The 219,238-nt window shown below is 44.7% G+C and overlaps 6 protein-coding genes across 14 annotated transcripts; 1 reads left to right on the forward strand and 5 right to left on the reverse strand.

Moving 5' to 3' along the window:
• Positions 1–10,359: 10,359 nt before the first annotated feature.
• EOGT (EGF domain specific O-linked N-acetylglucosamine transferase) lies at positions 10,360–27,540 on the reverse strand. 3 transcript variants are annotated; one of them, XM_079317440.1, is made up of 17 exons: positions 27,336–27,540; positions 26,496–26,542; positions 25,443–25,672; positions 24,980–25,080; positions 24,320–24,428; positions 24,139–24,233; positions 22,941–23,045; positions 21,800–21,906; positions 20,601–20,704; positions 18,043–18,135; positions 17,320–17,391; positions 16,749–16,835; positions 15,620–15,688; positions 14,734–14,795; positions 13,740–13,859; positions 12,702–12,804; positions 10,360–12,338 (listed from the first exon to the last, which is right to left on the reverse strand). In XM_079317440.1, the coding sequence occupies exons 1-17, from the start codon at positions 27,350–27,352 to the stop codon at positions 12,192–12,194; spliced, it is 1,668 nt and encodes a 555-aa protein (XP_079173566.1). In that variant the 5' UTR covers positions 27,353–27,540; the 3' UTR covers positions 10,360–12,191. The 3 variants fall into 3 exon arrangements, with proteins under 3 accessions (XP_079173566.1, XP_079173568.1, XP_079173567.1); XM_079317442.1 differs by having other exon boundaries at positions 25,443–25,667; positions 27,370–27,538; XM_079317441.1 differs by having other exon boundaries at positions 27,370–27,538.
• A 2,306-nt stretch (positions 27,541–29,846) lies between these two features.
• On the reverse strand, positions 29,847–45,432 carry TMF1 (TATA element modulatory factor 1). The gene is made up of 17 exons (XM_079317428.1): positions 45,131–45,432; positions 41,988–43,228; positions 41,058–41,161; positions 40,088–40,214; positions 39,081–39,186; positions 38,289–38,431; positions 37,474–37,640; positions 37,171–37,327; positions 36,644–36,736; positions 35,883–36,039; positions 34,960–35,152; positions 34,645–34,714; positions 34,469–34,561; positions 33,388–33,498; positions 32,772–32,918; positions 32,340–32,465; positions 29,847–31,519 (listed from the first exon to the last, which is right to left on the reverse strand). The coding sequence occupies exons 1-17, from the start codon at positions 45,270–45,272 to the stop codon at positions 31,376–31,378; spliced, it is 3,321 nt and encodes a 1,106-aa protein (XP_079173554.1). The 5' UTR covers positions 45,273–45,432; the 3' UTR covers positions 29,847–31,375.
• An 869-nt stretch (positions 45,433–46,301) lies between these two features.
• Positions 46,302–58,915, reverse strand: UBA3 (ubiquitin like modifier activating enzyme 3). 3 transcript variants are annotated; one of them, XM_079317182.1, is made up of 18 exons: positions 58,812–58,915; positions 58,653–58,694; positions 55,911–56,031; positions 54,904–54,984; positions 53,306–53,388; positions 52,697–52,777; positions 52,047–52,090; positions 51,697–51,761; positions 50,720–50,875; positions 50,499–50,601; positions 49,946–50,059; positions 49,094–49,147; positions 48,634–48,670; positions 48,473–48,554; positions 47,874–47,974; positions 47,684–47,747; positions 47,523–47,577; positions 46,302–47,071 (listed from the first exon to the last, which is right to left on the reverse strand). In XM_079317182.1, exons 1-18 carry the CDS (start codon positions 58,829–58,831, stop codon positions 46,983–46,985), a joined length of 1,392 nt encoding a protein of 463 aa, XP_079173308.1. In that variant the 5' UTR covers positions 58,832–58,915; the 3' UTR covers positions 46,302–46,982. The 3 variants fall into 3 exon arrangements, with proteins under 3 accessions (XP_079173308.1, XP_079173310.1, XP_079173309.1); XM_079317184.1 differs by having other exon boundaries at positions 58,801–58,871; XM_079317183.1 differs by lacking the exon at positions 58,653–58,694 and having other exon boundaries at positions 58,812–58,861.
• Positions 58,916–60,545: 1,630 nt separating this feature from the next.
• ARL6IP5 (ARF like GTPase 6 interacting protein 5) lies at positions 60,546–70,367 on the forward strand. Its single transcript, XM_079317458.1, has 3 exons — positions 60,546–60,924; positions 68,098–68,315; positions 68,633–70,367. The coding sequence occupies exons 1-3, from the start codon at positions 60,749–60,751 to the stop codon at positions 68,803–68,805; spliced, it is 567 nt and encodes a 188-aa protein (XP_079173584.1). The 5' UTR covers positions 60,546–60,748; the 3' UTR covers positions 68,806–70,367.
• On the reverse strand, positions 70,184–78,290 carry LMOD3 (leiomodin 3). Its single transcript, XM_079317439.1, has 3 exons — positions 77,862–78,290; positions 74,631–76,025; positions 70,184–72,710 (listed from the first exon to the last, which is right to left on the reverse strand). Exons 1-3 carry the CDS (start codon positions 78,156–78,158, stop codon positions 72,684–72,686), a joined length of 1,719 nt encoding a protein of 572 aa, XP_079173565.1. The 5' UTR covers positions 78,159–78,290; the 3' UTR covers positions 70,184–72,683.
• Positions 78,291–86,804: 8,514 nt separating this feature from the next.
• On the reverse strand, positions 86,805–213,690 carry FRMD4B (FERM domain containing 4B). Of its 5 annotated transcripts, none has more exons than XM_079317431.1 (23): positions 213,496–213,690; positions 142,883–142,948; positions 142,086–142,180; positions 141,313–141,405; positions 138,076–138,160; positions 126,800–126,856; positions 125,852–125,874; positions 112,485–112,568; positions 111,248–111,313; positions 110,135–110,192; positions 109,151–109,237; positions 100,123–100,199; positions 99,586–99,724; positions 98,942–99,083; positions 98,678–98,811; positions 98,480–98,599; positions 97,084–97,312; positions 94,412–94,468; positions 92,807–92,954; positions 91,568–91,693; positions 90,094–90,896; positions 89,453–89,585; positions 86,805–88,522 (listed from the first exon to the last, which is right to left on the reverse strand). In XM_079317431.1, exons 1-23 carry the CDS (start codon positions 213,511–213,513, stop codon positions 88,402–88,404), a joined length of 2,961 nt encoding a protein of 986 aa, XP_079173557.1. In that variant the 5' UTR covers positions 213,514–213,690; the 3' UTR covers positions 86,805–88,401. The 5 variants fall into 5 exon arrangements, with proteins under 5 accessions (XP_079173557.1, XP_079173558.1, XP_079173555.1 ...); XM_079317432.1 differs by lacking the exon at positions 213,496–213,690 and adding an exon at positions 206,642–206,872; XM_079317429.1 differs by lacking the exon at positions 213,496–213,690 and adding an exon at positions 162,463–163,095.
• Positions 213,691–219,238: the final 5,548 nt, after the last annotated feature.

Genomic DNA, 219,238 nt, shown 5'->3' on the forward strand with positions numbered 1-219,238 from the left:
CAAAGAAAATTATTCCAAGAAATCAACAGTAACCATTCCTTTTTAATCCCTGCATTATATCTGCTATGGAGGTCACAAAGTCAGTAAAATGAGAAGAGCTCTTACTATGCCAGTTATAAATTAATAAAGGTTTTTAATCTTGGTAGCTTTTCATTCCTAGACAAGGAGCATATGTCAGAAGACATATCACAAACAACAAAACCAGGATGAACCAGACCAAAAAAAAATTGAGCAAGCATGTCCATTTAAAAAACAATTACATAGAGCTGCCTTGGAATGGCCATATACATCCCCAGACCAGCCACTTTCATCTCCTCTGCTGCATTTAGGTTATGAAAGGATTTAGTTTCCCAAGAAAAGAATTTGAGACACAAGGAAGGCAGGGCAATTTTAAATTAAACAGCATGACTATGGTAACATCTGCAATAGATTGAATGCCCTAAACACAGTGCAGGAGAGATCTGTCGCCTTATCTACGGTTTGGTAAATAATTTCTCCTACTTCAAGGGTCATTACATCTTCAGCTCTTTCTGTCATTTGTGATTCCACTGAGGGGCTGGAGAATAAAGTCTCTACAGGTGCTTGAGGTGCAAGTGAGCAGCTATAAATAACATCCCAGAGTTCTGCTGTGCAGGGTATAAAAACCTCATTCCCAGCCTGACGTGCCTTCATTAGGCACTGACTCCCAGCCCCACAGGTCTCAGCATCTCCTGACATTGAATTTGGCAGCTGGTCACTGAGCAGCAATATGAGCCCTTAGGGAAAAGGTTTTTCTGTTCCCCCACATCCCCAAAGCCTCATAGTGCTCTCCTGAGAGAAATGGGGTTTGGGGGGTGGGGGGAAATCCTGACAAGTGGCGTGATCCCAAATGGGTGATTCAGCACAAAAACCTCCCTCTCCAGTCCTAAAGCCTGAGCTCCTCGTGTGGGGGATGACAGAGTGTGGGGTGGGAGCAGATCCTCTCTGGGCTGCACTCCCACATCTCTCCCCAGCCACCCCAGCTTGGGCTCCAGCCAAGCAGAGCTTGAGACTCCCCTGGAGCTCCAGAGCAGGCTGGGGTGAGCTGAAATAAACCCCTCAGCCTGGCTGGAGACTGCTCCTATTGCTGGGGAGGAGATTTACGGCTGGGGCAGGTGCAGCAGCATCACCCTGCTAATCCCCAAAGCTTGGTGCTGTAGCAGCAAACAGAAGAATCAACATAAAGGCTGTGGAGGGGTTCTCATTGTAGGGCTGCTGGTTCTTGAAGAGTCACCCTAATTAAAGGGAAGGGGGGGAAAACCCCAACCAGATTTGATGTGTGAGGTATTAAAACTAAAAGAGCTGAAGAGAAGGTGAAGGGGCAGGCAGAGCTAGACACATAAGCAGTGCACAGAGACCTCATGGGACAAGGTTAGGACAGAAGTGACAGCTGGTCTGAAGAAATAGCATTTTAAGATCCAAAGCTCTGTCAGGAAAATCCAACCGTGTGGCCGAGAGAGGAGTTCAATAAAAAATGGGCAGGCAGAGAAAGGACACAAGGTACATAAATACATGCTTATTCAATAAAGCAAGAAATGGAATGGCAAAATTGAGCAAACAAGGCTGCCTGGTGGTGGGAGACAGCCTGATTTATTTGCCTTGCTGAGACACAGCAGCGTGGAAAACACAGCAGGGAAACTGTGTTGTCTCGGTAGGAATTATTCAGCACAGGAGGGTTAGGTCATGGCTAGAGCATCACAAAGAGCCTCTGCAAGCCAAGTTTCCACAGGAAGAAAAATCACACAGATGATGCATAATTGATGCAGATGTACCAGGAGTGCTGAACGCTCTGGGGACTCAGAGGAAAATTATTTAAAAGAAAAAAAAAGTCAACAAATAGTTAATAATAAAGCAGGAGTGACTTCTAATTACCTGTACAAAACTGCCTACAGCCCATGCCACAGTGACAAGTTGTTTCTTAGCAACTCAGAGGTGGCTTTTGGAAGGGCTCCTTCCAAGGAGGGAAGCTCCCACCTTCTGGGGACCAAAGTTCAGCAGTGAACTCTGACTGCACCATCAGGTTTTAGGGGCTGTGGTACATTGGAGTGATCTATTTTGCCTTCTGTACCAAGAGAGAAGGCATCAAAAAATAAATAAATCTGGGAATGTGGACAGGAATCAAGCAGCCCTGTAAAGGAGGATATTGAAGTAATGGATTTAGCATGAGGGACACCAGGAGTTTCTTACAGATGAGGGGTGCAGCATCTGCTGAGTCAGCACACAGAGAAAAGTGCAGATTCTCAGGGCCAGATGGTTTCACCCAAAAGCTCTGCAAGAGGAGAGCAACAGAGCTGCCAGCATGGAGATCCCTTCCCATTAACCCCCTTCTTTGAGAAATGCTCAAGACAAATGAATTTCCCAGCCACAGTTTTTTTTTTTCCTTGCCAAAAAAGCTGATTATTTTGGGAAGTCAGCAGAAGTTACACACACCTTGCTGAACAACACATTTCTACAGAGCAAAACTGTTCCTTTCTGCAAGCAAATCTGAAAATAATATGGGAAACTCAGAAATCACATTATCTTTAAAATCATCTCAGGCACAGGCACCAGCAAGGGTCTGTTGATAAGTCAAAATATCCAGGAGAGAGAAAATATTGCCATGACTCAAGAACTGGATAGGAGACAGGCGTAGGTGGTTAATTTTTAAGTGGATCTAAGACCTGCATCATCATTGATGTTTAATAAATTAATGAGATGGAAAAGTACACAAAGAATAAATGTCAAATAGCAGAGAGAAGCTAGGGAAATTGCAGGGGTTCAGGAAATCTGCATGAGCAGACATACAGAAAAAATAAACCCACCCAGAACAGCCCTACTCCTCCATAGACACAAGGATTTTAATTCATTGGAAACTGTTTCCAGTGATAATTAATAGTGAAAAGGAGCAGAATTAAATGGAGCTGCTTACAGCAGATCTAAACTTTTCTCTGTGGAGTGCTGGCTGGGACAGTGGTGAGCAGAAGGGTTCCCATCTCCAGTGCCATCAGACCCTTCCCCTCATGTTATCTTAGTGCCACTGAAGTCTCAGGTGGGATGAGTTGTGGGTTTCAGCATGGGCAGTGCAAGCCAACACCCTCCATCTCAGGCTGAGGGAAAAGTCCAAAGGATGGACAAAAAATAACATCAAAAAGAAGCAGCTAGGGTCTGGTTAACTCCAGGAGAAACAGAATATACTGGAGGTTAATTGACACTTGCCCCCAAGGGAGAGAAATTTGGGGTTTCTTCTCATAAGAAAAAAGAAAATTAAAAGAAATAATTTAAAATGTGATGGACAGGTAATTGGGGGGACAAAAAAAAGCTGCATGGAATGTGCTGTACTTATTTCACAACATGTCAGTGTCCAGCAAGACCCTGCCCATGGTGGGATTTGCACAAGGATCCACACAGGGTCTACAGTCACCTTCCCTTTCATCCTCCTTCATCTAAATGTTCCAAGCACAAAATTTGATAAGGAAGTGACTGTACTGGTGCATTCAGGAGAAACCCTTCTCACACAGCAGTGCATTGCAGTGCAAATACTCTCCTGAAAGACACTTTAATAAAGCACTCTATTAAAAATAATCTGCCAGCAGAAGAGTATTGACTGTGTAAATATGATATTGGAGAGCTGGGAGAAAGCAAATATGGCTACAAGCAAACTCTGTTTTGTCAGGAGGGGGCAAACCCCCAAAGCTACAGAAACAAGCAAAATTGTTTATTATTTGCAAGACAAGGTAAAAGTGTTTAGCCAAGCACTGAGTCAGTGGGATCTGGGGTGTCCTTAGCCAAGTTCCTCCTGCTGAGAACAAGCTCCTGCCTTGCAGGGGTTGTGCTTCCTCCTGCTGTCCCCAAAGTGACAGCAGCATCCTCAGCTGATGTCATTGCACAAAGCTAATATTAAATGCTTTCAAATCTGATCAATACAATAGAACTTACATTTAATGGCCAGAAGGCTCTCAGCTGTTTTTTTAGTCCTAGATTCTCTCCTGGGTTCCTGACTCAAAAAGAAAACATTGTGGCTATTAAGTTAGTAAAGCTTGATTTATCACACAGCATTTGAAAATGTTCTCTCTGAAGCACACACTAACAGGTCAAATATTCCCAACCTTTTATTTGGCTGGAATGTTAAAAGCATTGAATAGATAATATCCAGGGCATTTTTGCAAGCAAGGCCTGTAAGTAGGAGGTTTGGAACATCTGTGTTCCTCTCAATTTACTTAACCTTTACTTCTTTTTCTTAGGGGAGTGCTATAATACTCTGAACTGAGCTATCTACCCAGCTTTCTTTTGTTAGGGAAAGGCAGTGCTGGAAGCATGACCCTCCGTTCCTGGATGCAGGCATTACCCCTGGAATCTGGGGGAATGACACCTTTGGCAGCATTTCAAACACCTCATCCAGGGAGCAAACAGATTGCTGCAGGAATTCCAATCAGAGCATCGCTCACACTTCACAATGCACACACTGTTCTTCAGCTGCAAATGTTCCTGTTGACAGCTATCCAACTTTGTAATTAGCCACAAGGCAGGGGATTCTCTGCACCTCCATCAAAGGGGTCCCCTGCCTCTCACCAGCGCTGACTCAGACATTTCTGCAGGGTGGGATGTGCTGCCAGTTTGGATTTTCACAGTGCCAGGAGGGGATTCCGAGTCCCGGCAGGTTCCACCGCACCAAGAGCTGCAGTGTCCCGTTGTCCCACCCTCCCTAAAGTGACAATGAGCCTTTCTCTGTCAGGGAACTCTGAGCCCCCAAAGCAGCACATGGGGCATCACTCCAGCACATCCTCTGGCTGCTCAGCCCCTTCCACCGCCCAGCCCTCTGCTCCTCCCCAAGCAGAGGAGCCGGGATGGGTGCAGGGGATGACAGCTGGAGGACCAGCATCCCACCCTGCCCCTTCCCTTTCCCTGCTGGAAAGCTGCTGACACAGATACACAAATAACCAGGAGCATGAAGGTACCAGGGAGGAGGGTGTTTGTAAAGCAGAACGCAGGCTGCTTAAATAATGAATTAAGAGGCATCAAAAATGCGAATGTAAAAGGACAGAGAGGGAAGGGCTGATATTTTAGACTATGCTACACCACAATGAATAAATTATAACAAAGGCTGAATAGTTTACTAAGTATAAAGATATCTAGCAACAGAAAAGTTCCTGCTCTTTTAATCCCCTACTGAGTCCCAAATGAAGACAGAGCTGAGAGGGCTCAGCTGGTCTGTGAGGTTTTCTTTCCATGTACATTTTCATCTGGACGGAGGCATTTTTATTTAACAGCATCCACCCTGTCTTTAAGCCTTTCACACCAGACAGGCTTGCTTATTTTTCTGATGCCGCTGAAGTTCTCCCAGTCATAACAAACACTGAGCACCCAGCCAGTGTGACAGAGATGAAGTGATGGGTAGGAGGCACATTTCATTGTGCTATCAAGGCCTGGGCACGGTAATTGGTGAGGAAACAATTGGGAGCTGTCAGCTGGAAACACACCCTGGTGATGCCTCTGCAGAGCCCTGGGTGGGTAATGAGTGATGGTCACTGTGGTCACCACTGCCCTCTTACTGGTGCCAGGCTCATCCCAGAGCCCTGACCAGCACAGCCATCCCTCCCTGTCCCTCACAGCCCCCTCCTGCCTGTCCCAAGGGCACCCAACATGTGAACATGATGAGGATTTTAATTACCTGCAGCATGCACAAGGAATCAAACCCCAAACAGGCAGAGCTGCCCACCCTTCACTGCAGGTTCAGGGTCTGCCCCTGTTCCTCAGCTGACACAGATCCATGGAGACTGGCTGAGAGATGATGAATTGTACCAGTCATTTACTGACCTTCATTGTCCTTCCTCTTCTCACAGGATCTGCCCACCAGACAGCTCTGAACTGGTGCTAGCATGGAATTCCCTAGGTTAGAAAAGACCTTTCACACCATGGAGTCCAACCATTAACCCAGCAGTGCATCAGTAAAAGCAAAATGAGAGTTTGGGGGTTTCCTCACAGATGGGGATGTCAGCAAGCCTTGATTCAATCACCAACGCTGATGAGGGACACTCTGCATCTCATCAGCCTTATTGCAATGCTTCCATCATGTTACAATCCTCACCTGCTTTCCACCCTTCTTCCATGGCAACTCAAACAATTCCTACCCTGAATTAACATGTACAGCTTATTTTTATTTTGCTCAGCTGCTGGAAGCTGTGGATCAGATGTCAGGCAGACAAATCATCTCCTCTGGCTTTAGCCCATGCAAAGGGATAATGCTGGACACCACAGCCCTCCTTGGGCAGCCAGCTCAAAGCTTCCCAGAGCTGAAAAGTCAACCAATCCCATCTTTGGGGACCAGCTGGGGGATACATTTGGAAAGGGGGCAATCTGCAAAGCTCAAATATTTTTCTTTAAAAACAACTGTCTTTATGGTGGTTGCTTAAAAAAAAAAAAAAAAACAAAAAACAAAAAACAAACCGAATAACAAATCCATCATTTTTCAATATTTTTTTACTATTTTTCAAGTATCAATGGCCCATATTTCCATGACAGCAGGTGCATGTGCACACAACCACCTTTCCTAGTGAACTGCACTGGAGAAGTGATTAGGTAGTGGAAGGTGCAGGATATATTGCATGGCTGGGTGATGTGCTGCAGAACTGAAAATCAAGACTTTGCAGCAAAACAGGAATTACATTAACTATGAAAAGGTGAAAGTCCAGCACAAAGTGGTTTTAGGACAAAACATGAAGCAGGATTTTATTATGAAAGATTGCCTGAAAATTATTTTCCAACACCAACTAAGTTGCTTAAATACACCAATATTATAGATCTGAATCATCCTAGGCTAAAAGCTAAAAATTCCACATATTAATTTTTTGCTTCTACAAACAGGAAGGAAAAAAAAAAAACCAAACGCATGACTGCAGGAGCAGTCGCAGTGAGCAGATTCTGCATCTGGAATGAGATTCCCTTGGAGCGTTGGGAAGGGCTCTAGTGACACCTGCTGCTCTCTGCTGCAATAGTGGGAGAGCTCTGCCTTGCCTGAACGGGGTGTCCCTCAAGGAAAGGGACATTTCCAGCCTGCACAGCCCCCAGCAGCAGCAGATCCTTCTGAAAGCACCGGGAGCCTGAACCGCAGCCCCAGCACTGCCGGGGGAGCGTGGGCAGAGAGCAGATTTGGGGTTCTGAAATGGGGATGATCGGCCTGAAAATCAGAAATAGATTTTACATCGAGTCCAGCTTTACCCCAGCACCGCCAAGACACAACCAAACCGTGTCCCCAGGTGCCACATCCCCGTGTCTGTTAAACAGGGATGGGGACTCCATCACCTCTCTGCACAGCCCCTTCCAACATTTAACAACCCTTCTGGCGAAAAAATTGCCCTAATATCCACTCCAATCCCCCACTGGCACAATTTAAAGCTGTTCCCTCTTCGTGGTTCCCTGGGAGCTGAGCCTGACCCACCCCTGGCTCCTGTCAGGGAGCTGTGCAGAGCCAGAAGGGCCCCCCGAGCCTCCTCTGCTCCAGTAATTCATCATAATTCGTCATAATCCATCATCATCAGTATTTCTCCATAATTCATCAATTATCAGTGATGACTGATATGGTAAAATTTCATTGTTTTCTGTTTGTTTTCTTTACTGAGACTATTCATATTCGACGGTGAGTTTATTATCAGCTCAATCTAGAAAATAACTGACGCATTCTCAACCTTCTCTTTTAAAATCCTGGTTGAACGTCATCTTTTGTTCAGCTTTCAACAAACCCAGCCCTCAAACACCTGGCAACCAAAATTAGCATTCCTGACACTCTTTTGTTCCCAGGTGATGGGGGAGCAGAGCTCCAGACAATTGATTTCTCACCCACTACTCGAAAGCTTTATGCCCTTTGTGTACTACATTAATAAATACTTTTCTAAAGGCCAAAAGAAGGTCTGATTTAAATAAAAAAAAAGTCAAAAGAACAATGTCACTGTTGACGTTATACATATTCAAAACAAATTTATTCTCAGTAATAGTGCAATTTACCTTTTCTTTCTACTTCTCCTCATTTTTGATTTGCCATAGAATGATTGGAAAAGGAAATCAAGAAAACGTAAAGGAAATCAAGAGATAGTTTATTATTCGAGTTTTATTCCCCAATCCAAAAGATAATGGTAACAACAAATACTTAATGTTATTCTATTTATATATATATATATATATATATTTTTTTTTTTTTGGCTCTGTCCCAACCAGGTTTCCACACATTTCACTTGATTCATAACCACATTCCCAGAGGTCTCCTGAGCTCCAAGCTTGAGAATGACTCTGCCTGTTTTACTCACCTGAAACCTTACACTTGTTCCTCTCTCCTCAGCTCTCTTGTTCCCTGAGTGCACCTGTCCCCCCCAAACACAAAATGCTGTTTCCAGTGCACTGTTGGCACAGTTCAAACTGCAGGGTTTGGGTTTTGGACTGGGCTGGGATGAACTGAGCACCTTGGGCAGTCCAAAGGCTCCAAGGCATCAAGATGGGCAATGGTCACCAGTTTTTCAAACAATTATAAGTTTGGTTCATTTACTTATCAGGGGTTAATCCTTCAATTACACCCTCAGATAATGAAGTAATTTACCCCAGTTTACTCCTCCCAAATCCAGTTTTGTTTATACTTTTTGGAGCCTGAGGCTGTAGGGTGTCTTTTAGTTCCAGGCCTAGAGGGATTGTTTTGTCTGATCAAAATGTGAAGAGAGTTTAACACTCTATATGGAGTTTAGAATTATAGCAGCATAGGATTTGAAAAATATAAAAGCTAAAATCCTAAGGCATCAGTAGCACCTTCACACCCAGGCCTGAGGTGAGGACCTGAACTGCAAGAATGAGGAGAGTTCATGGATGAGCAACAAAACCCAACCTCCTGTAGCCATTGCTGGGCAAAGCCAGAGGGGATTCAACAGCAGCTCATTTACTTCAGGCAAAAACCCAATCCATGAGAAATGTGTGTTCAGAGGAGTTGAAGAGCTCAACTTAAGGCAAACACTGCAAATTGAAACAATTATTCAGTGTGGGAATCAAACATTTTACCCTTCTGAGCATGTAAAAAGCTCTTAAGTAGAAGGTTTTTTTCTTCAGTTTTTCTTCTTAAAAATTCAGGATTAAAAGATATGCTAAACCCTGAGTTATCTCATTAATGATACTGTTAAGATTAACAGCAAAAATTAAACAATTCCATTATTACTTAGTGAATTTAAAAAATGTATTGCCTTAATATTTATAATCAGACTCTTAAGATTAATAATGCTGATTTGCCACCTCCCTATCACAAACCATTCCTCACATTTACCCACATTCCACAGAACTTTCCAAAGAAAAAATTACACTTGAAATTACATCTTGATGAGTTCTGAAGTAAAAAGGAAAGAAACCACGTGCATCCATAAATTATTTTTTATTCCAAATCCAGCTCTTGGTTTACATTGTACAGGAAACACAGGCAATCCCAAAAGCATTCAGGACTTGCAACATTACATTAAGTCCCAAAACTGAATTCATCACACTGATGCCAAGGTGCCCCTTAGACTCTAAACTTGGGTAAACTGGAGAGACCAAAAAAAAAAAAAAATTTAAAAAATGAGAAGTAGCAAGGAGCAAGAGTCCCATGATATGTTAGGAAAACTTAACCCAGAGCTATATCCTGCCTTAAGTGGCCCAAAAGTCTCATGGCTTCCCTCAAATTCCAACTTCCAGACAGACACAAGATGGTCCAGATGCTCTTCACGTCACAATCCAGAACTCTGCTGTGTCCAAACTCCCTCAGGATTTAATGGCAAAACCCAAAAATCCAACCAAACCTCCTTCTGCTGCCAAAAAAACCTTGTACTATTTATAAAGTTAATCAACACAAACAATCTTCTCATCCTAGCAATATTAAGCCATAAAGGCTGAATAACTTGTTGGCCATCAACTGTTGACACTGCACTCAAATTTGCAGAAACTGGTGAATGCTGGCAGGATATTTTGCCCTTGGATTAAGTCCCTTCCTGCACACATATGTTCTACCATTTGTTTTAGTGATCAGTTGAAAGAGCAGCTCCTCATTAGCTGCAGACTCAAGCACTCACTCACTGCTTCAGCAGCATCACCTGCACCCCAGGAAGTTAAATATATACAGAGAATTTCACACACCAATCTTCAAATGCCCAGCACTAAAGCCAGCAGTATCACCTCTGAATGACTCTGAAGTAAACAAATCTAAATATCACTTTGGACCTCAGAACATCAACCTGTCATGGCAGGAGAAAGAAACATGTGACTCCAAGCAATTAATAGTATTTAAAACGTTTGCCTCTAAAATCTGGAAAGCTATCAAAACATTTGAAACTTTTTTTTTTTAATTAAAAAGCTTTTTATTAAAAAAAAAATATGTGCACAGTTCATAATTAAATGTCTTCTTTCCTTTGACTTGGTTTCTTTCAAACAGAGATATTTTACTGGCTTAAGTTTTGCACTTTTTTTTTTTACTTTAAAAAACCCACAAGGTAAAAACCCCAACAGACACATACAAATACAGGAAATGTCATTGCTCAAAGGTTTGGGGGTTTTTTTCCCCCCTCATATTAAGAAGTGCAATTTTGCTTCTATGGTCCTTTAAAGTGAAACAGTTTTCTCCCTCAGTAAAACAACACTCTCCAGGAAGAATTGCACCACATACACAAAATATCTGAAGGTCTCAGCTCTACCCAGCTCCCCCTGTGCACTGATTAAGGTCATGAGAGATCTATATGAAAATTGTGCTTACAGTAACTCATCCCTGGCAGTACAGACAGGTCTGTAAATGCAGCCACACTCTGTGAAATTGCTGGGGAAGGGAAGTCAATATCATCTACAATTAGAGCAGTGAAATGTTTGTATTTACCAGAACTCTCCTGCTTTTCCATACAAATGTGTGCCTGCCCCAAACCACCAGGACTGTATGAACTGCACTTCCAGCATGGGGACACATTCCCCCAAAAATCCATAATTTAACATGGAACTCTAAGGTTTTATCTCACTGCACTTGATTCTTCTACACATCCTGCTGGCCCCACTAAAGATAAAAGAACTGCTACCTTTATTTTCCTCACTAGAACATCTCAGCTCCAGGGGGAATTTCAAAAATAACTCAGCTTTGGTTTAATATTCCCTTCACTGCTACTGACTTTGGAAATATTTCATTTAAAAAGTTTTCTGGATTAACTCTTCAAAATGTTGAAGAAACAAGAATATTAAAAATTAGGCTTTTAGTGACTCCAAGAACAAGGTTCCTCATCAATTCCTTTCCTTTCAGCTGCATCTGAAAGACACTCTACATATTTTATCATTTGTCCTTAAAAAAAAACAGAAGGTCATTCCCTTTAGAATCCTCCAAAAAAATCAAGTTTTATTCAAATTTGCCCAAGTTTTCCAATGCAGAGTGATGGTTTTTGTGAAAAGGTAGAAAATGCCCAGATTACCTGAAATTTGAAATACTCAGGAAAATATTTACCTGCTCTGAGAGAGAAAACTGACTGAAGCTACTGTGCAGACCTCTTGTATTGGAGCATTTATAACTACAGGGACAAGAGTCAAAGTTTATATTTAAATGCAAAATCATAAGACTGTGCTCTCTAATGTGAAAATGTTTCTAAATTTAAAGTAGAAGCTTGCAGTGTCTGTTGACCCTGGATCTACCCCAGAAAACCTTACATGAAATGGGTGGACATATCTTTGTATAAAGAGCATTTCAGAATCTGGAATGCAGAAATACAGTGAAAAAAAAAAACCCCAGAAACAGTCTGAAAAAATAGTTTTTACATATCAAAAACCCCTCCCAGATTAGAAAGGAATTATAAAGACAAGGTACAGTGCTAAGAAGTGGTCTGACAAATTTACAATGGGTTATTTCCCTCATAGGGGGAAATTTATTTTTTTATGGGCAAAGGGGAATGGCTTCAAACTGAGAGGGAGTGGGTTTAGATTGGATACAAGGGATAAAGTCTTAAATGTGAGGGTGGTGAGCCCTGGCACAGGGTGCCCAGAGAAGCTGTGGCTGCTCCTGGATCCCTGGAAATGTCCAAAGCCAGGTTGGGCAGGGCTTGGAGCAGCCTGGGACAGTGGAAAGTGTCCCTGCCCTTGGCAGGGGGTGAAATGAGATGGTCTTTAAAACCCCTTCCAACCCAGGTAATTCTGTGATTAATTAAAAACAGTATTTCAGTCAGAAGTCTAATTCAGAATTCATCATGTTTTACCCTAAATGGCCACTTGGAATGCTGTGAAACATGATTTGCAGCCAGAAGCACCAAATACATAAATTCTTCCACATCAAAGGAGTAGTTTGTAAATTTTGGATGTTCTCCCAGTGTTGGGTGGTGTCCCTAGAAAAACAAGATAAGGACTTTTAGACAGAAAAAAAAAAAAAAAAAGATCAATATATCTTCCATTCCAAAAAGCAAGGAAAAAAATGGAGATTCTGCCATTTAAATTTATTATTTCTGATCTGAGGCAAAAGAATCAGCAAAGGAACTGCATAACAGCCATGCTATGAATGGTTCATGGCCAATTAATTTCATTGCTCTTCTTCCCTCAGCCATTAATATCAAATGATTTCTTAATCTTAACAGGGAAGTTAATTTGGCCTAAAGAATTAATATCATCTTTCAAATACCAGGACATGGGTAGGTAAAGCAGGATTTCTGTCCTTCAGTTAGAGCACCTCACCCTTCCAGTGTGGCCATTACCTTATCTTGAGGGAATACTTTATTCCTTTTCCTCCAAGTGATGTAATGAATGCCTCTCAGCCTTGCCAAATCCAGGTAACAACGTTCATCCTCACAGTTGTAGCTAGGGACAGGCAGAAAAAAACATATTTACCAACAGAGATTATGCTGAAATTACCAGGGTGGAAAAATGGAATGTCTGTTGTCCAGTTCTAAGGTACCAAAACCAGAAATTCTGCTCCACTGAAACAGCAAGGGCTGCCTTCTGCTCTCAGGATGTGGAGGAGCATCTGCATGTCAGACATGTCCCTGTCCAGCTGCAGCAGCTCTTGGACATGTGAAAAACAACCCACCCCTGAGTTTCTGAACTTATTTGGAGACTGGACAAAACATTCTTGAGCCAGGACTATGCTGCAAAACACCAGCTCTGCAGCATTCCCACAGCAGAATTTCCCAGGATGGAGAATTCAGAGCTCTTCTAACAAGCACTCTGGATTTCTGCTTTGTTCTGTAGGTTGGAGGGTCTGCTAACACCCTACTTAGTGACAAAATAAGTTTAAAAGGAAGCTACAGGAGAATTTTAGACAAAACACAGCACAGAACTGACCTTGGCCAGCAAGTTGGTCCTGAGCAGAACAAGGAGCATAGAAAAACCTCCAGGGGGTTGCTAGCACATAATCAATTAATATCAATAATAGCCCTGGACATGCACATAATCAATTCACCTGGATCACTAAAACATCATTGGATCTCAGACTCACCAGGCAGAACCTGAACAATGAGGTTTTCTCATGGTTTGCCTTTTCCCCATTATATTTATACCATGGAAGATTAAGAAATCACAGGCTTAGCCTGTATGATATAATTACACTGTATTTTATAATGAAAGCTTTCTCTGTTTTGATCCCCAGGAGAAGAGGCTGCCAAATATGAACTCTAAACAAGGCTGCAAGACAAACATTCATGGTCAAATACCAGGAAGGGAGAGGCTTCTTTAACACACAGCAACAAATAGAGGGGGAAGGAGAGACAGACAGACAGACAGACAGACAGACTTACAGCTCAAACACAACAGCCCAGTCTGGCAGAAAGAGCAGGTGGGTCAGTCCAGCTCCATGGATCCCAATGAATATATCAGAGTTGTGGGTAATCCTCAATTGCTCTGAAAATTCAAGTTCCCTGCAGACAACACAACAAAATTGGTTTAAGGGAATACTGAAAGAGAGAAGTGATTTTTCAAAAAACAATACTGAGAATCACAAATGCTGCAGCCAGCAGTAACTCAGCATGGAAGCAAAAGAAATGCAGGCAGGTTTCAAAACTTCACAAGAATTTGTTTCAAAAACATTTTTTGCCAACCTAAAGTTTTTGTAAGCTTAAGGGTTTTTCTTTAATGCATCACCTAAAAAAAGCCTCCAAAAACTAAGAACAAAATACCCCAAACAAAACCTAAAATTCAGCAGAAAGTTCAGTTCAGGTTCTGAACTGCATTCAATGTAATGTAAAATACACCAATAAATTTTATCCCACTGTCTGTGTTTGGCCAGAACACGGATGTCTCAGTGCTGCTCCAGTTTCTCACTCTTCCTGCATGATTCATGACAGCTCCAGGTGGAGATGCTCCAATTTGGGATAGGCATGCATGGTTTGGGAACTTTTCCTTCAATCCATTTCTTCCTGGCACAGTGCCTACTACACCTGGCACCACAAACTGACCTCAAGTGGTGCCTCCAGGGCCACCAGGGCAGCAAATAATCAGAGTTATCATTGATTACTGATAAAATAAGACATTGGCACGATACAAGGGAAACTCCTGTTAACAGAGTCATTGCAGAGCAATTTGCACAAAGGTGATGGGAGCACAGCTGGCTTTGGGAGAGGCAGCAAAAGGGATTTTAAACCTTTAACCTGAGCCTGCTAACCCTAAGCAGGGCATTATGGAATGGGTGTGCTTGACTACCTCACCCAGTCCTTGGGTTTTGCCCAGGTTGTACCTGGGGCAGACACAGCTGCCAGCAGCCACAGCTCACTCCAGCTTCCTCCATCTACTCACTTGTACTTGTAGTCCACCACTCTGACCTCCAGTGTTGACACTGTTTTCAAAGCATTCACAAGCTGGGGAGAACAATAAAAAGACAAGGATTTGGTGTCCTTCTTCAGTTAATTCCTCCCTTACACTCCTGACCTGGCAAAGATAAAACCAACTTCTCTCTTTGCCATGGTACCAGAATACAAACTATGTGCAGCAGGGGAGCATCAGCTGAGACAGCCCAGCAGATAAAGCACAGATCCTTTGCTCTGTCTGCTCTGCCTCTGAGCTACTGCATCACACGAGCCTCAGTTTCTCCCTGCATAAGTTGGGGATGATAATCCCAATTCATTTTTGTCAGACACTAACAGCAGAGAATGAAATCAGGTATGAAAACATTAAATATTAGCATTTTACCATGAATGAAAATTTTACACTAGTCCATGAAGTGGCACGATTCAAAACCCTAAATCAATATGAAAATTCATTATATTCTGAGTGCACAAACTCTGATACAAGGGCTGTGCACTCCAGTCTGCAGGCATCACAAAGGGTTTTGTTAGACCTCAACACTGGAGATGCTATAAATAAAAGGAATAATCTGAAAGTGAAATAATTTCATTTTATCAGAAGATCTGCAGTGTCTGTTTGCTCAGAGGAAATACTTTTAGTATTACATTTGTAGTCTTCCACTGGATATTTAGAAAGGGCAGCAAGGTTCAGTGTCTGGGGTATAAAATGGAGACTGCTTAAAAGACATTTTAGAACAAATTAATATAAACATTGGACATATTTGTCCAAGATTTGCCAGAAAATAAATGTCTTGGCTGTACCTGAAAAAAACCAAATCAATCCAATGAGCAAAACTTAGCTTCTAATAAATCTTTTTCAAAGATTAAAAGGACCACACCTCATTCTGGTTTAATATTTTCCGGTAGTCTGTGCTGCGTGCGAGGATGGTGACTCGGATTTTCCCATCCTAAAAAGAAAAAAGCAGCAGTGTATTAGCTGAGAGGCAGCCCTCACAAAAAAAAAAACAAACCCAAACTCTTCTCTATTTACTTCTGGCAATTATTTGAGCAACTAAATATGTTCCTTCCACATGTAATAAGTAGATGATGTAACCACCTAAAAATTCACATCATATTTTCTGACGGATTCAAAGCACCAAAAACTTTGTGAAAGTCTGATTATTAACCAAGAACTGAATATTTTCTGGAAGATTTATTTTGTTCAGTACAAAAGAGCCTTTGTATTACACATTATATTGCAGTTTTTGAAAGCAGGAAAGCAGCTTTCTGGATGGCTTGTGCACAAGTTCCTTGGGAAAAAAAAATATTTTACTTCTATAACAGTTCCTCCTTTTACCTCCTTTAATTAATTGGGCTCACAGGGGTGAGCGTTCCAAGTGAAATAAAGAGATTTAACTGCATGGTTCCCATTAGTGTCAGCAGGAGAAGCATAACTAAATGCCTGTGCAGAGCTCTGAATGTGCTCTCAGCAATAACATGTGGGCTACTCTCCAGCAGAACTGGAGACCTCAACTGGCCCAGAACTGCCCTGGCCACCAAGGCAATGGGCAAAAACCATCAGAGTGAGCAGCAGAAACCCAGACCAGACAGAGGGTGTTGGGCAAGCATGGAAGGACCAGATCCCACAGATTGCAGCTCTGATCTGAGCTCAGCAGTATCCAAAGGGATTGATAAAGTGCAAGCTCTGCTCTGCTCTGCTCTGCAGGATCCCCACTGCTGCTCCCTGGAACGTGTCTGACTCAACTGGGAATGACACAAAGGCACAGAGAATGGATACAGGGAAGAGAGAGACCCTAAGGGGGGAAGGAGAATGCTCTAAGGTTTGTCCTACAGCATAAAGCATGCACAAATGTTCTCTGAAGGCCTTTACAGGGAAAACCCAAACCCTAAACATCACAGGAAAGCACAAAAAATCCACAGATACACCCCCATTCCCCACTGGTTCAGTTTGCTCCTGCTGTTCTCTGGCAAGAAGCATATTACAGTTGTATTATGCAGTTTTCACACCTTGGGTCCTTCCTGGGTAATATTTAATCTGTGTAGCACATGCTGAGAAAAGGCTCTGAACAGCCCTGTACCATGACAGCCAGAGATCTGAAATTAAAAAAAGCAATTGTTAATATACAGTTATTTTGCTCAGAAAACTGAGCTTTGTGGTCGGGTTTTTACCATTCTGTGGAACAAAAGCCCAGTATCATGCACTGTGTTATTCACTGCAGTACAAGTGGCACTTTCACTTAAAAAGAAATATAACTCTCTGGTGCTAGAGCCTGAGTGTGTGAGCTAATACCCTCAGGGAAGTCTGACTGTGCTCAAGCTCTTGTGCTCTGCAAAAATACCAGTTAGTTCACAGTGCCCACCCATTAAAGAGGAATAATTTGCACCTCCTGAGCTGTGACACAGGAGACTGCACACAACCAGCTGGAATAACTTTAAAATCCCAATCTTTAGGGAAGATCATTCCACTAGAAGTTGGAACCTTCACTGCAGTGTATTTCAGGATGCTGGAGGAATTCCCCAGCTCAGATTCCACCCTGCCACACCCTCCTGGTGAGAATGGATGGACAAAGGGACTCACCAGGGGTGTGTTATAGAACAATCCATATCTCATCCGGGGCAGCAAAGAGAACACAGCTTCCTTAAAGCACACCTGGCAAGGGACCACAAGGAGTTACAGCCAGCCCACTGCTGCCTTCCCCCAGCCCATTCACTGCCAGCCCTGCTCCTAACGAGCCAGCAGCTCCTGCCCCTGCCAAGGACAGCCTGGCTTCCTCTGCTGAATAGAACAAAGATCCCACAACAGCTCTCCCCAGTGACCTGCAAGAGTGGTGGAAACACCCCAAATCAGAACAAACACGGACTAAAGAGAGGGAAACCACTTAATGAGTTTACTACTAGACTGAAGAGGCTAAAATGAGCTCTGAATGAATGGATGCATTTTTTGTGTGTGTATTTTTTTTTGATGATAAGCAACAGGAAATGCCAGTAGTTACCTCAGGAGGTATCAGAAGACTTTAGAAAGACTATTTGGTAACACTTAACTTCAGTTAGGAGTCCTGCAGAAGCAAAACCTATTCAGAAATACCTCACAGGACATAAAAGTTAGGTCCATCCATATAAAGGACAGAATCAAGTTACAGTTCTTGTTTCTGAGGTAGAATATTCATGCTGCACAAATTAAATGTGTATGGAAAACATTAATGCTTTCCTCTGGAACAGCCATGACCCCAAGCAGCTTGAGAAGTTGTCCTATTTTATTCCAAGTGACCATGAATTAAAACAAAAATATAGAATCCCATACCCTTTTAGAGTCAAAGGTTTTCAAGTGAATTATTTCATAGTCAGTAAATGCCTTCCATGTCTCACTGAACAGGTCACCATAGCCATATGAGCTCTAGGAGGAAAGCAAGAAAAACAAGGGTACAACAATTACATAAATGCATATTAGAACCTCTCTTCATGATTTTCAGGTTCTGTATATAAGTTTTAATACAGCTCATATGTGCAACACCACCACAGGACCCAAGGTGGCCTAGCACAGAACACAGCACCAAACTCTGTGTTTGCACTGGCAGGTAACTCAAATTACCTCTCAGGTCATTAATTTTTAATAAAACCTGCTATAAATTAGCCAGCTAGACAATTTCTTCAATAGCAGATTATAATTTCTGAGTTAAGAGTGAGAATTCCTTACTACCTTTCCCAGGGTCAACAGAACACAAGTTAAATTAGAAGTAACACAAACACAGGGATGGTAGAAGGCCTAAACAACAACATCTGAGATTAAAAAAACAAAATCACCTGGGAATTCAAGTGCAGCACTGAAGTTTGAGATAAAAAGTCACAACAAGGTGGTTTTCCATTTGCCTGTTTTGGGACTGTCACTTGTATAGGGCACATGTATCACAAACTGAAGGAAACAACCTGATTTGGTGGAAGGAACAGCTAAGAGGTTTCTATACAGAGCAGTAAAAAACTTCCCCCTTTAAAAGTTCTGTGGGGAACTTTTAAAAAGCCATCTACTCCCTGCAGCATGATGCCAGCAGCAGGGGCTCCTGCCTTCAATCTGTCACCTTTCCTACACACCCCAGGGCTGATCACCACCTCTTGCTCTTTGAATGCAATTAAATGTGCCCTCAGCAGCCCCGGTGCAGATTCTCACTAAAGCTATTTTCAACTCTGGGGCTGGCTCAGGCTGCTTGGGAAGTTGTGTGGGAACACACTAAATAGGAAATTTGAAAATAGGACTACAAATGATAGAGATAGAACGGATATCTGGTGAAATGTAAAAGAATCTAAAGGGCACAGATTTCCTTCGGTTCAAGAGGTTTCCTCTTGCTCTGCCATTAGGTTTTAATGAATTTTACATTCCAGACTCCCTTCTGGCCATGTATTACAAGAACTGCTCTCCCAGATTAGAAGTGGAGGACTGATGAAAGCACCACTTTCTAACCCTCTCTGGTCTCCTTAAAAGTGCTTTATAAACATTTCTTCCCTGCACACCAACACCCAGTGGAATTCCTGCTCATTTTCTGCTTTGTTTAACCTACATCTAAGGGCATTACTCTTTAATAAGAACAGTAGCTAGGAAGTATGGCCAAATCTAATTACATCAAGGGGGAAAAAAAAGAGAATTAATAATAAGCTCAAGTCCACCTTTTGATGAGTACAGACAGTTCATCAGCAGTTGTCTGGTGCCATCACCTGGTTTTACACAGCAATGAACTCCAGCTGCCTGAGCAGGTAATGTTCATTTAAAATGATAACAGTGTGGCACTACAAACTTTGAATGGTGCATTTGAAAGAGTTATTTGATTCTATAAGACAAAGAGTTGCTTTTCAGAGTGATTTACAATGCTGAAAGACACCTGATCTTTACAGAAAGCCATCAGAGCTGGATTAACAGGTCCCTGTGCAACACCTAGAGGGCTCACTTAGCTGACAGATGGCACTGATTTTAGCTTTAAAATACAATAGAGTTAGAAAAAACAGTTTCTTCTAGCCAAACAGGTTTCTCATTAAACAGCAAGCAGGGAATATTTACCATTCTCTAGTGAAGTTTAGTTGTCCTAGCACGAAATGCTGAGAGAGAAAATTCAGCACTTTATGATCACAAAGGAGGTGTGGGACAATGTCATATTCAAAAACTGTTATTTCTGGACCAGATTATGGATGTTATCTGCCATATCACATATTGCCCAGTTGTTTTTTATTTAGTTTAATACCCTCCTACACAACTTAAACACTGTCCAATAAAACTAATATTATTCAAACACAGTCATGGTTTCAACTCAGCAGTACAGAAGAAACAGCCCCACTTAAAAACTTGTTTAATGTTATCATGGCAATATGAGATGTGATTGAGGGAAGTAACACTTAAAGGAATTAAATATTAAACTCTGTTTTAATATATAAGGATTTAATTTAGCTTTTTTCTTTACTACAGGCTGCACATCACTAATTTACAAACATGCAAGACTGAATTTCTTTTTAAATATAGCAGAAACAGTTGAGCAAATCTACTTCAATATTCCAAGACAAAGAGACTACAAAAAGCAGTTAAAACTTCAAATGCTACAGATTATAAATATTGATCAGGCTATTTTTGAGGTCACACCCAAAAAAAAAGGTATAACTATGTACTAGCATAGCTAAGCATTCCAACAGCACATGGTTTATCATAGAAAATCTGTTCTCTGACTATTACTCATGCCCCTGTAATAAAAGGATTCAGAAATGTATCAGTTCCACATGGCTATGCCCATGAGAGAGCTAAGGATTGGCTACCAAAACCTTCAGAGCCTCTATAAAGCAGAATTAAAACCCATCACAAATATGTTGAAAGAACAGCAGACTTACAGTGTCCCACATGACTATGTTGACATCAGTACTGAAGGAATTATTGATATGCTGGGTAATGTAAAGATTGACAAAATCACAGAAGTGATGGTACATATTAACACCTGAAAAAGAAAGAATTGTTAGCAAAATACAGCATTACTTGCTCCACTTTTATTGGTTTATGGATTTTTCCTGATTAGCAGACTGCATTTTATATTAACTTCCTCTGCTTCTGCCACCTTGAATCCTCCTAATGCACCCTAAAAAAAGGAACCCCTAAAAGGAAGAAATCAAGGAAAGAAATCTGAGGTAAAATGTGCTTTTTTCAAGTACAAAAGAGTTAGGAGAGTGGCCAAAATAAAGATTAAGATGAGCTTCATGTGCTGTTTCTCTTTACAGTCTGCAGCTGATTTCTGAAGGATATGAAAGCATCTCCTGCTTTAAGACAGCCCAGTCAGACACAAGGAAACATGAGAACTGGTCTTGAGCACAGGTCTGGGTTCTGCTTTAGTGGGGCTGAGGGAAGCTTAAGACAGAACTTGTACTTTCCCTGGTGCACAAAAACTTCCCCTGAAACAGAGGAGGGAGCACAAAGGAGGTCACACAGTCCAGTTCCATTCAAACTTGGCTCAAAATGTCAGGGGTGGCAGGGGAAGAGGAGGAATTGGAGCCACAGCTGGGACAGAACCCAGCACACCCAGCCCAAACACAGCTCACCCCCTGCAGCTGCTCAACACCCTCCTCCACCAACAAAAATGCTGGTGAAGCTCAGAAAATGTCAGATTGCTGAAGGTGCCTCTTCCCTGTCATCAGTGCCCCCAGTCCTGCTGCTGAGCACCTACTGCAGGACACAGACACCCACACCTTGTGCTTGATGGGATGGAACCTGTCATGCACAAACACAGACAGAACAGCCTTTGGCACAAAGTCAAACTCTGCCAAACCACAGTGCAGAGAACAGCCATGCAGGGAAAAAAACAGGAAATTATTCTGATTTTTTTTTTTTAATCATCTGTGGGAAATTACAAGATTTTCAAATTTTGGTTTCCAAGTTCATCACTGGAACTACACCAAAAAGAGGAACTAAAAAGGAACTAACAAACGCACCATTATTACAAGTGAACTTAACTATCACAAAGGCATCATGTAGATGGGCAAGTTGAATATGAGCTTTTTTTTACTGCAGTACAAAAAAAAAATCTAAAAATACCAATTACCTGCATCTAATTTCATGAAGTATGTTGGCTTTTCAATAACAATGTCACACTGTCCATCTTCTAGAGGCCTGAAGTCTAATGCAGTGAATGTCTGGAGTTCTGCAAACCTAGAAAGATCCAATCACATAGAATGTCCTTTGACATCAACACATTTAAACAAATGTACTTCTTATGTCTCAGGTTTAGTAACTGTCCTTCCAGTCCATTTCAGTTAACAGGACTGCTGCAAACTGATAGAGTCTGACAATTAAAATGATTTGAAATTATAATGGAAGGTTCTTCAGGGCTTCTAGAGGTTAAACACTGTCTTTGATCTCAGGAGTGAACAGCACCTTTGATCTCCAAATCAAGGCAGCAGGGATGTAACAGAGCCTCAGAGCCTGGATCTGTGGCTCCACCCAGCTTGATCTGCCTTGCCAGAGAGATTTAAGCAGAGATTTCCATGCTTTGGTTGGAATACTGAATGCAGAGGCAGTATTTATTGCTCCTGCATCTAAACAAGATGAGCAGTGGTGAGTAGCAGGTAGAAGAGAAGTCTTCCTCCCCTGCAGTAGCTCTTGACTTAAATTAAACATCAATGAAAAATGGGGAAAGAAAAAGAAAATACAAGCAAAGGATGAGAATAAATTATTATATGGATGTTAATGGCTCCAGTTCCTTCATCAATTAACTGGCAAGGCAGCTTTGAAGTGCTAACATGCCAACTGTGATGCTCTGCACTTCCTACTCAGCCTGTGGAGTCAGCCCACCCCACATTCCCAGCACAGCTCCATGTGAGCACACATCCAGACCATCCTCACCAAGGACTCTGAACCCACACAAGGCCAGCCTCACCACAGAACCATCACCCCTCCTACACAGACCAGGCACAGCACCAGCACCTTGCCCAGAAAACAGCTGCAGGTTACAACTTCCAACTGCAAGATGATTTCACATCTTTTGCTGCTGCAGATGAGGCAGGACACAATTACACACAGAGATGTAATTACCAGAGGTTTCTAACATGAAGTCTCAAATTGTCCTTAAAAGGAGCAGGTCTTTCCTCAATATGAAATCCCTCACACACAGCTGGAAATGCCAATGACAAAAATCTGAACTAATTAGCAAGTGAACTTGGGAGCAGCCTTGACAAGAGTCTTACCAAGATTGCAGAGGGCTCTTGCGCTGACCTTCAGCCAAAAATGCCTGAACGTCGAGGGCACAATGACCACCAATTTCTCCCTTCTGGAAAAAGTCTTCTTTGAATCTAATGCAAATTAGAAAAGGTCTATCAGCAACAGGGTTACCAGTGCCCTGCAAGCTCAATTACATACTCAAGCCAGTGATAGTTCAGCAGGGCACTTCATCCATATTTAAAACCTGAGTATTTTCCTCAGTGTAAATCAAGAATTTTTACAAAAATTGTGTAAATCACAACTCCCAATTAAAGACAGTGGTGTCCTGGAAGGTCTAGATATCATATTAGAAAGCAGCACTAATCCACCCAGAATGTTATTTAGAAATCTTTACACATAGTCACATGAGTATTTTAATTAAATTTTGCTTCATGACAGTGATGCCTCACTGTATGACAGGACCATCATTAGTTGTAGTTTTTGGGGATTTTTATTAAAAGAAAACCAGTAAATTTAAATTTACCTCACTTCACTTACCTTACTACACAAACCACTTCACTACCTAAGGATTTTATACAAGTTATGAAGAGTGAGGTGTAAGAATAAATTTCCTGAAAACAAGTTGCTAGCTAAAAGCACTGTCTAAATTAGCTTCCAGGACAGGCTGTGATGATGACAAAACTCATTCTGGAGGGTAATATCAGTCTCAGACATGAACCAGATCAAGACACTGATTTCAAAGACAAGGCAGAGGGTCATGCCAGCACCACAGGCATGGTTTTTTCATCCAGTTTCAAATATGTAGCTTTTTAATTCAGGATGTGGAAGAATCAGGTTCAGATCTCTCCTCAGTCACTCAGTATCTAAAAATGCAGCTCCTGGACCTATAAAGGCACTTGGAAAGGTCTTGGTTCCTCAGACAAAAACACCTGGATTTTGTATCATCTGACCAAGGAAGGGCATGACTGAAGACACAGAAATGTCTTCCTCTCTTCCATCAGGGAGGATCTCAATCACCCATCATGATTCCATAAAACTGAGAACTTGGCTTTTACACCACTAGCAGTCAGCAATGAAGAGGTGTAAACCTTTACAGGGCTTCAGCAACAAGTCTCTGACCAGCAGTAAAACCCACGGCAACAAGCAAACCAGCTTTGTCAAAGAAACTCTCAAATCCTTTTCCATGCCATCCCATTTTTGCTATAACACAGGCAAATCACAGACCTGTCATGGTTTCTCTTCACAGCTCGTAAATCAATGTACAAGTTTGTTGCCCTGCAGTGCTGAAGGTACTGGGAGCAGCTCAGAGATGAATCCCCCTGTTAAGAACAAGTAGGATTCTGTCAATAACAAAAAATATTTTTTAAAACAAGTGCAAAGTATCACATCTACCAGAAATACCTACTGTTGCTGCAGGCTTGCAGTGGGTTTTCACTTCACTGAGCCTCTCTTGAACATATCCAAAGTCTGCTTGTTTCCAGAATATCTGCTGGGCTGTCTCGATGTCACTTGCCCTGATGTGTGAAGGACAGAAGAAACAAATCAAGGTCTGTTGCTCAATTCTAGTAATAACTTCAACAGATAATATTTTTCCACTGAAAATGGAACAGAAGGACCAGCCAGTTATTTTATTGGCATTTAAGATGCCAAAACAGGAAGCACTTATCAGCTGTGTGTGAGTGAAAACATCAATGACAATTTAAAGTTATTCTCCCTTAAAAGGGTAGAAATTTTTTTTCACATTTTTTTCCTCTGTTTTTAAAGCTAAGAAAGGAAATACGGTTATTTTAGGAATCTGAATTCAAGGCTATATCAGAATAATGAAAACATTCTGTCAGGAAGTATTTCTTTCAGTATTTTCTTCCTTAAAAAGTTAAGTTTTTAAAATCATGCTGAAAGCCTTGTTATGCATAAATACATACATTATATATATACACAGGTATCTACAAAAATCACTCTTTAAATTCTAACTATCACAATAATGTTTCCTTCACAGCTATATCAAAGAGAGCACTATACTATTTTTTTACTATAATGTACAGTAGACATTTAAAATGAAACTTACCACCCAGTTTCAACATAATCACACACTGGGTAACTGAACCTGTTCTCTGATCTGCAAGATTTCTCATAACCCCAGCAGGATTTTAGTTTCTTCAAGTGTTTCTGCAACACAGAATGACTGAATCAGGTTTTGCAACAGGAAAATGGGAAATGATTTAAGTAAGTTGTTGGCTTTTAAATGACATCTTGCTCATAAATCTTGCATAAAAGTCTTTTGGTTTGGTCTGTTTTCAAACAGAGTTTGAGAAACAGCAGCCAGATTCTTCATGCACAGTAGAGGCTCCAAAGTGGACACACATGCACAACAATATTACTCTTGAGTTTTAAATATTCTAAAACAAATAAGACAAAAATTCCCTGGCTAATTAGCAAGGAGATCAATTAATCACCATCTACAACTGCTCCAACTCCCAAGAACAAACCAGCCCAATAGGATATTGGAACAAAGAGAAAAAGCAACTTACTTTATATGGGCAAAGAGCATCCTGCTTACAGATGTCAGCAACATGCTGGTTATTGTGCAGAAAGTAGGGGATATGCTCATCTGGCAAGTTGATGGCTTTGTAGCTGTAGAATGGCTCTTCTGGAATGTTTGGGAATTCAGCAGGATTTTCAGCTTGGGAATTAGCCAGAATTTCTTGCAGTAGCAATCCAAACACAAGCAACATAAACATGGCAACCTGTGAGTTCTGTACTTTATAAATAAAATAGGAAAAAAAAAATTAAATTAACCTATCTGCAGCGTTTCAAGCACACAAGACAAAATTCAATTAGAGTCAGACATATAGTCAAAGAATTTGTACTTGCATTTCTGGGGTGGTTTCTTTTTCCTGTGAAGACCAAACTTTCACTGAGAGGCCAGACTGCACAACCTCAGGATTATCTTTGAATCATTAGTCATTGACTGTTATTACGCACTACAAACTCCCAGTCAAGCTAAAATGGGTGTGTTTACTTTAGCTAAATGCCAAGGGATCCTGAGAGTTCCATGTGGAAACTAAGTATAGAGCATGTAATATCCAATGAGAAGGGAGAAAAAAGTAGAAAAAATGGGGGGAGGGGTGAGAAAAGAAGGATTTTTATTTTTAAAATAAGTATGAAAATAATACATTCTACGCTCTGAACTAATCATTAGCTGAGGGAAAAATAGGCAGACACAAATAGAGGGTGACAGATAAGTCTGTTACAGGATGCCTGTTTTTAGTACTTAACATCATGTTAAAGAAACTTGACTACTGAGTATATTCTATATATAATTTTATATATAATAGAAGTATATTTACATATACACATGTACACACACACATCTGTATACCCTAAAGCTGAGTGCATACCTTCCTGCTAATGCAACCTTTTCATCTAACACCACTGCTTTGAACCATTAAACTTCCTGAGGAAAAAAAATGCATGGCCTGTATCTAAACTCCACCTTTTTTGGCGTTATAATTTGCTAAAATTTGCATGCTTGCTTTCAACCGAAGCCTTTAGCAAAATTCCTGCGATACAAGTAGTTTTACCTGTTTGGTTTGAGAGGAACCACTTCAAATTTCCCAGGTACAGAAACCTAGAGTGGGGGAGGAAGGTGGAGTTATAAACGTGCTGCAGAAGGAGATTTCCTCAGGACACCGTGCTGCCCCTCGGGACACGTTCCCAGCAGAGAGAGCAGCTTCCACAGCCCGTGCGGATCGTCACTCGGGTCCCTCCCCCGGGACATGGGGAATTTCACAGGGATCACACCTCTGCCACCACAAGCCCTGCGGTGTCCCCAGGACACGCGGCCCCTTCCGCACGGCTGAGCGCTGCCTGCGGGGCTGTCACTGTCACTTCGGCAAGGTGCCGGCATCCTGTGCCAGGCGTGCTGGCGGCCAGACCGGACCCAGACCGGACCCAGACCGGACCCAGACCCGGACCCAGACCGGACCCAAACCGGACCCAGACCGGACCCAGACCGGGCCCAGACCCGGACCCAGACCCGGACCCAGACCGGACCCAAACCGGACCCAGACCCGACCCAAACCGGACCCAGACCCGACCCAGACCCGGACCCAGACCCGACCCAGACCCGGACCCAGACCGGACCCAGACCGGACCCAGACCCGACCCAGACCCGGACCCAGACCGGACCCAGACCGGACCCAGACCCGACCCAGACCGGACCCAGACCGGGCCCAGACCCAACCCAGACCCGGACCCAGACCGGACCCAGACCGGACCCAGACCGGGCCCAGACCCGGACCCAAACCGGACCCAGACCCGACCCAGACCCGGACCTAGCCTCTGGCCCTGCCGGTCCTGGTGCCTAACCCACGCTTGCCATGCTCCTGCTGGAGCCGGCACCGCACCGCATCGCATCTCACCGCGCATCACCGCGCATCTCACCGCGTATCTCACCGCGTATCTCACCGCGCCTCAGCCCCGCCGGCCCCGAGGAGCCCCGCGGCCCAGGGGACCGGCCGCTGCTCCTGCTCGGCGCTCGCCGCCGGCCGCAATCCTCATGTCCGGGGCAGCGCTCGGCCCGGCCCCGCCGGGCTCCGGGGGAAGCGCCGTGCGGGTGCGAGGGAGGGACGGGCGGCACCGCCGGGACCGCCCCGCCCGGGGCGGCGGACAGGGCAAGGAGGCAGGGAAGGGGCAGGGAAGGAAGCAGGGAAGGAGGCAGGGAAGGGGCAGGGAAGGAGGAGCCTGCCCGCAGCGCCCCGGCGGCGCGGCTCAGGTGGGGCCCGCAGCGAAGGGCACCTGCCCGCGGGGGAGCAGCGCCGGAGCAGCCGCGTCTTCCTTCTGCTGCCGGAAATTAAACGCTGCCGCCCCGGGAGCGGCGAGCGCAGGATGCGGAGGAAAAGGGCCTTTTCCTGCCGCGGCCCGGCAGGAAGCGCAGGTTCCGGCACCCCATTGTTCCAGGCGTCCCCCCAGCCCAGCGGGGCCGGGACCGCCGCGCTCACGGACAGCCCCAGGCGCAGCGACAGAGGTTCATCCCGCAGCCGCCTTCGCTTTGACCCCATTCCCGCAGGGACGAGCGCCGGGGGAGGCACAGGCACCGACACTACAGAGCTTTGAACCCTCCGGCACAGCCCAGACCTCTTCTCCCCGCGTTCCCAGGTGGGAAACCAGGAACAAACGCTCAGCCAGGAAAGCTGCGAGGGAACGCGGGCGCTGGCAGAGGAGCTGACCCCGCAGGGACACCGCTTACAGGAATAAAGGAAATTGCTGTAAATGTCACATTATCCACAACCCCATCGCTGCGGTGCATTTAGAAATAAACCAGCCCCTCGTACCTAAATACCCACGGTACTGCACGACTTCAGCTGGCATCTGTAACTGTTCCAACTACATTTGGTGTCTTCTACCTTAAGTAATATTTTCCTTTCACAGCGCTAGGTTCACACCCACTCACCCTTATCCAGAATTATTTTTAAATCTTTTCTCAAAGAGAACCAGAGCACACTGTTAGCGGAAAATTTTATTTTATGCTGACCAGTGCTTTTTACAGTTTATACATATTTTACAGCTAGAAACCAAGGGGTTTAATTTCAGTGATAACCATTTCACCTCATATTAAAGATCATTATAGCCCTTAGTAAAATGTAAGCACATAAAATACAACAAACGTGTAGCAGGGAAAAAAATAGAACTAACCCTTCTCTCGTGTGATTTTGACATGAGATTTTGAACATGGGCTCTTGAGTTCCTAAGGGAAGTGAGTACCAGAGTAATCTATTCCTCATCCAAACCCACCTACATCCACAAAGGTCTTTCCATGAGCAATTCAGCTCCCTCTGAACACTAGAGTGAGTAACCCTTAAATAACCTTTCTTCATACTTGCATATGCAGTGAAAATGAAAGCTAAATGAGTTGCTTTCAGAAGGAATGTTCTAAAATAATAAATTTAGACAAAAGTGACTACTAGAATTCTAACCTAATTCCTTTCATTTTGCAGGTTATTCTTCTAGGCAATCTCAGTAAGAGTGATGAGTTGTATTCAAGCAGACATTAAGGCTTCTTCAAAACAAGCATACAATTATATCAGAAATGAGCAAACTGGGATATTTTAAAGTCTATGTTACCTTCCAACAGCCACTTTGTTTTCTAAGGCTTTGATGATTAAGACACAGAAGGCCATCTGATTCTCAGGTGATAGTAAAAGCTGCACTACAAGGGAATATAGAATCCAAAAGTAGTCAATACAAATATTTACATCTACTTTAGTAAAATTTAAAAATCTAATACTTTAGTGTTTTTACGTCTAGAACAGTTAATGCTGATTACATGTTAAAATTTCCCTTTTACCTAAGCTCTTCTTGAAAACCAAGATAGCCCAAGACATACCAGAGCTGCCTGTCAGCCCTCCAGGAGCATCTGCTCACATTACACAGGAAATGTTACCTTCAAAAGCACTGGCTGCAAGAGATCCCAATAAAAGTTCAAAGGATAATTTATTTTTCTTTGCTGCTGCATTTGTCTGCCAAGATTGTAAAGAAAAAAGGTGAAAACCAGGAAGTTATTGATTCACTGTAGTAGATAAAAGCTGAATTTTTTTTCTTAAGAAAAGGCTGAACGAACCCTTGTACATCATAATTCCAAATCAGTAAAACTCCAGCAAGTGTTTTTATATGGACTGATTTTGCCTAGGTTTGATTGATTTTGTTTAGGATTGATTTGCTTAGGTGTGGGGTTTCTTAGAAACTTAGAGCAACCAACCATGCTTTAATATGAAGGTAAATGCTAAATTCTGAGGTTTTTAATATGAAGGTAAAATGTTAAATTCTAAGGTTTTTAGAAGAAAAAACATACCACCATGGTTTCCAAAACTGAAATAAAGAGGGTGATTCCCTCCCACTTCCCAATTCAAAAAAAAAAAAAAAAAAAAAAAGGATGAGAAAAAAGTATTTTTATTAAAGCAGTTAGAATTTTCTATGACAGATAGGGAGTTACAACAAATTAAAGTGTTCTGGCTCTATGGCTTTAATGAAATCCTCACAGAGCAACTGCCTGAATCTCCAATCAGACTTGGATTTTCCATTAACACTCCCTTGCCTGTGTAACTTCAGGGACTAACCATTCTCCCAGTGAGGAATAAATCCTTAAGACCCATAGTAAAATCATATTACCAAGAGGCATTTCCCCAGAAGCAACTCCTCATCCTTCACATCCTTTGTCTGTCAGGCCACTTGAATACTCAAGCAGGAAAAGAGCTCCCAAATTACAACGTGCACTGGTCTGGGAAAAAAACCCCTCTCCCAACAGAGGCACTGGTGTGATAAGCAAAGAATTCCAACTGCCCAGTATTTCACACGAGTAGGTTCTGAGATGCAGCAAAATATTTGCTCTCTGGAATGCAGAGAGGAAGAGGAAAGCAGCTTCTCAGCATTCCCAAGGGTCCCATTGAAACATTTCCTCTGACATTACCAAAAATGCAGCTCAGCTCCAAGTCATGTGAGTGCTGCTTGACCAATACCTTGCTTAAGGAATGCCATGAGAAATACTCTGCAGCCACTGGAGACTTACTGGAAAACTATTATTAAGCCACAGTTCAATTCTACAAGAAGTCTAACCCTTGCCACTTTTATAAAAGGAACCATGAGATCTACAGCAATTTATTTTTAAAAAATCAGTTTCCTGCATTCTTATGAACTGTCCTAGCTACTGTCAAAAATCAGCTACTAAATCTAGAACAGATATTTAATATATTTCTGGTGTTAGAAGTTGAACACATTTATCATTACAAGCAGAGCTGTTGTCTCCAGACTGCTCATGAGAACATAAGCAATAGACAAAATGAAGCTGTCATTTGAAGTCTCATCTGAGTCTCACACTCTGCTTTAGAGGATTTAGTGTAGTCAGAGTAATCAGATTTGTCTAAGAATAATCACCCTGACACATTCAGATGTTGTAAGCACAAATCTAAGGTTTTCCTGTCATAAAAATATCCACCAGTTATGCTTCAGGACAGAAAGTTCTTGCTACTTAGTTATTAAAAATTACCTGATGAGATTTTAGAAAAACTCATATGAACACTTGAGAAAGACTTCTAATGTGATTTTCATAGGTTTACAAAGATTATGAATCAAGGACTGCTTTAGTACTACTCATGCCTTCCAGGGCTGTCTCACAAGCAACCAACAACCATTTTTTCTGCTGTTTATGTAAAATGACCCACCATTTAGCAAAAACTTAAATAAAGGATGACCGAAGAAAAAAAAAATTAAATATTGCACAAATAATTTAACTGCAGACAGAACAGGACACTTAAAGCATTGATTCTTCTGTCAACATATGAACTCTCTTATATAGTCACATTTTCTATAATACAGGGTTTTTTTACAGGACATTTAAATTCAGCATTTACATAAACAGTTATCTTTACAGTCTGTCACCATATAGTGTTAAGAGTTCCATGAGGAATTAATTTTGTCTTTGTTTTAGAAGTTCATCTATCTGAGTCTTGTACATGTTTTTCACATCTTCCAGATCCAGTCGGAGCTCCTCAGCCTCCTCTGCCTTCTCCCCATACATCTGCAGAATGGTGTTGTACCTCTGATCCAGATCCTGCAAGGACACACTTTGTTATCTCATTGGTTTTCCAGCTTTAAGCAAGCTGCTGCTGGGAGAGAGTTTTACACTACCAGGGGAAAGAAATTACCTCAGCATTATCTCATCAAAGTGTAACTGCAGTGAAGCACACATTAAACATTTCAAAAGTACTTTGAGATTTGAATACAGCTAGATTTATATTCTAGATGTTAAAGAAAGACATTCCAAAGATCCTAAGAAGAGTTAGTGCTGGCTTCAGAGGATATACTGAAGCACCCTGAAATTCACTTGCTACAAGCATTAAAATCAGTTAGAAAATTGCACTATTTCTCTACAGGAATGACCAGTTTGGGGAATGTTTCATGAGAAAATTGAACATTCTGTATTCAAAAATTATTCCAAAACTTTTTCAACTATTTGAGTTTCAGTTCCATAGGATTAAATCATTTTTCTTATTTCCTGTATCTCTACTGGATAAATATTCAGCTTCTGCATCAACCTTTCATAAGCCCATGGTATTTATCAAAATCCTCCCTCTACCAAAAAATCCAGTTCCACACAAGTGCCTGAATGATAGAAACAAAAATGGTCTCTCCCTGACTTAGCACAGCACACATTTCCAACAACTGTGTTTTGAAGTGACTCCCTAACCATGGTGTGGGCATTTTTAGATTCTACTATATTAATGAAAAAACTCAAATCAAACAAAAAACAGGCTCTTCAGTCACTTATACTTAGAGACAGATTTGAATATATTCCTAAATTGATAGGACTATTCCTAAGGAAATGCAATTATCTACGTTTTCTGATGAATTTACACCAGGAATGCACTTACCTTTAACTGTGTGCGTAATTTGGGTATTTCCTTCACTTTTTCTTCAAGTTCATCATTTTGATTTGTTAATTTAACCAGCTCTTCTGCCATTATTGATCGAGTTTTCTCCAGGTTTCCTATTTCCAGCTAAGGTAAACACACATAACAAGGAAGAGAAGGAAAGAATTTATTGTATTTATAAAACACCATATCAAAATATATAGTATTTAAGGCTTATTCCTAAGCCAGACTGTGAAACAGCACATCTTAGATCCACTCTCATTTTCTCCTCAAATCTCAGTGTCTTGGGGTTTTTTACTTTTCAGACAGATAAGGGATAGGTCCTTGCTAAAACAAAAAAAGAACCAACAAATCCTTATTGTGCTCACCCCTACACAGCTATACTGGTTCACAGAATTGTCACAAGACTGAACAAGCTTTCTGAAAAGATACCTGTAGATGTGAAATCTCCCCTTCTCTTAGTTTTAGCTGTGACTGTAGGTTTTCAATTACACTTGAGCCTGATCCCATCCTTATTGCATCATAGAGATTGCTCCCACTGGTAGCTATTGGTCCAAACGAGTGATCATGAGGATCATCCTACAAACAGAAGGTTAGAGAAGAAGAAAATCAGACAAGAACATGCCCATTTTGGAATCTTCCCTCTCCTAAATATGACATCATTTAATATTTAAAATTACAGTGTGCTAGGCAAGCATTAAAGCTTGTTTTCAAAACAAAAGCTTGATGTGAATAGGTACAATTTGGGATAGCTCTCTACTGGCAAGTTTCTCCTGACAGTTTTACAGGTGCCATTTAACACTGGCAGCATGAACTGGAGTGCCTTAAGCCAGGAGTGCAAATAAAAATAAACCAGTTGTATGTTTTACACAGACATCTTGTAAGCAGATGTCTTTACATGTTTCTTCACAGGATGTTACCTTGTCTAAGACCAATATACTCTTGAAAAGCCATTTTCTATCTTACTAGAAGTTCTTGAGAAGGAAAGTAAGTGGTCTGTCAAGAAGAAAAAAGCCATTATAGGTGATTTATAGGTGATTTATCCTACCTGTGAGAGAAAAGAGGTCTGAAGACCTGCCATGTCCACCCCACTCATGGAACTGGAGCGGGACATTGAAGGTGTACTTGATACAGTTTCAACTGTAAATGATTTTCGGTCCTTAAAAATAAACAGAGACATCCACTATCACCAGTCAGAAAAAGAAAAAATGTTCACAACATGCTAAAAGAGATTCTATAAATAGCCTCCCTTTTCCACCAAACAACTATAGAACACTATGTTATAGATTTTCTACTTGCCCCATACCTAAAATATATGAAAGTTCAAAACCAAAGAATTTCTGTGCTGTAACAGAGCCTATCTTCAAGATCTCAGACCTTCCAGGAAATTAAGACAGAAGCTGCAAATTACACCAAAAAAAGGTTCTCTTTCAAGTAGCCAAGAGAGACTCAGAGGCAGTTTTGTATGTCCAAATGTATCACAGAAAGAATACCTCACACCTAGAAGAACATCTCTTCTTAGAATTAATGTTAAGTCTTTTTTCTTCTTTTTAAATAAAGTGCATGAATTAAATTCCAGGATTTTTCACATGCTAATAATTAACTGATACCTCTTCAAAACAGACTGGCCCCTTCTTATAGGCAGCATCTACAAGCATGCTCTGAAGGGGAAAGCACTTAGATTTTAGGATTGGAGACAGTAAGGAACAAACAACAGAAATAGCATTACTTGAATACTAACTGTTAATTAGTGGTAATGAGTTTAATGACTACTGAGGATTGTTCAGTGACTTGTGACTTCAGCTAGAAAGCATGTGGAACATTACACACAGTCATGTGAAACAAAACAGGAATTTAGTGGCAGCAATGCTGGTAGCCTAAGCAAAGAAAACAAGTAGCTTCAGAAGAAAAAGGATCCAAGAGTGCTCAAAGAACACAGACTAAGACAACAATCCATATTTTACCTCTTCTCAGGTTAAATAGACTATTCCTCAAAACTTATTTCAATGAGTCTAACACAACACCTATTTCACTGGAAAGATGCTACCAGGTACTAAAAGTTTCAAGTATAGATATCTACTAAAATAAAGACAATATCAGTAAGACTTAGAAATGTTAGATTTTGGCACCTTCTCCTTTGCTGCTTCTTGCACAAGAATAGCCTTCTTCCTCTCCTGTTCAACCTTCATCTTCTCCATTTCTAACTGAGTAGCCAGCAGTGCCTGCAAAGATAAATACAAGCTATTAAATTTCTGCTAGTTCAGATTTCAACCATAACAGAGATTAAAGCTGAACTAGGCAATACCTTTTCTTTCTTTGCATCTTCCAAGGTTTTTGCATACTCATCTTTGAGCCCTTCTAGTTCAACCTCATACCTACAGAGAGGAAGGAAAGGTAAAGTCACTGAACAAGTATTCTCCCCTCTATTCTCTGTACATTCAGATACTTTTAAAACAAACTCAGCTGCAAGGCTACAAAGTGTTATGAATGTAACCCTTTTCTACCTTCAGTGTGAACAAAGTATCCTTAACAACATCTTTGTAACATTCTGCCAACATGTTGCAGACACATATCAACACTCCATTTCACTAGTTATAAAGATGGTGTTAACCAAACTCACCTGCTGTTTTCATTTTCCATTTTCTTCAATTTGTTTCTCTCCACTTCCAGCTGAGCCTGAAGACGAGTATTTTCTTGCCTTAAAAGACTATTCTGAGATTCAGAAGAAGACATCTGAATTTTATTAGCAAGAAGTTCTTCTGTAGCAGCTCGTTCTCTCTCAGCAGCTGCTGCTAGAAGAGTTTGAGACTCACCTAATAGTAAGAAAAGCATGGAATTTAACCTTTTTTGATCAAACATCTAGAATATGAGTAAATAATATATTTACTTACACATCAAAATTGAATTAGAGTGTTTTTTTATATGCAAATAATCTTTGTTTTGTTTTGTAAAAGAAATCAAATATTTGCCACATACAGACAGAGGATCAAAGCAATGCAGAATTAAAAGATTTCAAACTCTTTTAGAATGCAATATACAACCACAACTGCCTCCAGAAAGGAAATAATTTCTTTGGATCCACTTTTGGGCTTTTAATGCTTTTTTTCATTTAAAACTATAGGTTATTACTGTATCAAACAAGTGTATCAACTGTATCAAACATATGTATCACCACCTATGCAGTTAGGTAAGTGATTCCAAACTACAATTTGGCATCTCAGCACCAGGTTCCATACTGGAATACTTTCAGCTTCTCAATGCCTTCAGATGCTGTAAGGACACGTCCACCTTACCCCCTCCACCTTAAAATCTTGTGTTAAGAATGTGTTTTACAGAGAACCAGTGGATTGATTACCTGTCCAAGAATCTTGGCATAACCCCCCATCCCTCCACACCATTTCCTTACAGGAAAACATTTGGTGTTCATTTCTCCTGATCCACCATCTACGCTTTGGGCAAGTGTTAATCCCTTTGGATTTACCTTCACACATCTCACATCTTCCCCCAGAGCCTCACAGCTCAGTGAAAGCCAAACCATCTTACCCAGCCTGTCAGAAAGGTTCTTTTCCAGTTTTTCCCATGCAGAGGTCTGTGCTCCCAGCGTGGCCTGCAGGTTCTCTATCTGCCGCAGGAGGGGCCGTGTAGCAGAGGTAACACTTTGGCTCAGTTCTTGGTTCCTGCCCTCTGCTTCTTGCAGTCTCTGAAATCATAAATTAAATATAATTCAATTCATATGAGGGATTGAAAGATTCATACAGAATTCATCTAAATAAATAGCAGCTGCTTTACTTTCTAAAATTACTGCTTTGCAATCTAACATTCATGTGGTTCAAACTCATGGTAAAGTGTGAAATTCCAAGGGAGATAATAGAACAAGGGCCCAGAAATTCCAAAGCTCTGGACATAATTTGAAGCATTTTGGCAACAATCTATATTCTGGCCCTTAAGAATAATAAAAAAATTCTTGAGAAGCAGATAAAGAGTCATTCAAAAGTGTATTTGCCAGCAATTTCAGACAACTATCATAAAATTAATGTCTGTATTTTGTCTCATATTTAAAAAGGACAGCATTCTATTTAAGAGGCATCATTAAAAATTGTAACATTTTTTCCACTATGTGATTTAAAAAAACATTTCCATTAATATTTTTATTGCTCTTCTCTAAAGGGCAGCCACTGCAGGTAACCAGGAAAATAAAGCCTCTCTTTCAGACTGTTCATGTCATGGTAGCATTTTATTTTTGGTTTTTGGAGACTTCCTTGCAGATGCAAGTTGGCATCATCTGTTTGTTAGAGTTATAGTACCTGCTGTAGTTCACCAATTTCCTGCCGTAAATAATCTTCTTTTCTTGCTGCCTGCTGCTCTGCACGTTGCAATGCCAGCCTCAGGTCTGCCACCTAAATAAACAAGAAATTGTTACTAAACTCTTGCCAAAAGTTTTATCATCACCTATGCCTTGCCACAGTCCCACATTATTTTCAGTGTTAGGACATTTGTTTACAAGTAAAGGCTTCATTTTCGCATGCACACAAATAGTTACACTAATTTATTTATCACTAAAAACTCTAAGAGTACTACAAACTTAACACTGAGCCTAAGTAATTACATTTAGATAAGTAAAATGATAAGTACTTTTAAATAAAATCAGTATTTTAAAGGTTAGCACAACCACCCCTTAATACGGAACTAGCTCCCTGGGGAAGAAATCCTCTGGCTATTTGCTAAGTACACAGAAACGAGCTCTAGCCAGTTCATTACATCAGGTGTACACAGCCCCTCAGCACAGTCACTTGTTGAATTAAAGAGTTTATTGACTGCATTTCAGACCCACCTGAATTGCCAAAGCCTCCTGCTGCTGCCGAGCCTCCTCCTGGGCCTTTTCCAGTGCCAAGCCAAGCTCCTCCTTTGCCTTCATTTCCCGACTTAGGGCTGCTTCCTGAGCCTCACTGTCCTTTGTAGCATTAGCTTTATGAAGATCTGCAAGTTCCCTGGGAAGAAAAAACAAACAAACAAATAAGCCCCAGTACATTTAAATGCCAACAGCATCTTGGCAAATAACTTTGTTACATTCAAATATTTCACAAGTATTGCACAAGAAAGAGCCACAATCTGAAGGTGTAATCACTTTGCTTACTTGTATGCACTGTCGAGTGCTGCCTGCACACTCCTGTTCTTTTCTTCAAGTTCCTCCACTTCTGCCTGAAGTTTAGCAAGATCCTTTTCTTGTCTCTCCACAACACTGTTCAGTTGTTTAATGCTGTCTCGATGCTGCTTCTCAAGGTCTTCTTTGCCATCAAGTACCTGTCAGTACAAAGAAGAAACATGAAGCAAACCCCAGGAAGTGGGGCTGACAACACAGCCTGAGGACAGTGACAACAGTGGCAACCAACCTGGGAAAAAGTGACTAAACCCATCTAACATTTGGCAAAAAGAGAAAGTTTTTGCTTCCCTGCCTTCCCCAGAGGAGGGAGCTGCTCTTCATGACAACTCCACATTCTGGGTCTGACAGCCCAAATTTTGGTGAGACAGGTTTTCCAGCTCTCATGGTAACAGCAGTGCAAAGGCAAACAAGCAGCTGAGAAGATCCCTCACTGCAGTTTTACAAGGAGTACACACATAAATCAAACTCAGTGCTCCTATAATGTGAAATGGTGAGACCTTGGCACAGGATACCCAGAGAAGCTGTGGCTACTCCATCCCTGGAAGTGTCCAAGGCCAGGTTGGACAGGGCTTGGAGCAAGCTGAGATAGTGGAAAGTGTCCCTGCCCATGGCAGGGAGGGGCTGGATGAGCTTTAGGGTCCCTTCCAATCCAAACCATTCTGGGATTCTATGACATACAGAAGTCTCCAGAAAATAAAAAAAAATGTCAATTTATCAAGAGGCCCCCCAAAAGGCAAATTTGCAGCTAATATATAAAGCTTAAAAAAATAAATCAACAAATACCTCACCTGTTTTAAATGCTGCAACTCCTCTTCCAATTCCTTAATCTTTTTGCTCTGTTTTGTGTTAGTATTTTCTCTCTCTTTCTCTTTGGCTCTTAATTTCTTAATAATGTTGGAATTGTGCAGCTGCTGTTTGGAAAGCTTTTCACCTGTGAAGAAATTGAATATTAAGCTAGTGCATAGTGGTGATATTCTATGGATTCTCTCTATTCACACCAGCTTTGCTCTTTAATCACATGAAAATAATACTCCAGCAAATATGGAAATACTTATTCTTACAACTTTTCATGCAAGTTCTTAAGTTTACATCTATCTAATCCTGAGATATCCTTGCTACACTGAGCTACAGTGAGATAGGATAGGATGTAAAAGGTTTTGAAAATAAAGCAAGTGAGCTCACCACGTTAGGAAAAAAACCAAAATTACCTTCTCATTTAGTATCTATATTTTACTTCCAAAATTAAAAAGCATTAAAGGAGACACTGTAGAAATGCCATGAATAATGCCCTTGTTAGATTTCTTCCAAATGGAACATGCAATGTTGTTCTGCACACACTGGTTTTATCTCCCAGAACCTTTTAATGCATCTTGCAGGAAGTACCTCTCCAGGCATCTGAACCTGCCTGACCCTTCCTGTTACTCTTTGCTAATCACTAAATGCTTCAAACATTCAGAAATGTCCAACATGCTCCCAATTTTGCACTTTTTCCCCACACAAAGAAGGTTTGTATGCAAGGCCAGTACATTTCCAATTATTCTACATGTTTTCACTACCAAAAAAAAAAAGGTAATTCTCACCTTCCTCCATCAATCCTTTGATTTGCTCTTCCTTTTCTTTCAGTAATTCAGCAGTTTCATTGGTATTAAGTCTAGTAGCCAATTCCTCTTTAACAGTCTTTACTTCCTAAATAATAGGATAAAATACTTAGGATTTTTATTAAAATACATGTAGGGAAAAAAACAAAGTGAGTTACACTGATTACCTTCTTCTTCTGCCCTTCCTCTCAAAATGCTTTGCTTGGAAAACAATTTAGGTTGGAAGGGAGCTCTGGAGATTATCTGATCAAAACAGATTGCTCAGAGCCTTATTTCACCAAGTTTTAAAAACCTCCTAGCATTGAGACTCTGTAAATCCTCTGCACAATTTGTTCCAACTTCCCCATCCATTTAATTTTCTCAAAGCTTTTGCAATAGAGAAAAACCAACCTGTCCCATTCACATGTAGATACTGAATATTTTTTCTAGTCCAACTCACTGCTATGCCAACACAGTGACAAACAGCTGCAAGGTATTTGTTTTCCAGTTAGATCTGAGTTTTCTTTTTGCATTAAGCTAGAGAAATGAAATGCTGTGACATCAGGTCAAGAACATTTAAACCCCATAAACTTCACTGCTGCAGATTTCTTTGCTTGTTCCAAATCAATCTGTCATCAGCCTTTAATTTCCCTACCAGTTAATCCTCTAAAGAAGCCATTCTCATTCTCCACCCCTTCCTCCCATCCTCAGGCCATTCTGCCTCATCAATACAAATATATATTTGGTACAAGGAAAATGAGAGCACACATTAAATATTTTTTTTTTTTTCCCAAACCAGACCAACTTAAATGAGTTCCCCAAGTTCACAGCATGGATGCAAGAGCACAGATGTAAACACCAAGTAGCCTGTATGGCTGGAGTCAGCTCATGTGAGTTATTAACAGCCTCATGCTTTTCCCTGGATTAATGTTTACTATTTTTTTCCTCAAGAAATTCAATTGTGTCATAAAATAATAAATATTAATTTCAGGGAAAAAAAAGCAAATTACCTTTTTAGCTGCATCTCTCTCTTTGCAGGCTAGTTGGAGCTTCTTCTCAGCATCTGCAATTCTCTGAGCAAACTCCTCCTTAAGAGATGAAAGGCTGTTGCTCTCTTCCTTCATCCTAAACATTTCACTGCATTTAAAATGAATATTTAAGAATAGCTGCATGCTTATGTGACACTCCAAACTGTTTGCAACAGGTTGTCTCAAATGCTTTTAAAAAGTATTTTAGTTGTATTACACATAAGCAAAAGTCAAAAAACATCACATCTGTATTAGAAGTCCTATCAAAGATCATTATTAATTCAGTAGTTTACCCCTGAAAACAACTAAATGTTTGATTTATCTTAAATGTTTTGCCCCTCAATAAAGTCCTTCTAACCATAACCTGTATAACAGAAAACATAAATAAATAGTTTTTAAAATTAGGATCAATTTAGTCATTAAACAACAGCATCATATATCTCTAAATTTTATAATTCAATATTTGATCAATGAGCTGGTAAATGCAACTTTCAATTTTTCTCCCCTTTTAACCATATTAAATAATTTCAGGTTTTTCCCTACAACCAAACCTTCTTCCATACTTTCACAGCCTACATTTTATACAACAAATTACTTAGTAAATCAGGTTCAAGCCTCTGTATCAGGAAAGTTTCTCTTAATAGCTGAATCCAGTCTTATAAGAAAGATCTGTATTAATAACCAAGACTGATCCTCCACATTTGTCATTCCTACTGCTTGCTTACTGAAAAATCCTTCCCCAGCCTCTTCCTAAAAGACATTGTGACCCCATTGAATAATGTCTTTATAGAAATCCCATCACAGCACATGCAATCATTATTTCCACCTTTCCCAAACAGTGCACATCCCTGTAACCTTTGCTCCAGTCATAAAGCTCCCTGTTTTATCTATTATCTAAGATTTTATTACAGCAAAGTCACAGTTAGAGCACTGAGTATATTTTCATACTTACTCTTTGAGGTTATCATAAGCTTCTTCCAAGCGAGCCCTTTCTTTACTAGTACTTAATAACTGTATTTCCCTCTTCTCCAGCTTCTCAGTTAATGAATCAATCATCTGGAGATTTTATAAATAAAAATCAGATGAATGGGACAATTAAAACAAAAGAGAGGCAGGCTTTCCCTTTCCCCCACAGATTATTAAACTGGTCAGTGTTTCCAGGAATTTGAGGAAGAAGTCAGGGAGGATTCCCATGTTTCTGCACAGAACATAAAGAAACCAGTTTTCTACAGGTGTAGAAATCCTACTAAATCAGCACATGTGGCTCAAGAAAGTTCCTCAACAAGATCATCAACAGTGATATTTAATTATACACTAAGTTTTTAACTAGAGATGATAGTCTACAAAGCCATGGTTTACATTAAGCATTAAGACTCCCAGTGTATTTTACAGAATAATCTCTGTGGGAAGGTCTCTTCTGTGAAACATTACCAAAAAGCAGAATTGCCTTAGATGAGGGAAGAAAAGTTTCACTCAGGGTCAAAAGCTCTTAGTTCACATCCTCAAAATAACTTCTTCATAAAAAGATTTTGGAAAGCTGAATATAGATACATAACAAAAATACAAGAAAATATACAAATGTAAACACCAAAGAATTAAAATAACACATTTGGCTATTAGGCTTCCTGTTTGCCACCCCTACTCACAATTCACAACAATGACAACCAGGGGGATCAGGTGAAACTCACAACTACCTGATCAGAAATTTTACCAGTACTGTTCCACTGCAGGGTATCAGGGACAGTTTTCTACAGGGTCAGATAGTTCAGCATCGAATAATTCATTCAAACAAGCTGATATAAGAGATACAGGACAATGTAAGAAAATGTCAGGAGTATCATTTGCAATTAAAATGTGTGTTTACAATACATGCTTTACTTACCTTTTTAAGCTCTTGCTTCTCAGTGTCCTCTTCTACCAGTTGTTCCCCAGCATCCTGCTGGGGCTCGGCCTCCTCCTTCACAACCTGCTCCTCAACAGTTTGCACAGCAGCAACCAAAACAACATCTGGCTGCTCAGAATTAACAGGGGTTGCACTTCTCCCACTCTCCTCCATCTCAGCTTCCTCAGCATGTAACACAGGAGCATCATTCAAGTTTTCAGATTTATTTTTCAGGCCATCAACCGTTTCTGTCTTTGGCACGGAAGGACTGACAGCGACAGAAGCTGAAGCAGAAGCCCTGCCTGATAACTCATCATCTGAATTTATTTCACTGACACTCCTGCTATCCAAGGACTGCACACTGAATGAATCAATTCTTTCAAAAGCATCTGAGGAGCTGCAGCTCTCAGTCATTTTCTGGAAGTCATCTAAGCGATTATAATCCGCACAGGCAGACGTGGATAAGAGCTGGAACGACGTCTGCATCAGGTGAAGGCTGGATTTGGAATCTGCAGCTTCTTGCCTGGAACTTACTGAGCTCTCACTTATCACACTTTCGTGGTCCAGAACTTCAATATCACTCGTTGTGGAAGTGCCTGAGGAGAAGGTGCTGATGGGAGGTGATGGGGTATTGCTTTGTCTGTCCTCAGTCTTTCTCTCCTTCCCTTCCAAAGCCAGGTCTTTGGTGCCTGCCCCAAGGGGCTGAGAAGTGCCCTCAGGTGCACCTGCTGCTCCATCCCCTCCTCCACTGGATTTTTCAGTAGGAGAATCTTCAGGTTCTTCAAAATTTAGAGCAGACACCTTTTGGTCAGTAACTTCGTTTGTGCTTGCTTCATGCTGGGCATCAGATTTAAGCACAGCATCCTCTTCTGATTTCTCCTTGGGAATATCAAGGCTTTTCAAGTCCAGTGCAGTTACAGAGGAATCCTTCACTTCTTCCTCTGTTGTCACTGGCCCTTCCAGCTGACTGGAGTGTTGAGACTCCTTTAAAGTGCTTTTCACCTCCTCTTTGGGTCGCTGTGATTTGGCTGGAGGTTTGGACACCACTGGGTTTTTCTGTATGCTCTGAACATCTGTGGGGGAGAGAAAGGCACTGAAGAAGTTTTCAGATTCATCCACTACTGTCCTCCTCACTGGCTTTGTGATGGCTGTGGGTGATACTGGCTGATTCTGGGGTTCTGTATTTGAGCTCAAGCCCCAGGAAGAAGTGTCCCATCCTCCACTTATGAGAGAATTTGTTCCTAAAAAAAAAAAACAAAAAGAGGGAGATAGGCAAAAAACCCCAAAACAATTTGAAGGCTACAAGCAAATGCAAATGTGGCCTCCTGCTTCCCTACAGTGAAATGAGTTCAGGCAAAACAACCTGAAAAGCTGTAGTTAAAAGAATTATACTGATTAAAACAGGAGGAAAAAATTACAAGGTCTTACAAATTATCTGCAAGCAGTACATAAACACTTGACACAACATTACAGAAAACAGAGAGGAAAAGCTTAAAGTATTTTCAGGGTTCTTGCCCTTCAGTTTCTGACTGACTTCATTTTTCCTCATACACCAAGCATCAGCATAGAGCTGACAACAAAAATCAGCAGTAGCTCAGCTAAGAATCTTCTCCTGTAGAGAAATACTGAATTGTTCAGTTATGAAGCTGCCCTAAAATATCAACAATTCCAATTATTGCATTTCTTGCAGGTTTTCCAGGACTTGTCAACAGTAGGAACAAGAATTTCAGCATCAAATTTCAGCAGCATCTGAAGAAAGAGAAATCAAAAATATCTAGTTCTGTACCTACAAATATAATCTGGGTAACATAACTATTTCAGGCTACTTAAACACAAACTCTCTATACAGCAGCACTTATTAACAACACTGAGTTATAATATTTAAAGCTGGCTTCCACTTTCAGAAGAGTTGATAGCTGTTGGCCTCAAATCTCAAATTCAGATAATTACTGTTTCCATTGCCCAAAATACTATGAATGTGTGATTTATTACTGACTTATTGCTACCTTGTCCATGATTCAACAGCTTCACAAAAATCTCTGAGCTAATTGTGACATTCAGAACATATTTTGACATCTCTTAAAGTCTGTTTTCCCTGAAAACCAGATGCAGGCTGACCTTTGCTGCTCTTCTTATGAATTTCAGAACTGCCATAAGTACTAACTAAGATATAAATCAAATTTTAAAAGCAACTGGACAAGTCTAAAGCTTTGAGAAATTTAGCATGACAGAGTTTTCCTTAAACAATTCTTGCATTTTAAGATGACACCAGACTACTTACATGACTGCCAAGCCCCCAAAGGGACAAAGACATCCCAAAGTGACCTTTGCTGAGCAACCAGCCTGGAAAACATTTTCAGTTGTTCCAGCTTTCAGTTTTCAGAAAGCTCACTCTGCAGTGGCTTCACCTGAAAATAATCTCCTCCTCCAAATACACATAGTTCTAGATATAGTTGTAGCAATGACACTGATTCCAGATTATTTGGTTTCCCATCCTTTTTTTATTATTATCTTTAAGATATTATTTAGGGGGAGTTTCTAATAAGAGGACTCCTTTTTGCTCTTTCTTTTTCAAACAGCACCTTAGGGCTGACCATTCTTTCAGGTTCTCCATTAGCACACGCACAGGGGAGACATTTCCTCATAGCCATGACAACTTTTCCACCAGCACGTTCCTTTCAACAGATGTTGGAGGATTATGAACTGGGAGCAATAAAAAGTGGAAACTTCATTTGGTTTACATGGACCAGAATTTCAGCTTCTATTCTGCCCTTGCTGTTGCAAAGAGCGAATCCTCTCTGAAGGATGCACACCTCTGAAAAGAGCATGATTCCCACTTTTTTATTACTGAGCAGTTTTTACTCAGGAAAAAAAAAAAAAATGCCTCGAGAAGCAGGGATATGCAGCTCAGTGCTACCCACATTAAAAGCAGGACATTGGTGACACCGAGCTGAGCCTGCCCCGGCTTCGTGCCGGCATCACCGCGCACGGGGGGAGCAGAATGTGGATTAGATAAACTGGGGGCTCTGAATTGTATAATTCGGGGTTTAGGGCGGGGGTTAAACCTCCCCAAGGTAAGCGGGACTCAGCGGAGGAGGCGGGCGAGGCGAAGGGCCGCGAGGCTCGGCACGGTCCGCCCTTACCGTCACCGTAGTCGGGGATGACGGCGTCGGGCCAGGGGCTCTCCTCGGCCTGGATGTCCAGCACCCGGTCGATGGATTTCTGCGCCTGCGACAGCGCCTGCTTGGCGAAGCTGGACAGCTGCGAGGCGTTGAACCAGCTCATCCTCGGCGGCTCGGCGGTTCCCCCGCTGCCGGCGGGGCCGGGCCGGGCCGGCGCTGAGGGAGAGCAGCGGAGCGGAGCGAGCGGGCCCCGCGCAGGCGCCGCCGGATCCACGTCGCACCCGGGCCCGGCGCAGCCGCGGCCGGCCCGACACGTCCGGGAGGCGGGACCGGCACCGGGCCTGCCCTCACCGCGCCCCCGAGCGGGGACCGGCACCGCGCCGCCCTCACCGCGCCCCCGAGCGGGGACCGGCACCGGGCCTGCCCTCACCGCGCCCCCGAGCGGGGACCGGCACCGCGCCGCCCTCACCGCGCCCCCCGAGCGGGGACCGGCACCGCGCCGCCCTCACCGCGCCCCCGAGCGGGGACCGGCACCGGGCCTGCCCTCACCGCGCCCCCGAGCGGGGACCGGCACCGCGCCGCCCTCACGGCTCTCCCCGAGCGGGGACCGGCACCGCGCCGCCCTCACGGCTCTCCCCGAGCGGGGACCGGCACCGGGCCTGCCCTCACCGCGCCCCCGAGCGGGGACCGGCACCGCGCCGCCCTCACGGCTCTCCCCGAGCGGGGAACGCTTCGGCTCGAGGGGAGAAGGGAGTTTAGAGAGCGTCCGGTGCCAGGCCCGGCCATGGGAACAGGCACCTCCCGTTCCAAGCCCCGTCCGACCTGGCCTGGAACACTCCCGGCTGGGGCAGCCACAGCTTCTCTGGGCAACCTCTGCCAGCCCCTCACTACCCTCACAGGAAAGAATTTCTTCGAGTATCTAGCCTGAATTTTCCCTTTCCCAGTTTGTACCCACTACTCTTTGTCCTATCCCCTCTCGTTCAATTAGTACCCACTACTCCTTGTCCTTTCAAACTATGCAATTCATAGTTAAAAATTGTAAGCTTCAAACACAGCCAACACACCAGACTAGAATTCAGGTTGTGGCACCCGGCATTGTTTAAGTCTGACTAAAGCAGCCAAATGATGCCCCAGGTTTTGTAATGCAGGTTTTAAGTATTCTTCATGTCCACAGAAAAGCCACAAACTCAGGTGTCTTTCTGATTTTTTTATTAATAAATACTTTAACAGCACCAATGATATTTGAACATAATCTTGCAAAGCTGTGCATGGCAGCTGCTTGGGGACAGTGAAGAGACATATCTGTATTTTTCATGTACAGCTGATCATATTCTGTCGTGTTTCTTGTAAACAAAGCCATCTCTTCCATATTTAACACCTTCCATAAAATTGATCAAATCAGTACCAAATAAGAGAGAAATGCTCATTTTAATCTACTGCCTCCTTTGGTTTAAGGTGACTCAGTCTCAGGAGTGCTACAACTTAAAACCAGATCGTTGTGATTCCTTTAAAAACATCTTTTCTTTGCATATATGTGTGCACACACGTTGAAAACAAGACTTTTGGCCACCTTAAAGCTCCATATATTTGAAAGTACATTAGCATGAACACTTTTGACAACAAACCAGAGAAAAGTGTATTTCTATACATCAGAAGTCTGTACATGAATAAGCATTTATACAAATATAATCCACCAAATATTGGCTTCTACATACAATTCTGAAATATGGTGATTCATTTAGATTTCCTAACCTCCAACCATGGTGGCACTAACAGGAATATTTCAGGCTGCCTGAACACCCACAGAGTATGTTTGTTTTATAAGGTGGGCACAGATTTCAATTGCTGTATTTGCACTTTACTTATGAATAAATTAAGTGGTAAAGTGAAGCTTGAACAACATAGTCTGTGGTGTAGTAACATCAGCAACTGCAAGTTCCTGGCCATCCACAAGCCCCAGTTCTGAAACAGAAAGAAAAGCTTAATTAATTTAAATAAACCCATATACTTTTCCTTTTCCAGAAGCCCCCAAAAATTAGAAATGCTATTCCCACAAACTGTAAATATGATTAAATAAATCTGCAAACAGCTAACTGGCTAAATTAATATTAATCTAATTTAACCAGGAAACAGATCTTGTTGAGAAATATAAATAAAACTCTACTGAAGTATGTTTAATTTACAGCAGTTATTTTGTGCTTTGTTGCAATATTCTGTGCACCTGCCTGCACTTCACCTTTAAACAACTTACATACCTGAGAAATGTGAAACTAAAATTGAAATGTGTATTGAATGTAAAAGTACAATGAAGCATATTCTACAGAATAATGCAAGATAAAGGTAAATATCCACATAGAGGAGTGAAACTGACTTCCTCTAACTTGAAAATCTACATCTGACAGTTCCATGATACCTTTTAGTGTCTTGGAAAGATTTGGCCTTGTTCGTTCTTCAATTGAAGCTACTGTCTGCAAATTTAAAAAAAAAAAAAGTCAATTTGGTTTGGTTTTTTTCAAATTCAGTAAATTTAAGTAAATTCAGACTAATGAAGTCAATTAGGTATGTTCAGATTACCTGTAAATAAAGTGTTTTATTTCCTCCATACATAGTTGCTGTGATTGCAGGAGATTTCATCTGCCTACATAAAAAACATTAAAAAAAAAAACACAAACAAGGCAATCAGGTTAAAAATACATTTAGAAATTGCCTTTTTAAAGCACTAAATGTACAAATTATCAAATTATTTAGAATGGTTGCAACTTACAATGAAGCATTATTTGTCAAGTAATCCAGGATCTCCTGCAATTTAGCTGATGGGGAAATCTCTATGTTTTGGGGAAGCTGGCTGCAGGCTGGACAGTTCTCCTACCACAAAACACAAGAATACACATTATGTTAAAGATGATTTTAGAAATGTTGCTAAGAAGGTCTCAAAAGTGTTTGTGTTGTGTTTTTTTTAGGTTTTAGCTCTAGAAATATTAATAGTTGCAAATTTTAATAACAAAATTAGTTTCTTTAGGAAGTCTGTCACTGACTCCCAACAGCACTTAAGTATTTATGAATGATAAATTTCATCTGACATAAAATCCAATACTCTAAACTTTCAGATCAGTTTTTGCCAAAGATGTTCTCTTTGTGAGAAGATCTGCCCATGAGTTGTCTTAGGTTTGAGGATCTTATTTTGCAGTTCTACTCTGCAGAAGCAGCAGACCATTAACATTGTAGTTTCCACTTTTAAAACTTCAGAAATATTATTATTCAATGCTAGGGGTCAATAGTTTCAATATTGAGGTTCAGAAACACACACAAAGTGCATAAATACAAATCAAGGAAACAATCCTTCAAGCCTTTAATGGCACTAACCTTTCTTTCAGCTTCAAAACTGTATGTATATAATCCATCCACATCATTGAACACCAAGTAGTTGTTAAGAGGAACATATGCACTGTAATGACAAATATGTCAGCGTTGATACATGGCCTTCTGCTGGAAATCATGTTTGTTATTAATAAGAAATTAAATACCTTGTGGCTATTTTAAAAACTTCCGTGGCGCAAACAGCTGGAATGAGAAAAAAATAAAATTGTTACCTAGCTCTACCAGACAGGCAAACATCACACAGTTGTACCAAAGTGACAAAACCAATGAAGTATAATGGTCTACAAAGAGAAAAATAAACATCTGAAGGTAGCTGGTAGTTCTGTACATGAACACCATAGATTTGGCACTGAGACTATGCCAAGCCTATGTACTGTGATTTTCAATTTTTCTCCCCAGTCTTAAATGCTTTTGCTCTCTCCCAGAGTCACAGCATTTATCCAGTCACATACAGTTTCTCTAAGGAAAACAGAAATGAGACTGTAAGTATAAATCACACACATATAAAAATTACTATTATTCTCTCCACGTTCTCAATTCCAAATTGTTGCCCCACAAAACTCTCAAGTCAGTAAAGCAGAAGTGAAATGAGTTCTTTCACCATACCTGCAATTACTGCATTTGTAGAAGCTACTGCTGGAATAATTCGTTTAACCACCCCTGTAAAAACAAAACATACAGCTCTGGGTTTTCCAAGAAACTCTATTGAGAGACTACTTCTAGACAGAATAATTTAAAAGGGTGGGTCCAAAAGTACTCTAAAGGACACTTTAAAGTGTCCAGAAATTTCTGTAACAAAGATATAATGGCATGCTGCTGCATTACTTGAGCACTTTATTTCAGGAATGGATAAAGCACATTGAAAAAAAGCAAGTATCAAAGAGAACTACTGAACAAACTGAAAGCAAGTATTCTGTATTTAGCACTGGAAATTAGATCTCTGTTCTATTTCTGTTTAACTGAAGAAATGCATAAAGGAAAGACAGTTGAAGTTAGTGTTTAAAATGTGATTAAATGAGTGTCAGCATACAGCACTTGCATGTGAACAGAGGCAGGGATAGCAGAGAGGAGCAGATGCTATAGACTTAACCAGCCTGAACTGGCACAAAATGTTGCTATTGCTAAAAAATACAATAAAGTCCTTTTGTTTCTACTCTTTGGCCCAGCAAGAGTGGTCACTGTGTAATGTAAACTGTGGAGCTGCTCCAAGTTAAAAATAAAATAGCAAAAAGAATGTTCAGTTTTATCTCAGATAAGATCCTCTGATTCATCACGAATGCCCGAACATCTGATTTGTCATAAAAATATTTATGCTGGCACAGGAAACCAGCTGCTTGTTTCTGATTTAAGGCTGAGAACTATCTCAGCACAGCTACCAGCTTAGTCATAACAAACACAAAGAATGCCAATCCAGCCTAGGTGGAAATGCCACAACTTGGTGAAATGCCATCCTCTTACCTTGGGTGAGTCTGTAGGTAACACCTTTAATATTAAATTGTGATGCTCTTTCTAAAGACTTCTGGAAAATCCACTGTATATGTTCAGGGTCATCTCCATCCAGTGCAATACCTTCTACAGTAAAGAATTTACAGATAAATTGCAATTATAAAAGTTCTTCAGAAATACAGCATTCTTTTTGTCTAAAAAACCCACCAGTTTTAATTTAAAAACTTGAAACTTGAAAATTTTAAATAACCAAAGTATTATTTTTACAAACATCTTTGGTTTTAACATATCCTATGCACAAACTATCATCACTGCACAATTTATAGAGCTGTTACAGGTTATATTTTAATTCAGGAAAGACACTGTGCCGTGTGAGAAACATGAGAAAATATGGACTTAGAGAGTGAGTTCAAGAAGAGAAAATTCACCTCCAGCTCAGAGGAAGCTTAGACTCAATATGCCAATGGACCACATGAGTTTAAGAGGCTGGATTTATTAAAAGCATACACTCAAGTTAATTAAAAGGAAAAATGTTCACTTAGCACCAGTACAACACATTAATTACCTCCAAAAGGCTGTTCCTTTGGCCACTGCAATATCCTGACATACTCAATGCAATGCTCTGGCAGTCTGGGCATGGATGCAATGGTGCACATGGGAAAATTGACCTGGTTGGGCAGGGGAGGAAAACCAGAAGAAACCATGATACATTAGGTATAGTACTAAGAAAAGAAACCAGCAAAGCAGAGGAATATGAAAAAATGGCAATTTCACTGGCTGAATTACCTGTGGTGGGTAAAGAGCAAGTGTGCACTCAATACATGCTGTCATACCAGGAATAATCACACGAACATTTCCTTTGAAACCTTCTGTCCCTCCATCTATTAGAGGTATGATGGAACTTGGATCCAGGACACCATCTTCATAATGCAAAAATGACATCTAACAAATAAAGGGGGAGGGGGATATTGGGTTGTGTTTGGTTTGCATTTTTAAACCAGTTGCAGGCAGAAAAAAAATCCTAACATTTTATTCTTAAAGGTACATCCAACTATTGAGTGCTTAGTATACAGTTTATTTTAAGGGTATATAAAACACTTGTTTGTCAGTGCACAAAACTTTATCAACCACCTTCACCTTCTATCTCCTCCCCTTATTCCCCTGATAAATGCTATTATTTGGTACACACATTCTTATAGTTCATCAGAACAAAGGATTGGTTGGTTGGTTGGTTGGTTGAAGGTTTGATTCTTGATTGGTTGTTTTGCTTTTGTCTTTTTCTTTTTTTTTTTTAATACAGGTAGATAGTCCAGATCATTGTTTTCTAAACAAATTCACAATGATAAAGCTACCAGCTTTCTGGTCACTGAATTCTGTAACAGTGCAGCTCCAAATAACAGCATTTACAATACTGTTTGAGTAATGAAGTAAAAATTCACAATGAGAGCACCCAGAGCAGCTCTGGAGCTTTCTTTTGTGATTTTCAGAAGCTGACTGCAAAACACCACAAGCAATGTAACCTAACTTTGAAATTATCCCTGCAGGGCACTGCACAAATGTTGGCTAACACCCCTCAAGAGAAGGGCAGGTAAGAGAGCCTGCATTTCATCCTGCTCACAGAAAGAAAGCAGAAATAGCTACAGAAAGCTGTGAGTTTCAACAGCCCTCATTCATTTCCATGACACATTCTACACAAGTATGTTTAATTTTAGTCAGCTAAACTCAAGTAATAATCAAGGCATTAAGAAAATTGAAAACTTTACCAGCATGCCATTTATCCATCTTCTTGCTATTATAGAGTCCAGCCCACAAACAATAATATGGAACTCTAGGGAGAAAAAAACATTATTGAAAATCTAAATTCATGCAGACTTCCTAAGACAAGCAAAGCATTCTGTCCATAACAGGGACAGTGACTGAAGCTTAGCTATTTCCCCTAGATTACCTGTATCACAGATGTATTTAAATTTTATCTACATGTTACTTCCAGTATACTGTGGAAGACTAAAATAATTAGCAAGCAAACTACCAGGAAAATCAGTGAGCAGCAACATCTGCAAGGGTCCCATAAAAGCACCAGTGAGTGTTTGTCAGGCAAACAAATTCCACTTACGTCGATAGAAACTTTCATCCATGTCCTGAATCTTTTTAAAATATCTGAATGCAAGACCAGTAAAGGAATATATTTATAGTTAAGTTTACTGTTTTCTATTTGCTAACCTAAAGCCAAAATATTATCTAATTTATTACTGTAATTCTATATAAAACCTTCTAAAAAACTATGTGATCTGAGATGAAATTCCCACAGCTGAAGGTGTAACATCTCACAAAACTACTAAAGGGCACAATGGAATAGTCCTAAATGGCAAAGTTCAGCAGGTGAAATATTTAGTTAGCTCAAAATATGTGCTCTCACAAAGTTCTTAATCATTAAGTGCTGCTCTATGTTTATAAAGTAATGCCTCCTACCAGTGCTTACTCAAAGCTCTCTGGTGAATAATTCCAGCATCTCAGTAAAAATTACAATACTGCAGCTGAATAAAAAGACTCAGTGGAAAAATACAAAATAATTTCTGAGGCTTTCCAATGCAGATTCCCTGTATGCTAATGGCATAGAGAAAGAATTCTGAAACTCACCAGCTGAATGAAAGTGTTCTTTATTGTATGAGAAACAGGATGGCAGCAAAATACTTTAGATACTCTTACCACCTCCAGAGTTTTCTAGGAGGTTGAAGCCTTCAGGGCCTCTCTGTGAAAGGATACGGGACAACAGCACAGTTGGGAATGCGACTGTTCAGGAATTCTGCTGCAACTTCTGCTTTTGGTCGCCCCACATCCTTAGGTCTGGGAAAAAACCAAGCAATTCCAAATGCTTTATTTTAACAGATTTCATCTTTCCAATCTCTATTGCAATATCAAATTAAGTGGCTAATTGTTACTTTAGGATCATTTATTTAATTGGATAATATTAAGGCATCCAACTCAAACCATTCCACCATCCCTGTAAAGCATCAGATGTGAGAGCCTCAGAATTAACTAGTTATCAGCACCAGAAAAGATCCAATGATTTTTCACTGTATTTGGATGAAAAAGCACCAGAAAATTTGAGATCTCAGTCTGTGTGCATTTATTCCTTGGTGTCACCTTTTCCAGCAATCATTAGCTGTACTGGAATGGCAAGGAACATAAAGTGATTTTCTTCATGTCACAGATCCCAAAACAAGAAGAAACATTCTAAGTACTGATATGAAGCTCCAGTAATCTTTAATGACCTCTTGTCCAAACAAAATAATGAATAAATTAATATATTTATTTAGATACATTTAAAAAAACCCCAGAAGTTAAACTGTGGAAATATAAAATACCACTCACCGAAACAAAAACTGTCGATTAAGGTTCGACACATCTATAGTATCCATGTCAATAACATGGATCTGTCTGAAGCCTGACAGTGCCTGGGAAAAGAGAAAGTCAGCTTCATTTAACAGGAAATTAAATGCACACAAAGCTCCAGAATTCACTCCTCATGCCAAAACAGCAACCTTTAGAGGAACAAGTGTATTTGCTCCTCATTGCCTGTGCAGACAGGTAGATGGTTATTCTTTGTTCAAAGGGATTTTGTGGGGCTGCTAATGCTGGTATTTAGACAGATGGAATTAATAACATTCCAAGAGTCAAAGACAATGGTTTCCTGAAGGCAATATTGCTTTGGCCTACCTAATGCTAACACAGGGAAGCCAACAGTAAGCTGATCTATATGGGGAAGCTGCACTATTCCTCCATGGCTAGAGTAAATCAAAAGGGTCCATTGGGGATAAAGAGCACAGAATTTAAACAAATACCATGAGCACTTCCTTGCTTGGCAGGACTAGAGAAAACAAAATTCCTTTAAAAGGCTTTTTTCAAATTCCTGTTAAGGTTTGAGACATTGACATTTTCACAGTTGGCATAAAAGAGTCTGGCATATTGACCAAGACATCACAGTTCAAAACAAGGCAGCATTCCTCATGGCATTCAATGCTGAAGGGGATGGCAAACACAAAAATCACCTCCCTAAGAACACACTGAACCTCTGACAGAAGCTCTGCCTTGTCTCTATTTGCATGCAGGCCATCAATACATCTGGCAAATAACTTTATAGTAAAATTGCCTTAAAACTGTATTGTGGGTCTGATCTGTTAAAGTAGTAACATCAGTCACACACAAAGAAACAATGTGAACTGCAGTTAAAGGAAACAAATACTGTAAAACACAGGGTATAGAGAAAATAAAGGAGTTGTGATGTTCTGAATTGACTAAAAAATTTGAATCATATACAGAATGTTTGTTCCTTTAAGACTCCATCTATTTATATATAAAGATTTTGAAACTTTCCTTTACCCTTTCTGAACAGAGCTATTCCATGCATAACAAGGGGTGCACAGAAATCCTTGTTCTTAAATAGAAACATGGGGAAGTAGAGTAATAGTCCAAACTACCAAACTCAAATGGGTTCATAACAGTGATACACTGAGATAAATATGAGTGCTTGTGAGGATAAAAACCACAATAAAAGGGTAATTAAATTCTTGCATTCCAAACCATGCTTCCTTGTAACATTAGGGGCATGATTGTTCATGAAGTTCATTTCATTTCCCCAGATCTGGCAATTAGGGAGAATCACTAAAGCTGCACATGAACTTTTGGCTACTCTTCATACAAAGCAGCCTGTTGCACCTTGAGACAAGCTCTGAGATATCTGAATAAATAACATACAACATATGAAAATACCACCTTTCAAGTACATACTTCATCTTTATTGTCTGTATCAACATGTATTTTACACATGTTGATTAGAACTTTTAAAATTCTAGTAGCTGCATAAAACCAAAATTGCAAAATTGGTCAATTGAAAAAGATAATTTTGTCAAGGAAAAGAAGAAAAAGAAACAGAGAAGATTCTAAAAATAGGGTTAAAACAGAGTAATTACCAGGTTTTTTAGGAGTTCACATCCTAATCCTCCTGCTCCAATAACTAGTACTTTACATGTGCTTAATAAAAAATCAAGGGCCTGCAGAAAACATAAACCAAAAATTAGTACAATTTGTCCTTTGTTTCATAACCCTTACAAACATGTTACCATAAATTTTCAGTGCCTAGTGAGTTACAGATAAAGCAACTTTGCACTTGCAGGAGTAATTACATATCAGACTTTAATCAGTTGTTGACTTCATGCACTTCCCATATCCTCACTTAGAGAGAATCAAGACCTTTGCTGATATTAGTATATTACTTTGATAATCCTTTTGACCATGAAAATAGCAAGGTCCACTCTTTATTATTTGGTTTAAGGTGATAATGATTTCCTTCTTCAAATATTTCATTGATATATAATACTAAATAAATCTAAACAGATAGACAATGTTGCTGGACAGAAAGAACTGAAAATGTTAAGTACATAATTGCTTTCTGTGACTTGTCTCCAACTAGTATATAATGCAACAGTACATTAAAAAGATAACAGAAAAATAATTTCAACCATAAGCTCTGAAACAAAATGTACAACAAAAGAAGAAAAACAGACAAAATACTTAAAACAGTCTACCCTACTACACATGCTATTCAGTTCTCAAAGTACTCATATTAACACTAATTTCTTCCTTAAGTACAATAAATTCCTCGCTGTATCAAATTACTTAAAAATGGAGATATAAATGCTATTTTTCATGTGAAACTCAAAAGCAGCATAATTCATACATTGCTATGTATTTACATATGAAGACAGCAAGCTTGAAGTTGACAGTGTACAACTTAAAAATACAAACTTTTGAAAAGAACACAACATGTTCTCCTAGGACCACAATGATCAATTGATTAAAACACAAGCTTTTCATGCAGCTTTAGTACTCACACATTGCTGGTGGTCAATTAATGAACCTGTTTACATTAATTGCAACACACTCTACAAAAAATGGATTGAAATGAAGTCTTTCTCACTTGAGTGCCTGGCTCGAAATCGGGATGTGTGAATGGTCCAGATCGCTCGAGGAATTTCTTTACATGGTTCCAGCGACCTTCCCAGTCTCCAGAGTCCCCACACCCACCATCAACAGCCATTCTGCACAGAACACAGTAAATTCAGCTGCAAAATCAGACAGGAAAAGCCACACCTCCAACTTTCTACACAAGAAACACCTTAATTATTGACCATTCGTGCAAATGCATCTGTATATTCTTCAGCATTTGCAGGAGTGGGTTTTATTTGTGGATCTAGAAAGCAATAATATAAATATACACAAAGGGGAAAAACAACCCAGGTATTTTAATAATCCCATTGATATAACTGTTAATAGTAAAAGTTGACCTGCAGTGAAAAAAGGGTTTAATCTTATTACTATCATTTCCCTCAAATTTGAAGAGGACACAGAAAAAGAGCTTGTTTCTCTAGATTTTGAGGGTGATGTTTTTTTCATCAGTCAAGTTTTGTATCTTTTTTTTTGACAGACTCATCAGTCTGTAACTGCAATTGTGAGGCTCTGAATGAATTACAGCAACATGCCCCAACATCACCCTCTGAATCTTCAGGGTAGTTTATTTAGACAAATATTTTTAAAAGACAGGAATCTTGAATGTTCTTTACCCTCAAGAGGTACCATGAAATTAGAACTGCCCCATTTTTCAGGCATCCCTGAGCCTGTCTGCAGTAAGTCTCACTTGAAAAAAAGAAATGTTTCCAGTTATTCCTTTAAATTTTCAAGGCAGAATTTTGCATCAAATACTCCACTACCCTTTTCCTCTTTTGCAGGTCACTTTTACTAGTACTTAAGCATAGATTTAAATTTTTAAGAAACTTATTGAAATAGTTCAAAATCAGCTCTCAAGTAATTTTCTACTATAAGATCAATACCTATTTCCCTATTAAATAAAGAGGAGCTCTACTCAATAAATATGATTATGTTATATATTAATATAAAATTAAGCTCATTGTAAAACAGCTCTGCTAATCCTGAGTAACAAAGTGTTTGCTGTTTCCTTCTATGAAGAACTATGAAAAGCTCTTGTCTAATTACTCTTGGGTAATGTTTAGAATTTATTATAAATTCCTCATAACTCATCTCAAAATCAAAGGTGAAAGTGGTGAAAACATCTACAGTGAGTTCCTTTATCTTCACAGAATTTAAAACTTGGACAACATGTTATGCCAACAGTAATGAACTTACAGGCAACTGATTTTGCAAAAGATTTTCAGTAACAGGGAAAAACTTCTCTGCAGGAATAAATAAATTATGAATCACCTGTGATGTCCCTGCCCATGGCAGAGGGTTGGAATGAGATGATCTTTAAGGTCCCTTCCAACCCAAACCATTCTAGGATTCTGTGACAATGTGACTGCAGACTGAACTCTCCTCAATAACTGTTGCTACATGAGGAGTTAAATAAAACCTGCAAACATTATTTCAATTCATAAGGGTCTTTTGACCTCAGATGCACTTTCACATTTCCTTCAGTTCTCACAGTAATGTGAAAATGCACATATTTCACATGATGGGAAGTGATGGAAATAAACACAACACCCCCTGCAGAAACCTTCACCTGCTGTACACCAGATTTCAGGAGGTGCATTAAGCACTGACTTAAGCAAATAAAATACATCAACAGACATCACAGAAACTGCTTATATGGATATTATAGTTCTCAGCATTTCTGGAAATGAGTGTAGAAAGTGTGTTTGGTGACATTAAGAACAATATTTTTATTCTTTTATATAGTCCCTGTAAACAGCTACTAAACAACAGCACTCATTTTCTGTGTAGATGTGTATTTTCCTTCCTAAGTGATAAAAATCATAAAATCTACTTTCACTTCTGCAATTATACTACAGTTCATTTTTAGAGGGTTGGACATTGTGGAGATCTGAAAAACATCAGTAACTCAACCTGAGATTTTACATTTTATTTCAGAGACAGATTTTTTTTTCTTTTTTGTGCTTTCTTTCATGCTGTAACAGCATGACCAGGTATTCTTCTTTATTTGAGTTATTTCCTTTTTAAATTTTGTTGGAAATATCAGAGCACCACAGTCCTTGCATTGCTTTAAGCTCAGGCTTTTCCCTGCCACCTTCCCACCTCCAAAGCTCCATGTTTTTGGGGAGCTGGCATGCACCCCTCCCATCCCGCATGCCCGGGGAATGCTGTGTCCCTCATCCCGGCACACATGCACCTGCCTGTGACCCTGGGGGACACGAGCACACGGAACGGATGGTTAAGGGATGGAAGCAGATGATGTTAAGGATTAATCAATATTCATTGTCGCGGCCTTTAAGGCAGGTGTGTGGATTTTTTAAGGAGTTTTCATGTGCAGAAACAACTGTTCTGCAGTCTGAATTTTTAATTTTAAGCCAAAACTTAAGTCACCTGCTTCTAGCCTAGAGGCGCTCCCAGGTCCCTGCCGGCAAGGCAGCTTTCCCCGCTCTGGTACCAAGCTCTTCAGCACACCATGCCAAGCTGCGCGCCCGCAATCCCACCCCTGCTCCTCTCCCGGGACTTTCCTCTCCTCCAGTCCTGGCTGCTCAAGGGCCCTGCCCCACCTACGCCACCTTTGCTGGGGTTCCCTCCTGCCTCCCGCGGGCCCCGCAGCTCCTCCCAGCCCTCAGCTGCTGCGGGGCTGCGGCTCGCCCTCACCTACCCCCGCCCCAGCAAGCGCTGCCCCTGCCCCGCTCGCCCGCAGCCCCGCACTAACCCATCCGCCAGCAGCTCCTCTAGCCTCCTTCTTTTCTTCTCCCTAAAAGAGAGAGAATAAAAGAAGGGTCAGTATCGCGCTACAGAGACCGGGGAGGAGGGAGAGGGGACCCCGGGCCCGGGGCAGGGCCGGCCGAGCACACACATACAGGGCACTTACGGTTCCTCACCATCCGCCATAGTTCCCTCTGCTTCCCACAGTGCCCCGCGCGGGGCGGGGCGGGGCGGCCCGGGCTGAGGGCGGCTGGGCCGGCGGCGCGGTGGCCATGGTGGCGTTGATGGCTGTGGTGGCCTTGGCGGCCGCGGTGGCCATGGTGGCGTTGATGGCTGTGGTGGCCTTGGCGGCCCCGGTGGCCATGGTGGCGTTGATGGCTGTGGTGGCCTTGGCGGCCGCGGTGCCCATGGTGGTAATAGTGGTAATGGTGGCCATAGTGGCGATAACCGGCACGGACACACAGCAGGGACCCTCCCGGACACCCCCGATCGCTGACGCAGAGCCTCCTTCCCGTGCTGCCCGCACCCGAGGGATTTCCCTGCACTCGCCTCTCTCATGGGCACAGAGGCACAGAATGGTTTGGTTTCAAAAGGACCTCAAAGCCACCCAGTTTCACCCCCGCCATGGCAGGGACACCTTTCATTGCCCCAGGTTGCTCCAACCTGGCCTTGAACATTTCCAGAGATGGAACAGCCATCTGGGCAGTTTCTCTGCAAAATTTGTGCCAGGGCCTCACCACCCTCACAGGGAAGCATTTCTTCCTAATATTTAATCTAAACCTACTGTCCAACAGTTTGAAGCCATTCTCCTTTGTCGTATCACTCCAGGCCCTTGTAAATGGTCTCTCTTCATCTTTTTGCAGCCTCTCTTCAGGTACTGGAAGGCCACAATTAGGTCACCCTAGAGCCTCCTGCACTACAGCCGAGCCATCCCAATCCTCACAGCAGAGCTGCTCCATCCCTTGAATCATCCTGGTGATGATTCAACTTTCTGGGAGCCATGGAGGACATCCGAGGGACACGGTGTGTGGAGATGTGGTGCCTTAAAGCCTTCAGGAAGGCTGGAAGCCAAATGTGATGGGGACCAGGCTCGGGTTTTTGTTTTATGTGGTGGTGGTCCTGGACGGGGACCACTCATCAACCAGAACAAGTGCAGGCCAGCAAGCAGATGAGCAGGACTGACTTGGGCTGCACTTAATCTTGAGTTCCCAAACTTTAGGGATATGAATCCTTCATGGATGGAGCTGTGAGGAGCAAGTGCCAGCCTGCTTACATTTTGAGAAGGATTTTGATGCTTGGCATGGTAGCACCACAGCTGCTGGCACCAAACTTTTCCTCCAAAGGCACAGTCACCCTGTTGCCCATTTTAGGAGCTCTCTAAATAGAGAGTGGTTTAGAAAGGGGACATTATTTCGTCTGCACAGGCAGAAGTTTCCGCAAATCAAGCATACCAAGGGGTAAAAAGTTCCGTCTATTATATAGCATAATTTACATGAACCCGCCTATATACAACATATTCTCCGCCCTCCTAATGCATATTTATTTAGGTGATGTAATCTTACGCAATGCCTGAAACCCAAAGGTTTTTTTTAATGAGGTAAATTCCATTGTAGAAATTGTCAGACTAGATCAGTTACTTTGCAAAAGGTGAGAAAATTCAGCCTGAAGACAGAAAATTCAGCTTGAAGACATCAACCCCACTAACAGAGCCCCCCTGTCACCCGCAGGACCACCTTGGCTGGGGCTGACACTTCTCGTGGTGTTCCCCCCACTCCTCCTTTTCCTCACAGATGATGCCCAGTGGCTTCGCCACGTGAGTGCTCAACGTGCATCACCACTTGCTGAAGGAACAATGAATTCGCAGCGATTATTGACAGCAGCCCCTGTCAGCTGCCAGCCCTGGGCGGTGACACACGCCTGTCGCTTGCGCTGCTGCTCGTTCTCCGGCGGGTTCAGCAGCGCGGAGCGGCGGGGCCGGGCCGGTGTCGGTGTGCCGGTGCCGCTGTGCCGGTACCGCGGTCTCTGCCGGTGCCGGTGCCGGTGCCGGAGCCGCCCCGGGGCGGTGCCCGGCGCTCCCGAGCCTGCGCGGCGGCGGCGGCGGCCATGGAGGTGCAGGTGGCCCCGCTGCGGGCCTGGGACGATTTCTTCCCCGGCTCGGACCGCTTCGCCCTGCCCGACCTCAAGGACATCTCGAAATGGAACAACCGGGTGGTCAGCAACCTGCTCTACTACCAGACCAACTACCTGATGGTGGCCGCCGCGCTCGTCTCCATCGTGGGGTCAGTGGCGGCCTGGCGGTGCGGCCGGGCAGGGCAGGGCAGGGCAGGCGGGGTGCGGCGGCCCCGCTCCCGGTCCCGATCCCGGTCCCGGTCCCGGTCCCGGTCCCCGGGCGGGGGCTCTGCGCCACGGGAAAGGGCCCGGGCGGGATGTGAGAGCACAGGGGCGGGGGAGCTGCCTTTTCCCTTCCTCCTTTCTCCTTCTGCCCTTTCCCCTCTTTTCCCCTTACCCTCTTCCACTCCCCTTTCCCCATCCCGCCCCTCCTTACACCTCTAGTGTCGTTTAAAAATGTAGAGGCCTGCTGCACAAGGGAAGGCTGGGTGGCGGTCGGGTTTGTGATGTAGCGTTGGGGTGTGACGGCTCCGAGGACTCGCTGTTTGTTATCTCCCCTTCCACGGGCTGCTCCTCCAGCGCTGTGCCCGAGGCGGAGGCGGCGATGCAGCGAGTGCGGGATGTCGCTGAACGCGGAGCGATCTGTGCTCACTCCCGAGCCTGCCCTGCTCCGGCTGAGACACGCTCAGCTACGAATGGAAAAAAATGCTCTCTGTTAGTGTTCTAAAGTAATGTTCAAGACAAGCCGTTCTTATTTCTGAGCTAGCTAGTGAAAAACTTCACTATAAAATAAATAAGGTACCCTTTCGTTTTTGTGGGCAGAATTCAGGCATTCGAGGTGGGCCCATCTGCTGGTCACAATGTTGTGTCACACCCAGCGTTCTTGAAGGGAATGAGGAAATAACCTTATAATCACCTTCTGATCAAAGGCTATGTGACTCTATTTCAGGTACTGCCCTAGGATCTTTGGTCAGAAAGCTCTTAAGCAAGACATGCAGAAGAAATGATGATTAAGCAATTAATTTGGAAACTGAAATATTCCACTCTTCTCAAAGAGCAATGCACAAATGCTTAAATTGGAGAATTGCCCAGCCACCAAGCCAGAGTGGCTTTGGCTGAAGTACATCTTATCTCTTATGTTGCAGAGGCTTAATCAATTTTTTTTGGTGGGGGGTAAGCATTCTGCATCCTATTAGGGCTTCTGAAGCTGTTGACCCAGCATCGAAGTTGATAAAAATTCTCTGGCTCACAGGGGACTTTGACCTGTGGTCTGTGGAAGGATAGGCTCAGAATCCTACATTTTTGATCTTGATGCATATGTTGGTTTCAGGTTCAGTATAGTGGCATAGGCCTTGTTCTTGTGCATTTTGATGGGGATATGTTGCAGTGATCTTTAGAAATGAGACTGGCAAAATGAGACTTCCATGGTTTTGCTGTTCTTCTGCCACTTTGTTCTAGACTTAGGTGTCATTACCCTTGTTTAGCAGCACGATGCTGTAGCCAGCTCTCGATGAACAGGTAAATCACAGTGTCCCCTGGGAAGCTCTTCTGCCCAAGAAGTTGAAAAAAGAATGTAAATAATTTTGGTATCTCCAGTCGTAAAACAGGGAGGGCAGCAGTTTTTACTCATCCTCCTAAATTCTTCCTTTTGAACTCTGCTTTTCTTCAGATCAAGGGAAATTTGTCTCCCACTTATTTCCTACTAATGTGCTGAGGTAGGAGGTGGAAGAGGAGGAAGAGAGCCACAGAAGATGGAAACCAATATCAGAACTGCAATTATAATATCTTAATATTGAGTGACAATCCTCAGTGTTGAAAACTTATGGATGAAGAAGACATGAAGTGGGATCTTTATCTCCTTAGAGTCTTTGGTATATGATGGACCTGATTCTTTTAATACATAAGTAAAATCAGATGGGAGAAGACTTCTAAAGGAAATGAGATAATACCTCAATAGAGAAGAAGTATCCATTTCTTTTAATAGAAATATTTTTCATTTGCCCAGACTAGCTTTGAGGGAAAGGTAAAGAAAGTTCTTTTGACAAATTTAAATTGATGACTAAGTTGTCTTCCACTTCATTCTATAATGGGCAGGAATGCCTGATAAATGATGAATCATGACTTTTTAGGAACTCCAGGGCTGTGTCCAGGCCTAAGGGCAGGATTATTTGGAACCACTAATGGAGTGGTCTTCCTGTGATCAAGACTAAATTTATCCCATGACCAACTCTACCTGCTCATAAAGCATCTAATTATATAGGCAGACTTGAAATGCAAAGATAACATTTTCAGCTGTTGCAGTACTGTGGTTGTGCTGGGCTGACACAGAAATTGTAGCCCAGAGCTTTCTTGATACTGGAAATAGAGTGCTTTGTGCCACAGCTTTAGTTTACTGCTCCTCCTACAGCAAAGCTCCCTCCCTGCATATTCCCTTAAGAGGGACTCTGGACTTGTCTGCTTTTTCTTTTTTCCCCCCCCTACAACTCTGTTGCAGTAGATTGCTGATAAAAACCAGGATCTTGACAAAATTCTGCCCTTTCTCCCAGTTATAAAAGAACTGGACTCCCTGTTCTTACTCTGAGCCAGGGCCCTGTCATTCTGAGTCCTGTATGAATTTTTATTAAAATCAGGGCCTTCAGAGCCTCCCACATCTTGCAACTTCCCTCAAACAGTCAATGTGGTTAATAAGTGAAATTTTTCTGTTCTTCCACCTACTCTTAACAAGGCCTCTCTATCATGTAGTTCAAACTTAACTACTTTAAATTAATGTAATTTCATCTAGGCTTTTGTTGCCTAGATGTACTTGCTAAAAATCAGCTTCTAAATGTGACAGTTTTAAAAAAGCGTACTGAATTTCAGAATACTGCATCAGAGTGCTCCTTCTGTCTTGGAATAATGTTCTCCTTGCAGCCTCAGGTTTGGTGTCTCTTTCCTTTCCCACTTTTTCAAAGCATCTACTGTCCATCTGTACAACTCCAGCAGTTCACAACTGTGTCATATTTTTTTTTCTTTGTTTCTTCCCCAGACCTTAGCTGATACACTTGCAGTGATTCCCTTTGCTGAAGCAAAGGCTTCAGGGCAGCAAAATGTTTAGTTTCTCTCATGCTTGATGAGAGATTAGGAATGAGCAAGCAAAACACATAATTTTAAAACATGTTGCATAATAATATTGGTGCATAACTTCATAAAGGTCTGGCAGTTCTGCAGGCAGGAATCTGTCTCCCAAAACCATGCAAGTGAACAACAGTAGGTACAGAAGCATTGCTAAATCCATGGATGCTGAGGACTGTCCCTTGAGCCAATGTGCTATTTATAGTTTTATGTGCTACCTGTAGTTACAGCTGTATAACCTCAGTGAAGCTCCAAGTATAGGGAGGGAGGGAGGATGCAGAACTTAATCTTTCAAGTTACTTAAATTAATACAAATGAGCACATTTTAGTGCTCTAACCTGCCCAGTGCTTGGGTTGTGGTGGAGCAAAAGGAATTTTCATGCTTATTTCAGCCTAACTGAGCTGCTCTAAATAAGAAAATGTTCTCAATGACTGCCAGTTTCTTGCTCAGTGCCTTTGTTTGGACTTGCCTGGTCACATACAAAAGAAACAGATGTGACAGCAGCTGCTGAATAATCACCCCAAGACAGTCATCTAAAATGGAGATGATAGGAGTGTGGAGCTATCTTGCTTTTGCTTTTTATGTGGCCTATCCTATTTCTGGTTTGTGCTGCTGGAGGCTACTTGCCTTACACAAAGGATGTGCCTTGCCAAGCTCTTTTTTTCCTTATGCTACAGCTGTATGTCCTCCCCCTCTCCTGCTGTAAGGCTGTGCACAAGTGCACAGGTATGAAACAACCTGACAAGAAGAGGTGATGTGATAACTCACTGAAAGCAGAGGTTTTTGTGTTTTCCTGCTCCTGTGTGAGAATTCTGACCTGTTTTGTGATGCATGTAGGGCAGAGCCTAGAAATACGAATCTAGTTTAAAAAAAGGATTTCATCTTCATCTGTTTTTGCTGGCCAGGGGTAGCTGCCAGTACTTCCAGTGCTTCTTCCCACACAACTGCACCCCCAGCATCTCTTCTCTCCTGAGGTGCTTCTATCAATACAAAGTGTCCTGTGGTCCTACTTCACACAGAACAATGCCCTTTCCCCTGCAGCCATCCAGGATGTTTCTTTTGTGTATTTATTTTGCCTGTCTCTACTTTGTATCTAGGTAGATGCTGAAGGAAGCCTGGTATCTGCAGGGCAGCAGGAAACTGAATCTGGGTGATGGTTTTTCCTTGTCACATTGTCCCAGCTGTACTGGAGGTCACAGCATCCCACCAGGGTTATACCTTGTCACCATAGAAAACAAAGGAGATCACCCAGCTGGGGTGCTCTGTTGGCACCCCCAAATGCTGTTAGTCCTGCCACACTCACTGCTTTCAGGATCAGAGAAGTTAGTGGGTTTTATGTCCAACCCTAAAAGAGTTTTTCTTCCCTTAAGTCCTCTGAGCAATATAAACTCAAGTCACTGTACCCTTGCCATGCTGATAGTTCTCTGCATTACATTTTTAGGTATTTGATGTCTCATAAATTCCTGCTAAAGGAATTATATTTAGAAAGTATCTTGTAACATAGTTAATGGCTGGTCACTCACCTTTTCTCTGCATCTCTGAAAGACTTCCAGCCTTCTTGCCTGAGCACAAATTTGTCCTCTTGTGTTCTGACCTCTGTTTAAATAAGGCAAATATCAGTAGTTCAACAGTAAGGTGACTTCTAGAGCTGTTACATGCTCTCTTTTTCCCTAGTCTTTGTTCTAAAATTACATATCCCTGTTTTTTCCTTTTTAGTTTTTAGCTATTGTGTTATTGAGAGCAGCATGCCAACAGATCTGAGCAAAACTGGATAATGGAGTTCTGCCTTCCTGAAAACTGCCATTGTTATAAAAGAATTTTCTGTATATGAATTTCTAGGATAATCTTAGATAGTGCTGTAAATTGTGCTGTAGGTCAGGCAGTAAAGGGTGGCTTTGGCATATGACACCCTCTCCAGCACAGTAATCACCAGTAGTGAAGTCCTTGGACACATGGCTGATAATGTGAATACTGGTTTTCAGTGGCAACTGTGATCCCCATCTGTGTTCATGTGGCTCTGAATGCCTTCACTTGATACTTCTGTTCACTGCTCCCTTGTACGTGTTGGAATGCAGCCCACTTCAGAAAACATGTGATGCAAATCACTTTGCTCAGAAAAGAGGGATCTTCTGAATGCATTCTCCCCTCACCCCTCTTCATATCCCTTACAGCCAGTCAGTTATAAAGAACTTGTGTAATACCAGAAAGAAATGTAGAGCAGAGAAGTCTTTGGTTTCTTCCTTATAAATATGGAGGGATGGTTCTTCACCACAAGTTTCTGAAGTTGTAATAAGAGTAATGGGAGGTGTAGTGGTGATAAGGCTTTGAGAGTATTTTCCAAGCACATGGAAATTGTAGAGTAGAGCTCTGCCTAGATCTTTGTTGCTTCCAGGATTATCTTGTCCATGGATTTTTAGCAACGAAAAAAAAGACTGTTGTGAGTTGTGTAGGTTTGGCCATTTCTGCTCCAAGACAGCTGAGGTGTGGAGGTGAATCCTACTTTAAGAATCCCATATGTCCAGTAGCACATATATAACCCAGGCACCAGTGTGGTCCAGTCGTGAGTCACCCTGCTCCTGCTGCAAAGGAGCACAGATGAAACTGATTTCTTTCCAGAGCAATGCTGTTCACTTTTTCCAGTCTGGAAACTTTAGATTGACAATTCAGAGCTAAATATAATCTGGCTGGCTACAGGGAGTGACTCAAGTGCAACAGGCAACTCTGGCCTGTCACCACTTAACAAAAAGCCCGACTGGCTTTTCAGCATGAGTAGCAGAAGCAGGTGGGGAACTACTCTAAATTTTAATCTTTTTCTGTCCAGTTGTCCTGTCTCCTGTTGGCACAACTGACTTGAAGAATCAAGAGCCAGTCCTTGCTCTGAAATAACTCTTGGGGGTTCTTCCTGCTGCAGGAAAAGGCTCCCTCACTGCAGGTAGAGTGTTGGCAGTACCAATCCTGCAGCAGATTTCTTCCTCCTGGGCCGGATATGAAGCACAGACCACAAACCATAACATCCTCCTTGGCAGTGGGGAGGACTGGTGAGTCACTGGGCATGGTAGCTTTGGAGCAGCAGGATGAGCTGCAAAGTCTGCAAGAGTAAACCTTGAGCATGTCTGGCTTTATCAGGGCGCTGTCATGCTGCTGCCATAGTTGTAATAGCCCAGAGGCCTCAGCTGCTGTGTAATCAGATCAGTGCATGTGAAAGCCAGAACATCAGAATGCACATGAATTCACATAACTTAATACCATTTAAGTGAAATACCATAGAGGCTGGATTCTGGGTGAGTACAGAAACAAGCTCAGCAAAGTCATTGCTGAACACTTGATTCTGAACAAGCTCTAAATGCTTGGAAAGTGGTTTGAGCAGGTGACATTCTTGCCTTTGTCCAAAAAAGGAACTTGCTGTTTATAGTCCAAAGCTGATCCACTCCATGGCTTGGTTTGCTTGGAAACTGATAACAATAACAGAACACAAACCTCAGCAGTGACTCTCTTGCCAGGCCTGGCTCTTCTTCCTGTAAAGCCTTAATCACAAACTCCAGTTCCTTCTGACTCTCAGGTGTGCTTGCTTGTACTGGGCTTCCATCTGTTGTGCTAACAGTGGCAAGCTCCTTTTGCAATTCTTTGGTTTGAATGTAATGCAATTCTTTTGCCTTACAATTCTTCATGCAATTCTTTTGCTTGAATGTAAGCCAATGAGGAGGTTTATTCAGAAACAAGAAGTAGTGAAGTAACTTCCTTTACTCAGTGTTCTACCTTTCCCATTTTGCAAACCTAGACAAGACAGCATGAAGAGCTTGTTCATCTGAAGCCTAGCCTGAGCCTGGTCTTGGTCATGTGAAGGGAAAAGATCAGTCAATGTTGTCTCCATCTGGATATGCTGACTCTGGGTGTGATATCAAATGAATTGATTGCAGAGGTAGGAGGGGTCCTGGTGGGCAGTACTTCTGTGATGATGTACTGCAGAAACTCATCATACTGAACTAAGCTCAGGGAGAGAACATAAAGACAAAGATTATCTGAATTCAACACTAAGGGTTTCTTCTTCAGTTGTACTTTTTACTTTTTTTAGCTCCAGCTAAAGACCTTGGTGAAGGTCTTGGCAGCAGCAACTGCCTTTTCAAAGCCTTACCTCCTAGCAACATTACCACTGAGCTGGCTGGTCCTATATGGACACAAGTGATGAAGGCTCTGAAACTGAACTCTTTGTTGTTGTTCCTCTTCTCTGCAGGTTCCTGAGTCCCCTGAACATGCTCATTGGTGGCACAGTGGTGGTGCTGGTTTTCCTGGGCTTTGTGTGGATGTCACACAACAAGGATATACTCCGCAAGATGAAGAAGCAGTACCCAACCACCTTTGTTGTGGCCATCATGCTGTCTAGCTACTTCTTGATCTCCTACCTGGGGGATGTCATGGTGTTCATGTTTGGGATCACACTTCCTCTCCTCTGTAAGTATTTGTTCTCTTCTCTGGGAGGGTAGAGCTGTGTGACTTGAGCTTTCTCAAACAAGTCTGCAGAGTCTAAGTCGGTTGTTAACTTTGTCATCTGTGTTTAAATGGTCCTAAACTGAACTGGGGGAGGGGACAAAAAGGAGCACAAGGCATCTTTAATGTTATTATTAAATGGGTACCTGTGGTCACTCAAGCAGTCATTGATACGTCATCATCTTCCAGTGATGTCACAGTGCTGGGATGTGGCTTAAGTGCTGCAAGAACTGTGCATTCTTTGGGAATTAACAATTAATGAGTGTGTTTCTGTCATGCAGTGATGTTTGTCCATGCTTCCCTGAGGCTCAGGAACATACAGAACAAGCTGCAGAACAAGATGGAGGGGATAGGCTTGAAGAAGACCCCGATGGGCTTCATACTGGATGCTCTAGAACAGCAAGAGGATAGTATCAACAAACTGGCTGATTACATATCTAAAGTGAAGGAGTAAGCAGCTGCAATGTGGCATTTCTGCCTGTTGCAGGAGTGTAGTTGCTATTTACTATTGTTCAAGCTTGCTTTCAGTTTATGTACAAAACAGGAAATGCATGTGGTACAGGTTAATAGTTGCAGGATACAGGTATTCCAAGGTCTTCAGGGCTCCTCTAAGAACATAAGAACAGCAATTTTTTTCTATTGTATAGCAAAATGTTCTGGTGTTTACACAAATACATACTAACTTAACCATGTTTGCTTGTCTCTTCTTCTGGGGGTAGAGGAGGAAGAGTGGAAATGTGTGGAATGCAGTCTCTCAAACTGTCTTGTAGCAAATTGGTCTATTAAAACAACATCCCTTTCATCTCAGTTCTAAAATATTGCAGTTTAGGCAGGTTATGCTGGGTAGCACTTTTCAGCCTGGTGATGCTCAGATGAGCTGGGATGTATCACAAGCAGGTATCTCTTGCATCCTCCAAATCCCTCCCTTGAGTGCTCTGTATTACAGAGACCACGTTACCAGCTTACCTGGCATGTGGTAAAACTGTGCAGTGCTTGTGCCCAGTCTGGGCTCCAATCCTCACCTCACAGCCCTCCTTTAGCAGCCCTGAAACAGTCTGAATAGCTGTAAGCATGAAGAGTATACATGGCACTGCCTGCCAATCCCAGTAACATTTACCTTCAGGCTCTCCAAAATCCTCATCCATAGAACTGCTCCCCTCTGTAGGAGAGCCAAACTTCCTTGTGTACCAGCTAAACTCTGGACAAGCATGGGAGAAAAAGAGAGAGTTTGGATGAGTTTGATTTCTACCCCATTGATGTTTTTAAATACTGCTGCTTTAGGACTTACCTGCTTTAGTCTGCACAGGCTGTTTGTAGATGGAGGTGTAAGTGTGTTCTTGAATGTGGGTCATCTTTTTCTTTCTTCTCACCCAGAATGCAAAGATGCAGGTCAAACATGCATCTATTGACTCTGTACTTCCAACACTCCTCAAAGAAATAAACTGGATTTCAGGTTTACAAGTAAAAGCAATAAATGTCAAGATACAATTTTTGAAAACCCATTCCAAATTCATGAAGATAATTGCCTGTTAAAACTCCTGATGTTGAAAGCAGTGTGGGGGATTCTTTTATATATACACAACTTAATTGCCAGCTCTGATGGAATCATCTTGATAACAGGAGCTTACCAACAACAGGGGGGGTCCAGGTGAGACTCCATTTCAAATATTCTTGCATTTCTCTTTTCTAACCAAGTAATTAATTTAACAAAAAAGCAAGGATCCTTGAAGTTGAAGCTTTTATGTAACTTGCCATGCTGTTTCCATAGTGAACTGTGTAGAACTCTGAACATGTCATTCCATTTAAGTGTTAAGGTGATCAGTATTTATCAAAAGTGTCTGTATATTCCAGCTGAAGAGTCAATGGCCTGTTCCTCACTTGTAGCGCATGGTCTTTGTTTTTCAAAAACTGTTTCCACACCTAAAGAACATAGTAGCCTATGACTTCATCATTACAGTAGCATTTTAAAAACTGCACAGTTATGAAGAAAATAAATTCTAATGGTTGGAAACTTGAGCTCGTGCCTGTGTCTGTGGCTGGGGTGGTGGGAGATCTGCTGTCACCCTGTGGCTCGTGCCACAAGCTCATGCTGGGGTTGAAGCTGCTGGCTCTGACTGCTCTGTGTCAGCTTTGTTGAGGCCCAAGGGACCTCTGAGCTGAAATGTTCCAGCCTTGCTCTTGCATCCTTAACACAGCTGCTCTACACAGGTGGAATACTTAGGGTATTTCTTCATGCAGTTTTGGTCTCTTACATAACTCTGCTTAACTGGGATTTCACATTTCTGTTAATTACCTGAGAGGGATTTCTGCTTCTAGGATTACTGGGAGCTGTGCTTTGAGCAGTACTAATACCACTTCTGCTGCAGTCAAAGCAATGGTGTGATCTCTGTGTCTGCCTCCCTCCTCCTGTGATCACTGAGAGGCTGCCTGGTGGGAGAACATGGATCAGAGCAGAATTCACAGGCCATGCTCTATCCACCCTGGAAATTCATGTTTGGCAGCTTCTGGGTGTAGCAGTAATTGGTGTCTGGAAGCTTGGATTGGAGATGGTAAAGCACTATATTATATACTCCTTTGTGCTTCTCTGTCCCAACTGCAGTCTGAGCTGCAGCAGCCTGGCCTTGAAGCCAATCTGGTGAGCAGTGTGCTCCAAGAGCTTTCCTGGGGAGTTACTTGGTGCATTTGTCACTTGTGCTGTGTTCTGTGCAAGGGCTTGGTTGGAAGTGCCAAGCTTCTTCCTTTCCTACTCTTGCCCTTTACAAAAAGAAAGGGCTGCAATGAAAATTATTTTCATTTTTTTATGTCACTTCCCTGTGTGTGATACCTTAAAGCTACTTGCTCTCTTAGGCAGCACAGAAAACAGCTTTCCCAAGTTTGGGGCATTACATTTACAAACAGAAGTAGAGCTGAGAAGGAGCTTTACAAGTTTGAAAGGTGGAGATTGGAAAGAGACCAGGTGATAGGTACCAAAAGGACAAGCACAAGTGAAAATTTGAAAAAGTGAGAGTAGAGACAAGCTTGGATTCAAGACGTCTTGGACATTGCTGATACTTCAGGATTATTAAATAAACATGGGAAGGGGGAGCAGGGTGGAACTGGGATTTAGCTGCTAGGGGAAGGTTGCTAAGAGTTACCACTGAGAGATTAACTCACCTGAAGGAAATCCTGCCAGGAGCTACAAAGCTGTGCCTTTGGGTCAAACAGGAAGGTGCATTTTAGCACAGGGAAAGCCTTTGTTCTTTCCCTGTGCCTTATGGCTTTAAAAAACAAACCAAAAAAAAAGCCCCTAAAACAATTGGTCTCTTGTGGATATATTTCACAAGAGTGTGACTTACCTGTAGCTGCTTTACAGGAAAGACATCAGAAAATTTTAATGTGGTTATAAAGAGGGAGGAGGAAAAAAAAACCTGACAAAATTACTAAGGAAAAACTACATTGTGTATATACAGGTTTTACCCCTTCAAATCCAGCCCTGCCAGGATGTGACATGCTATTCACACATCATACTAGGGGGAATGAGGAGTGTCTTAAACCCCTGGAAAAGAGGTGAAGCTCCTCTTCCTGCCACAAAAACAGCATGGAGAGAGACCTAAAATGGCATTTCAGTGCTCTCCAAGGTGGCTGCAATTAAGGATTGCAGTAAGACAGAGGTGAATCACAGGGATTGAACATCACAGTTCTCAAAGCAGAGCATGGCATCATCTCTTAAATGCTGATCAGGTACATTACAGGACATTGTTCTGCAATAGAGGGAGCTTGGAAGGTGTTTGTTGTGCCAGAGCAGTCATTGTCTGTGAGGGCTTTGTTAGCAATGCAAGTGCTGCACACATCTTACAGATAGAGCTTTATTTCAGTTCTTTTTCCTTAGCCTAAAAAATGAAGCTGTATACATGGAAACCAAATACATTTCTCATGGACAAGAGAGTAATAAAGTAGCATGTGTGTGAAAAGAAAGATAAGATAAAGCACAGCATGTTCCTGCAGAATCTGGCAGCAGAAGGACAACGTGGAAGCAAAATAGTTTGCTGACAAACTAGAAAGACAAGGTTATTGATGCCTCTGAGAAAATACTCCCACAACAAACTGAAGCCTCAAATCCACTTGGCAGACAGATGGCAGTGGGATTGTTTGATACCTGATGGAAATGCTTAGCACTGACTTTTCCCATGCCAGCTGTTTCCACCACACTTGTATAAGTGTGCATTGCAAGCTTTGTTCCCAAAGAGTTGAATACACCACCTGGGTTCTGCAGAAAACATCTGCTGAAACAGTTGTAAGCAAAACTTGAATAGTCCTTATTCCAAGTTGTTTTCTTCAGGTCAGTCTGGTCTCTCACTCCAGCTGTTTTGGCAATGGCACCTGGACAAGGACATGAAGTATTAGGAGGAGGAAATTTCTCAGTCTTATTTACTAGGCCAGTTTAGTCTAATACAAACCCTCAGGAACTAAAAATATAACAGCTGGGAACTCCAAGGAGCTCTGGTTGGGAGCTCTCTTTTGTTTGGAATGTCCCACTTGATATTTGCAATGCTTAAGGTCCAGGAAATCAATTTGAAGGCATTGAGTTCCACCACAGAGAGAGCAAACACCTGGCTCAGCTCAAGCAGTAAAACTCCATTTTAGAAATGAAGCTGATGGAATTGAGGCCAAAAGATCGTGGAGAATGGGGATAATAACACTGTAATGCCCAAAATCCAAGCCAAGTGGTCTGATGACCAAAAAAGAACCAACCCAGAAAATCCCCAAACAATCCACCAGAACAAACCACTCCAAGCCCCCAGGAATGTGTCCATCGTTTCATCTTTCCATGGCCTGTGATAGCAATTGTTATCAATACACCATTAATTGATCCCTCTACCTTTAACCCCACAGTTCTCATGGATAAAATCCTCCTGATCATTTTGGGGGGAATGGCTGGGGTTCAGTATTGTCTGGGATGTGGAACCAAAAATGCAACCCCTAGACTGGCCTAGAAAGGCCAAAAATGCCCTGAGGAGAGGCCTTGGCTGCAGCCAAGTTACACTGGCCAGCAGAAACTCAGAACACCAAAACTTGCCTAGGGGACAGAATGTTCAGGGTAATCCTGAACCAGGATCCAAGGTCACTGCAGGACCTGCCCCTGACAAAATATCAAGACAGACTACTCTGTCTGGAATTACTGAGGAAATATCTATTTCTTTGTAGGTATGAATGAAAGCAAAATTAAGCCTGCTATATTAAAATGTCAATATTGAAAGAAAAAATAATTACAAAGTACTACTCGACTATTTTTAATTACAAGGGAATTTCTGTCCTCTTCCTCGAGCCTTGGCAACACAAAGAGGCTTCAAGCTACAAATACATCAGCCAGATTTTAGGATTTCTTGAATCAATGCAAGGGAATATAACAGGTCAGAAGAGCAAGAGGTTAAATCTGGTGGCCAGCATTTTGAGAAGCAGCCCATGGCTTTGATACCCAAGTGAGAGCATATCCAAGAGGCAGTGTTCAGCTCTGAACAGGCATTCTCAAAGTCAGAATGATGTTGGACTCACTTGAGTTGACCACTGAGCCAATTTTCAGTTGCAAAGTTTTAGTTGAAAACAAATACAGTACCACTACTTTCTTCCCACAACCTTGTTCCATCTTCACTGCTGGTGGATCTAATTTCTTTTTTCCTGTTAGCACTAGAATTTTGCAATTGATCTACATAAGGACAAACAAAAGAATGAGCAGCAAAGGATCACTAAAATAACACACTCCTTGTTCCTGGGTGAGGCAGGCAGGAGCTGGGCTGCAGACTGAGTCCAGGCTGGATTTCAGTGTGTGCCAAGTGACAGTGCTCTCTTGTGTAAAGTGAAAGCTAAGGAAAGACACAGCTATTGAAGAGAAAAATATGGGGCTTATGGGGGCTCATGTGAAAAATAATGCCTGTTGTTCCTCCCGAAACAACTGTCTTAAAACAGCACATGCCTGTCATAACTAATACAGTATTTTGAGTTGATTAAGGTTGAGTTTCTGTGGGTTTGCTCACCTCCTGAGTGAATTTCCTTTCTTTTACCTCGTGGCTGCAGACAGAGATGCTGCAGCCTTGGTGCTTGCAGTGAGTTCCCTGCCCAAGCCATAGCTCAGTGCTGCTGGAAAACACCACCTGCATGCCAGGAGGGGCAGCCTGACACAAAAGGGTGACAATGCCACGTGCAGGTGCATTTGCCAGCCCTGCCAATGCCAACATTTCCAACCAGAGCTCAGAGCCCAGCAGTGACTGCTGCTCCCCACCCAGAGCCACGCTCTGCACTCACCGGCCTGAGATAGGCGACGTTGCTCTGGCGGATGTCATTGAGGAGCTGATCCCTCGGGGTTATTTCCACCAGGGGAGGGGGTCTTCTCCTGGGAATTGGTTTGAGTGTTTTGATGACATCCTTGAGGTTGGTTTTCTCAGCAGGCTCAACGTACTCTGGCACGGGGGGTTTGCGCTGAGTTTTCTTCAGCTTGACCACTTTGAAGCTGATGGGTTTCTCTCTGCACGGCTGCTCGGGTGCTGGTGGCCTCATGTTCTCTTGCCTTTTGCTCAGTGACACAGCTGCAGGAACGGGGGGTTTGGGGGCTTGTGGGGGCTCCTGCATCCTCAGCTGGGGCAGAGGTACCCCCAGCATTTCCCACATCCCAGGGTGCAACCCAAGTCCATTTTCCAGCATCGCTATCAACTCTTTCTGCTCTTTCATTTGCTGCTGCCTTTGCCCTTCTTGCCTCTTTTGCCTCTGCTTGTCCAAGTTCCTGCTGAGCAGGTTGGTCACCACCATCCTGGGCCCCGGCAGCTCAAAGTGGTAGCCCATTTTCAGGAGGGTGGTGTTGGCTTTGAGCAGCCTGGCAATCTCCATCTCTGCCTGGTGGCCCAGCAGCCCCCGCTGGTTGTGGAAGCGGAGCTCGGTCAGCGTCTCGTTGTACTGCAGGCAGCGCATGATGGCAACGATGCCCTTGCCAGAGATGAAGTTGGAGTCGATGTTCAGGGTGGTGATGCTCCTGTTCTCCCTCAGCATGTTGGCCAGTGCAAATGCCACGTTGTCATCTGCCCCCACATTGGCCAAGCTGAACGTTTTTATGTTCTTATTCTTTTTCATGGCGTTGACAAAATCTATCAGCATTTCCTTGGGGACGTTTTCTATGTTGTTCAGGTTGAGCTCCTTCATGTCTGGGTTGTTTTTTCGGACTTTCTCCAAGCTGTCTTCTAAATTGGTTTGATTTCCTGAAGGCCTGGCACTTATCTTCATGAAGCTGGTATCCAGTGCTAACTTCTGGGGGATGTTCAATTTCGATATTTTCTTTTCATTTTCCTTGGGCTTTTCTTTGATTTCTCCTGGTTCTGTACCTGGCTTCTGACTTATCTGTTTGCTGTGACTGTTCTCATTGGTGTAATTCTCCTTTGTTTCCAGTTCAGTCTCATTTTCTTCTTCTTCTCCTTCCTCCTCCTCCTCTTCACTATCTTCCTCTTCCTCCTCTGCTTCTTCTTTCTCATCCTCCTCTACCACTCTCTCCTTATCAATTCCATCTTTCTTTGTCTCCCCAGGCTGTGTTCTTGACTCAGACACGTGCTCATTTTGGTAATGTCTCTCTTTTCCCTCTGGTCCTGGCATTCTCCTGCCAGCCATCTCACCACTGCTGCCAGCCTCACCTTCCGTCTCCTCTGCAGCACTTCTCTGAGGAAGACAAAACCTCACAGCTGAAATAGTTGCAAAACATCTTGTTACAACAACTTTCTGCTCAAATAAACATGTAGCAGCTGGATTTAGATCCCTCTATGCCCATACAATAGACAATAATCCTTAAAAGTGTCATTACTGTAAATTCAGGCTGTACCAGTTTGCTTGGGAACACAGGAATAGTTTGTTCCTAAAGAGGCTGCAAACCAGTTTCTCATCTTTGCCTACTAAATTAAATCCTGACAATTAAATCCTTAACATATTTAATGATATGTTAAGATGGTCTTTGAACCCTTCTGGGGTTAAGAATTTCTGATCCAAAGTCTCTTTCTGGATTCAGAGCAATCTTTCTAATTTCTTTGACAAGAAAGTTTCTTTGTATGCCCCAAAGCACTGGACATCAGTGTGAGTCCCTGATGGTTTGCTCAGCCCAAGGAGGAGTGAAGAGAGCACATTGTGACCACTGTGGAATCAAGTCCTTTGATTGTGCAGCACAAGGGACAGCCAGGCCACCTGCTCTGGCAGTCCCAGAGCACCACACCTAAGGCAGCACCTCACTGGAGATAAAGTATTAGCTCAGTTTGGAGTTCAGAGATAAGAAACCAGCCCCTGCACAAAGCAGTTGCAGGGCAGTGAGGCTCCTACCATCCAAATAAATCCATCCATATAAACTAGTTGCAAATATCTACCAATTTCAGAGACACTACTCACTGAGATTTTTCTGTAGCAAGCATCTTTTTGCAAGTGGTTCCTCCATCACAGAGAAATGCTAATAAAGCACTAATAAAACAAAGCTATTTCCTTTAGATTTGAGCTGTTCAGGCAGGACAGTGTCATGGCTTGTGCTGCACCCAAAGTCAGACAAAATGGTCCCAGTCACTTCTGCCCTTGGGGTTGTGGTGGTGAATGGCTTTGGTGTGGGGTTTGCTTGACCAGCTGTGAATGCAGAAGTCAGCTCCACACCCAGATTTCAGATTTAACCTCAGGAGTCTTTAAAAAATTGTTTCTTTGAGTGTTAGAGTGTTGTAGGAGAAGAAAAATCCTACAGATTCCCCCTGGGCTCCAAAGCCCAGGAAAACTGCCCTGGGAAGTCTGGGATGTGCCACACTGGTGTGTATTAGCAAACTACTGATATTTAAAACAAAACTAAAATAAATCAGCTACCTCAAATTCTAGTGAACTTCACATGCAAGTATCCATGCATTTCATCTGGCCAAGTTTCAATCCTATTAACCTATTTTTAAGTGTAGCCCTCATCCTGAAAGGTATCTAAGTATGACCTTAACTTTATTTCAAAGTCATAGGGATAGTCAAATAAATTTAAGCACTGTATTGAGTGGGGTTGAACTAGTTCACAGAATTTGCATGCTTGGTTGTTAGTGAATATTTCACCCTGTTAAAATACAGTGGTTTGGGATTTTTCCCCAGTAATTCTGTCAGTTAATAGTTTAATTTGTATGATTAATATAATCTTCCATGGAAAAGCAACATGGTGTTCTTCCATATGCAAACTCAAACAAATTAGAGTTACATCATCCAAAACTGATCTTATGACAGTTTCTCAGTGATCTGCTTTACTCAAATTAGAATTAGATTTTTTTTTTCTATTCAAAATCTTAAGTAAATATTTGGGAAAAACAATTAAAAAATTACTAACCCTGACATCAGTCCAAGCCGGATTCTATTGCTGATGAGGCTTTTAGGATTAATCTACTTTTGTTTGTACTTTACCTTACATAAGGGGCAGAAGCAGAGGCAGGTAAAGGTATTAAAGCTATAAAACAGATCCCCCTGCTGATGCTTAATAAATATTTGTGATTTTTTGCTTGTTACCTCAGAGGGCAAGAGGGTGACAGGAACTCTCTCATCCTCGAGCATGCGTCTGGATGCCTTCTGCCAGTACAGGTAGTCAACCAGGGACCTGTGGTCAAAGCTCCCCGTGGGGGGTTTCTCTGTCTGATCCCTCTGTATCATCCCAGTGGGGATTTCAGGGTCTGGGGCCATGACTTCCATCTCACTCTGCAGCTCCTTCAGCTCCTCGGGGGACAGGTTAGCCAGGATTTCATCCTCATCAATGTCCTCAGGGCACACGTCTTCATCGGAGTTTTGGCCAAGCTCAGACATGTTCATTCTTCCCTCCTTCCTCTGGTACTTTTTTTAAACCTAAAGAGAAAGATAAAATTCAGAGGATTTTCTTCTTTTTCCTCTCACTAGCAGTGGCTGATCCAGTCAAATCGACAAGTTCATGTTTTGGTCATGAGCTCCCAGGCTCAGTGTGGGACACAGCCCGTGCAGCTAAGTCTATATTAAGCTGCACTTGGCTGGATAAAGAGAATTTATGGCCATGCTCCATTTTCAGCAACCTGTCAGCTGTGCAAACCCTTCTGACATTTCAGTGCAGCTGGTGTGTCCCCCTCTGAGGGAGGCAGAAGACAGACATGTTCCAGAGGATTCCCAGGACACTGCCCTGCCCAGGGCTTCATCCTGTGCTGGAAGCAGGATAAGGGACATTAGTGGTACCTGTGAGATGTGCAGGGGAAATCCAGCCTCTGGGAAGACCCAGAAAGGTCTCTGTAGCCATAACATCTCCAATTTATCTCAAAAGGGCCAAAGATCACAGGCCCTGTGCTGCCTTTGGCCAGGTCTAAGCCCTGAGTGACCATCACAGGGGGTTTTGGTGTGAGTGCAGCCCCCTCAGCTGGTGACCTCTCCCAAGCCTCACATCCTGGTCAGAGGAAAGTCCTCCAAGATGGAAAAAGGCAGCTAGAGCTGGTACAATATCTACCTTGTGCCTGGGGACAGAGGTCCATGCAGGGACAGGCACCAGCCCTCTGAAGCAGCCTGAGTGCTCCTGGGGAAGCATTTCCCACCCAGAGGCAATGCCAGTGCCTTCTTGACTGGCCTGTCCCTGTCATGAACATCATTGGCACCATCAACTCTTCTTGGCTGACAATCTCAGGCTCATCCTTCTACTTTTTACCATTTTTTTTCCCCCAATATTAATAAGCAACTACAAATATTTACTTTGTTATATTTGTAGACCTGATGTAACTCCTCAAACTCCTTTTTTTGTTAGGTGTCCATTTCATCTAAGTTTTTCCTTCTTTCCACAGAGTATTTTATAGGCTGCTAAATTCACACAGCAAACCACACCTCCAACATCACATGTGCATGGTTTCTTTGTAAGAGCAGAGTCACAAGGATGGATAATTTTGCAACTCACAGTTTGGGCTGTTCATTAGATCAGGAAGATTTCCTCGCATGATTTCAAATTTTCTTTCCAAGGGTCTCAAATCAAATCCTCACCTTGCAAATGCAGCTTCCATAGGAGAAAACCATGGGGGAGAGGCTGTGAGACCATCCCTGCCAATTTTAAGCCATATTCCTCATCACAGTCTCAACCACGCTCTGCTGGAGCCTGCCAGCAGCAAAGCAGGCTCTGCATGGTGATGGTGCCTCTTTGCTGTGTTTTGTAACATGAAACATGGGGTTCTAAACCCTGTTAACCTCTATTAAAAATCCATTATCCAAAGGTCCTCATTTGTTTCCTGCTGTCACACAGCAGGGAAGAGGGCAAAAATTTAAGAACGGAATAAGTGGTAAAAGATAATAAAAATCCAAGCCAAGAATGCAATGGCCTCATTTGCCCTGTTGGTATTTCAGGGGTGTCCTCATCCTTGTTTTATATTATGCAGTAGCAAGCACAACAGCAGACCCACACATCAATCTATCTGCTCCAGCAGCTCTCACCCCCAGCGACTGCTGCCCATAAGAGAGCCCATAAATGCTTTCCTGATGTCATCAAATAAATCAGTGCTCTTCAGTAGCCAGTATGCTGCTCTCCCAGACGATGCAGTTTGGGCCACAGAAGCTGTGGATTCAGTGCTTACTTCTGACTTGCTAATTTCTTGACTGTAAATAAAGCCCCATGGCACCTTCTTGGGTTTCCATGATCCTCAGCCAGGCCATCTTGGGCCATGGTCTTGTCAGATCATCTAAGTTAAGCAGGGTCAAACTCATGAAGTCCTCTTGAGAAGGAAAACAGGGGTACTGAGAACACTATCAGGTATTTAAAAACCACTTTTTCTCTTAAGCAGAAATATATCACTTGTCAAGACCACGATTAGGAAACTCTACACTGGGAATGATGCATTCCCCACCAGATGCAGAGCAAGGGGCTGCCTGGTGACACCTCTCCTGGTGACACAGGTGCTAATCCCACAGATTTCCAAGGTGGGGATCATATTTTGCCTACTTTAGGTCTCTCCTCCATAAATTATGTTTCCAGGATGTACTTCCTTTCCTAACACACTGCTCAGTGTTTTGGTGTTGTGGTAACAGCACATTAGAGCAACAAACAACACCCTTGAGGTGAGGACACGCTCACAGTGGGTCTAAAACACTTTTCCAAATCTAAACTCCCATCTTCTTCCCAAGAGCATTTGTTGGTGTTCCCCTCAGAGCCTTCCAAAATAATCATGCATTTCTCAACCTTCATTAAGACAGGAAAGGCTCTTCCACTAGTGACTCTTGCTATTTCCACACCAATTTGACACTTGCTCAGGAATCCCTGGACTAACAAGCTGCTGCACGAGGTGCCCTGTTACCAGAGGGCAGAGCTGTGCTGTGCCAGGGCCCCAGCAGAAGACAAGAGGTTCCTGCAGCAATCACAGAGCAATTCCTGCAGGTAGCAGCAGCTCAAAATTCACGCTAAGTAGGAGCCCAAGAGGCATTAAACAAAATCATTTTGAGAGCACATGGACAGAAGAAGAGGCAGGGACTCACATATGGATAAACTCTGGAATGAAACCCACCAGCCTCTCCTGCAGGATTGTTTCACTTTATTCATTTTTGTCTCTTTTACACATTCTGTTCAAAAATTCCAACCTATCTCTCTTGAAAGACCAAAGGCTGACAAGTTCTTAACTTGAATATCAGGAAGGCCTGGCCACTATGCCAGCCTTTAACAGGAGGCATCCCATGAACCCATATTTTGAGTGCCTAAAACTGTTCTATTTTTAAGGTAATTGATGGGACACATGCTGGCCAAATATTGGAGAGCAATTTCTATAACATTGGCTTTTGGTTTTTTTGCTCATAAACCCTCCCCACATTCATTCTCTTCTATTCATGGCATTTCCAAGTGCAGCTGGAACAAGTCAGGGAATGTCCCATGTAACATAACCTTGCATTACTTTTAAGAAACTCGTAGGCTGATGGGAGAGTCTAAAATTGACAATCAGTAGCATACACCAAGCATGTCCAGAAGTGCAGTGTAACCCAATACAGGGATTATAAAGGGTCAGATGATGAGATCTGAACAATAACAACCACTAAGGAGCAGGAGCAGTCATAGAGAGACACCCTGTGGGAAAAACACCAAGAGGAAAAAAAAAAAATCACCCACCACACCTCCACTCTTCCAGATATAAATATACCAGATTAAGTTTGTTGCTTAAATAGAGTAAGGACATCTGACTTTGGAAGCATTTGCCCAAGTGGCTTGACAGGGAGCTGCAAAGTCAAACCCTGGGAGAAGCAGCAGGCACAGCAGTGGCTGGATCAGGGCAGGATGGAGCAGCAGGAGGGGGATATGAGCCCTCCACTGCTGCCCCAGCTCAACCAACCACCACATCTCACTGTGCTGAGATCTCTCATCATCTGCCATGATCTCTGCCATCATCACTGTGTTGATGCTTTGTAATTTCCTCTGCCCCTAGAGATGTAAGCAGAGCTGCATCTCCTGTTTCAGCAGAACCTGGATGCTTCTAATTTGGTCCCCCAAAAAAGAACTTGTGATTTTTCTTTTGTTTCCATTTTTAGAGGTCTGAATACCTATGCAGTAGGAAACAACCTCTGTCATCATCCACCCTCTTGATTACAGGGAAAAGAAAACTTTAACAAGTGTAGAGAGAAAAGGGAAGCATGGAAAAGACTTTGGTCATGACAGAAATCAAGGACAGAACATTTCAGCCTGGGACAGGGCACTGACCACCCACAGTCCAAAGCAATCGTGTAGAGAAATGCATTGGCAAGTCAGATGTGTATGCCTTGGTTTGTATCAAAAATGGTTAAATAATTAGCAGATGGATTTCTAAATTATTTCAACTGGTTTGAACCATTTAAAAATATCAAAACCCCCATGATTTTGGGGTAGGAGAACCTTGACACTGAGATTTTGCTGGTGGGGATCTGGAGATGACAAAAGGTCTGGGCTGACCCAGGACAAACCTTTGCCTGATTCAGAGCCAAAACCTGTTCCAAATCTGACCCCACTGACTTTCTGTGCTTGCTTGTCACTGAACAATACTACACCTCCCTTGCTACCTCCCAGCTCTTTTTTTTTTTACTGACCACATTCTGAAGTGGCTGGAGCAGCAGCCCCAGCCCCCAGGGCTCTGCACCATGCTCAGTTCTGTGGCTACAGGAGGCAGTTTCTGCTCCCAGGTATCATTTATACCATAAACATGGGCAGAATGTTGAAACACTCAGTGTTTCTGCTAACTTGGTATTTTCCTTTCCCAGCTTGTTATTTATGTGACCTTGGTGAAGCACTTCTAAATACCTGAATGTTTTCATCCCTGGCTGGTGGTTTGTTACCTCTTCCTCCCAAAGCAAAGTGCTAACAGCTGCCAAAAGGAGTAGAAAATCAGCCTGTGGTGAAGAAAAACAGGTCTGTGAGAGACCATGAGTAATTCTGTTATTTTATGGGGAGCAGGCAATTTATGATGTTTGTTTTCTGACCATGACTTCAGGGACTGAGCTACGACTCTACCTGGGGCTTTTCATCAATGGGCAAACCCAAAAAGTGCCCTGAGCTGCCTCAGTGTGGCTGCACCTGCTTTGGGACAGGACTGGCCATCAAAAGGGGACACTAACCCCTGCACAGGGACTGCCTGGGGACAGAGACCCCGGGGCAGCAGAGGGTCCTCTCTGATGGGCACAGTTCACCCAGACAAGGCAAACATGGTGCAGAATCTCACACCACCCATGGGCCTTTACCCAAATGTTTACTGCTATTAACAGAGGGCTTGTTATTGCAAATCTGTGTGCAGAACAGGCTCAGAGATTCAATACTTGCATCAGAAATGCAAGCTCAGATCTTGAGACAAGACATTAATCTCCTTGAAAACTGTGGTAGAGCTCATCTGTGACAGCATATGCAATTCAGCAATTATTTACTGCTAAGTCTACCTTTATTCTCACAATTTATCTGTGCTCTGGGTTTGCAGGGCAGAACCCCAGGAGTGACAAAAACCTCACACTAAAACCAGTGGCTAGAATTAAGTGTTAAAATGTACCCTCTCTTTTTAGGCCAAATCTACAGTTTCACTCCCAGTGTTGCCTGGCAGCACCATTAAATCAGAACTGCAATAACAGGATGTCAAGGATTCTTCAAGAAGCAACACCAAAATCTTTGCAAGGAGCAATCACCTCCACATTTATATGAAACACTGAATTCAGCACAAGCAGATCAGATGAGAAACAGAGCTGTCCTATGGAATAATGCCACCTTTCACACTTAAATAGGGTGTATCTTTCTTTTACAGCATCCAAACCTACCCCAGCCCCACAGCTCATATCCTCCTGCCACCAAAATGTGCCCACAGGCAGGGATGATGCAGAGGCCACATGGCCACCTCCTTCTGTACACATGAAACATGTCCTGCCCTAACCCCAGGCTGGCAACAGGTGGAAGGATTTCTTCTAGAGTTACTCCAGCTGAGCCCTGGCTGGCTGCAAACTCTTCTCCATCTGCAGCTCTTTGATGGCACTCTAATGATTAAATATAAATTGAGACTCATTCCTGCTGTGCTGGAATGGGGCAGGAGATGTCCTGGGAGGCAGAGCACATCCCTCTGCAGTCAAGGACTTGCTGAAGGATTTATGGTGATTCCATTCATCATAAGTGACAGACAGGGATAACAAAGTTGGATGGATGGCAAGGAGATGCTTCTTGTTAAAAGAAGCTTCTCTGTCATTAAGGTCCTGACCTTTGTGCCATGTGTCCTCCTGGGCTACCAGCACTGTGCACAACTTGCACTGCCCCTTCTTCCAAGGAGGAAATGTCATCTCAGGCTCCATTTGCTCCATCACAGCACAGGGTAAAAAATTTTGATGAAAAATCCTGCCCTGGGAGAGATTTCACTGAGAGAGATTTCACTGCTTGTGTGAGGCCCTGGTGTACCTGAGACTGTCAGTTTTACACATCAGAAATTTATTCAATACAAGAGAAAAGTACTAAGAAGAAGGAAGAAGAGTGTGGAATGCAGAAATCTTCCTAGGAGTAGTGTGAACATACCCAGACAGTGCCAGGCAAGTGCAGGGAGCTTCTCCCCAGGCTCAGGAGCAGCTCTCCTGCAATGATCCCAAAGCCCAGAAGATGGAGCAAACCTTCAGCTTTTATAGGATTTCCTACACACATTTGGGATGGGCTGGGTCACAGTGGAGGCTTCTCACCCACCCAGGAGCTGCAAACATTGCTGTTGTGTTTTTCACACTTCAGCTGAGCAAGTCCAAGATCATAAATGAGAAATCAGCAGAAACCTGAAACAGTCACATATTGAGTCACCTCAGCCAGAAAGATTCATGTAAGTATAGTCAGGTGAATTTTAAAGGTTAGTGATCTTAAACGATTTTCCTGTGTAGATTTTCCTCCTGGTCCCTGCACTGAAGGAATGTCCAACACCAGCCTCCCACAGGGCTCATGGCAACTCCCATCAGTGTTTGTCCTCCCCTATCTCAGAGTATTTTGGTTTAAAACAGCAGAGAAAAAGCAGACAGCAATTAAAAATATCAGGCATGGCTTATTTTAGCTCAGTGCCCAAATTCCTTTTTAAGGATTCCTGGCAAGGAGTGGGTCTTCTTTTAAACTGAAAGCACTCAGAAACACTCCACTACATACACATTTAAGTGAGGTTGTATTTCCCCTCCACACTCCCATCAGCAGCATCCACCTTCTGAAGAGAGAGAGGATTGTAAAATCAAACCCTGGTGTTTCACCTTGTTCACCTCTTGGCTTTGTTCTGATATTACCAAATCAGAATTTCTAGGTATTTCTTCATACTGCAAGGTCAGGAAGGATTGCAGAGGAGCACAGGAGGCAGGAAGGCTCCTCTCTTCCACTCTGCTGCCAGGCACTAGATGTCCTCAGCTCCCTGGTGAGGCAGGCTGTGGTTAAACAGCAACACACAGATGAGATAGCAATTCAAACAAAGCACAGCCAATTTGTATTTCAGCTGTGAACAAATAAGATAATGATTACAAGTATGTCTTTATTACCTCCTCAGCTGCATTATACAGACTGTGAACAGTTGAACATCTGCAACAAAACATCACTCCAGAAATGCAATAAGGCAAGCTGGAAATCTGCAATGGGGAAAGTTAAAGGTCCTGGGGAACAACTGGGTGCAGCAGCAGCAGCTCCCTAGAGTTACAGGAGATGCCATAGGGGTATCATGGTCTCCCTTTCCTCCCTGTGCCATCCAAGACTGACCCTAAGCAACATCTGAGAAAAGTTGGTTATCCTTAATTCTCCTCTTCTGGGCCTCCTTCTTCACTCTGTACTTCCTCTCTTCATGGAAGTTTTTAAAAACAAAACTCTTGCAGAGCCAGGCATGTGGAGAATGACAAGAGGGGCTCAAGCGCTACAGCTCCACCACCCCACTTAGATTCCCAGTTCCTCTGCTCAGCTCTTGCTAACTGGAAACTGCAACCAGGCTCTGAACTCAGGCCTTAGAGATTTTACACACAATACCCCCAAACACAGCAGACCATCCTCAACCCAAACCCATATTCTCATCCCAAATCACCCCAGTTGTGTCCCAGCAAGCTGGGAGGCCAGGCTGAGTGCCAGCATTGTGCCAACATGGATGTGCTGGGCTGAGCTAAATCCTGATTGATGACAGAAAAGCCAATACAAAACTTCATGGCTACAGCATTAAAATAAAGGAATACAAACCAAGCTTTAAATGGGGCACAAGCCTGGTAACACATCTCATTTCCTTTTTGTAGGAAAAGCTTCTGGACATGGGGCCACTCAGCTTCCTACTCAAAGCACTGGTGGTTTGTAGCAGCAGGGAGCAGTCAATTTATGAAGAACTTGCCACAAGAAAATCCTCAAATGCTGCTGGGAAAAATGTAAAAGTACAATGTCATGTGGGTAATTTTATGGGCACACCTGCAGGTTTTTTTAATACCTATTTTAACCTGCAACCTGGAAATAAGAATAAAATTCAGTGGTGGTTGTGAAGTTTATGGACACCACAAAAAGTAGGGAATGACAAATAACTCTGAAGAGAGGAGTGAGACTGAACAATCTCAACTACTGGGTGACCAGGGTGCAGAGCAGCTGTCACTCTTACAGACAGGTGAGTGTCTTAGGCAGCACAAACTCCAAACAGGACCCCAAAAGGCATGTTCCAAATGGGAGAGGCTGTGGCAATTCCTGGGTGCAAGGAGAGATGAACAAGAAGCATTTTCAACAACACAAGTTGAAATATACTGTCTCAGTATCACTGGAGGGATGCTGAGTGAGCCCAGCTTGGCTCCCCCAGTACAGCTGGTGGAGAAGCAGAAATTCTGACCTGATATTCTGATGTTTTCACTCAGATCTCTGACCTGCCTGGGGCCAACCTTCCTTCACATGAGGCCACTGACCCTCTGCACTCCACCCAACACCACAGGCCAAAAGAAATCAGACCACAGTGATTTACTTCAAAGCCCTGAAATAACACACACTGCACTTTCCCAAGCACTCAAGGAGAAACGCTGAAGTGGTTTTGGTAGCACACTTTTTAGTTTATTGACCTATACAAAATAATAGGTCTAAAAAATTCAGGAGTAGTAAAAGAATAAGCAAAAAGAGCTTTTGCATTTCTAGAAGGCTATACAAATATGCAAAACCAAGGAAATAAGTTATTTTTTATTTTGCTTTTGTTCGTTTAATTCCAAATCGCGACTCTAATAATACAAACAACTAAGTACCAGCTTAACAAGTGTGTCCTTCTGTATATATTACATGCTCTGGAATACTGGTAAAAAACGTCAAAAAAGTTTATCAGAAACCTTTCTATTCACAATATGAACAGGGAGTAACTAACCTTTTGTATAAAAGAACAAAAGAGCACCATTTCTGGAATCCTGAAGCACAGTACAGCTGAGAAACGAGAGAGATTTTACCGTTTGCAGACGAGTCATCAGGAATCAGGCAGGATAACCCCGTGCCAGTTTGTTCCTACAGATGGATGACCTGAGGTAGGTTTATCCCTCTTAAACCAGGACTGCAGTCACATGTTTTTTCCCTACACAAATGGTTCTGTGAAAGCGCTGTTCTGTCACTCAGTGACTTTGCAACGCACCTGGGAGTTCAGGTGACTCGCTGTACAATCCTAATGCCCCTCATTTTAAGGCACCCACTTGGCTGTTTGTGTTTGTATCCACTTTAAAATACTGGCCATTGCTACCAAATTGTTCCCTGGGAAACAATTCCTGGGATCCTCGACCCACTGTGGCACAGCAACGTGTCACTGTCGCCCCATGAGCAGGGGTCACCATGCAGCCACGGTGAAAATTTGCCTACTCCTCCACTCTGTGAAGTTGTACCATGGAAAGGTCATTAAATGGGTTGTTATTAATTATTTTGTATCATGGAAAAGAGAGTTCAAAGTTTACTGCTTCTGTTTCCAAATCCACAACTACCTATAGTTTTACACAACGTATGTGTCAGCAAATTTTTTTCTATCCAGAACTTGCTGTGGTGCTAACAAACACTCCTAACAACACTCCAAAAACTGGACAGACTCATTCAAACCTCCATAACAAAGAAACTCCAGCCTTCCTTCAAGTAATGTTCCAATAGTGATTCAGTCACCCTTTGCCTCACTCACACACACAGTATCTATCCTTCATAAGCCTATGAAACCTCTTCCAGGTCCTCATAAGCCATGGCAGAATAAATTTTCATTTTTTCTTCTTCTTTCAGACATCAGACTTGTGCTCCTAGAATTCTTAGTTTTCCATAAGAGTCTCCTTTTCACATTTATTTTTCCTCTGAGGTTTGCCTTCAACACCTTCCAATCTTCCCAAAAAGTGCTTGCTAAATATAAATACTTCAACCAAGTGCTGCAACCGGTCATAGATGAACTGTGGCTTGCCCTGGATCCTGTGGGCTGTATGGATTCACAAAGAAACTCCATTTGTGGTAAGACTCTGTCAGTTTGCTGCAGTCCCTCTAGATGCTGAATCCAGCCTTTCCCAGCAGAACATGCTGCTTCCTCTTTTTGTTCCTTTCGCCAGTTCCACCCGAGCTCCGCCTCGGAGCTGCCGTGTTTGTGCAAGGCACGCAGGGGTAGGAAAGAGGGGCTGCAGGGGGCTACACCAGTGTCCCAGGCTTGGAGTCCTCGTGCCAGTACAGCCTCTGCTCACTGCTGGGCAGCTCTTCCTCCAAGCCATCCTCCTCCTCACCGCCCAGCTGGCTCGGCTCCACATACGTCCTGCAACACACACACGGAACCAGGATCAGCTCAGACCCCCCAGCTCATGCACCTCCCTTGGGCTCAAAGTTATGCTGGTTGTTTTGAGTTTGCCTCCAAAGACAAACCCATTTTTTGTGCTGTAATCAGTAAAATTGTGTGCAATTGTGTGCTGCTCAAAAATGTCATAATATGGGATCTTATCTTGGTGGGACCTTAAAGCTCATCTTGTTCCAGGCAGGGACACCTTGCACTACACCAGGCTGCTCCAAGCCCCATCCAACCTGGCCCTGAGCTCTGTCAACACTGTTGGGTGTACTGATTGCTTGTTTGCCATTAAAACAGTCAATAAAGCAGATGAACAATCAGACAAGTGATTCAGAATATGGAAAATTAATAGTTAATGAACCTCATTTAGATAAAGCTGCTAATACAAGCAGAATTTTCAAAGCTCCATTATAAGAAATTAAAAAATTAGTAGAAACAGTATTTTTAAATACTGTTGCCATAGATTTTTAAAATCACTTCAGTAAAACAGCCCATAGCATGTAGTTTAGAAAAAAAAAAAAAGATCTAGCGGCAGCTTTTATGTATTCCCTTACACTTTCATTTATTTTAAAACAAACAGAATTAAAAATTCAGTATTTTCACACAAGTCGGTCTGGCAGCAAGCACAAACTGCAACCCACAAAGCAGGAGGCACACGTGGGGTACTTATTACACTGAGCATAAGTGTATTTAAATGTGATGGCATTTGTGGGGGCAGAGTCATTCCCCAGGGCAGCAGCTTTCTGTCCTCACAGCAAAATGCTCTACAATGAGGGGACACATCAAAAATGCCACACAGAAGCAGCAAGAGCTGCAGGATTTCCTGCAAGGACCAAGCAGACCCTGGGCTCTTGGGAGAGCCCCCACTAGCAGGGGCAAAAAATTTTTATATCTTCTACTCACCTGCTCTGCAAAGGAAGGTTGCCATAAACATTCCCATAACAGCTGGCATAGGAGGAGTGAGACAAGGTATCATAGTCTGGAAGACCCAGTGCAACAGGGGTTCTCCAGTTCCCAGCAGTGTTTGTGGAAGATGCTGGAATTCAAAAAAAAGATTGCAACAAATTAGACCTTCAGCTAAATCAGCTGAGGCAAACAAGACAATTCTCATCAGTGATCTCTATGGGGTTTTGCAGGACTCAGGGAGACAATGCAAACACAAAATATGATTTATAAGTCCTGTAGGGAGGAAGGCACTGTACAGGTGGTATTCTAGAGCTTTTAAAGTGTTTTCTGATACGTTCAGTGATGCTCACTGGACCATATTTTGGAAACCATCACAGCCACCGCATTTACACGGCATGAAGTTTTGTACACTGCTCCTGGCTGCTAAATACACCTGCCTGAAACTCAGATGGCCTTTGTCCTTCTCTGGGTCAAGAGCAAAAGGTCGTTTTACCCTTAGGAGCAGATAACAAACAGGACTTTCCTTCCAAGAACGGAACAAGATCCTACTTGGATCCTGAAGGGCGGAACAAGATCCACCTTTGAAAGCACAGCAGGGACCTACAAGAACACCGAGCAGAGCTGAAAGGAGACGTTACCCGAGGAGAAGGAGGACACGCGGCTGCTCGGCGAGCACGGCGTCTGCAGCCCAGCAAAGCCCAAACTCCTCTGGGAGCCTCGCTCGGACTCAAAGCCTGCCTGCAGGCTGTGACCCTGCTCCTTCTGGCTGGAGGCGCGCTGGTACCAGCCGCGGAGATGCTCTGCTACTAAGGCCTTGTGAATGTTTTTGGTTATGTGCTCCGTTTTAGCCACCTGCTTCCTGGGGAGCCTCAGGGTTGCGTAGGGGTTGTGCGGGGCTCTGTCCAGCTCGTCCTCGCGGTAGGAGCGCAGCTCGCGGCCGCGCTCGTACGCGTAGTGCGAGGAGCGGTAGGAGGGGTTGACGCTGTACTGCCCCTCCGTGTCGCTCTCGTAAACGTAGCCCCCGTTGTAGTAAACGTCGGGCTCTGCGTACGGGGAGTATGCAGGAATGTAGTAATTGGAGGAAGGCTGCTCCTGGCCTTTGTGGAAGACAGTGCTGCGGATGTCCTTATGGGCCAGGTTTGGCATGCTTCCTGAACTTGCAGCAGAAATGTTGTGTTTCTTCGACCGCCTTCGACCCCTGGTCCTGTTGTCGAGCGTCTGAGTGGTGTAATATGGATTGGGAGTGGGTGTCACGCAGTAATACTCTGTGCTTGACTGGCTGGTGTAGGATGATCCATCGTCCAGGATCTCTGTGCTGCTGCTCCGCTGGGATTTGGAGAGGGAGAAGGCTGTCTTGTCAGCAGGAGCCTCGGACAGCAGGTGGGTCTGGGATTCCAGACTTCCGCTGCGCTGCCGGCAGTGGTGGGGGGAAACATCTGGCCTAGAAAAACACAGATGTTGGATGGTTAAAACAGTCTCACAGAGCTGGGGAGAGCACACACAGACAGGTCAGCTGCCTCCCCAGTCCAAGCACAACACAAATCCTGCCTTATCTTTCCACACAGAGTATTTGTGATGCACAGAACTCAGCCTGGCTGAATTTTGTATTGGCTGCAATAGCAGATCTGCCTTATAATAATCTGTCAGGGTGAGTAAGGTTAATCTGTGACAGGGACACACAGAGCTAAGGTCAAAAACACACATTTGGTAATGATTTACAGGAGGGCTCTGTCAGCATTTAGAAAGGTAAAGCTTACACAAGTAACGAGCTGGGAGCACAACATGGAAAGATGAGTTTCCTTTGGATCTGTCTCTCCAGGCTGCACTACTCCAACCAACCACCCAACCAACCAACCAACCAACCCATCCACCCTTCAGCTCTTGATTAAAGATTCTTAGCATCTCTCCTGCTCCAGCATGGACTATCAGCTGTCTCACAGCACAGCTGAGCTCACATTACAGCTGCCTTCCCATAGTAACAGCTCTAACCAACATTTTGAGAGCCTGCTGCAAGAACACTGCGCAGCAAACGACTCTTTCCCCTCTTAACACCATTTGCTTTCACTCTCATGTTTCCCCAGCTGGGCAGGGCAGTAGACAGGGCTCCCTTACTGCAGGTGGCTGCTGCTGTAGGCGTTGCGTGTGAGCACGGGGGTGGTGGGCATGCTCCTGCCGCCGGGGGGCTGCGCCGGCCGCTCCAGCGTGCGGAACGGGCTGCTGTGCGCCGAGAGCACCTCCCTGCAGCAAAGGAAACCAGCCCGTGAGCTTCAACACACACAAGGCACAGCACACCCAGCATGGGTGCCTGAAGTCTTGGAGAAACAGAAGAAAGAGCAGAGCAAACGTAAGTGGATGTGTGAAAAGCAGAGCTGTTAAGTAGGAAGGGAAATTCAACGCGTTCCTGTGTTCGAATGAGATCTTCACAGGGTGAGCTGCTGTTCCAGGACAGAACCGTCGAGGAGAGACAGAGCAGGTAACACAGAAGCAAAATAATTAGGTTTTTAAACGAAGCACATCACAGCTGAATGGGTACATATGGCTATAATTTGACTTCTAAACTTCATGTGAAGGAGTGGTCTGCTTATCTTGAGTGATGAGAAAAAAGCAAAGACATGGCATTGCTCTAAAACATTCTTAAGTGTGCCTTTAACAGCCTGCTCACAAAGACAGGCCAAGAAATCTCAGGATCAGTGGGAGTCCCTACACTGGGAACAGCTGCTAGCACCAGATCTGACATGATCATGCATGACACAATCACACAGTCACCTGCAAACCTACTGCTATTGATGTGCCCCATGGAGCTGTTCTAGCTCCTGAAGTGCCCAAATCCCACAGATACACTAATGATGGAGGCAGGCTGAATCCCAGTAACTGCTTGTAAATAGAGAATTCTCCATCAGGCCTTACATGAATTATGTCTGCTTTGACATAATGTACCTGCTGGAATACTGATACCATCAGAAGGAATGGGCAGGGTTTGCTGCTACCTGAATCCACTAAGCACAGTCATCAGGAAAATGACAAGTTATTAAATTAACACCGAAAAAAACCCAGAAACTGACACAAAGAATGACAGCAGTGGTAGGCACAAGCAACTCAAATACTGCCTTTGCTATTGAATTTCTCACACATCTCAAATCTCTTCACAAAAACTATGCTACCCTTTGGTTTGAGATACGGTGTCAACTATGTATCCACACTTTTGTTCCTAATCAGGAAATTCAGCTCCATCACCAAGTCCTGTAAGGCCAGGAGAGCACAGGGGCAGTGGCTCTGCTGGAATGCTCAGCAGGGGCAGGATGCAGCTCATGGCAGCAGGTGCAGAGTGCAGCAGCAGTGAGATGTGCCTACCTGGAGTGTCTGCTTTCCAAGAGCTGCTCATTTATGGATGACTTCCTGAGATGAATTCTCTCCACCCCAAGGGACTTTGGTGGTGGAAGTCTTGGAGAAAGCTGTGCAGAGCTGGGTCTCTGTGCTGCTGCAGGAAGTGATTCACTGACTGTTGGAAAGGAATATGCATTTTGTTAGAGCAGAATCAGTGATATTTTTGCCCTGGGTGCAAATCTGTGGCCCCTGAGGAGAAGCACTTTGCAGTACAGAGACAATGACAGGAGCTGTGGTTCTAGAAAAGATTTCCTGCCTGCACTGAGCTCTCTCCACAGACAGGACATCGTGGAGCTCCTCAGATCCCAGCAGCACCAACTCCTATGGAAACTACACCCAGCTTGGGGCTGTGCCAGATCCCAGAATGGAACTTCCTGGGAAAACATCTGCTTGCAGAGCAATCCTTTCCAGAGCCAAGCAGGCAAGCTCAGCCCCTGCAGAGGCCAGTTCCTGTCCCTCACCTTCCAGCTCTTGAAAATGACATTTTAAGAATTAGTTTTGAAGCACAACCTAAAAGGGACTGACTTCAAAAGCAACTGAATGAGCACAGACAACTGACAGACACATTTGGCTGAAGGCAATTGGGAAGATGCTGGTTTGATCCTTGTTCTTCTCACTTTGCTTAGGGCACAACCAGGTCCCGACAGAGCCAACAGGAAACTCCAACTAATACATAAAAATGCAGGATGAGCATCACAGAGAACATGTTCATAAGCCTGGCTCCACTTCTACTTGTACAAGCAGGAATCAGGTGTAAATCCATTTTATAGCACCACCTGGTTTGTACAATCTAAAACTGGGAAAAAGTGAGATCAGAGTCAGGCCTGAACTGCAAAGTGAGTAATAATTTAGATAATGTTTGTCCCCAAATGACGATTACCCAGTTTAAGGGAGAGGCAGGCCAAGTCCTTTCCACCTTGTGGAACAGGGTGTGAGTGTGTCTGTGGGTGTGTGTGTGAAATGAGTAAGCTGAGCAAACACCAACCCATGCAAGATGCAAGCTCACTAGGGAACAGATAAACGTAAATAGAGCATTGGTATCTGTGACTATTCCACTTTTCTCTAAGTTTTATGGTAGCTGTGAGATCAGAAAGGCTGGCCTAATTCTCTCAATTTCTAAGTCCTTCAGTTCTAGGCCAGGCTCTACAGACAACATATTTGACACCCACAGTGTCCTCAGCCTGCACATTGGTCATGTTAAAACCAACTTCCTTCTCTAAAGATGACTCAGGTCAGCTCACAACACAGAAACTTTCAATAACTAACCCATTAAGAGGAAAAACATTCCTGAGTAGCTATTTTTCCCTCTGCTAAAAAGTAACTTATCATCAAAATTCACCAAAGTTATGGATTCATATGATGACTTGTATTGGAAGGGACCTGAAAGCTCATCTAATTCCAACTCCCTGACATGGGCAGGGACACCTTCCTCTAAGAAGGTTTGGCTCAAAGCCCTGTCCAGCCTGGCCTTGAACACTTCCAGGGATGGAACATACTAAAGGACATTAAGGACATCAAAGAAATATCTCTGAATGGACAAATTTCTTGGGGAAAAAAGGATAAGCATCATACCATCATCATAGGTGGTTGTGTCTGACAGGGAGCTGCTCTCAGATGGAATTATATCATCTGTGAATAAAAACAAACACTTTAAGCACAAAAGAGCCAACATCAACTTACAAATACCTTAACACAGTTTATTTTCTAGAGCTTCAGAGCCAGCTGATACTTATAGCAAGCAATCTGTATTCTTTAGCCCTCACAGCCTGAAGACAGTCCTGGTACATCATCACTCTGTGTGCTCACTGCAGCTCAGCAAGCAACCCAGGTAATTATCAAAGAGATTTTTTTTTTTTTTTTTTTTTTAATAATCTGTAGCAGGAATCAAGCCAAGATTTACAAAGGTGTTTTCCACCCCACTTCCAACAGATCTCACAGGGTGTTTTGGAGCTTCAGTAGGAGTCAGGAGCCTACACAGACATGTAGATCTTGGCTGTTAGCAGCTAATCTCCTCCAGGTACACCTGAAACCCCACCAGGTAGGTACAAAAAGCCTTTTAAAATTTGGCATTTGCTTTTGAATGTTGCATCAGCATACAGATCCTGTTTCAATTAAATTAAGATCAATCCAGAATAATTCCACTGATTTCCATCAAGGTATTGCAAATTCCAACAACACAGAAAACAGAAACTGTTGCATGGGCATGCTAATTTTTTTGTTTCTTTTTACATTTTGTTATTTATTCCCAGCACTTCACTATACCTGTCTCACCTTGATGCTACACACTGTTCCTCACTGAGAAACAGCCTGTCCTCACTCAGGTTTGCAGCAGACCAGCAGCAGCAAAGAAATGAGGCTGAACTAGAGATAATTAACCCCCAGCCAGCTCAATCCCTAGGCTGTTTCTGGCAAGATATGGCACTGCTGGGGTGAAAAATCTCCATGAATCTTCAAGCAAAAGAGAAATGAAGCAACAAAAAATGACAGTGGCAGCCACTTTGTGTAAGACACCTGTTTGTACCCTCAGCCACCATGAGCACCTGCAATGTGTGCTGCTCCTGCTGTCACAATTTGCTGCCAGGAAAGGTCTGGTTACAAGAATGTAGTAAATAGAGCAGCTGTTCAAGAACAGCAAAAATCAGGACTGGTCCCTGCCCTAGGGGGACTTGTCAGACCACCGAGGATGGGCTGCAGCTCTGCTTGCAACCTGACACTGGGAAAAAGCTCCAGGGGAGCTGATTTATGTGGATTTGACCACAGGGTGGTAAAAATGTGGAACTGGGCCCAGTGTGGGGAGGAACAAAGCCTGCTGAGGGAAAGAAAAAAGCCAGCCTAAAGCTAGTGCTGGATTCAGGGGGGATGTGCAATGATGACATATTCAGATATGGTGACATGCCTGAATTTAAATCCCAGGGTCTGTGCAACTCCCTGCAAGGGAGGAAGAAACTCTGGGCTAGAGAGGGAGAAAAGGGAAGTGGAACACAGAAAGCAGTTCAATATGTCCTTCACCTCCTATCCCTAGGGGCTGAGATGGAAATAGCTATGGCTTGATTCAGTAAATCAATGGGAATATTTAACATATTACTTCTAACAAGTCATTCCCCAAATTCACAGACAAGTGACTCATCACTGCTCAGCCTTCTGAAACCCGGAGTCGAGAGCACTGCTGGTGACAGTGACAAGGTTACACACAAAATCAATTACTGATGAACAAACACATGCTGCAGGGTGACAGCCTGGGACTGGGAGGGAATGCAGCTGCTTATTGCTGGCTTGGACAACAGGGCAAGACACTGCCAGCAACACACAACAGCACCCATGGATGGATGGATGGATGGATGGATGGTCTCTCTGCTCACCAGCACTCCTGGTCATTACCACACACCAGGTGCCCCAGGTAATACAGGACTTTCCACAACCTGTATCCACGCTGGTGAGCAAGAGATTGGAAAAACAGACGTTTCCCTCCCCTCTGTCAATCAGGAACAAGCTGGGCCACATTAAATACTGATCATCAGCCTTTCAGAATAATCACTTTGTGATGATGGATAGCCCAGTGATGCCTTGATGTGTCAGGGGTAAGGATCCAAAACTGCTTCAATGGCTTGGATACTAACAGGTTTCCACACATTATCCTTGAAGCAGCAGCAATCTCACCTCATTTAGGAGAATCACACTCTCAGAATGGAGGGGACAAGAGTATCTGCTTTCACTGTGCTCATTAGTGGCAAATGGATTTAGTAAAAAATATGTTTGCATTCATAAACTCCTAAACTTTACTTATACGACTTCCTGGAAATTTTGAATCAAGGAGCAATGTCTTTTATCCTTATTTCCTCAATCCTGCCTGCTCCATTTCTGCTGGAACTGAAGCACCACAGGAGGGATGGGGGAGAGATGCTGCATGTGGCATCTCAGATGTACAACTGCACTCAACACCCAGGAATTCAGGCATCAGAAAAGCTTCATCCAAGGTGCTGCAGCCAGCCTTTCTGTGCACAGCACCTTCAGCCCATATCTGGTGCTGGAACATGTCTGTGCTTGCTCCTAAAACTGTGGCCAACTCTGCCCCCATCCTACAGCCATGCACTGAGTATCAGATGCAGCAGCTTCATCTCTTTTTTCTTATTTAACTGCCTTGGAGAAGATAAACCATATAGAGAAGATGTAAACAAAGTTTATAAGTAAGCCAAATTGTTCTTTTTCCCCTCCTGTTTGCATCAGAACATGGGGAATTCTCTCACCTGGTAGAGCCAGAGTTGATTTCTGGGTTGGTTTTTTGCCACACTTGATTCTATATTCATTTATGGAGTTTTCTATCTCTTGCAGCTTTTTTACAGCATCAGCATACTCCTGCTTTCTTTTCTTCTTCACGTTTTTGCAGAGGTCTGGCTCACTGGCAAGTTTCTTGGCAGCTTCCACCAGCTTTTGGTGTATGATAAAATTGCTCTCCAAGTCCTGCAAAGTAGGATCCTGCAAATTCATGAGATGAGTTATTTGCTTGTACTCCGGAGAGAAATTATCAATGAAAGTCATCAGAAAGATGACCTATTTTTGTGGTGATGAAGTGAAATCTTGAGCACAAAAACCAAAAATGCAGAAAAGTTTATACACAAGACAATCACAGCATATGAAAGTCTCAGATCTTATTTCTGACTAGGGCACAATTTTGAGATCTCTTGGGCAATGTCCAAAGTTCTGAAGCCCAGGTGACATAACACAGACTCTTAAATTCAGGTTTAGGCTGCTAAACCTCCTGCTATGAGTCCAACCCTGAAAACATCTGTTCAAAATCTCTCCCTACTTCAGAGAAAATAAAAATGGAAATTGGTATCACCATACCTACGTAAGAGGGAGTTTCAGGCTTTAATTAATTGTTTGTAAACTACTTTGAGAAGCTCAGATGAAAGGCACTGCAGAAGTGCTAAGCAACACGTTATTAAATCTGGTCAGCAGGATTTTGGTTTAATAGCATTTAAGCAGTCCACAAAATCACTTTGCTGCAGACAAGGAGCACAGCAGCCCTGTGAGGCAGGGCAGTGAGTTTCTGGTGAAAGACAGATGCCAAGTGCCCAACACCTACTTACTTGGATGATACAGCTTGCTAACAAATCTCAGAAGGAATGAGGGGGAATGGAGTGTGTCCAGAAACTGCAAACACCTGAATTACCATATCACCCAAGTCAGCCTCTGCCAGCAAAGTTCATTTTAGCTTCTTGAGCAATGCAGGGAGGTTTTACTCAGGTGGAACCTTCATTAAGCCACAGGTAAAACTCCTCCTCCTGTCACCTGTCACACAACTATGCTCACAGACAGGTGATTTTGCAAGGGGGACAGTGCACACTCCTTCTGGGTTCAAACACCATCCAAACACAAGTCAATGCTCCAGAAAAACTCAGAGCCATGGGCTGCCAAATGATATTATGCACCTGATACTCTCTAATTAGCAGCAAAATATCCATTAAAATTCATACAGCCATGGCCAAATCAGGGGTTTGGATGGGGTGAACTTGCAGAACCCACCAAATTTCCCACTCCATGCAAGCACCTGTCCCAGCTGCCTCCTCTTAAAACACCCAGGAAGAGCTGAATTATCCACAAGTGGCTCTGGCCACCCCAGCCCTGCTGTGCCCAGCTCACCTCCTCACTGGGCAGCAGGTTGTCATCCAGCTTGAATGCTGTGCCAACACGTCTTCTCACCTGGGGAGGCTCCTCTCCAGCACCCAGAGGATACTCCTTGGGCATCTTGCCTGTCAGCTCCTGGGAACAGAGAGGCTCCAGGTAAGGCTCAGTGGGATAAAGGGGCTCCCACTGCCCAGTGCAAGGTGCAGCTCTCACCGCTTCCCGCAGGCAGATCTTCTTCAGCTCCTCAACTTTCTGAAGCAGTTTTTCCTGAAGGAGTTTCTCTTTCTTCTTTAGCTCCATAATTTTCTCCTTCTTTTGTTCTTCACTGACCTCTGAATCCTGAGAGCCTGGGAAACACACTCTGTATCAGAGGATTTCCAGGTAAAGGCCATTTTTATTGCCTGGTAGTCTCATTTCCCTTTTAATAAACACAAGCCCCATTATACTTGGCTACTTCATATCTACAAACAGTATTACCTGATGAGATCAAGCTGCCATTGCTGGCCATAATAAGCTGATTCTTGGCCTCCAAAGTCACCAGCTTTGACACTTTTGGTGTTCCCATCTCTGTCAGATCCATGGCGATATCATCCAAACTTCTGGCTGATGGAATTTTTGCCTGAAGGAGTTAAAAAAAAAAAAAGTCCAACCTCATTGAGTTACCTCTAATTAACTTCAGAACACATCACAGAAGATGACATTTCACACCACATCTCCCACAAAATTAAGGCTAGAGCAACAGCATCACACAGGTTGCCTGTGGTATACAAGAGCTGTTTGGCATTCCTTTCTCCTCTTCCCCAAAACCTGAACCATCTCCCAGCTCAAAATCTCTGCAGCTTTCAAAACAAACACAGGAAAGGAGACAAAAGGAAAGACAGATTAGACACCCAGACATGGGAATTCCCTCTTCCATAATTACATTTCCATAGGCCCTAACTGCAGGCAGGCTAAAATGGATCAAATAACAATACCACCACCAATAGACTGCTCAAAAAGCTGACAAAAACAATTTGTAGTTTTTCTCTGGAGAGTAGTCCATCCGTGGAAAAACACATGCTGAAGGATATGCAGGAAAGGTGTTGAAACCCCTGCTTGCAGTAAAATGCCTCATAACTTACTTTGCTTTGCTTCCTGTCCAAGTAGAACTGGTGCTGACTGATTGCCATCACCCAGATGGACTTGATCAGGGAAGTGTTTGCATACCAGGTCTGCACCACCAGCCCACTCTGACCAAAGGTCCTTCTTGACACTGAAATTCTGAGGAGATGAAAAGAAATGCAATTTCAAGACAGGTCTTTGAGGTTTAAAGTCCACAATGCCTCTCTCTCAACCAGGCAAGGTTCAGCCTTTATTTTAGGCATGCAAAAACTCAGATTTCCTTCATCCCATCACCCAGTGCTGCTGCAGATTTGGCCATGACAAACAGTCCTCCCCTTGCTCCAAGAATTCCCTGAATGGACACACAGGGAATCTGAGAGGACCCCCAGAGCTGAGACAGCCCCAGTGTGCCCTGCCAAACGCTGGATCAGGATCATCCCAAAGCCCAGACTAAACTCAGTGTCAGCTCTGAGGCACCTCCCACCCCAGCCACTAACAGCAGGGTGAGTTCCCACTCTGGGTAAGGATTAACCCCCATGACAGAACTGCAGCCTCACCTGCGGGGGTCGTGCACTTCCACAGCAAACTTCTTCTCACGGAAATAGAGATTTTCCAGCTGTTTCCATTGGAATAGCTGGGAGAGCAGGGAGAGAGAAGCAGCACACGGTCACTAAAGCACCAGTCCTCTCACCCCAAGGTGATATAATTTCAGCAAATTACAATTCCTGTGTATCCTCAGCTATGGCATGGACTGAGCAATAACTACATTCATAGCATCAATTAAAAGGAGCACATAAATATAGGATGGCCCCTCAGTAATTTCACACTCTCACAGACAATGTGTTACAAATTGAGGATTTTGCCAGTGACAACATCTGCCTCCAACAACAGCACATTTAATTTCACTGCTAGAAGTTCCCAGAGATCTTGGCAGGGCAGCTAAAGTCATTTTCTCTCTGATTAAATGCAAAAATCTCTTTACAAAGTAATTGTATAGACAGCTATGGTCTACTTCCCTGAGTCAGAACATCCCCAGGGAATAGCAGCAGCTTGGAAAAGCCAAGACCTTCCTCTTGTGAAGACACTGTGTGAGACACCCAGTGTGACATTTTGGAGCAGAGGTACAGCATGTACAGAACAGCAGCAGCTACAGGAGGAAGCCACCCCCAGCACATTCTCCTGCTGGAAACCCACATATTTCCTGTAAAGTGCCAGCTGGGAGAAGAGATCAAAGTCAGTCAGGGCTTGGCAGCTGCACCCGTGGGATCAGGATTTCATGTGAATTCACCCTCCTTCTGCAGCAGCATCAGCCAGCCCCTGGGGATGAGCCATCAGGGGCTGCATCCTCCCAGCCCAGCCTCGCAGGTTTCAGCAGCATCACCTCCTGCCCCCCTCTCCAGCAGTGCCAGGGTGCCTGGGTGCACAAGGGGACTCTTTTGGTATCCCCAGAGATGCCCCCCTGACCATGATGGGCCCCACAGGAGCAGCAGCACGCTGGAGTTTGCATCAGCTGCTCTCCAGAGCTGCAGCTCACATGGAGGTACCAGAGGTGCCTCCATCAGCTGGGCAGGGACAGGGCTCAGTGGGAGATCAGCCTGTGACACCAGGGATGATCCAGCTGAGGCACCCAGGCCATCACAGCAACTCCTCCTTTCCCCACTGGAGCTTTCCCAAAGCTGCCAAGGGTGCAGCCACCACACCAGAAACCCCCGGGACACACAACATTCCAGCTGGCCTCTGCCAAAACCTGACATGCCATGCGACCTGCCACTACAGAAACACTTCAAGTTTTGTAAAAAATGACGTTATTATACAGTGATGCATCTGAAACATTTATAACACAATGAAACATAAGCCAGCGCATTCGTGTTTCAGGGAAAAGGTGGCTCTTTCAGCAGCTTTCCCTCTGTTTAATTAAAACTTTCCTAAGACTACCACTGACTATTAGAACCTGATGTAGAAAAAGTGAAGCCAACTGGAAATGCAATTTACTTGAGTTAATAAGTTATTTTCTCGACGATTGTAGCAGTTTCCCTCCGTGCTTAAGTAAGTTCATGTTTGTCTCCCAGCCCTCCTGCCCAGTCAGAAGCGCCTCTTTACAACTCTGCACCGAACTTTGACAAAAAAACACACTCAGAAAGACGCAAAAGGCGACAACCTAAGCAGTGTGTCAGGACATTGAGCAACAGGCGCCTGTGCTCAGCACGATCCCAGCGGGATCCCGGCACAGGCGCGGCGAATCCCGCACTCACCTGGCCGCAGCCCCGATCCCGATGGCGATCCCGATCCCGATGGCGATCCCGGCTCCCCGGATCACTGTCGGGGGTGGCATGGGCAGGGCAGAGCCGTGCCGTCCGTCTGTCCCTCCGTCCTGCTGCTCTGCTTTGGCAGCTTCGCCTCCCACTGCTGACACACGCCTGACATCACCACCCACCCGCTCCAAGCGGCGCCTCCCACGCCCCAGATAAAGGGAAAACCCGAGAGCGGAGCCAACGAGGAGGGTTCTGCCGAGGGGCTGCACCCCTCGGAGCACCCCAGTGCCCGTGGGGGGACAGGACGGGGCCAGCGGCGTGGGGGCTGCCCGGGGTCCCCGCGGTGCCGTGTCCCGGCCCCGCCAGCCTTGACTCACACCCAGAGGCAACAGGTTCAACCAGAAGCATCATCCCGGCGTTCCCGGCCCGCTCCCACGCTCGTAAAAACCATGGGCGTGCTTCAAACATGACCTCTGGAAACAACACTGCCCTGCTGCCTCTTATCGCGGCGGGGGATGAGTCCCCGTCCCCTTTATCACTTCCTCTGGGTTCTTCCCCTCCGGACGCGCTCGACATTCCGGAGATCTGCGGGAGAAGGGCACACCTGTCCCAGGGTGAGGGGCACACCTGTCCCAGGGTGAGGGGGGTCGCTTTTGGCAGGAGGATAAAACGCAGCAGCCCCAGCACCCGGAGCAGCCTCCTGCCCAGGCACAGGGGTCTGTGCAAATCCCACACCAGGATCACTCGCAGCGCCGAGAAAGGATAACTTGAAAAAGGCGTTTGCATTTTTAAGAAAACCTGCACGGAATTGCCTCAGGATGTGGGCAGAGCTTTGCCCCATTTCCTCCCCACCCTGTGAGATCCATCCCAGCCCAAAAGGAGCTGACGGGCGCCCCAAGCATTCACAGTGGGGAACATTCAGCACAAAGACATCTCTGCCTCCTTCCCCAAGTCCGGGATAGCTCCAGCTCCCCCCTCTGCTGCTCCACAGCAGGAGAGATGGGAATTGCTGTTGTACCCAAGACACCCTTTGCTCTTGAGGACTGAAAAGTGCCCTGACCTCAAATATCTCACTTAAGAACAATATAAGCTCCTTAGCTACCGCCTCATTTGACAAACCCTCCTAACTCAGATCTCTGTAAAAAAAGGTTGGTGATTAAATGATCTGCTTCAGAATAAATTGTGAGCTAATAATATTTACACAGATGCACATAAAAATAATCCTGAATGAAAGTATTACAAGCTTCTGCCGAACACACTTGGATTCATAAAGACAAGAGGGGAAAAAATACAATACAAATAAGGACAAGGCAATAAAGTAATAACTTTAACTGAAATTTTTCTACCTCGTGGTCAAAAGGCAACACTCAGGAAACCGTGACTGCTCTAGAGACATCCTGCTCTCTTCAAATACTCCCTACCCTGTACAGACATGTTCTGAAATAATTCCTAATTTCAATCTTACCTAAACTACATGCATATTTAAAGACAAAAGAGTGGCAAAAAAAAAAAAAATCTGGAAATCTAGAACTGGTTTTTGAGGGCTAGAAGAACAATTAGGAATAATTAAAATGTTTTTGTGGAAGTTTTGCAATGCATGTTCCCTTTAACCAGATGATTAAGTCCACCTGAGCTAATTAATGTTTTCTTAATAGCCTGCCCATCCATGGTAGGTTGTCAGGTCCTTAAATGCTCCTGAAAACTACTGAGCATCCCAGGGGCTGCCTGTCTGACTCTGAGTACAACTTGGCCTGGTCAAGGTTGTTTTTCTGATTTTTTATTTTTGTAGAAGGCGGAGGTGCAGCTCTGATCCCATCTCATTATCCAGGCACCCCTGTGCACCAGCCAGACTCCTACCACCCAGCTGCTGCTTTTCCAGCCCACGAGTTTAGGCTTCCCTGCATTTCTACTGTGATTCAATTCCAGATACCAGGAGCACTGAACAAAAAGGAACTGCCCTCCTTTCTGCACAAAAAGAATGGTAATAGTCTAAGGCAACCCAAAGAGATATGACTTGCCTAAGTGTTGAAACACCTTAAAAGAAGCAGCTGGTTTGGTTTTTTTTTTTTACCTGGCTGATCTTGCATCCAGTTTTGAATAAAATGCAAGTTTGTCCCAGCAGGAGCAAACTGGCTCAGAAAACCAGCCCTGTCAGGATCACAGAGACCCTGCCCAAAGAGACCTGCAGGACAGCTGCTCAGGCTCCTGCCTCAATATTGCTGTAAGCCTGATGGGTTATGTTTAAAAAAATAATATTTTAATTTTTTTTTTTACAAAGTTTCTTTTTGCAAGGAGGTGAAAATGTGGAGAGCAGCTGAGTGCAGGGGCTGTGTGGCCACATGCTGCTGCACCAGCCCACGTGCCAAAATTGCACCCAGGATGTTTCCAAGGTTAGGGACAAATTCTGACCAAGAGCTGAATTACCCAAATCTCTGGCTTTCCACCCAAGGGGTGTTTGGGTAAGGTCAGCATGGAAGTGCAAGCCATGCCACAGTGCTTGCAGCAGCCTTTCCCTGGGGAAGCACTTCCAAGGCACCTCGTGGTACGTGCAGTGCCTGCAAGGAGGCTCAGCAACCAGCACCTCAGGAACTGGCTGGGAACAGCAATCTGCAGACAAATCTGGCAATTCAGAGCAAGGAAACATAAAAGATTTCTGCCCACAGGAATGCACCCCACCCGAGGAGGGAAATTACCACGCTGGCAGCAGCACTGGGAGCAGTTTCAGCCCCTCTGCTGCATTCAGCTGTCTGGCATCCTGCCTTCAGCTGGAATCCTGTGTTTCACTGCTGTGCCTGCCCATGGAGGGAGGCACCTGAGGAGATGGCAGGAGAGCCAAACTGCCCCACCTGCAGCACCTTCTGAGGGAAGGAGGCAGACAGCTCCCACCTGTGCCAGCGTAACTTGGCAGAGCTCACCTGCAGGCATCCTTTATCCATAAATTATTAAGACAGTCCTAAAAACCTCTTCGATCATATATTTTTCTAACACCTTATGATCCTTTTTTGCCTGATCCTCACTAGCACTGGCATCATAAGATTGAGAAATGTCTCAACATCAAACTGCCCCAAAAGTTTGTGTTTTGCAGTAGGTGATGTTCAAGCAACTTTTTGCACATCTGGAAAGAACTGAATTTCAGAGCAGTCTCATAAAAGCTCTGTGTTTATTTTAAGTAATTATGTGAGCTTAGTATCTTCTATCCAAATAAATGGCTTGGTGAGAAATAAACACCATAAAAGAAATCTCTGCCTAATTAGAGCTGCCTGCTGAGAAGGCTGTTCCAATGCTGCTGTGTTCTGAACTATTCAGCAAAGCAGGACAGCAAATTTACATGAAGTAAATGTTCTGCAAGGGAACACTTTCAGCATCAACTCTTAGTATATTTTGAATTAAGTAAGAACTATCATAATACCTCCTCCTCATAGCTCAGGAGTAATGCATCTCAACAAAGAGAAAGGCAAAAGTGTCAGGAGGCTTGCAAGGATGAACAAAGAGCTCCTGGACAAACTGACACAAAAAGACCCTTACAGAGGGTGGGAGAAATTGTCTGAGCAGACAGGGGTCTGGTTTGGAAAGCTAAAGCCCTGAAAGCATTAAATCCATCCAGGTATATTGTGAAGGTGATGAAGCACAGGTTGCCCAGAGAAGCTGGGGCTGCCCCTGGATCTCTGGAAGTGTCCAAGGCCAGGTTGGATGGAGCTTGGAACAACCTGGGATAGTGAAATGTATCCCTGCCCATGGCAGAGAGGTTGAAATGAGATGATGTGCCAGCCCACACCATCCTGTGATAAACATTACCCATTTCAAAACAAGTATATGCTAACAAAAACACTTCTGAGAACACAATGCAGTCAAGACATCAAGCAGTAGAACCAATATTCTTGGACATTTGAAACAATACCACAGCAAGATTAGTTCTTCTCTTCAGATTAACACAGTTAATTTATCACAAGGGAGTCGCCCACAGAAACACAATGAAGTGGGAGAACAAGTCCAAGAGCCAGCAAGCTGCAGCCCTCAGAGGATCCCCACATATTGGCTGAACACAGAATAAACTCAACTCATGCCTTAATACACCCTTCATTAACAAGACATACACTGTTTTTCTCGCCAGTGAGAAGAATGGGGTAGAGATAAAGGGAGATCTATTCTGGCTTGAAATGACAAACAAACTCCTGGGACATTTTTTATACTTTTCCTAATTGATTCAGAAGATACCAGAGACAAGATCTTGGCATGCCACCCCACAGCAAGCAGGAGGCACTTCTCCAAGCAGGAGGTGACTCTCAACATTAACTGCAACTGAAAGAGAATACGTTTGCAAAGCAGCAGGACTGCAGAGCTCATCCCAGGTCTGAGCTCAAATCTGAGCAAGGGTTGCCAAATCCAGTCTGTTTTAATGCCCTGTGAGACTTCAGGATGACAATCAAGTGAGCTCAGTATAACCTCCAGCCAGTGTGGAGCCACTGCTTTTATCTACAAAGACAATTTTCATAAATGACACACAAAATAATTCTGCCTTTTCAGTCTGTAGGTGCTGGAGCACAGTGCTTTCCCCAGTGCCTCAGCTGGCAGTCCTGGGTGATGGGCAACACTTGGGCTTTGCTGGAAGCTGCTCCCAAAGCAATACAAGCTCCTAGGAGTGACTTGGAGCAACAAAACTCCCTTGTCCAAACCATCTCAGGTCAATCAGCAAAATATTAATAGCTGGAGCCAAACCTCCCCAGCCAGCTGCACACAGCCAGGGCAGGTTCTCCAGGTCCAGCCCCAGAGCAGCCTCCCCAACACCACCTGATGGTGACAGAGCCCTGGCAGTGCTGGTGACTGGGATCTGGAGATTGCCTCACCCACACCTCTCCTGCAAGCTGCTTCCTGTGAGGAGCTCTCAGCCCTGCACTTCATGCACTGGTGTTGATCCAATAACAAAATCTTGGGATATCCACTGTGCTCCAAGGCTTGGATTTAGGTGTCTCTGCCTAACTTGGATAAAGGCAAAAGATTTCACTTTTTGAAGAGGGTAGTTGCATTTCTTTGGCTTTAACTGACCCTCCATTAATGGGTGCAGCTAATAGATATTTTATTTCTATCAATAATATCAAAATTTTATTCTAAATATGGACTTGGCTCTTGCAAGATGCCTACAATTCTATGGTGAAGCAAACATCTGACAGCACTGCAGAAAAGCCATGGGGAGCAGAATAAATCCCCAGGTGTGAATTCACTGGGACACAGGCACCAATTCCTGTTCAAAGCCTCCTATCCAAAATGCTGCAGGTCTCCCACCACAACCAGTATCAGAGATTTGAACACCCAGAGATATCCTTGTAGCTTTAAAATTTGGGAAGGCTAACTCAGTCTCCATTAGACTTGGACTCAGCCTTTCCCTCTTATTATTCTCTATTTATTAATCAGCTGCATGTATATTTAAACATCACCAACTGGAGAAGTGGAGCACAATGAGGATGCTCTTTCCCAGATGGCTGGGGATAAACACAACAGCAGTTTTGATCCACAGTATAAACAGCTGGATAACACCAGCACATGGCAGTTGTGAGTTTGGCTCCATTCCCAAAGAGCAAAGCAAGAAAATTCTGCTAAATCCAGCAAAACTAGCACCACTGCTCCAAAAGACAGGCATAGTTTACATGCCTATTCCCCTCCTGTTTCAGAGAGACTCCTGGGAGATTCAGGCAAGCTGTACATAACCTTCTTTCTCTGAAATAAATTCTGATACATTCATAAATATGAACAAACAACAATACTGATTGAAAGGAACTTCTGCCTGCTGCATCACAGGCATCAGGGCTGCAGTTACACTGAAAGAAGCAGCAGCATCTCCAAACCAAAGTCTGGGTGTGGGTGCCCCTCCAGACCTGATGTCTGCTTTTCCTCCCAAAACATCTGATTCCAACCACTTACCCCAAAGTGTGTGTTGTATTTCAAACCCTGGAACATTTTCCATATAAATAAACTGTTTGTATATTTAGCCACTTGTTAAAGGCAGTCATGGCTCAGGACAAGCTGTGGCTGACATTGTTTGTGTCCCTTTGCACTGACACCAGAAAAATCCTTAAGGATACTACAGCCATATCCATCCCCACAGTTTCAATCTTCCACCTCCATTTAGGCTCCTCTCTCTCACCTTCCCTTTTAATCTTTATTCTCTGTTGTACAATTACAATTTCAGTGAAGCCAACAACTATTCTCATTTCCACTGTAATATTTCCACTGCTGAGATGACCTCTGGTTTTTGCTTTATTTTTCTTAAACACAACCCCTGCTGCATTCAAAGACAACGCCTTGTAACTAACTGTTGCAGGGTGTGACTTGGTATCTGGGCCCCGCTGACCTTAAAAAATGTTCTTAATCTGCCTGGTTGATGTTGTAAACTGAAATCCCACAAGCATAAAAAATGCTTGGCGAAGCAATGCTTCCAGCCAGGCAGGCTCCATTTTCTTGGAGAGCTTTGCTGGTCACAGCTGGACATCTTGGCTGCAGAATGATCCTTTCCTGGCTGGAAAATCTTATAGATGATGCCTAAAATCAGGGAAGTGCTCAAGGGCAAGGAGACCTCCTTGATGCTCTCCTTTGACATTCAATGGCTTCATCAAGTTCACTTGATTTACAAAGGTTCCTCCTGTGTTACTGTCTTTTAGTGCAGCCATGGGAAGAGACACCTGGAATAAAACTCTGTGTTTTACTGAACCAAGAGAAGGAAGGACATGAGAGCTCACCCTTGGACACTCCTGTACATAAATACACCAAAAGAAACCAAGTCAGAGCCTGGTCTGGAAAAAGAGAAGACCAAGTTGGAAGCTTGAAGGGGGGGATTACTCTTTAAGAAGGAAGTTTAAGCTGTGCTTTTTGGCACCAACACACTAAACAATATCATTTTGCAAATGTAAAAATTCCCTGGCGGGGAGCACCACAGTTGCTTCAACAATTCTTTATTTTCACTTGGTTCTCCTCATACTCTGCCTGTATCAGTGAAGCCTTTTATGCTTCATGCACAAAAAAAACATCTACAAAAGTGCAAACAGTACCTGAGTACAAGGCCTTGCAGAAACACAACTGCTTCATATTTCTGTAGTTATCCCTGGGGGCTGCCAAAATTCCCATCCTGAGACCACCAAACTCAAGACACACAAGCCAAAGCTCCCAAAGGGAGTTTCCACTATCTAGGAGAGATTTACTGCCTCAATGCCAGCAGAAATCTTTTGCCTCCAGCCTTTGGTCTTGTGCCCACCAGTCTAATAAGCAACAGCTTAGAGTATATTCTGACATGCAACACCACACCATGCTTCCCTCACAAAAAAATCAGATTAAAAAAACTTACTTTTCTGGGCTTAACTTTGTCTTGTAAGTCGTACTGGCCAATTCCTTTGTAACTTATTCCAAGCCACCATGGGATTCCTTGTTTATCCTGAAAAATGGATGTCTGCATCAACCAAGAGCCACTTAAGAATTAGGCAATTCCAAGATTACAGCCCTTTTCACTCTGTGACAAGTACAAGTAGGTACAGAACAAAGATTTTCTGGCAAACAGATTGAGGTGAAGTGGATTGCTGGGGTGAATGTGGAGAATTTCTCCCTCTGCCTTCTGAGGCAGAGGCACAAAACCAGGTGGTGGCTGTGCAAGGTGGACAGAGAAGAGACAGTGCTGCTGAAACAATGGGGTGTCACTGGCTGGAGGAGTGGCTGTGAAGGGAGAGGACAGAAAAAAATCTGTGGCCAGTAACTGCATCCACTAAATTCAGGCATGGACAGCCACAGGAGGACACACCAGCACAAAACATCAGCTTTTCAGGTACCACAGCCATGGCCATGACTCAAAAGTAAGGAGACATCTCTGCTGAGCTCTTCGGCACAAAACACTCTGGCCCCAGCTCTGCTCTACAGATGGGAATAAATGGTGCATTTCCATCACTCTCCAAAAGTATTTCTCAGTATTTCCCCACTCCAAGCATGCACCACTAATCACCTGCCACTTAGGAGGAGTTCTTTTCCCCATTTTATTTTTCTAATCTTGATTAATGTCTCTGGGGAAACCATTAACTGCTTCAAGTCTAGAAGTGATATCCAGTTTAATTAAGATGATAGAAATTTAGCTCCTGATAGGATTACATACAGTTTTACAAAGATTCCTTTCTGCTCTCTGGAAACAATTTCTAAAGTACATTGAATAGGGAAAAATTACAGAGGTTGAAAAATGTGGGATTTCATACTGATAGAAGGGCACTGAATCATCCAACTGCTCCTTTAGGAATGCAATCCCACGTAATAAGCTCAGCAATCACATTATCTATAGGCAGTTACTGACCTTTACTCCATAGTAATGAACTCCATATGTTGGCAAAGCTTCTACCACTTTCATGTACCTGCAGACAGATTTATAGCATATCAGATTATTTTCTCTGGAGGGAGTAATATCTATTAACATATTTTTTTCACACATACATCCAAGGACACATCATTTATCATTTGCATATTTTGAAGGCCTTCACAATTGAAGGCCCATGTTTTCAGAAAAAACTTAGCATCTTGGCTTGGGGAAAGATGGGGTATTTTGGCCCAGCTAAAGCAAATGGAAAATCTCTCATGCAACAGAACATTCAATCTCTTATCAAAAGATCATAGAACTGAAAGCAAAAATTCTGAACTGAACATGTGAGCCTTTTGGGAAATGCTGGCAGTAAAGACCTGCCTATAATTATTCCATTATGGAGCTCTGGTTACAAAGGGTAGACTCCAAATGAATGTGTTTGTGCCATTGTACAACTGTTTCATGAGGCAATTCAGAAAACCACTGAACAGACCATTTTTCCCTTGTTCCTACTGAAAAAAGACCACAGATTATTGAAAGAGATTTACAGGCACTGAGGTATGTGAGAAAAACTGCAAGGAGCCTGCACTGAGCACCATGGCCATCATCTCCAACATCTCATAACACATCCTACTGCCTCTGCTTCTAGGAAGAACAGTAAATATTAATGGCAAATGAAAAATACAATTCCACAGGCTCAGGGGGCAGCTTGGAAGACCTTGATGTTTTGAAAGCCAAATTCTGAACATTCCAGAATTTCTTACAGGACTTAGGGTAATATGCACTCTTTAAGAGTTTGGAGTGAAAATTAATTGATGGCAAGCAAGGTATGGGGAATAGTTTTCCAATAAAATAAGATCCAAACAATTTATTTTTCATTTGTGGTACCCAAATGACCACACAAATGCTGAACTGCAAGCCTCTGCAATGGGATATATCAAATAATTCCACTTTGCAGTGTATGTCAATAAAAAGAGAATCTGACAGATACAAATAACATCATTTATAGGCAGCAATGGCCCAAATAGTCTGCCTTGCCACTTCTCAACAAAAAAGAACAGGAGAAAAGTAAAATCATCATCTTCACAAATTAACAAGTGTCATACTCACTGAACAATGGCTTGTCCTCTGGTCAGACCTTTAATTTGTGTATAATGCTCAATTACTCTGTCCTCACTGCAAACCAAGCACAAAACCCAATTTAGAGGCTCAGTGACTCTGTTCATGTGTGACAGCATCTGCCACCTGCTCTGCATGCACACAAGGGTCCCTCTGCCTGCTCCTTGCTCCAGTTTACATTCTGGTTCTTGCTGATTTCTTTCCCACCCTTCATTAGGCAGTGAGGAGCTGCCTGGCTGATCCCCACCATCACATCCTGCCCTCCAGACTAATTAATGAACCCTTTTGGATCAGCCTGTTCTGCTGCAGAAGAATGGTGCTAATTGTGTAAATTCATCTCAACGTTCTAAAGGACCCAAACTTCAAAGGCTGGTTAATGCTCCATATGTAAGACAGAAGAAGTTTAACCAGAGCTGTTTTCATTCCCATGTATTTTTTCCCCCCCTGACATTTCACAGGTGAAAAAAACCACACATTTGTCAGCAATGACTTTTTTGCATTTTTCCTGTTACATATTTCAACATTTGCTTTGGAGGAATGTGAAATAAAATATGCATTTCTGTGTCAGACACTTGAAAGAAAAGAAAACCCCAGCAGTATTCATTCAGAGACAAACAAATAATAAGCAAGCATGGTATACTTGAAAATCCATCACGTACACATCAAGCCTAAAAAAACAAAACAAATGAGGGAGTTGAATTTGCACAAAGGGCATAAATTCCAAGGAAACAATATCACTGATTCATCCTAAATGCTGTGTTCCTTTACAGCAAATTCAAGCCCCAGAACTGGAACCATCTTTCTCTCTCCAGCCTTTCTAGATTATTTTCTTCCCCTGTCCTGTCCAGAGGAGCTGGGTGGGCAGCTGGCAGCCAGCAAAGGTCAGCACAGCACAAAGGCTCCACTGTGGGACAGATGAAGACTCAGGTGCTTTCTGCAAACCCAGGCTTGGCTGGAGCTCAGACTTCAGCTCCTTCTATTGCAGGGTCCCCACATACTCTGATCCAGCAGTTTCTGACACAGCAACTTCATTTGAGCAAACTTTCAAGGAGGAATTTGCATCAGATCTTGCATAATTTATCATCTTCTAAAAACTGGAAATACTTGAACATGAGCAAGTAACTCTATGTCCTGGGCTGAAAACTTTTAGAAGTCTGCAGACTGCTTAAAAGTGATCTTGTTGTTATCATTCATAGCCACGATTTACATTTTAAATTAAACAGCTCACCAGTAAGCAAGTGATGGATGCTCCTGCAGTGTCTTGGTAGGAAAGACAGGCAGTGTCTTCAAGTCTTTTCTAGCGTTCTCATCACTGGAAAAGCAAAAATGGCCCAGAGTCAGTGCTGGTGAATCAGAGATGGACCCATGAGCCTGGGCAGAAGGAAAGGCTATATTTCTGCCCATGAAGGTGGCGTGTTGCCCCACGCCAGGCTGTCATAGCAACACCACTCCAGAGGCCCTCTCACATGACAGGGATGGATATGGTGTCATGCAGGCTCATTATACACACACGTGATGCTCAGGCCACCTCCCTATCAATATTTATTCTGCACACCCTCAGTCTATTTGCTGAGTGCAGAATGAGCCCTGGAACAGCTGCAGGAGAGCCTCTCCCCAGAAGTAAGGCTTGTAGTGCTAAGTTTTGCTCTGTCATTAACAATACATTTAATGAAACCGCGTGGTATTTGTTAATCTCAGAGTTTAACAGTGATCTGATTCAAAACAAAGGGTTTCAGTTCATATGCTTTAAAATATTTTCAGTGAAAATAGTTCTCCTGGACTGCCAATTGTATAGAAAGTTCAAATATTTTGGACTCTATGCCCAACCTGAAATGAAATACAGAGGGTTTAAGTACGTGAATGCAATTTGCCATGACAAAACCCGGGTAAAATATTTTTAAAGCTATTTACAGGCATCAGTAGAGTGGTTCATATTTTCTCCTCTCACGGTCCATTAATTAATCAGCTGAACCCTGCACGCCCCATTTCAGCAGGATTTCTGCGTGCCTTGGCAGCAGCGCCAGCAAGCACCAACACGACTTCTCTATGCAAAGAATGCACCACTCACGTCCATCAGCATCTGCCTCAACTTTGTCCAGGCTTTCCTTGAAGGTGTTTTTCTGCTCCCAAACTCTCCTCTCATCAGATTGAGCTATCAGAGTTTTCATTAGTTTTCATCAGAGCTACGTCCCCCTTTGCCTCCCCCCAAACTCCACATCCCTAGAGCGCATCCATGGGCACTGTGGATGGAGCTCTGCTCATGGAGGACACAGCAAATCCCCCCAGGATTCCATCTCCCAGATGCCAGGGGATGAAAGGGTTTTTTTTTGTTCCTCGGGAGGACTGGCTAATCGCTCTGCAAGGCTCTTCCCCAGCCCTGACAATGAGCCTCAGCCCGGAGCAAGGGGGGACCACCTCTGGGGACAGCAAACAGTTCAATCAACAGCCTGTTTATTCTTCAACGCCTTTGATGAAGCTGCCAAGAAGGGGTCAATTAGCACCGAGGAGTGCTGGTTGCTGCACTCTTCTGCCAGGAATATCTATTTTTCTTTGCAAGCTGGCCAGCACCCAAGTGCCACAAACGGGGACAGCTGGGTAGAAAATCAGGATCTCTCCTTCCAGCGCTCAAATACAGCCAATGCTCACAAAAGCTGAGTTTTATTCACTCCTTTACAAGCCCATTTGGATGGGATCAAAAGGCTGCAGGACATCTCGGATTGCAGAGAGAAGGTAGATTACCAGGGACTTGTAGGGTCACATGGAAATGCAGACACAGAGCACACCCTGCTGAGGCCTCAGAAAACAAAGAAGGAAGAAAACCAAAAGCCAACAAACCAAAAAAAAAAAAAAAAGAAAAAAAAACCAACAAAAAAAAAAAAAAAAAAACAAACCCAAAACATCCAAACCAAACCAAAACAAAAAATAACAACAACAAAAAAAAAAACCCACTCCAAAACAACAAAACAAGCCCTGAGCAACCTGGCCTGAACTCCCTCTTGAAGCTGAGGGTTTGGCCAGATGACCTCCTAAGGTGCAACTTCAATCATAGACTCACAGGATAATTGATTATTAAACCATAATTTTTCCTCCTATTTTTAAACCTGACTCATCACTGCAATGGCTGCTCTAGTGGGCAGAGCTGGCAGGGAACTACAGTGAAATAGGAGAGATTTGGGAAGGAAGTACTGAAAAATAGCTCATTTTTACCAAACAAAAGGGCTGTTTCTGTAAATGTGGATTCTCATCTCCGCAGTATTCATGATCAGAGTTTTAATGGGTGGTCATTAAACCTCTATTTAGAATCATGGTGGTAAGGGCTCAGCTCTGGCAGAGGCAGCTGGGCACAGGGGACAGCTGTCACCACCACACATGGGTGGAGAGGTCCCAAACCCTCCTTCACCAGCCCTTACAGGGCCAGGAGCCTCCCCATCACCGAGAGGCTGCAGAAATGCCACAAATCCCAGCAGCTGCATCTCCCATGCTCTGAAATGCCACCTTCTGCAACATTGGCGACCTCCAGCAGTGCTACTTCACCTTCCTGTTTGGGTTTTGGGCGCCTCATCTCTCTGATTTTTGGGCTCCTCACCTCTTTAGATCTGGCTGAGCAGCAACTTCATCCTCACCAAAGCCAAAAGAAGGGTGCTAGTTAAGCCTGAGTGATGAGTAGCAGCTCATCAATATGAAAATGTCTACCACTGAATTTAAATTTTGAGGGCCAGCCAGCAAACCCATCTCTGAGCAGGGCCTGTGGGCTCAGAGCTGGGACAGGCAGTGATCAAAGGGCTGTCACCATGTCTGTCCATGGCAGGGGCACGTCCCTGCAGCACTGACCCAGAGCCACAGCCCTGCTGCAGACTGTCAGCAGGCAGGGCCATGGAGCTGTGACAATTCACTGCAGAGCTGGGCCTCCTTCTGCCAACCTACAGACCCATCCAATTTCCTGCAAGAGCAGAGAATACACTGATTTTATGAAGCAGAATTGGCCCCTGGGACTTGTCTTCCTGTCGGGACCCAACTTCACACCCTGAGGTTCAGATACCATCCCATCCACACGCACTGGGACAAGTCCAACAAAATGAACTTACAAGGCTTGAAAACTCCGAGAAGCACATGAGGATATTTTTCCCTTCCTTCATAATTGTAAGATCAAGCATGAAACAATCGTAGAAAAATGTAAAAGACCTGTGAGAGACAGGGCACAGCTCCTTGTGCAGCGCAGGCTGGCAGCAGCACCTGGACCTGCTGACTGCAGGATTAGCATTCGGGATGATTCACGGCTTCAGGGATAATAAAAACCTCAAATGGTCCTCCCCCTCCTTCCAGAGCCCATTATCACTTCATCTGCACCAAGCAAGTCTCCCCTTGACCTTCGGGATCACTTTCCCAAGCCCTCTGAGACGCAGCCGCTCCCCAGAGGTGACAACTCCCGATAGCAGCAGCGAGCTTTGAATTATGACCTGTTCCTGTTTGGTTTCACAAGGACCACGAGACGATAGAGCAATCCCAGGGCAGACAGCCCCGGCTCCAGATGTCCCAGCACTCCCATTATCTGCCAGCCAAACTCCCAGTGCTGGATCTGGCATGTCCATGGTGGGTTCCCACCAGGAGCAGGACGCGGCTGTCGGGACAGGGAGGCTCAGCTTGCCTTTAATCTGACCCCTGATACTGAGGGGGTTTCTGGACTGGTGGTTTTTTGGCATAATTTCAATACATAAACTGCCCTGAGTCAATGGGACAGAACATTTTTTGGCAAAAGGTTTGTTTATTCCCCAGGAGGAGAATATAGGAAACTCTCATCTCAAGTATTTTTCCACTATGGAGAAGAATTAAACAAAAGCAGCAGACAGACCCTTTCCTTCCTATTCCACCCTCTAAACAGGAGTTTTCTCTCTGGCAGATACAAAGCAGAACTTGAATCAATCTGGGCAATGCAAATGGAAATAATGAAAATCTGCATCAAAGCCTCCTCATGCTGAACCTCAACTTGCACTCCTGGTACTGCCCATAATTAATTCTCTGTCCCAACATGATCAAACATTGGGCAAGATGCTGTCCCCAGCACACCCTGCTCATCTCTATGGAGAGGGAAGGCATCTTGACTCTAAAATAATAAGTAAAAATATTTAATCATGTACCATACTGTCAATAGGACTTCCCAGTTGAACCCATCTCCAGCAGAAAAACAGGACCAACCTCATGAGCTTCCTACAACCCACTGATGTTACAGTGAAATTTTAGGCATCTTGCTAAAACCCCTACCAGGAACCAAGCCAGACCATCATGGAATGGTCTGCTTAGAGCAGATTACTGAAAACTAAAAAATAATTATATATTTATGCCCCCAGAAAGTACATCTTGACAGCTTGTAATGGAATGATACAACACTCCCTGCCAGGCAAAGATTTACAGAATTGTGCTAATTAGGACCATTTGTCAATAGTTTTCCCTGCACCCACTGTCAAAAACCAGTTTATGCCCCTTGCTAATGCAGGTAAGAACTTAGATGGAGTAAGATGTGGTTAATGAGATTAACAAAACATGAAGAGCAAGTGACACACCCAGCAGCAAAACCACATATTGGACTACAGCATAGAAGCTTATCAGCTCACAGATTCTTTGTAAATATTAACAACTCAATGAGGACAGGACTTCAGACAACTCTTAAAGAAGGGCAGGTGTGTCTGCCTCTGCTGAATTGTGTTTATAACAAGTTATAAGGTACAAATTTATCAGTAGGGAAAGTGCTTTGTATGGTAACTTTCCTCTATTCTTGGAGCCTCTTGACCTCATATTTCCTATTGTGTTGCTACAGGATCATTGGAATAAATAACTCCTGGATTCTCCTCAATGTCATTATCTTATGTTCAGTTAATTCTTGAAATGAATTTTAGGCATAGCACAGGTAGAATGGCCTTGCCTTCAGAAAATGTCAATCAGCCTCTCAAAATTAACCTGAAAGTTATTTCAAGGACACCTAAGTATTATCAAATATGAGAACTAATATGAGATTCAAGGAAATGTGAAGCTGCACAACAAAAGGAAGATACACTATTACTTTACATCATGATTATTCATAACATTTCCATTAGGATTTGTCACTTCATTCAAAATATTTAGAGCTAGCAAAATAAATACTCCGAAATAGCACACAATTAGAGCAGATGCTTGAGAGCTTGACAATCAAGGGTTTCAGAGAGTCAGATTTTTCGGCTGATGTCAGTAACAGCCCTATTCCTACAGAATGACCACCTTTGCACACATTGTACAAGAACATCCTGTGCTGCTGCCCACCCCAGCCTGGTCCTGAAGTGACTTCCTCAAGTGACCAGACCCAGGGAAACATCACCAAGGTGATTCCTTACACTCATAGATGAGAGTCAGCAGCATGGACCATCCCATTGCAGCTGGGCTGCTTCAGCAACAGGTGAAGCCTCTGCAGGCTTTGGGTTTGTCATAAAATAAAGAGCAGGGCAACCTCAGGCTCCCCTGGAAGCTGCTCTGCCCCTCGAGGTACCACGAGAAACAGGAGTGAGGAGCAAGCACTGAGGCAGTGGAGGGGGAAAAAATGAGCAGGGTTGAAAGTGCAGAAGAAAAAAGGGGGTGAAGGAAGAGAGAGCAGGGGAGGTACAGGGAGAGACGATGGGTTGAGCAGCTTGAGTACACCAGAGCAGCAGGATCTTGGCAGCAGGAGTTTGAAATGTGCTCTCCGACAAATCCTCTTTTGTGACAAATGCCAGACGTTTCCCATCACTTCCCAACCTTTCAGTTTATGGTCTGCTGGCACACTCAAGAAAGTTATTTTTCTATTGAAGGGAGCCCAGGATGTGGAAAGGCCATGAACAAGGGGCTCCCGTTGGTACAGACCACCAGAGCCTGACTGTCCCTGCAGCCAGGAGAGCTTTGCTGGGCAGGGCTGCACTTGAACACAGACAGCAGCTGCCTGCTCAGAGAGGTATTTGAAGGAGCATTTAAGAGCCTTCCAACCCCATCTGTGAGAAGGACCCTGATAAGGAGTGCAGATGGTTTTTACAACCCCAGCTTGTTGGATACTTAGGCTGTGGCTATGCTGCAGGTTCCCACCTTGTGCAGCTTTAGTTCCACAGCTCAGGGGGGACTTGCACCAAACACGAAGTATGGCTAGGGCTGGACAACCATTCCCCCTTCTTAAACCAGAGCCTTGGACTCCCAGGCCTGACCTCCAGATCTTTTCCCTAAGCCAAATTTCTCTGCTTTCCCAGCTGGTGGGCAGAGCAGCAGCACTTGCTGACCTGCTGGGGTTTGGTGAACACACACATTGGTTTTTGGAAAATGGGCCAAGAGCACCAAGGAAAATACAACATTTCTCCCATCAGCTGTGCACACACCTGTCCAAACGAGGAGATGGTGAACAGACAAACAGGAACATGAGCTGCTCCCAGAGACACCCTGGCAATGCCACAACTTCCACTTTGCAGACAAGGAACAGGGGGCCAAGGAAGCAGCTCCTCATGACTAGAGAAAACCTGTGACCTGGAGCTGCCATAAATCCTCAGGTCTTCTTTTACAGCTCTTGATGTGAAACATGAATTTTTTGAAGACAAACCCTTTTGCTCTCTGGACCTACCACCTTCAAAGGGTGGTGGATCCCATCCCACAGATGGGATGTATCCACATTTAAACAGCTGCTTGGTCATACCCACAGCACATGTTGCAGTGCTCCCCTAACAGACCAGACAAAAGCAGAATGGCTCTGCTTTACCTGGGGATTTACTGCCAAGCAAAAGTTGGATATTCACAGTTGATACAACGCTTGAAGGATCCCAAGCCCTTCCCCACAACAGCAGACTGTTATTTCTAACATTCACACTTTCTTCCTGTTCACACAAAGGTCAGCTTAGCCATATTAGTTGTGGGTTTTTAGCATGTCTGAGTACAGTAGCAAAGTTTAAAGCTTGTTATCACAGCCTGGCTGATACAGAGATACATGGAACCACAAGAAAAATAAAGTGTCCAAATAATGATAAAGACCTGACAAATCTACAAAAGCAAAAAAGCTGAGGTTGAAAAGCTGTTGTTCCATTTCCTCAAAGCACAGCTCTCATGACAGATCTCAGCCACCATGGGAAGGAAAAGCAAAAGATTTACTCCTGCTTTTCTAGAGTGAGGATGTTGTTAGGAATCAGACCAGAGCCCACACTGCTGCTCACAGCTGAGGGTGCAAGACTGGGAAAAAAATCCCTGTGGACCTGACAAAGTTTTTCAGATATTTAACAAAAGAGAGGTAAATACATAACAAAAAAAAAAAAAAAAACAAAAAACAAAAACAAAAAACAAAAATCAACAACAACAACAAAAAAAAACAAAAAACAACAAAAAAAACAACAAAAAAAAAACCCCACAAAAAAACAACAAAAAAAAACAACCAAAAAAAACACACACAAAAAAAACAACAACCAAAAAAAAGCCCCCAAAAAAAAACAAAAGCAAAACCAAACCAAATCATGAAATATGATTTTTACAACAGGAAAAGGTGTTTTGTGCTCCATGTGTTTTAATACTGAACCTATACTTAAGAGAATTTCTAGGAACAAGGGGAAAGCCTCTTTTACCTATGGCTGTGGATGCTGAATTTCCTGGCACCTTGCATGCCTTGTCTCTCATCTGTTTTGGATGCAGAGCACACACAAAAGGCCTCTCTAGGTGGCTGGGTTGTACCCATTCTAGCTCTCCTCTCTGAGTTAAAAATAATTCAAAAGAGAAAAGCAAAACCAAAGAAAAGAAAGTACTGTGGAGGGACTATTAAAAAGGACAAAACACAGTAACCTTTTTTCTGCCTCTCTGGAAACTGTACAAACATCATGCATATGAAATTTAAAAATTACTGTTCCTTACCAAACTGCCATAATTATGTGTGAATATTAAGAATTACACTGCTATGTACAAGTAGTAAATCCCATGAGATCAGGTTATTAAATTACTGCAAACATCCTTTTTTTCCCCCCCTCTTCATCTAATCCTTTTTGCTCATTTCCACCCACAGTGCTTCCACCTAATTAATCTGCTACATAAAAAAACATTCTATACAAATTCCTTGAGAGTCCTTACAGAACTGCTTTAAAATGGGAAATTGTAAAAAAAACATTACAATTACATCACTGCAGACTGTATATGCTTTAGTCTGCCATGAACTGGATGAATCTACAAGTAGCACCAGTGGAAAAAAAACCCTGTTGCTATGAAAAGTCTATCCAAGAAATGGCATCTTAAGTACTTTTTCTTTGTATTTGCACCTGGTTTACATGAAAAATAAAACACTAGGAGAAAGTAAAGTTTTGATCTCCTAATTGCTGCCTCAGTGCTCAGGGAGATGGAGCTCAGCAGTTCCCTGCCTGGCTCTCCTCTGCCTGCTGCCTTCCCTCAGCTCCTGTTCATGGCAGGGATTCACCAAGGACAACAAAATTTTCACCCTGCTAGAGAAAAATTACTGCAGTCTTGAACCAGCTTTCTTTGAAGAGGGTATTAAATTCAATTAGGCTCTTGGGAAAGTGGGTATCTGATACCTGTCAATAGGACAATCATCATCCTTGTATGAAAGAGATGTTAAACATGACTTTCCCTAAACTTGCTTATTTACTGCCTTGGCTCCTCAGATATTCCCAAATAAAGCAAAATAAATAATCAACCTCCTCAACTAACAGGCTCTGAGTAAGCAGATCTTTGCTCATCTTGTCCTAAATGAGCTGTTTGTTGAAAAAGAGGGAGCTGAGGAAAGCACACAGCTGAGAGAGTTAATGGTTCAGAGCCAGTGCCCCACCAGGTATTTAAAGAAAAAGCGCTGGGAGTCACAGCTGAAAGGCAAAGCACACAATGAGTCACTTGGCAAACACGGGCCAGGGGCACAAGGGGCACAAGGCTGAGCAGTGCTGAGCACTGATTTACAGCCAGGCAGACACAGCCCATGGGAGTGGGGGCAGCCTGGAAAACGCTGAGGATATCAGTGCATGGGCATTTAAAAATGCACTTGTATGGAAAAGAACATCAGGAACTAAACTACAGTGCTGCTACAGGCACCAGATCGTGTTCTGACAGTGAATCCTCTGGTGACCCACCAGCTCTTCTGTATCACACAGACACAGGAGAGAGGAAACACTTGGGGCTGAAACAGGATCCAGACTGGGCTCTGTCTTTGGCTCCCCTTGTAAATCACCCCCAAACTTGTCCTCCTGCTCCAACCCCAGTCTTGGGCATGGCCACACCTGGAATTTTGGTCACATGAATCTGGCAAAATTCCCAGAAACAGGCTGGACAAGCCACCTCCAGCAGACCTCAGGTGTGTCCTGTTCCTGAGGGTACCTTAATCTTGGGGTTAGTGGTAGAATGAGCAGGTGCTGTGCTATCAGACAATTATTAACTTATTTCCAAGAGTTATTTTCTAGCACTGCCCACGTTATCTTTCCCACATTCTTTTCTACCAAGAAATCCTTCAGTTTGCCTGGCAAAATATTCAGCTTCCCAATGAAACACTACCAAAAATCTCACTCCGAGCGTTCTTAATTAAGAGTAAATTGTTAATACTCCTTTCTGCACCTAGATCAAGAACTTCACTTTTTTCCTAAGTAAAATCCAGGAGTTTCTGAGCCAGTTACTCCATAGCCTCAGCTGCAGGGCTCTCTCTCACCCAAACCTTTCCCTTTTACAAACTGCCTTTATCACCCCCATAATGATAAACCCCGGTGCCTCGCACATGTCAGCTATCAGGAATTCATTATTTTGTCTGTGTTATGTTATACCAGTCGGGAGTTATCTTTGCAGCCCACAGGCCAGAATCAAAAACGAATGTGTCAGCTATTTAAAGAAAATAGAAGCCCTCCTCCAGCAATTTAATTAACTTCCAGGGAGCACGGCTGGGTTTCAGTCCTGGAAATGGTACTGGGGAAAATATGGCCCAAGATTATCAGTCAAAAAATAAACTTTTTTTGTCCCCAAGTTACTTTCCTTATATAGTCCCTGCAGCTAATCTGATTTTGATAAACATTTTCCCAATGCCAGGACAGCATTTAGGACTTCTCAGTTATAAACTGTCTCTCTCATCAAGCTACAAAGGAAGATAAAAGTATATAATATTTTACAGCATTTTTGAGGGCAGATGCTTAATTTATAAACTAAATACAGCTAAATCATTTATTTCCCAAGGAGGCCAGACTTTATATGTTGCATATTTACAAGATGAATAATTAACAGACTGCCAAAACATTGTTTCTTTAAAAATTCAAATAAAATTCCTAAAATAAACAGAGCATGTATGTTTTTCCCCCAAAAGTGAGCCATGCCAGAAGCTGCAATTTGAATCACATTCTCTTCCTAAAATTTTTGTATAGAGTTTAAAAACCAAGATTTCATAAAACCAGGCCTGCAGATTTTTCTGTTTCATTTGCAAATAGGAGAGTGGAGAAATGCAATTAACTCACACAGAGTTTCAAAACTCCAATCAATGACTAATGCTTGCTTGGGGCTCCTATTGCAGGAGCTGGGTAAAAAGTGCTGGGAATTTGAGGAGCAGTCAGCTGGAAGCCATGGATGAGTTGTGAAAAGCAAACACAAGCCAGTGTTGCATCCTTCCCCTGAGCAAAGCGTGCCCAGCACTGCACAGGTGCAGGAATCTGCAGCATCCCAGCCCTTCTGGGGACAGCAGAGCTGCAGGACTGTCCTGCCCTGCTCAGGGCAGCCCTGACACTATCCCAGGCAGGGGGCAGCTCACTGAGCATCCCTGTGACATCCTCTTCATCACACACAGCAGGGAATTATCTTGGCTGGGATCACCAGTTGGGTAAACAGGAAAAGGAAATGGGTACATGGTGAGCTACACTGGCCATGGTCTGCTGCCACCTCTTCCTCCTGTGTCCCAAAGCCAGTCTAGGCTGCCTTTAAGAATCCAGAGTTGTCCAAATCAGGACAAGCTGCAGGTCTAATTTTGAAGCATGCATTTAAGTTTTTATAAAGATGTCCTCAAAACCAGGGTCCTCTCAAAGTGGGACTTGGGTGTTTCATCTTACATAAAGTCTCTTCTCGAATAATAAGGCACAAACTAAATGATCTTTAAGGTCCCTTCCAACCCAAACCATTTATGATTCTGTGAAAGCCCTGTCCTAAAGAGCCCAGCTCAGGACCTTGAGGTCTTTCTGCAAAGCACCTGCAAGGACCAAACCCCAAAGTTCCTGATGTTCCCATGTTGCCAGTGCTACCAGACTGCAAAGCCCCTCCAGAGTGACCTTTGTGTTGTAGAAATCAAAAGTTTTTTACTTTCTCCAACCGTCCACGTGTCAGGTTCACTCCCTGAAAAGAAACAGATTTCCAAGGAATGTGCTAACCCACTCAGCATGAGGCAGGGGAGGGTGTTTCTCAGGAGGCTGCTGCTCCCTGCCATCAGGGTGTTATCTGAGAATTTGAGCAGTGGATTGGGAAAGAGGTTCCTGTAGAAGCACAGGAGTGTTGGGGCCCTGGCACGGAGCTGACATCAGTGGGAACACCAATGGTGACCCCACCAGGATGTGTCCCCACGGAAAAGCCAAGGGATGTGTGAAAAATCAGGCAGGAAGAGATCCCCAGCACTGCCTGCACTGGCCCAACCCTCACTTCCACAGAGCTAATCTCCAGGACTTCAGGCAATTCCTGTATTTACTCATGTCCATTCTGCACTAATCCAGTATCAAAAAAATCAACCTGCACGTTCTCACGGAAGCAGAGGTGGTGCAAGAGCCACATTCCAGAAGGTGATTCAAAGCAGAATGTCCAAATGACAGCGAGCAGAGAACACACTAAACTCAAGGAACTGCAAAGGGAGGCAAACCACACTGCACAGGAGCAGCTGTGCAGCAGAGGCCAGTCCTGCAGTATCATCGTTAAGATATGCTGGTAATTAAGCCACTGCTTATCAGCACTGGCCCAAAGGACCACTTGTGATATGTGACATGGAATTCCTTCACTCCTGGTGTGCTCACTGGGCCTGGGACAGCTGGCTGTGCTCAGTTGCTACAGGGGAACAACATATGCTCAGTTTAACAGAGGAAACAATTGCTGTAGCTATTTCCATGCAACTCTTCAGGGAAGAGCTACATTTGAAATCACTCTTGTAGCAGAGTGCTCTTCCCTACAATTTTCTTTAAATACTTCTGAAGGTAACCACGGGCAATCCACTCCTTTCAACGTGTCCAGGGAACCACGGAAAACAACCACAAGCACAGTTCTTGGGCCCATGAAGTCCTACTTACAAACCTATTTATGGCAAATGATAAGGACGCAGGGTTAAGTTTATGAGGATTACTAAGGTAATTTCTAACACTAACCCCTATTTTTGAGAACCAATTGTGCCACTAGTTGCTACAGCTTAACAAGTTACTTATTGTGGAGTCAGCAGTGATTTTCTGAGCTAAGCTTAGGGTGTCCTGTAGTGATCAAGCAAGATAAGGGGTCTTTCTAGAGAAAAATGCAGCATACTACAGGTATAAGCAATACAGTGGGGTCACAAAGCAGGTCTACAGCATGAACAGGAACAGAAAGGGTCTGCACAGCCAGCCCACCCAGCTGATCAAGGACATCTCTTTCTCCCTGCAGGTCTGACAGCATGCCAACAAACAGGAGGAGGAGGTTTGATGGAGTTCACAGAGCATGTCCTTTGGCAGAGAATGGACAGGCTTTTGAAGGGAAGGGGTCTAGGGACTGGCACTGGCATTTACTTGACAACTGCCCCCTCAAGAGAAAGCAGAGTCACTCTGGCAGCCAAGCATGGCTTAACTGCATTTGGGCAGACAGGTCTGTACCGAACACTCTCCAAAACTGGTGTAGCTAAAGTGTAAAACACACCTCTCCTCCCACATGGAAACTCAGCAAGTAGTAAAATATTAACGTGACCAAAGCCAATCTTCTGAATCTCTATTTGCTTAGTGAGCTGTTTCTAATAGAAGGTCTTTCCCCGTGGCTCCAGCAGGTCCAGGTGTGACCCCACCTGCTCCCCACAGCCCCTTCCCATCACCAGAGCTGGGTAAGAAGCACCTCCAAGGGGAAGCCAGACCTGATGATGCAGCTTTAAACAGCTCAAGCAGAGCAAGGGGGTCACACATCAGCCACAACACAACTGTTGGGTCAAGTGTGGGGAGGGAGAGGCCCCAGGGCAGCTGCAGGAGAACACAGCTCATTGATCCCAGGGCAGCTGGCCCTGTGTCCTGCACGTGCTGGGTTGTGGGCAAGGTCACCCACATGGACCCAAACACGGGGCTGCAGAAACACAGGACACTTTTTGCTTGGCCAAAGTTTGGCAAAGCACAGCTTTTCCAGCAGGGAGGTGTGGGAGCTTGCCCCTTCTCCCACTGCAGCACCCACGTTTGGGAGGGGAGCAAAGCGTGGTGGCCTGAAACATTGTTTTGACTCAGAGCTTGCTCACAAAAGGCATTACTCACTCTGCAGACTCAGATTTTATCCAGCCCAGCAGCACATTTCACTTTCTTCGAGCACTGCTCGCAGCTGGACTTTGCCCCCATTTGTGATTGTTTGGAATACAATGCCAACACAGAAAAACACATCCATCAAGCACACCAGTATTAGAAAGGAAAATGTTATTACCTGGAATAGTCCCCTTTAGCTTCCTACAATTGAAAAACAGTGACAGAATTAAAACATGATCTCTTTAAAACCCTCGATTTTCCCAGCATTGTTCACTTCCCCACTCCCACAGCTCTGCAGGCAGATCCTGACCCCCACCACGCTCCCTGCAAAACACACAGCCCTGCCTGCATGTGAGAGCTGGGCTTGGCCCCTCCAGCTCCCAGCTGGGATAATCCACCTACAGCACAAATAAAACTGCTTCCAAAACGGGGATGCATTTCACATTGCAAATCAAATGTCGTTTTTAGTGCACAAGAAGTGAAATACAATTCTCCCTCCTCTCTCATCCAGGCTGGCTGTACAGTCAGGTCAGCAGTTGGGAGGAATTGTGCTCACTCGAGATGAAAACAACTGCTCAGGCAGATCAAACTGCTGCTGCAGCTCTGCTGTGGCACTTTGTCAATGACAGTGCAATGAGGGAAAACCCCCAATTTCTTAAAGGTGGAATTTTGTTTCACCGAAAGCTGCAAATAACTGGAGTTTTAAGTCTAAGTAGTACAAAACTAGATTAATGACAGGGAAAACTGACACTGTATATTTCAACATGACAGAGGTATCAAAACCATATGCTAGGAAAAGAAGATTCACAGGCATAATATAGCTGATTTAGCTACAATATTTACACTTCTCTTCCCAGATCTCTGGAATGTATTTAAATTAAGGTAAGCGATAAATTGAATGGAAACGTGCCCAGATAAATTACTTCCCTTGATTAGCTTTCATTCTTCCAATTTAAAACTCCTGATATAAATATTTCTCTTAGAGAAAAATAACCCCTATGAGTTCCAGCCTCCCAGACCATAAACAACCCTGCGGGGGCTTGTCCATATGAAATGGGGAGGAAAAAAAATAAACATCGGGAAGTGAAAAGCGCTGAGCCAAACCGAGCCGGGGGGAGCCACTCACCTGGAGCACCAGGGCAGCCAACTTGAAGACGGTCTCGCTGTCCACCTCGATCTGTCCCTGTGCCGGAGAGAGCGGAGCGTCAGCCGGGATGGAGGGAGGCGGCACCGGGAGAGGCGGCGCCGGCTCCGGCTGCGGGACCGGCGCTCCCCGCCCCGTGTCCCCGCTGACAGAGCCACACACACACAGCCACAGAGCCACACACACAGCCACAGAGCCACAAACACAGCCACAGAGCCCGTCCTCCCCGCCCCGAGCCCTGCCCTCCGCCCGCTCGCTTCACAGATCTTGCGGTCGATGCATTTCTCGGGATGCTGTTACTGCGGTCCCGCACGCTGCCAGCCCTGGCCATGCAGCAAGGAAGGGATTTTAGCGGCTCGAAGCACATCCCCTCCTCAGGTAGAGGTTCACAGGTCACAGATTCAGAGTTTTGGGTTGGAATTACAGACTGGTTGGGTTTGGGACCTTCACAATCATCTCGTTCCAAGCCCCCTGCCCTGGGTTTATTCCAAACCCTGTCCAGCCTGGCATTCAACACTTGCAGGGATGGGGCATGGCAGATACACGGTTGGATGGCACTCAGGAGCACATATCAGCTGGACAAGTATCAGTGTTTGACAAGACCTGACACCATCTGCAAGAAAAGGTATTTCCCAGCTCATTTCTCTGCTCTCCAGAGCATCCACTGTCTGTCCCAAGGCATCCACTTGGATAGCCCTGTCCCAGCCCAGAGAAAACCAAGGAACTGCATCCCTCTCTTGAGAAAGAGTTTTATTGCTTACAGTTTTAGGACCATTCCTTGTTTGTTGCAATTGTGGTACACAGCGCCCTGATCCTAAACCACTTATCCTGATTAATCACAAGGACAGAATAACTGAGTCCTGTCCTGCTCCACCTGCATCCTACAGCCTTCATTTCTTCCAACTCCACTGGAGCTCAAGAGCAATGTTCAGAAAAACAGCATGAGCCCCATGCTGGAAATCTCCTGTGCCTTGAGCCCACTCCAAAACCAGCCCTATCCTAACAGCAGTATGTACTCAAACTCCACAGCTGCCAAAGCATCAAAACTACATGAGGATCCTTCTTTTTTTCTCCTGCTTACAAGCTCAAGTACAAACTTTCCAGGTTAGTTTCTTACCAGGAAAGCCCCTGGCCTTGGTTCTGCTCTGGGACCAGTGTGATACTGGAGAGCAAAGGAGATGCACTGACAGTTGCACCCTTGACTCCTCCTGCATCCTGGGTAAAGCACAAAACTGAGCATATGAAGCAGCCCAGGAACACAAATTTTTCTTATTGACCTTCTGCTAACAGAGAGATTGGACATGATGCCTGCCTCATGTCACTGAGATCCCAACACATCCTTAGTCCCCAGGTCTGTTGGCTGAAGAGGAGATAAAGCAGACCAAAAGCTGAAATAATGCCAAAACCAGGGCAGCAGGAAGATCTACAGAATTACATACACATACAGGGAAATGACATCTCAAAATGTATTAGGGCACATCTGGAGCTGAGCTAATTTACCACAGCTGCAGGTCTGGCCCACAGAGACTAAATTCAAAAGTGAGCAAACAAATAATTCAATTTTCATGGAAAGGAAGTTTTTTTGCCAGCTTTGTCAAGAAAACATTCCAGCAGCAGCACTCCCCCGGGCTTCTCTGACAGGCAGACCAAGAGGAATTTCCCCTTCCCAACAGGTGTGGCACCAGCTATGCAGGAGTAGCCCCCAAAGCCTTCCCAGACATATTTTATTAGAAGAAGAGGAGGGGCGCATCACAAGAGGAAAAAAAAAAAAGCTTGAAGTGCATCCTTCCTTCAGATCTCTTTCATGTTGGTGCTTAAGAAAAGAGGCAAGATTTCAGCCCAGAAAGTCTTCATGTAGGTGCAATTTTAAGGCACTTTGCTACTTCCAGGTCTGTATCAGGTTAGTCTTTGTCATGCACATCTGAGCTGGCTTTTTGAAAGCTTAAATTGCATCTGCCCAAGCAACCTTTGATGCCAGCTGTGGTGGTGAGAGGATTACAGGAGATCAGGTCACCCCAGCACCACAGTGACCTGCACCAGCAGGCAAAGAACTCAGATATGAGAAAATGCCATCACTGGGAACCTCAGCTCAGCAGGACAGGTGAGATCTGGCTCAGCAAAGCTGCCCCTGGATCACAAAATCAGGGAAAACAGGGACAGAAGGGACCTTAAAAGCTCATCAAGACCACTGCCCTGCCCCAAGGCAGAGTCAGCTACGTGTGGCTCATTGCCTTTTAAGCCTACAAGAAACTCAAGGAGATTTAACTCTCCAAAGCCCTCTTGATTTATTGCTGGCTCTCAGATAAGCTCAGCAGCACTCCATGAGCTGCTGCAGCAGAGTCTCTGCTCACCCACAGCAAGAGATGCTGCTGGGGGATTTGGGACTTAATAATAACCAAGCACCTCCTCACTTTTCATCTTCAAAGCACCTCACAGCCATTAGCTAATTAGCAATAGTATTTACAAGGCTGCTCCTCCGTGTTTATTTGCTTTTTCCTAGATACTGGCCTTAAACTCTGGTCACTACTGGCTGCTATGGCATGGCCACAAGTGCTAACAGTGATCCCACAAACCATTTCATTCAGGGCTTTAGGAGACCAAAGAGAGCATGAAGGGGGACTGGCTTCTCCAGGTGAGGAAGTTTCAGTCTTTGCTCTCAGGATGAAGGATTTCTGTGCCAGTGCCCTCATTTGTTTAGAAGCTGTAAAGGAGTGAAGAGCTAAGAGGGTCCTCCCTAACCTGACATCTTGAAGATGTTGCAGGTGTCTTAACCAAGCAAAGCAGACAAACAGGAGTGGGGTTACCATGTCTCTCCAGCTGCTGCAAACCTCAGAACAGGGTGATCAGCCCTAGTTATCATCCATGTCACCACACAGTAACAGGGGCAGGAGACTGGGGCCACTCAAAGCAAGGCTCAGGAGAAAAAAAAAAAACAAAAAAACCCAACCAAGCCAAAGAACAACTGACCTTCTAAAGGGACTAAAAATCACAGAAAAAAAGGTGCAGGGAAGTGAAGGGACTGCCCTGAACTCCTGCAGTAGCTAAGTAGCAGAGCACAGATTTGAAGCAAAGATGCCAAAGTCCAGCTCAGCCCGTATTTGACAGACTAATGCTCTCCAAGTGACAGTGTCTTGGACAATTCCCTCTGAGCCTGGAAGTATTTTTCACCATAATATAACATTATTTGCCATCTGGCTCCCCAGTTGGCCATTGCTATAATGTAATCCAGCTCTGCCCAGGGCTGTCATGGAGTTTGGACAGCCCTTGGCTTGACACAAATCCAGACAGTGATGTGTCATTGTGGAGTGCAGGACTGTGACTCTTCCCACTCACACAGGCAATATTTTGATTTTATAATCATCCTTCATCCTGGAGGTTGGCAGATGGGGGTTTCTGTTTTAACATTGCTTTATCAGCAAGGTCAGATTTCAAAAATAGATGAGGAAAATGACTGTAAGAAGATTAATTTGCAATGCTTGCCATCACCAGGGTAATTCAAGCAGAGACCTCAGTGAGCAAGTGGGGGGCCCTGAGAGCCAGGGCAGCCAGTGCTCCCATGGCCATGTGGTGAAGGTTTTCCTAGATTCATCCCAAGTGGGAACAAGGTCACCAGCATGAGGTTAAGTAGATGTATGTCATTCAGATAATGGAATCGGAGTCTTCTACATTTGAGATGTAAATGAGTTTAAAGAGACTGGTGACTGCAGCCCCAGGGATGGCATGGAACTGATATTTTTCAATTAGAGTTTGCACAGGGGTGGATCATTTTAACCAGTGATAGATCCAGCCAAAAGACCACTGGCTTATCTAAACACTGCACTTGGCCCAGCAGATTCAGATGGTGGCTTTTGTCATCCTGATAAACATCAGAGTAATAAAAGGCTGCAGCAGGTGTCCAAACTGGCTGGCAATTACTGTAGGTCACTGTCTCAGCATCTGGTAAAGATCAACTCCACCTTCAGTGCCCATGGGCAGAATTTAGCCCCCAGCTCAGCTAGGAGCTCAAGTCTTGCTGCACAGACACAGACTTAGAATGTGATAAAAATCACAAGCTCGGTCATGAATAGGGCAGTGAACCCTCATTAGACACAGCAACAACACTAGAATTTACTGCCATAGAGATACAAGTCTGAAATCCTGATGAAAACTCAGATCAAGAGTGATGATAGTCAGATGAGCATTAACTGTGTTAAGCAAATCTTTAGGCCGTAAACTCAGATTAAAGCAGATTTAAAAAAATAAGCACACACAGGAACTGTCATAGTTAACTCTTTAGAGCCAGAGCAAGAAGTGAAAGGGGACATGGTTTGTCCAAATCACATGTAACCTCCAGAGGTTAAAGGCTGACAACAAAATCATTTCACCTGAAGATCTGAGATACCAATACACTTGTTCCCTCAAACTAATTCCTTAAAAATTTGTATTAGCCAAAGACACCCCCAAAAATGCATACACTATGATTGAATAGCCTCGAGACAGCCACAAGATTGAATATAATTACCAGTGATTACCGAAAGGTGATTTAAAAAAAGCTGAAAGAAGGGTGCAATTAGTCAGAGGGAAAGAAAGGACCCAAACATCTACAGGACATTGAAACTGAGGCAGGCAATTAGCTGGGTGTGGACCCAGCACAAGTGAACAAAGCAGTGCCTGTGCCCCTGTGTCCTTATCCAGCACCTTATTCCCACCAGGGATGCAGAATCCCTGCTGTGTGTGCTGGCAGCCAGAGAGCTGGGATGGCAGGCCCAGCAGTGCAAAAAGCTTAGCAGTTTTTCACTGTTTAAGGCTTTTTTTTGACAGGCTGGGGAGGGCAGAGGGTGTTGGCCACAACCTGTTCCACCACACAAGCTGGGCAGGAGGAACTGGGTCAGGCAGATCCTGTCACTCGCCCTGTTGGAGTGGCTGTGCTGGGTAATTAATTACTGCACAAACACTGGCAGCACATGGATAACCTGCAGCTTTAAACTGCCTGTCCTAATTACCAGCATTCACACCTACACCTCAGTGCTGGTGTCACCTGCTGTTCACACGCCCTGCAGTGCACTGGAGCCACCATCCCACTCCCTCCTGCATCAGATGCACCAAGCTCAGCTGAGCATCTTAACTGGGGCTCTGTCCCAAGGACAGAAACTCTGAGCTGAGAAAAAGCACAGTAAAGCAAAGCTGCCTCCAACAGCTCAGGGGGGTAAAGCAAAGCACAAAAGCAGCAGAATATGAGCTGCTGTAGGAGCAAAAGGAAGCCTGCTCCTCCTGACCTTCCTCAGAGGAGCATTTCAGATTTCCACTGCATTTCCCCCACGGGGCCCTGCAGCCTGGGTGGCTCAGAAAGCCTCACAGCTGCTTCACAGCATTTACATGGTCTATGATATCTTCCATTTCATGCATGGAACCCCACAGCCCCTAACACCAAGCACAAGGGAGCACAGCCTGAGACCAAACACAGCTCAGTGCATGTGCAGAGGCCAACACAGCTCTTCCCTGGCCAGGCTTGATGCTTCCCACCTCAGGCCAACCCAGCTCAAAAATAAAAGTGCCTAGTGGTAAGGAACAGCTTCAGGTTTCCCTGTTACATCCTTTATTTTGCTGTCTCTGCCAGCCACTCTCATCCATTTCCCTTTGCCTTTTGTGCCTCAGCCAACACTTAGATGAAACTCCAGGGACAGAAGCAGCTACTCCAAGACTCCCCTGTAACAGGAACACATTTACTGCTGCTTTTTTCTCATTAATACAAGAGTAAAAGCAGAGAATGGGGAAAAGGCATAGACTTCCCTGGTTTTCAAGCCAAGGTAAATAACAAGTGTCATTAACCTTAAAATATAATCACAGCCTTTCCCTTTCCTACCCCAGCATCACGGTGAGATACCAACACACACAACAGACCTGGCTGAGCTGTCACAGCACCTTTGCTCTGTGGCCAGGACATCAAAGCTGCAGGACTCTTCATGGCAATTAACCCAGTCATTAGACCCAGAGGAGGGATGTGAGGTACAGAACTCTGGCTGCAAATCAGCTCAATCTCCATAGGCAATGGGCCAGCCCAGCTGGGACACAACCTGCACCTCCCCAAGAGCCTCACAGTGCCTGGGGCACCCTCACCCTTTACAGCAGCACCTGGAGGCACCTCAGCACTCTCAGAGGAGGCCCTGGACTGTCCCCACACCATGGCCAAGCCCCTCCCCAAAGCCACCAGCACAGCCCCATGTGAGGGCTCTGGGGGTAATGAGATGCCCCATGGAGATGTGCCAAAGTACACCAGTGTGGGGTTCTGCCTCCCCTCCTGTCAGGTTTTGTTCACAGGCTCCATCCTCCTCATCTGCTGTGAGGGCTGATGTGGAGGTGGCTGCCATGGCACAATCCACAGCAGAGGACAGCTCTGGAGGGGCAAAAGGTCCTGCTGAACCTCAGCCTGGGCTTTGCATGTGCAGTCTTTGGGAGCAGAAGAGCCAATTCAGCAATGGACAGAGGGTATTTAACAGCCTTGGCTAGGATCAGACTACATGGGAACATTCCCCTCTCCCTGGAGGTGGGGGAGAATTAGGAAATACCCATTATAAAGCTTTCAAGAGCTCTCTGATATATGACCACTTTGCTCCCCATGAGCTGGGAGCCAGCCAGGCTTTATGCTCACACCAGGGGTCTGTTTCAACAGCTCTTCTTGGTAAGCACTGGTCTTCAGGCAGCCAAGTGCTCACAAGCATTGCTGTTCATGGAGCTATCACAGTTACAGACTCCTCTGAAAACTTACATTTCCTTTAACTTCTCCCTTTATTTTTTTCTTTTTTTTAAAGCAATTCTTACCAGTCCTTGAAACAAATGGGAATTTATATCCCCCAACACCCAGAGATGCAGAGGGAAAGGGGAACACAGCCAACTTGACCAAGATCTTCATTTACAGAACATATTTTAAGACCTGGCAAAGACTCAACTGTATGGCTGCAGAGCTATATGGAGGTTAGCCCTAATGCATAATAAACTTGACAGTGCTTTGCTAGCCAAGTAGGGTGTTATTTTTCCAAACGTGGCTGTTTCAAAAGAAGAAAAGACTCATTTATCTTTCCAAATTTATCATCAGCAAGTGCGTGACCAGTTCTGACCCACCTCCCTGAAAGTATCCCAGCTATGGTCACGGGCTGTGCAACAACACACTGAACATGTTACACAGCAAACTGTGCAAACACATCCATTCTGAGATACCCACTCCACCTGGAACCAAGCAGCAGGCTTCCACTCTTCTAAACTCCAGCTGTACAGTAGGTTTCAGACTGCTATAAATCTTAACCCAGCTTTTTGGAGTAAGGATGGGAGAGAACTGAGGTTGCCACCACTGAAGGTTTTCAGGCAGCGATGCTCAAAGACTTGGAAAAGAGAGGCATGGAAGAAAATGAGAGCCCAGATGTACACAAAGCACTTCCAGCCTTTGCATTCTCCCAAAATACATGTGGATAAATGAGTTTTTAACCAAGTTCACTGGAATGCACTTCCACAGACCTGGATATATAATTATCACCAGCTCCCACCTCCTGCTCGGTGGTCCAAGCTGTTCCTGGCAAGGGATGTGGCCTCTCCAAGCTCCAAGAGTGTGGATGCTGGAGAGCAGGAGCCAGGCAGCTGCTGGGACCACACAGGACTGAGAGGGGCTGGGGACTGCAGCACCAGAGCAGGAGGAAAATGGGCAGCTTGACATGAAAGGAGGGCAGGGTGAGAGCTCTGGCAGCATTGGCTGTCCCAGCTGGATGCCAAGGTTTGTGCACTGAGGGAGCACCAGACACTCTGCAAGGGCAACAGCAAATGCTGTGTTCTGTTCACATGCAAAGGAGGCTGCACAAAAGTAAAAATGAGGTCTCAGCCCTCAGCCTTGGCTCCACAGGCAGGAGTCTGCACAGAGAACGGGTCACAGAGGATGCACGAACCTGGCACGTGCCAGCAAAGGTCCCAGAGGCACAAAGGAGCTTTGACTGCACAGAGCTGGGGGAGTGGGTGGGGAGTAGAAAGAAATAAATTTTTGGCAGCTGAGATTTTTATTGTCTATCTTGTCCCTTCCTTGCCAAAATGTCTACAGGATTGCAAAATCCACAAGCTCCAGATTCCTCCAAGTCCTGGCAGGGTAAAAGCAGTACCTGATTTGCAGAAAGGAGCAGAGAGATTTGCAAGAAGGAATGTGGGGTTGAAAAGTGAGGAAGGGAATTGTGGCTGTGCACTGCAAACACCAAGCAAGCCTTCACCCTTTTCAGAGCTGTCATGCAGTTTTTGATTTCATTATTTATTAGTCATAATCATATTTTGTAATATATTATGTAACCAAGAATATAACAATATGCTATAGTATTTACCCTAAATTTTGATGGCCAGCACACATTGCCCATCAGCTCCAGCCTGACCCCAGAGGTGCTGGACTTTATTAGGAGGATTCCATTCTCTCTGATTAGATGCAGCCACTTCCAGGATTTCACACACAGACATCTCAAATAATACTGTAAATACATTTCTGATGCAGCCTCTGAACCTTGTAAGCCAAGGATCAACCCCCTCCACAGGAAGGGCTGGCACACAGCTGTGCCATGGTTCTGAATGGGCTCACCCAAGCCTTTGTCTGGCTCTCCTGGTGTGTCCCAAGTGCCAGCAGGAGAAGTGGCATGTCCAAGGCATGCAGGGCAGCATCAGCCTGTCCCCCTCTACTCAGGAAAACATCACTGTCCTTTGAAGACAGAGGCCATGGGAGCACAGGTACCAACACTGCTGTGCTGTCAACACATGCCAGCACTCAGGAATGTCACAAGAGCACTCAAGCATCAGACATTTGCACCACCCTGGATTTGGGTTTCCCCTATGGGGGAAAGCTGCAGTGAAAACTTTGGAAACACCTTTGTGAAAGCAAAAAAAAACACAACTGACTTTTAAGCAATCTTATTCACACAGGTCTTAGCACACACCAGGTATTGCAGCATCAATCCCAAGCCACATTCCTGGCCCACACAGAGCACAGGCTTCATGCAGAGATGCAGGTTAGGATATTGCCCTGGCAGGGCATCCTCTGGCACTGCTGTGCACTGTGCACTGAGCTCATGGGCTGGGTGTGAGTTCCTGCTTTTTGACACACTGGGATTTCCCCACTCCAAGAATGCAGCAAGGAAAGAAAAGGAAAGAAAGAGGAAAAAAAAGAGCAAAACCAGAAAGCCAAGCAGAGGCAGGTCTAACCTCATGGAGCTGGATTAATGACTGAGAAATGCCAGGGAACATTCCTGGCTGTCATCAATGAGCATCAGCCACTTGTCTCGTGGAGCTGGGGATGTGCTCCTATTCAGACTCTTCTCATCCCAGGGCTCCTTCCCTGCCCCAAAAAGGAGCCAGCAGCACCAAAGAAGAGGGAAGTCTGTGGGAGCACATCCAAGGGGCCTTTGTGCATCCTCCTGTCCACATCCCAGGAGCTCAGCATGAGGGTTGGCCCCACGTGCCCTTCATGCCTACTTGAAATCTACAGACTGACCTGAAGTTTGTCACGTAGAAAGCATATTCTTACAAGAGTTAATTGGAAGGTTAAAAGCTAATTGAGAGTTGATGAACTGGCTCCTGCTGAAGGAGCCACAGGCTTAAGCTGAGCTGTGAAACTGCCAGCACAGAGGGCTGCAGGCAGAGCCAAGCATCCCCAGCTTTCCCTGTGAGCTGAATCACCTGGTGCTGCCCAGAGATTCTTCTCTCAGGGAAGTGATGCTCCTCATCCTCATCCCTCTGCTGCCCACAGAAACTGGACTCAACAGAAACCCTCTGCTTCTGGCAGTTTTGCTTGCAGGAACAGGGATGCCACACTTTGGGTTGCTACAATTAGAGCACATACCTTGCAAGCCATAGGGAAAAAAAGAGCCAGCTTGCCTTCAAATATTCTTTTTCTTCTCCTTTGATTTCTAATATGCTTTATTCATACACATAAGCACAAACTAGCACCCAAATGTTTTAATATTGACTAGGGCTTGTTTCAATAGCAGTGGCATTTTCCACATTCCCTCCCAAAAAGAGACCCACTTTTCCAATTCCAAAATTATTTGCACTACCTGTCTTGTTAAACTGCTCCAGTTAAGGAGCAATTTAAGGATGGCTTCAAGCTGCCAAGACCCTTCATTTTAAGTGGCAGATATTTCAAATGGAGATTTGCTTTTTAATAGCTATAACCAGTGAGGCCCCAAGTTCTTCGAGCATCTTTCAAACTTCAGCATGTTGTAAAAATGAACCAATTTCCTTCAGTCTTCCAGAAAGCAACTCCTGTAAAAAGCAGAGTCACAGCTCTGCCATTAACCACTTTCAGGTTTCTATATTCTTTCATAAAATAATGAACACTGGAAACTGAATAAGAATCCTCCAAAATCTGAAGTATATTAAAGGTAAAATCTTTGGCTGGCTACACTGATCTTCACCACTAGTTAGTGGTACAGGATTGTTTCCCAAGGAAAGGTTGTAAGAACCAAGTGATCCTCTCAGACTGATTGAGCCACGAGTGAGGACAAAAAGCACCAGAGTTTGACAGTAACTGGAAAATCTCAGAAGCAGCAGAGTAAAGTTGAGTGAACTGCAGCTGTGTATAGGGGCATGGCAAGGTTGGCTGTCACACTCTTGTTGCAGACCAAGATGTACCTGCAGCAAATCAACCTTATTCTTTAAGATGTTGATTATCACATCCTGATGTGACTTTTAATGACATGTATTTTACCAGTCTGAATATTTTAGGGTAACAGTGGAAGTTTTTTTCAACCAGAAAGTAAAACCAGAAAATATTCCAGCAACTGCTTGTGATTGCTACTTTATAGGATTTGCTATTACCATTTGCTGTTACTTTACTACCTTACTGATTTAAATAAAGGAATTAGGGATCAAATCCACAACAGAGGACCCTCCTCACAGGCCTTTTTTTAAGAAAAGTTTGATTCAAGGTCAATACAGAGATGCTTGTCTTGAGTGTTTGCTATGCAGAGTGTAGGGAAATGTGCCACTGAGCAGAGCCTACCTGGGAAGTTACAACCCAGATTTCAAGTAACTTAAAAGCTTTTATGACTCACTGTAGAGCACTGAGCACACAGCAGGGTTGTGAAAGCAGGAATGGGAAACCATCATCAGCTTTATCCATTAGCATGAAGCATCAGCATTCAAGCATGCTGAGGTCTTAATACTTCAATTAGTTCTAGAAATCAGACATGGCTCCTACCAAATTCTCAGGACTGGGTTTGTGGCAGAGGAGCAATAAAGGATGCACAAGAAGCTCCAAGTCTTACCTGGTGCACACAGGACTTGGCATTTAGAAAAAACAGCTCTACTGTGGTTTTGTCCTTGAGAAAGGAAATGCTTTCAATGTAGAACCTGAAAATTAAAAAAAGAACCAAAACCATGAGTTACTCTCTTGAATAGGTTTCATCTTCCTCCCAAGTAATTTTATTTCCTCAGTGTTTTGTTCTCTAGCAATAAAATAGCACAGAGGAACTATGAGCTACTGCACTTAATTTCCTGCCTTTTAGGAGGGAACAAGCAGAAATCAGAGCCTCAAAGCACACAGGGAACAGGGACTGCTGGTTCAATACATCCTGGATATCTGATGAATTCTCACATGAGATGAAAACTCTGTTGAGAGGTACAGGAGCAAAGCTCATCCCTCCTCGGCAGGAGAAGTCACAGCAGTGGAAAAAACTCCAAAAATGTTGCAGGTGGGGAAGCCAGTCCAACACTCTGCTGGAGGACAGGGGTTGCTGGCAGCCTGCAGCACCACCCTCCTTCCAGGAGGAGAGCAGAAATGTTAATGAAATCCATTAACTTGGCTCCAGACCCAGATGCTCCCACTAAATGCTAGGCAGAAGACACAACTTTCCCAAGCTGGAGCACCACTGCCTCAGCAGTGCAGGTCAGCCCAGGGCTCCCCAGGGTCTTGTCCTTGACAGCAGGAGGGCTGGATGACCCACACAGGGCAATCAGAACCAGACCAACCCTCAGGCTCCATCCCCTGACTTTTGCACTGATGCTCACCCTGGCATGGATGATTTGCAGGAGATTTGAGCAAGTCCCCAGCAGCACAGAGCACGTGGTAGGGAGCAGTGGAGGGACCTGCCACACGTGTCAGGAATGTTTGCATTTGTTTATGCTGTCACCTCAGAAAAGTGATACATTAAATAGTAATTGCTTTAATATTTCACATTCCTACAGCATGTTCCATCCAATTAATTTTAAAGCACTCTCCAGAACGCCTCTGCAGATAATTTACCCATTTCACAGGCATGCAGCCTGTCCAAGGGGCAGCCCAGCAGCCTGCCCCAGACATTTGAAAAGCTGATATACATTTCCATGACTCACCTTTCCCCATGAACTCTACGAGCCACAGGTATTTTCACCCTCTCTTGATCTCACCTGATTTTTTTTTTTCAGCTTTGCTAAAGTTTTTTTAAATACCCTTGAGTGCTTCTCTTCAGAAATGCAGAGCAGAGGGCAGGATCCACAGTCTCCATTCCTTCCCAGCCTACTGCCAGACCAGCCCTTCCCACAGTGGACCTTCCTCAACCTGCTAAAACCTTCACAGCACCAAAACATGATTTTCCTCAGCTAATGACCTCATTTGCACTTCCAGTTTCTTTCAGCCAGGGGCAGGTGTGGCTGACTTGCCCTCAGAAGCAGGACAGTTGTGGTTCTGAGGAGAGGCAGCTCCCATCACTCCTGGTACAAAGCAGGAAACTGTAGGATCTATGGATTTAGGGTGAGGGCACAGGGGGGCACTGCCCCTTATCCCAGCTGTGTCCCTGTGCTCTGTTTCCTCTGTGGTACAAGCTGTACCTTCTTATCACCCCAGTACAGATGGGGAACACTGGACCACAGAGATAAGGATGTTCAGGGTACTGCAGGAACACCATAAAATTCACATTCTGCTTCTACTTCCGATGCTGTCAGCACTCTTGAAACTAAAAGGACATTTCTGAAAATCCTCAATCTGCATCATAGAGCCCCTTCAGCTGAGTGTACCATCCAAAAACCTCTGTGACTGGATGGAGTTCATGCCAGCTGGCAATAATTAAAATCTCAAAGGATTATCATGTTTCCTTATTGAACAGCAAAAACTCAGGGATGAGAAGCAATGAAGAAAAATCAGGAATTGGAGGTTCCTCCATTTCCAGTAATGCAACTGGAAACTGCAGGTTTTGAAGTGGCTTTTCTGCTGGAATATCTATTTTCTGTGGATCAGGCAATTTCTGTAGTGCTCATTATTTCTGTATCTTCCTCCTCCTGCTCTGCACCTCACATCTCATGACCCCAGAGTAGTCAGGCTTAAAATTCCCTTCTAAAAGTTGATCTTTCCAAGTCCATTCGTCACACACAAACTCTTGCCCAAGTCTCTGCACACCCTGTCCTGTTGAGGACCATTTAGCAACAGAGAATGCCAAAATGAACACAAAATGAGCAAACAGCATAAATTCCAACCAAAGAATGCCCTGAGTTATAGGACTGCCTTTACAGCTTTCTTAGGCAGCCACAGACTTTGGTCTCCCAGATCCTGATCAAACACAGTGAAGAGCCCATCATCCCCTTCCAAATGGAGCTTTTTCTTTCTGCTGAGTGTGGAAGAGGAGCTGTGGACACCATCACAGCCCAGCACATATTCAGGCAGAACAAAGTGCCACTTGTTTGTCCCATTGCCCTGATGAGCAGTGGGGGACACGGGGAGGAGCTGCTGCCAATGACCCAGCTCAACAAGAGGCTCTGCCTTGGAAGTGCTTCACATAATTAAGCACACAAGGCATAAATTTACCCAGATCTGAAAAGCAAATGAGGTCAGTCTGCTCTCACGTTCCCTCACAGACTGCAAGGAAAACAAAAACTCCAACAATATTAAGAATATGATGCTTGATCTTTTCTGCCAGCACAGCTCTGTTTTGTAGGACTTGAGCTTTTTTTTCAGGACCTTAACCAGCAGAGCATTGCCAGCAACAGCCCCAAAGTAATGCAATTACATTGGCCAAAATCATCATTTTTGCCAGGGATTTTATTCTTTCCTGGGGACTGATTATGCTGTGAGAAAAACAGCCATCAGCAATCCCTTTAAAGCACAGACACCCCATAAGCAAACAGAAGGAAAAAAGTAAGTAAAATTGTTTGAATAAGCTGCACTGCAATTTAGCACACTCAAAGACAAGTCAGACAAAGGAGATATTTAAAATATGAGGTTAAAAAAAACCAAAACAAAACACCAAAAAAACCACCAAAAAAACCTCCAAAACAAATAAAAAATCCAAACACACTCTAGGAATAATGTCCTAGTAACAGTTTAAAAAGTGGCAAGTTCCAACCTACTTTATTTCATACTTAAATAAAAAAGAGAGCAGCACTCAGCCAGGGCCTAATCTCCTTCTAAAAATAACACGTTGCTTTGGCATTTATTTTCTTTATCAAATCTGCAATCAGCTTCTTTAAACAAAACCCCCTGGTGATAAATAAACCCAAGTGGTAATGTTTGCTTGGTGGAAACAATTACTCACCTAACAGCAAAGTACAAAGTTGCTGGCCCTGGTTTCTTGGGCAAGTCATGGTCCAGGACACGGTGATCCAGCTGCAGCCAGACACTCTGACCTCTATGGAAACAGGTTGGGGAGAAGGTTAAAAACTGGGATGGAAAACACAGAAATTGGTTCTTTTCAGTGCCCCTGTTTACTCCAAGTGTTACTTTAAGAAGTTCAAGACTCAGCTCTCCAAGGCAGGCAAACATCCCATCAAACAATATTTTCTTTTTATTTTTTCCTAACCCTTAACCCTGCAAGGCTGAGCCATGGGTGCCCTCCAGAGGCCACAGTCCCTGCAAGCTCCCAGCCCTGTGCACACACCAAGGCAGGCCCTGGAATGCACTGGAGTTTCTGGGGAGCTCTTCTGGGGGAAATAAAAATAAGCTAAGTACAAACAGTATCTTCAGGGGGTTTACAGAAGAGCTGGGGGGAAGTATTTTCCAGCAAGTGAAAGGACAAGGATGTGGCAAAAATATTCTAATGATAGCCCACCATGTGAGACAAATATTAAATGTGAAATCACCAGGAAAGTATTTCACAAGGATTCTCTGGTTTGTGCCCAGAACATATTTTTCAAATATTTTCTATTTCATGCCTTCCCCTTTCCCTAGCCAAGCAGCACAAGCACAGGGTAGGAAACTTCTTTGAAACAAAAAGTTATTTTTCCATCAAGCCAAGCTGCCATGGTGTCAGAGATAAGGTTTCACATTGTAGTAATGACACAGCTGTATAAAATAAATAAACATACTCACGTGTCATCGATAAATGTTATCCCAAAATACTCCTTTTCCTTCAGGTTGAAGTGTGAGGCCACCAGATCCAGTAACTCCCGAGACAAAAGTTTGGGCTATTGAAACAATCAAAATAGTTTTATTAATTTCAGACCAGGCTTTTAATATAAAATAAAATTTTCCTGTGCAAATACTGGTATTTGAGTACATATGGCCATGCTAAAATCCTGCTGTACAACTGAATACAGAAATGACATATCAGACTCAGGGTGTCTCAATGGAGCTGTGTGGGATGTGTGGAGCATGGAGAGGCAATTCTGTGCTTAATCCATGACATTAAGCTGAACAGCACAGGCTTGAGTGCTGCTTTCCTCTTTCTGGGGGAGAAGGCCACATCCCAGGTTTTCCTGCACTTAGAGCAGGAAGGATTTTCTAATTAGGAACACATTGTGTAGTGGAGGATCTCGTGCTTTGAGTTCTGTTATGGGAATAAAACATCCTCAAAACCACAGAGTTTTCTTCCCACCTAAATGACAAAAAGCACCACCACAAAGGGTGTGTTTGATATGCTTTATGAATTCTGGTGAAAGCAAAAACTGAATGCAGAACTGGTGGCAGATACTTTGCCTACAATGTACAGGGAACTCCTTCAGCTAATCCAGGTGTCAGGAGCAGCACATATTGCCTTATTCCACTCCTGTGAGCTTTTCTAGGAAGAAGTATAACTTTTCTTCAACCCTCACTTCACCCCCCCCAAAAAAAAACAAGCAGAGAAAGGTGGCACTGGCTGCCAGTCCCCAGAAGAGTGAGGTGTGTACCTGAACCAGCAGCTCCAAGTTCCTGTCATCGAGGAGATGCACCTGGCAGTGCCGGCCCTCGGTCATCTGCAAAGACACAGCACAGCCCTGTCAGGAAGAGGGGATCCTGCCTTTCCTGCCTTGAGCCAGAGCACGTGAGGCTTGGGGACAAGGGCAGTGTGAAGCAAGTGTCTGATTTTGATGGATAAGGGAATTCACTCCATATGGAGCTGAGTCCTTCTCCAAGGACTGTGTTTGGGGAGCTGCCTCAGCACTCTCAGTTCCTGTCAACTTCAAGCTGGAATTAAGGGTGCTTAGCAGCACTCAGGATCAGATAAAAAACCCATAAATGCTGTGAGAATTCAATGTGAGGATGAACCAGCCTGGCTAGTGCCACAGCCACATGCTTTTGCTCTGGTGAGGAGTAGCTGACCAGAGACCCAGGAAACCCAAATCCATCCAACCCTTTCTGCAGATGGGTCAGCCCAGACCTGGTCCATTGACCTGTGTCTAGAAGAGATGGAGTCTCTACCACCACAGCAACATTTTCACTTAACTACTGAAAGTCATCACCTCCATGGGATTCTTACATAGGAGATGCACATATCAAGAAGGTGCTTGAACTGCATGATAAGAATGGGATGAGCTTTCCAGCCCCTGATGCTATATCTGAACCACCTCTTTCATGTCACATTTATCTCCTGCAAACTATGTCTCTTCCTCTCTTTAGGAGGCAAGCAATTCAGAAATAGCTGCCCATTATGCCCTTTTAATATCTGCCCTTTGAAATCTAATACATTTCAATGAAAGCTTTTACATTATTTAATATCTGTTCTAATTCTGGGCCTTTCAGCAGCTCCAGTGAGGATCAGCTTTGCAGCACTCCCCGGGTGAGAGCTGGTGAAGGAAACCTGGCTTTCATATTGGTTCTCCCAGGCTCAAAGTAACTCATTTTCCTGACAGCACAAGCTTCCAGCCGACTATAAATTGTGAGCTGTGAGCAGGCCGGGGGTGGTTTGCTTAGACAGGGGCTCCCAGGGGGATTGAGCAGTAACATGCAATGGTTTCTCCTTTCACATCCCGCAGGGATAGGGACAAGGACAGGGCTGAGCCGTAGTGCCATCAGCACCTCTCATCACCTCCTGTGCATGCACACAGAGGCTTTAAAACAAACACAATTTATACGTGATTATAACCGCAGAGACCTCCCACCTCTGCACAGCGAGGGCTGCCCCGGCACAGCCGCTCTGCCCCGAGCACTCAAATTAACAAAGCTCCATTGTTCCGACTATCAGAGCTCATTGGGACCAAAATCCGAGAGGGAGTGCCCTCCTGAGGAGCTCTGCCAGCAGGTCAGAGATGAGCACAGGAGCACAACTCGCTGGAGTGTCGGGCAAACTGCGCTGCAGCGTCCGTGCGGCGCTGCTGAGCATCCCCGCACACCGCAACAGCGACACCGCTGCCAGGACCGCTTACAGAGCGAGTCTGGAGGGGAGAAATCCCTTCCTTCCCCTTTGTCTTGCTGCTACGAGCATGAGTTTGTGCCTGGTGAAGAGAGCACATGGTGCCCGCAGCAGTTCCGAGCCCAGGGCTGCTCCTCCCTGGAGACAGCAGCGATCTCACGCCGCATCCCTTGGTGCTGCACCCTGCAGAGCATCATCCCTGTGCCTGCCCTGCCTCAAGGTACCACCTCCAGCCATCCATCCCTCGCGTTCTGGAAGCAAAGCTGACCCACCCCAGCTCCAGCTTGCAGCCTGAGATTTATCTGTAGACACTGCTGAAGGCTCGTGGAGAAACCTAATCTGTTTTTTTTCCCAGGCTGTTGACTTCTCAGTTCCAGCCTGGATCTTTCCCAGAGACAAAACAAGGAAAGGTAGAAAGAGAACACAGATGAGAACACCTGGTGTTGACCACTGAGCCATGTGAGTCTCTGATGATATTTTGCAGAAAGCATGTTTTCAAAGAGGTGTTGCCTTCTTTGACCAACAAGTCTTTTCTACTTTGTTTTTCGTGATCTCCTTTATATATATATATGCCATGGATTTTCAATAAATTGCTTTTTCTTGCTGCTTGGAAGAGGCATTCAGGTTGCTGTATTCTTTCACCACCTCCCAGCCTCACAGCAACATTTATCTGCTGCCCAAACACAGCACCCAGAGCCCTTAAATCCATTATGATCCACTCCCAGGTCCATTTGTTCCCCAGAGCTGAAGGGAACATGGCATGCTCATAACTAAGTGCCTGTTACCACCAATTAATCATTTCATCAGTGCACCCTTCAAGGTGCAGCACATTTCTGGCTCTAGCACACTGTTACCAATCTGCCCCTGTTGTGAGGTGTCCAATCCAATGCTGTTTTTAAATCATTCCCCATCTGTTGCTCTGAGATAGCACGAGGGTTGCCATTATTTAATTGTGAGCTGCTTTAGCTTTCACCCAGTGAAATCACATTAATCACTTCTGACTGTTTTAATTGCCTTGGTTGTGTGTTATTAAGCAAAAAAGGTTTGTTATAGCAAACACATCCACAAAGCCTCTTGCTGAGGAGAAAGAAAGGTATCTGGAAGGATTAAAATAAAAAAAAAAGAAATACCAAGCATAATCCATGCTTCAATTCAGCTATCCAAGGTAACTGCAAAGCACCTCAAAAGTAAATAAACCTCACGACAGCCCTGAAGATAGGCAAGATGCAACTCTCCCTTGTTTTATTGATGAGACAACATAAGGAAGCAACTTAGAAGTCTCATTTACAAATATAGATGCAGACAACATTTAAAGCCTGAGACACCAGGAATCTTTCCTCAGAAACCACACATCCATTTTCCAGAGCACTGGAAAGTTCAGTCAAGGAGCTGCAGAAAATGCCAAGGTGCCCAGTGACACAGCACTGTTAAATGCCTGTTCTGTGACAAACCTGGCAGCTCCCACCTGCATCCCCAGAGCTCTGTGGTCACCCCAGTAACATTCATCCCATGGACAGCAATGTCCAGAGCCATGAAATGCCTGTTGCTGTAGCTCTGAGGAGAGCTGCTTGCACCCCTCTGCCCCCCCAGCCCATTCCTGAACCCTGAGGGTTCCATTCCTGCTAAGGCACCTTCTCCATGCAGGATGAGACACAGGGATACTCACTGTGTGTTACCACCTGCCCAAGGAACACACATCTGCTGGTGTGACCATCAGCTTTGCATCTGTAGGCTCCAATCCCTGAACAAAGCAATGTTAACCCCAACAGTCCAAGCCCTTCTCCTCCTCCTGCACACCCAAAACTGCAGCCACCAGCATCCCCAGTTCCTGCAGCTGTGCAGGAGCTCACTCCAATATCCCCACCCTATTCCTGATGGGGCAGAGAGCACTTCACTTGGCTCACCCCATTCTTACAATCAAAAGAAAATAACTCCAAATTACTATCACAGGGAAGCACAAGCCCATCCTACATCAGGAATGCCTCCCACCAGAGAGGTCATCTCCAGGAGACAACTCTCTCCTCACATCCAGCTGTACAAGGCAATACTCACATTTCAGAAGCCTTTTCTGTACAGGACGTAGCACCAAAAGCTTTGGAAGCTAATCCAGCTGCAAGATCACCTCACAAGCTTTGGAGTGCCAATCTCCTTCCACCAGCCCTGTACAGTCCCAGGTGTGACATGACTGTGGCACAGCAATGCTCCAGCATGGCCACAGGTACCAATAATCTGATCCCATCTCCTTGCCTGGAGAAAAGCTTCATAAAGAGGTTTCCATCACTTTCATCAATGGATTTTGGCCAGGGAAAGGTGCCTCCAGCTCAGCAACTGGAGACTCTGAACTGCTAGAGCCAGAGCAGCAAAAGACTCCTTCTTAACTCCCCCTTTAAATGACACTGATGTGATTTATTTGATTTATTCCCCACAGCACATCAGTTTGCAGGTCTGTTTCCTCAGGCTGTGGGAAGGGGCTTGTGCTGTGTCCCAGCTCCCAGGACACCAGGCTCCAAGACCCAAAGCCCTGGAGCCCTCACTGATACATTTGCTTTCATCTTTAATTCAGGACACCCTGCTAATCTGAACAATATAATTAATTCTCCCTCTGTTGGACCAATCCATCACGAGATGAGCACAGTTGTCTGGCTCAGTCAAGAGCTGGTGTGAACAGTCTTAAGATATTTATACACACACACATCTGTTTTCAGCTCATTCTCATTGATTTGGCATTGTCTGCATAAATGAGCAATTTTTGTACATCCCCCCAGATTGGTCATCTTAAGCAGTTATTTTTAAAAGTCTGCTAATATTTAAGCTATTATCCAGCAAAAGAAGTAGCAGCATAAAATTCATGAAGCATCTCTGTATCTCATCTCATTCCCAACAGGAAATTAGGAGACAGACATTACACAGCCTTATTTTTGGCAAAACCATACTGAGAGACTGGGAAACAATAAAAATCCAGCATCCCAAAGTCACTTGTATTCCCTGTACACAAGTAAGCAGCAAAACCTCAAAAATGGAGAGAATTGCAATGAGACACTTTCCACTGCAGAAATACAGTTATATCAAAATACTGCAGCTCTCCTTATTTACAGACTGCCAGCAAAAAACTGATTCACCCACATCTTCAGTAAAAAAGGCAGATAATGAAGGGAGACAAACAATTCTCAGAATAGCCATGTGTGGAAATTAAAGCATATGGTGAGATTGTGACTCTACATAGAAAATTAGCATTATCATAAAGATTTCATTAGCTGGGAGGAAACAGCATTTTGCTCTCCTTTTTTTGTCACAAAAAATTATAACAAATTCTCCACCTAAAATCATCAAAGCAGATTTTCCAAAACATCCATCATTTATAAAGAAAATCAGCAAGGCAGAGAAAAAAACCCCTACTTTTTGGCTACTTAGACCAATTCCCTACAATATCCTGAGCCTGACTGTTTATTTGGGGAAAAAGCACATGCAGGATATTTATGCTATTTCTCTTGGACAGAAACATCCTCCCTATGCAAAGCTGGTTCTTACATGCAATATTTTTAGACATCCATGTGTGTCATCACGTTAGGGAAAAAATAAGAAAAAGAAAAGAGTAATTAGGCAGGGTGTAAACAGGAAATCTCTAAAAAAAATCCAAAACCCTTAAGCCAAAAAAAAAAAAAAAAAAAAAAAGCTGTCAGAATAACACATCTCCTGAAGGGAAGCTTAGGAATGGAGAATCATGAAGGGTCTGGGTCAGGAGCAAACCCCAATGTGTTGTATTCCCTCCAGGTCAGATTTGTCCCTCCCAGAACTGGGCAAGTTACAAAGAAGTCACTTGGCCTGTCACTGACTTCTATTTTTAAGCCTTTTTTGTTTTAAGGCCTAGAGAAAGAAAAAAAAAAAACCAAACAAACCACAAAACAAAAAAATTCAAACAACAAAACCCAAGCCCTAAAAACTCTCTGGCCAAAGAAGAGAGGATTATACATAAGCTGCACATCATTAAGACAAAACTGGGAGTGTGTGTGCCAGTGGCAGCCCCAGAGCTCTGTGTGTGATCCCAGCTGCTCTCCCTGGGGATGTGCCACGTTTGGGCTCAGCACACACAGCACCACTGAGAACAACCTGCCCAGGGACAGGGAGGCTGAGCCAGGGTCCTGCAGCCACCTAAATACTCACCAGCAAAACCCTCATCCATATCCAGCAAACCTTTGATAGCCCCTACTCCATGAGAAGTATTTTGAAGGAGCAAACCCTTCTCTCCCCAGTTCTCCTTCTTCCCTTTCCTTTTGTTCAGGCCTGGGTGCTCCTAGAAACATCCAGTGTGGCACCAGGGAATTGGTCCCAGATGCACTGAACTGTGCATGAGCTCCTGGCAGAGTAACCATGTGAAATTAAACTTCACTGGCAAGTGAATAGCTCAAAAAAGTATTTTATAGGCAGAAAAAAACCTGTACTGATGCACCCAGTGATGAGAGAGAAAGGAGAGCTATTTTCACTACATAAATGGCCAGCACACAGCCTTAAACCTGCAGTTTGAAAAGAAATTGGACTGTGGTACATCATTAGCACACAGATTATAAAAACTGGCTCATTTATCCTGAAACAAGCATACCACAGCAGCTCAGGCACTCAGAGCACTGAAGAAAATAATACAGATAAAAAGCCAAAGAGCAAAATTCCCTCTCCCAGAAGTCAATGTTGTCCCTTTGCAGAGATTTCACCAAGCCTGTGCCATCAGGGCATCCCAAAATTCTTCCATCCTGCTCTTGCAGACTCAGAGGCAGCCCTTCTTTCCAGGTGCACAAGCCTAGAGCACCAGCCTGGATCTTGGGAGGATTTCATGTCCAAATCCCTACCTGAGCTACACCTAATCACCCATTAAAACATCACTAATTTCTTGTAAAGGTTCTGGTTTTTTGTCCAAACCTCTCTCCTGTAACCTGTAAGCCTGTAAGAGATTTCAAAGCTTAACACTGAAGCCCCTACACTTCAGATGACTTTGGTATTTAGGTGGTTCTTTCCTCTGGTTCTGAAGGCATTTAGGATCAGCTCCTCAGCTGCCTCAGCTCAGCACAGCTTCACTGACTTGGGTCCAACCAGCCAGCTTATATCTGGCCCCTGAACATGCACAGCCTGATCAAAATGTGAAATCACATGCAAGAATGTCTTGCAATAAGGAGCTGCCCTAACCAGGCACATCTCAGGAAAATAAAAGCCTTTGCCTGTCCTCCTGGAAGGAAGGGGCCTGCATGCAGCTGGGGGGAAGAGGGAAAAAGTTATAATGGTTTAAATGACCTCAGAGTTTCCTGGTGTGTCTGTTGGGAGAGCAAAGCTTCATCATGTTCCAGCACTTGGAGTCACTCAGAACTTTAAGGAATAAGCAGGAAAATAACTGACAGAAGTTTGGGTCTATACCAGCATTGCTGTGGAAGCTTTTTAAACAATCTGCACTGATCTCCAAAAACACCATGATGCACATTCTGGGAGCCTGTCTGCAACCCACAGGTCTTCCCTGAGCAGTGCAGGTGCCATCACTCAGTGCCCCATGGTGGGAGGTGCTCAGGGTGAACCTCATGGATGAAGATTGGAAATGCTCCACTCTCCCACGAGTGAGGATCTGAGGAAGGGGAGCATTGCCCCAGCCCACTGCCACATCCCACCCCACTGTGTGCCTCTCCAGCAGCTCCTTGGCCACAGAGCAGTGCAGTGCCCTCCCTCTGCACTCACTGATACCTCCTGCACTGCCCAATGGGTCAGCTCTGCACCCAAAAACTCCTTTTCCCCAGCCTGCTCACACTAGCCAGGGCAGCCAGAGGGTTCCTGCCATGACAGCACAGTCTGGCTTACACAGACACAATAAACCTGCAGTGATCCCTTGGGGGGCAGTGGCAGAGCTCCCACCAGCTTTATGGGGGCAGACCATGTCTGCAGACATACTGCCTCTCTTTCCTAATCTTAAGTCATAAAGAAGCCTTTGGCTGAAGTCCTGTCTCCAGTGTAGTCAATTAATTTTGTCATTAATTTTAATAGGGTCAGGATTTTGCTTTAAATCATTTGTTATCTCACTATTAACCTTTAACAGAAGCCAGTATCTGCTCAATGTTAAATAGCCAGTGGTGCTCCACAGTGGCTGGCTACATCTTCCATCCTTTGTGCCCTGGCAAACCATCCTGTAGCACCCACCAGGTGAGTCCAGGTGCCACCCCCATCCCTCCCAAGGGCTGCAGAGGCCAGCTTGGCTCTGCACACTCATGAGATCTTTACCCACAGCAACTGCAGGCACTGTGCAGAGCCATTCCCAGGCCTCAGGGTATTCTCTTTCTCAGGACCAGCCAGGCAGTGACAGACACTTAAAGCCATGAGTGAATGACATGCACAGAAATAACGTTTTAAGAGGAGACAGGCTGGAGAAAAGTGCAAGCTTTGCACTTTGATGCCCCTCTGATGATGCTCTACATGGAAATGTTGGCTCTGCTGAAGTTTGGCAATGAGCTGGAGATAAAACACAGTGCCTGGAACAGGGGGCTGAGAGGCTGCCTGGGTTGCATGGCACCTTCCTAAAATAGCCATGTGAGCTGGAGATAGGATGAAAAAACTGGCTCCTGCAGAGCATCAACTGACTTTCATGTAAGCCCCACCAGCTGAGCCAGTGAAAAAGTCTGGCACAGGAAGAGCCCAAGTGCTCTCCCTCACTGCAGGCACTGTGGCTTTGCAGGGCCACGTGCCAACAGACTTTCCATGCAACCCTCCTTTTCCCCATTGATTCTATTATTTCTCATTGCAGGGGATGGCAGATCTAAGGGACTCTTTCATTCACTCTATTGATGCCTTGTGTTCATTATAAAGATCCCACTCAACAGAGCAGGTCATGGGGCTCTAAATCTCATCCTCATCTCCCAAAATCCTTAGAAATAATGATAAGTATGCTGCAATAAGACCCCCAAAAACTGAACAAAACCAAAGAACAGCAATAAACTAAAATCCAGGAAACAAATTAATTCAATCTTCCTCAAAATGATAAATCCAGTGACCCAGCCAGGAGCTAAAGCTCTTTGCCAAGAACAGAATAAAAGCAGCAGAATTCCCTATCAGGAGTGTACAATGTGAAAAACTCACCCCTCTCCTCCCCATGAGGAGATCTTGCAGTGCTCCTGCCTTTCCTGATGCTGCCCATGGCTTTTCCTGTACTTGCCTTTGCTCCATTCCACATGGGGGTGCAGGGGGTGCATGTTCACTGTGCACTCAAGTGCACAGGCAGCATCAGCCCCATTGCAGGAGGCACAGGGAAGAACTGCTGCTAAAGTCTGGCTCTGCTGGACCCAGACTTTCCAGCTGCCAAGCAGCACCCAGCCAGCATTTCACCTCCCCTGGCACTGCCAAAGGATCTCTCTGGTAGTGTTATCACAGATGCTCCTTAGTCCCTCCAACAGAGGGAGAGAGATTAGTTACCCTCTTGAAGGATCAGCACCTTTATTTCAGGAGTATTCTTAAAGCTGTCTCAAGATAGAAAATAATTTCTCAAGCAAGAAAAGAATAGGAAGGCAACTCTACAGCTAATGCTATTAAAAAAAACCTATCTGGAAAATTAATAGGAAACAATCAGTACAAATCTGCCACAAATATCAAGTCAATGAAATCCAACATCTGCTTTCCTTGGCAGCACACAGGCAGTAAATTTGTGTCTGGCAGAGACACTCTTATCACCAGCAGGGCTGAGACACTGCAGGCAGGTCATTACTGCACACAGCCCATGGGGCTAGTTTGTTCCAGTGCAATCTCCTGGGAATTCAGGGGAAAAAGGTATCCTGTGGGATCAGAGTGCTTTCCTGATGCTACCTGACAGAACAAATGCAGGGGCTCCCCTAAAGGCAGCAGCATCCTCTGTCCCTGAATAAGCAGTGCCCACAGTGGGGCAGGAGTGGCCACCAACCCTCCTGTGACCTGTCCTGACCTTTGCTCCTCTGCCAGGAGGCAAAGCAGTTAAGCTCCAGCTTCTTTGCTTAAGTCTCTACAACACGAATCTCAGGGTTTATTCTGTGCAGAGCTCCTGGTAACTTTTCCTGAGTTTTACCTCACCTCAGAAGCCATCCCTGACCCACTTGAACAAACTCGGTTTTCCCTGTTACAGGAATAGTTACAGAAGATAAAAAAATACCCTTATAGAAGACTAATTTAACATCCCTGGAGACCCACACCCTGCCCTTGATGCCTTTTGTCTCCCCCCAGCCCTGAAGCTTTCCCCCATTCCTGATGGCTTTTCACAGGATGCTCCTCTGTCCCCTCCACCACCTCCCTGCTCACCCTGAGCTGGGTTTTTGAGGAAACACAGGCAGAGCAAGCCCTGACCAAATAATTGCCATCCCCTCCAGGCAGCATCTCATCCTCTGAAGTCATCTTGAATCTCTTCTTCTCCTGCCCCATCCAGGTCCCTGCACCCAGCATCCCCCCTGGACTTCTCCAACCACTCATGCTTGGCAGCAGCCCCTCAGGAAACCCAATGCCAGCCCTGGACAGACAATCAGGTAAGGAGGAGATGAAAAATAATTTAAAAAGAAGGTTAAAACACAAATCCTTTATATCTGCAACTCTTAAAAAATTGCAGAGAGCAAATAAATAAACCAAGAGGAGTCACAATAGTGGGCATGGGCTGGAGCAGGCAGCAAGCAGCGTTTCTGTGGAGGAAAGGAGCCAACATTGCCAGTGCCAGCAGCTTGCCAGGCACCCAGGGGGCTGATCCAGATGGTTCCACATTTCACTTTCAAAGCAAAACAAGTGCTTTGGATCAAGGGCTCTTTCTCAGCAGTGTTACCCCCAGCTCTGTGTGCATGCTGCATCTCCAGGCCACCTCTTCACAAGGGTTTTTTGGGGGGTGAGAGGGGAGGGGACTTTATGAGGAGATATTTAATAGTTGCATGCTGAAAGGAGTTACTGTAGCAGGCACCGAGCGCCTTTTCTCGGGACTCATGAATCTGTGCTTTGTTCAGGATAAATCCTATCTCAGAGCAGCCTGTAAGGGTGATCTCTGAAAGGGGGTTTTCTCTCTAAGCAGAAGTTAGAGATCTTTGCTCCAGCTGCAGCAAAGTTACCAGAATCCAGCTTGGATTTAGCCCTTTGCTGAAGTAGCCAAGGCAGCATTTACAACAAAGGCAGGAAAAAGCAGCTGTAAACTCTGGGATAAACAAACAGCCCCTTATCTCCTCAATGGAGTGCAAAAGAAGCAAAGACATTTTTATGGACTGATCCTTCAAGGCAAAGAGAAGAGCAAGCAGAAAGGCTTCAGCCTACACCACCCCAAGCTTTCTTTGCTCTGTGCTGCTCTCTGTCTCCCTGGGGCTCTGCATGGTGTTTAACTCAGGACACAGGGCAAGAGCTCTAAATAACAATACCTGTCACTGCTAAGCATCAGAAATTAAAATACAGCCTCTTACCTCCACATGAGTCTCACCCTGCTGGTTTAAATGGGCTTGGGAAACTCCAGAAGTACTCCCAGTGTGCATGCACTAAGCCTTCATGATTTCTGAACATCTGAGCTGGGGGAAGAAGGGAGACACGATCCCGGACTTCTTCCGTTGCCATGTAATCTGAAGGAAATGACCTCTGCATTTGTTGCTTTGATTACAGATTCAGAAACAAAAGCCCTTCCAGAGTGAGTCAGGGGACACAAGGGGTTGAAATGGGATTGTTAAAAATGGGAAAGTATTACAATGGTGTGGGGTTTTTTGTTGGGTTTGTGGGTTTGTTTTTTTTTTTCTTTCCCCTGTGATATTAACCCTTTTATTATAAAACAAAACCAAATGAAAAACCAGCAGTTACTGGCCAAAGGCATAGCATAGATGCCAGTCCTGGGGCAGTGAGACACCTCAGTGTGGGGGTCTTGATCCCTGTGTCACTGCAGTGGCTGGGGATCCCCATGCTGGCAGCTCTCATCCCCCCTCCCAGCTCCTCCACCCCACACAGGTTCTGTGTAAAAACTTGGCACAGCACTAAAATTTCAAGCCATCCCCAGTCTGAGCCCCTCAGAGCAAGGCTGAGCCCTGTGGCAGCAGGACCAGCCCATCCAAAGGGATTCAGGAACAGAGATAAGCAGAGCCTGTCTGCTCAGCACACCCACCCTCCCCTCATCAGCACACACCCCCAGGTACAGCATTCCCAAAGGGATTTCCAGGGCTCAGGTCTGCTGCTGTAATGTGGGTGCTGCACTCTGGGGAGAGAACTGGGAGCATGGACACAGTTCACACCCTTGGCCATCCATCTGGACTTGCTCCACCTCTCCAGGAGTAAATAATCTCCCCCTGCTCCTTTCAGGCTGTTCTCTGAGTGCAAAACACTGAGCTCTACTTTGATTCCCTAGTTCCTTCCCCACAAGGCTTCACACACCCCCAGCTCTGACACAGCAGCACAAACTGGGTAACTGTGCCAGGCAGAGCCCAGGTGTCACACAGGCACAAACACAGCTCTCCTCAAAGAAAACAAACCACTGACACTGCCTTCACTGGAAATGAAATAAAACAGAACAATGAAGAACTGTGCACCCAAATCCAGGAAACTGCAACTTCCAGAGTTCCAACCTGACCTTCAGGCAGGTACACAAGAGGCACAAAGTCTCAAATTTACACCTGGAGTTACTTCAAAAATCTGAATGCTCTTATTCAGTTATTCATGCTCTTAAGTGATCAGTCACCATGCACACAGGACAAATTATGAACACTCTCCCAACCCAATTTTTAAAATCCAGGGATCTATTTTAATAAAAAAAAAAAATCAAGTTCAACACCTGGAACAAGCTAACTTGCTTTTCCCTGAAAGAAAACAGGTCAAATTTTGGACAGTAACACCTCAGATGTGGCTCCCTCTTCTCAGAGACCCTGGGGTTCTTTGGCCCAGCTGAAGTTCCCCAAACAGGAGTCTCTGTGCTCAGTGTTTGAGGCCAACAACAAGCTCCATGAAGCTGTAGAGAACTGTGTAAGGACAGAGCCTTCCCAAAAATGCTGGGGAGAGAAGCAGCACTGCCTGGTGCACCCATCACACAGGGTGAGTCAGCCCTGCTCCTCTCATCTCCCTAAATAACCATCAATCCAGACACCTCCAGAGGGCAGCTACCCCAGACACACTCAGGATGCAGAGAGGTGCCAGAGGTGCCTCACCCTCCTTGTTTAATTCAGAGGAACCAGCTTTGATCAAATAACCACCTCTTAAATAGCTGCAGACAAAGAGTTGTCTTTTTTCCCAAAGTTATTTCGTAAAAGACAACATGCTCATAGTCCTGAGACTACAAAAGCTTTCCACTCCACTCTCAATATCACAGGTTTCATGCAAAAACCATAAGCTGGCCCCACATCAGGCAGGAGGGTGCCAGGTCAGGTCCAGCCAGCTGGTCCAGACTGAACCAGCAACCTAAGAGGTAGCAGTGAGACAGATTTGGGAAAGGATTTCAGAGCAGCAAACTTGCATTTGTCTCCAAAACAGACTCCAAAGCCCCAAAAATAAGATGGAAAACAGACAGTGAGTCATGTTTCCTTAGAGAAATGATGTGAATGTTACCTGGGTGGTGCCAGCTTCTGCCCTGCTGGGATAACCACAGGGACAGGAATAGCTGGAGAAGAGAGCACAGCTCCTTGGAGATCCATGGCTTCCAAACAAACACAGGGCTGCATAATTCAGATGTACAGAGAACTTTTTTTTAACTGAGAAAAAATAGAGTTTAAAATAAATACAGCACACCTGTAAGAGGGTGGAAGCTGGTGGAGTTGAGCACAGAGAAATCTCTGCAACTCTGAGGCATGAATGAGCTGAATTTGGGGCCAGCAGTGACACAATCCTTCACTCAAGGGTGACCCTACAGAAAATACAGCACACCCCAGCCCCCCCAGCAAAGAGAACAGATGCAGAGTTTGATAGGAGAGAGGAATTACTGCCATTTTCACTATGGCTTAACAAACACACCCTGCTCCAAACCTCACACCCTCTGCCCAGCCCACATCTCCCTGCCTGGAAACCTCTGGACCAAGCCAAGGTGAAGCCAGGATGCTCAGGAACCAGCACATCACCAGCAGGGCCATGGGTGGGAGTGCAGTGACTTCTCCAGCCCCATTCCCAGCTCTGCTGGCACCACACTCCTGTCCCTGATGACCAGCAAGGAGATGCAAAAGCAACAGAAACATCACAGCATTAATCCCAGCATTGCTTGGACTGTCAAAGATGACTTTTAAAGGCTAAATCCAGCACATTCAAGCTCTTCTCAGCTTTTTGATGACACTTATTCTCCTCATCTCTTTCCCCAACACACTACTGATGTATGCTTAAATGAATGACAGATCAATTAGTGGGGAAAAGTGTACATGTGTATTTGTGTGTGGGAGGGTATTTAAGCTAATATATTCCAGCACTGATAGCTTTATCCTCTTTGCAGTCTCTGAGAATGAACTGGCCTCCATCTGTACAGAAGATTAGTAGAATCACTAATCACTAATTATGACTCAGAGGTTTTAAGAGCAATGCAGACTGTACAAGGGGTGGCCTGATTTTCAGAAAATGAGAGGACAAAGATAGCACAGTGTTATTTTAAGCACATGGACAGTCCATCCAAGATCACAAAGCACTGCAATGACAACAGCAGCAAAAGTGGTGACAGAGAGACAAACACTCAGAAGGACAAAAATTAAGCTCAGAAGAAACAGCACGTGCCTGAAACACTTTTAATTTACTTTTTAAATTTACCTTTTCATACAATTTGTGTCCAGCCAGAGCCTGCAAAGGCCAGGATGGAGATTTCTCCAGGCAAGCTCATACAGTGATACCTTTGTACAGGACTTTCTGCCTCTGGGAAGCAGTGCCAGCAACATTTGAAATCCAACGTATTTTGTGAGCTGCGTCACATCGAAGAGGAAAAATATTTATACAGGCCCAAGTGGTTTGTGAATAGAAGGCACTGTTTGAAACTGGCACCATGACATGCCAAAGGAAATGAGATGAAGTTCACAGTCTGGTTGTGAAGTTTGTCAGTGAGGGAAGAGGGAGAAGCCATTAAAAAAAAAAAAATACAAAATCATATTTTTGTTTGAACAAACTCTCTCAAACAGAAAACGCTATATCATGAGCTCAGATGGAAATGTATCTGGCAGAGAGCTCTGGAAAGCTGCTGTTGGAAGTGTGCAGAGCCAAGTTTAACTCAAAGCTGTCAGGAGGCAGTGCCCAGAGCTGGGGCTGTGCTCAGCCCTCCCAAAGTCCCAGCCATGGGGACACATCCACAGGTTTGGACATGATGGGAGTTTCAGCAGAGCCAAAGCTCTGCAGGTGACATATCAGCATCACTGCCTTAGGTCAGATCCCTTCAAAAAGAAAAACAGCTGGATGAAAGCAGCCAGAGCAAAGCTTTTCCAGGGTAACCAGTAATCCCCAGTGCACAAGTTTAAACCTTTGAAAGAACACAGACACATATTCAGTGTCCTCTAAAAAGATTTTCAAACTCTCTTTGAAAAGCCCTGACCTGCAAGAACACCTGAGGTGCTTCTGCTGAGCATCACTCCTGGGGTCTGTCTGGTGTGAAACAAAGTTCTGCCCTGACAATGCAACCCCAGCTTTGTCCCTCACCACTCCAGCACTGCTTTTGATCATTGCAAAAAGAGAAGGACAAAAAGGCCTCTCAATTTGTTGTCAGCATTTTTCATAATGAAAAGTTGAGGTGTGGTAGCAGAGGAAGCATGGTGCTCACTATCCAAACCAACTACGTTAGCACTGGAGGAAACAGAAGTCAGCAGCTTCCTCTCCTGCTCTCCACCCCAGGTACCATGGGCCAGACACACCAGCAAAGCTGATTCATTGTGCTGCATCAGCAGCATTTGTTCACTTCACACAGAGGAAATGACCTTTCAGAGGTTAAAAAGCACTTTGTCCAACAGACCCATACAAAAAGTTTATACTTTAATGCCATAATTTATCATCTAATTACAGTGCAATTGGTAATTTCAGTTACTCCTAAACTGCTTCATTACAGAGATGCTGCCATATCTGGCTGTACATCCAGCAGATCAATCACAACATGCCATTGTATTCTGCAGGGAGTTTGGGGACAGTTTTCCCAATTTCTTTACCACTTTGCATGGAGCAGACTGTCACACATTTAACCCTGACCCTAAACCATTTGCTTGACCAGCTTTTAATTTATAAGAGTTAGCTGCACCATTAAATAAAACTTGGATGCCTTGTCTCATTCTTGTGTTGTGGGATATACTGGTGGCAACTGGAATTGATACCTCAGAGGAAAACTTTGTGTCAATGCCCCAATAAAAACCAAGCCAGTGGTAATATAGGTAACTAAACGCAGGATAAATGTTGTCTCTAGAAGTTTTTGGCTTTGCAGCTGCTTATTAAACTCATTTATATAAAAATTTCAGTTTGTTTTACTGCTCTATAATTAAATCTAAGACAGGTGGCCTATAAAACCAGGATGTGGAGGGTCCTGCAGAAAGCTTTATTTGGGAATAGTATCAGGACACCTAGAAATGCCACGTTGCCCCATCTCAGGCATCAGGAGGGGCTCTGGGAACACCCCCCAAAGCCACAGCACTACGTGCCAGAGCTCCACAACAAAATACAGCCCTCAGTCCTTTCTCTGGTAGGAGATGGGAACCCTTGAGTGAACGTTTCTATGCTGAATTCTCATCCAGGAATTTTCCCAAGCCCTAAGAGCCCAAATAATTCATACTGACTTGCTGCTGTTAGAAACAAAAAGACCTGTGGCAGCTTTTCTATCAACTGTCTCTGCAAATCTGTTATTTCTAGGACAGGCTTGAAATGCTCCCTGCCATGGACAAGACAATGTTCCCTGGCATACAACCCAAGGGCTCAGAAAATCAACTCACAGTGCACAGCCCTTCCCCTGGTGAGGGTTCAGGGGTTATTTCAGAGTGAGACAGGACATCCCAGCAGTGCTTGGCTCACAAGCTCCTCCAGAGGAATGGGCTCTGGGCAAGTGGGACATGTCTTTTGGTAGGTGGGACAGATGATGGGAAGCATCCTGGAGCAAGGATCAGCTTGGGGAAGTGCCTGGACTGGGGCTGTGCCAGTGACCAGGTGAAACAACAGGTAAAACCTTGGAAAAGGTTTCCCACATACACGTGCCAGAAACACAAAGGCTAAGGTGACTGACAAAGGCTGGTTTGTGCCTGTTGGGGTGGGTTTTAGTTGTGCTTAAAGCTGCTAAGGCAGGTAAGGGCTTTATGCTGGCAGAGAGGATTGAGGCTGCCCTGCCAGCCGGCGCTGCCCCGTGACCTCCTCCACACCTGCCAAACCAGGTGGGGACCCCCAGACACACAGAGCTCTTTGTGGCTTCTCCCTGCTGCCACTCAGGCTCAGCTCTCCCACCAGGCTACCAAGCACTTTGCATTTTAAAAAGACTAAAAATCCCCCTCACCACAACAACACATGTAGGATTCCTTCACCCCAAAGAGATGGAATCCCACTTGCTCTTTCACCACAAAAATGTACTGATGGTTATATAGACACTTACTGGCAGCATCTAAGTCACATGAAAATAGCCACTGGCCCACAAAGTGTGATCCCCAAATACTGCTCAAAGCAAACTGAGCCTTCCAGGGCTGATCAGCAGCACAAGTCCCTGTCACCTCACATGTCCCTTGCATGCAGCTCAGGGGAAGTTCTGCCTGGTGTCCTGATCTGACACTGTCCAGGGAGCCCTCAGAGAGGGGGAAAGCCTATGTTTAGCCAAAAAGAACCTCTATATGAAACCCATGATATTTTTCACATCTGCAATATGAATGCAAAGGAACTACAGAAATATGAGTCCAAGGTGGGAAATGTTAAGCACCTGTCCAGAAGTTCATTTTAATAATAACGCAGGGCAAAAAAGGTATTTTCACGTGGTTGCAATAACTACCAGACTTGTGGGAAAAAATCTGAGAGGACAAATAGCATCTCTGGCAGTGATACCTTTCTTACAAAGAACAGGAGAAAACAATTTGCTCAAGGCAATGCAGGATCTGTAGTAATGATGGGATAAAAAAATCTCAAACCCAAGATTAGAGTCCTGTCCCACAGAAACTGCAACATCCACTTCCTCAGAGGAACAATCCCATGGAGTGCTCTGCACTGCTTGTGCTGCTCCTGAGCCTGAGGTGAGGAAATATAACCCAGGGTGGCTCATGCAAGGAACACCCAGTGACTGTCTCTAGCTGGTTCCATAGCTTGAAGTGCTTCAAAAATTAAGAAAACCAGTGTGATTCAGGCTGTTGCAGGGCTCTGGTATCTGAGAAATTGGGGGACATTTAACACTGTGTGCTCAGTCCTGCACTCACTGGACTCAGCCAGAGGTTTGAGCAGCTGAGAGCCAAGACTTCAGCACAAAAAGCAAAGTGTTACACAGCCCAACAAGGAAGAGCTGCAGAGCATTCTTTCAGCCATCTCACTTTAATACATCCCAAATTACCACTAGCAAATTCCTGTTGTTAAAATGTGAGAGCTACCTTGCTCCTGTCAGGTTTCACTTCCCAAGGAAGACTCTCAGAGCAACAGGTCCCTTCATGTTCCCAGCAGGACAAGCTGTGGCCAGAGGGGAAGGGGCACTCCCTGTCCACTTCCCTGGCTCAAGGTCTGCCTGGAAGGATGAGAGAAGGACCAATCTTCTCTTTTCACCCATTTTCACATCCTCACTTTCAGACACAAGCACATGTCAGTGACGCTTTTCACAAAGAAAAGACAAGACAAAGCAGCCACTAGGACCCAGTAAGTTTGGGCAGAGATACAGCTACTCTTTGTTTTGAAAAAAATCTCCTTTCTCCTCAAGCCAGCCATCAGAGTTTGGCAGCTGAACAGGCTGAATACAGCTGTTGTCAGAGTTGGTCCTCACCAAGCCTTTATTCCAGCCCTGGAGGGATGGGGTTTACCTCCAAGAGGATGCAATGGAGAGGGAAGGCAGCCTGAGCTGCATGCTCTTTATGTGAATGGACCCTAAAAATAACACCCACACAGCACAGGTGTAGCTGGATTTTACTTAGAGAGGAAGAAGAGTCAGGACTGCATGTCACCACATTCCTACAGGTCAGTGAAGGTGGGAAAAGAAGAGCAATGATGCCTTTACTCCTGCATTCCCTAACTAGTCATGATCCATGTGCAGATCCATATCCATGGTGACACCTGTACCACACAGTGTTTCCATACATCATCTGCCCAAGATACATTCTACCCTGTAAAGCTGCTCTCCCACTCCTGAGCCTACCCTAAAGCTAAACACCAACAGATCACTTTAGGATTAAACAGGCACAGATGTCCTGTTAGCATGACTTTCCCATGGAAGTTGCATCCTGGTGGCTCTGGAGAGCTGTTTGCTACGAGATGTGTCATTCTCTGTATTGCAACACAACAGGGAAAGGGGAGAAGCTGCTTTGAAATATTCACCCTGATGTAGCAAACACAGAGTGAAGCTGAGAGCAGGCACGCAGCACAAGTTCACATGCAAGACAGAAATAATGACACAGAGAAATAAACTGCCAGCAAAAACAGACTGGAAAAAGAGTGACACCACCCTCACTGCAACTAAATACCACAATAACTGCAAGTACAGGGCTGTGTTCCCTGCCTGCACGAAGGGGAGCCCCTCAATTGCCCTTCCAGGACTCACTGCACCCTTCCCAAGCAGCAATCCATCCCCTGCCATGCAAAGGACTCTCACGTTACAAGCTGCCGCTATTCAGTGACACGAACACAGCAGAAACAGCCTCAGCCAGTGTCCCATGGGAGCATCGTGCTCCGAGTGCCCGGGCAGAGAGGGGCTCTGTCCCCAGATCCCGAGGGCAAGGATGCTGACAGCAGCAAGAGGGGCTCCCAGCAGGTGCTGTATGGGGGGCAGCCAGCTGCCAAAACACCTGTAGATTGACCGATAAAACCCAACAGGCACAGAAAACCTCTCCCCCCAAACTCTGAATTGAGGCACTTTGAAAGCAACACCGGGATGAGCTCAGAGCCAGGATCCCCTGAGCACCTTCCCTCGCTGCTCCTCACCCATCGCAGCCACCTCGCCGGGGATGCGCTGAGGAACCAGCCCGCGGGCACAGCGCGCACGCAGCCAGCCAGGAGCCGGGATGCCGCTGCAGGAAAAAGCCGGGACGATGAGCCGGGCTCGTTCTACATTTCATTTACCTGGTAGACATCGCGGAGGCCACACCAGGCTCGCAGCGCCTGCCGGCACGCCCGCAGCCGCGCCGCGTACCATCGCCGCAGCGCTGCCACCGTCACGGTCCAGACGAAGCGGCTGCCGCTGAACAGCACATCCTCCACCCCGCACATGAACACCGAGCCCATGGCACTGCTCCGCTCCAGCGCGGCCCCGGCCCGCTGGCTGCTCCCGCTCAGACGCCCGGCATGGGTGAGGCTGCCCGGATTTATTGGGCAGCGCTGCCGCACGCAGCCGGGGTCAAGCCTTCGAACAAACTCCTCTTTCACGGCGCTTCCTGGGCAGATTCCCAGGCATGCCCCGGCTCCTGACGCCCAGCCAGCGGCTGCAGTAGCTCAGCCCTACCAGCAGCTCACACAGCAGCCTTGTCCTTAGCAGCTTATATAAAGCTCTGTTAAGCTCCAGTAGCTAGCACTATGTTTTCTAATTAAATTTTAACCCTTTTGCCATACGCCCTGACAACAAGCCCATTTAGATGCTGCGGGAGCAGAGGAAGGCGCTCGCCGGCGTTGAGCGCTGCCGCACTCGAGTGAGCTGGGCAGGCGCTCCGCACACGAATCCCGCGCTGTCTGCCTCCAACACCTCATTATCCGCTATACAGGGAACAAAGCTGTCATCGTTTTCTCCCGGCTGAGCCCGTGCTCAAATTATACAGTAGGAATCCTACTTGAAAAAGGCACTTCTGGGAACCAGCGAGTGGAGGAAAGCGGGGGCAGGAGGGGTGTGGAAAACAGTCCTATCAGTCCTGCAGAAATAGAATAGCCTGAAAGAGACCTTAAAGTTCATATTGCTCCAAACCCCCTGCTATGGGCAGGGACACCTTCCACTAGAGCAGGTTACTCAGAGCCCCATCCAGCCTGCCTTCGAACACAACTTGTGCCAGTGCCTCACGGTGAAAGAGATGCACTAACTTCTCTTCCAACAAATACCAACAGCACAGAGCCATCCCTCTGTTCAACACTTCCCCTTGGTTGTTGCATCGTACGGGTAAAACACCCCAAACGTGCTGAAGAGATTACTTGCTCTACTCTTAAACTCCATTAACACAGCACTTGCTGCATGAAAAACAAAGCTGGGCATTGTAGCCGAGCCCTTCACAACAGCCCACAGCAAATAAACACTGCAATAATAACCCACAAGAGACTCCAGCCTTGCCTCGAGCCAGTTTGAAATTAAACAGCACCCTGCTCTTCTGGGGCTTACAGTGTTAAAGCTCCCAAGCTGAACCTTCCATTTGAGCACTTTTCCCTATTACAAGCTAAAGGAGGGTGGAAGTAGAAGGATGATTAATCTTTTTTAAAAAAACCCTTAGAGGTTTTGACACTTTCTGAGCTTTTTGGGACAGAAGCTGCAGGGAGCCCAACATCCATCAGCACCTTGTTGAAGAAACTATGCAAGGAGCAGAATTTTGGCTAAAATCATCAGCAATGCTGACCTCTAAGAGTAAACTCTCGTGCTGTGCAATGAGTGGGGCAGAGCAGCTTGCACACAGGCTGGGTGGGAGAGCTAAATCCCATGGCATTGCTTCCCATCAAATGGCCCCCACGGGAGGAAGACACCTGCATGCCCACAGCACAGTGGAGTGTTCACAAACCCCACCTCATTGCTTGTTAATCAGCCTGCTCCGTGCTGCAGGAGTCTCACAGAGCTGCTGTGGCAGTGGGTGATGTCATTCTGCAGACAGATGACTGCCTGCCTGAGACAGACTTTGGACCTGTGTCTCCAAGATCACCCTCTTCCCTTTCATGCATAACAGAGTGAAAGCAGCCCTGATCCTCTTGGTGCTGGTATCCCTTGGCTGTGCTGTTGCCAGGGAGTTTTGGTCCCTTCAAGTCTTGCTGTCACATGTGGAAAACAACAACCATATTTCATATGGATAAGAAGCTGCTACAAAGTGAGCTGAAGCAGAGGAGGATATGGCTTCTTGTAACAAGAGACAAGAGATTTGGGCTCTACATTGAAATCCAGCATCCCTATTCCCACTCCAAGTGTTTTATCATTCCCTCTGGAATTACATAGAGCCTGTGGCCACAAAAAATCTTCCTTCTCCAGTGTTGCCCACCACTGTGTTTAGAGGACTTTGACAGCAATCCACAGGTACTAAATAGAAAAGGTTTCCCTCTTCCACTGGGAGGGAATGGTGACAAATATCCACGAGGTTATTCCAATAACCTGAGCCAGTACCAGTGCCAGGCTTGGCAGCAGGGAATTGCCATTCCCTCACAGAATGCAGCTTTGGAGAAGAATCAGCCAGGAAATCTCCAATGGCATCCGTTCACTGCAGTCAATTCATATCCAAATTTAAACACAGAGATAAAAGAAAAAAAAAAAAATCCAGTTTTAAAATGCCATTTCTAAAAGAAAAGAAAAGAGCCCTTGTAGCTAAAGAAAAAGTGCAGGGAACAGCCCTGTCCTATGCCAGGAAAATCCAACCAACCCACTAGGAAAAGTTTATGTGGTTTTGTGCTGTGCTGCCCTCAGTGCCTTTTTGTTTTGCCTTTTTTTCCCCCATTGCCTAAATTGATTGAAAAATAAGGATGATGATTTTCTCCTGTAACAGAGCAGATTTGTGCTAAGCTTTTTCAGTTTTGGGTTTGTTTACATGTTTGTTTTTTTTTCAATTGCTCCATGATCCATATCTTTTACACTTAACTTACATGTTCTGCACAGTTATTCTTTATGGTTCACAAACTCCTGAGCAATGGCCTCAAATGCTCCATCTCAGAAGGCAGAGCCACAGATACTCAGGTGTTCCTTCCCCACCCTTATTCAGGGCACATGGACTTCCACTCCAATTTCATGAATAGAAACTTCACCATTTTTTCATCCCTTTGACAGATGAAGTAGGTGATAAAACAAGTAAGAATTAAGTCCCATCAGCTTCCCAGCTGACCCAAGTACAGGAGTGCACTGTCCCTTGAACTTGGATAAACACACACAGAAGAAAAAAAGAGTAAAGAAAGTTTGTGATGCAAAAAGCAGCTAAATGCAATTTAGAATAATTTTGGTGGAGTTGTGTGCAGCTGATGAATTATCCATTCACATCAGTCTTAGTCTTTTATTGACTTCCACTCTAAGAACCTGATTGCAAGTGGGTTAGTTTGAAATACCTAAATAATACCCAGGCTCCTTTAGAGTCAGAACAAAAACCAAAACTCAGCAGGGGAAAGTCAGCAGGATAAATACCCAGGTGGTTTCCAAAGACTGCACCATCCAGATTCCTATTCTGTGAGGAGAAGGAGGGGGAGAGAGAGCTCTCAGAAAGTGTCTTTGTAGATATATGTACCACTGTCAGGGGAGCACAAGAGACAGCTCCTGCAGATCTGTTTGATGTACAGTCATATGAACAACACAGCATTCATTGCTGATAAGGAATAAGCCTACACAACAGTGATCTAAGGAGAATGTCACTTTAAAAGGCAATAGAAAACTTGATGTGTGGCAGACATGCTTCTCCTCACATTATTGACTGCAGATCCAGAATAATGAGTAATAAAAAGGACAAAGGTTTGCTACCAACATAATAGGAAAAGATGATCCCAAGTGGATTCTCAGGCTTCCTTGCATGTTATCTTCTATGCCAAAATTAATGGAATGAACTTAGCTGAATTCCTGCTCCTCTTTTCAAAGTTGCTGATATGAAGTTCACATGAATAAAGAATTCATCTGTCTGTGAGGCCAGAGGACAAGAGCATCAATCTGCTTTTAAATCTACAATGCAGTATTGCTCCTAGATAGGACTTTTGATTAGGCATACAGGAAAGGATATGCACACACAAAATCCCTGGTGATAGCTAATGAAATTAAAGCTTTGATCATTTTCAGTCTCTGAACCTTCCACAAAAAAGGTGAGTTATTGTGCAGATGCATAAAATGCTGAATTCTCCAGGCTCACAGGTATCTGTCCTGACCAGAGCTTTAAAGCATGCTCTAATCCATAATTAGCACTCATATTGACTACACCTGATTGCAGCCAATATTTGTAGCATTCTGTAGAGCAAGCAGTAAAGTTCAGGGAAAACAAAACAAAACAAAAACAAAAAAAACACTGAGAGCCCTCACAAAGTTGTGAGAGAATTCTGTTTCATGGCACACACCACTATTGACATCTGCTGTTACCTCAGCTCCAGGGGCTCCATCCCTCAAGCCCTGGTGGGCTCAGGGCAATGAGAAGCATCACTGAGATCCTTGCTAGGACCCAAAATCCTCATTGTCCTTTGAATTCCCACCAGGAACCATTTGCAGTCCCACCTCAGCCTGCCTCACCCAGACGTGTTTCTCCTTTCTGTACAAATCTGTGCAGATCTGCATGAAAATCTTCTCATTTGGCTCAAGTTAGAAGCCACACAATTACACTGCCTTGAATAATAAACTTAAGAACTGCTCCAAGGTGCTGTTTCATGAGCATGAACAACAGGATTACTTGGGAATTAGGACTTTCAGACAATGCTGAAGGCTGCATATCCCCTGCAACTTTATTTTTTAAATTCCTATCATGAACCAAGCCTGTCAAGCTGTGAGTATTAATGCAATTAACCCCAAATAAAGATGAAGTGACTTTTCAAAAATAGGTTTTGCTACACTCTGGCCCTTAATTACCAACTTAAATATAAAGTGAAAAGCAGACATTGGGCTCTGATGTTCTAACCTCTCAGTACATAAGATGCTTAAGCAGCAGCACCAGTGCACAGGATAAGTCTGTAATCCAACCTGCCCTGACAGAGAGCTTTTAACACAATATTCAACTTCTGGTAAAAGTGTTTGCAAACCAATTTGGTTCCTTGAAATTATCAAAAAGAATTAATCATTATGTGCCTCTAACTAACCCACTTAATCCTTTGTATTACAAGAAATCTGGAGACCTCTCAGAAATTAAGTCTACACTTCCACAAAGATTTATTTACTGTCATTCATATTATCAAACTTTAATTTAGAATGAATGAAAGGGCCAGGCTAGTCTCCTTTAAGGCTAACAGCAACATCCAGTGTAGCTATTTATTTATCAGGTTCTACACCAGGAATTTCAATTCCCAGCTTTTGCCCACTGAGCTGCACCTATGTCAAGTGTCTGATGTAGCTGAAAGCCACAACTACACCCAAAATGATCCACAGCTCCAGAGGGTGACTGATACCTCATTTCCTCTGTGGATGAGGCAGTGTTGGGCACAGCCTCTAATAAGCTTATTTAGCAGCAGCCTTCCATATTTCTAAATGAGGTGCTGATGTTTTTCCTCATCTCACAGAGCCTGGGCTATATTATATTGCTCCACACTAGTAATATAAACATAACACTGTGACAAACACATTTTTAAAGATGAACAGTCACTGTGCCAGAAACACAAATTTCCTGCAGTCTGGATCCCGTAGTAAACTAATTAGCACTTCACATTAGAAATGAAGTGCCACAGTCTTTTAACTTTATAAATGATTAAGAAGCTGCTGTCTGATTCCTCAAACAGCAAATTTCGTACCTGCCATCCCCAGAACTACAAAATCAGGTCAGGTTCAAAACAAGTAGCAGATGCTCCAGTTTCACAAGTCAGGGTTTATCATTTGCACTACACCACCTTATCACCACCAGAACAACATCACCCAGTTTTCAGAGCACAAACCCAGTTCCTCCAGTAGCCTCTGGCCAGTGCAGCAGGGCTGTAATTTGGCACAGCCACTGGCTTCAGTGGAAGCTCACGTGCCCCAGCAGTCAGGTGGGGATGTTCAGGGAGTACGTGACACCTGGCAGCAGGGAGCAGGACTCCTAATGCAGGCCACTATTAACACTTACAAATGGTATTCAGATTTTTGTAAACATGTAAACAGCCTCAAAGTCAGTTTGCACTGAAAAGATACCTAGCAGGGATAAACAGCCCAGACTTGTGGGGAAAGAAGGATGAGGAAATGGGAGAAAAGAGTTTGATCTCCAGCTGAGAGAGGATTTGTCTCTATCACACACAACAGAGCCTGTGAATGTTTTCCAATTACACATTTATGTCCTTCCTCAGCCACATGGGTGACGACCAGCAGAGCAGATGGGGACTGGCAGGAAGGCTGACATCTACCCAGCCACTGTCTGCACCTCTCTGGGCACAGAGACCTGTCCAGGGACACAGCACAGCAGGTCAGGAAGTGGCACTGCCTTACTGCTCCAGGGTGGGGCAGGGCTCTGGAAAATCACTCTCTTTTCTCTGCTTCATGGGAAGGGCTTCCTTCTCAAGGAAAGCTCCTTCAGGAGGGGAGAGTCACTGACATGGGAAATCATCCTGCACTTGGTGCTGCTCCCAAGTCACATCTGGAGGAAACAAGAGATCAAACAGCACAGGGTGGAAACACAGAGCATCCTCAGAGACTGGCATCACCAGCACCCTCCCAGAGAGGGCTTCACCCAGAGCCTCCCTGGGACTGAGCTGCCAGAGGAAATGATTCACAGCCCCCTGTGAGAGGGAGGACACCCCAACCCCAGCTCAGGGCTATCCTTCTGGGAAGCATCCTCAGGAAGTGATGGCACAGGGGGGAGAGACTGTGCTGCCCTTGGAAGCTGAGGCAGGAAGAGTAATTTCTCTCCAAGCTGCTGATTTCACCTCACTGCTTCCTAACTGGGTCCCAGCCCAGCAGCAGGTCACTCTCACTCCCATGCAGGCTGTGCCCTGCCTCCTGCCCCAACAGCAGCCCTCAGACATGGTCCCCAAGCCTGGCAGGGGACAAGGAGCCTCCAAAGAGGGGCTGAGACCCTGCAGAGCAAGGGACAAGCAGCTGTCACACCCCATGAAAATAAATCATGGAAAACGCCCTCTACATCTCCAATCTCAGTGGTCTTGTACCTCTACCTCCCTCTAACTGGCAGGGGGGAGCAATAAAATGCACTAAATACTTTTAGCATCCTAGTTTTTGAGGTAAAACTGTAACACAGAGTAACTGACACCATGCTGACAAAATTTCTACCTCCTGTGCCCAATTATTCAGGTGAGTCAGTGGAGTCCCTTCAGTCCCACCCAGCCCTGCTGCAGCAGAGTCCCAGCAGCTGGAGCAATGCCCAGCCCCTCTTGTGGCTGCACCCTCCTGTCCATCACCTCCCTGGAGCCATGAGATGCTCCAGGCTCTTATCAGAGAAGTGGCTTCAAAGGAGGAACAAAGGGCTGCAGGCAGGTGACACATCCAGCCCCACTGGTTTGTCCCACACTCCCTGGCAGCAGCAGGGTTCCCTCCTCAGCTCTGGTCACTCAGGTGGACACTGTTCCCCAAGAGGTGCCACACCTGCTCAGCTTCCCTCAGGCACCACGATGGATGCTGCCACTGCCCTGCTAATGCCCCAGACAAAAATGGGCCAGCGTCTCCTTCATTTTGAGTCGTCAAGGAGTATTAAAGGGAGCCTGGAGAAGCCAGGTAATTATTTCTGGATGAAGTATTTCACAGTAGATAGAAGGACGTGAGGAGCGTGAACAGCCACGGCTGCCCCAGCTTTATGATTATTTTATGGCCTCGTTAATCTGTGGCAAATGGGGCAGAATTACTACATAACCTAAATACTGGGCAGAGATCTACAGCTCTGTAAGAGGAAACATAAATGAGATAGTAAAATTTCAGCATTTTGCATGATATATGTGGACAAAAAGACAAAAATAAGAACCCAAACCTACCAGTTTCCTGACAAGAATCTTTTAAAGAGTGAGAATAAGCGATATCCAACTCTTATAATTATATCCTCAGTGCATTCATTCTCTGAGGATGAGTAACTCAGGATGCTGTAGCCTCCAGAAAAATCATGACTCAGAGCAATGCTCTGCCCTTGATTAGACTCCATGGGTCATGGCTAGCCCAGGGAAGGTGAGCACTTAGGAAAGGACTTGCCCTTGCCCATGTACCTGCTCAGATGACAGAGTTCAGATCACTGCATTCCAAACACCAACATGAACCAAGACAACATCTTGGATGCCTTTGTGCTTCTCCCTATCCCCAGTTCCAGGTCACAAACCCAGCAGAGCAGGATTCACTTCCATTCAGCATTTGGCACAGCAGAGCACCAGTACTGACACAAGCATCCCATAAAATTCCATTTAAAGTAAGCCATCCCCATGGCTGCTGGCTGGCAGCAGAGCAGCTGATGCTGTCCCAGGCCACCAGCACTCACTTCATCCCCCCCAGGCCACAGCCCCACCACTCCTGCATGCCAAAGAGAATGGTCCTGTGGATATTTTCATCTGGGATTTCATCTGCACAACCTGTAGACAACAGATCTTATTGCACCTGCTATAGGTGAGGTCAGTTCAGATGCTTTTGAGGCAGAGCTGTGCATTTTCCCAGCCAGGAGAGAATCACTAAGCGGTAGAAAGAGAGAGTAATTGTTAATACAGAAGGCAAAAAGAAATTGGTTTTATAAATCTACATAATAAATTGCTAGCACTTTTGGTGCTATGGACTGATGTTTTTTGTGAACACAGGTCTGCTGCAATTGCACTTCCAAAGCTAGGAAACACAAAAACAACATTTCACAATGTCTCATCTGTTGCTACAACAATTAGTGCCTCATTTTATTAACAAAGTACCTGCACAGTGCTCATTTACCAGCTCTGGACAAATAAATGGGCAATAACCATCTAAAATTTGAAAGAAGGCAGGTTGGGATGTCCTGTTGTTAGACCAGATGAGCTGTGGTTTAAAGCATCTCTTGAAGGTGAGCCTGGGTTCAGGGTGTTTGGCTGTGGAGAAGGAAACAAGCTGAGCAGCTCATGGCACTGTCCCAAAAAGGGGTCACTTTGTGACTGTGGGGGTGCAAGGAGCAGCTGATCCAAAGGAGAAGAAGAAAGAGCAGCCATTGAAAGGATGTTTTTATCCTCAGAAGGCATCCAAAACAAACAAGCAGCATGCCATGGGCCTGATCCAAAGGCCATAGAAATCCATGGAGAGGCTCCAGCTGCCCTCAATGGCTCAGGGGAGGCCAGGGATGCCTTGGGAGCCCCTCGTGCTGCCCCACCAACAAACAGCTCCCCACCTCCTGCAGCTCCTCCTGCCACTGCTGCTCTGTTCTTAGCCCCAGCAGGCATTCTGCAGCCATTAGCTATTCAAGCCACTCAAATAATACTGAATATACTTCTATAAAATTAATTTTTTTTTTTTAGCCAGCCCAAGGAACTTATACAAGTCGTGAATCCATTGCTGATGTAGCTGTGGCCCACAAAATCTGCACCAAAAACCTGAACCATAACTCTGCCTCTGTGCTTCACAAGGCTCCTTCTGGAGCCACCACACAGCTCAGTCCTCTCCCATTTGCCACCCTTGTGTTTGCCCTGGAGCTTTCAGGAGCTGGACAAGAAATCTGCACCGATACTACAAAAAATCCCAAATTCTTCTTGCCAAGACAGGTCAAGTTTAGACAACACATTTTTCACGTTCAAGCTGAGCAAAGCTCCTTCAAACCCATGAGTCCTGATCCAATTTCCCCTCCCTTTTCATAAAGAAATCACCAGGAGAAAAGCCTGATGCCAGCAGTGGTATCAGTTGCTGCAGGGTGGGAGCAGGGGCAGGGTGGGAACAGTGACGTTGGGAAATGTCAGAAACACAAACAATGAGGAAGGAAGAGGGAGGGGAAGGTGGAGAGGGTGGCTGGGATGGCCAGAGGGGCTGATTCAGCCCGTTGAGGTCAGCAGGGTGAGGTGCTGGGCAGGGAGCCTTGTCCCTGCCAGGTGAGGCTCACCCACACCTGGCCCTGTTCTCACAGCCCCACCAGACACATGGGGCACAGCAGCTCCCCCCTGCCAGCACATCTGTCCCCACAGCTGGAGGCCATGGCCAGATCCACAGGAAAAACTGTGCAAGCCCTTATCCCAGTACTTGTGCAGGGTGTCACCTCAGCCCAGAACTCAGTCACTTATTTTTCAGCTAACTGGGGACAGGCAATGGTAAAGCCCATTCTCCCATTTTGCCAAAGCACTGTTGATAAAACAGGCTGTTAAAACTCAATATACTTTGGATCCAGTGCTTTGTTCTGGTTTTTAACTCCTTTCAACTTTTCCCTCATCACCTTGGCAAAAAGGGAAGCAGAGCAGACATGCTGAGAGTGAAGCTTTAGCCCAGCCAGGCTCCCCACAGCTTCCTAATCTCTCTTCTGGCCATCCTGCAGCAGCACAAACTCCCCAATGGGGGTCAATCTGAGACCATTCATACTCTTTAAAAGTTATTCCTGCTGTAATGGGCACAAATGAGAATTCTGCATTTGTTAACAATTATCTCAGGCAATAACTTCAGTCTCCCCCTTGCTTCCAATGGAAACAATACAGGACTGAGCAGTACCTGTTGGCAGAGAAATTTCTAAATAGATGGACAAGAGGGTTAAAATGGTTTCCTAAAGAAATCCCATTGTTTTCCTCTCCCCACACCCTTGGGATGTAAAGCAGACTTGAGCACTGCCCTTGCCATTATCAGAGCTGTGATTCAATCAGCATTTCATGGTCCTAATTAACGAGTGTTTGTTTTCATGGGTGTGATTCCTCACTTGCCAAGACTGCAGAATTAGAATGCATTTTCCTCTTCCTCCTTGGAGAGGACATGAGACCTCAACCAGGGAAAGGAAACCATTTGGAGCAGGAAGAGGATGCTTGGAAGTAGAACTGGGGTGCTTATATTGGGCCCATTCGGAGGTCAGAGGAGAAAACTGACTTTTTTTTTTTTTTAAAGTCTGCCGCTCTCATTCACATTAATGGGCAAAATTATAGCACAAAAGGCCTGTTTGAGCAGGTTCTCTGTCCTGCCCAGCTGGTCCTGGAGGATGCTTCCCAAAAACCCTGCTCTCATCCTGTGCACATGGCTGGAGGGGGACAGGGGACATCCAGCCCAGGGAAACCAGAGCACCTGATCCTCCTCTCCCTACAGTTCTACATCAGGAGGAAGGAAAACTTCCAGCTGCTTCTGACTGGACCCTGCTATACTCAGTTTCATTCCCTCCTGCCCTACACATCTGTTCCCCAAGGCAGGTAGCAGCTTTTGGGTGGGAACAACTCCAGGAGTAGGGGTTTGGAAAGTAAGGAAAGCACAGCTGAATGCTGACAGGGGCTCAAACGTCCCACAGGCTGCCTGCAGAGACACTAACATTGCTCTTTAGGGGCACAGATACAGGGGACTGTCCTCCCCACCCTCCCCAGGCACTCAGTGGCCTTGCAGGGACATGGGGATGTCTGTCCCTTCTGCACAGAGACAGCAAGCTCCTTCAGCACACAACCCACTCATGTCTAGAATTCACACAGGAGGGAAATAGAGTCCAGGGTTCAAAAACAAACCTAGCTGGTGCTACATTTTCAAATCCTCAGGGAGTTAAAAAAAATAAAATAGTTACATTGAATGTTAAATCAAATAATGCCTCCCCTACCAAGAACACAGCAGCACAGGAATACAGTTCCTGCTTCTGTATTGCTGAGAGATGCACTGGCCTTACAGCAGGTAAAATTGTAGCACAGCACCATCTGTTTCTCAATATGCTTGCTGCCAGCTTCCATTGCAGGGATTTACTCCCACAGCCCTTCCAAGGCAGAGCTGAGCTGTTGGGCAGAGCATCTGTCACAAGAGAAAGGGATCTATCACCTGCCCACTGCCTATTTGGGACACAACCTGCTGAAAGGTGGGGACAGAGCATTTATTTTCTGTCATACAGCACAGGCTCACAGTGCCAGCTCCAATGAATAGCCTTTGATGATGCTACACATCCTTAAAATATTGCAGGGGAAGGCACATTTTCCAGCTGTTTGTGCCTTGTGCCAGAGCACATTTAGATCAGCAATTTCTCTTCTAAACATTCTGAGAGTTGCTGCAAATTTTCCACTATGATAAACTAGAAGGAGAAAAGCAGCCAACAGTTCCACATCCTTAGATTGAAATTTAAGGGATGAGTACTTGTGAAAGCCTCAGAGGTCAGCCAGGCAGCTTCCAGCTTCTTGTGTGTGAAGGTTTCAGGCAGAAACAGTGGCAAAGCACCAGAGAGCTCAATGCAGAGCAGAGCCTGAGGGTGACCATCCCCAGGGGTCAAGGGCCAGGGCTGGGGGTGCAGAGCCCTCCCAGGGCTGCCCCATCTGCAGCTGCCTCCAGCTACTGCTGGACAGAGCTGGCAGGCAGCAGAGCAAACCCCCACTCCAACCTGACCCAAACTGCTGCTGCTGTGCCTGCAGAGCAGCTGGTGGGGCTCTGTGCTCAGCACGGGGAGCAGAGCCCTGGGCACTGAGCAGCTCTGGCTGTGCTGCATTTTGGGGCTGTGAGGTTCTGGGAACAGGTTCCAGCACCTGGCCCAAGTCAGGGCAGCTTTCCCTCAACACCCACGGCCAATATCACACCCAAATGGACAGCTGACCACCAGCCAGCCCAGCACTGGGAGCCACAGCAGGAGCAGGTCTGCCATGAGCAACAGCCATGCAAGAGAAACTTGGGAGAGCCCTCTGAACACCCTGCATGCTCTGTCACTTCTGATCCAGGCACAGACATCCCCCCTGCTCCTAAGGTGCTAGCAGTCTCCCAATTCACTCATCAGCTCAAAGAAGTTCCTCTCACCTGAGACTCAGAGACAGGCACCTCCTGGAAGGGAAAGCTGCTTGCCCTCCTCACCCTCTGCCACACGCCATCCAAGTCCTGAATCTGTGTCCAGGTGCTCCTCTCAGTGCCCCAACCTTGGCTTGGCTCCTCTGCTGGGGCTGGCCAAAGGCTGCTGGCCACACAGCAGGCACTGAGCTGGTGGCTGCAGGCAGGGGAATTCCTGCAGCACCAGCAGCCAAGCACCTCCCAGGGCACTGGGACAAGAGAGTGCCTGTCAGCAGACGAAAGCAATGAGCAAACTGGTTCAGCCTGTTGCTGCCTCTGCTGAAGGCCAGCTCTGCACAGGAGGTGTGTAAGTCATGTGTTTGCTCCTGCCCCGGCTTGGGAAAAAAAAAAAACCAAAAAAAAAAACCCAAGTGGTTTCGTAGGATTTAAGACTTTCACCTGACTATTTTCAAAGAGGTTATTTGATGACTGAAATAAGGAACAAAACAAGACTTCAACTTCAATCACAAAGTTGTAGCAAAACAAACCTTTCCTCCTCCCAGATTTCTTTTTACATACAAGCACCTCCTCTTTTACAGCCCTAATTTCATTGTTCAGTCAGGAATAGGGAGTCTTGTTTCCACTTCTCTTTTCTCCAACCCCATCCATGTCACAGGCTGTAAGAAATCAAGACAATAGCATCACTTTACAAACAACCACTGCCCCACCTGTGGCTGTGGGACTCCCCCTCAATGCCACCAGAAACACAATCTCACTTCAGTTCTTCAAGAGAGCCCCACTGAGCTCAGATTTTGGGATGCTTCTTCTCACTTCTCCCAGTAAAATGACTTCCTAGGGAGAAGTCATTGGACAGCTTGGACAGAATTGGATATTCTTCATCACTGCAGCACTGTTAGTGCCTGTGCTTTGTGCATTTCAGCTCTCTAGCAGAGACCTGCTGCTGTTTGGGGAGAGATTCACCTGCTTCACTGTGCATCCCAGAGGTGTGTGGAAAATCAGCCCCCAAAGGAGCCACTGCCTTGCCTACAGCATCCAGAACACTCCACCTGGAGATCAACATCCAGGATTTAAAACATCCTAAAGCATCTGTGCATGAGTGCACTTCTGGCCTGCTGTTGGACTGCTCTGCTGGGAGAAGCCTAATCAATTCATACAGTTCTCCAGCCTTTGCTCATCCTCAGTTTTATACACCATGTATGGGTTTCATACTTTTCACTATTTCACTATAATGGGACATTACAAAGCAGAGTATCTATTCTCCCTCGCAAAAATCTCATGCATTCTAAATGGAAACATTTTTCCAAATTTTTACCCACAGTCACACAGAACAACCTCCATGTCCCAGTCTGGAATAGCAGACATGGATTACAGCAAACACCAGGTTACACAGCCCAGACTGAACCACAGCACAGCCCCATGGTGACATTCCTGTGTCCCCCAGCCCAGCAGCCACTCCTGCTGCACACCTTGGTCCAGTCCAGATGCAAACCCCTCCTTGCTCAACATCTTGTAGGTTCCTCTCTGCATAATCCTCCCCTCCATTAGGCTAATGAATGAAGTGTTTCCAAGGAGCAAAAACATACTTGTTACCAAATTACAGGAGTCAGGCTGAAGCAGATCCTTTAAACAAACACATCCTGACTAAGCTCTTCTAACCCTGTTTATCCAATCTCCCTCCTCCAGCTCTTGGGTATCCCCAAAAAGCAGCAGCACTTTGCTGCTGCAGGACCGGTCTTTCCATGGCCCAGGGCACTGGGGAGGGTTTCAAGCCTGTCCTTATGCAAGGAATCTATCCAATTCCCCTCCTGGGGGAATTCTCCCCTCCTGCATCCACACACCTGTTCTTAGAGAGGGCAGCTCCAGCATTACAAAACATCCAGTGCTGCCAAAAGCTCCTGCTCTCACTGGCTTTTCTGCTTGGCAGCTGCAGCATGCATTGCTTACAGTTTTGGGGGCACTCACACATAAAACTCAAGCCTAGGGGAGCTGCCCACACTGCTTGGGCAGCTTTGGCCCCCAGGGACTCCAGAGTTGCCAACCTCATCTCAAAAACTGTGTTTTTAATCCCATGGTCACAATGATGATGCTGGCAGCTGGCAGGATTCACTTGCACTGCTTTCAACTCTCCCCATACATGGGCAAACAGCCAGAGGAATACAGCATAAAAAAGCCCATCCTCAGAAAAAAGCATCTCAGAACTATGGGCAGGAAGCAAAGCCTTTTCCAGTGTGGTGGGGGTGCACAGAGGGATGCCAGCACACTGTGGTACCCAGGGGAGAGGAACAGGGGGCTCCCCCACCACCAGGCACAGCAGCACAGAGCACACATTGCCCCAGCCCACCCATGCACCCCTGCAGCCCTTCAAAGCCTCCCCACAATTCCATTGCATTTTATTAAATGGGTACCACATCCCCACAGGAGCCTTCCCACTCCCTGTGCTGGTGATGCTCTTCAGGAAAAGCAAATTTACCCCTCTCACTTCACACCCACTAATGGCCCATGATCAACCTCCCACCAGGATGGGGAGCATCACCAGGCTGATCAAAACCTTTGGGATGCTGCAGATAGAGCAGCATAAATCAAATCAAATTGATTTATTCACTCATCTTGGGCAGTGCCTCACTAGAGGGCAGCCAGCACCCAGTTCCCACACCCCAAAGCTCACAGCACAGCTCTGAGCACTCCAGGAGAAACACAGAAACAGCACTGAGTGATTTCAGTGCCATGAGGGGGGAATAAAACACTTTATCAACTCTGTTCTGTGCATGTGGTGTGGCTCAGACAGGTACAAGGCACATTCCTTGCTCCCAGCACCCTGACTGCTCAAATCCCCTCACCAACTCCAATATTAAACCCTGCTTTTGATGGTTTTCCCCATGAAAGTGCCATTATTTACTGAACAATGCAGATTTTTCAGGAGAACTTCTAAATTTATCTCCACAACCCCAGGAGAAAGAGGCAGAGAGTTATGTGGCTACATACAGAGGGGAAAAACAGCAATTCATAGAAAATCCCAGCAATTCACACACACACACACAAAATCCAGGACCTAATTTTCTTCTCCTTATACCAGACAAATATAAATCAATGAGCTAACAGCACCACAGGAAAGCTCCCCTTTCCCATGGGAATAGTCAGAACCTTACCAGTTAAATTCCATGGCAGAAACAGTAAGATTGAACCCCAGTGCTAGGAGACCTGCTCTGCATTTTTGGTATTTATGGTTAATGCTTACCATGGTGTAATTGCCTTTGTATGGCAACAATACCTTATCCTATTAGGAAATATCATGGGAGTAGAGATTTAAGGTAGATAGTGTAAGTTCTCACCAGGATTTAATAACCTCCACTGAGACTGATTTGCTTAGATCAATAGTTAAACAGGTCAAATATTCCCAGTGGACCCTTTTCTGATGGCATGTTAAATAACATGTGAGGGACCAGCAATCTGATCCAAAACTTCCTGGAGTCTTTCCAGGCTGGGTCAGTCCCTCCAGTGCCAACAGATGGTTCTGGAGGGGCTTGACCCCATCTCAGCAGGGACTGCCCTTCAGTCAGTGCTGCTCCACATTTTAACCAACCAAATTCAGTTCTATTATAGATAAAAGTCTTCACAAATTGATCTCTGTTAGAAGAAAATTGCTCTCTGACTAGAAAGGAACATAACTTAAAATTCACTGCCAAAAAGAACATTGGTTTTTAAGAGGAGGACAATTTTCTTCCTTATAAGTTGCTCTCAGCTGTTCAAGGCCATCATGGTCCCAATTCCATACCCAGATCCCAAATGTCTCCTTGCTTTAAGGACTAAAACACACCATATCCAAAAATTCCCCTGTGAGAAATCAGTCTTGTCCATAGTCACCATGTAATTAATGTTTTCCTGCTCTGTGTATTCGAAGAGCACATTGGCAAGCTGGAATTTGTTTCATACACATTTTTTCCAGTCTGTCTCTTAATCCACCTGAACTCACAGCAGGATGACAGGACAGAGGTCACCCTTCACTCTGTTACTAGAAAGTGAGCTCCTGTGGGAAAGAATCTGCAGGGCAGCACATGAAGTCACTGCCTGAGACACCTGCAGTAGCTTAGAAACTTGGACAGAACGGAGAATTAGCCCTTTTCCAGGATTGCTGAATATTATTACTCCTTTCCTTGAACAGGGATTTTCACTTATGGACACTTATGTATACACCAGAAATGAGAAAGCAAGATGGTTTGTGTTAAAGACCATCCTAGGACTTCATAAGCAATACTTACATGCCAAAACCTCATATTGGATTTCTTTTTTTATTTTATTTTCCAACTCCAGTAAATTAGCAGCATATATTGATTTTGAAAGACTGGGCAAAGCTAATTGAGCAGGATGCAGGGGCAGCCAGGAGTAACTGCTGAGCCAGAGAAAGGACTAAACAGAATAGGAAAAAAAATAATATCACTTAATCAAAAAAGATTAAAGAGAGCCCACATTTTCCCCCATTTGAATGGCAAACTTCCCATCAGATTAAAGACACCACTTAAAACCAGAATGTCTTCCATCTGAAATCTGGGTACAAAAAGGAAAACCAGCTCATATTGTCCAGAGGCTCAAATATTCTTTCAGTTTATTCTAAAAAGAGAAATGTATAGAAAAAAAGATGGTGTGTCTTTTCTTTTTCCTCAACTAAAATAATTTCCTAGCAGTGCTTTCCCCACAGGCACTGCAGGGCTCATGACCCACTGGGGAGGCAAAATCCCATGGGATCAGCCCTTCACCTGCTCCCAGGGGACTCACAGCAGCTAGAGGCTGCAGCTGAGGCTCAGGGCATCCTTTGAGGTGAATATTAAGTTCTCCATGTCCTGGTGGGCTCCTGGGAAAACTCTCACCTTCCCAAAAGTGAGCTGCAGCACAGGGCTAGGGAAAACCTCCCCCAGCCCCAGGGACAAGGGGACAACACAACCTCCCCATCCTCTCCTTGATCAGAACTGCATTCTACTATCCAAAACCAGGAGAAAAAGAAACAGGGTATGGAGACAGGATTAGTGTTCAAAATTAATTAACAGATAATGCCCCAACAAATGAGTTTCATCCCAGTTTATTCCCTCTATCCCAGAGGGAGAACATCCTCCTTATCAGAGCAGCAGAGAAAGTGAGGACAAGACTAATAAAAAGACAAGCTGTACTTCAGAGAGTTATTTTTAACTAATTCTCCCCGTTTTGTTCCACATTTCTTTAATTAAGCAGCTGAGATTGTGGTAAAAGCCCAGTCTTGCACCAGCACTAATCTGCAGTGCCCCACAGGGCAACAAGGAGCTGGGCTTGAGCTGCTGAGCACAATTTCTCAAGGGAATGTTTTGATACACAGCCCAGTTGGGAGCCTGTGCCATATTACCCCAGGAGAGGAAAAATCTGTGCTCCTGCAGAGCAGAGACTCTGCTCTGTGTCAGGGGCTGTTACATTCTGCAGGTGATGCCTCCTGAACAGACACCTGTGCAGCAATGCTGAGGTTGACAACTCTTCATTTCTTCTCCAGAGGTAGGGGTTTGGTCATTTCTTTTGGGGTTTTGGTAGAGGAGTTTTTAAAGAATTTTTCAGATACTTTTCCATCCAGAAACACTCTTCTAACCAAAGCACTGCTGTGCTTCTGTTGTAGTTAAATAAAAGCTTAGGCTAGGCTCAAGATTAGATCTAGCAGAGACTCAGCAACCCCAAGCTGTTTCTACAAGCCCATCAGACAAAGCCAGGACCAGAAAATGGCATTAGGGTCCCTCTCCAGCACACATCCCCATGTACTCTGTGATGGACCAGTTTGCAGGGTACCACACCCAAACCTGCAGTTACTGGGGCAAAAGGAAGGAAAACATTTTGAGAGAAGAGTGCAGAGGCTCAGCTGGCAGCACTCTCCAAACCCAGTTTCCCACAGTGTCAGGATTAGAGGCACTCTCCCCTCCAAACACCAATCCAAGGATTTCACTTCATCTCTGCACCAGCCAAATGAATCCCTGATGCAATCCCAGGGGGTTCCCAGTGGCTGTTATTTTCCAGGGAGCAGGGCTGGCCACTCTCCAGCCCTGAGAGCTGCAGGACCCTTTGCAGCACTGAGGGCCCCCTGCCACAGCCCTGGAGCAAGAGTCAGGGAGACCTTGTGGAAAAATGTGCCTTAGCAAAGGGGTCTCAGGCTAGAGATTCTGTCTCCAGTTTAGGCTCTGAGAAATGATGTTCTTGGGCAAGAATCACAAATCCTCTAAGAGGAGACCTGGATGAGAACAGCAGTGAGTCATCCTCCTTGCATGAGCCCCCAGTGCCTTTCACTCCCCCTTCCAGGATTTGACTCAATACAGTCCCATCTGTTTTCAAAGCTTCTTATCTGTTTGCTTTAGCCTGCAGCTCACAAGTTTGCTCTTTTTCCCTTTCCAGAGGGAAAGGCCACGTCCCAGCACAGGCAATGGGGTCAGGCAGCACAGAGGATTGAATGGATGTGGCTTCTGTAATCACTGGTCTGAGTGATCTCTGCACCCTGAATCACACTGCTGAGCCACTCTGCAAGTGTTATCCTACACAGCTGCAGCTGAATTCAGCCTGGAAAAACATCTATTCCCCTACATCTATTCATCTATTCCCTTCACCACCTATCAAAGTTTATTTTCCTTTAGTATGAACCATTACACATAATACAACCTAGAAGAAAATGACAAGCAAAAAAAAAAAAAAAAAAAGCATGGACACGTTTTAAATGTTTATTAAGTTCAAAATAGGAGTTCCAAGATCAAAAAACATCAGCTGTTGGTTCTGCTCATTTTCTGGGACAGGTATAGCAAGAGAAAAGGATTTTGGAGGAATGCATTCAAATCTTAAGCTGAAAGGGAAGGTGGTAGAGGAAGCAGCCCCCTCCAGCAGCAAATCACAAATCAGCCCTATCACAAATGCAAATGTGGACAATCCTGTCAAACAGGCTCAAAGCAATTGAGTCTCCTAGTGAAGTTCACTGAAACTACAGGAATTTGCCCTCAAAACCTTTCTTCAAGTACCTATGTCTGCACTTAAGAGATCATAGGAGGCATCTAATAGATAAAATTATTGACCTTTGGAAAGCTCACTTTAAGCTGCCTACAGGGAATCACATAATTATGGGATGAAAGATAAAGCTTTGTCTGGGACAAGACAGCATAAAGCAGTGAGAAATGCATTATAGAATTATCATTTCTTCTTTCCATTTGCCTTCTGAGGTTCCAAACCAACCAAAGGGAGAGCAGCTATTGCAATACCAACACTCAGAGTCTGGACTTTAAGATGTGAGAAAATAAATCAAAAGCAAAGGTCCACAATGCATTAAGAGCTGTAAACACCATGGAAATCATCATTCCCCATCATCTGTGATTTGTCATTCTGTGACTACCAGGAAGGGCTGGAGTTGCAGCAGCATCTAAAAACACCATAGGCAGAGAGTAAGGGAGTATAAAAACTCATTCTTGGGGCACAGAACAACCACCAAATGACAAGGGTGAGGGCAAAAGCTCCTCCAAGGACTGGCTCACCCATAGTTGTTCTGAGTCAAAATGCAACTGTCAGCTGGCTCCTGTCCCTTAAAATTACTTCCATCTGCCTTCACCCAGCCAAGCTTCTGGCATAAACAAAACCCTCACAAGCAAACATCCTCTCTCTCCACACCCCACTGTGCATTCCATTCTGGGAAGAGCAGATTCCATGCTGACCTACAGCTCTGCACAAGTTTAAACACTCCTGGCCTATTTTCTTTTGCATGAGAGTAGGGGCAGTTGTCTTCAAACAGAATCTTTCTTCCCATTGCAGGGGAACAAGTAGAAGCTGGCTGCTCCCTGTGTCCTACCACCTCCAGTAAGTGATGAAAGGACATAACCCACACCAAAATTTGCAGCAAAGCTACCCAGCACCTATCAAATCCCAGCCTTTTTCCATGCTGGACCTGCTTCCATCCCATCTTCCTGTCATTCCCCAGGAGAGGGGAGCTTTGCCCACAAAACCTCCCAATGCACCCCCAGGACAGCCAGGTTCAGAACAAAATCCATTCTGCTAAAGGATGGCAATGCTGGACTTGATATGTATTGGACTGAACACAGTGATACTCAGCTTCAATGCAAAAGGCCACATTAAAATTGACAGATTTTGCCATCTTCTCATGGACTCCACCCTTTACAACAAAGGAACTGAAGCGCAGACCTGACTGTGCACAAAAAACAGCTCCAGAGCTTGAAGCACAGCTACATCCCAGCTTCATCCAGATCTGCATCCCCTCTACAAAACAGTCCACTGCACTGTCCTTAGGCACATTAAAAAAATAAACCCTGCAGTAATCCTTGTTTTGACTTTTTTTTGTTTTGTTACTATAAGCTCCAGTTACTGTTGGAAAGCAAGTTCTGATTCAGGCTCTAGGTCCATTTAACAATTCAACTAATAATTGTATTTTATTTCTCAGACTATTAGCATGTAATGGAGCAGCAGCAGCCTTGGCTCCTGCTGTCTGGGAAGAGAGAGAATTTGTGCCTAGGGCTAAGTGCATTGCCTTGGGCCAGCTGGTCCCCCCAAATCCAACAATACATTATCTTGGGAGTGGGAATTCACCCCACTCTGCTCTCAGCAGGAGCTGGAGCTTCCAGTTGCTTTCCAAAAGATGAAGAATTATCAGTATACTTCCTAGTACTTTCCCCCCTTCTGTACTCCTCCAAAACAACAGAAAGCTGTTTAAATGAGATGTGCACACTCACAGAACAAGTTAATTAATGGTCTCAGCCTAAATTGGTGAAACCAGCATGCCTTGAGCAATGATTTAGCACTTCAACACTGCCAGACTTTCACCTTCCAAGCAGTCTTTAATCCCCCATATTAGCACTTAGCTCCCTGCTGAGGGGCCTCTTCCAGTTCTCAGCTCTTAGGGAGCTTGTTCCCAAGACAGAATCATTCCAGGTCCCACTTAGCTCAGGAGCTGGAGTGGGGCTGCAGAGCTGGGAGGGAACCAGCCCTGCACTCTGACAGCAAAGAGATGAACATCTGCAACATCTGCCAGCCCCACAGTGACTGACAGGGGAGCAGGCAAGAGGTGAGCTCTTCAATCCTGATCTGACCAGCAAAAAGCCTCATTTCTGAGGTACAAAGCTCCTACAGAAGCAGGTTAAAATTAAAATTCCTTCCTGCTGAATGAAGCCTGTTCTGATTCTGCTTCATCCCACCAGCATCTTCTCTTGCAAGGTGTATTTTCTTATATGAAAGAAGAGAGCAAAGAGAGGAGGGCTGGGGAAATAGGAAACATTTATTGGAGCTGCACAGTTGTGTTTATCCAGCACACTCAGGTTCTGGTTTGCAGCACTATACCCAGGTACCTGCTGCACACACTGGAGTGGATTGGGGACTGCTCTGAAAACCCAGCCAGGAAGAGCATCACTTCTTCCCCAGGCTGGGCTCTTGGGTAGCAGGCAGAGAGAGAATCCAAGAAACTGGCGAGTCCTCAACCCTGGAAGTGTTCAGAAAACACAGGTGTGGTGCTTGGGGATGTGGTTTAGTGGTGGAGCTGGCAGTGCTGGGTCAATGGTGGCACTCAATGCTCCCAGGGAGCTTTTCCAGCCTCAGTGATTCTGTGATTGAGAGCAGACATAGGGGCAGAGGGAGGAGTGGAGCACAGCCAGGTCCTGCTCAGCACACAACGGGGTGAGCACCTTCCCCTCCTGCACAAGACTCGTCTGATCCCTGAAGATGCAAAAACAGATGGGGAAGAAGAAAACCAGGGCTCTCCCCACTCACCCACCCCTACTCCATCCCCAGGAAGGGCAGAGCAGGCACCACCCCTGTTCTCTGCCCAGCCACAGCACAGCCCATTTTGCAGGGACACAGCCACCTAAAGCACTGGGGATACAGGGACAGCAAAGCCCAAATGATGCAGCACAGCATTTTGGCACCTCTGACCAAAGCCAGCCAGGGAAGCAATATATACAGAAACCCACTCCAGCACTCCCCAGTTCTTATCCAATTATGACATAATTCTCTCCTTCCCCTAAAGGATTAAAGCAACAAAGAGGGAGCACAAAGGGAGAGGTGGGAGGACTGCAGCAGCACGAGGGAGATGAGAAACCAGGGGCTCCTGCCTTTGATGTTTGGATGATCACATCATTGCAATTACTGTGTCAAGGGCTCTGCAGTGTCACTGGTAAATAAATCATCCAGGGAAATTAACTGTGCAGGGAGCTTGCACCACTAGTCACAGCAGGTAAAAATGAGAATAGAGAAGTCAAAGTGTTTCAAACAGAGGAAAAACTCCCGAATTCTAGGAAAACACAGTAACTTTCAAATTATTTCTATAACAAATATAAAATCAGTGTAGGTGCATGTACAGGGGAAAATAGAGATTTTAGATTAAACTCCTGTTCTTTGGGAAATTAAGCCATTATTTAATCACGTGTAGTCTTATTGCAGACAGAGAGAGGATAAAGAACTCATTTGTCTTACACAAGAAAGAATCTGGCACTTGATACCTGTCCTGATATAGCATTAAAAAGATGCAATACACTAATTATTCTCCTTCATCACAAAAACCACCTGAGTTCTCTCTTCCCCTCCCCTGCTGTCACAATGAGATGAACTGTGTCACACCACAGTAACACAGAATTTCACACCCCACTCTATTTCAAGAAGGATCCAAAGAAAAATTCCATCCCCAGCACTTGACAATCAGTTGATTTGAGTTTCAGAGCTTCCACCCACCCTACTCAGCCATAGCTCCTGACAGAAAACACCCCAAACCCCATCCAGCAAATGGAGCATTGCAAACATCACTGGCAGCACTGAGAAGGGATGGGATGGAGCAGGGGGTAAAGCCTGACAGAGACATTCAGCCATTCTCTCCTCTTGTGTCCTCTGCTCTCATTCAGTCTCTCCAGGCTCAGCCAAGTCCAATTTCTTCCCAGCTGTTTGCCCTAAACTCCCTCATCCTTCCCTCCATGCTCTCCCAGCCCAGAGATGCAGCTCCAGAAATGCTGTCTAAATGCCTGTTTTGCAATTCAGAACATCCCTAAACTGTTCCATCAGCTCAGCATTTGCCTGTAATCCCCTTTGGATCTGAAGTGTTTATACAGTATTACTTGCAAGATTTAACTCAAAGATAATTAATTCAGTTCTGTGATTTTTGGCTTCATGTTGAATTTAGGACAGCAAGAGAAAAACCTTTGCTTGAATCAGAGCTCTTAGAAATCTGACAAACTGATTTACAGCCCCAAAGAGAACTTTTTTCTTTTAATACACATGGGTTCCACTTTTACCCACCCCATTTTTGTTCAAACCCACCTACCAATGGTGGGAGCAGAAATTCTATAATCACATGTTTAATTGCTGTATCATGTTTATTTTAATCAGAACCCATCCCATTCCAGTTGCAAGTATTTAAAGCCCAGAGCTGGAGTGGGAGAGCAAACTAAAATGAGAAAAGCAGTAGAAGTGATGGCACCCACCAACATGAGCAAGCACAGCACATGTCACTGCTCTGCAGCCTACCCAGGGCAGGGGATGCAGAGGATAAGAGGGAGTGGCTGCAGACTTACAGAGGGCAGGGTTGGATGGGATATTGGGAAAAAAGTGCTTTATTGTGAGGAGCCCTGGCCCAGGTTGCCCAGAGAAGCTGTGGCTGCTCATCCCTGGAAGTGTTCAAGGCCAGGTTGGATCAGGCTTGGAACAACCTGGGATAATGGAAGGTGTCCCTGCCCATTGGAACCAGATGATCTTTAATGTCCCTTCCAACCCAAACCATCCTATAACCACAAACCCACTATTTATTGGCTGAGGTTGCTCACAACACACAATAGAAACAGTTCCCTTTCATCTGAATTTGCTAAGTGAGCTTCTAATCATCCAAGCCATGCTCTGCTGTCTCCAGCAGTATCAGTAAAAGTGCTCCAAGTCTCAAAACAGTCTTCAGCTACTGCCAGGTTGAAGCACCTATCTCTGCAGCCCCAACCTTCTCCACTCCCCTACTGCCCTTTCCCAGGAAACCTGAGCATGAAACTTGACACTGAAGTGACATCTAAAGGGTCTCAAACTGCCCCACAGCAAGAGCTACCAGCCAACACCACACCTTCCCTGCAAGAACTGTTTAAAATTGCTGCACCTCCAGGCACCTGCAATTTCTCAGGCTGATGCAGCACCAGAGTTGTGAGTCTTCCCACCCACACGACCCCGTGTAACAGAATGCTCCTACAAAGTAATTTATCCTCAGAACAGAGTCAGGAAAACCTTGCTTGACAGAAACCTTATTGCTTTCAAACTCAACACGAGTTACACTTTCACAGCTATAAGAAAATGTGATTTCATCTTAGTAATGGATCACAGATTGCTTTACAAACAATCAGTGAATCCTCACAGACCAAACTACAATGAAATAAGGATCTATTCAAGTCTAAAAGAGTAAAACATACCTGACACAGGCAAAGAGGGGTGTTTCAGATTACTGCTGTCCCACTCCTCAGCCTGAGATGTGACACAAACCAAGTCCCTCAAGCTTTTCAGGGTGAGCACACTGCACTGAAGCTGTGTCACACCAATTGTGGAACAGCTCAGCTTGAGGACCAGCACAGCAGACAAAACATCCCAGCTGGAAAATACATTAAAAGCTCCAAGACCCTGAAAATGGACTTGATCAGTTTTCCCCAATGGGACTTCTTTTACAGCAAAAAATAGATTCATTATTTATAGCAGAGAAGGTGGTGGCTGACTGCAGCTGAGGATGCCACTTTGGATTTAGTAGGTGTCCTGATACTGTGCATCATGTAAACAACACCTACACAATGAGGCTCCTCTCAACACAGAAGTTTTCCCAGTTTTTCCATAAGGAACAAAAGCTTCTCTCTTTTAATATCAATGGAATCAGGGTCTGGATTTTGAACTAAGTTTGATGGGTGACAGCCAACTTTGGTTCTCTCTATCTGAAGCTCTCCAAGCTCTGTGGCCCCACTCCCCTGTCTGGCCACTTTCCAGTCAGTGAACATGACTTTAATTTTTCACAATGGGTGGCCAATGTCCTCAGATTTGCACTTGATTGCATGTAGAATCAAGGGACATGAATTCAGGGCACACACTGTGACAAGGGATGGTTTGATACTTTGTTGAATAGTTTAGAAAACTGGGCACTTCAGCCTCTAGGACTTGAAATGAGAGTTCAAGGTGTTTATTTGCCATTAGAAGGTACCAAGCCATGGTGCTTTGCCTTGGCTGCTGTTCTGCCTATTGTGATATTTTTAACACATTCTGTGCTGGGTGACCAAAAGCAATTCCCTGTTCCCCAGGGATGCCTGACCTGATGTTGCTGCACTTCCAACAACACAGCTCAAAGTCTTGGCAAAGCTTGTAAAGGCACAGAAAAGGAGAGAACATGAAAGCAAAAATTCAGATGTAGCTTTAATTTCGTGTTTTTAACTGCATTCCACAATTAGAGCAACACAAAGAGAATTGCAGTATAATGCTCCTGTGAGCACAGTCTTTGGGAAGGGGATGCTCTGAGCTCAATCTCCATTCTCTGTCCTGAGTGGCTTCACAGAAATCAAACCAGGTACTCTGCACAGCCACAGTGAGGTAACTGCAGTCAGGCTCAATGCTTCCTCCCAAATGTTTTAAATGTTTGCCCCAGTGAGGAACATGGCACATAATTCAACACAGTGTTTATTCTACTCCTCTGCCAGAGGAAGAGGACCAAAAGAAGAGCTCGTTCCCTGTATTGCTTTTATGCATCAGCAATTGCATGGTGAGACAAAGTCCTTTTAAAAAAGCAAAAATCCAAATGTCTATTTTGGGAAATTCTCATCCATCACATAGCATTAGAGATACTCAAGGGACTCTGGTTTTATGTGATTTAACATGGAGATTTACACCCCACCCCACCTCCTTATTTTACAGTCTTTGGTGGCATTATGCTTTGAGGTTCAATAGCTCCAAGTGGGGCTTCTATTTAAAGCCATCTTTACTAAAGGAAATTTTGTTACATGACCTTTTTTGTAAAATATATTTTTGGGAAAAAAGTATCAAATGATTTGCTGACTTCTGAGACAGGCAGATGCATTGAGCAAAAAGTACAAATCCTACTGCTTTGACTCAGAAAAAGGCATCCTCCAAAGTTTAGAAACACAGAACATCAAATTGTAGAGAGGAAAGAATAGCTTAAATTAAAATATTAAAACTCCACATCTACTGGCAAAGGAACAGGGAGAAAAGACAGGCTTGACATGTGGTAGCAAAAAGTGAGGAATTCTTCCTTTTAGCTTACATGGGTAACATTAAAATACACACACACATAATGACTCAGATTTTCCCCTGGGAACCCCAAATTTATTCCTGGTCTGTACAAGAGGACAACACAGCTGTGACAGAGAACAGACCTGTAATTATGTCTCTGTTGTGCCATCAACAAGCCCAGCACTTATGAACACACATCCCCAGGGACACAAATCCCTGGCAGACACAGCTGAGAGCTCATACATCTCCTGCTTGCAGCCTCACCTTCTCATGCATTTCATTCTGGGTTTGATTATTAGATGTCCACAAGCACCTATTAAATAGACAGAAGAAACCCTGGCAGAGCAAATCCCAGCCCTGCTGTCAGACATGTCCAATAATCCAGAACAAAGACAGCAGCGCTCGCTCCCCGTGCTCCTCGGAGGCACACAGGGAGCCAGGAGCAGGGATCCTGCAGGAAATGCACTTGCTGGCCTTGGTGGCACATTAGTGGCATTTGTCCCCCACTGTTTTCACTACAGGTGCAGAGTATGGAGCTGTTGTTATGGAAGGAGGTGCAACATCTATGGCAGTGTCATTTAAACAAGGGATGTTGAAGGGACAGCCCAGGGCAAACCAGTCCTCCCAAGGTCTCTTTGGAGGGAAAAAATAAAAACCCAACCCTTGGCAAATCAGGGGCAGGAAAGTAAAACTGCTACAAGGAGCTGGAGACCAGGTGCAGCAGCAAGTGAATGTCACAAACTGTCTAAAGCCAGGAGGTTCCCATTGTCCACAGGAGTGGCCAACACCTGATGCCTGGCAAGCTGCTCATCCACCTGGGCCAAACTCACCCCCAGGAAAAAGGGACTGTCCTGAAATGTGAAATCCCCAGGGCAGAGAGCCACAGACATCAGAAGATACTGTAAAAGGAGTATATTTTCTACAGCACCCCATCTTCCTCATTTCCTGCCACAGTGACTTATCTACCTTGGCAGGCAAAGGACCCCCATTACCAACAAATCTGATCAGTAATGAGCTTTCCATCCCAAAAAACACATCTAGCCATTCAACAAAACACCCAGCTACAACATATCTCTGCTGCTTATATTTCTCACCCTATCCTAAATGAAGGAAAAGGCTATGAAATGCTTTTTTGGACATGCCCTGCAGTATGCACAGACACTGCTCCTGGGCAGATGTCAGCAGAGGGCTGACCTGCTCTCCACATCCACTGACATGGGCACAACACATGCCACAAATATCCTCATAAAATCCTTTTGGGAATATCAGTGCTTGCTGCACTTTTCTGCCAGCAGAATGTATCTTGCCTACCCATGCTGGTTCCCATTGCATAGCTATAAACTTTTACATCCTGCAAATACACAGCTAGACATGAAAATATCAGCTTGTTTTGTGTATCTTCTCACTCTTCCCTTTACAGCCAGTGCCAGCACCACGGTAATTCAAACACTGTGACTTGGGATTCCTTTCTGGCAAGTGCCCACATTAATTTTAAATAAGGCAGGCTTGGCCTGAAACCAGCCTACAGAAGGTGGCTTTTCCTTTGCCTCAGCAATGTAGGCAGCAAAACAGCTACAAAAAGAGCCAGAGACCACATTGTGATGAGGATGAGGAGGTTGCAGGGGGAGAAGAGAGATTAATCTGAAAGTACCCTGTGACAGTTTCCAAAACAGAGAGCCTAAAAGAAGGAGGGAAAAGATGGCTTGAAAGCAAAGACTGTATGCAGCAAGTGAAATAAATGGGAAGATTTCCAGTGAGTGGATCAGTGCAGAACAGCAGAGCCATTAAGGAATCTGTATCCCCACAGCTGCACTCGCCATGCCTGGCAGCACCAGGATAATGTGGTCATAACTCAGAGAAGCATCAGCAAACGGCACTTTTCCTGCTCCCTGTATAATTTAGCAAAGGCACAGACACTTCTCTGTCATATTTCTCCTCCCTCAAAGCAGCAGCATTACTTTTTCTGGGGTTGTTTTGGTGCTGGTTTGGATTTTCTTTAAGAGAGGTCTCTGGATTAAGCAACCATTTATTTAAATAGCAGCCCAGGTTCATTGGTTCAGAGCAGCCCTGAAAGCCAGATAGCTCCAAACAGTGTCAGATTTCAGTAACAGCTTGAATGAGAACACCTTGGCACACATCCCTGCACAACAGCATCCATGTGCCTGGAAAGCCTTGAGAATTTATACTCCATTTAACACTACTGGGAATTAAGTGGTCAGTTTTCAGAAACACAGGGACATCAGAAGATGACAGTATCTCTACACACAAGGCTGTGCCACCAACACAATCACCTGTAAAAGTAGCCAGATTTATGGGAATTCCTGGAGAGCAGCTGTGAGTTATTCCTGCTGACAGATGTGCTCCTGCACACCCATGTGTGCTGTGCACCTTCACCTTGGTCACACCAACAGCAGGGCTTTGCCTATTAAGACAAATTACTTTTAAAGTGAGGCAGTGAGAAATATTGTTAGAAAGCTCAGGCTTAATCTTGGCTCAGAGCCTCCATTTACACCCCTTTTGGAAGGAGAGGGCTGAGATCAGCTACAGAGCAGCACTGGGCAAGTATCTGCCTGTCAACTCCCCAGAGCCATGGGGATTCCTCCTCCTCCATCTCCTCTGCTATTTGCATTCATTTCATGCAGCACCAATCCATCCAAACCTCCTGCTTCACCACACTCTGATCTGGGAGCTGCACCTTCTCCCCAGGGCCAGGTAAGAGCTGCCAGCACCTCAGGAGTGCTGGGATCCCCCAGGAAAAGCAAGCCAAGGCTTGCCTGCCAGGTGAGAGCACCTACAGCCACTGGAGGAGGTCGTGCCCAACCTCCTGGCAACAGCTCTCCTCCAGGATTTGTCACCTTCCATGTAATTCTCAGCAAGCAGCAGAGCTGCAGGTACAGCACTGCCCACCAGACCCCACGTGAGCCCAGGTTTTCACCCAGACACTGTCACAACAAGGGGCAGAAATTGTGCTCACTGCAGAGCTGTGCACCCATCTAGTACACAGCCAGCTTTATGTTAGCATGTTTTCTTCTTTAAATGAGTCTTTAAGATTCATACACCTGATGGGTTCCACCTTTCTGCCCAGCTGCTCTTTTAAACCAGACCCTCCCTGCTCACAACAGGCTTAAACACAAATAACCTGCACAGCACAAATGAGGAGATACCCAAGGCTATTTCCTAGAAGTGGAGCCTCAAACCCTTCCACAGACAAGCAGCTGCTTTCTGGGCAGACATCTCAAATGAGCACCTCCCTGCTCATGCAGAAGAGCTCCCCTTACCTCTGCATGCACCAATTTCATTCTACTTCTGTGCACAGACAGGAACCAAACTGGAAGATAAGAATACCCTGGCAGGGATATTGCCTGCTTTAGTTATTCAGTATCTCTGTGAGCCAACTAGGGCTTTGTTTGCTAAGCAATGACAGAGTATTCAAATTATGCTGATTAAAACCATTCAGTCAAGACATCATGCCTTTAGAAATACTGTTTGGTTTATGTTACAGCTATTTTTTCCCCTCCCTGAATTCAGCAATTCAGATTGTTCCTCCAGCAAGCCAAACACACAGATGATTAAATTCTTGCACCTCCAAAGCATAAAAGGCATGACAATATTTGGCCTTTTCTAGAGCAAGGTCTGAATAAATTGGAGTTTTACCAGGACTCAAAGCCACTTGGATACCTCTGGACACAAGCCAGTTTCTAACTTAGTTGAGAAAAAACTTCTTGGGAAAAACCATCCCAGCACACACAGAACTTTTAAAAAATCAGCTCATGAAGGAGTTGGTGTTGCCAGGAGATGGGCATTAAACTACGCAATTTATTCAGATAATTTCTACAGGCTTCACTTAAGACTTGAAATTTTGTATAAAGTTTTCAACACCTTGACAGTGGCAAAGCTGAAAGGGCATTTAACACAAGAATTTCATGGTAGTGAATAGCAGCACAGAGGCACTAATCACAAACATCACAAACTTGTTAACCCTCCCAGGCAATTGTAAAGGTAAAGGGAGTTGTTGCCTCTCATTCAAATAACCCCTGTGGTTTTATTGTCTGGGAAAAGGAAGACCTTGCATTGGGACAGCAATTCCTTGGGAAGCAGGGTCTCTAACTGGTTCTGTCCCACAGAAATCCAGCCAGATCCATTCTCAACGTGGCAACATCAGGGATCTTTGCTCTCCCAAATTTACCCACACTTGTTTGCAGCAGGGTGTTGTGTTATGTGCATTATATACACTATAAATCCCATGGGCAACGTGCTCAGCCCTGCTGAGGGACACATTTATCAACAGTGCTGGAGCAGAGACAGGAGAGCATCCCCTGCAGCAGAGCACAGCTCTCACCAAGGGAAAACCCCATTTGTGTCCCTCCAGCACCAACAGAAGGGTCTGTCAAGGCTTTTTCTCAGGGAGCAACACTAATTTAGTCCCAAACTAAGTAATTATCCACTGCTTTACTGCAGCTTCCCATCTTCTATCACCCAACTAGCTGCAAATAAAGACACAAGTCAGATAAAATATCTCTGGAATAACTGGCTTGGGACCTGTACAACTGTGCCAGGCACATCCTGCCTGCATCAGAGCCTCTGACCAGCTTGGAGGGGAGTCCTGGAGACAGGAGGCAGAAAAGCCAAAGAGGAGCAGGACAAAGCTTCTGGAAATGTTTTGACAACAGCTGAGAACCACCACACTCTTGTTTTACCTTTAACAAGTTTCTCTGAGTCAGCTCCTTCCCTTCAGCCTACAGCAATCCTTAGAACTTTTTTTCCTTAAACACAGCATTCCCTACAGGCTGTATAGGAGCTAATTTATGGCAATTCATTAGGCTGTTCTAACTCGGGCAACAACAATTCCTGCTGTAACTTTCTCAAATGAATTCTTCTCAAAAACACTACCTCACCCTGGCAAAAGTTTAATTAAGGATCCTTTTACCTGCTCTCTGAAGATCACAGGGCAGATGCTGTCAGACAGGTTTGCTTTCTGTTATTACCAATTTCAGCAGCAATTCACCTCTCCTAATCCCATTCTGAGTATCAGGTACTCACCCAGACATTAAAATGAAATAAAGAGGATTATTGTAACCACCCAGGTAGCAGCTTTAGATGGGACAGAGTTGCACAGAGGACAAGGCACAGCTGAATGTGTGAGGATGAGTTGCTCTCCCTAAAATCTGGAGGATGTGCTGCTCCTCTGAAGCCCCCCTGGCCTTCCAAATATTTGCTTGAGGTTTCCTTTAAATGCAGAATTTCCTAGAGGAATGGCGAGCATGCAGAGCACATTCCTCTGCTAAGTGTCTTCTTCAAAATTTGGGTAAATACCAGCACATTCCTGCCCAGCTCACACAAACAGCTTGGATTCCAGTGGCAGCAGCAGAGTCTGGAAGGACAGCTACGGCCTTGCTGCTGCTTTTCACCAAAACCTGCACGACTGATTTTGTGCTCTGCTAATCAATATAATTAAAGTCCTCGAGTGGAACCATTTATCCCAGTAAATGGTTGCTCTAAACGGTATTATTTAGACAAAAGGGGAGTTTAACCATGCCAGAAGGTTCTTACAGGTAAAAAAAGTATCCTGCATGGAAATAAGCTGTGATTTGTGCTAATGAAGCCATTGCAAATGTTATATTAGTGTCATATTAGTCCTGAGAATTTACTGGATGGTGGTAAATTTGAATTTAATTAAATTTTTCTTCCTGTCTTTCCCCATCCACCCTTTGGCCATGGGTGTCACAGCTGCTGAGAAATTGCTGGCTTGAAATAATTGCCCAGTGAAAAGGCAAACACAAAACTTTCAAAACCTTTTGTCCATGAGAAGGGCACAAAGCACCATCAAAAAAAAAATCTCTTGGAACCCTTACTTCCACCAGGGTAAGGTGCTATACCTTACCTAACAACTTGCTTAGGCACAAAAAAAATCCCAGTTTCAAGCAAAACAAAGACACCATAGGCCAGAAGATAACTGACAGAGTTACACATGGACACTGTCACAAATACAGATTTATTTCTTACAGCCAAGACTGTCATTGGGAGAGAGATGCTAATGCTGAGGAACTGCATTAAAACTACAAAAAGTCCATCCCCCCTGGATCCCATCAGTGTGTCTAGGCCAAGAGTGATCTGCTTCAAAGCCTCTGCTCTGCCTTGAACACTCTGCAGGTTTTTCAAGCCAACATCCTGGGGCCTGGCAGGGATTTTTATCTAAAATTCCCTGAGACAGTATCCCCAAAGCTGGTTCCTACCTGCTTCCTCAGCTCTGTGCTATCACTCCTCCTCACCCCATCCAAGGAGCTCTCCTGCCTGCAGGTTTGCCCCATCCAACATTTGCCATGGGTTTTTTGCACTGCCCTGTGCAAACCCTCTCTTTCTTTGATGTTTATTTGCCTGGCCTGTGTTGTAAAGAGCTCCTCAACCTAGAATTGCAGCAACTCATTTATTCTGGAGTTACTACACAAGCTACCTGCTCACCTAAGAGACCACTAAAACAAGGAAACATTTCAAGCAGACCTTTCAAGCTCCTCAGAAACACAGGAAAAACAGATTTTTGTTTTGCTTTTAATTTTCCATTATTTTTCTCCCTATGAAAAAATTTTTCATATTCCATGCAGAATTAACCTTGGAATTTATAGTCACAAGCTTTAGGGACCAGTTCTCATGTATCACTATCAAGTTAAGGCTCACAAACTTGCAGAATTTCTCAGGAAAAAAAAAAAAAAAAACCCAGAGTTAAGATGAGCTATTCCCAAAAGGCCTTTCCTTCTTTTTCTGGGGAGTAAATGATGCTAAAGCAACATGATAACCAGCATCAGGACTGACCCTGAGACTTCCAGAGCCCAGACAAAGCCTGCAAAGAGCTGGTGCTATCAGGAATGAATGGGACATGAAAAGTCTCTCCAGCCTGAGGTGATGGGCATTGCTGCTGAAAACAAATCTTCCGCCTGCTTTAGCCCCAGAGGAAGAAAACAGACTGCACAGAGGTGCTATTATTCACCTACTACAAACTTCCTCATCAGACACCTCCTCCTCCCAAACCTTTCATTCTCTTCCAAAAGCATTATCAGCTGCTTTGGGCAGAGCAGTACCTAGAGTGTTATCAGACATCTTTTGCTCTGTAACAGGAATTTCCACTCCTGGCTGCTCTGGGAGGTGCACAGCCCTGGAGCCCCTCCCCAGGCCTGGGAGAGGTGCTCTGCTTTGATGGCTCCAGGACACAGGATTGGGAAGGGCTGGAGATGATGTCAGGCAGAGATACCCCTCCCTCCATCCAGTGTTCACACACTCCAGCACATCCTGACACCTCCTGAGGCTCAGGTACCCAGAGTGCTTTCACCCAGACAAGCTTTGCAGGGGGAGGTGACAGGCACAAGTGATAAACTGCCAGGAAAATCCATTTTAACCACAGTATGATCTTGGCACCCTGGTGAAGCATCACCAAGAGCCCTTTAGACCAAACACAAGCACACGTGGTTCTAAAATACCCTATGCCCTGCTGTCCTGTAGGATGCTCGAAGGAGACAAATATCCCATTTCCCCCTCATTCTCTCCAGTTAATTGTGTAAAACTATCTAGTTGACTACTTCTTCCAGCAGGGTGAACAGGCTGCTGCAGGAGCATCCCTGCAGCACAGGCAGTGGTACCTCCAGCAGATGCTGTATTAGCTCCACCAGTATGTCCTAAATGGAAATGACTGGTGTTCATGCCTTTGCTCCATCTCCTCCTCCTGATTTCAAGAGTAGGGAGAAAGGAACCAGGATCTCCATTTGTGCAAATAGCTTATTGGCCATTTCCTCTTGACTTCTGGTAATTCTGCACAACCCATGTGGGTAAAGGAAATTTCATCCCTAAAATCTGGAGGTGTGAGGGCCAGACTCCACTGCTCTGCAGCTGGACAGGTGTGGAGAACAACACAGGTCAGACTGTTGTCTCTGACCTTCCTCCTTTACTCTGCTTTCTCCCTGCTGTGCATTGAAGGCACTCACCTGCTCCACCACTGAGAGAACTATGCCCACTGTTGTTTAAGATTAGCTGTTACAACACACCTGGCTAGGCCAGCACATCTCAGTGTTAATAGGGACTCCAGGTAATCAAGATTTAAAAGGCTGGACTGCAACTGTAAAAATTACTGACACATTAAAGAAAAAAGATAATTACATGTAACTTCTGGCACATCAAAACAGGGAATGGAGCCTGCAACCTTCATAAGGCACATCTCTAAAAGACTCATCATATGGGAGTTGTGTTGGTAAGCTCTTAGGAGAGAAGTCCCAGGCTGCAGCTCCCACCCTGGGCAGCCACATCTCTCCCTGCAGCTTCCACAGCTGAGAGAACAGAACACATCTCCCAGGCTTATCATGTTTTTGCACAGGTAAAGGCAAGGACTGACACATCCTTCTTTGCTGAAACAAAGAAAGGGCCGTAAAAGCAAACACCTCTCCTTTCCCCAAGCCTGCAGCAGGACTGCACCCACTCAGCATAACAATGGCCAAACTCCCAATTTCACTTACTTTTCACTCACCTGGACTCACTGGGTGAGAGTTTCTAAGGATGCAATGCCAGGCAGTTCATTCCCTGGAGCATTTCCACCCTCACTGCTCCCCACTGAGCACAGCTTGCTTTGGTCCCTCCTCTGCCTGCTCTCCCCAGCTCAGTCCCACCCATGGCTCTTCTTACTCGAATGGCTTTTGTTGGTTTTTTTGTTTGGTGTTTTTTTTTCCTTCCACCACATTTTATTTTAGGAGGACAGGACCACAGAGCAGCAGCAGTATGCAAAAACAAAACCAAACAAGTACAACTGTGCAGAGGAAGTGCCAGACACACAGTCTGGCACACCACACACCCTGTGCTCCAACAGCAGAGCTGGAGACAACAACTGCTACAGCAAACTGGAGTCTGACTCCTGGTGCCACTGAAATCCCACGCAGCTATGCTGGGGATGAGAGCAGAGATGACACACTCTAATGTATTTGAATAAACATTTGTATCTCAGCTGCTGCAAAGCCCAGGCTCCATTCAAGTATTATGGAGGAGTTTGGAGCAGGGAAAAGGATTTCTCAGACAGGGAGGTGTAGCTTGCCCCAACAAGCATGTGATGCTCTGACAGGGTGTAACTACTGAAAGACAAGATGTTAATGCACTGCTAACAGAGCTTTCTGTCATTAAGCATCAAAGCTACTCACGCTGGGTTAAAAAAAGAGGTTCAGAGAATGAGGAGGTTAAAATTAGTCTAAACACCAGCTCCCCTGTGTTTTAAGTGGAAAGAACCAAGTCAGCAGCCAAGTTAACTCCAGACAGCAAGAAATCTTCACAGTACTCCAAAAGAGGGTTAAAGATGGATTTATACACATACAGAAAAGACCCTTCTCCTCCCTTCCAAACCCACCATACACCCACATGGCTTTGACCCACACCCTCCCTTGGCTAGGGGTGTGGGTCAAAGCAATCTCCATCCCTAAAACCCACTCATAGTGCATCCAAAACCAATATTCCTGTGTGTACTACTGAAGCAGTGGCCACTAAAACTTGTAAAGATGAGCAAGGATTGCACAGGAGAAGCAAGATCTTGTATCATGCCAGTAACCCCCAGTCTGCACACACCCCTCCTCTCTTCCCTCCCTTCACCACTGTCAGGCTGATTTGATGCCCATGGTTTTCTCTCCTTCCCCAATGATAATCAGTTCATCTAAGGGATAAACTGAACAAGCCTTGACACTTGTGTTTATCAGCTTCATGCCACTACCTACAGAAACAGCTGCCCAACTTTCCTGGTGTCTCCTGAATGCCCCAAACTAACACAACATAATTGCACTTCAACTTCATTTCACCTTCTGTTTCATGGAAACTCATCATTAGATGACTCCTCTCTTGTTTCCAGCAGATACAAGAAAATCACTGAGGGTTGGCAGTAAGTGCAATGAAGGCAGAAACATGGAAAAGGAGTTCTGCTGCTGCCAAGAGAGGCAGGCTCACACGGTCAGCACTAGGAAATAGTGACAGATAAGGACCTAACTCTGTGCCAGATAATGCATCAGCCTCAAGGCTGCCAAGCAGACACCTCCTGGAGCTTCCCATTCCTCCTCCCATGTAAGCAAAATCAGGTGGGGCTGGAGAAGGGTTTAGGAAAAGTTACTCCTCCAAATTTCTCTTCTGCAGAACAGTACAGACCATTAAATCAGAAAAAGATACAACTGATTTTCAAGGTGTTTGAGACAGCAGCAGAGTTAGAAGAAATTATGTTCCTTTGGTTTTAAAAAAAGACTTTTTTGGAAGCAAGAAGGATGAACCAAGTCCAGGCATTCAGAATCTACATTAGCTACACAATACATACACATCTCTCCAACCCACTACCAAGGATGCTTACAATCAATGCCAGTTGTGTTTTAGCTGCTGAAATGTTGGAGTCTATGAGCTATCTGCTAAGCTTTTCTGACAGTGGAAGAGAAACAAGTGATTTGAAACACTTGGTGTGTTTTAGCAGAAAATTGAGCAATGTGGTACCCATTAGAAGGGCTCCTACTGCAGCACATCCCTCTACAGTTCCCACGCTTCTCATTTCTGCTCCACGTGCAGCTATCCTATGTGCTGCAGTCATGTTACTGAGAGTTTATTAAGATTTTGGTCGGTTAAAATTTGCTCCTTAGCCAGGCCCTGCTGTCAGGCAGCATTCCTGCAAACAAAAGATACTTCCTTGGTATTATGCACATGAGGGAACTCAGTGCTGGGAGTTAAATATGCTTAAATTGCTGGGTCTGCAATACAGCGGGGTTTGCAGTTTGTTTTCTAAACGAGGAACAGAAGTCTAAACTAAGACAGAGTAGGGATAAAGTGTGAGAAGAAAGTAAGAATGGGTCTCCATGCACTAGAGACAGCCTGGAGATCCTCCTAAGCTCCAGACACACATTTTTTCCATCATTATCACCTTCAGAAACAAACACCATGATAGACCATGTCAATGTTTACACTTAAACATGCACTCCCCTACTTCCCCCCCCCCCTTCTTTTGAGATTTAAGACATTTTTACCTTGCTAAGAATTGCTTTCTATCCTGCTTGGACTCAGCCCCTTGCACAACAGCTACCAGATGTGTACATCTGCTTTCCATAACATCCAAGCAGGACTGGAAAGACAGATGCAGACCCGTGTTCCCATAACCTATACATTTAGCACTGCAATGCCTCTAGAGGAATTCTGTCACATAAAATCCATCAGCATGCTGTGATCTCAGCCCAAGGCTGCATTTCAGATGGAGCCTCCTTCTGTGCCATGCCCAGTCCATAACAATGACTCTGCCTAGCTGCTCTCCTCTCTTTTCCTCCTGTTTTTCTAGGCCCTTCTCCAGCTTTCCAACCTGAGTTTTCTCCCTGTGCTAAAGCATCCTCCTACAATATCTACAATCCTCTACCCCTTTCCTAACATTAAACCCAAGCACACAGTGCAATGAGCATGACCATGCCAAATTATTCCACAGGTTCTGACTACAAAGCAACAGCTTCTCTTGTGTTCTCAGGGCCAGAGCAGACTGACTACAGTGAAAACACTCCCCAGAAATATCCACTCATTATTTTTATTACTTTCAAGCTTCTTTCTAAACTAGACAAAGTGGTGTCTGTCTCCAAACACTTCTAATGCCTCTCCAAGTGCTTCTAAGACTTGCTGGGAAAGGGAAAGGATGTCCAACTTCTGATCTGTTCAACATATTATTTAAAAATAATTCAGTATTCCAGGCGTCTGTTTCCCAATCTTATCCTTCACTTCAAAGAGAGGAAAAATCAGCCAGATCATTTATTCATAAAGCTGGAACACCTGGCAACTGGTATTTCAGTAAAACTGCAATTTCATATCTCTAAAATCACATAAATATAGTATTCCAATGAGGTACTTCTTTAAAACTCCAGTCCAAATTCTGCTCTTAAGATTCCCATTCACTTCAGGAGGGTCAAGATGTTGTCAATTTTACATCTTTTGTTGTTTGATTTTCCATAAGAATTTTCAGGACTGAATGCCTTGACAGCAATCTCTTCCTTGGGAAGCTCTTTGCAGAGAGACACATTCTATGAGATCTTTTATTTTGACACCACACAGCAATAACAACCAAGACCATGCAAAAAAATGTGTATGTGCTTTGTTTCAGCTTTCAAGTACATGGGGTTTGTTTCCAATGCAAGACATGGTAAATGGATTTGTTTCTAACCCATCTCTCCCCTACACTGGGATCTGAAAAAAAACACAGGATTAATTGAATGAAAGAGATTTATATATGGGGAGATTAACCAGCCTATGGAACTCTGTTTCAAAGGAACTAAAGATAGCTCAGGCATTAGCATGAGAAAAACTGTAGGGCTACATTTCTTACATATATTAAAGGGGTTTACAAGCCCATCTCCCACTGTGAAGGCACAGCCACACAGCAGAGCCTGACCAGGCTGGGAGCACTGGAAGTGATCACTGCTGATCAATAACTGATCAGTAACTGATCACCGATCACCTGCATTCACTGAGGCCAACAAGCAGCACCTGAAATGATTCTTTTGGCTCAAAAACTCGACCACACAACCTCAACACATACCTAAAGGGTCTGAAAAAGTTCAGTCTTGAACTTGAGGAGTGGAGCAGTGATCAATCCTGCTCTGGCACAGGAATGATGGGCCTGAGTGGTTTGAAATTATATGGGCCTTCATACATCCCAGCTCTTGGCAAACACTCTTGGACAATAGTTTTTATAATAATTTGTTTAACTGACAGATAACCCCAGCAGAACTGTATTTTCTTCTACCCCTTCAGCATCTCCCTTCTGCACTGAAGTTTTGACAATTGCAGAAAATCTGAAGCTCTTGTCAGCTCTGTGTACATCTGACCCACTGAGAGTTTAGACTCTGAACAAAGAGGCCATCACATAAAAGTATTTCCTTTCCTGACACTGCTCTGTAAACAGTCCACACAGAAAACAAAGGACCAAAATTATAGTTTGCATGCATTCAACGTGCACTCTATGTTTTTCAAAAATTACTAGAATTCTGAAGGAATTATGGTTTAAAGGTTTGTTGTATTGCTTTAAATAGCAAAAGAAAACAAAACCCCTCCTTTCTCTAACCTATATCATTTAAGCACAGAACTGTTAACCATTGCTGAAAGCACTGATGCATTATGGCTTGGGGCAAGAGGAAGGCTTAATGCTTTGAAATGGCTGCAACCAAACAATAGCAGCTTTGCCCGTGGGTTTTCAACACTACATTGGAGGCAAATTGCTCAGCCTGCTCAAAAAGATATGCCTGCTCCAAACTGGCCAAGGGATTGTTCCTACAACTAAACATTGTCACTACTGGTGACATACACAAGATAAGGATGTAAACGATGTCCAGCGACCAATTTCCTGCCAATCACTTGACTGAGTCATTCTCAACAAATAGTTTTAAGTATTGACCAATCTTACAGCATCTGGCGTGTGCTGGTTTATCTCAGCCTGATTACAAATGAGAAGGTGCCAAGCTCAAGCCTCCCATCAGTTCTTTTTGTGATGATATGGTGATCTAAAAACCTTGATCTTTCTTTATCTCCCTTGCAGTGGTGTGCACTCTGCAGCTGCCCTTGGCTGCTCAGAAACCCTTAAATCAAAATACAGCTGCTTTATGAGAACTGTTGTCTGCAGGCAACTCTTCACAGTCACTCTGCAATCAATTCCCATGTTAAGCAGAAAAGCTGTTTCACTGTGGTAGTCCAGGTCAAAATAAACACAAGTAAAAACATAGTATCAGCCCCTTAGAGATTTTGCTATTTTATTCTTTATCTTTTGGTATACAAGCCAAGAGGAGAAGTCTGAAATGTGATTTAAACACGATTCTCACAGCAAACGAGCTCAACAAGAGCTGTAACTTTCATTGCCATGCAACCAAAACACACAAAGTCTTTGCCTCTCTGTGACACCCTTGGAAAAGGGTGACCAAAGTTGGCTCCTGTCCTTGTGTGCCACCCAGCTCAGACCTCAGACAGGCAGAGCCTGGTGCTGCTCCTGAGCTGGACCTGTCACCTGAAACCAGCCCAGACTGGGAGGGGCACTGGGCAACACCAGCACTGTCCAGGAACCAAGCAAGCAGCAAGGATTTCAGCTCCTCTCACCCATGGAACTGGGCTGGCTCCAACCACTAACTCAAATATATTCCCAACAGGAATGAAAATCTACACAGAAAAGACCAAAAATTGGTGGCCTGAGCATGATCTCAAAGTCAGGCACTTCCAATTAGATGAATAAAGTCAACATCCCCTCCAATATCCTCTGGGTATTAAAGCCAGGCCAGGCTCATAGAAAGTAGTGCCACCCTCATGGGGATGCTCCCAGACAACCTCAGGACCTAGAGAACATGTAACACAAATTATAGTTAGTTTTCCTTATATTTCTACAGGTTTTCCCAGGCTGGCCTATGCAATAACACATTTAAATGAAAGTTTTCTCTGAACCCTGGGTTTGAACAGCTCTGTCTGAGAGCAGGGCACACTGCTGTCCATGGCTCAGTGACCACCAAGTCCATGGTACCAATTCCCAGAGGACACAGGGGTGCAGGGTGCTAATTCAGAGCTACCTTACTGTGCCCAAAATCACACATCAGCCCACTCTCAGGAGTGCAACCAAGGTTTCCTTGGTTTCCAAACAGCCATGAGTCCCCCCTCCTCTTTTTGCTACTCTTCATATTCATGTAGCTGCTGTAACACAGCATCCTGGGAGGGGAAAAAAAGCAAACAAAAGACATTATAGCAAATTTGTATGGAAAATCAATTAAGTTCAGACATCTCATTAACCTTCTAACCTGCTTATCCCCCAGCTTTAATTTACACTACTGCTTGCAAATGGATTTGACACATTGGCCCACCACTTCCCTGGGAAGGTGCAACAGGCACGAACAGAGTTCTTGGATCCCAGAATACTCCATTTATCCAGGTCCTTCCCTCCCTCCTCCCTGCCATTCACTCAATGCTAAGAAGCACTGGAGGAAGAAAATAGGATACAGAAAATATGCAAGAGCCCTTTCAAAATAATGTAAGCCCTGCAGTGGGCCTCCTTTTTTACCTTCTGTTGCTTTAATTACCAGAAACTATGAGCAGAATTGCCTAAACCAAGAATGCCCAACCATGGCCACATCAGCAGAGTCCCACAGTGGTGGCAAAGGAGTCTTGTCATGCCACACTTCACTTCCACACTGTCACAAGACTGAGCCAGACAACACAGGCTGAAAAATCAGTCATAGGTGGTACATGGAGTTCTGGATTTTTTAATGTTATAGCTCAAAGTCTAGGAAAGAGCTCCAATTTCTGGGAATTTCTGTAGCTGAGATGCACTCTCAGCCTTAACAAGGGTTTTTACACGTTCAATACATCAGAATCAAACTAAAAGGGATCAAGTCTGATGTGGCTGCACCCATGCAAGTCCAAGGGAATCGAGCAAGATGAATCTCCCTGTAAAACAGACCAATCCTTGAAATCCATGCTGTTGCAGGAAATATAAATCTTTCCAAGGCAAGCACTCGTAACTTCTGCAACTAAGCTCCTCAAAAGGAGGAAAGGGGGCAGTTTCAAGAAAGTAATTTTTAAAAAGCGGAGAAGACATGTGAAAACATGTACATTTTTCTAAACATATGTTCCTGCCTCTGTATGAGGCAGGCAGAACTAAAGCACTGCAGTCTTCCCCAGCCTGCAGACACGGCTCTCTAGCCAGTGTCCCTAAGGCTGCTCAAAGATTTCCCAAGTTGCAGCCAAGTAAAAATTGATTAAAGCCTTGACTACTTCACTGCAACTATTGAGAATCCAGCAAAAGTTACAAGAATGAGCTCAGCTGCTCTTTGCTTCCCATTAGGCAAAACTAAATAAAGGCAGTGCTTCAAGAACACAAACCTCTAAAGGAAAAATCAACAGCCCCCCTGGCAGCAGCTGTGCTCTGCCCTGCTCCAGCAGGGACACAAACACTTTCAAATGGATCTGTGCCTGGAAACCAGCACAGTACAGAAGGTGAGGGCTGGACCCTTTTGGAGACACTGTTTTAACAAGCTCCTAACCTGGTCTCTCCCTGGATTTCACCCTCTGGCACTCTCAAACTTGTTTCCAAGAGTGTTGTGCTCAACATGAACAGTTTTCAGCTGCGTTCCACGAGGCTGTGCTCATTTAGACAAGGACCCACCTAATCCCATCTATATAAAAAAAATGCAGCCGTGAGGTCAAAGGTAAAGTATTACCTTATTCTGTATCATAGCAAGGATAGGTTAAAAAGCCCAGTCTGAAAGTACACAGTGCTCAGTGTAATTGAAACTGATATCAAGTGCCAGGCAGGCAGAAATCTCGTTACACAGCAGGTCCTAAGAGAAGTTTATTTCAATTTAGATTAAACCCACGGAATGGAAATCAAATTTAAACACTCAAGAGGAAAAAAAAATAAAATCTCAAAAAAGGTAGATCTGGATTTCAAAATGCCATAGGGGAGAGGGAAGATGCGTGTCAGGGTATCAGGTCTGCAGAGGAGCTGCGCTAAGGACGGGCGGAAGAAGCAGGCGAGAGGAAACACAGGGAGAACAATACTGGGAAAGGGGCTATTCTGGGCAAGAGGGAAAAGCCGGGCAGGGAAACAAGTGTAACAAAGGCAGAGGAAGGGCTGCCTCGCTGCGCAGGGAAGGGTTTCTGTCCGATTGCCTGCCCACATCCCTGACGGACCCTGTGCCGCGGCTGAGCCCAGCGCTGCTCGCCTCCCTTCTCCGGAGGGATGGAGGCGCAGATGCCCGGAGCGGCGGGTCTGCCCTGCTTGGCAGAGTGAGAGATGCTGGGATGCTGCGGATGCCCCGCGGAACGGGGCTGGGGATGCTCCCGGCCCCACAGCCAGGTGTTGGGCATCGCCCCGGCGAGAGCAGGTCCCATCACAGCATCCCATGGGGAATTTCACCCTCCCTGAGCGACTCCGGCTTGGCTTTTCCTCCAGACCCCGAACTTGAACGGCACTGTCGGGCGGGGGACCCTGAGCATCGCTCCCCATCCATCACCCGCCGGAGCCCGCACCCCGTATCCCGCTCGGAGAACAATACACGGCCCTTCCCCGCCCGGCCTTACCTCGGCGGGGTCTCCGCGGTGCGGACAGCCCGGGAAGGGGCTGCCGGCCGAGCCCAGCCCGGCCCCGGCCCCACCGCTGCCGCCTCTCCCCCGCGCATCCACCCGCGGCGGCCCCGGCTCCGGCCCCGGCGGGGCAGGGCAGGGCTGGGCTGGGCTTAGTGCTGGGCTTAGCGCAGGGCTCAGCGCCGGCCCCGCTGTCCCCCGAGCAGGGGGAGGGCGAGGGGCAGCTCCGCCCCGGCCGCGGGGACCCCGCAGCTCCCGGCAGCCGCTCCCCATAGATGCGCAGTGTATCCCTGTCCCCCGCTCTGGGTGCCCCTGTCCTCCCGGGTGCCCCTGTCCTCCCGTTCTCACCCCTCGCAGCGCAGGGGACGCGGTGAAATAAACTTAGAGCATCCTGGTCCTCAACTTCAGCGCAGGAGCCCGCGCGGGGAGGGACCGGTCCAGCCCCGCTCGCCACTAACACCAGCGGTCACCAGCGGCAATTCCCTGGGAAAGCTTCCCCCGAGCCGCCGTGGATCCTCCCCTGCCTTTGTTTTGCTCCCAGCCGCAAGCCACAATACCGACACAAGCCGTGTGTCACGTCCTCCGAGGTGATGGATGGTGATTTCTCCAGGGCAGTGGATTTGCCTAAACCCATCTACCTCTGTTCATAAGGAGCCTTTGTCATCCTCGCGATGCGAAGCAGAACAATAAGATGAGTTCAGGGATACCCGTGCTGGTATGTTACAAACGGGCTCCTAATTACCATATGGAAATGAGCTGCCTAAAGTAATGAATCGCAGCCTGGCTATTTGGGGGGTGTCGGATCAACTGGAGGTGCTGGCAAGCGGTGCTATAAACCAGGCTCGCCGTTTGCAATGAACGGCAGCACAGCGAGTTCTGTATGTGCCACAAAACAAATCACTGCAGCTACAACAGCACTCGTGTAGCCAAGAAATCCACTCTAACATTTTGCAATAAATGAGTATTCTATTATTCTTGGAGAAATCTTTGTTCATTCATTTGATCAAAATTAAGAAGCTGACAATAGCCTCCTAGGAAAATGAGATTTTTTTTTTTTATGGCAATCGAATTATATCAAATAATGGTTATTAGCCCCAGAAACACAGGGTCTTCCTATTTATCACATCTACAGACTGCAGTGCCAGACTACCTGGTGCTTTTCTGAAAGCAGAGCAATAAACACAGCTTGACTCTCGAATGTATTTTGCATTCATCTCCATCTCCACTGCACAGCACTCCCTGCCTGTGTCTCACCCATGCCATTTTATAGCAATGATCTCTTCGTGCTCTCCTGGTACTTGCTGCATCAGTCATGCTAATGATGCTCATTCTCTTGCCTCTCCCTCATCACTGCTTGCACCTCAGGGCCCCACGGCTGGCTTTTGCTGCCATCTGACTTTTCTGGGGTTTTCCTTCCCTTAAGCTCCTCTGGGGTTGTTCTTTGGGTGCTGAGAAGTGATCCCAGGTATTTCCCACTGCCAGGAAGGTGACAAGGTTTGTCTCTTCTGGTCCAAACTGGCACAAGTCAAGAGCAATGCAAGAACAGCTTTAGGTCATCAGGTATTGTACACCACCACCCAGAGCTTTCTCCTCTGTTTTCTGCATATTGCAGCTCCCTTCTGCCTGTCTTACAAGTTTCCTGCACATTCATGTAACAAAGTTTATCTTCTCCCTAGAAATACCAATCAGATTATGTTAGCTATTTATACCTCTGTATCAATAGTCTCATCCCTGTCTGATTTTCAGATACCATCAACCACCAACTCCCAGTGGGCTCTGTACTGCATAAGATGAACAACTACTACACAATATCCCTAAAAAGATTGTTCTATATCACAAGAAATCACTGCCTACTACTTCAACCATCCCCTCCTTCCTGTATATAATACTTTGTTAGGGGAAATTACATTGACAGAGATTTTGATGTGATGTATGCATCCATTTGCTCTCCACAAATAATCCTAAATCAAAAGCAAGAGGCAGAGGAGCACGCTTCCTCTGAGCAGAAAAGGTCAGCCAATATTTATAGTGGCTGAAATAAATGCTCTTTATCTGGTTTATAGCTGTATTATAATAAAATCAAGAGCTTGTAGAAAATACTGCTGCTGCACCTGAACAAAGTACATGCAGAAAATGAGTGACAGCAGTGCACAGCAGCAGAGAAGACCTTCCAGTGTGATTGATGAAGGAATGCAGGGCAAAACTCTTCAGCTGAGTAACCTCTGCTGGCTTTGCACTTGACCCTGACACACCAACCCACACCAGGACCTTGCTGTGGGAGGTGTCTGACAAATCTATAACAGCTCTTGCCCTCTGGAGCAGAGAGAGCCACAGAAAGAGAAACCTGAAGATGAGGTTTGCCTGGTGTCTCACAGCAAGCACACAGAATTCCTTCAACTTTCAGCCAAGCTAGCTCAGACTACAGCTCACAATAGATGCCTCAGGTTTGGTGAGAAATTCCACTTCTGATACATAATGGAGAGCAGAACTCAAAGTAAGACTAAAAGTCCTTTTTCCTTCCTTGTCCAACAGCCATTTACACAGTTCAAAACTCCAGACATTAAATGGTTTGCAGCACAATTAGTCAGCCTGTGTATGCATGTCTCCTGAGAGTTTGCAGTCTGAAACAGAATCCCTGCATTCCTAGCCCTGGGATATGTGGGATATCAAGTCCATAAGTAAATCTCTGAAGGCTATGAACATGAATCAGATTGGGAAAGATGACTAAACTTATGCTACCTTCCTTATGTGAAGGGCAAACCCAGCTCTGACCACACCTCTTTCCAAAATCCCTTTACAGCTAGGAAGGAATATTAATGTTTTAAAAGGTACTTTGCCTCTCTGCTGAGATCTTCCACTGCTGCTAATCTGTACAAACTGCCAGAGTGGGTATCATTTATTATTTAGGATGCAATGCCAGGCTAAATGAACAGCTAGTCCAACCCATCACAGCATTCTTCTGGCAGACCCCAGTAAAGGCAAGCTGTTGATGTAGCTTGGCATTGACATATACAGATCCTAAAGTGAAGAATCACCTGAGAATGCTGAGGCACAGACTTGCTGTATTTCATGGACTCTGCACAGCCAATGCTCAGCCAGCAGGTGCTAGCAGCAGGGACCCAGTTTTTTGGGGATTTTAGGGGAAGAACTGCTGTTGGGCTAACACCAAAAATCATATTTCAGGTTCCTCTGGAGCTGCAAAAAGATGATAATCACTCCAGCAATAAACTTTCTGTGACTGGAGGCCCCTCCTTGCAGCTCAACTGAAAACCAGAATATACTCTCAGACAAAATCATCCTGCTTAGCTCCAAATGCTTTTATTGCTGATTTCAGCTAAGTTGGCTGATTTTATCCTAACACCAACATGAGCACTCACATGCTGGAGCTGTACACCTGAGGTGGAGAACAAACCTCCATAACAGAACGAGAGCAAACAGCTTGGATGGGATATGGGATCCAAGTGGTGGCATTTCTAACAGGTTCATAAACCTTTACAATATGGGCACAAAATATGTTAGAAACAATTCAAGGTAGACTGTGGTCAGCTCCAAATTCCCACAGCCACCTCACAGGGGCTCCAGGAATGCCACAAGCATCTGCTGTATTACAAACCTAAACCAGAATGTGAAGACTCCAAAAGCTGCTCAATCCTAATAAAAAATTTGGATGCTCTCATCTAAGATGTTTTTCCCAGTTATAAGGTTTTGTCCTTCCCCTTTCAGAACAGGTCTGCTGTAGCTCCACACATTTAATTGTGCAATTTGTGTGTGATTTCCCATTTTTCTGCTCCAGGGGACTGAAGCCTGCAGGAGAGCCAAGAGTTTCAGGTGTCTGTGCAGAGCTCAGTGAGGACAGCCTGGTCACTCCTGAGCACAGCCCTCCTCCTGAACAAAAGGAGATTAAAGGAAAGGAGGAAGGATGGGAGGGGGTTTCCTCTGCTTCTCCAAAATATCCATCTGTTCCTCATCAAGGCCTTTTTGTAAGCAGAATCTATTTGTGGGGTGTGATGTGGTTTAAGTGAATATTGTAGAAGACAAGGGGTTGCTGGCTTTTCTCTGTTTTCAGATCCATATCACTGAGTAGTCAAATTTGTGTATTTTTAGAAAAGGAAATGAGGTAAATAAAATGCAAAGAGATAGAGTAAAATGATGTCATTTACCTTAACTGCCAAAGCACACAAAGTGTTATTATAAAAATACTCCAGCAGCTCCAGGTCTGCAGAAGCTCTTTGCAAAGCCAACTTTGGATGTCATGATTCAAGTTCAAGGTCCAAATTCAGCAAACACATTTGTAAGATGCTTAATCTCAGCTTTCTCTGGGGCTCCTGGAGCACCAGTGCACTCCTGATATTTGCACCAGCCAGGTTTACAAAGCCTGGCACAGCTGAAGTGTCTTCCCCTACATCTGCACCATTATACAACTCCTGCTCTGTTTTCAGGCATAGGTTTTTGTGTATTGTCCACAATAATTACCCACATTTTCCTTATTGTTTCCTTTTAGTGCTTTAAAAAACTCCTTAGTCAAACTTGTCTGATATTAAATTATTTTTTGAGTTATCATTTGCCTTAAATTTAGATGCATTGATGTTGTTCTAAGCTATTAAACTACGTAAATACATTACTTAAACATGGGAAAAAATAGGGTTGCTAATTATGTCCAACAGTAAACCTCCTAAATATTGCTGCACTGTCTTTATTTTTCATTTAAAAGTGGCTCTGTTCACAGATACTCTTCTCAAATACTATAAAGGCAATTAGAATTTGAAATGACTGTAAACACCATTAGTCCTGGTAATTTGCTCCTTACAAGTCTGACACATCCGAGGTCCTACTGCCAGTTTTAGTCTCTCTGACTTGGGATGGTCTTTTCTGGCTTTCACCCAACTTTAAGGACCTAAAATTAAGGACCTAAAATTTCAAGACCAGGCTGGATGGAGCTCTGAGCATCCTGGTCTAGGGAAAGGTGTCCCTGCCCATGGAAGGGGTTTGGCACAAGTTGATCTTTCAGCTCCCTTCCAATCAAACCTTTATGATTCTATGAAAATTAGCTAATTAGCCAAGTGAACCTGAGCTTGACCCATCACCCTGCACCTCCATTCTTTGAGCTTTCCAAACCTATTCCATCTCCCCATCTGCAAATGAGATCCTGTCTCCTACACACAGGATTGAGAATAGCTGAGCTCAGATTGCAGATAAACTCTGCAGAAGGACACAAAGAATTTCCTGAAGTTTTGATTTCTAGGCTTGTAATTTTTTCAGTGTTTCCTCAACAGAATGCAGCTGAGCAGGAGAAAAGGACAAGGAACACAGCCAGGTCGTACACATGCTCCCAGAGACCTTTACCCCATGTTCTTTAGGAACAAGAGAAAGCTCATTGGAGGCATGGGTGTTGCTGCTATCACTCAAACTGTTCTCACAGAAATAATGCTCATTCTGGTGGCTGACAGCACAATCTGCTGGGCTTTTCTTGCATTTCTCCCACTTCATTATCCAGCATTCCTATTCCTATCTCCATAAAACTGAAGGTAGGTTAGGGAAGGGAAAGAAACACAAAGTGGCTCCAATGTATTTAAAAAAAAAAAATTAAAAAAAAAATCACTACTTTTTGTCTGCTCAGGAGATCCAGAAGCACATTACTAACATTATACATTAGTATGTATATTTTTTATAAATGGCAATAGCCAAGGGTAAGAAAGGAGAACAGTCTGTCAAGCCAAAAATCTACACTCCTGAGTCCCACTCCTCCTCACAAATCCATCCTCCCACACAGATTCCCTCTGTGTGTCTCAAACCCAGAATACCTCCAGGACTTCACTTACTTTCCTTTTCAGTGCCTGCCAAGTTTAATATTGTGAACATCACCTGAGACCCAACATCAGCCACCCTCACCATGTAGGGGAGCTCACAAAATGAGCCTGGGCTCTTCCATCAGCCCTGAAGCTCTGGTTTGCTGGAGGCTCAGCTCTCATGGATGAGCAGGACAAGATGCAAGAACAGCCACCACACACAGGCCCAGAGCTGGTTCTGGGGTGCAGGGCAGAAATGCTTCTTGCAAAATGCTGTTTATGCCCTCAGCACTTCACCTCTTCAATTCTCTTCCTACAGAATATTTGAAAATGTGCCCAGGCCTGTTCTCCACCACTTTATTGTCCTGTCATTTTGTTTGATCACTAGGAAAGAGCTGTCAGGGTTTTTCTGATTTTTCTTTTCAATAAAAGAATTGTTTTACTCTTATTTTGGCTTTCATATATCAGAGACAGAGCTTAAGGCTTCTACAGAAGAGACATTTGAACTTCTATCTCCAGGCACATTTGCCAACCATAAACCAGAAGCACAGCCACTCTGCTGGGTGTCAGACCCATCTTGATGGCTGCACAGAGGGTTTATGTGAAGGCTTTTGTTTTGCCTTTCCACCAGCCAGTCTAGGAAGACACATTAAGATAGAAAACAGCATAACACTAGAGGCATTTAACCAGCTAAAAATATTACCAGAGGTCAATGGACATAATTCTGACAAACAGGGTCCTGCTTGTTGGATCCTGTTTATTTGATCATAAGAGCTGAAACTGCTCCAAAGGGTTTTGTTATGGTGGTGTCAAGGAGAAGTAATGACATTGAGCCCATGAGATTTGCTCTGTCTCTTCAGTAATGCAACCTAGCTCAGACTGTGACCCATTGAAAATGAACTTGCTGACCTTCCATCAGCTCTCCCAGCCCCCAGAGGGCTCTTCAGGGGGACTCTGAAATGATTTCTGGTGAATGAGTGAACTGTGCAATTACAATCACAGAGTCTCAGCCTCTCCACACACCAAGGGACAGAGCCTGCAGACATGTCCATCATGCAGTTCTGTGACTCAAAGGGGAATGATTCTATGACTCTGTGGTGCAGCTCCATGAAGATAAAGCCATGCATTAAGTGTCCCCCTCAACAAGAAACCCAGTAAAAATTACTATGGTAAAGCTCCCATAAACCACACTCCAGCAGCATGTTTATCCTCTGATTTAACTCCCACCCACACAACCTCAACATTAAACAAGGCTCACCAAAGAAGCTGAGCTCCTTGATGCCTCCAGACATTGCATCAGGAAGACACAGTCAAAATTTCATTTCTGCACTGCAGTGGTGGCAAAAAACACTCCACAGGTTAAAAAACAGATTAGGAATGTGTTTGTCATGGAAAACATAGTATAGGTAAACTTACCTCTGGGAAAGAGAGCATCAGGGAGCAAAGAGGGCCAGCAGGTCCCTGAGGATGATGCAGAGCATCACACCACAGGAGCAGGGACTGGAGCTCAGATCAGGAAGCAAATTCACAGAGGGTAGAGAACCATGGTCAAACAGAGAGCTGGCTCCCTGTGGCAAACTCCAAGCACAGCTGTGCCCCCCAACATGACTGAAGAGAGACTAAATACCCCTGGCTGAGTTTAAATGAGCTCCTGGGAGCTTCCTATAGGGAGTTTAAAGCTTACTGTACAGCAGGAATAAAGTCTGCACTTTCTACAAATATTCATCTCCACTTCCAGCAGGTTGACAGGAGAGGCTAGAAAAGTGCTTGGCAGGGAGGATTGAGATAATGCAGAAGGTGTCTGTGTATGGGAAAGGCAGGGGGACAGGAGACTGCATCAGGGAAAAACCTTAAAGCCAGCTCTGATTCTTAACCTCTGACTGAGGGCACTGTAGGAGCTTCACAGAGCTGGGAGGCATCACAGGGAGACCTCTTGAGTCAGTCAGCCTTCTTCTCTTCTTGCAACTGAGAGTAGTGCTTAAAGCCAGAGGAAAGTTTTTGTTGTTTTCTGGCTTGTGCAAGTTAGCACAGAAGGATGGTTTTGATAGATTTTTATGTCTAGAAGAGGAGCTGCATTTACACCTGTACTCCTTGTACTGTATAAACAAACAAACAAAATCTGTGATTAAACCACAACGTGTCAGGGCATCCAGAAATTATCCACAAGCATCTGCCTCATTAAAACGTGAGTTACCTGGGCTCCTGCACCTTTAAATTGTAAATTTTGTAAATCCCACCCTGCAAATTCAGAAAACTTTTTGCATTACCAGTATAAAATTTGTCTGGGAATGTACAGAAAGTACACAGGATCTCACAGCAGCAAGTGTTTAATTACCACCTGGTAATCACCACAGTGATTAAATTGTCATCTGTTCTTTGCTAGCTCCTCTTTAACCTCCTTTATCTGCACCCATGGAGGAAGGACCTTGGATCAAAGGACTAAAAGTGATGTGGTGACTCACTGTCCTTTACTTCAGGGGTACAGTTGTATTAAATCAGCTTTAATTCTTAAGTGTATTTAATGTGTTACAGTTTAGAAAAATACAATTTCATGTGAGAGCATTAGAACAGGTTGGATTGTGTTTAGAGAATGCCATCTTAGAGCTACATTTCCAGCTTTCTTATGCCATAAAAGGTTCCCAAATCCAGCGTTCTTCATGCACAGCCATTTATTCAAATTGCTGACTAACCTTGCCACTTGTGTGCCACTTTATTACTTCTTTACCATTAATAATTGCTCACTCTCCAGATACGGAAATTGTTGTATCTTGATCTTAACTGCTACTTGATTTGCCTTCACCAGAGCAAGTGGATAATCCACAGGAGCCTGTGTTTAAAAAGGGCTGCTAAAGTCAGGGCAGGCAGTGCAGAGAGCTGCAGAGCCAGGGTAATCTCTGGGTGGGTTTCATCCATTGCCACAACAGCCCAGTCACAGAACATCCACTCCCACAGGAACCAACAGGCCAAAAGGGGCATAAACAAACAAACACACACAATAAATTGGATACCCAGCCCGCCAGCAGATTAAGTCAAGAAGGAGTATTAAGTTGTTTGGGTTCTCATTTAAAAATAAATAAATTGACTCTCCCAGTCAATCTGCTTAATGTCTGATTGACATTAAGTAGATAAGCAGTGATTTAACCTTATGGGGTAGATTTCTTCCCATGATGCAGAGGTCGTGTCACACTTGGAAGATGACAAAGTGAATTTTTTCATTTCCTGTTCTACCATAGGCCAGCTCTGTATTTTCTGGGAGATGAGAATGGTCCTTGTTTTTGTGTTTCAGATGCTCCTGGGGCATTCTGACAGGGACCAGCAGAGTGGAAACAATGCTGTCAAATGGCACAGCAGTGCTGTATATAATTCCATGCAGGGAAAATTCGCCTCATTTAAGGCAACATAGAAAGGTTAAATGTGGGATATATTCATCTGGTCATTCAGTATTTCCCATTCCTGGGAGCCACTCTCCACAGCTCCTGGTATTGCACACCCTCAGTGGCTCCAGGAGTGCCAGCAGAGCCCAATATGCCAAATGATCCAATGCCACAACAGCCCCCAGGTTGTCTGTGCCATGTTTTATTGTCTTGATTTATCTCTCCATTTCTTACAGACTGATTGAGCTCAGATTGGCTCGCACAGCTGAGCTGCCCCAGCCACTTGCCAGGTTCTGCAAGAGGTGATTTTTCATGTTGTCTTCAGGTGCAGGTCCCTGCACCTGCTCCTGCCTTAACCCCTGGGTCCCAGGGGATGTGCACTCCCAATTCCCTCCAGGACTGGGCATCTCCTCTACCATCCCCCTGCCCCTCCATACAAGATTAACCCCTCTTCTCATTAGTTTTGCCCTCTTACCTCTCCCCTCCCTCCTGAAATAAGTAAGTACTAAGCTCAAACTGGAAAGTTTGGTATGATTGTTATGGCCTTTCAGCATTTTGCTTCCTGGGGCACAATTTCCTAATTTTGTGACAGAAGGTGTTTTTTTAGTGCTGTTGACAGCTCTATGCACAAAACCAAAGCACCTTAAACACGTTGTTAAGATTTTCCTTTGTTGACAGCTGATGGTCCACAATGCCAATATAAAGAGATCAGCACAATCCAGTTCAATCCATTAACTTATTTAAATCGTCTCTGGAGCGGATGTCAGGCAGGCCAGGCACCCTCAATACCTGCTGAGGCAACAGCCAGGACAGTTGTGCCACCCAGCTGTGCTAAGATTTATTTTTTTTCGGATTGAAGCAGGTTGGTATTTCCATACCTTCCAAAGTTTGAGCCAAGCTAGTCAGACCAAAGCTGCTGATGTTCCTGCCTGTGCTGGGAGCTTGCTGTCACTGAGCTGCAGCATCTCCCTCCTCCTGCACCAGCACTGGGGTAGCAGGCTGAATTTATGGCACAACTCCACTAAAAACATTGGAGTTAGGTTATCTTACAGCAGAGCAGCATCTCTGTGTTTCTCCCACACCTCCCTGGAAAGCATTCCTGCAGGAATCCCTAATATGGCCTCTGTGCTGCTGTCTTTCCTCCACAGTGCAGTTTTTCATGGCATTGAGGAGCCCTCCTGCTCTCAGCATCCCCCAAGCTTCACTGGCTCATGTAAACACCCTTCCACTTCCATCCTGCCTTCCTGGCTCAGCTGCCACTTTCCATCTTATCTTAAAGCCTTTTAATTCCAGTGTTATTGCCTCACTCTCTCCTGTAATTCATTTAGCACACAGCTGCAGAGATATGAGTCCCTGCTCTCCCCTCTCGCTTGGCTCTGCAGACAGTAAAGGTGTTTTACATCCTCACGTTTGTCACCAGGGAATGTCTCTGATTCATTGCCAGGTCACCTGTGCAGCCCCCAGTGTCACCCTGGTCACAGACAGCTCTGGGAGCTGTGCCTGGTACCCCCCAGCACTGGGGCTGTCTCAAAGTGGGGATTTAGGAGCTGGCTAACAGAACTTCTGCCCCTGCCCTGCAAAGGAAGCAGGATGTTGGGGTATGCTGTGGTTTCTCATCCCAAGGAACCCTAGAAACCCTTTCTGTGCTGTTTCTCTTGGAGCAGGGATTGCACCTGCAACTCCCAGCCCTCCAAACACCTCACATTTGGATCACTGAGTTTCTGAACCTCACACAGCCTAAAAGCTCCAGCCCACACACATGAGGAGGCAGATGCATTAAATGACAGAGGACAAGGAACTCTGGGGTGTGGAGAGCACAAGAAACACTGTAGACCTGCTTTGCTTTAAGATGTAAAATCTGGGAGAGGGCAGAAGAAAAGCTGTTGTAAAAGGAATTCATTTAAGCCTCATGCAAACAGAAATTTTATTCATAAAACATAGAATAATTTAGGACCAGAACTGCCTAATTTGGAGAGGAGCAGGAGTGTGCATGGCTACAGCATCACCTGGATTCCTTTGGAATGGTTGGGTTCCATCAGGACAGCTGCAGCAGAGACCTGAGCTGTGCTCAGGCAGCAGAGAACAGACCTGATCCTGCAGTCTGTGCATCCCCTCAGAAGGGCTTGGAATTTGAATTTCAAATGTCAAATGTCTACAGTGACTGGGTCACCAGGAAATTACCCAGCAAGAAACATTTGTGAAAATAATTTTGTAATGTTTTAACAATCACCCTAACATTTGGGTAAGAACTTAACCTGTTGTCAGGCAATTTGCAGGTGGAAAGGGATTAATAAATTATTCCCGACGATTTTTTTTTTTCCTCAGGCTATTTCACAGCTGTTAGCCAAAATTCCAAAACACTTATTTTTGTTTAACATCCTAACAAAAGAGATATAATTCAGACTTAATTCCTCTAGGAAATTGTCCTGTGGTGAACCTCTTTTGCTGAAAATCATGTGAGGTGTTTTCAATCATAGAGTCTTTGAATGAAGAACTTTTGCTTCCCAGTAACTGCAAATATCAGGAGGAAAATTTACTCTGGATGTTGTGTTTCTAAACTTAGCAAATTAGGGATGAATTTCTTTTTCTGCAACAAAGAAAATCCCTTTCTTTCTGTAAAAATTCAACTATTTACAATGTCTTGAAGGCAGCAAAGCCACAATAAAGAGCAAGAAAGAAAGCAAGTGTGGAAATTTCCATCATAAAGACAGGTTCCCTTGGACAGCCAAGGACATGATTTGTGGCTGGCTGGAAAAAAACACATTGAGAGGCTTCACAAAAGCTCTCTTGCATGCTTGAGGAGCTGAAATTGCCTCTTTCTCCTCCCTCTTCTCCCCACTGTACTTCATACAGTGTTTAATTTCAAAGGTCCTGCGGGGCCTGGCCTCTGGCACCGTGACTAAAATGAAATGTTCTGGCTGGGAGCTGGGGAGGGGGGACAGGAGGGGAACAAAGCCCATGGGGAGAGGCTCCCAGGCTGCCACTGCTCCAGCATGGACTGCAGACAGCTAATTAACAGCAGAGTAATTAACAGCCGTGGAGCAGACAGCGTTGCCTGGGGTCCTGTGAGGAGCAGTGGGGTCTGCGTGTGACAAATGCTCATCCCAAATGATCAAACCCCTGTCTCAGGGCAGAGCTGATCCTGCCAGGGTGTGATGGGCAGCACCAGCAAATGCCAGTGTGGATTTGTAGCTGTCAGAGATGGCACAAACCTGTGCTACCCTCCTCCTGTTTCCTCTGTGAGGTCCCTGTGCAGGTTCAGGAGGTTGAAATTCCTTCACTGATGCAAACAGGGAGTGGTTTTACTTGTGACAAAGAGTAACACAGGAAAATCTCTGATTTCTCCCAAAAAGCCAGGCATGGTTTGTCATCTACCACCTGAGCATATTGGTGGCTATCTCCCTTCCACACACCCAAGTGTGTGCAGATGGGATTTTCAGTATTTTATGATGTAATACTTCAGTGAGAAATTAAATCAATTACAGCCCTGTAGCACAGACAATGTTTAGTTTTGGTGCTACACAATGTGAAGCTGTGTCCTTAAAGCTTTGTTCATCCAGATGGATGGAAGCTCTGTCCCTGGGAGAGCACCCAGCAGGTTCAGCACTCCCTGAAACTGCTCATCCTCAAATCCCACAGCAGGGCAGTGCTTTTCCCTTCACTCTCCAACAAGCAGAGCAGGACTGTGATATAGCCAGATCTGCTGCCTGATCACCTGGCATGACTAACAAGGGTGGAGCAATTCACCCAGAGCTGAACAAGCTGAGAGCCTGCTGATCACACCC

The sequence above is a fragment of the Erithacus rubecula genome, assembly GCF_903797595.1.
Source record: "Erithacus rubecula genome assembly, chromosome: 13".
NCBI classification, from domain to species: domain Eukaryota; kingdom Metazoa; phylum Chordata; class Aves; order Passeriformes; family Muscicapidae; genus Erithacus; species Erithacus rubecula.

Coding starts and splice junctions, on each gene's coding strand:
- EOGT (XM_079317440.1), bottom strand. Junction 25,081..25,442: donor ATGCTCTTTGCCCATATAAA/GTAAGTTGCTTT, acceptor TCTGTGTTGCAG/AAACACTTGAAGAAACTAAA. Junction 24,234..24,319: donor ACTGCAAGCCTGCAGCAACA/GTAGGTATTTCT, acceptor TGTTCTTAACAG/GGGGATTCATCTCTGAGCTG.
- TMF1 (XM_079317428.1), bottom strand. CDS start 45,272: ATGAGCTGGTTCAACGCCTCGCAGCTGTCCAGCTTCGCCAAGCAGGCG. Junction 39,187..40,087: donor AGAGAGATGCAGCTAAAAAG/GTAATTTGCTTT, acceptor CCTATTATTTAG/GAAGTAAAGACTGTTAAAGA. Junction 36,040..36,643: donor AAATTGGTGAACTACAGCAG/GTACTATAACTC, acceptor TTATGATTTCAG/AGACTGCAAGAAGCAGAGGG.
- UBA3 (XM_079317182.1), bottom strand. CDS start 58,831: ATGGCGGATGGTGAGGAACC. Junction 48,671..49,093: donor TACAAATGCAGTAATTGCAG/GTATGGTGAAAG, acceptor TTCTCATTCCAG/CTGTTTGCGCCACGGAAGTT. Junction 48,555..48,633: donor GTTTTTAAAATAGCCACAAG/GTATTTAATTTC, acceptor TTGTCATTACAG/TGCATATGTTCCTCTTAACA.
- ARL6IP5 (XM_079317458.1), top strand. CDS start 60,749: ATGGAGGTGCAGGTGGCCCCGCTGCGGGCCTGGGACGATTTCTTCCCC. Junction 60,925..68,097: donor GCGCTCGTCTCCATCGTGGG/GTCAGTGGCGGC, acceptor TCTTCTCTGCAG/GTTCCTGAGTCCCCTGAACA. Junction 68,316..68,632: donor GATCACACTTCCTCTCCTCT/GTAAGTATTTGT, acceptor TCTGTCATGCAG/TGATGTTTGTCCATGCTTCC.
- LMOD3 (XM_079317439.1), bottom strand. CDS start 78,158: ATGAACATGTCTGAGCTTGGCCAAAACTCCGATGAAGACGTGTGCCCT. Junction 76,026..77,861: donor TCACCCTCTTGCCCTCTGAG/GTAACAAGCAAA, acceptor TGTCTTCCTCAG/AGAAGTGCTGCAGAGGAGAC. Junction 72,711..74,630: donor ACGTCGCCTATCTCAGGCCG/GTGAGTGCAGAG, acceptor GTCCTTGTCCAG/GTGCCATTGCCAAAACAGCT.
- FRMD4B (XM_079317429.1), bottom strand. CDS start 162,624: ATGGGCTCGGTGTTCATGTGCGGGGTGGAGGATGTGCTGTTCAGCGGC. Junction 125,875..126,799: donor TGGCTGCCCTGGTGCTCCAG/GTGAGTGGCTCC, acceptor TTTCAATTGTAG/GAAGCTAAAGGGGACTATTC. Junction 100,200..109,150: donor ACAAAGTTAAGCCCAGAAAA/GTAAGTTTTTTT, acceptor CTGCTCTCCCAG/CTATTCCAATGGAAACAGCT.